The sequence below is a fragment of the Zonotrichia leucophrys genome, chromosome Z (assembly GCF_028769735.1).
Source record: "Zonotrichia leucophrys gambelii isolate GWCS_2022_RI chromosome Z, RI_Zleu_2.0, whole genome shotgun sequence".
NCBI lineage: Eukaryota > Metazoa > Chordata > Aves > Passeriformes > Passerellidae > Zonotrichia > Zonotrichia leucophrys.
Window position 1 is genome coordinate 69,794,953 of NC_088200.1, and position 288,358 is coordinate 70,083,310.

Consider the following 288,358-nt stretch of genomic DNA (forward strand, 5'->3'; position numbering starts at 1 on the left):
AAAAGAGGAGTGAGTCAGACAGTAAGTGCTCTGAATGATATGTGGTAATTGAAGTTCGTAATTATAAGGTCTGTCTTTGCATTTAATCTCCCTGTGTCACATGCACACCTTGGCAGTGGTTTCTAGAGCCTGTGGGCTCTGCTGGTCTCAACCAGACTGTTATGGGCACGGGATAAAAAGCAGTTTCTTGGGTACCAAGACAACCAGAACTTTAAAGATAAACCAGTACCCTAAAACTAGACATGGGAGCTGGCGCTCAGGGCAGAGAGCAGGTGCTGAATATCCTTCCCTCTGCTACCAAAATCACCCAGCATCTTGCAGAAACTTACATTTCTGGATGGACAGGAGATGTACCCTGCACTTCTCTCCTAAGCAAATGCATTGGTGGCAGAGTATTGAAGAAGCTATCCAAAGTGTTATCTTGCACGTCAGTCTTCAGAGAATGTTAAAACCACTAAAATTTTAGGACTAGCATAATTGTGGTGGTGGTCTCACTCCCGCCAGCTGCATAAAAGCAAGGACAGTGAAATACTGAAGACACACAGGGACACATCTAAGGCATGAACAGAACAAAAAAGGCCCCTGGAAGAGATTTTCCAGCACCACATCCGGCTGCCAGCAAACGGATTTCATTTCTAAGTGTCTTAATCATAGGATTTATCTGGCAGCCTTTCAAAAGTGTTGCTGCAATTACCTTTTTTTTCTTGTAAGCTAGGATTAGTGTAATACAAATACAGGTAAGTTACCACATGACAATACCGTATTTGTTAGGACTTCATCCAGATTTCTTGGAAAATAAATTATTACTTAAACCTGATTTGGATGAACACCTGTAATAATTATAAAGGACACAATAAACAGTGGAGTAGGAGAACACAAATGTTAACTCTGCCTCTATTTTCTAATGAGCAGTAAGGAAAAACAGAAGGAAAGAAATAATATAAAGGAAATGAAGAAAAAAGCAGAACAAAGAATCAGGTTGTGTATGAGCCAAAGAAATGAAGAAAACAACCCTTTTAGATCCTAAGGTTCTGCATTAAGGTTCTGCATTAAGGAACAACTAGGTAGATGACAATCCAAGAGGGCAAATACCCAAATACTGTCATTATGGTTCAAGTAGCACATGCATAGAGCCTGCTCTACAATTTTAGCACTGAAGAACTGCATAGAAGCTGTGGCTTGAGCTTACTCTACAGGACCAAAAAGCACCAAAAAAAATCCCAAAAAAACAAAATGAGGAAACTGATCTAAGACAAAGCTCATGAGGAGACTAAAAGGAGTTGAAGTCTTATGGGTGCCAATTGATGGGAAAAAAAAAATTACGGAGAGATGACAAGTTTGTATCCCCAATAAAGAATATCTTGAGAAAGGCTGAGAGGAAGTTGGCACAAACAAACAGCAGGAATAAGGCAAGTTACTAGAGAAAACCTTTTCTGTGCAAAAGCTGAAATGTATTAAAACCAAATCAAAACAGATCATGAGCATGAGACAAGTGCTGCAATACAGAAAAATATACAGGAAAAAAATTAAATTAGTACATAGATCTGGAACAGCAAGCCCATCAAGAGCTTAAGGACAGTGGATGATGATGATGATGATGATGATTGATGATGACATAAAGGGCCCTCAGAGAAGAAAAGGTCCTATCCAGTTGGCAAAATGAGTTGCTGTCATATGCTTGCACTTTGGAAGAGAAAGACTTAAAATTACAGTTCTTCTGCCTGGCAAAGAGGCACACAGGAGTGAGATCTAGTCTAAATGACCAGAACAGTCATAATGGCATAAACTGTTTGCATTTTCCAGTGTTTCACATTAATTATCAAATAAGCCCTATGAAGTATCTGGAAATGGCAAGCTCAAAGCAGAAAAAGTTTGTCAAAAGATACCGAAAACCTCCACAGCTCCTCCCTCCTCCCTTTCTAAAGAAAAAAAAAAATTACTAATGTTCTGTGGTAAACAATCTTGGCCAGAATAGAAGTAATTTAGTGCTTGCTTTTATTTAATGTGTTATGCTATTTCCTTTACCAATAACACCCAAACTCCACTGCAGTGCTATTTTAAGTGGTGGCATGTCAGAAACCATTTAATTATGAGCTTAAAGTGAATATTCTTTTATTTTTCCCCTCAAAGCGTATTTCTTACTATTGATGACATTTTAATTGAGAGTTAATGGGAATTTGTGTGCCCTTTATTCTTCCCTCCAGCTACAGAGTCTCTCACCCTTCTCATGGGTTACAGGAAGTCCCAGAACCCTGATGAAATCTCGGTTCATTTTCCTCTTGCTCTTGTTGCCACTTCTCATACTGTGGTAATTCCTCATCTTTTTGACTCTTTTAATTCTGAGAGGCTTCAATTTTCCTCATCCATCTTTTCCTCAAGTCCTCCATTCCCTTGTCTTTCTTGGGGGCTGAGGCAGCATCCTCAACTCTTTGTTTTCTTCAAAGCCAGTATTTAGGGTTATCTCGCATTCATAAAACCATGGAATCACAGAAATGTTAAGAACTGACGCCAGGCAGGCCATGGGCCTTGCCCAACATAGCCAACACACCTCCACTCATCCATGAAGAGTGTCCTTTAAAATATCTAAATATTGCAGTACCATCCCACCAGCATCAACTGTATAACATCCATGGGATTTCACGAGCTGCTTCTCTCTGCTGCTTCCACTTATTTATACAGGGAACTGACAGAAATTGCCATTTTCCGAGTCTAAACTGTTTCCAAACACTTGATCACGTGACATTCTATGCAGATGTTGATCAAGAACTGTTTATGTCTGCCTATGAAAAATGTATGGTGGATTTTCTTTGCACATCATCTGCTTTTTAGGTGCTGCTTACTTTCAGTTCTGGGCAGAAATCTTTTAACTTGAATAGTTCCCTTCATCATCCGCTGTATTACAAGTCTTTGCACCTTGACAAAAGTAAAAAGCTTCACCATGGCCTATTCTTTTATTTTCTAGTTTGTACAGAGATTTTTTTTCTTTACACTCTGAAAATTTGCCAAATGTTTCAAATATTTTCTCTTTTTTTCTTTTTAAATTTGTGAGTCTATCAAATGATGTCTCAAGCTATTTTGAAGTATGATTTTTTTCTGTTTTTCCACAACAGTGTTTAAACAAAGAAGGATCAGTGTACCCATCTTTTTAACCTACTGAGGCATCCTTAGCTTTTTTAGGCATGTACACATCCCTAGAATTGAAATACTTCTTCCTCTAATTGTTATGGAAAAGCGAGCTTTGTTTTATAGTTCCAGTCTTTTTCTGTTGGATGACGTCACTAGGTTTGTTGTTAATTGAAATAAAACAGTAGAGATGTGGTGAGCTAAAAAATGGCTGTTGGCACTCAGAGTTTGCTAGGCAGAGGGGGAAAATATACAGAACTTCACGTCAGGGGAAAAAATAAAAGATTTGGAATCCAGAAGTACCAGCTAAAATGTCACTGACATAAAGAGGTGACATTGCTCAAGAGGCCTGGCTGAAGTGAATGTTTGCTTGATGATTTGTAGCAACCTAAATAAGGTGAAACTGTTTTGGAGACATAGCCCACCTCCTCTGGTGATATTCTGTGAGCTGCTACCTTCAAGTATAAAGACAACAGAAATAAACAATGAAAAATCACTGGTGAGCCCCTGTTTAAATTCTGACAATGGAAGCTGAAGTATTTTACTCCCATCTGAGGTTCCTTTTCACAAAGAGCCAACTTCATATGCTTTAATGGATTATCCAGGCACTCATGTTCCAGTGAGAGCGAGGAGGCAGAACGACTTCAGTTTTCAAATTAAAGAACCATATATGCTTTTGGAGAAAGAATAACTTTAAGAAAACAGGGACAAAAAGCTGTAGCAGAGGAGACAGAAAAAGGCATTACTGACATTAGATCTATTATGCAAGTGGTTTTTACGGTGCAATTGGCAGAGATCCAGGGGCTGGAAGGTAAGAAAGGGGGATCCAGGATGGGGTGTGGAGGAGTCCAGGGTGAGGTGAGGGGTTCAGGGGGTGTCTTAGGAACCAGGGGGTGTGTGAAGGGGTCCAGGGTGTGTGTGGTGCAGGGGGTGTGTGAAGAACCAAGGAATGTGTGAGCATGTCCAGGGGCAATGAGGATGATGGGGGCAGTGGAGCTTCTCTGATGAGGACAGGTGAGTGAGCTGGGCCTGTTCAGCCTGGAGAAGAGGCAGCTGAGAAAAAACCTCATCCTTCTTTATAAATATGGGGGGGGGGCGTGCCAGGGAGATGGAGCGAGGCTCGGTTTGGTGATGGTCAATCACCAGGGCGAAAGAAAGAGCAGGAACTGATGCACAGGAACATTCCACCTGAGCATGAAGAACTTCTCCCCTGTGCAGTGACCGAGCACGGGAACAGATTGTCCAGGGAGGGTGTGGAGTCTCTGTTTCTGGAGACATTCCAGAGCCGTATGGTCGCAATCCGGTGCCATGTGCTTTGGGATGACCCTGCCGGAGGAGCAGGGAGACCGGACCAGATGACCTCGTGTGGTCCCTTCCAGCCTAACCCAGTCCTGCGGTTCTGTGGGGTGGCTGAGGAACTGGGGGGTGTGAGGGGGTTCGTGGGGTGCGTGAAGAACTGGGGGTTTGTTAGGGGATCTTGGTGTATGTGAGGGACCAGGGGGTGTGCGTGAGCAACAGGAGGGATGTGAGGCGATCTAGGTGGTATATGAGGGGTCCGAGGAGCTGTATGAGGCACCAAAGCATGTGAGAGCTCTGGGGGTGTGTGTGAGGGGAACTGAGAGTGTCTATGAGGGGCCCAGGCGGTGCGTGAGAGCTCTGGGTGTGGGTGTGTGTAATGGAGCAAGGGGTTTCTGAGGAGATTTGGGGGTGTATATGAGTCCGACAGTGCGTGTGAGGGACTGGACGGGGAACTGAAGGGATCTGGGGTGTGCATGGGAGGTCAGGGGTGCGTGAACGCTCCGGGGGTGTCTGAGGGGATTTAGGGGTGTGTATGAGAGGCTGGGGGTGCACGAACGCTCCGGGAGTGTCTGAAGGGATCTGGGGGTGTGCATCGGATGTCAGGGGTGCATAAGGGCTCCGGGCGTGTCTGTGGGGATCTGGGGGTGTGCATGCGAAGTCCGGGACTGCGTGAGGGCTCCGGGGCTGCGGAGGGGCCGAGCGGGTCCCTGAGGGGTCTTGAGGGTTCCCGAGGGGACCGGGCTCCGTGAGGCACCGCGCGGCTCCGAGCGCCCCCCCGCTCCTCTCGCGAGACGTGGCGGCGGCCGGCGGGGCTGTGCCGGGCGGGATCGCGGTGCGCCCCCCCCCCCCCGCTCCTCCCAGCGGCGCCGCGGGGCGGATGCGGCGGGGCCGCCATAGTGCGGGCGGGAGGAGCCGCCGCCGCCCGGCCGGGGACGCGCTCCCGCCGCCCCCTCCGCCCCCTCCGCCGCAGCCGGGAGCGGGCGGAGCCTGCGCGGCGCCGCCGGTTTTTTCCCCCCCGCATCCCTCCCGCCGCGCCAGCCGAGGAAGCGACCGCGCTCCTGCCTGGGCAGAGCGGGATCGGGCGGAGGGACCGGAGGCACCGTCACCTGGCGCTGCGGCGGGGGCGGGGCGCGGCGCTGTGTCTGCGGCAGCCCCGGGGCGCTGCTCGGCCGCTTAAAGCAGCGGAGCCGCCGGCCGGGAGGGGCGTTCGGAGCAGTGGCGGCCGCAGAGCGAGGGGAAGGCATGGAGGGCAAGGATCTGGCAGCGGGGTCCGCGGGGGATGAGGGCTCCAAGGATGCGCTGGGCAAGCCGCTGGGTCCCACGCCGAGCCAGAGCCGCTTCCAGGTGGACCTGGTGGCCGAGGGGCCCCGCAAGTCGTGCGGGGACATCGGCGCGGCGGGTAAGGGAGGCGAGGAAGCCAAGGGCAGGTTTCGGGTGAACTTCGTGGACCCGTCGGCCGGCGGCGAGAGCCCCGGCGAGCCCGGGGGAGGCAGCTCGGAGGGCGGCAACGTGAGCGGCGTCCAGAACGGCGGCGACACGGTGATGAGCGAGGGCAGCCTGCACTCGGGCGGGCACCACCACTACTACTATGATACCCATACCAACACCTACTACCTGCGTACCTTCGGCCACAACACCATGGACGCCGTGCCCCGCATCGACCACTACCGGCACACGGCCGCCGACCTGGGCGAGAAGCTGCTCCGGCCCAGCCTGGCCGAGCTGCACGATGAGCTGGACAAGGTGAGAGCGGCCCTCGGGCTCCCCCGGCGCCGGGGGTGCGGTGGCTTTTCGGAGTGTGTCGGCAGAAAAGCTTAAAAAAAAAAATAGAAAAAAGCCGAAAGCTCGCCGAGCCTCGAGCAGGCGCAAATAGCGCGGGTGCATAGCTTGCGTCTCAGTTCTGTTACATATATATATTTTTTTTTTTTGTCTTTTCGTGACGCAGTGGTATCCATCCCCCCACACACACGTGCTTTTGGGAGATGGTCCCCCAGTGCAAGAGGTATTTAGAGCTGTAGGTCTGTTCTCCCCGTCAATGAGCGGGGATCTCTTACAGGTTTTCCACTTCCAAATCGCCTCCAGCAGATAGGGTATTGATTCGGATATTCATTCGGGGGCTCGCAGTGGGAATCAGTCTGGGAAGGGAAGTGAAAACATTTGGTAGAGACGCTAAAAAAAAAAAAAAAAGTAAATAAATAAGGATGCGCTCGCTCTGGCATCGGCCGGAGGTTTGTGTGTGCGGGTCGGATGCTGCTGGATCTGCACGGGCGCGGAGCCTGAGCGAGCCCTCCCAGCGCTGCTCCTGCGGCGCCGTCAAGGCTTGAAACATTTCGGAGCTGTGCGTCTGAAGCTTTTTTCTATTTTGGACTACGAGTCCGTGTGTTATTTGAGACGGGTTGACAGTGAGAGCCTTCTTTGCATTGCAGGCTGCCTTGGCTAGAAGACCAGCTTTAGCTGAACGTAGAATTAATTTCCTAGACTTTTTTCTTTTTTTTTAAGCTATCATCACTAAGCTAACTCCAGATAAAGATTAACCTCTGGCAGTGCTGTTTTCCTCACCGTTTGAAAATTGGTGTATGGCTGTGCTCAGGAGCCTGTGTTTTGAGTGAGGTCTTTCTGCTGGGTTTAGGGAAATAAAGAAATGCATGGGCCACATTCCAAGGAAGCGAATATTTTGTTTCCAGAACTTTTTTTTGCATCCCACTTTTCACGCCTTGTAGGTGGAATTCCTTGAGGAAAGGTGTGTTCTTTTTACGATTTACTCGTTTCTCACCATTATTGGGCTGCTCAGTGCATCAGCACTGATAATATGGGGTTTGGGGTTTTTTTTAGGGAGTGTTCGTGATCGTTTAAGTCTGTTTTTGACACTGACTGTGGAATTGTTCCAATAGAAGTAACTGGTTGGTGTATTGCAAAAAGACATCTGAGATAAGATGTCAGATTTTAATTACTAACCATCGCTGCAAATTACTCCTGCCTTCCAGGTCCCCTTTTGATGGAGCTAAATGATGATCTGTGGTCCGATTCTAAGTTAGTATAAAAATCGAAATTGACAGTTTTTGCCACGTGTGCCATAAATAAAACACATGTATGTGTGCTCATAGTGCATGTGAAACCACACTGCTTTTCTGTCCTCCTGCTCCCCCAAATTTCTGACTCCCGGTCCATGATGGGATGACCAGGTGTTGGATACTCAGCATTGTAAGCAGAACATTTCTCAGATTTCTAAGGCTGGCAGATGGCATTTTCAGTGTGTTCATATTCCAGCACTGTGGAAAGCTCTTTGATACCATTAAGATGTTTCAGTGCAGGATAGAACATATTCTGGAATTACAATTTCTAAAATTGTAATTTCTTTATTAAGAAGAAATTAATGGCAAGGAATTTTCTTTGTAGTCTGTGGCACAGAGGAGTGGTAGACAACCTAATTACAGGATCATTATCAAAACAGTCCCATAGTGAGCATTAATTAAGTCAAATTATTAATTTCTTAAATGTCATTAATTCGTTCTGCAGTGTGGATAGATATGCATGTGAAGATACTTCTTTTTTTAAAGCCATGCCCTGTCCACTTGGGCCCCTCCTCCCATTAAATAAATGTTGGGGTGGAATATGGAATTTTGGTTGCATTTGATATTAAGTATTAATTTTTTTAAAAGGTCACAATAGAAACTTCAGAATTTTAAGTTGAAGTTCAGTGGAGTAACCCAAGTTTTCTGTCGCAGGATGTTTAATGTCCAAAGCAATTGAGGTGTTAGCAGCTACTTAGGCTTATAAGAAGAAGGGTAGCCCTTATTTTTGTTTCCAACTTCGCAAAACACTTTCCAGATAAAGCTGTGAACTCAAAGGCTTTTAATAAGGGTGTGTTGTGAATGCTAATAGCATTGAATACCTACGTTCCTGGCAATCTCACGTCAATCTCACGGGACTATCAAGCACGTCCCATCTCTGATTGTGTGCTTGGTTTGCGAACACAGAGCCCTGATAACTTTTAAATCAAGATGATGCTGTACTTTTATGTGGAAGATGTTCTCAAAGATGTTGTGCTTTTTTTTTTTTTTTTTTTTTTTTTTTACTGTTGCCAGGGGGCTTTTTGTGTTCGTTCTCAAAGTGACTTCAGTTCCTGCTGACTAGCAGGTCCCTGCTGTTGAGTAGTGCTGTGCATTTGGGAAAGTGGCTTGAAGAATTAACCTTGCTCTTTGGCTGTGGGTTCTGTACCAATTTATCGGGTACAGCATGTCTGTGCAAGGCAGCTGGTACATCCCAGCACTCTCACAATGAAGTTTGCACAGCCCTTTGTTGTGCCTCTGTGCTTGACCCAGTGCATCAGGAGTGGCAGATACTTTGTGTAAAGAGCGATCCAGGGCTGTTTACCAGCGGTATGGTTCGCTGCTTTGAATGCAGCTATTTTATCCAGCAGTTAGAGTTCCTGCTATTCCGTTTGCTTTTAATAAGTAGATAAATGTGAGGCAGCGTTGAGCATTGTTGATGCCAGTGCCCAATATAGAACTGATTTTTTCTTTTCCTTTAGCTTTGTTTAGAAGTTTCATCTGTCTAACACTTCTGTTGATTCTGTTCTCGGAGAAAAGCAGTGTTGGAAGAAGAGTGACTGTTTGGGGAAGACACACACTTGTACCGGAGGGGTCCCATTTCCAAAGGGTTTGTCCTGCAGTCCTGGTGGGATAGGTGTTTGTGTGGTCATTCCAGCAGTGGCTCTTCTCATAGGAAAGAGATTGTTCTTGAAACTGGCTGTGGAAACACAGCTGGGTGATGCTGGGTGATGCAGTACTCTGAGGTGGATGAATTGCATAGCACTGCCCTTGGTTGATCATTTTGAACTCCAGGTGAGGGGCCTTGCATTAGTATGTCATTGACTGCAGATAACTAAGGTGATCAGCCTGCTCCTTACCCCGTTGGTATGTGTTGATTTCTCTCTGTTTTAGAGAGATGAGAGAGAGAATTTGGTGATGCTGTTGCAGTTGCTGTCTTGTAAAGCGAATGTGTTGCAGCAGCTCTGGTGTCCGGAAATGTTGAGATGAGAGGGTGTTTATTAGCAAAAAAGTGGGAGGGAAGTCAGCCTACCATGACATGCAGGTTTTTCTTGCAGGGGTGAGGGGGATCTTCAGACCATGGGAAGATTAAAAACGTTCTTTTGTTAATTTTTTGCCTGTCCTATAGCTTTTCTTGGCTCAGCTACATCTGTAGATCAAGATACAGCCTGTAGAAATACTGCCCGCATGCCTTTGTGCCCCTCAGTTTATCAATACCATGTCACAATATCACAGACATTATTGTTCTGACAAGTGTGTACTGTTAGGGTATTCAGACCTGCACACTGTAACCCACTGAAATAATTTAGGATTAGCATTGGGTGGTTTGGGGAGATTGTTTTTTTTCCTTTAAGACTAGATCTCGCTGTGTATGAGTGGTTCTGGTTTGATCTCTATGCAGTTGCTTGCAGCTGTGGTGAGTGGATGTGGTGTGAACCAAGCCCTCTGCTGGCAGCTCTGCTCTGCTGCGTGTTAAACCCTCACCGGGAGCACTGGCAGGGCAAGGAGCTGATCTCAGAGCAGGATCCTTACACCACCTCCACCCCATCCCCATCAGCGTCAAATTATTAATAAAAACAAAAAGAAATCCCAAGGTATTTAAAAGCACAAGTGTGCTTTGCATCCTCACGCACAAAAATCTGTGCACCTGTCATTTGAATTTGGAGACAGGTGTGAGAGAAAAGGCAATTACTGGTAGTCCTGATACAAATTGAGGGGGTTTTGTTTGTTTGCTTGTACTCAAGTTGGATGACTGTAATTGTTTTCAGTTGTCTTTTGGGCTTTGTTAAGTATTTTCTCAAACACTGCAGTTTTTTCTCTGACCCGATGACTTCAAATGTTTAACATAAGCACAGTAGAAAGGTCTATGTATGGCACTGCTTTCTAACAAAATTGCATTCTGTCTTGAGAATGTTGAACAACTGCTGCATCTCTAATAATTGTTTAGTTGTATTTTCTTTCAATTCGTGGCTTATGTTTGCTTAGCCTGTAATAAAAGCAGAACTCAGCTAAAGATGCATAAAAGGCTAAAAGATGATTGTAGGATATCAAGGTAGCTGACCCTGTTGTGTAAGAGCTCCTTTCTTCCCTCTCACGGAAGATTGAGACCCTCTTGCAGATGGTTTTTATTGAACCACCTTGCTGAGTCTTGTCTGCAGTCTGGAGGTTTCTTTCTTTTTTCAGTTTGGTTATTTTTAATTTAAATTACATTTCCTTGGTTCTGTCCTTCATATATGTGAGCAGAATTTGAATCTTCTTTCAGTGTAGTTCAGTGTACTAAAATTAAACAAGGGAAACTCTCTTAGACTTGGTCCCAGCGCTGTTGTGTGTCCCAGAAGCCTATAATTGGTAACTGTTCTTTCATCACTTTTAAACAGCAGTGACCTTAATGCACCTGTACTCAGTAAGGCTTTACTTGCACCGTGCAGAAGAATGTTTTTATGCTTTTTCAGCCTGTGTCAGGAATCCTCATTTTGCTTGCACTGATACCCCACTTATGCCCAACTGTTTTTATCAAGGAAAAAATGAGTGTACTGCTCTGTATGCAGCAGTAAATAATAATTACTGTTCCAGGGGTTGTATTTTATAAAGACCTTTTATAATTTGTATTTTTATGTTGCTTGGTGCTTGTTTCTTTTGAATATTTGGTAAGTCTTTAGTCCAGAACACCCATGGAATGCTAAAGTTCAGCAAACTGCTAATATTGTTCTCACTGCTTTCCCCCCCTCAATGTCCCAGGGAAGCTGGAAATAACTGAACCTTTAGCAGCTTATATAGCTCACAGCACAAGTGTGGACTGCTGCTGAAAGGAGTGAACTTTTTGCTGTCACAGATCTTGGTTGGATCTGATACAGATCTGATCTGGTTTACAGAAAGCCTACACCCGCTCTGCTGCAAAATCTCGTAGTGCATGTGGTGATTCGGTTCCCTGATCCAATACTTAAGGGTTCTCCTCAGGCTTCTACTGCACACAGGCATCAATAGAAACGTCTGAGTGTGCACTCCTCATATAAATATATTCATTTGCTTTAAAGTTTTATATACATGTGCTATACAAATATAAATTATATATGCTGTACAAATAATGTGTATAGCCCAGAGTAAAACTTCAGTAGTGATATAAAGATGAAATTCACACTTTCTTTTTTTCTCTTTATTACCATTACAAAAAAAAGTGTCACACTCCCACTGGACTGTTTCAGAGCTGGTTAAAGAGGAAGGCTGCAGAATTCACCTTCAGATTAACTTTTTTTCTCTTTTGGTACTGTACTTGATTAGATGTCAAGTGATTTTCATTCTTGAAGAATATTCTTGCAGAGGAGGAGCTTGGCAAGATCAGTATCTTTGGAGTAATTTTAAACCACTGTACTACATCTTCGATTGAATTCTTGAGATTTTTTCCTAAAGCCTCATACAATATTCATTCATGAGCAACCCCAAACCCATTTTCCCCACTTCTTGGTATAGGTAATAGCAATTACACTATGGTTATTGATCTCTATTAAATTTTTTTTAATTAGTTGACTTCAAATTATTTGCTTTTCATAGTTTTGGGAGCTATCCAGTTTTTGCAGTTTAAATCCAGAATGATCTTTGATTTATTTCTGCACTTCACTCTATTGATTGTATTTGACAGACTTACTGACATTTCATTTATGCATAAAAAATAACCTTGGATGTATGGTCTGTGCCTTGTAAACGTGACTGATTTAAGGATAAGGTGACAAAAAGAGTAAAGAAATTCTAAAAAAATTAAAGTTCCATTTTAATAAGAGGGGTTTTCTCTTGCATCTGCATTTTGTTAGCTAACTTCCCTTCATTGAATCTGCTGCTCCTACTTCAGATGATTCAGTTGTTTGGGTTTTTTTAAATTCAAAGAAAATAGCTCTGTTTCAGCTGTGAAGGAGCTGTGATGCTGCTCAACTTGGTCTGTCAGTCTGCATGGCAGAGGCTCCTACGAATATTCTGAGTAATACTGCTTTTGAACTGTAAGCAGTTTGGCAACTTTGGCTGAAATGTGGTGCTGTGCCAGTGCCAGCGAGTGCTTTTCTGTGTGAATGTACCAGCCCTGCTCACTTCTGGCTCAGGGCTGTGCTGTAGCTGCATTCAGCATTTCAGAAGCTGACATTAAAAATTCAGGTGGTACTTTAAATTATTTTTTTAGGATTACTTCAGTGGGCTTTTAGTCTGTTGTAAGCCAACAGGTAAAATGTAATTTTTCAGGAACTTACTACATTGGAGCTAGACTTTTTATAGAAATAGGATATTTTCTTAGGGTTTCACTATTGCTGCATATTGCTGCTCCTGTTTCCTACTTCTTTAATAGAAAGTGCACCATGTTTTGCAGAAGTAGATGAAAACCAAAAGCTGTTAAGAGCAAGAATGCCTCAAATTAACCTTCGTTTTTGGGGTGGAGAATAGATGACTTGTGTGTGGTTTTGGCTGAGGTTGTTTCCTTCCCAGTAGCTGGTGTGGGGTTCTGTTTTGGGTCAGTGCTGGACACAGAGTTGATAATTCAGAAATGTCTTTCTTCTTGCTGGACATGATCTGCAGAGAGCCAAGGCCTTTGCTGCTCCTCCTGTGGCCACGCTGGGGAGGAGGCTGGGGGTGCATGGGAGGGGACACAGCCAGGACAATGACCCAGGCTGACCCAAGGGGTGTTCCAGACCAGGTGACAACGTTCTCAGTGTAAAACTTGGGGCAGAAGGAGGAAGGGGACATGGGGAGTGATGGTGTGTTTATCTTCCCAGGTCTCCGTGATGTGATGAGACCCTGCTCTGGATGGGGCTGCCCAGCCATGGGAAGCAGGGCATTAATTCCTTGTTTTGCTTTGCTTGTGTGTGTGGTTTTTGCTTTCCCTGTTGAACTGTGTTCATCTGAACCTGTGAATTTTTGCCCTTCAGTTCTCTCCCCAGTCCTGCTGGTGGAGGAATGAGCGAGTGGCTGCTTGGGGCTGGGCTGCTGGAGTTAAACTATGATGACTTGGAAATCTGATGTGTCCAAAACAACTTCTTGACAAGACTGAAATGAATTCTCTTTTATACTTAGTAGCAGAACATTGTATTTCTTGGACTACGCTTGAGTATGCTAAACTTCTCTGCAGGAGGCTTCCTAATTGGATTTACTTCAGCTCTTATGCAATCAAGTGCTGCATCTGCTTCATTCTGGAGTGTATCAGGCTTCTGTGTTTCAGATACTCATGTGAAAACCACCCGTGTTCAGAGCCTGGATCCACTTTTCCTGTGAAGTGTGTCCTTCCAGGGCAATGGATATCCAAAGGAATATTGCAGTCAGTGCACAGTAAGGAATAATTGCTTCTGTAGATCATTCAGGGTGCAGAGCGATGGTTCTGGGAAGGGTGGCACACGCCAGTGGAGAAATGAAGGTGCATTCTTGAGGTGTGCAGTAGACTGCATCCCTTTCCTTCCCTTACACTGAAGGGATTGGTTGCCCCTACACTTGTGAGGAAGTCATGCCTCCTGCAGCTTTCTGCTAACCAGAACTGCAGAGACTGGAAAGGGAAATTTGGGCTTGTTTTTGCAGGGGAACTTTGGTTTTTTGGCAGGAAGGCCTTATTTTAGCTACAAAATTTCTGGGAGTGCAGACCATAAGCATTTGGGTTTTCCACCCTGCAAAGCTACCGAACAAAGCCATTTTCTCATTTCTTTGTAATTTTCATGATCAGCCCAGAATTCTCATACCCTCCTGTGCTTAGGAGGGATGTATGAATCAAGATTTAAGATGTGGGGAAGTTTTCTTTATTTTGCAGAGTGCTCTCATTCTTTAATTAATGTTTATGCTAGGGGGGAAAAGCGAATATTATTTATATTTCTGATAGGATACTGGTCTTGCCTACCTGTAGGTGTCAACAAAACTTTGCTGCTCTATCACATGTCAAAACTGCTTCAGAGAGATGCAGCCTTCATGTAATAAGCTTAGAGATTTGTCAAGAAAACTGTGTTCAAGTAAGACATTAAAGTAGTGCTAATCTTCATCAACAAATCTCTTTATTTGTAAGTATACCACCTTGAAAGGAAGGATTTACAACTAAGCTGAAATCAATTGCCTGAGTAAGTTTCCTGATTAAGTCTTGCTAAATTAGTTAATACATCATACTACATGGAAGAGCTGGGGGATGAGTGGATGATTATCCCTTTAGAAGAATTAAAGTAAAAATGGCTTTTAAAATCATTATATATACAATATATATATGCACACACATAAAAAACCACACTGTTTAATGTTTCTCTATTAAAAGCAGTGTGCAAGACAGAAATACAAGCTGATGCAGAGACACATAGCTAATCCTTCAGTTGACATGTTAATTGCAACTATAAATTTCTTCTGTTTAAAATTGCTCTGCTGCAATCACAATACAGCACTCTTTAATTTCAGCTTAAGATAACATTAATGTTCAGTTTGATGCAATCTCTTTTAAAATCTCTGGAAGTGCATGCCAAAGGCATTTGCTACTATATTTTAATGTATAATTGTAGAGAAGATAATATAGTCAAAGCACTTAAGTTTTGGTCTCTTGGCTGCAAACCTACAAAGGATTTCCTCTGATTGAGGTGAGTAACCAATGATTGTAAGCTGTTCATGTTTGAATCCAAGGAATCCCAAGTTTTAAGAACCGACTGTGTTTTTTCTGGGCTGTTTATCTCCTGCTGTTCTAGGTAACTTCTGGATGCCATTTAATGGCTTAGTAGGCTTTTTTGAAGTTATGACTGTAAAGACACCAGGGCAGGAATTAGGGCACATTTGCTAATAGAATTCGTAATTCACTCCTGTTTTATAACCGAGTAGTATAATATCTAATATGACTGCTGAAATTTCTAAATTGCTGTCAACAGCAGTGACTAGTCATTGTTCCCTGATAGTATTAATTCTTTGAGTTCTTTAAAGAAAATGCTAAGAATATGTTAGGCAGACTGAGGTGTCTTGAACATGTCTTTGTGCCATGTTTTCTTTCTGTGTGCTACCTGACTGGGTTTTCCTCCCCCCGGGAGCAATGATGATCAGTCAAGCTTTCCATTAACTCCTGAAAAACCTGAGCATCTGAATCTTTCTCGTTAGCTCGGTTTACTATTTTTAACTAATAAATAATCAGAAATCTGTCAGTTGCTCCATGTGTTCTCTGGAAGACACTGGCTTTCTGAGTAGCGATTTCTAAGTGAGGGATAACCCTGTCTTAACCCAGAGATTGAGGTTGTTACATCTTTGAGAATTTACACTTTCATTGCTCTTTCATCAGTCTGAGGCCAGTTACAAAGCATTAGTTGAGAGTTGTGCATGCTTGTTCTTAGTTTCCATACTTGTCACCATCTTTCTTCCAGGAAAGCAGGACTAGTTTACAAAATACTGACCAGTCAGATTGTACTTTAAGAGAATGTTTCTAAAGAGTAAGATTTTAAGAAAATCATTATCTGTGATACTTCCTCCCTTTGGAGTTGTTTGTTTCCCTTACAGGGATAAAAACCACTTGAAAACTGTCAGACTTGGCAGAGCTGTTGTCCAAGTTCAGTGTTAAAAGCTCTCTGTGATTTGTAGTTTACGAGCAAAATTAGAAATAGTATCCCAACCTCTCTTGAGAAGTGATTTCCTGAAAAAATGGTTACAAACAGTAGTTGGTGTCTCCAGCTTGAGTCAAAAGACTGGTGGAAACTTCTATTCCCTCCTGTGTATTTAAGTACTGAAATAACTCTGGAATCTCAGGCAACCAAACTCAAGGCTTTTATTGGTAAAGATCGTAAGACTGACTGGTGTCCCTGGGCAACAATGTGATTAAAACCATTCAGTGGAGATGTAGGTGTTTTGGAAAGGAAGCTCAGTCCTCTTGATCTCTTTCACAACTGGGCAGATAAAAGCAGTAAAAGATAAAAACAGCTTATCAAACTGACTTGTAGACAAAAACTGGGAATTTTATGATTACAAACATTAGCACGCTGCAAAAGAAGTGTTTAAAGAACAGATATATTTGGTATGGCTTGGTGTCCTCCAGACAGCATTTAATACCTAGCTTATTATTTATTCTTTATCAGACAGCATCACATTTGTACCAGTACAGACTGTTTTCAAAAGTTCTGTTATATAAGAGGTAAGCACCATAGCAGCAGGATTATTCTATTATTCATAGTTATTCTATGCATGAAATACATTTAGCACTTCTAAAGTCTTTCATTCAGCTCCTTGGAAGTGTCACAGGTGGTTGGAGCTAGAGTCAGAAAGTTCATTTGCTCTTTGAAGGAAATGATCTTTGGTAGTGTTTAAAAATCCTTTGAATATTACCATCATTTGAGGCAAAAGGTCTAGTAATTCTTATGTAACTTGATAGCTTTCTCTCTTCTGTCATTTTTACTGTATCTGTGCTCTGGCTAAAGTGTCCTTTAGCTAGGAATCAAAAAAATCAAAGCAAATGTTTATAAACTCTTTTTCATGTACGTTTTGAACTATGTTAATTCTGAAAAAAACCAAGTTTTGTAGCCGTAGTCTTAATAGTGTGCAGGACTGGAGTTGGGATATATGGGAGTATAATCTCTTCAAATAATTATTCTTCCTCTGAGACAGATGGTCAGCTGCATCTGGATCAATACATTTTACTGCTTTTTTCCTTTCCACAGAACAAGGAGCATCTTAAAATGGCAATGCCTACAAAATTAACCTTGGGGAGAAGGAAAGAAGAAATTGTGGTTGTAATGGCTCGTGAACAGGTTGCAGTGGAGCTGTGAGCTACAGTGAGGGACTGCAGGAGATGTGTGAGAGCATGGCATTGTTCTGTCAGTACTCTCTGGGCAAAGATGGTTCTCAGGGTAGCTTCCTTTATTCTTTTTTCTGTTCTCAGTAAACATGAGAGAGCTGTGCTCATTAACAGAATATAGGCATGTAATCAGAAGGAAGTATATATTAGGATATAGTATCAGAATTTAGAATGCAGGTACAAAGCAGTTTCAAGTGTAAGCAGCTTGACTAGGTGTAGTGGAAGGCCATTTTTATGTTTCTTTGCAGAAGGTGCAGCTTGAAATGATTAGGCTCTTGATTTTTAGCATTATGATAATATAAACTATTGAAAACAGCTTCAGTGCTGTATCCTGCCAAGATGAGAAGAAACTGCTTTTGTGAAGCCTTTCCAGGGAGATTCTGTGAGAAGAACCATGCCATATTACATGGCTTGTGCTAAATCTGTAGCTGGCCAAATGTGAGGAATGGGAAAAGTAGTTAAATGCTGTAGTCTGAGGTGCTTCTCTGGCCTCCTGTTTTTGCACAGGATTAATAGCAGTGGGAGGGATTAGCTACAGAAGTCAGTGACTACTTGGAACATGCCAAATGAGGCAGTTCACAGTGACAGCAATCTGCCTGGAGATCCAGAAAATAGTCTTACATACAAACTTGCTGGTGGTCCTGCCCTTTACTTGTGGCTTCCAAGTTGTGATTCTTGAAAAGAAACAAGACTTCATGTGTGTTTATTCTGGTATTACCTCATACAATGCAACATAGCCCAAGTATGTTGCCATTAAGATGGGATTTAGATAAGTTCACCACAAAAAAAAAAAAAAAAATTATGCTGCATGACATAGACCACTATCAAGAACTCATAAATGAAGCAATTTTTACTGAACTTTTTGATGGACCAGTGTATTACAGGCTGTTTGTGAAAAATCTCAGATCTTCTCTACCAAAATATCAAGTATTTTCTCATTACTAATCTATGTCTAATAGATGTGGAGGCTATTCACAGTTGTCACAAATAAGTTATTGTTATCATCCAACACTGGAGATGAAATAGTAGATTATCTGTGTAGGAGCAGAAATTAACTGTTGCTTGTCTTAAGTCCTGTCAGTGTGTGACAGAATTGTCAGCTTGTAAACATACCTTATTTTTCCCATAACAACGTACATGAACACCATTACTCTTTTTGGACTGATTATTTTGTTTTAAGAGTTGTGTTAATAAGATTGTTTATGGTCTGAAATGCTAAACCCCCTTTTCTTTCCCCTTCTGTTACACCCCCTTCAAACCCACAGTGTGTTAGTGTTTTTTACTGTTTATGAAGATCTTATCGTGCATGTATTGGCTGTTCTAAAATAGTGCTGGGGCAGTTTTTTCCATTCAGTGTCTGACTTGAGTAGAAGCATTGTTTCCTCATGAACACGAGCATGAAAAATACTACGCCTGCTTGATTTACAGCTGAGACCACAGTGGTTCTTTCTTAAGGTCGCCTTAGAGGGCTGAACTTGGAGCCTTCTGGAGTGAAATTCCTTTGTGCCCACACTCTGTAATATCTGTTCTCAGTGCTGCTTTATTGGGCACCCACCAGCGATGATAACCAGGAATAACCTTTCAGTTATTACATTTTGCTTGTGCCTCAAAATATTTTCCTAAGAAATATTGCACGGTGTGGAGAGACGAGACATACAGAACAAAACTTGCCTGTGTTCACAGTGTGCAGTATCTTGGAGCTGATCTGGTAACTGATAACTCAGAATACCAGTTGTGACCCATTATCTCCTCCCCAGCACACAACAGGCTGAGCTGTGGGCTTGTTTGAGCACTGCAGGAAAATGTGTAGCTGCCACATGGTGGGTGAGGTTTTGGGGTGACATTTGGGGATCACATTGGCGATGTGTGCAGGTTTTACCAATACTTGGCCCGCCATGCTCACATGATGAAGTATGTGATCCTTTCTTAGACTAGATACAAATATTTCTCTACCTTCTCACCAAACCTGATTGTGCAGCAAACAAACTCCAAGCTTGTTCAAAAAAAAAAAAAACCAAAAAACCAAGGCATTAACCACTTTATTCAAATTTCACTATTTTAAGACATGAAGATAAAGATTCTTCCTACCATTCCATGATCCTCCCTGACCAGTCTTCTCAGAGAATAATTTTGTTATTTCTTATTACAGACATGATGCGTGTTGTTGTAATAGCAGAAGATGTTATCTAATGTTGGCAAGTTTTTTTGGCCAAAGCTTAAAAATTGTTTGGATAATTTGAATGTGACTCCTTTTATGTAATGGTTTAAAATAGAGTTTGTTCCAAGTATAATGTGGTGGTTTTCTGTGAGGAATAAGAATGGGTTTTATATGAGCAAGTAATAAGTGGTTGTACTGTCTCATGCTTGATTGGAGGTTCTGGCATAGTGATGAACATGTTTATAATCTGCCCCTTGTTTTAATGCATCTTTTTCTCTCTGTTTCCTCCCCACTCCTGAAAGGAGTCATAAAGGGATATATTAATGCTTAGAGGGATTTTTACATTTTGTTTCGCACTTCTAAGCTATTGGAGCAGGGTAGGTGGTCGGCTCATCCTCTTCTGGCATGAACCTCAGGCTTGAGTAGGAGATGTTTTCTTAGTGCTGGTTCAGGCAGGTCAGCATTTCTGAAATGCAGCAGCACTGTAATTCTCGTTCTGGTCCTCACTGTTCTTCTTACCACTCTAAATGATTACGTGCCACTACTTGATTTGGCTTGAGTGCCTGAATACAAATAATCAGCAATCAATAGATTCATCTGGTCAAAGGCTGTGCAAATCTCTCAAGAATTACAGCCATTACAGCAGGAAAGCTGCAGTTCAGCAAACTGGGTAACTCCTGGTCAGATTTCTATTTGTCCTCTGTTTAGTGTATATAGTACATAAACACACACATACACACACACACACAAATATTTTTTATATATATATAACACAGAAGGTGTCTTTTTTTTTTTTAATTGTAATCCCTTAGGATGCAATATAATGTGCTCTTTAAGAGAGTAAACTGTTAAAGGTAATGATCTGGAAACTGATCTTGATTCTACCTAACAGTGGAAGGCTTGTGCCTTACAGGATGACCAGATGTGTTGCAGGTGTATCTGTTTCTATGGGAATTTCATAATTCCACATCAGTAAGAGAAGCACTGGCATGAGCCTGTGCTACTGACCTTTGGATAAGGTTGACATTATCTGTTTTTAAAAGTCTGGTTTGTATGTTTACTGCTGATAGTAAGAGCATATGAGGACACCATAACTGACAGGTGTAGAAATATTTCCTCTGAACCCTGTGCTGAGGATGTATCTGGTACCTAATACAGCAAGAGTAGAAGGAATTTGGTAATATACCTCACCCTAATCTTTATTATTCTTTCCCTGCATACACTTGAAAGCCTTATTTGTGTCCATTCTGTTTTGTGTCTTACTTAGCAAATGTGGGTTTTGCTCTTTACCTTGTTGGGATTGAATCTCTAATTGTTAAAATGTTTTCTAAGCCCTGAGATGCAAGCTGATTTGCAGTATGCTGCTTGAGCTGGTTTGTTGAATGTTGTTCAGGGTCTTTCTACTGTATCCATTCTTAATACTTGTTTCCTTGGATAAACTGCTTAGAGTGCTTCTTGCTTTCTTATAGCAAGTGTAGGAAATGTTTGAGTTCAAATGTTCTGGTGCTTGCCTGGCTTGGTAAAGCAAAATTGCTTTTAAAGCAAGCATATATGTGTGTGTATACACATATATTTTCAATTATGCTTAAAGTTGAGGTTTTCTGCATCTTTGAAGTTGAGAGTTGAATTGTAAATAAAAGACGTAAGTTGGCCTTTGTCCGTGGGGCTAGTGTTGTCTCCATCTGTGATCCTTCCCATTTAAATGGTGAGCAGTATTTGGGAAGAGACTTCTCTTCCCTCCTTTTCCCTGAAATGCCAATCTCCCATCCTTCTTTCTGGCAGCATCACCTTACAAAGAGTAGTAGAATAGTTTGCAGGGAAATGAATAATTTATTTCCTGAAAAATTGATCAAATGACAGCTATGTCTGAGCCACAGGAAATGCTACAGCAGAGACCAGTAACTTGTGGTAGAGCAGTCTGTGCTTTCACATAAGAAGTAAAATTTCTTGTGCATTTGAAATCTTCCAGCTCTTTTTCTACAGACCAGGTGTTTGACTTTTTTGCGGATCTGGAGCTAATTCTTGAATATACTTACCACATTGGCTGTTAACAGTTTGCTCTTGTAAGTTTGTTGTATGTTCCTTTAAATCCGAGATGTGCATCATGCAAGGCACATAAAGGAGCAGCTCAAAACTTCTGACATGTCTTTCTTTTTATTTTTCTGTAAAAGATGGTGGTTTTTTTTACAAGATAAGTTTCACATGCCCACTCTGCTCTGTCAGTGACACAAAAACTTTTTTTGTGTTTTCAAAGGAGCCATTTGAGGATGGCTATGCCAATGGTGAGGAGGGCACACCAGCTGGGGATGCAGCCGCTGCTTACACACCCGACAGCAAAGGGGTGGTCAAATTTGGCTGGATAAAAGGTGTGCTGGTAAGTTTGATATATGGTTCTTCAGTTTTTTGCAGGTGCTGATCTATTCTTACAAATCTTGCCAACCACCTTCTTTGTTGACAGGCATTGTGATAGTGCAGTATAAAGATTACGTGCATGAGAGGTGTGATAAATGCCATAATTTTATGAAGGGTTTCTCCTATTTCAGCTGAATTTTAAGGCAATAAGTACTTCAGGGCTTTAAGTTCTTAAGGGTTTATGGTTTCTTAACACAGGTTTTAAGAGTTTTTACATTGCATGATTTCCAAGAAGGAAAAAGATAGTCGTAGAAAAATGTGTGCTGTACTTCTGTGGTTTGGAGAGGTTATCTCCTTTTCTGTAGGATTGATATATTCCTCTTTAGGGAAGAGAGAGACCCAAGATCTGTTTTTAGTCTCCTGTCTAAATTCTGAACAAAGCAAACTCTATTGAGACCTGAGAGTTGTAAATACAAGAATTAAAAAAAAAAATGCACACCTCTCCATCCTTTTATTGTGCATATGTGTTTTAAGATACAAATGGTACAGAAGAGTAAGTTATTTAGTAGGGTGTTGCTTTAGTGCATGGTTTGGTTTTTTTTTGAGAGAGAGAGGTTTGTGGGAGATGCAGACTGGGGTTTTAGACCTCATGATATTATAGTCACTCCTGTATATTTTAAGTCGTGTATTCTGTATTGTGAATTTTGGATCCTAAAGGTTAGAATCTAAATTATTATTATTGTTTGCTTGTAGCATACTGCAAGTGTAGATATTGAACTACTCTTAACTCTGTGTTTAAGGTAGTAACTTTTTAATAATATTTAAAGTCCTTTTTTTTAAACCAGTCCTAAACTTTTATGATAACATCATATTCTTGTGAAATAATTTGAAAAGTGAGGAAATACTGCAATTTTAAAAGTGAGGAAATACAGAAAGATAATTTCAAGAACATTAAAAACTGAAAGGAAGAATTAATGGAAATTACTGCAGATGCAATCTGTGTTGTATTTCCAATCTATGTTACATTTCTGCTTTATCCTAGGTACGATGTATGTTAAATATTTGGGGTGTGATGCTCTTCATCAGACTATCATGGATTGTAGGACAAGCTGGGATAGGTATGGATACTAATGCCGTAATTTTATTTCAGTGACTTTCAAATGTGATCCACAAGAGATACTGATCCTGAGCTTTTACTTCAAACAGGAATAGGAAATTACCTTAATATTGCCAATTTTTATGGTAATTTATCTTATCAAAAACTTCAACCAGTTACTTAGACCTTTTTATTTAGGTACAAGGCAAGTACTTTAAAATTTACATTTGCAAGTCTTCAGTGAACTGTAGAGATAAATTTTTGATCTCTTATTATTAAACTCTGCATATGGACTGTGTAGTATATAAGCAAATCTTTCCAAAGGCTTAACTTAAATGTTGGATTGATCTGTAGAATAGAGTTCTTACCTTGCTGATTAAAGAGAATCTTTGCCCAATTTTATTTTTATCCTTATGGGCAAAGAGGAAGCCTTTTGCTTGAAAGTAAATTTGTGTTCTACTTGCAAGACTTGAGTATTTAAATGAAATTAAGTTGAAGGTTTGTACTCTTTAATGCTGCAGGGCTTACAGTGTTTTCATCTGTTTTCCCAAAAGGTCTCTCTGTCTTGGTTATTGGAATGGCCACTGTTGTGACAACTATTACAGGATTGTCTACTTCAGCAATAGCCACAAATGGGTTTGTAAGAGGAGGTAATGCTATTTTCATGAGGTTTTTAAAGCTTTCCTCACTCTGGAGTGCACACTTCAGTGTTGCTGAGGAGCAAAGCCTTCCTTGTGTTCTGTGTGTGATTAAACAGTCACGTAATTAACAAAAAGTCAATAGATAGCCTACTATTTAGATTTAAACTAGTTTAAATCTAATTAGTTTAAACTAGTTTAAATCTAAACTAGTTTAGATTTAACCCTGCTCTTATGCTGTAAAAGGAACTTGATTGGTGTAAATTTTTGTAATACAGATGTTTTTAAGGCTACATATCCAGCTATGGAGTAGGGTCTTAATATTCTCCTGAGGTGCACGGGTTGGTTAAGAGTGTGTTTATGTCCTGAAATAAACCTTCACACAAGTAACTCTGCAAACTCTGTTAGCTCCAGCTTTCCTGAGGGTGATGGTTTTCATTCTCTTCCATGGTTTATGTGGTGTTGTCAGCTATTTTTGGAAATGGTTGGTGCCTCTGACATGATCAGACTGCTTCATGACATTACAAGACTGCTGCTAGGAAAAAAATGTGGTAGGACTAAAGTAGGAGGTTATAAAACTATCTTCATTAATACTAAGAATGAAGAGAAAAGCCTCACTCTCGCAAAGTAAACAGACCCAATGGGAAAAATCAGCTATGACTGTTAGCGTTATGTCAAGCTTAAGTTTCTGAATGCCTTTCTGGTCTTTAATTATATTATGTATATCAGGTTTTTGCATTCATATAGGAGCTTTTTCTTTTAAGTCGTTCTTGAAAAATAGTACTTCATTAGGAAATTTGAAGTCCTGAATTGGAAGAACTGTAAGATTTCATAGGAACATTTTTTCCTATGAAAATGTTGTAATACAGTAAATTTTTTTTAATGTTGCATAAGAAATACAGAAGATGTCAAAGCTGGGTACTTATACAGGATTTCCGCAAAAAGTCCAAGGCAGTGAAATTAAGTATTTTCTGTTGCAGATTTTTTACATGCACTCTGTTATTTCAGACTGGAGCTGGAGGGTTTTGTTGCTTCTAGAAAGCTTAACCTTAAGTTTGAGGAATAAGCCTTTGCTACGTTTTCTAAACTTTACCTTCCTGTAATGTTCCAGATACTCAGATTTTCATTTGTCATGTGGGATTTGTTGTTTTTTTGTTCCACTCAAAAGTACAAAGAGCAGGCTCTTGAGAGTCCCATTGGAGGGCAGAAAATTCATTATAAGCAGAGCTTTTAGGAACAGGTCTTGGAAGCTTGGAACTTTAGTGGATTTATTGCAGTCTGCTTTGCTTGATCTTGCCTGCACAAGTGCTTTGGGCAGTTTGAAGTAAAAAGCCCAGTTATACTGCAGCTTGTGTTCTACAGTTTTTAGCCACAGAACTAGTTGCATACCTAATATGCAATAATATGATGTGGTGCATCATTTATAGTTATTTCCACCTGGTCTCTTTTCCTAAGAACTTGAAATACATTCCTGAAACTTCAGCACATCTGTCCCTAAGTTAAGGGGACAGATGTTATCTGAGTTAAGGGTTATTTTCTAATACATCAGGGAATAAAGAGTGAGTAGATTCTGACTTGTGTAAATGTTAAAGGGCTGATGACTGTCTGTTACAAGCTCTATCATGTCGAGGACTTCTTTGTCATTTGTATTTTTTTTCTTTCAGGAGGAGCATATTACTTAATTTCCAGAAGTCTGGGGCCAGAGTTTGGTGGTGCCATAGGACTGATTTTTGCATTTGCCAATGCTGTGGCAGTGGCAATGTATGTTGTTGGTTTTGCAGAGACTGTTGTGGAGTTACTCAAGGTTTGTGGATGACACTGCTTATATTGATTATACTTTATCTATAAAGTTTTACACCTCATATAGAATGTTTGAGTATATAAAGTATATACTTACTGTTTTTTTTATTCATCTGATCACAAAATGGTGTGCTTTGGACAAGACATTTCAAGGTCACCTAGTTCATCCCCCATCCAAGTAGAATCACAGAATGGTTTGGGTTGAAAGGGACCCTAAAGACCACCCAGTGCCATCCCTGCCATGGGCAGGGACACCCTTCACCATCCCAGGGTGCTCCAAGCCCCATCAGCCTGGCCTTGCACATTTCCAGGGATCCAGGGGTAGCCACAGCTGCTCTGTGCCAGGGCCTGCCCACCCTCACTGTAAAATATTTCTTACATCTAACCTAAATCTGCCGTCTTTAAGTTTAAAACCATTATTCCTTGTTCTGTCACCACAAGCCCTATCCAATTTCTTGTAAGCCCCCTTTAAATACTAAGTGATGGCAGTAAGGTCTCCCTTTTCTCCAGGCTGAACAGTCCCTATTGTTTCCATTTGGAAGATTCATTGATTTAAAAACAAGGCAAAACCCAAATTACTTGTATCCTTAAAGGGAATTTACAATCAGTAAATTTGTGGTGTGCAGGTAAACTACTAATAAATTATAGTGAATAGAATGCTGTTCTTTAGGGAAGATATTTACCTGATGAAGTATATGACTGTGTATTTTTTTGTTTGCTTTGTTAGGAAAATGGAACATTGATGATCGATGAAATGAATGATATCAGAATCATAGGAGCTATCACAGTGGTTATACTGCTGGGTATTTCCATTGCAGGAATGGAGTGGGAAGCAAAAGTAAGGAATTCCCTTTTTTTTTTTTTTAATTCTCTGCTTCATAATTTTGCTTCCATTTTTGTACCTTAGCTGTCTGATTTATTTTTAGTGTATTCAGTGTATTCAGTATTGTTTGATGGTACATTAGAACCGAGTTGACTTTTATGCAGTAGCTCTTGGTCTGGCACTAGCATGTGCAGCTCTGAGCAGCATTTCAAATCTTAAACCACTTCACTGGAAGCTTAAGCATCTATGAGAACCTAAACTCCAGCATAATCCACTCTTAATGACATTGTCAAATAGATTAATGGCATTTCCCTCTTCTGGGCAGTTACAGCACAAGAGAAGGTAAGAACTTCAGCCTGGGAATTTTCCCTTACTATGAACTTCAGGCAGATTCGGAAGATGAAAAACAATGGGCTGGCTTCCCTTCTCTTTCACTCTCTTCTGGTTTGATTTTCACCTGGAAACAGCCAGATGGTGGGATGCACTCACTAGACCCAGCATGGAGAAGGATTTTGAGCATTGGTGGTGATGCATCTGTGGGAGGGAAAACCTCACTCTTAGGTCAGCTCTGACTGAAGAGGTCTTAACAGAGAAGCTCTTCTGCCTTACCAGTTTTCTGCTTGGCATTATGAGGCACTGTAGCTTGCTCTCTGTTGCCTGCACTTTGTAGGCTTTTTCTGAATATCTGTCCTTAATTTGCTAAAAAAAAAAAAAAAAAAAATTGAGAAGAGCCTCTCACTTGGCCTTCCTTCCCAATGTATATTGATATCACAATAGCTCCTGTTTTCTTGTCTGAGAGGCAGCTGAAGGAGCCTCCTCATGAAGTATTGTGAGTTTCTTGTGCTCCTTCATCAAGATGATGATGCTATTTATAATAAAAATGAGAGGATTGTTTTTATCATTGTTGCTTCCAAGAAATAGGGCTCCTAGAAGAAGTGAGTGAAGATCGAGTGCATTGCTTTGATCTACTGGGGAGAAAAGAAACTTACAGAAATTGACCTGGTCATGAACTTCTTTAGAAACTCTTTACCTTTCTCAAGTAGCCCTTCACTTTCTGTAACTTGAATTTGTGATGCTCTCTTTATACACCCAACTGCAAACAGTGATGACCTCCTTATTCTGAACTGTTTTGAAAGAATTTTTTGTTAATGATCTTCTGGCTGCTGCCACTTTAAGTCACCAAGTAGTATCTTCATTTTGCTGTGTAGCATGAGCATTTATATAACAATAGTTTGCATGAAAATACCGCTGTTTAATGTTTCTACATCAAACCTGAAATGTGGTATTACTGCAGTGCCATCCTTATTTTAGGGATAGCTTTCAAAAGTCCTGTCCTCAATGTAAAAGTCAAGATTTGGTTTCTCGGTCATGGAATGAGGCAAGTGGGAGCAATGATTGGCAACGGAACCTGTCAAACAGGCATTTCATGTGGGCTAACAGAACTCAGCCTAGCAAAGCATCAGTGTCTCCATCTTGATCTGTGGTGTTCTCGTATGCCTTAGCCAGGTCTTAGAGAAAATGGAGCAGGGAAATCTGTCATAATGCCTTTGAACCAGATCTAAAAGTGAGGAGAGACTGGGATTGATTCCAGGGAAGTTTGCTTTAAAAAATGGGTTTTTAGAGTTTGTAGTGTTCACTTCTCAGCTCCTTGTGTTGAAGTCTTAGAAGCCCATTCTTTCAGACTTGGGAATTTGAGTAAGATATTCAGCAAACATCCCTAGCTTCAGGGAGAAGCTTCCTTAGTTACTGGAAAAATCCACTTGTGGCAATTGCTCTGTTATAACTTAATGTTTATGTTTCTGTCTTACTGAAGACTTCTGTAAGCACCCAGCTGTATCCTCACACCCCTCACCTATTCTTGAGGCTTTACAACGATTTAAATACAGGACATAAACTGTTTTTCTTCAGGTGGACTTTTCAGTCTGCTGCAGGCCATTTTGCTCTGTTTATCACAGTTCCACCCTTTTTTCCTGAGAGGCTGAGTGAACTGAAAACTTTATTTTGAAGGCATGAACAATGCCGCAGTGATGTTGTGTATTAGCTCCTGATCCTAGGCCTGAAAAAGGTCTGTGAATAGCTTTCCCCAAGCTACGGGCATTCCTTTCTAAGGAAACAAATCACCCAAAAGATAACAGCAGTGTGATTGCTTATTTTAATGGAAGACCTGAACCATCCCTGCAGTGCCTGGATTTATCTTTGCACACACTTTAGAGGTGTGGGATGGTTAAAATACTTCTTGTTCAACTTGTAGGGTTTATAATAGTTCTGCAGAAAAGTGACTAAAAATCTAAGTTGTAATAAAAGAAGTGTCAAAACTAGGAATTAACAAGTAATTGTTGCAGTTTGCAATTTAATTTCCTTATTAAGGATTGATAACATGAGAATGTGGCAAAATAAAATATTTCCTTGCATAAAATAGGAAACAAGACCTGTTTCATTCTGGATGTAATACATTTTTTAGAAAATACCACATACTAAAGTATAAGACACAGGATGACCATGGCTAGTTAATGCAGTAGTAGCATTTGTTTGGCATTTGGCTATTTTCATGTAAATTTCTTGAATCTCCTCAAATACATTCCTTCTGGAAGGCTTATATATGAGAAATTAATTCTTTTAAGCATTTTGTCTCTACAAGTATATTTTTGAGGCATTTAGCAATAATAAACCTTTTTGATTAGGCATAGAACTTGGAAATTATTCCTATTTCATAATTAAAAATCCTTGTACAAGTTCTCTCCAGCTTTCCTGATTTTTTTGCAGAGAACATGCTGAGAAGGTGAAGCTGAATTTGGAATCAAGTAAACATTTACATTTTATAGCACAGCACTTGATACTATGAAAAGAACAAGTTCTCCTGTCTGACAGCAGTCATTGTGTTTCAGGCACAGATAGTCCTGCTGGTGATCCTCATTCTTGCTATAGGAGACTTTGTCATAGGAACATTTATTCCTCTGGAGAGCAAGAAGCCCAAAGGTTTCTTTGGTTACAATGGTATGTTGGAACAGTTTACAGTATGGTAAACAATTCCTTCCTTTCCAAAATAAGCTGCTATTATTAAATTAAACATCTAGTATATCTTATAGTCTTGTTTAACTGTGGAGACTTTTCCTGATTGCTTGTCACTTCCGCAATTGGGTCAAAACTTGAGTATTACTTAATATTGAATATATATTAAATTTAAAAAAGCTGGATTATACTGTAAGTATTTTTTCTACATTTAAATCTGCTTAAGTTCACTGTGTTGACTTTGAGTTGAAGTGATGAATTAGGGCTTAAATGTTCTACATTTAGTTTTAAGAAAGTCCTGTGACTGTCAGCTTTTTTACTGGTCTGATAGTGGCTGGAATGGGTTCATACTTCAGCTTCCATGTGAATATTCACAGACTTAAATCTTCCCCTGCAGCCGACATATTCATGGAGAATTTTGGGCCGGATTTCCGACAAGAGGAAACCTTCTTTTCTGTGTTTGCTATTTTCTTCCCTGCTGCAACTGGCATACTTGCTGGTGCAAATATCTCGGGAGACCTTGCGGTGAGTAGTGAATTAAAGACATTTTCCATGACCACTCAAGTGTCCATTGACCTCTGTCATCACTGTCCACTGACGTTTTTCTTTCAGGATCCTCAGTCAGCCATACCTAAAGGAACACTGTTGGCCATCTTAATCACTACATTGGTTTACGCAGGAATTGCAGTGTCTGTAGGTAAATAGAGAATGTTTTTAACTTTCTCCTTTCACGTTTGTTCTAAGGACGTGTTTTGATTTGGTTTTATGTAATTTGTTATGCACAGTCGTTATGTAATTGACTTTCTTGCACGGGAAAGTAATAGCCAAAGGTTTCTTGTTTTTGCTGTTGGGAGATTCAGTTTTCAGCTGGTTTTATAATTTCATGAAATAACTGATGGTTTTCTAAGAAAAGTTGACTACTTCAGGCAGAAGATCACAGTAGACTTCTATCGGTGTTGCCTCATTGTTGCAGTTATTTACGTTAATGGATTTACAGTTTAGCAGTGGGATAATCCCTGGATTAGAAAAGCGTGTTTTCAGGAAATACCCACTGAAAAAAACACCTGTGTTGTTTTGAGGATTATGGTAATCAGCCACATACCTGCAGGGAGCTGTGGGATGATCAGACAGCACTGTGGTGAGGATGTTTGAGCAGTAATTCCCCAGCTGAGGGAGGAGACCAAGAACGGCCTTCAGTTCTCATCAGCCCACTTTTGGAAGTGTCGTGTTCTGCTGTAAAGAGGAGAAATAATCAGAGACTGATCTGAGTCTTTTCTTCCCAGTCTTTCCCAGCCCACAGTTGTTTGAAGTCCTCTGTAGAAGTTGCCCTGGGGTTGGTACCAGTCTTGCTGTAGAGTACCAGTGGTTTACTATGTTTTCCCCACATATAAAATAATTCTAGTAACCTTAAGATTACAGAATTGTAATTGAATCATGCACATTTCTTGCCTGTGATTGGAAACATTTTTTTAGTCATGTCACATAAAGTAGTTTCTGACAGCAATAATAATTTTTCTTACGTGAAAGACCTTGTTTTCTAATAGCTGTGGTGCATTTTGAGTGAAATTCTCATTTCTGAGAGGACCATTGATCTTACCACTAATGATACTTCCTTTCAAAGATACCAATCTTGCTAGTCTGCCTTTGTTGGCTAACGTGGGAGTGTAGCTCTGCCAAACAGTTGCTCTGTAGTGATTGTACTTTATGCAGCATAATGAGCTACCCTCATTTCCTAATTAGATTGACTGCATAGACCTCTTGCTACCAAATTTGAATCCTTTGGAACCTCAATCCACACAAGACTCAAATTATTGTTAATACTTGCTTATTAATGGAATACTTTGATCAGCTTCCAAACGTGAAAAGTGCAGTATAAAAACTGACAAAAGAAGCAGTTTGCAAAACCAACTGGACGTGAAATTGATTCATCAGAAATGTTCTGCCATGTACTGACTTACACTTTGAATTCTGCTCATTAGAAAAAGGCAGCAGGAGTCAGAGATCATGGGTGAAATTCAGCTCCTTTTGAGGCGTTGGATCAGGAGTATTGGACAAACAAAACCACTTTTATTCCTTTCCCAGAGAGTGGTGTAAGCAAGTCACTAAAGATGTGAAGGGGTAGTAAGTGTTGCACCGTAGTCATATCTGAAGAGGAGGAAGATGTTCTGAACTTAACTCACTATTTGTATGCTCTGTAGTAAGAAGGCTAAACTGAGTAGAAAAGAAAGAAGGAAAACTACTGATCCTGCTGCTACAGCTAGGCAGCTATTTCAGAAGGATAACTGAGACATTGGTATGCATAATTCAGTTTCATAATTCAGCAGAGGACTGAGGCACACAAGCAGGTGGCATGAGAAGGCAGATTTCACAGACAAATTTGCTTTAAAAATCGTGGAAGATACATTTCAAAGAACTACATTTATCACTTTAAGAACAAGGGGAGCTCTAACAAAGAAAAAGCCAAAGTTCTGAGTAGCATTATGACCTGCTTCCTGTAGTTATGAAAGTAAAACTAATTCACAAGAGCCAAACTGTAATTGTTCGCAGCACTAGTAAAATTAAACACTCTGAACTGCACTCTGAAGGGCTGTAGTAATTCTGGAATTCATATATTAAGGAGATAATTTGTTAGAGATGGCTGTAAACTTTCTCATGCTTAAAGCCTGGCAAAGCTCTATTTCAGTTTGGCAGGAATATGCTTGTAAATGCCTGTGAAAAGGTGCAATCTTATTTTCACAGGAGGGAAGACCTAAAGACTTTAGGGAAAAAACTGCCAGAATCATATAAATAAATGCAACTTTTCTGAATGAGTCTTACAGAAAGTAGCATTTATTGTTGTTACTTTATCTAAGTGTCTTCTGCTGAGAACAGAGCCTGCCTGCCTGTTGTACATTCTCTCTCAGTAAGGCCCACATTAAGTTTGTTCCATGTCTCTTTCTGCCACATTTTGATTGCATGTGTGAAAGTCCTGGCAAAGCTGAGTTTGAACTTTGACAGAATGAGGAGGAGAGAAGGGCTGTGATAGTGCACTGTAGGTATTTAATGAGTTGTTCAGTATAATTGGCCTGCCACTGCAATTTTGTCAACAACAAAATGCTGTTTACAAATAGTTCAGCTGAGAAGTGTGTTGTCAAATCCATTTTATGCTGCTCGAGTGGCTGGGGCAGATACCTGAATAGTGAAGAAAGGGAAACATTTTCCTCTTACAAAGCTCTTACTCCCAGTTAAACAAGAAAACAATTTTAAAAACCTCAGCTCCTCCACATACTCACAAGAAAAGCATAAGACTGGTGTGTGGTGTAGGAAACTTATTGTAATTTCACCAGTTAGGCATAATAAGTAACTAAAAAAGAAATGAGGAGTGGAAGGATTAATTAATGTCCACCTACTGGGACCAGGTGTTGTGGTGGGCTGTTAATCAAGTTCTGATGTCTCACAAGAATTTAAATATGGTATAACTAATCAGGAATTAATTTTCCCCGTGGAAGAGAGACAACATACATAGATGCCTAGGAATATTACTGAATAAACTTACACTTGCAGCAGATCTCTGCCTTCTTAATTTTTGCAAATAGTTAATTTAGATCCTTAGCTGTCATGGGGTTTTGTTGCAAGGCAGTTCTTGTCATTCAGATTCCTGAAAGAGTAAAGGAAAGGAGTTTTATTGACTCTCTGGACTTTTCCCCACTCCTTATTTAATTCCAGTCCCCAAAGTATTTCCTGGTGTTCAAACAGTTTGATTACCTCTACTATTAGACTACAGAATGTTAAATAATACTTAGTCTTATCTACTTGTTGTCATAGATGAGACAAAACCCCCTTGAAATAGAAGACTTGAACTAACGGGTACTAAAATACCATTTTCTTAATATTTACAGGCAGAAATACTGTTTCTCTAGCATTTTCTTGACCAGCAAAATTAAAATGTAATAATAGATGAACAAAAGACAGTAGTTAAGGTGATGATTATAAAAGAATATGGGAGAAATTACACTCTGTGTCTGTTTTTCACCAAGAAACCGCCTGAAAAATACCATGGTCACATAGGAGATGGCTTACTTAAACATTGGGAAATGGCTTGTAACAGCCTTTCATGAAACTTCTTTTTTTTAATGGCTGAGTCATAGTGACAGCTGCAACAGAATTTGTACCTGTCTGCAAACATCTATACACACAAAACAAATCTGCACTCCTCTAGGAAAATTGACTACAAGAGAAAGTGTAAAGTCATAAAACTATAAAATGGCTTGGGTGGGAAGGGACCTTGAAGATCACACAGTGTCCAGCCTGGCCTCAGGCATGCCAGGGATTGTGCTCGTAAATTCCTGCAAGCCTATTGGCATGCTTTTCCTCCGTGCTAAAACTTTGTTTCTTCCTACAATCAGATATATTAAAAAACTAAAGATTGTTTCAGGCAAGGGAGCAGTTGCTCTGTTTGTGTTTGTTTTCATAGTGAGGATGAGCTTAGTACTGTAGCATCTTGAAAAACTAAATGTGGTGTTTTAATGTTGCTCTGTTAGATAATGCTTACATAAAAAGGAATTAACACCTATCCTTAACTTCGGGTTCAGTTTGTTAATGCTTTTTTGTTACTGTTGTGTCCATTGTAGGTTCCTGTGTAGTTCGAGATGCCACAGGGAATGTTAACGACACCATTGTCAGCGAGCTGGCAAACTGCACTAGTGCAGCCTGCAAACTCAATTATGACTTCTCATCCTGTCAGTCTCAGGCAGGGTGTCACTATGGGCTGATGAACAATTTCCAGGTATAAAACTTCCTCCTTAATCTCTATATCAGGTTTTGTGTTCAGATTTTTTTGGATTTTTTTGGGGAGGATTTTTTTTTCTTTTTTTTTAATTTGGTTTGGTGTTTTTGTTTGTTTGGTGGGTTTTTTTGGTGTTTTTGTTGATTTGGTGTCTTGGTGGGTTTTTTTTTGTTTTTTGGGGGATTTTTTTGGTTGTTTTTTGCTGATTTTTTTTTTAATTTTTCTGTTTGTTTGTTGTTTTGGGGGAGCTGTGCAGTGGCTTTTTTTGCTGGTTTTGGGTTTCTTGGTTGGTTTTTTGGGTTGGTTGGGGTTTTTTGTTGCCTGTTGTTTTGGCAGGTCTTGTTTGTTTTTTCCTTGGATTTGTTGCCTTGTATTTTTTCAGTTGCTTGTTAGGTAAAGTCATAAACTGTACATACTGGCCTTCATAAATACAAATTTAATCTGGAATAGGTGTGTGGTATACTTCAGCTGGTATGCAAAATAATGAATACCTTTTGAAAACTCTTAGGTGTTTATACACAGGTGGCATAAATATCTACTCTTTTTCTGAGCAAATTGTTTGGATTTAGGTGGTGGTGCTGCAGCTTGCTTTAGGTACCTGAATGTCATCATTCACCAGTGAGGGTAAATGTACTGATTTTTCAGTAATGCTGCTGATTAATCATAGGTGGCCTCTGTCAGTAATTCGCTTGCTAAATTTTAAGGGTTTTTTAGAAAATACAGTGGTTTTTTTTAAAGGCTATTTTAATTGTTTGTCACAGCTTCCCCTTTAGTGGTAACAAGGTCATGAATTTTCATTAAACATGATGTTACAGTATTTAAAAATCCTCTGCAAGTTACGGGGTAATTCACAGTCTTTTCACCACAGCTAGCTGGGTTGTTCATGAGCTACTGGTAAGGGTTTGAAAGAATCCAAAGGAAAATTAATTTACTGCTCACTGATTCCAGTTCAGTTTATGGTAGTCCCATCTTTGCCCAAAGTTTTTCTAATGTGTGTACAAAAAGTTGGCCAGAGATTGAGCTGAAATCCACTAATGAAATTATTATAGTATAATAATGTGAGTATCATCCATGGGGTTAACTTAGTTCGGGAAGTCAGAATTGCTGTTGTGGGATTGACAAATTTGCAAAATCTGATGACTTTCATTGTTTGTTTTAAGCTCAAAAGAACCAACGTATTGTCAAATATACAGCTGTGAATAGCCTGTAACTGGTTTCCTCCGTGTCTTTAAGTCATGACTATTGAAAGGTTCTTATCATAAATGTTACTTGTACTTCAGGGTATTTCTGTCTCCCAGATTGTTCTTGCCTCTCTCTGTGGAAAAAAGTTTCTGTCAATTAGAAAAAGTCACTTTGAAGGCCAGAGGCAGCACAGAGAATGTGGTGCCCCTCACACCCCCCTGCTTTGTTGCAGTTTTGAGAACCTTCTCTGAAATTTCATTTTTGTACCCAGTGGGACTTCCCCGTGCTGTTTTTTCTCTCACCCTCCCAGCTTTTGCTGTGCCTCTCTGAGAAGAGTCTGATTCTGTCAGAAGGAAAATGTTTGTGTGAGAGGCTGTTCATCTAATGAGACTCTTGTCCATTTCATAACTGAGCTGCTCACAATTTTGTATCTCTGACTGTTAGCTCTAAGGAGAGATACTGTTTTTTCATATGCAGTGCAGGGTGTGTGTGGGAAGGGAGATGTCCGCACTTGTGTGCTTCTCAGGTTCTTTTCTGTATGGTAAATAGCTGAGAAAACTACTGCACAAACTAAAATGAATCCCTAAGGTGAGGGAGGATCGTTGTATTTCTCTTCCAGCTTGAAAACAGGCAGATTCTGGGGCAGAAAGTGCCAATTTGTGTTCACAGTGTAATGACTTCATCACTTCAGGACACTCTGTGCTGCAGTCAGTTCTTTTCCAAAGAATTGATCTGCAGTTCTGCTGGGTCAGCTCAGGGTGTGGGTCTGCTCAGGCAGCACATGGATCACCTGTAGTCTGATTTACCTGTGGAAATCTTAGATTAGGAACTCTGAATGAGGACAGGAGGTGAAACAGGCTGTCAGACCTGCCTAGAAGGACCATCTTTAGTTTCTGTTGCCGTGAATTGTAGCTCCTCACAGGCTTTTGATATTTCTGTTCAGTGGTTATTCTGTGCCCAGGCTTACCTGGTAGAAGAGTATTTGCAAAAATTTGTTCTGGGCTCTATAGCCTCAGCCTAGAGCTTCCCAACAAAAAGTTACAGCTTTGGGTAATTAATGTGCAGATATTTTTTTCAACTTTGGATGAAAGTTGAAAGTAGAATGAAACTCAGTTGTTTTAATACAGCATTTTTGTTTTGCTCCAGAGTGCTGGACCAAGGAACTGAATTGTATCAAAATATGATATTTCATGGTACCAAATGCTTGAAATTTAGGAGACTGGCTTAACTGTAAATGCCAGGCAAACATAATGAGGCCCTTATCAGCAGGAACTGTATGTCTGTGTCAGCACACCAGTGTTGCAGGGCCACTCTTCCCTTTTACTCTGCAGGGATGAAAATCTCAGTGCTATTTCAGCTGCCTTTGTGGGCTCCTTGGTTCGTGATCAGGAGGTCTGGATTGTGTTGGGGATGGAGGGAGGGGAGTTCAACACCATGGCACACTGATTCTGCTGGATCTGGTTCCCCCTGTGTTCTCCTGGCTTAGAGGAGCTTCCTAAAGGCACTTAACTAACCTAAGGCATAACTTGCTAGCTTTTAAAATGCCAAATATTAATTGCATAGGCTTTGCTGGGATATCTCTCAAATTTATAAAACAGGGTAGTAGTCAGAAATAGAGAGTGTCAATAATTTGAAGCATTGGACAGAATCTAGAAAAGAGAATGTAAAATATGAGTCGGTTGTCAGAAGCAAATAGCATGTTGAGGCAAGTGTAGTAAAGTAAAGGCATTAAAATATTTTACATGTGAGAGGGAAAGTGAGGGAAACTTGTACACAGATTCCCTCTATAATGAGGGAAGATTGATTACGCCATCCTTGCAGGGAAAAAAAATTTACATTCTGCTTCTATAAAAATTAATGTGCATTTGTTAATTATGTTGCTATAGCAAAAGTTTCTTTCTACAATATTAGTACAGCATTTACACCTCTTAAATTTTATTCTGTAACATAATGTAGGGTTATTAGAATCTACCATTTAAAACTGTAAATTTTTCTGTTGCTTATAAAATTAAATTTCTGTTGCTTATAAAGAGATAGCTTAATAGATGTGTTGTTAGTCTTACTCCTCTATGATTATAGGCCTGGCATGCCTTTTTTTTGTTATAAACTTGCAAGTAGGCTTCAGGAAGTTCTCTCCTTCATTTGTTACACTACTCTGACAGACACTTTAGTCTCATTTTTTATTAAATTTGTCTTTTCAAGCGAGGCATGCCTTGGACTGACCTGTGAAACCTGATGTAGTGCACAGACTCAGCTGACTGAGAGGCCCAGCTGTCATTGTCAGTCTGGTCTGGAGAAATCCAGTAAATTTTACCATTAATTTAGTGAGCAAAACTTCATCAGTCATCTATACACTATGTCTGAGAACATCTGACCTAGTAAGATTATTAGACAGCAAGATTTTACCATTTCAGGTGACAATAACTTTAAAACAGGAGACTTCTGCATGCTTTTTTCTTGCCTTCCTTTGGTTGCTCTCTTGATAATTTAAATGAGATTGCCTGGGTGAAAAAGGCAAGGAAGCAGTGCAAATGATGCAGAACCACATGGTGCTTGAAAAGCACCCTGATGAGTTTGGTCTGTTGACTAAATTTCTTCAGCACTGGCTGTCTTAGAGCAACTTCAGCTTTTTTTCTTTAAAGGAAAGTATTCTATGAAACCATGAACATTTTTTAATTACACTGTTGTGTATCCTAAATCACATGATAGGTGCAAAACTGCATGTAGCTGTGGTACAGATATAATCTGTGGAAAAGTGGAGTCACAGAGTGGTTTAGGTTGGAAGGGACCTTGAAGATGATCTTCCAATGCACATGGCATGGACAGGGGTGGCACTCACTTTTATAATCTCCCTCTTTTCCTATGGCCCCTTGAGGTACTGGAAGGTACCAGCTCATTACTCATCCGGCTTACATTTGACTTCTGTCACTGAGATTACAGACATGTGCTGGGATTTGATCTTGGGGAGATAGGAAGCAAGTTTGTCTTCACCTTCAGGTTTTGACTGGGGGAAAAAGGCCTAACTTAAAATGACAGATTGTGAGGAATGTGGTTTTCACATGTTTTATCACTTGGGGTTTCTGAGACCATGTTAGTCAGTAATAGGTTAGTTGGAATATGTTATACATTCCAAAGTATTTCTTCTTCCATTGCTTCCTTCTAATCTTCTTATGTGCCCATGAAGACTTTTGCCCTTGATAATTTGAGCTTCAAATTATATTGTATGAAAAGCCACCACCTCTTGTACTGAAATCAGGATGCACTTATATTCCCTGAGCTGTCTCTAGCTCATTCATTTATATGAATGCATAATATTCAGACAGCTTTTAAGTGAAGAGTGTGTAGTATTTTTTTTTTCTGTTTCTGTAGTTATGGTGCCACCTGTTTGTTTAGTGTACTTTTTTACATATTTAAAAAAAAAATATTTTGGTTTTCAGGTCATGAGCATGGTATCAGGGTTTGCACCACTGATTACTGCAGGTATTTTCTCAGCCACACTGTCATCTGCATTAGCATCTCTTGTGAGTGCCCCTAAGATCTTCCAGGTAAGTAAGGGAACAAAACAGTAATATTTTGAAGAATAATAATTTTGAGTCATGATTTTTGGAAGAGGGCTGTGACATACTGCTGTCATTATCCATTATCAGATGACATCAGTGGATTGTTCTCATATTTACCTGTTGTTTAGAATGGGAGAACAGTTTGTTACTGTTTGTTGGGGTTCCTAAGTGTATTTTGCTCTATCTTCTTGTTTAACTATTGAATCTCCTTCTCTGTCTTTGGATTAAAAGAAGTTAAGTGAGGAGTCAGTTGTATTGATGCAGAGAACTAGTGTGTATATTGGGCAAAGTTTCCACTTCCTGAGAAAATAAAATATGTAAAAAAAGACTTTGTAATTTTAAGACAGTTGTCAAGTAGAATAGACAGTTACAGAACAGGAAATTTGCTTCTTGCAGGTGGACATTACTTAAGGATACAAAAGTGGAAATGCAAAATGTCGAGATGCAATGACAGTTGAGAATACAATTAGTCTATGGTTTATAAACTATCCAGAAGTGTTCAGAAAGATACTGTGTAATGGAACATGGCATGAGCAAAATGCATGTTGACTCTTGATTTTTTTTTTTTAATTTTTTCCCTTAGGCTTTGTGCAAGGACAGCATTTATCCAGGATTTCAGATGTTTGCTAAAGGCTATGGGAAGAACAATGAGCCACTGAGAGGATATATTCTAACATTTTTAATTGCTCTTGGATTCATACTAATCGGTTAGTTTGAAATTTTAGTAAATCTCAATCCCCTTTTGTCCTTTAGAAAGCATTCCACTTGTGAACTTGAACTTGTCCTTTATAAAGCATGTTGGGAACTTGATGACAGCGTCCTAGAGTTCTAATGCACAGCTTAATTCTAAGTCAGCTTTCTAAATCTGGTTATTTTGAGGCTTACTTTCTCCTATCTTCTAGATACAACTCTGTCAAGAACTGCAGTAAATTTTAACTGCACTTCTCTTTTTAATCATAGGTATCTGTCTTAAGGTGCTGCCAGTCAATAGAAATACATCCTTTGCTTGAGACAGTGTTAACATCCTGTAAATATGAAAGTTTATTTCAGATTTTTAATAATGGCAGCTTCAGTAAAATGCAAACTTGCATGAGCAATGTTATTTAAAATGTACTTTTCTGTTAAGTTACAAATGGTGGAGCTGAGTGCTGACACTGCTGTTGCTGAAGGTTCTCTAGGTTATAATTAATTGCACATGTTCTCTGTAGGTGGCAAACGAATTGTGCTGTGTCCATCTATGAGTCCTGTGCCAGTGTGTTTAACTTCTTTTCCCAGTTTGCTCTGTCCTCCTTCCTTCACATCTGCTTGAGGCAGAGATTCCCCCTTGGGGTCCCCGCTGAGCCATGCTGACTGGAAGCTTGATTGCAGCTAGAAACTTGCAGACCAGGATGGCACATTCTGCATTTTGAGCACTTTTTTTTTTTTTTTTTTTTTGTTTTTTGTTTTTTGTTTTTTAATGATGGTGAGAATACACATAAAAATATTTTGTACCATGCTGCCTCAAGGAAAGGAGAGAGCATCAGGTTTTTCCCTCTCACTGAAGGAGGTGTAAGCACCACTGTTGTGATGGTGTTGGTCTGTAATATTTAGATCATCTGGAATTCTTCAGAACCCAGTGTGTTAGTGCGCTGTTTGATCCAAGCCCTGCTGGGAATGAAATTTTCTCAATTAATGATCTTGAGAAAGTATGCAGTGCTTCCAGAGTGCTTCGAGAACACTTGGTAGTGCTTATATTTTTGAAGCTGAAAGCTACACTTCTTAACTGTTAAAAGAAAACTTAGTAAATAGGAGATCATTGATATAAATTCTGTCAGCAAAAGGGTAAACTGCATTTCCTTAGAATATATCAAAAAATGAGATTCTTTACAGCAGAATTTTTTCACTGTAATCTTCAAAACCATTGAGTGATACCTTTGGTAACTCGATAACTCCTTGCTTTTTTTTTTTGTTTTTCATTTTACAGCCGAACTGAATGTTATTGCTCCAATTATTTCTAATTTCTTCTTGGCCTCATATGCCTTGATTAACTTCTCTGTATTCCATGCTTCTCTTGCAAAATCTCCAGGTAGGAACTACTCATGGCATTAAAAGCTTAATATGTTGTATTCATGGGTCTTCTGAAGTTTTGAGAACTGGGTGATCCAGTAGGGCTTGGGGGCTACTGATTTTGTCATCTTTGCTGAGGGAACACAAGATAATTCAGAATTGATTCATAAACTCGGGAAGAAAACATTTTTGCTAATTCAGTAGCTGGTGCTGGCAAAACCACCTTTTGTTGTCTTCAGTTTTTGTTGATGTTTCATATTCCAGACAAGAAGAAACAGGAATTGTTGGTGGTATTGCCCCATTTTTATAGTCCTTAGTGTGGGTAAACAGGAATAAGCCAAAACCTGGTACCTGCAGAGCAGATGTACATTACACCCAGTCCACATGCAGTTGAACTGGAATAACTCCCCTAAGAGCTTAAGTTATTGAATGGGTAGATTTGCTTTTTTTCTTCTCAGGGGGTGGGTATAACTGTTTGCACAACAGTTCTAACTTTAATAACTCTAATACACTTGTTAATCTTGGATGTGTTCATGGAGGTGTGTATACCAGATTTTAGGATAAACTTGTGGCAAATAATGTAAAACTGGCAGTTTAGTACTTGGATGTACCCAAGTTCTGTTTGGATATACCTGTCCTTTTCATGTAGTGAGAACTCCTATGTGAAAACAGTAAAAATGCACAACTATAAACAGTAGTATGTAAGAAACTGAGGTATGGGAGGATGATTTATGCTTTTCTACTTTTGAAAGGAAAAATCTAATGTCAGACCGCCTGGTTCAATAGACATATAGCACATACATCCTCAAGCTTCCATCTGAGCTGTGCTCTTAGGGGAAAAAATTAGGAGCATTTACATATCTGTGTGAGAAAGCTGGAAATTCATTTGGAAGGTGTTGGAAAATGGAAAGCATAAATGTGCCAGTCTGCATTTACATCACTGAAAATCAGATGTTCACATGCAGTGGATGAGAATACCAGGGAGGGGAAGGGGAAAAAGTGCAGTGCCTTCCTTCTTTTGCATTTTAAATTTAAATTAATTTTCCCCCTCTTTTTTCTACCCTCCTAAATTTTATTTTGACTAGGTTGGCGGCCTGCTTTCAAATACTACAATATGTGGATTTCTCTCATTGGAGCTATTCTGTGCTGCATTGTAATGTTTGTCATTAATTGGTGGGCAGCACTTTTAACCTATGTTATAGTCCTTGGGCTTTACATCTATGTCACTTACAAGAAGCCAGGTATGTACAGGGGCTTCTTTTGGTTGTGGAGGGGGGAAAGAAAGGAAAAAAATATGGCTTTGGCAGGGAAAAACCCCAGCAACTTCTTTCTGTTTGGACCACTAGATTAAATTTCTGTTTCAGCCTTTTTAGTTGTAATTGAATGGAATTTTTCCTGCATAGTCACTGCTGTTCCCCCTCCTCCCAAATTATGAAGATGCCGCGTAGGCATAAATGTCTGAAAGGTAATTGGATGAAAAGGTGCATGTGGAAAATGGTAAATTCATTGTGTCTATCAAGAGATGTGTATGGGAGGAAAAAGATGATAGTGGAGTCTTACTTTTCCTCATAAAAATAGTAATCTGAAAGGATCTGCTTAATCTAGCAGTTTTCCACTGAAAGTATCTGACTTTGTTTCGGCAGTGTTTTGAGATTCAGTTTTTTCTTTGCTGTGGTATAAAATAACTCAGCACAGCATTTTTTCTTCAAGTGGTGTTCTTTTGTGAAGTTGAAACTTCTGTGAAGTTGTTGTGGTCTTGGAAATGTGCAGACAAAAGAAAGCTACTCCCTTCCTTAACTATTTTGCTTAAACTTCTACAGAAATGTTATTTTTAGATATAATTGCTTGTTAAGCTGTAGGGTTTGTTGACTAGTGTTGTGTAAAATGTGGCAAGGTGTAGCTTAAATCTGTGGGTTTAGTCAATGTCCAGCATTTATTTTGTGATCATGAAGCTTTACAATGGACAACTGTAAATAACACATTGGAACCTCAAATCTTTGAACAGATGTGAACTGGGGATCCTCAACTCAAGCCTTGACTTACCTGAATGCTCTGCAGCATTCCATTCGGCTCTCAGGAGTGGAAGATCACGTGAAAAACTTCAGGTAACACTGAAAGATGGGAAATTCTGTTCTCTAGGTTGCTGTCACAAGGTTTGCTGTCAGGGTTTCCATCCACTAAGGCATTGTTCATCTCCTGTGATTCATCCAAGTAAATGGAATTACAGATTGAGTGGGATTATCAGTACAGGTGCCATCCTCTGAGGTTATGAAGATCCTGGCAGCAGCACAGTTTTCAACAAAGCATCCATGAAAATGAAATGGAGCAGCTAAGGAGATTGAGAGAGATTACCTTGGGGATTCATATGGTATCACCTATTAATTATGATGATGATGAAAAGTGATCTCCTGTAATGGCCTCAGAAGTTTGGACACTTCCTCTTTCAAAATTGATTTAAAAGTTGCCTTTGACTTACTTGCACTGGGTTGGCTCTGCCTCCTGAAGGAAGGTAATGTAAAAAATGAGCAGATGATTCCAGGATTTCTGCTGGACACAAAAAAATATAAGCTACAGAATGCAAGGGATGTGACTTACTAGTGGGGAAGAAAAATTTAATCCCTCTTACCTAGTCTTGTCTAAAATCTGTTCTTGAACTTTTTAAATGTGTAGATTTTCAGATTTAATGGGATTACTGAATTTTTATGCAATTAGTCATAGATCTGCTGACAGCTGGGTAACAGCTGAACTTTTCTTAATTTACCATAGTCTTGTAAAAGTGGATGAGTTTATTACAAATATGTTGTTACAGCTAATATTTGGAAGAACCTTTTCTGTTATTGAAAACCCCAGAATTCCAAATTAATTCTAATTCCAATCTTCTTTTTTTCCCCCTCATAATTCTAGACCTCAGTGCTTAATTATGACAGGTGCTCCAAATGCACGTCCCGCTTTGCTTCACCTTGTCCATGCTTTCACCAAGAATGTGGGCTTGATGATCTGTGGCCATGTACATATGGTAAGTTTGTTCTGTCTTTATAAAGTTACTTTGGTGGTGTTTTTCTTCTCTCAGATTTTTGGTTTGGGTTTTTTAACGTGTTTGACTTCGTTTGTGGCTCATATTTAAGTTTTGGTTTGTTTATTTGTTTGGGTTTTTGGTTTTGTTTTTTTTTTTTTTAATGAAAGCATCATTAGGCATTAAAAAATGCATGAAGAGATTTACTGGTAAGTTTTGCTAATGGGTCATCACTATGCCAGTTATGTGTACTACAGGGAAAATTTGTAAAAAATCAGTACCTTTGATAATTAAATACTTAAATACTGAAGGACCTTTTACTTCTAATTGAAGTGAACATTGGGAGATTGATTCCTTTGTAGAGTTCTGACAAAAAGCCTGACAGAAAAGAAACCTTCTTGAGCAGGAGCTCAATATCAGTTTAGTTACTCATTATCAATAGCTAAAAATTGCTTTTAACCTTCCAAATAGCTTTTTATTCCTTCAGTTATCAGATTAATTTAATTGTCAAGTGTTTCCTCTTCCCTTTCTGACCAGCCCTTGATATTTCACTAAGTATCCTTGGATGTTTTGGTCAGAATACCAAGTGAGGATGTGTTTGCAGAGGTTCTGCATGGATATAATTCTGACAGTTCTTATTACTTAGTGTCTTACGTGGCAAACTGGAGTGATTTTTTGATGGTGGGAAGGAAGCAATTTTCAAGTAACTTTTCTTCAGAATCAGCTTGTCATGAGTTGTGTTGATTGAGATACAGGGTTGCTGTCATACAGTGATCTGTACCAAAACTTCCATTTAGCTACGGAGAGGCTCTGGCATCTCTGATAAACTTAGATAAATGCATTTTACCACACTGGAATTGAGTAGTTTTGCTTCATATCTTAAGGCCACACTTCTGTCACATCATTAGGAACGTTTTAGCAAGTGCATGACTAAGAGATGTAATGCAGGACTGGCACATGTCACCTACCCAGACTTGTGCAAGGCCTTCAGCCCAGTCCTGTGTGACAACTGACATGTCCAAACTGAGGAGACCTGGGTTTGAAGGGTGTGGGACTGAGTGGATGAGGAGTTGGCGGGAAGGACACAGGCCGGCAGTTGTGATCAGTGATTCCATGTCCAGCTGGAGCCTGGTGATGAGTGGTGTCCCTCAGGCTTTGGTCTGCGACTGGGACATCCTTCATAGGTGACATGGACAGGGAGAGCAGGGCCACCCTCAAAAGGTTTGCAGCTCACACCAAGCTCAGGACACACCTGGAAGACACTGAATAAAAACATGGATTACTCTTAAATGTTTTTAAATTTATTACACTTACCAAGTGTAATAAATCTAATGACCAGATTAAAGCAAATCAAGTTAATGCAGTCCACGTACAGATACTCTGTCTTGAAAAGCTTTTAATTTCTGTCTATATAAAGTTAATATTACAGTGAATACGAAAGGAGAAACTGAGGACTGCTAGGGAGATAAGATATCACAGATGTAATCACTGCCATTTAAAAGTAGGGCTGTACAGGAAAGAATAAGCTGGTGTCACATTTCTTGCAGGAAAGCAACTCTGAAGATTCTTTGGGAGCATGTTCTTTCCCTATTTAAAATGACTTTCTTAAAGGAAGGGTGGCACTGCCTCATTCTTCAGTAGCTTTGACCATTTGGTTGAGTCTGTGTCCTCCTGCAAAAACTGGGCTGCTGTGTTCTTGATTGTTCCTTGTCCTGTGTTCTGCATTTTGATATCTAGGAGGAACACAAAAGATTCACCCCAACAGAAATAACACAAAGGAACTCTTTAAAGAGGAGGTGACTTTGCAGGATACAAAGACTCCCATAAAGTGTAGTTTTAAGTCATCCTGCATTTGTGTGTATTTTTTTACAAAGCCCTTTTCTTTTAAAACCATGTTAATGCTTTAGAGGACAAGCTGATTCCCAGCCCCTGGGGAAGAGGGTTGTGCTCAGCGGGAACAAGGTTGATTTTTGAGCATCCCTCTTCCTAAAGATGGTAAAAGTTCTTCACTTTTTGCTGCTGACAGTGCCTGCTATTTTGTGGTTTGGGGTGTTGTTGATAATGGTCAAGCATGTTTTGAGGTTCTCTGAATCTGAATTTGTTTCTAGCAGTGACTAAAAATTGGGAGGGGTTTTTTTACTCCCATTACTCCTATTCCTAATTCTTGTTCCCCTCCCCTGTTATTATTTCCTTCTTTTGAAAGGGTCCTCGGAGGCAAGCCATGAAGGAGCTGTCAACTGATTTGGCCAAATATCAGCGATGGCTAATTAAAAACAAGATGAAAGCTTTCTATGCACCAGTGCATGCAGAGGACTTGAGGGATGGAGGACAATACTTAATGCAGGTATTTAAAAAAAAATGTTAAAGTGCTGAAGATGCACATCAAAATCAGAAGGGGCTTTATACTTAGAAATACATTCCTTTTGCAAAATTATCTTCAAGCTTTGATGAAAATATTATTCTCTTAAGCAGAAAACAGAACCTTTAGTTGTGTCAGTAACCTGTTATTTTATAAAATACTTCTTGTTCTTCTTAGGCTGCTGGTTTGGGTAGAATGAGACCTAACACCCTTGTTGTTGGATTTAAGAAAAACTGGAGACAAGGTGATATGAGAGATGTTGAGACCTACATCAATTTATTCCAGTAAGTAGAAAATACAAAGTTTAGCTGCTGCGTTCCATTTCAGTATGTTTGGTAGTAAGAAAGTTCCTAGTTACATGAAGTCTCTTTCAAGTGGACCTGGGTTTTCCATTCAGCAATCTTGAGCACCTTGGGACCTTTCTGATATGAAAGTTAACAAGCAAATCTATATAGTTTAAGCAGATTAGAAATCTCCATAATAACTTTCTGCATCCAAAAAGAGTTGTGGCAGAGGTCTGAGGTTTGAGAGCTGCTGTCTGAAAAGGAGGAGAATCACTTTGCTCACAAGGTGCACAGCACTGACACACAGGCTAATACAGAAAGGAGAAAGGAAATCCCAGAGTGACTTGACAGTGTTGAAATGCAGACCAGTTGTGGCTGAAGTAACTTGTGCTGCTACCCAAACACTTAAGGAAAAAAACAATGCTAATTTTACTTAGCGGTTTTTGTGTTCAGCCGAAGTGCTGGTTAACCCACTTCCTTTGTGCTTTGTATTTCTCATTTTCTGTGTTTTTAAAAGAGAGGGGATGGGGCTTTAAGCTTTACAGGCAGATATTAGGAAAGGACCAAAAAAAGTCATGTCACCTAGGTCTCTATGAGAAAAGCAGGGGCACCAAATACAGTGGAAAAATAAGGGAACACATTGGTTAGTTTTTATTTTTTTTCCTATTTTATTTTGGGATGGCTTTTGCAGGAAGATCTGTCAAGGTCAGCAAGTCATGTGGTTCCCCACATCCCTAAAGAAACCTCAGGAGGTAATAACTGCAGGTCAAATGTCTTTCTGGAAAACTAAAAGTTTCTGAAGCACACAAAATAGAAACACATCTAATCTCTACAAATCTAACACATTAAATAATGAAATTAAAATGTTCACTAATAGACAAAACAAATCTCAAATCAATCTCAATTTTTCTTGCACTTATTATAGAATATATTGATACTTCAAACATTTCTAATCAAGTCTTACTATCTCTAAAGGACAGTGTTTAATTAGTGAAATCCTGAAAAATTTCTGTCTGTGGAAATGATGTGGGAGGGAGTTTTCTGATTTATGTTTGTTTGCACTGAACAAGGTATTCATATGTAAAGGATGGCGATTAATGACTAATGCAGACTGTATGATATGGCTAAGTTCATCTTTTTCTTGTCTTATATTTTGGGTTGTTACTAATTTTACTCCACCTTTGTTAAGCAGTTTTTTCAGGGTTTTTGCTCTTTTCTACAATAATGAAGTTTTGCCACTTTATATTTGACTGGAGTGAGTTTCAGTGTTTTCAGATGTAATGTTAACTTACAGCTATTTTGATATTAAATTGCATCATCTTAGGTGTTTTCAATACTCACACGTTTTGGAAAGATGTCAGAAATCTTCAGTCCTCAGATCAAAAAGATCTACTCAAACCTCTTTCTTGATGGATGGAGATAAAAATCTAAATTTCTTGGTGGATCTTACTGCCTCTGCAGAACTTGAGTGACCTGTTCATTATGATTTTATTTAATCACTGTTTACATAGTGGATAGAGGGAGTAGAAGGAATAGATATCCTTTCTAAATACTATTTTTCCTAAAATGATGTTCAGGTAATGTTTTGGATTTGAAGCTAAAGCAAGTTTATAATTTGAGACTTCCAAAGGCAGTGCTCAATCACTGGAATTTGTTCAGGGAAGGTGCATTTTTCATTTGGCAAAGAAAAAGCTTTAAAATATTTTATTTTTATCGCTTTTGTTTAGTGATGCCTTTGATGTTCAGTATGGTGTAGTCGTCATTCGCCTCAAGGAGGGCCTGGACATTTCTCACCTTCAGGCCCAAGGTATGACTTTGTTCCATGTGGTGAATTTGCTGTTCTAATTCCCTTCTAAAACTGCATTCTGAAAATATTAAAGCTCAGTTAAAAAATCAACAAAACATCACTACTGTGGTACAATAAAATTCAGTGAAATTAGTTAAGTCTGAACTGTAGGATAGTAACCCATGATCAGCAGCAGAACTTGGATTTTCTGCGTTTCACATTTTTGTATTTGCACATTTTATACAACTACTTCCAGAAGAACTGCTGCTTTCCTGAAAGTAATTAGTGATGCTGGCAAGTTGGCATCAAATATTTGGGGCTCAAGCCCAGAAGTTGTAAAATCACCACAAATACTGCAGTATGCAGAGGTGCCATTGAGTTTGGTGTGGTTTGCCAACCCCTACACACTAGTTTAGGGACTCTGATTCAAATTTGGAAAGGTTTTCTATGTAGATGACTTGGTTGTGCTTTCTGAGTAGAGTTCTTAAGTGGAGTGGTGAAATTTTAGTTAAATTCCAAGCCTGTGAGCTTTGGTGCAGCTGCCCTGATTTGATCCTGAGTAATTTATTCGTGGCTTGCACCATGCACTGCTGCTACCATGAGCAGAAATGACAAAAGCAGGGGCATCCCCCTGAAAGAGGAGGATCCTTTGCTGGCAAAGATTAATGTTTTAGTATTTTTAGTCCCAAAGAGTAATGCTTTAGTATTGGAGAGAGTCAAGGAGCCTGTCAGCATGTGCAGGAGGGCAGAGGAGTGTGAGAAATGGCAAGGAGTGAACCTGCAGTGTGGAAACAACCCTGCTGAGGAAGCTGGGAATGTAACCCCAGGCTGTCAGCAGGATCTTGGTGCCCACTGGGGACTTGGTGACTCTGCTGCAGCTCTGACAGCTGCTCACAGAAGGCAAACCTGGGAAAAAAGGCTAGGCAGTGAGACAGACACATCGGTGTGTGCTGTGCCTGAGGCTCATCTTCCTCTCGGAGTTAAAAAGCAGAAGCAAAAAAACATTTCACCAAGTGATTTCTTTCTTTTTCATTTTCTAGTTGTAGTTCCAGAGTGTTACCTAGCCCTGGGTTTAGGTGGTGTGGTTGCAATCAGCAACCACAACCTGGGAAAGGAGCAGAAAATGACAGCTCTGCTCAGGGGGAGCCTCTTTATGCTCTGAAGAAGTTCACAGAATATTTTTGTGTTGGTTTTCCCGCCTCCTGCCCTCTTTGCTGTGGTCTAACAGTTGCAGCAGCACGTAATTAATTTCAAACCGACTCAGAATAGGCGCATACCTCTGTTGATACAATTTGTAGCAATTCAGTGGTTTCTAATAGGCTTTTTGCTTTCGCAAAGATTTGCTGTCATCGCAAGAGAAGTCTCCCTGTGCCAAGGATGTCATAGTGAAAGTGGATTACAGCAAGAAGTCTGAGACAGACACTTCCATAGCTTTTGCTCCATCAGCCAGTGAAAGAACTCCCACCTCACGCAAAGGTAACTGCTAGTGAGCAATGAACCTGGAATTCTCATTCTTTCTCTCTCTCATTCCTCCTCTGTGCCTCTCTCTCTCTGCCCACAGATTATTTAGGGGATGTTTGTGTGTGTGTGGAATAGAAGAGTTATGCTTTTATAGATGTTGATGTCTGATCTCTTAAGTACTTTGTGTCAGATCTTACCAGTATGTAGAATAAATATTTGTTTCATGTCCCCTGAATAAACCAGGAGGTAGCCAATGACCTAAAATAGATTTTTTTTTTTTTTTGTAACTGAGTTTGAGAGACAGTCAAAAGTGCTTGAGGATTGTGCCCCACATCTTACAAGTGATGGGAAGGCTGCTAAATTTATGGAGGTTTTTAAATCTCAGACTAGAATATTATGTGCATATTAACAGATACAAATCATTCAAGATAGTGTGATATGACAATAAACAGCTTTATTACTTTCTTACAAAGCAAAAGCCTTAATAGTTAGATGGATAGTGGAGGTATATAAAATTTTTTTGAAGTAGAAATGAATCTTAGGATTTGGTAGACTGCATTTGTGTGCTTTTCTCTGTGCAAAAAAAACCTGCTTCATTTCACGTCTTTACTTTGTTTTTTTTTAATTTACATTTGTATTGTTTTCATTAATATCACAAAGGTAATTAACCTTTTTATTTTGTATCTTTAAAAACATTCCAGAGGAGGATGAGGATGGAAAGACTCCAACACAACCACTGTTGAATAAAGGCAGGCATTTTCCATCTTTTTGTGTTAAATCATTCTTTCACGTTGTTGATTTTAGTTTTCCTTTTGTAATTCTTTCTACGCCTAAGTACCAGAGAGGAGAATACCAACCATGCAATGTTTATTTGCTTCTTCATATCTGCTTTAGAATGTGCTTCATCCTTAGGCCTAGGCTGTGGGGAAAATAAAAAAGGCAACATTGTGGAAATTCCCAGAAGAGGTTGCTACTGAGACAGGATTGTGCATAAGTGTAGGAATTAAAAAAAAAACCCAATAAAAATTAAAAAGCTCTTTTGGTAAAGTAACATTTGAAATGTATTCATGGCCTTTCTGCCTTCTCAGCTGTGTGTCTCAGGTCTGGGTCCTTGCTTGGTTCAGGAAACAGCATCTGGTGGGGCAGTGGAAGTGCTCTCAGTTTATTCAGTGTTCCTTCCAGAGCCGTGGTTGTTGCTCTGTTATTTGCAAATAGTTCAATAGCCTCAAAACTAAGGTTTAGTGCAGCTACCCACTGAGGTGAACATGTTGAAATAATAATGCAAAGTGTTCTTTCAAATCAGCATTTTGAGGAATTAACTGAGCAGTTTTCACTAACGTGTTCTGAGTTAATCAGGTATTTTTGCCTCAACTGCAATTAATCTGAGCTGTTTTGACATTGTCTTCGTAATTTCAGCAGCTAGGAGCTTCTGTGTTTTAATAATGGAAAGTGAGATTGTATCTTGAAACACAGGATGGCAGTTTGGGAGAAGTCCCAGTATGCAATAAAGTAGTATATTAATGTAAATCAGTCACAGATGTGCTCTAAATTACAAAAATTCCTAATAAAATAAGGACAGAGACAAATGTCAGACTCCTGGCTCTTGCTCAGACTGAGGTTTTAATTAAGAGAAAGAGGTCAGGGATTTTTTCCTGCAGTTCAAAAATGGGATCTGTATTATTCTAACTGAAAATGCTATTATTGTCTTGTCCTCAGTAAATCAAATAACTTTGTTATGCAAAGCAGTACTATTTGCAAAAGGGTCCAGTATGCATAAATAGCTTTTAATTTTACCACATGCTTAAAGAAATCTGGATTTAAGGAGAGAATTGCTTAGGACAAGACATTTACTTATAAAATCAGTTGCCTACATATTTTTAGGGAAGTTCTGTCATTTGCAAGAGGTAGAGTGTGCGGCCTAAAGCTCTGGGGCAAAGATAATTAAGTTGTCCAGGCAAAAGTCTGCATGGAGGCCTCACACATCCCTTATTTCTCAGATGCCTGCTAAAAGACTTCAGCTGCTGAAATTATGAGTTTCTAGACCCCCTAAATACGTCCAGTTCAGTTTATATCCAATCTATCAAAATTCGGAGTTGGTTGGGGGGTGTAAAGGAAAATTTTCATTTAAAAGTAGGTATATCACAAAATGTTAAGAGTTGCATTTGATGATTTTCAGTGTGATTAAGCAAAACACCTCAAAACCAAAATTTCACTATATGTTTTTTCCAGATTCAAAGAGCTCCTCCTCTCCTTTAAATGTGACCGACCAAAGACTTCTTGATGCCAGCTCTCAGTTCCAGAAGAAACAAGGCAAGAGCAATATTGACGTCTGGTGGCTCTTTGATGATGGAGGTAATGTGTTTCATAATTTAAAACCTTTAAATGCTGATAAAAAAAAATACTGGAGTATTCTGGATTATTTGTTAATATATATCCATAAGTCAGTTCATATAAAATCTGTACTGTGTAATTTTACACTGTAAAACTGTGTAAAAAAAAACTGTACCATTTTCTAAATTTGAAATTCTGTTCAAAACACAGGTTTGACACTGTTGATTCCTTACCTTATCACAACCAAGAAGAAGTGGAAGGACTGCAAGATCAGGGTGTTCATTGGTGGAAAAATAAACAGGATTGATCATGACAGAAGAGCGTAAGTTTGCCTCAAAAATTGCATTTCAAATGCTAATACAGCATGTTACACATTGGATTACTTCTCTTCCTGCCTGCCTTATTTCGGTTGTTCTTTGCTGGAGGTGTGATCATACTCTTTTGCCTTTCTGAAGAAAAAGGTTTTGTTTCCCCCAGATTGTTTTTGGATGAGTTACCTCAAACTAATTTTCTGCAATACTATCTGACACTATTTCCAAATATTTTCTGAGATTATCTTCAAGAGAGAGCTCTTCTCTTATTTGAAGGCCATAAAACTGTTTAGGGTTTTTTTTTCCAAAGCGTGTTGTTGATTTATAGTCATATGCCAAGTCAATTTGATTTTTGTCCTTGTTATATTTAAGGTGCCTTTTTTTTTGGTGTTTGGGGGGGGGGGCGTTGGTTTGGGTTTTTTGGGGGGTTTTTTTTTGTTTGTTTGTTTGTTTCTTAAACCAGTGGTTTTTATTACCAAGCAACTATCTGTTTAACCTGTGAAAAAATTAAAATTATGATCATGTATAAAAGCTTGTTTTTTCTGATGCAGGATGGCCACTTTGCTCAGCAAATTTCGGATAGACTTCTCAGATATTATGGTCCTTGGGGATATTAATACTAAGCCAAAGAAAGAAAAGTAAGTCTCAAAACACATCTTGTTTGTTCATTGAATTTGTGATTTCTTTAATTTAGAACACCTAATTCTTTCCTACATATGTGGTGGTACAGAAGATCCTGTGTTACTCAGTGTTTCACAAAAATGTGGAAAATTAATTAACAGTAACTCCCATGTCCAAGAATATAGAAATCTTTATTTTTAAAATCTCTGGCCCTTAGATTGTAATAATAAATTCAGAAAAATGAAGTTTTTAAAAAAACACAACTCTGAATTGTCTGAGCAATCTTCTTTAAGAGATGTTCGCCAAAACTTAAATGATCTGAATCTCTTAATGTCTTAGTTTAGGTACCAAAGCTTGGTCTTGAAATAGCCTGATTTGGATTTTTCTTTTTTTTTCCTTCTCATTTTTTAACTTGGTTGGACTTTCAGTGTACACAGGAATGATCATACATATGATATTTCATACTTTCAAGTTCAAAAAAGCATTAATTGTGGATGGCTTTCAGCACAAATTTAGAACAGAATGTGTATGATCTAAAAATACCTTCCTTTGCCATTATCCTCCTTTCCCTTCAGGCCTTCTTGAGTATGCTGAAGTTGTAAAAATATCTTTTATTTGGGCATGCTTTTATCTGAAAGTCTTGATACACCGTGGAAATGGGAAAGTGTTATTTTAGAACTTGGCTAAATGCTAAAGTTAATGTGAGTTCTTTTGTACACTTTTTAGTAGTTTTTTCTTAAGTGTACAGAATACATTGAGCAAGTAAAATAAAGGAAAACAAGGTATTTCTGGCACTCTGATGCTTTTGGATATGCAGTTTCCAGGAGCCTGCTGCTGTGAAAGGTGTAAACTCATTTATGCATCACAGCTGAGATCCTGGAACCATGTTGAATTATTTTTGTTTATTAGAAGTAATCCGTGGATTACTTCTGAGAGCATTTTTCTGTCTCTGTGGATACATCCCCACAACATATCCAAAATATTCCTAAATACCATTTAGGTATTAGCAACAGCTGGGAACCAAGTGGAAGAAGATTAATTTTCAACAGGTGCTGTGCTGTATTAATAATGTTATTATTAGATCTGCTTTTTGCTCAGCCACAGAAAAGCAAATCACATTTGTTTTCTTTCTTTGGATTAAGGTGAAATCATTGTGCAGTAAAGACCACCAAGGGTAGATATAAAGATATTTTGTTTGTGATGTGGGTATTTCCTGGAGGAAATGTAGGTAAAAAAAGTAAGGTAACTTGGCTTCTTCTTTCCAGCAGAAATTAATTCCTCCTTGACCTTCAGAAGGTTTTATTCTGGAATTCTTGCTCTAAAGTCCTGATAAATCAGAGTATTCCTATTCTTACAAGTGCAACAGGAAGACTAACGTAGATATCTGTGGTTTTTTCATTTGAATGTGGCTCTTGGACTGTACTGGAAAGAGATAAAAGAAACAAAGTAAAAAGATCAAAGCCAAAATCCAAACAAAAAGACGTGAGACCTGATAGCTGACTTTTACTGGAACATGCAAATTCCTCCTCCTTCCAAGTTACTTCTGAAGAATGTGCTCCCAGTTATTGTACCTTTTTTAAGGATGGTACTGTTGAGCTTTTAAAATTAGAGGTAAATTTCTGAACTGAGAAAAGCTTTATTGTGTGGTGAATTGTTTGCTGAATCACATCATCTGTGTGTGCAAAAAAGTTGATTTGATGTTCTAACTGCAACAGGCAGGCAAAAAAAAAACTTTTGTTCATTTTTACATACCAGTAAAACTTAATTTCTGGTACTATGAAAATAATTATTGATGTTAAAAACTCCTGTCTGCTCTAATTTTTGTTCATTTGATCTTTCCAGTATTGCAGCTTTTGAGGAAATGATAGAGCCCTTCCGACTCCATGAGGATGATAAAGAACAAGAAGTTGCAGATAAAATGAAGGAGGATGAACCATGGAGGATAACAGATAATGAGCTTGAGCTTTACAAAACAAAGGTTCTGGCTTTTTTTAGAATGTTATCTCAGCTAAATCTTCCTTCTCCCACTTCATTTATGGCCGTGATGAGTTAATTCCTGTTACGCTGTCTTTTCCGTAGCAGTTTTTAATGAATAGCAGATAAAAAGTAGCATCTAAAACCATTTAGATGGTTCACAAAGGTAAAAAGGTTCTGTATTTGAGTATGAGCAGGGCCCAGGCTGCTTTCCTACAGTATTTCCACATTTAGTTTAGAATCATTTCATCTCCAGACAGGTGTTTGTCTTTTTTTTTTTTTTTTTAATCAAGTAATAATTATTATTTTTAAAAAACACCACTAAAACCAAGCAACACTTTGTGGTGCAGAGGAGCAGTTGAAGGTTTGACATCTTTCCCAAGCTGTTGTGCAGCACAGAGACAAAAGCACAAAAGTATTTCTTCTCAGGTGTTTCTTTGCATGAGAAAATAAATGACATCCTGTAGCAGGGAAGTACTTGGCTCACTTATACATTCTGAGCTGCTGCTTGCTTTTTTCCCAACCTTACAACCATTGGTTTTCGATAATGAGGAGTTTCCACATTGAGATGGAAATACCTGCTTTTTATTTCATTCCAGTTGGTGATAGTATTTTCCCTTTCTTTATTTTTTTAAAGAATTTTTTGTAGTTTTTAAACAAAAGCTGTTCCTAACAAGTTTGATTTTATTTACAGACTTACCGACAGATTAGGTTAAACGAGTTGCTGAAAGAACATTCAAGTACAGCTAACATAATTGTCATGTAAGTAAATTATTTTAATTTGTGGTGCTACCTGAATAGATATGGAGCAGTAATTCACAGTATAAATCGAAATATAGATCAGGAACAGGTCTTTGCCTTGGCGTATTCAAGATTTCAGTTCTGACTATATTTATTTATTAGAAGTATGGAGCCACCATTCTGCTGAAGAAAAAAATGTTCTTTTTAGTGTTGTGCTTTTGAGTTTGCTGCTTTAGTTGATCACATTCACATTTGTGGTGCAGCTCAGGACTCTCAAATTCTTTCTACTTCTGTGTGCAGTTACTCCCCTCTTTCTCAAGTCCTTCCTTTGATTTCCTTTTCTAGAGGATCTCTCTGTATAAAATTGAGTCAATATCTTGCTCACAGATTTTTGGGGGATTACTTTCGGTGCGAACAAGCAAGAGGCAGATTTTTTGGTGGGTTTTAGATTTCTTACTGCTGTATTTTAAAATGCCGAGGATGAGTAAATGTCCTCAGCTTAGGAGGATTCTGCATGAAGCTGCCTGAATATTAAATGTTGTTAACAGGCCAAAACTGAGGGGAGAAATAGATGGAAATGCCTGTGATGTTTCAGACACAAACTTTCAACTCATTATTTCTAAGGAGAGTAAAAAATAAAATTAAAAATATTAGGAAATTTGACTGAACAATCAGATCTTTGTAGAATCATCTGCCATATTCATTGTGACGCTGTGGCTGGCCCGGTGTTTGTGCTGAGTGCAGTGTGTTTCCCTCGCGCCCGCAGGAGCCTGCCCGTGGCACGGAAAGGGGCCGTGTCCAGCGCCCTGTACATGGCCTGGCTGGAAGCGCTCTCCAAGGATCTGCCTCCCATCCTGCTGGTGCGCGGCAACCACCAGAGCGTCCTCACCTTCTACTCGTAGGGCGCCGCCGAGGCCCCGCTCTGGTGGGGCAGCGCCCGGGGAGAGGCTCCACAGCTCATCGGCATCACGGCGGCAAAAAGTGACTCTTCTCTCACTCTTCACTGACTTGAAAGCACACAAGGAAAGTCACTGTATTTCTAAAAGTTGTGACATCTTCGGTTTTATTCTATATTTTCTGTAATTTAATCTTGCTTAATGGGGGAGGATTCCTTGTTAGACTGAAGAACAAGACGAGCTTTTTGTTTGCTATTTGAATAGCAGCAATAAAATGTTGTATTTTTGATCAATGAAAGGATTATAGATTTATAAAAGCCTTTTAGCCTTGAGGTGCCTTCTGAAATTAACCAAATCTCACCCATACATCCTATTTTGTAAATTTATATAGAATGTCAAAATCTGCCTTCAACTAAGAGTTTCGATCAGACTTCCTTTAGTTTTTAGTCTATTCCATATTACAATAAAAATGAATGCTGCTTTTCAGTCTTCCATTGAGCTATTAGTTCTTAGTACTGTATGTTTTCTATCGTCAGAAAGTGTTTTGGTTTTTTGATTTTTTTTGATTTTTTTTTTGTTTTTTTTTTTTTTAATTATTATATCTGTTAGATTTAAAGGTGAGAATTGGGGCAGGTCAGTTGAACTAAAGCAAATCCTTGATGTTACTGCCACTAAATTTTGTAACAGTTAAAACTAATTCTGCTTGTAGAGAGGGTCCTTTTTTCTCAAATTTGACAGTGTGTACTCCTTTGGCAGTAGTGTGAGACAGAGCTGATTTTATCCACCTTGGCAGAGGGCAGTGTCCTCTTGGTCTTAGCTCTGCTGTGAAATCAGGCTCATCTTGCTGGCTGAGGCTTCCTACCTTAATACAAATTGGAAGAAAATAAAAGAAAAGACCTGTCCTAGTTCTTGGCCTCTTATGTTTTAGTGTCACTTTCAAACTTATTTTTGAAACAAAACTCGACTTAAGGCTTGAATGGGGATAATATAAGCAATGTGATGCTATCTAACAGAAACCAGTAAACACTATGTGGAATTGTGCTATCCAGTATGAAATGTAAAAGCTGCAGTTCTCTTGCATTTTTCAACAAATGGTTAAACGGACCACTAAGTTCTTAGGGGAGATGTTTTTAGGTCAATTCATTCAGTTGTCAGAAAATGAATTAGTCTTATTAAATAATACTCAGGTTTTTTCGTCTAGTAGTTTTGATCTATTCCATACATCCTACTTTATACATTTTCTATGTTCAATAAAGAAACTGCCAGTCTTGTGTGCCCTTTCATTGTATATTTGGGAAATTTCATAATTTAGTCTACTGCAAACACCTGCAAAAGAAATTTCACTTGAGCCTTTGTATAAAGGTTAGTAATGTGAACTGTTTTTTAAATTCCTAGTATTTCTTTGGATAGAAAGGATTGCCTAAAAACATTTCACAAGCTTTTGATGTTAGCATTGGACATGCTACTGGATCAGTTTACCAGTGGGTGAGTGACTTTTATTTAAGGATGCACAGAAAAGGTTTTTTGGTTGGTTTGTTGGTTTGGTTTTTTGGTGGGTTTTTTTTTCCTTTTTTTTTTTTTTTCTGTTCATTTGTTTGGTTTGTTTGAGTTTGTTGGTTTTTTTTTTTTTTTTTGGTTTTTTTTTGTTAAATACAGGATCAAATTGAAATGTAACTGTTCCTTTTGAAGGACAAAGTATAATCATTGCGTGGCAAGGTAGAGCTTCAACTTCTTGTGATTAAAGGTAAAAATACACTGTGCAGTGTACACTGTTGTCAAGTTCTTGGTAAACTGCTAAAAATCCTTCTTTTTTTCTCTCTCTTTTTATTTTTTATTTCTAATTTTTGCCGTTTCTGTCAATTGGATTTGAGACTGTGGAATCATTTCACTTTTTCAAAACTTCTAGAGAAAAACAAACATGCATGTCTTGCTGCTAAGTGTGAGATAACTGATGCCAGCATGAACCCAGCTTGTTGTGATAAAACATTGTAAGACAAGACAGACAGTGTGGGGGCAGAGTGATGTTTCCTTCCAGGTTGAGCGGTTGTGGATCAAACGTACCAACATAAATATCACCGGTTTTACAGTGTTTTGTAGGGGATAAGGTGGTCACATTGTGCATATGGAATCATTGCCACGTTTCTCCTTGTTTTGTGGGTAACATTCTTTTGAGCAGATGGACAGTACGGCATGGACTTAGTGCTGCTATCTTAAAAAAAAATACAAAAACAAAACGTGCACAGGTACACTTATTTAAAAAAGGTTTATTTGCCCATTCAGGAAACCATTGCTTGTGATCTGTAAACACAACACAGAAACCAAATGAAGTGTGTGTATACATGCATATATGTGTATAAAATTATATAAAGTATATCTAAATATGCATAATGGGGATAGTTAAGGTCATGTCTGTGAAATACCATAGGATGCTTTTTCACATGCACTCTCAGGAGTCCACTAATGCTAGGGATGAGGGCAAGGTCCAAGATTATTTTCTCACTTAAATTTGAACAGTAAATGGTAATTGTCTGCAACCAGTGTCAGTTAGTGGCAGTCACTCCAACTCCTGCTTTGATTTTGAAGCCAAAATTTACTTACGTTCCAATCTTCATTAATTAAGTGGAAAATTAAATCACTTACACATGGCAATTCATACCTTCTTATAGATTAGGTTCCTTTGTATGGGTTTAGAAAGACAATAATAGCTGGTGAAAATCAATTATTTATTTGTTCACTTGTATTTAGGTTTCCTTTTACATACATTCTTTTATATGCTTTTTTTCTGACATTACATATTTAAAAAAATAACTAAAAATAATTTAAAAGATTTGAGCGTTAGTGGGTTGTGGCCCACTTGGTTTGAGGATGTAAGATTTGACACTGTACTGTAACTGTCCCACACAAATGCTTTTCTAATGTTTTAACGTAATTATTGCAGTTAATACTTTGTACCAGGGGGATGTCACTGCAATAAAAGAAGTGAATTCAATACAAATCTCTTGTCTAACAAAGCTTCTTTTTTTCTTTTTTCCTTTTTTTTTTTTTTTTTTAATGGGATGGGAATAATGTCCATGATTCAACAGGTTAATACTGAATTTGGTTCCTGACGTGAATATGCTTATTGCTTCTATCCAAAAATTGCTTCCATCTAAAAATTACCTTTGTAGTGGAATTTGCACAGGACCAGTGGAGCTTAAAGCAGTTCATGTGTCTGGTATAAGACCAAAACTATGTTGTTTTTTGGGGAGGAATGTTTGCCTCTCATAGGTCTAGAAGAAAATAAGAAACTAACCATGTAAAATTGTAAAACCTTGTAAAGTTTGCCATGGCTTGCCCAACAGCACAGACCCAGCCCCTGGTGTGTCTCAGCTGCAGTGGTGGCATCTGAAAATCTGCTACAGTCCATTTTGCCCCTGAATTCACAGAAGGACTCTGTTAACTCCTCTTTCTCCCGTTAAAATAAAAGTCCACTGGGACATGGAGTGTGTGGCAAAAAGAGCTCCTCAGACTGTTGCAAGGGTGCTTTGTAAGCAAGACATGTTTGTCCCCAAATTCAGTACACTCCACTAAGAAGTACTGAAAATTTGAAATTTAAAAGCACAAAGAAGGGTGAGTTCTGTTGTTAAAATCCTACAGAACTCTGAAAAACTTCATAATCTCGTCAGTTTTGGTATTTGATCCCTGCTACAGTCAGAGCTGTTTTGTGTGTCCATTGTCAGTCGTGTTTAAACCTCAGGAGTGAGGTTTGGAGGCCACTGGGAAGGGAAAGCTTGTTCAGAATTCCCTGCCAGCTCCCATGGCATTGGCTCCACCCTGGTTTATTCTGTGAAGAGGCACAGAAGGTTTGCAGCAGCTTTTCCTGCATCCTCCTGTTTGCTGAGAGCAGTCTGAAGAGGTGGGTCTGAGTGATGACCTTGCCTTGTGATGAATTCACACCTTAGTGACCTCAGGCATGCGTTTGAGGGTAAAAAATAAGGATTTGATCAAGGTTGACCCCATCACTTTGCAGAAGAGTGAAGGGTCACAGTGCAGAGAATGAATGCTGTGATTTTGGTTTAAAGCAGGCAAACAGCACAACCCTCAGCCTGGTGCTTGTTCTTAAGCGGCCTCACTAACAAATCTCACACAGCCCCAGTGTAAATCCCAAACCCTGGCTGGTGTTCAGTTGGTGTTCACGGAGGCAGCGAGTGGAGCACCTCAAAGCCCTCCTGCTGTTCTGCCTTTGTGTGCTGCTGAGCAGCTCTCCAGAGCTAACTCTGACTTACAGGTGATGGAGGCTGGACAGGAGAGCTGATCCAAAGCTTTGAGGGTTAACATTGTGGTAAATAGGTATGATTCGTGCTGATAAAATTGAAACAGTAATCAATATTGACACAGTAATTAATATTTGGGAATAATAAAATAGTTAAAAGTTGTGATGCCAAAGAAGAGAGGGAGAGGAGGGGCTCCATCCCCCACTCCCAGCAGATGTTCACAAGGACAGGAGGAAAGAAGCTGAAGATACAGTTGCTAAAAATGAGCAGAAAGGAAGCAAAATCTGGTTGGGTCCCAGAAAATGCTAATTACAAGGGATTTATTGCCTTGATATGTAGATGCAGTGATACGTTAGTCTTGGCTTACATTGTACTGTACACTGAATGTGTAACCCAAAGGTGAATTAAAGGACACAGAGGAAGACTACGAAATCTTCATCAGAGGACCCCCAAAGACTTGTGCGACCACCGAAATGAGTGGTGGCACACGCGCGGTAATGGTGGTGATGAGGGCGGAGATAGAGATGTGACGAACCGAAAATGGAGGAGATGGCGTTTGCTCATGGCGTCTGAGGGGGGAATCTTCACTTGGCAACCTCCTACGAGATGTGTGATCCTTGGCAAGGCTCCCAGAACCCTGCCCTCCGTACCCCGCGGTTATCTTTTGCTTATGTGCTATTATTGGAACCAAATTATCCCTTATTTTAATCAAATTTTATTGTATCCAATTTTATGTATTTTTTAATTTTAGCTATTCAATTCAAATTGCTACCACTTTTAATAATGTTTGGGGTTTTTTTATGATGGGATAATTGGGCAAACATAGCAACATGGAAGGAGGAAACGGTGAAGCAGCAGCAGGGAAATGTTTCATTCTGCAAACAGCCCCAGGGAAGATGTTTCTCCTGAAGCACAGGAGGCTTCCTCCACCCAGAGGAGCCTCTGGTGCTGACAGGCTGTGCTCCATCCCTGGGGCTCCTCCGGGCTCGCTGGCACCCACAGAAATCACCAAGGATTTGTGCTGGCTGTGGCACCCCTGTCCTTACAGACCTAAGAGCAATCTCTTTGTCCCTCCTGTGATCTGCCTGCTGTCTCAAGAAAACATCGTGTCACAGGGCTTGCAAGGGTTTGCAGGGTGAAGAGAGAGACGAGAATGTTGACCTCATGTTCAGAAGGCTTGATTTATTATTTTTTTATATAAATTACATTATAACTACACTAAAAAGAAATAGAAGGAAAGTTCTCAGAATGCTAGCTAGTTAAGAATAGAAAAATAATGAATACATAAAATTTGGTGTCTCAGCAGAGAGCGAGACCCATCTCTGCCGTGAGTGGTCAGTAAATCCAAGCATCCATATGAGACCAATCACGGATGCACCTGTTGCATCCCACAGCAGCAGATACTGATTGTTTGCATTTTGTTGCTGAGGCCACAGCTTCTCAGAAGGGAGAAAAATCCTAAAGAAAGGATTTTTATGAAAAGATGTCTGTGAGAACATTGACTTTCCATCCCCTCTCTGCACCCCGCCTGCACAGCCAGCTTTAACTGCACCTCACAACACAACAGGGAGCAGGGAAAGGGAATCCCTGAGGATTTAAACTGTCCGGCCGTGTTAAATGAAACTTTTCAACACATCTTCCTCTAAAGATTTCTCAGTAGTGAGCCAATCTATGGAGCGAAAACGGCGAAGGCCTGCAGGGAAATGTCAGCCTGCTCTGCCTTGCTGACAGTGACGCAAAAATAAAAGTAAAGCAGCCTGTGCTGTGGCCCTCGCAGGCCTCTCACCCCTGTTGACGGCAATTAAAGGCAGTGGCTCCTGGCTCTGAGGGATTTTTGTCACAGTGCTTCTCCCTGGGACCTGGGGAGAGCTGACCCTGCTGCGCTGCGGCCCAGGGAAACTCCAGCGTGAGGCTCCGTGTCCGGGCGCATCCCCACCCACGGTGAGGATGAAACTCCTGCCTATGCAGCATCGCTCTTAGTGAGGGAAATCCCGCTCCCGTTCCGTGTCAGGAGTTCCGGCTGAAATCCCATCACCAGGTGGCACCGCTGCCTTTCAGGATTTCGTGTAAAGCCTGAAGCTGCTCTGCCAAACGCACTCTTCCTGCCCTGTTCCATTGGATTCATCCTTTAAACAACTTAGTACTTTGAATTAACAACAAATATCAGCATATTAACATTGTTTTTCATATTTTATTTTTTTTATAATTTTGACTAGATTGGAAGGGTTTAATATTAATTCTGCTAGGTCCTGTGGGGAAAATTGCTGTGGTTTTGGTCCTGAGAGATGCAGGAACCTTCAAGCAGAAGCTGCCTGATGAGCTCAAACATCCTTTTCACCAACTCTGCTTTCCTCAGTGGCTCTTTCCAGCTGTGTTACCCTGAGAGGGCAGAAGGGGAAATGCTGCAGGCAGAGGGAGAGGAGATGTTAGAACACACTGGCATGTCCCATCTGGTTCCAGAGTGATCTGTGACATTCCAATCAGACTTTTTACTTCATAAGCAGCGAATGACAACTGTCTGCCACTTCCAACTACTTTAAAAAAAACCCCAAAACCAAAAAAACTGGGCAAAAGAAATTGTTTTGTGTCATCCTGAAATATTCAGATGCTACTGGCTCTTTAAAGTAGTGAAGGAAACTGAATCCTGAAGCACAGGACACATTTTCAAGTCCATTTAGCTTGAAAATAACTTTGTCACCCTGTTGAACAGTTTTACAACTACTAAACCTTGGAACATCTCTGCAATTAAATTTGTCTATGCAAAGCAGATGGTAACATGGAGTCTGTCACGAGCAAAGTATTTCCACAGGCTCTGGCTGAAAATCAAAGAGCTGGGATTAGCCTTGAAATATCCTCCCTGTGAGGTTTCTCTTTTTTTTTTTTTTTTCATTCAGATGGTTTCACCACAGCATTGCAAATTACAGGGGACTCTTGAACAATTCCACTGCACTGCTGTTACCAATTGCATAAAACAACATTTACAGCAGTATTAAATACAATTGCACATCATGTAAGGGGTGGGACACCTGTGCAAAAAAAAAAAAATTTGTAAAACCCTTGGGGGTGATTTAATGCAGCTCCTCCCTCATGGGCAGCAGCGCTGAAGAAAAATTGAATCCAAACCACTTGGTAAGGTGCAGAAATGCCAGCACAAAAGTCAGGCTTGCAGTTTAAGCACAGGGCCTGCCAAGGGGAGCAGAGTCAACCAAGGACAGCTCTTTGCAGAATTAACAGGTGAAATCAGGGCTAAGCCCCACATGGGGCTCTGGCTAACCTTGTGCAGATTTCATTTTATGGGGCCTTGTTGAGAGTCTTTGTTCTCATCACAATCTTTCTGTATCCTTCCAGCATTAATAGCAGTAATTCAGGCACAGCAGGATTTACGAGGGAAAAGTTCAGCCTTTGGCAAATGCATGGCAAACCTTACTGAGCGCTCTTGATTAATGATATTTTTATTTTCATTGTATTGCAGGGCTCGGGGGTAGCTTTCATGTTCTTGCCATGTCTGCATGGATCTAGAAAAATGAGGTTTGATTCTCAGTGAGATTTGGAAGTGCAAGGTTACGATTCCCTCTCCAGCCAGAGCACAGATCTCACTTTTTCCATCCTGTCGGCCAACCCTCAGATCCATCAGGCATTCCAGAAAACCCACCCTGCCCAGGACACAAAACATTCCAGCATCAGTTTGTGGGTTTGGAAATGCACCCGTGTGCCGTCACTCCAAATGCACCACAGTCAAGGAGTTTTCACTTCTCTTAGGATTAAACAAGGGTGGTAATAAAACCAATCCTCTCCTGCTGTAGCTTTGGCTGGATGTAGCCAGTCTCTAAATAAAAGGCTGTAAGCTCTGAGCTGGTAGTTTTGTCATTGTTCTGATAGTAATTAACCATATTCTATGGCAGATTTTATGCCAGGAAACAACTTAGTGGTATATTTGCAATTCCTTTCATCCTAAAGGATGAAATCCTTTTTTTTTTTTTTAACTTTGAGAGGGGGTTTTTGGGGTTTTGTTTGTTTGTTTGTTGTTTTGATGTAAATAATAATAATAATAATAATAATAATAATAATAATAATAATAATAATAATAATATATTCATTGTTTATATTTTTATATATTTGTTTTCCTATATATTTGTATATTTTATATATAAATATATATAAATATATAAATTAATTTATATTTTATATATTTATTTTAATAATAATAATAATAATAATTATTATTATTATTATTATTATTACTATTACTATTACTATGTCTCTTTCTTTTAGTGGGAAACACCTAACTTTTTTTTTCCTGTCATTTCTTTAAAATAACACTTTAAAATTACTCTTTGTAATCCACTTCAAAACATTCCTGTGGGATAATCAATAGTTTCTGATAAAGAAAAAAAAACCAAATACGTAAACCAGCTTGTTCCTTCCGTCCCTGAGCACAAGTGAAGGTACTTCCCAAACCCAAACAAAAGCAAGCAAAGGTGTGTGTGGTTTCACTGGCTTCTCTGCAATATCTGTACAGCCCTTTTGAACCGGCCTGTGCCGTGTGCAGCTTGGGGGAACAACAATGCTCCCGTTAATATCTCAGATTTTCATGATGGTTTCAGTAGAAGTGAGGCTGCTCAGGCCACATTGTCTGGCAGCTTTTGGAAGCTGGTGCTGTTTGTGAGCCCCTTCCTGCATTTTTTGGGGCATAGACTGCAGTTTCCTAGGAGGCTACTTGTTTTAACAAACAGAAATATTCCTGTTTCTTAAGAGACGCAGGAGAAATTTGTCCACTTTCCCACTTGTGGGAGGGAGCACACACATTCCAGGTGTGCTCTGGGGCACTCAAACCCTCCTGCCAGAACAGAATAGCAATAGAATGGGAACAGAACAGGAACAGAACAGGAACAGAACAGGAACAGTCGCCTGCAGAAGCGCTGGAGGCATCTCGGGTCTCGGCTGAGGAGCTGAGAGCTGTGACAATTTCTGTGAGAGGATCTGTTGGAGGGACCTGGCAAAGACGAACCCCTGAGAACGAGATCCTGCGGTTCTCAGCTCTGCTCCGGAGCAACATCAAAAGCGCTGTAAGGAAATAACACATCAGGACAGGGAGGGTGCAGGAATGCCTTCTCTGCATACTAAATTTCATTTTTTTGAAAGCACTTTGTACTGTGGAAGATCTTAAAGTGGTTTTCCTTTTTTTTTTTTTTCCTCACTGTATTTTTTTTTTGCCTCTCTCTTTATTTCAACATAAACCATTTAGTTACGGAATGCTTGATATTTGATCACTGAAAATCTGGGGTTTTCACAGCTTGTGTGGGCCATACTCTAGATTCTATTTCCTCTTATTTTTAGCAGATCTTGGTTTTTCTCTGGGTCACTTTATCATATTTGTTCTTGGTTGCCACCATAACCAGTTTGTTTGGTGCAGACTGCATTCTACACCTGAGTGACAGTTCTTTGTATGGTACTGCATGGCTGAAAGGGAAAAATTAGGAAAACAAGTGGTTTTTTAAAATTAAGTAGCAACACAAAACAAAAGAAAATTTAAGGAGTTTTCTTAGGAAGGTGGTGGTTATTTCACAAAAACCAAAAGTATTTATATGAGACATAAATACTTTCATTATTTAGTCTGAAGACAAAGGACTTGCAACGAAGAGTGATTTCTTCTCATGTATAGAAGAAATTTCTATTTTATTAATTTTGGAAAGTGTTGTCTGGACAATGGAGAAGGCAGACCTGGTACTGTGACTGTAACCATTTTCATGTTCTGTGGAAGAAATATCTGTGATTAGCTCCATCTTCCCCAAAAACTCTCATAATTTTAAGAGTGTGTGTGTGTGTGTCTGTCTTTATAAAATTTACATCTGTGTTGTCAGCAGCTGAGAAGTTGCTTGTAGCAATAAAATTTATTTTAGAATAAATCTTCTGCTTCCATTTTGGCTTTGAATCTTGGGTTCCCCGACAGCTGCTGTTTAGCCAAAAAACCAGCTGTTTTGGGGCTGGATGGAACACTTAGAAACAGCATTTATTTGCATCATGTGATAGGAAAGAAGAGGAATTTCAATCTGTTTAATTAGTGGCACGTCTGGCACACTTGGTATTTTCCATGCAGTGATGTTAACAGATGAGCTGCACCAGGAGCATCCCAGGGGATCTCAGCTCTAGTTCAAGGGCAGCTCTTTGAGACCACCACCCTGAGCTCCATCCGCGCAGAAACAGTACACAATGTGGGGATTTCACTAAGTTTTAGGCATGCTGAAATTAAAAAAAAAGCCTGAAATGCTGTGCCTAAGGATTCAATGAATGATTCAGGAAAGGGTTTTTCTACCAATTTCAGAGGCCTGTGGAGAAACACTGCACTTTTCAGAGGTGTGGGTGCTGCTGGCAGAGCTGTCTGGGGATCAATTTTACTGATCAAGATTGAGGGACAGGGAGCTGAGGTATCTCAGCAGTGAGCTTGGCCTTAAAATACTGTAATTAGGGTTTTTTGTTGTTTTAATGTATCTTACCTAAGCTCTGTGAGACACTTGATAGATTTAACAACAGGCATTTCAAGCTCAATCTCCATTCTTACCTATGGGTTTTCAGTCTCCTAGCTGTGTGTTTGAAACAATGCCGTGAGAAGAAGGCATCCAGGCAAGCACTGGCTGTCATTTTGCAGTACAAAATATAAAACTGTGACACAGAAATTGTTAAGCTAGTGTTTGGATAATTTGTGAGTAATTTAGACGAGGGGCGGGGAAAGGAATTCTGTGGTTATCAGATGGTGTGGGATTGCTGACTTCATTCTAGAGCTGAAGATTGTGATTATCCCTAAAACTAGGGCCTGGGAATGAGGGCAACCGGGATTCAATAGCAGGAGACATTCCAATCTTAGTTTTAAGAAATCCAGAATAAGTTAAAAGTTAAAAAGCCCATTTGGAAGAAGGGGGAACCGCTGGATTTTGCCAGTTTGTCTCAGAATCACCAGATCTGACTGCTTTTTGACATTGCTTCTCTCTGGCTGTGCATACACACAGGTAAAAATGTGTGCACAAAATTTCCATCTCAGGTTGCTACCCAACTACAGCACACCAGATGTGTTGCATTTGTACCACACAACTTTTTCTGGTCAATGTTAAGTGTTTACACCTGACTCAGACCCATTTGTGCCTGCCAGTGCCGTGTGGGAGCAGCTCTTCTCAAATGTCAACCTCACATGCTCCAAAACTGCTTTTATTTCTGATCTTTACCAATTTGCGGTTTTCAGAAATGGGATATGGTTTGGGGAAAACAGTTCCATTACCTTTTAACCTTGGGAGTGAATTACTCGCCAGGGTTTCTATTGAACTGGTAAGTTCTTAGTCAGTTCCTTTCAGCCTTCTGCTGGATGATTTTTCTGGAACAGACAGAACAACAGTGAAATTTTTGCCTTTAGGTGTTATGGTTGCTCTGTACATTGATTTTTACCTTAAAGCTAATGTTTTTTCCAAAAAACTGAATGTTAATCTGAATGCTAGGTCAGATGGTTATTTGATATTCCCCCTCCCCATCCTGCGTTGTGCTGTCTCCACAATAAGGACAGCAAGGCCTGGAGATAGGGAAATTATTTTCCAGAATGCCAAGAGGCCTTTGTATTTCCCTCACTTAGGTACATAAAGAATTCTTTTTGCTAAATAAGTAAACTGGAGATCAGATCCTGTTTTCTTCAATGTATATTTATTCTTTGGATTCAAAACCACACGCTCATTTTCAGCTGCAAGTTTGGTCATTTGACCTAAAATTCCAAGTATTCGCATAATTCAGGTGTAGTGGTGACAGGAATTCCTCAGTTCTCGTCATTGCAGAGAAGAGGAGGTGTCCGTCTAGCCACGTGCATAATTGTGTTGGTTTGGTTTTGAATTTTTTTTTCTTAGTAATCCTGCCCAGGGTGGAATCTCAGGAGCAGCTGACAGGGGTTTTTGGGCCTACATTGCTCAGGAAATGCCAGAGGCTGAAGCAGAGAAATACCAAATATTTCTATAAGTACATGAGCAATACAGAAATACCAGAGTAGGACAAAAAGGCAGAAAAGCGTTGCATATTTACTTTAAATAAAAACATTGTTAGTCACATGATTTTAAAATTTACCAAAACACCCCTGCTTGTGTAACAAGGGCTTTTTGAGGCAGCAAAGGGATGGCACACCAAGAGCAGCGCCTGCTGGCATTCTCTGTGTCTGGAGGTCTGGTTTTGGAGTGGAAATGGAAATGCTGTAACTTTCCTAACTAACTTTTAATTAGTTGCTTTAATGAATTGTAAAGAGAAAACACTTTTAGCCAGCACCAGTCAGGTTTCTTCACAGATTCTTATTGTTACTTCAATCATTAAATCACTGAAAACTTAATTTTGTTAAAACTAACCCTGACAAGCTTCAATAAACAAAGCCAAAAGGAGTTGAAGATTGGACATCTAGGATCCTAAATTCATGGCACCTCAACGATGTTGGAGTAACCAGAAGATAGAGAGGAGATGAAGGCCTGGAAATTTGGTAACTCCCTGTCTGAGAAAAAGATGACAAAAGGACTAAAAGTGTGGGCCAAATGAGCATGAAGAGTGAAAAATCAATCACCACAGGAAAGAGCACTGATTAATGAAGAGAATTATTTCATTTGGAACCAACAATAATTTCAGTGTTTGGAAGAAATGCATAAATGAGTGGAAAAGCTCTGCATCAGACTCAGCGTGGAGGCTGAAAATCTGACAACCACACTCACAAACCCTGGCCAAGAATAAAGCCAAGTCTGACTTGCTAACACAAGACAGTGTTGGAGAGGGTCGTATTTTCCCTCCTATTTTCATAGGATTTGGGTAACCACCTCATTTTTGACAAGCCCAGGCAGGGAGGAGGCCTTGGGGGGGTTTAGCTCGTGCTAAACCCATGCCCAAACACACAGGTCAGACATCTCTGCAACCACCCATGCTGAGATGGGGCTGGCTTCTTGGAACGGGTGAGAAACCACCTCCTCCACCAGCCCTGTAATCCTGTGGGAGCAAAGAACTCATTTCCTATCTCTGACACAGCCCTTTGGTGCCAAACCGATCAACAGCCACAACAGGCACCCAGGATTTCATCTCAGGTATGAAATGTAGTCCTTCCCTCTCAGGTTTTCATTCCCTCCTCTTGGGGGGTTGTCACCCCAGGATGAGCTGAGAGATGAGGATTTGAATCCATGTTCTCAGAAGGCTGATTTATTATTACATGATATGATATATGATATATATGACATATGATATGATATGATATTATATTATATACTAAAACTATACTAAAGGAAGAGAAAGGAAACATCAGAAGGATTGGACAAGAATTAATATTAAAACCCTGTGACTGACCAGAGTCTGACACATCTGGACTGGGATTGGTCATTAATTAAAAACAATTCACATGCTGGATAAACAATTCTCCAAATCACATTCCAGAGAAGCCAAACGGGGAGAAGCTGAAGCTTCCCAGCTTCCAGGAGGAGAACTCCTGGTGAGGGGATTTTTCATAAAGCATCACAGTGACAGCCTCCTGCTTTATGAAGTGTGAATATCCACCTCCACAGAGTGGAGTTCATAAACCCAGCCCTCTTCTTGGATTTAAGGCGTGCCTGTTCTGCAGCTTCACTTTGGTTTAGGTGTGTAATCTCAGTTTGTTACACGTGGGAAGAACCAAGAAGCAGAGCCGGGGCAGTGAGATTTTGGCTGTATTGAGTTTAATCAAACCTGTGTCTGTACTACACAGATTGGACAATTATCATTAAAGTCCCTGCTGCCTAGGCCAAGGTCTTAGAAATAGGTCTTAGGTCTGCCTTAGGTCTTACAAAGAGACCCTAAAATCTTGGTTGGAGTTGCCATGAGATACTGGAGGCTCTCTTAAATAGCAAGATTTTCATTTTACTTTTAAAGAAAAGATGAGGGGGCTCTGTAGCTTCCTGGGACACCATGGCTGTGCACATCCAGTCAGATTTCTCTTTAAAAGACTAGAATTTGTAAAAATGTAGAATTTTGAAAAAAGGGTATAGAAATATATACTGTGACAGGCTGGATGACAAACAGGTTTTGGACTTCTTCCTTGGGATTATTTTTTTCTTTTAGTTGTAGTTATTTTTTCATTTGAAGCTGGAGTGACTTATTTCTGGGATTGTGCATAACTGCCTTGTGGAATTTACCAACTCTGGTGGTAATGCTGCCTTTCTAGAAAAGAGATAACACTTTTTTTGTACCTTATACTTACTGTGTGATTAGTTAATGCAGGTGAAATTATCTGATGATGGTTTCTTTTGAAAAAAAAAAAGCTACAAGAAAATCCTCCAGAATCTGTAGCCTCAGAGAAGTCAAGGGTGAGTGTTGCTGTAACTTTCTCTCCTGAGAGTCTGACAAAAAAGGACAAAATGCTCTGCTGTGTGCAACTCCGATGGCTTTTCCCGCAGGGTTTCCTGGAAAACTCCCATTTTGGAACAAGAGAAGCCTTTTTCTAAACCACCTATTGCAGTTGCTCAGCCTTTAAGCCAGTGCTGTATGTATTTATCAGACCCCTAGAGGTCTCTTTATTTCTGTAATGTCAGTTACTTCACCCAGAAACAGCTCTGAATCCTTTGAAACTTGTGCAACCACATCTGAAAGCAATGTCAAATAAATGTGATTCCAGACCCTAGTACTGCCTATTGCTTTAAATCAATCACCAGCTTGACTCTGAATAGAAAAAAGGACCAAAAATAAAATCCAAAATAAGCTTTATTGCAAGAAAAGTGTTGTCTTACTGATACAAATGTTCAAGAGAAAGCTTTTTTTCTTAAAACATCTCTTTTCAAAATCCCCAAACTCAACAAAAGAGAAGAAAAATCACTGAGTTTAACTTATATAAAGTCTTTGGTCAGCACCTACATGCAACTGGAACAATCCTGGATGTGCTTTGGATATTTTCACACGTGAGATTCTGTTGCATGGCCAGTGACAGGCACCAGCTGCCACAGAAAGCACCACTGAGACATACAATTAACACAATACAGTACAAAATGTAAAAAGAAAAAAAAAATCACTAAACTAAAACTCAAGTCATTGTACCATCATCTTTCTTACAGAACAAGCTATGATAAAATGAGGCGTGTATAACTACAGCATTAATGAGATCTCTAACAAATGAAACTTCAAATACATAACTTTCCTCACCTGCTCTGCAATAACTCAGTTTGCAGGTATGGCAGTCCTGACACACAGCACTCAGGGCTCAGGAAATGCAGCCTGGTTTCGAGCCAGCACCAAACTGGGCGAAGCATTCTCTTCTGAGAGACATTTTCTTCAGCTGCCTGTGGGAATTAATGCCAGTTTGTGGAGCACCCTTTCTGAGAGCATAAGGAGTGGCTGCCTGTCTTGGCTCATGAGGTCACTGAGGGAAGGGCCGCACAGTTTGGTTCTGCAGCTTCAAGGGGATTAAAAAACGGTCCAGGTATTTTGCTACAGGGCTTGTGTCTCCTCCACCATTTGTGGGTGATACAGAACACAAACCCATTGAGCTGCTGTGAAATACAATCTCTGCAGAGACTGATATTGTGATACGCGTCTTCTATGACTTTACTCCCCTTTTTTTTTCCTAGTTCTCATTTGCAAGAGAACTTTAGTATATCCTTCTACGTGAACAGTTTACAATCTCCCACTTCAGGATATCCTACTACACTGGTCTTTCAGCTCTGATATATTTCAGAATTACTTATCTACTGTTTGGATGCTGGTCCAAGTAGAAAAGAAAACACCTTTCAAATCTACTTCTTTTTTCCTTGATTACAAAAGTACCTCTAAAATGTTATACCTCAAATTTATAAAACTACAGAAAAACAAGCAAGTTTCCCTTTTTGTTTACATAATTTGCTATTTTCTCCATATATTACTGCATTAAAAATAAATAAACTTCTATAATTTTTTTTTCATTAGGAATTATAGCAAAATACCCAAAGTGTTACAGACTGCTAACAGGTAAAAAAAAAAAAAAATTAGCTCATGTATTTGTGCCAATTAAAAAAAAAAAAAAATTAGCTCATGTATTTGTGCCAATCAGTGCCATGGGATGACTTCTTGAACTTTAGCTTTTAAAATATACTTTAAATCGAGGTTATATAAAAGATACAGTAACCATGGTTTGCCCTTGTAAATAGAAGTTTTGGCAGTGGCAGAGTTTTTTAAGTCACCCCCTGAAAGGGCAGTTCTGCAGTCTTGGCAGGATGGAAAGGAAGGGCTCTTCCCCTCTGCCTTCTTACCCCAAAATACATTTTTCCAAAGCAGATTTGCTTTGAAATATGTTCTGGGGTGTGTAGACACAAAAAGAAGTGGCTGAAGAACAGCACCATCGCTAATAGAGGCGCACCCACAGCCTCAGCCTGAGGGCCTCTCCCTTCTCCCCTCGCAGGCCGCCGTCCTCATGGCCGCTCTCCAGCTGCTCCACCTCCTTCTCCTCGGGCAGGGCCACGCTGGTGATGTCCAGGGCGTGCAGCCCGGGCACTGCCCTGCCCCTGACGGCGTGCAGGCGGCTGGCGCCATCCCTCAGGAGCATCCGGAAGGTTCCACGCCCGTTGCCGTGTGCGATGGCGTAGCGCGCGCGGCGCCTGAGGGCCGGCAGCAGCTCCAGGATGGGCTCCTGGCTGCCCAGCCTGGACATGGCCACCCGCACCTTCAGGGGACTCTCTGTGTCCAGGCTCCCCCAGCTCACCTGCCCCTGCTGCAGGAGGGAAGACTGTTTAGAGCAGGAAATGTCAGGATAATTAAACAGCTCCTGCCTCCACTCCTTGCGACATGGCCTGTAAAGCCTAAAGGCCTCAAGCAGGCCTTGCAGAGCCTCTGAAGGCTCTGATTTCAGATGATTTTGAGAATCTGTTTAACATCATGCTTGCAAAGAGGCCATGTAAAGGAGTGTTATGAGCAAGTGGTTGAGATCACCCAAAATCTATCAGAGTATCAGCAAAAGTCAGATTTAATTTGCAAGGCCGAGGCAAGATGAGGATTTCTCAGATTGCACTGCAGCCTGGAAAGGGAGAGGGGAGGATGCACCAAAGGAGAAACCTGTGTTTACTGTGTTTACACACAATGTAATGTTCTTATGACCAACAGAAATAACAGAGAAATGCATTTCACAACACTGCATGGAAATTCCCTGACACCTTTGCTGAAAATTCCATACTGCAACACTATGTAAAGCAACTAAAAAAGCAGAGTGAAAATAAGTAAAATTTTAGGACAGGAGCAAGCAATACAGTGCTTTAAATACTTGAACCCCATAGATGATGTTGTGACTAAAAAATGTTTCTTTTTTTGCATAATTTATGGTTGTCACTTTTACCGGCTAGAGAGTTCTAGAAACTGAGAAGGTTATTGGTATTTAAAAACTGTAATAACAAGATGTAACAATAACAAACTGGATATGATTTCCAGTAACTTACCTTTATAAGCCCACAAAATGCAGCACGAAAAAAATTAAATGTGTAATTCTCTAAAAACTTCATCAATTCTGTGAACATTTGACTTCCATCAGCCAGGTCTAATCCCCCACCTCTATGAGCAACTGTGAACAGACACCAAGACTAAAATGATCTTTTGCAATATCTGTTTAGCTGCCCCAGACTATAAATGTGTCCAACCTCCTCCTGGCAGCAGAACATGCCGTAGACATGTCAAATTTCCCAGGTCTCTGTAATTAAAGGAGAATTATTCCCCTGAATATTCCCCTGTACTCTGAGGAACTAGATCACATCTCACACTACAAAGGAATCTTTGCAAGCTTCAAAAACTTCATCCTTTCACAGCTCTTGATGTGTGTCTTATTGTCAAATTATTACTGCCAGCAGGACCTAGGTGAGGCAGGGGGAGAAAAGAGATTTTTGAAGGTGACCTGTTTAAAAGATTTCCCCTATTTACTACTAGCGATCTCTGAAAATACCTCGAGAAACATTACAGTGGTTTTTTATCCTCGTACATACAGTGTTAGCACTTCTCTTCCTCCTGCTGTCTTTTTTGGAGTAGCCATTGATTTTGCACTCATAACACACTTCAGGGGACAAAGCATTCTCTCCATCAGCATCTCCATCCAGTGGCAGGTACTGGCCTTTGTTAAATCCCATCCCTGAGACACAGTGTCTGTGGAATGAAAACGTGTGTTTTAGTCACTCCTTGCAGTTTTATGAGCTGTCCCTGCTTAATGGAGTGTGGGTAATCTGTGCCACAGTGTCTGCATCCCCTTCCTTGCCCTTTCCCCAGCAGGAGGGCTGTGCAATAATTTCCCTCACACTAGAGTGGTTTACAGAGGGAAATGCAAACGCTGGCTGAAGGGTTTTAGCCTGATCTAATTTTCATTTACAGAGAAAAGTTCTACAGAGAAACCAAACAAAGCCAGCCTGTCCTGTACCAGAACAATGTCAATTTGTGTTTAATGTTCTGGATTGATCAGTGATACTTAAACCCCTTAATTATCTCAGTACACACAGTACCTATCCTTATGCATCATCAATCCCCACTCAGAAGGTCTGTGAAGGAGTTCATGTGCTGATACTGGGGGAGAAAGCAGAACTTGTTTAACGTTATTTATATGCTACATTTTAAATTAATGTCGTGTTGCATGTACAGATATTTTATTTTTTTTTCTAGTTTCTGGATATTTAGCCTGAAACTAGAAAGGACTTAGCAGCTTGTCCTTAATTTGTACATCTGCACCTTCTGAATGCGTTCTTGGTGAAAAGCTGCGTGGAGAAACTCACCCTTGTCCAACTCTGTAATAGCCAGGCGGGCAGCCACAGAGGTAACCACCCTCGGTGTTGGAGCAGCCATAATTGCAGGGGTTCTTGGCAGAGGAGCACTCATTCACATCATGGCAGGCATGGGAGAACTGGTCATAGGAGAACCCCGATGGGCACACACACCTGTAACTCCCCAGGGTGTTGTAGCAAGAAGCAGAGCCACACATGTGAGGATTGGAGCATTCGTTTTCATCTGGCAAGCAAACACAAAAATGTTGGTGTTTTCTAGTCTGACAGACAACAGGTCAGCATGATACAACTAAGAAACCAGAACATCTGCAAGTCCCAGGGCTCTGCTGCATCCCTGGCCTCATCATCCCGTGGACAATTGGTTACTGAAAGAGAAAAGGAGTATCATCTTCACTTGTGGGCGTTAAAATATAGCGAAGATGACATCTCCAGTCAGCGTGACTTGAAAAAAAAAAAGGAATGTTGCGTATGGAAAGTTGTTTTGGTAGCTGGTATCACAGTTATTTTATTTCTCTCACCAAGGTATTTCTCTAAAACCTGTAGGTTTTCCTCACAAAGTTTTCCTCAGCTCAGTTTTCCTCACCAAGGCCGCTAGTGAATGCTTTGCCATTCTTGCCTGCAGTCACTTGGAGGGAGATTCCTTTGAGGACTATGATTTACAGAAACTTAAGCTGGGGTTTTGTGGGAGCTGTTCATTGTGGGGTCTGTCACTCTGGCCCCAGTCCTTTGCCTTCTTTGCTGAAGAGCAGTATTAAGTCAAGAGTGATCATGGTCATTGGGACTTCAGAGAAACTGGCTGGTGTGCTAGTTAATGTTAAAATGGGTAGAATAATTTTTATGTATAGAATCAGTACAGTAAAATCAACGTAAATGAAATGTATGGCAGTGCTCACAGTCATGCTCTGATTATGATACCATGACAGAAAATCTGAAAAGGTAAATATTTTGTATTGGTCTTTGTGAACAGCATGGGATGACATTGTTTCTCTGTAAATTGGTTTCTATTAACAGAAAAATCCCACATTTTGTTTTGTACATGATACAGCTCAGTGCAAGTGAGGGATTGAATGAGCTAAATCTAAACAGAACTCCTGAGCTTCCTCATTTTTCCCATTCTCTGCACAAAGAACTAATGCTGCCCTTAAGACTCTGTTTTGGAAGAAGGAAATCCTTAATGGTTTTGTTGGTCTATTTTTCTCACCATTCGCTTTAGATGCTATTCTGCAGCATTCTTAAATTGCTTATGTTTTTTTATGCTTTTTTGTGGATTTTTAAATTTTTTTTATGAGAGGTATGGTTTTTCAATGCTTTTTTGCCTCAGCAGAGGTATTTACATTGATACTTTTAGGAATTCAATGTACATTTAATAATGGGGATTTTTCACAGAAGAAACAGGTCAGAATTTAGACCATTCTAGGAAAGCTAATTTTCACAGGGAGGTTCAAAAGGTTGAGTGCGTTTTCTTGTTACCTGTCATTGATTTTGATTGGGAATAGTACGTGTATTGAAAGAGTGGGAGACAGATAAAAAGATTTTTGTTGAACACTCCTAGTTCTGCTCATTCTTTCCCTTGCCTGGTGTTGTCCCAATAAGTAAATAAATAAACAAACAAACAAACAAATAAAGAAATAAAACACTATTACATATTTGCTGCTTAAATTCTGTGCTGTTTGTTTCCTTACCAACACACTGGTTCCACTGGTAGTGCTGGATAAATCCTTGTGGGCACCCACATCTGTATCCACCCAGGATGTTCTCACAGCCATGCTGGCACCTGTGGTTTCCATCACATTCATCCACATCTGTGTGTTCAGGAGAGAAGCAGAGCATGACACAGGATTACTCCCTCTGCCACACTCCTGGATCAGAAGTTTGTTATGACCCAGCCATGTGGTCTGGCAGCCCAAGAAGCCAAATCTGTGCTGAGCTGAGCCCAGAGCCCAAAGCTCTGTGCTGGGCTGGGAACCCTAAGCCCAGAGCCCAGAGCCCAGAGCCCAGAGCCCAGAGCCCCGTGCCGGGCCCAGCCCAGCGGGGGCAGCAGCGCAGGGGCCATTCTGCCCCTCTGGCCCTCAGGCAGAGCCCACCTGCAGAGCTGCCCCAGCCCTGGGCCAGCCCAGCAAGGAGCTGCAGCTGCTGCAGCCAGGCCAGAGGAGGCTCCAGCACGGGCACAGGGATGGAGCAGCTCTGCCGGCAGCAAAGGTGCCACGGCTGCCATCGCTCACCCGGGCACCAGAAGCTTTGGGCTGAGCTCAGGGCGGCCTCGCAGGGCCCGGAGGGGCCGCGGCAAAGATGGACACGGACAATTGCCGAGGGCCGCGGGGACGGCAGCCGGGAACGGCTCCCGGTGCCAGAGGGCAGGGCTGGCTGGGATCTTGGCAATGAGGAATTGTTCCCTGGCAGGGTGGGCAGGGGCTGGCACAGGGTGCCCAGAGCAGCTGGGGCTGCCCCTGCATCCCTGGCACTGCCTGAGGCCGGGCTGGACACTGGGACAGTGGGAAGGGTCCCTGTCATGGCAGGGTGGCACTGGATGGGATTTGGGGTCCTTTCCAATTCCAGTCATTTTGTGGTTCTATGATTTATGACAGAGGAGCACTAAGGTAAGATAGAGGGACCATGAAAGTTTTTCTTTTGGAAAGCCTGGAAGTTGACTAATGTCCAGTTCTTTCAATCAATAATCTGATGTTAGCTCTTGAGCCTTTTCGGTACTCAATTTTGGAGAATAAACACTACTGCCAACAATCCCATGTTGCTGCTTTAGCATAATGCTTAGAATTTGAGAGGTTTTGTAATTTCAGTTTTAAACCAATCACTTAGGGATAAGCTTTCCATTTCCTGAGATATATTTTAGTGTTTCAATGTGAAATTTTGATGTCTTTGCAACTGAAAATAAAAAGCCATATAAAAAGTCTCTGAGACAAAAGGTATCAGCCACAACCATCCCTCCCTCCAAATTCTAAAAAGTCAGACATCTTACATTGTATCTGCCATAGGAAAAAAGTAGATTGTAAGCAACCTAATTTTTAAGGTATGCAAGTCAAGTAGAAAAAAAAAATCTTTGTTTTACAGGACACCAGGACATATGCACTTCATGAGAACAAAGTAAACTGACAGGAGATAAATCTTAGTAAAACTTATAGCTGCATATATTCTGCACTGCTGTTCTAGAAACAGGCTCCAAATATCAATTCCTGTTTTAAATGCTCTATCAGAGTTGTTGGTATTTTGAGAGACCATAAATTTCTTCATGCAGCCTCTTGCATTTTTAATTCTCAGGAGCCAGGTGGCCCTGTACTGCCTTTTATTTTCCTCTTTGCTCAACACCTGAGGCCCACTGAGAAGTCAAGAGCTCTAATATAGAGATTTCCTGACTGAGGCTTCCCCTTGGGCCAACAGAGAGAGATAAAGCTCATCAATATAACCTGCATTTTAACTGTAATAATTATCTTTCTGAATGCAATGAATTGGCCTTCTCAGTATGTAACTCTGTGGTAGGAGAATTCAGTACAGAATTTAGAATCTAATCTAATTAGAATTAGCTAAAATGAAAATTGTAGAGAGATTCTCTTTAGACATATGAAGACATAAATGTAAAAAAGCCCCACAACTACTACACTTTTAGATGCATAAACCTGTGTGAAGCTGAAAGCAAATGATTAAGAGTTTAACTAAACAGTCACCTTTTTATCCTAATTTCTGTAAAAATTACTCAAGACAGTACATTCTTGCATATGCTTTGGTTATACCTACCATCAGTCTAATACTTTCAATTTCTTTTTGTAATTATCTTTAATGTGGCTGGTGCTCTGTTTTCTCTGTCTTTAACATCAAATGGTTCACTAGAAATTGAAGTAAGGATCCACACCATAAAAAATCTGACTATTCCTACTTACCTTCACAGTTTAATCCAGTAGAATCCAGAGAAAATCCCCTTTGACATTCACAGGTAAAACTTCCAGGAGTGTTTTGGCAAATTCCTTTTGATCCACACAGTGATGGATGAGAACCACATTCATTGTTATCTTCAAAATACAGAGGAGCAATAAGATTGGTTTACCTTGTGGCATGATGTTGGACATGTTCATGTAAGATAAAAATAAAATTCACAAAGGTGCAGCATTTTATTTTGTATCTTTTCATTTTTCAATGCAAGATGACGTGGAGACTCATGCAGAGCTATGAGTAATTAATAAATTGGAACTGCTAGTGGTAGTTCAGTTGTGATATGAGTGTGGAATGTGATTGCTGATATTGGAAAAATGCTGCCCTTTTGTGTTAGCTGAACTAAAACAGTTTCAGTTGGCAAGATTTATACATATGCTTAAGATCTGAAGACATCTGTATCAACTAAAAAAAGAAAATGCAGTCTGGTTTTGGTTAACTACATTTTAAATGAGATTTTAATAATTCACCCTTTTGTCTCCATGTGGTTATACTTAGAACATAATAAGATGTATTAAATATGTACAACTCTTTACTAACCAAGAAAACAGAAACAGTAAACAGACTGGATAGACTCATTTTCTCTTTAGCTATAATTGCTCCTTTTCAAAATCTGTTTTCTGCCCTCTTGACACTATTGCTCTGCATAAAGAGCACACGAGATAGCTGAGAATGTTATTCTTACAGAAAAGCTTATGAAAGAAAACCGGTGTTTTTCTTACCAATACAAGCTGTGTGATGTTGTGTAAAACCAGGTGGACATTTGCATGTGAAGCCTCCAAGGGTGTTGACACAGAGAAACTGACAATTGTGTTGTTTGGTTTGACATTCATCAAGATCTGAAAGTAAGAGATGCTGTTGTCTTATAAAAGTCAACAAATAGGCACATTTAATCACATCTGATCAAAATACTGCACTTCAAAAGCAATTCCTTCTAAGTTAAGTTGTACTGTAAGGAACTGTGTATAACCTTCTTACCTTTACATGTCTTTGCATCTTCCTGAAGGACATAGCCCCTGGGGCATGAGCACTGATAGCTCCCTTCTGAATTCTTGCAGATAAAATTGCATGGTCTGGGGGACTGGGAGCACTCATCAAGATCTAACGAGAGGAAAATATTAGGTTATCTTTTGTCCTCATCTATCTGACAGAAAGATGTTTGCTACACAGCACAAGCTTTCAGAGAAAAATGCTCAAAGAAGAAAGCCTCCCATTTACATTTGTTCAGGGTTCCTATTCCCTTCTCTGTGAATGTGTTGCTGTGGAATTTATGTGGGGCTGCTACTACCACAACAAACTGTCTTGAAGGAGTAATACACTAGAGGGAGAGTGGCATTGGTATTTGCATCTAAGCAACAAATATTTCCTTTTTGGTATACTACGGTATACTTGTACCTGCAAACCAACAAAAAAGTGGGACAAATGTAGAAATGAAGTAATGAGCTGGTTTGCCACTTCAAGTGGTTGCAGAGCTTTAAACAACTTCAGTGATCATTATACTGCAGGAATTCTGCCAGCAGAGCTTGTTCCTCCATTTCCCCAAATAAAACACAAAACCAGAAATGCGTATTAGGGAAAGAAATAAAGGACGTGAGATAAAAGAGACAAAAAAATGGTTTGCAACAAGTGTTTACAAAGGTTGGTACGTCACTGTGTAACAACTAAAAAAAATCAAAACTGATGATTACTTCAACTGATGATTAATTAATGAATCTTACCGTTACAAGATGTGCCAGTTATGTCAGTGGTATAGCCAGCTTTGCAAAAGCACCGGAAGGAGCCCATGGTGTTAATGCACTGCCCATTCTTGCACAGGTTTGGCAGGACCTTACACTCATCAATATCTGTATAGAAATTATTAAATATGTCATGTCTCAGTTTTCAATTCTACTTTTTTCTTCTTTTTCATTTTTGCAGTTCCTCATCATCATGCTTCTGACAGGAACTTTCTCCCTTCTCCCTCTTTAAAAACGGATCTTACTCCAAAGCCAAACATGTTTCAAATCTCATTTCTGTTCTTTGTCCCAACACCTTCCTCCGGTTTCACTGTGTACTGAGATTCCAGTTTTGCCAACTCCAAATAATACCCAATACAAGAGAATTTTCTTTCTACTACTTCCATGTCAAAAATTATCACCAACATTAAAAAATACACATTTGCCTCTTTCTGTGTGGAAATAGTACCTGCAAATCATTATCAGATTATTGTTAAATGAGATGGTTGCTGCCTTTGCCATGTGTCCAAGTTTTCAGCAATACAAAAGCTTTGGGATAATTTCTAGCTTTTAGTTACTGATTGGTACTTCCAACCAGATCCTAATTCTGAAAATTGCACCCAGTTGATCTGTTTGCAGCTACTGTCAAATATGTTTTTAATTTCTGCTCTCCTGGCACTATTTGAAAAATCAAACTCTGCTGTTTAACAGGAAATCCTCCGAAGGAACTTCAAAGAGAATTCTTGCATTTTCCTTAGGCATGCGAGCACACGCTTTTCCCCTTTTCATCCCTGCAAATACCTCTTCCATCTGTGGTGTAGCCAGGCCCGTGCGGGCAGAGTTTCTTGTACTGGGCAGTTCCAGGCAGGGGGCAGAGCCGGCACTGGTTCCCCCAGCCGCGGCCGCCGTCGCAGCAGCACTCGGACTTGGTGACAAGGCTCTGGCTGCTGGAAGCCATCTGGCACATGGTCTGCAGGACCTCAGCAAAGCAAAACCCCCGCCGGTTATCTGAGAGGGAGAGGGACACAGGCTGCAGTAGGGAAGGAGAGAAAGATCTGCTCCGTTCAGCATCTGCCACATTATTCTGGCTCTCTGTCACCACAGGCAAGCAGCAGAAGGTGATTAGCTACCATCAGGTCCATCTTGATTTGGCATTTCAGAATTGTTGTGTGGTAATATGCTGCCATTCCAAATATATCCAAGACATCCCTAATGTTCAGTGTCTGCATGAGGTGGGTAAGAGTTTTGCTTCTAGGAAAGCTGTGCTCTTGGTAAAATAAGATAAAGTCTGAGGGTAAAACTGAGCTTCCACTTCAGCTGCCTATGTTGTGTTTGCATTTCAGTGATTTATCTGGAGTGAGGTTAGAAGTTTGTTTTGTTTGTTTGTTCAACTGGCCAAAATACCATGTTTGATCATCTGTAATTACCCTGCTGTGGTTTAAATAAAAAATCCTTTTAACTTAAAAGTGTATATGCAACTCATTACTTTTTCAGTAGTACTCCTAGAATTTTGTTGGGGAAAAAAATAGAATTGTATGGCCTCATTGTTGGTATGGTCCTGTCTAAGTCTATTTTAATTTTTAACCTTTTCGGTTAATGCCTATCAATAATGAAAGGGGAGCAAAGTTTTAAAGTCATGGGGCTCCTACAGGTTACCTTCAAACAGGCAACTGAGGAGAAAAGAAATCCCTGTTTCCAGTGCTACTAGAAACTCCAAATCTTGCAGAGAAAATAAAGAAATATATAGAAAATAAAATTTCTTCTATCTTCTATGTCATATCTCTTTTCTTGATTAAAATGGAGACACCGTCAATTACTGATCTGAGAATCCTTATGTTTTTTATATGAAAGATTTTCTCTTTTTTCCTCTCAAAGCCAATAGTGATCCCTCAAAATGTGTAAATGCATCAATACTCAGCTGACCTTGTCTTTTACAGATTAAAAGAATCTGTACATGTCTTACAAGAATTAGGCAAATAGCAAACTTTGGCTTTATGAAAGACTTAATTTGTCCACCTGCTAACTTAACCTTTTACATCAAACAAAGCTGTTCTCACTGAAAGTGTCAGTTCTGTGAAAGACAATATTTGCTGTAGTAATTTGCATGACTCTGCAAATTTCTTGCAAATTCTCCCAGACAGGACACTGTGCAGGTCTTTAGGGACATTATGACCCGAAGAACACATAAACACTTTGTCCCCAGTTTGAGATGGGGAATGAATTTTAAGGTGAGTGGAATGTAAAGGTTTCCACAATGTATTTAGAAAAATGTAATCTGTGACTTAATGCTTGTGCTATAATTCAGAAGAAATTCTGTGTTTCTGCCAGATCCATTTTTCATTTTAATTTCTAACCCAGGAAACCCAAAAGGAAAAGCAGCAAAAAGCAAATCTTCCCAAGGCAGAAAATAAAAGGAAAATTACATATTAAATATATAAAGCAATAATGACCTCCAAACAGGGCATTTCCTTGGCATTAATGACTGGCTGGGGTTAACAGACTGCAGTTTTCTCTTCCCATCTGGTTCTAATCCTCAGGAAATACTCTGCACTTCAATGTTATTGTTTAGCCATGAAGTCAGCACACTGCTCATGACAATTTAGAGGGAGCTGGTTTTACAGCAATGGCATAAGGTAATTATGTTTTTTTTTCATGCAAGAATACATAAATAAATAAACACACCCTGAACACTGGTCAAGAAAAAGTAATTTTTTGCAGTTCTGCTTGACTCCAAAAAAAGGGAATGATGAATTTTGTGGTGCAAATGATAAATATGGATGTATTAAAAACAAAACACAGGTTGATGAACAAAAACCCTTCAGGAGCATTTATCTTGCAGACCTGCCTCAAAAAAAAAAAAAAAAAAATTCCTGCAATTTTCTGGTAAAATCACAGTATCTTATGTCTGAATTAAATGTGTAGAAATTCAGATGCCTAGCTGCCACATGGTGCTTAGAATCACATTCTGAATAAGCAAACGCTCAAGTTTACTCTGCATCCATTTCTGAATTATCTAAAGGTGACTAAATTCTCCTCTTTAAAAATACCTGTATTTTGCCTACATTTATGTCCTACGGAATTAAGGCGCTTCTATGTGCAGCCTGATTGCTACAAGCTATTAATTCCTAAAATTACCTAATAATATTTAATAATATTATCTTACATTGTATCATTACTTAACTAAGAAGTGTAATTATTTAATTTCTGAAGACATGAGAGCTGATAGGTTTTCAGAAGCGTAATTTTCTCCCTACATTTACACTGTAATGTGAGATGAAATGTGTACAAGAGAGACATTTACCTAGGCACTCAATGCCTGAGGGGCTGGACAGGAATCCTTCGTTGCATTCACATCTGTAGCTGCCAACAATATTCACACAACGCCCATTTTCACAGACACCTGGCTTGGAGCGGCACTCGTTTTCATCTTTATAATTTAAAATTTCATTAAAAAATACAATAACATCAATAAAATTATAATAGTAACAGAAAACAGTAAGAACAAAAATAAAATATAATTACATAGACAACAACCACAGCAATTCATTACAAGAAAATAAATCAGAATTTCAAGAATACATTAACTATTCCATGTAGCATTTGAAAAATATTTTCCAGAAGTGGAAAAATCAACTGATTAAGCCTGGAAATGGCTTTCAAAGGAGCATTTTCCTATTCCATTCCTCCTGTACTTCATCACAGGACAAAAACTTTAATTGTAACAAGAAGCAGAAAACACAGCAGAGCAAGTTGCATTTAGCTGGTAAGTAAAATTTAGCTGGTAAGTAAAATTTAAATATTTAGCTGGTAAGGAAAATTTAAATAAAATTGGAACACATGCATGATTTGAGTGACAAATCTTCACTCTATAATTATCAAGTCTCTGAATACATTTGATCTCTCCCACAATAAGTCATTATTCAGTCCACATGATATTTTCCTGAAAGTTTATAGTTGTCATGTATTTTCTTCCATAGCTAATGGCACACATACTGTAAGCAATTACACAAATTTTTTAGATGCTTACAATAAATCTCAGGAAAATCTTAGGTTCTTTAAAGGCAGAATTATATGCCAAAAGAAATGTAAATAAAGACTATTTTCTGTAAAATAAAATCATAAAGCTCTCTAAAAGAGAATAGTCATTCTCTTGCAGAAAGAACATTTTTATAAAATACTTGTATTAAAAACATTCACTAAGATGGGTATTTAATTTTTTTTTGCCCAGAGAATTTTGCAATGGCCCTGTTTTTTTCCTCTATATACCAGAAGAAAGTACAATTTGCTAAAATACAGGTACTGTCTCCCACTCAACTAATTGAGTAAATGACAGAGAAAAAGTGTTTGTTTGCTTCCAGGATGGGGAATTGTTTGGAACTAGTTCTAAAGTTTGAAAGTTTCCATATCTTTCATCCTTTATGGCATTTATAGGTGGTTTCAGAACCCTCGGAGCCTTGTTTAAAGAAGTGACACATTATTTATACTAGGAAATGTTGCTTTTTATTTATGAAAATCTTACCTCCTACCCATAAACCGAGGTCTCATTTATTTGGCAAATTAATTTTTTAGATGTAACAACTAACTAAAACACGTCTGGATTTAGCTTTACAGTAATGAAGTTTTTATTCTTATTAGTCAGTTAGAACTCACACTGAAACAAAGTTTAAGATGCTTGGCATCATTAGATATCTTAAATGTCCTTCACGAAATTTTATTTTCTGATTTTACATATATAAAATCAGAAAATATATATATATGTATATATATTAAAAATCAGAAAAAATAATGTGCATAAAATCAGAAAAAATTATATACATTTATATATAAATGCATATATATATATATGTGTGTGTGTGTGTGTGTGTGTATGTATATATATATCTATATAAAAGATTTAAAATTTTTTTTGCTTTCGTAAGTTCCATTAGATGCCTCCTTCCCCTTCTAAGCTTTACCTGCGCATCCTTCTCCATCAGGTCTCTGGGTCATCCCAGGAGGACAAATGCACACAAAGGTACCAATCAGATTTTTGCAAATCATGCCTCTTGATTCACAGTCATGGAGACCTTCAGCACACTCATCCAGATCTGGGAAAAAAATACAACTTTTGTGTTTGAACTTTCTTCCAGTCGCTTCGGCTCCTTCAAGGGAAAGGACGTACAGGCTTCCCTAAGTAAAAGCACTGAAGGAAAAGTCCAAAATCTATGATTATATGGAGTTATCTTGATCCTCATGAGCTGTATCATTTTGTCGTGTTAAAGATGAAATTCACCACTGTGACAGTCTTGGCTTTGCAGTCCCCATCAAGGGTTATACCTGCTGACAAAAACACTAAATACTACTTTTTTTGTGAGCTCTGAAAGAGCAAATCATCACCTGCTGGGCTGTTGGCTACATTCCACTGTAGGGGATCAATGCAAGATGCACAGAAATATTTGGATTATGTGCTGGTGATGGAAGGTAGGGAGAAGTTTATACATCAGTCATTACCTTTGCACATCTTTTGGTCTTCCCTCAGCTCATATCCCACGGGGCAGGTGCACTCATAGAAACCGTAAGTGTTGATACAACGAAAAGCACACAGCAGGGGGTTCTGAGCACACTCATTGATATCTGAGCAGAGAGAAAAACAACGGGCATTCTCCACCATGTTTCAAAATAATCACCAAGAAGGTTTTATTACACCTATGTTTCTGTTGTCAGCTAAAATTATCTGAAAGGTATTTCAAACCATTAGCTTTTGAGTAACTAGAGAAAACTCAACAATGCTCTGCTTAAGAATAATGGCATAGCATATACATAGAACTACTTGCACTTAGTATGGCAAGTTAGGGCAGGCCTATTTCAGATTTTTATTATATGCTCATATTTAATGTACTTCTGTGTGGTGAGAAATGTCAGCTTCAGAAAGCAAACTAATTATGATTCATAAAATATAACATTTTTGAGAATGCCCCACATGGGGCATTCCCATTGAGCGTGGGAAGTCCTGTGATAAACTCAAAGTTCTGCTTAAAGCAATTCAGATTTCTTTTCCAATCACATATTTCGAAGCACAGAAACTTTTTTTTCCTCTGAGTTACTACAGCATGAAAAACATGGCTAATGAAGTAATTTGAATGCTGACAAAAGTTGGACAAAAGCCAAAGGAAAAAAAAAAAAAAGAGGACAGGTTACCTTCACAATTCATCATTGGGCCTGGCTCAAATCCTTCGTGACAGCTGCACTCAAAGCTGCCAACCACGTTGGAGCATGTTCCGTTTCCACAGGGGTTGCCAATGGAACATTCATCTGTATCTGCTCATAATGAACAAACGCAGAGTGAAGAGAATGGGGACAAGTTGTGCTTTAAATGCAAGAGCTCCAATTCCTGTAACTGCACCCACCTGTGCAATGCACTCCTGTGAAATCCAAGTTGTACCCCATGGGGCACTCGCAGCGGAACGATCCATCAGTATTGATGCAGTGACCATTGGAGCAAATCCCTGGGCTTTCAAGGCATTCATTGACATCTAAAAAGCAGGAAGATATTAACAGCCACTCAGCTGATGCATATCAAGTCTCAAAAAAAGCATTTAAAAAAACCTCAGCACCCTGTTATGTTTGTCTCAAGGCATGCATTTCCAGAAGCGTTCTTTTAACATATTTTACAGGTCAGCCCCTTGTCACCAGGAGCTGTGAAGAGCAAACTGTCACATGCTACAATATCCAAGTGTAGCTTTAGGTATTAATATTACTTTTTATATTTAGAAGAATAGCTACCTTCACGTGTATCATCAATTCCAGGAATAGTTCCATGACCATATGGGCACAGGTCCTGAAAAGCAACTGAAGAGATACATTTTCTTTGAAAAACAGAGCAAGTGAGAGACAGAATCATGACAAATGGTTAAAGTCATCTAAAAAGGACCAAAGTTCAGGTCTTTACAGGGCAAAACCAAGAAATAAGTATTTTTCTTCATCTATCGTTTCTTCCATTTAATTTTACTCCTTTTGCTGAATAACTGAAAAATCATTCTAGCAAAAGCCACTGAGAGCAAATGCCAGAAAGATCTCTCCTTCTAATGAAAGAAAAGTACAACACGAATGTGCTCCTCCTTTTCCCCCAGCAACAAATTTTAAACTTTAAATGTGCACCTTCCTCTTCCTTTGGACAGAGCTCACAAGGATCACCCCAGCCTTCTCCTGGCATTTTACTGCAGCAACACTTGGCCTTTGTGGTGTTGAAAGCCTTTGGCACTGAGCACTTCCCATTCTCAAAGTTGGTGAAACAGAAGCTCTGACGAGTGTCTAGGAGAAGAAAATACAGTTAGGCAGAGATAGAACCCTCTCCCAAATCAGATGATGACTGTCACTGTGATATTTTCTGAAAAATTCCTTCACCAGGATTTCTTCTCCTGGGAAGCTGGGAAGCTTCAGCTTCTCCCTGAGAGGAATGGGATTTGAAGAACTGTTTATCATGCATGTGAATTGTTTTTAATTAATGGCCAATCACAGCCAACTGTGTCGGACATCTGACTCTGTCACCGGGTTTTATTATCATTCTTGTTTTGGCCTTCTAATGTCTCCTTTCTCTTTCTTTAGTGTAGTTTTAGTATATAATTTTCTTTTAATATAATATCATTATATAACAAATCAGCCTTCTGAGAACGTGGAATCAATTCTCATCCCTCACCTCGTCCTGGGGACCCTCACAACAGCACAACAGATGACCATCTGCCCTGAGAGAAATACCGTAAGACCTGTATTTTTCATACTTTTAAAAAATCAGTTAGCAATCCTCATAAAGATATAAACTGGGAGGGGTTTCCACAGAGTATCTGTTATCTTTCAGACTGAGTTATTGCATTCCTTATCCATGAACTCACCAAAGCACCTCCTCCCATTATCAGACAGGACAAAACCTGTGGGACAGATGCACTGGAATCCTCCTGGGGTGTTGGTGCAGGACCCGAAGAGGCAGATGTTGGGATCCTCATTACACTCATTAATATCTGTAAAGCAAAGAGAAACCTCACCACAATCTTACTTGCTGTGGTCAAGGAAGATTGTTTGTTTATTGATTGATTGATTAACTAAAGCAAGTTTCCAATAAGCTGACCAAGAGTTAAAGCTGTAGGTTTCACTGACTCCTTCAAATCAGATTTTCTCACTGGCATGCATTCTTTTCCAAACATCATCCTCTGCTCTTCATTAGACTCAAAATTAATTAATTAATTAAAAGATTAAAGGCTGTAGGTTTCACTGACTCCTTCAAATTAAGAGTTTTTCACTGGCAGGCACCTTCTTTTCCAAACACCACTCTCTGCTCTTCATTATACTCAAAATATAAACATGACACAAATAGGAACACTATTTTTATGTGAACAAAAATGTATCCCTAAAACATCCAAACATTACTTTTTAAAATCTGTACATTGGGAGTTCTTTTTTAATTAAAGGTACACTTTTTTTCATATACTGTCAGATTCGGGGACTGAAACTATAGCTACTTATTAGTAGAGTGACCACCTTTACTTGTATTTACATGCCCAGATTTATATTTAGCAGTCTTTAACTGCCACTGTCATTGTGCTATTTAAAATGTATTCCTGTTCTATTAAATAATCTATCATCTATTACTATTACTGTAAGAAGACAGTTAAGATTTATTTTTTAATAGCAGCATATAATGAAATATTATATTAAATAATTATTAAAGGCATAAGCCAAAGTATTAGTATTTAGTAAATCTCTAAGTGCCTGTAAAATTGTGCAGCTCCAACAGCATCAGGTGTAAATCCCTCACTGTACAGGCAAAACAGGAAAATAATATATTAAGAGACACTTAATTTTCCATATCTATTATTCAAAACTATATTTTGACTTATCCTATTCTGCAAATACTAAAATAATATATTAAATGCTTTGCTAATGTAATTTTTAAAGGTAATTATAATCTGACAAGTTGTGAGATGTATTTTAATAATCTTCAAAGTACAATGCTATTTGAGTCTTTCAGTAAGGAATATTGGAAGAACCATCACAGAAGCCTGTGGCTATATGTGTTCTACAACAAAAGCCACACTGAGCTTGACCAAAGCATGGGCAGGAACAAGGCTCTCTCCATGAAAATTAGCTCCATGGATGTTGAATACTCAAAATTGTAGTGCCATTTTTGCCCATATTTACTGAATTCTCTGCTGTTCTGAATTTTAGAAAACCGCCCTGTTTTCAGCAGGTAAGAAAACAATGGAAATATAATCTTCATTATTTGGAAAATGTAAGTGGAGTGAAGGAAGCAATCAGGTGGAGTAGATTCTGTGATGTGATTTCTGAGAAATACTACCTTGAGTCCCACTTTCGGAAATTGCTTTTAGGTGCAGCACATGGACATACCACTGCAACACAATCTGGCATTTGGCTGAACTCTTGCAGTAGCTTCCCAGGCTGCTTTCTGTGCAAAGCATTCTATGTCAGTTTATTTCAAAGAAAATGGTAAATAATTTCCCATTATTTCCCAATGGTAAATAATTTTCAGTGACAGCTGTTAATATACAAAGCTCAGCAATTCAGCTGCACAGGAAAGTTGCTCTTTTGAAATGCCCATTATGACTGCAATGAATGGTTTGGTGCTGAGGCTCTTTCTGTGGCCGTGATGGAGAGGTGGCTAGCCAGACTGTGGAACTGAACAAGTCCTTTCCCTTTTATTCCCATACAATGGAAGGGAATATATCACATGGGTAGGTGAAAGCTAAGAATTTTTCTGTGGCCCCAGTTCTGTTTTTTCTGCATACAATCACCCTGAGCTCACAAAGCAAGCAGCCACTGCCAACCTGCACATCACAGACAGTGATGGATTCTCATAAAGCTGTTTGCATACAATATCAGTGGAGAGTAATGGGAACATCTGCTGCAAGGGCTGTCAAAATATTAATCTAAGTTTTAGTGCAATCACATGTGACAATCTGGGCATTTCCTAGGAGATCTAGCTCCAGATTTTCTAGACACGTGGCAGAATGACAAAAGAATGCAAGCAAGCCCCTTTCATTCAGTATGGGCAAAAATCTGTCTGGCAGTCACTGATGCTCTCAAAAACATAGATTCTGAGAAGGTACTAAAGTGGCCATAAACAGTAACATTCCTTGAAAACCAAAAGCTTCCTTTATTTTACGTTCATGACTTTAGAACTGCAGGTGATTTGAATTCACCTCAAACATAACTGCTAATATGGAACCAGCAGCTGCCAAAAGAAATCATGAAGTTGGCAGGCAAACTGAATATTGGTGGCGTAAGTGGCTGAGAGAACTCTGGGGCTTAGAAAAATAAATCCTGTTGTTCAAGTCAGAAAGTTCAAAATGGTTCCTGTTTCTGCAGCAACATAGATTAGGTGGCAGTAAGAAAAATCTTAAATGCCCAATAAATTCACAGGATCCCCTACTTTGCTCTGTTGGAAAAGCGATTTGTAATTTGGATTTATTTCTTGCTCTCTGCCACAGCAAATCTTAGTTCAGTGTGTGACATTCAGCTCCTGAATGGCATTCAAGGCTATAAGTGAGACCTGTATGATAAACAAGCTAGAACATAAAAATTGATGACTGGTCTGCTGTATCCTCTTTCTCCTCTTAGGAATCTCAGCAATTTAGAGGCATTATATAAATAATAACATTAAAATCAGAAAACTGTTGCTAGAACAAACTGACTTAACTGCTTGTTTCTATAAGCACCATAACTTTTATCAAGATTTTTAAACTTCATTTCCCTCTGAAATCAAATGCTTAGTTCATGCACTGATTACCAATAAGTACCTTCTGTAAGAATTACATAAATACCATGAGAACACCTGTTATATGAATTGTATTTTTTCAAAAGTCACTGAAAGATAAAATACTTCTTTTTTAAAAAGTATTTTTCTTTGCATTAATGAAGACATCAATGTTCAAAATACAGTACTACACAGTACAAAATATTCTTCTGCCTTCCTTTTTAAAATCTCTTCCTGAAGACTTTTCATACCTATTCCCTGTCAGCTTAAGTCAGGAAACATTAACAACCATTAGGGTATACAACTGCTTTCCACCCAATTAGAACCACATACAAATTCTTAAATTGTTCAGGAGCAACAGTTACAACTTGCCTTACCAATACAACTTTCACTTTTTACTTCGTATCCTGGTGGACAGATGCACCTGAATGAGCCTTCCAAATTCTGGCAGGTACCGGGAGAGCACGAGCCAGGCAGTGCCACACACTCGTTGGTATCTTTGGGGAATGGAGGAAATCAAGAAAGGTTTACAATCTTGTAATTCTTATGATAACAAAGCATGAAAAACACTGAAGGGTTCTGTACTAATTTTCTTTTTCTAAGGCAATTAACTGCTTGAAGATCAACAACTATTAAAAAAAATGTGTGTGCATTTCAGTTACCATCATTCTCTTTTGATATTTAGCTGTTCAGACTGTGTTGCTTCCCTCCACATGGTAGCTATTTCAGCTAGTTTCAGCCTATTTCAGTTTATTTCAGCTCAGCAGTACTTGAACATCATGTGGTTTCATACTCACCAACACAATTCTTGCCATCCAGAGTAAGCTCATATCCTTCGTTACACAAACACTTGAAAGACCCAATTTCATTGAAACACCGTCCATTTCTGCACACCTGACCAAAGGAACTGCACTCATCAATATCTGATAAAAGAAAAATTAAAAATTTCAAAATTGAACCCAAGATGAGAGAGTTGAGTCCCAGCATACTACATAGAGTACGTTATGAACGCACTCAAATTTCAATGCTTAGTATTTCTGTGGAAAAGATGCATTTTGTAGCAAGAAGAAATCAGCTGACAGCGAGAGGAAAGTAACTCCCACTTGAGCATTAAGATGCACATTCTAATTAAACCACAATTTTTTATAGAATATTACAATTTCCTGGCTTCCAGCATTGCCTCAGTTACTGCATCTGGAGATATTCAATTATTAGTAAGGGACTGCATGACACCAAGTCTACCAACAGAGGAGAAAATGTTACATGGGGTGTTCTAGATTTTATCTGGATGCATATGCACTTGAGTTTCCTCCTAAAAACCTGTCACTGCCAATCTCAAGTTTTGGACTGTGTAATTTGCTTTCCACAGGATGATTTTCTCCTTAGTAGCAGTTCTGGAAATGATGTTTTCAAATTCTTGTTATTTTGTAGGGTTACTTCAGTAATGCAGACTTAAAGAAGCACTGCATAAGGAAAAAATATGGATGAGGAAGAAGAAATGAAAAGGATTTTGGATAAGCATGAAGCTTTGAGAAAAACTTGTACTTTGCAGCACATTCTTGTTACTTCAATTTTTTGCTTTCCTGGACAAGAAGAGGATTTAAAATGCTTTTTAAAAGATGTATTAGTTCTATCCTGAAGCAGAAAACTTTGCTGTGTCTTCCTTCTGTAGCAGGATGGAGTGTAAAGCCTCCCTCTTTCCGTTGCTCATGCTCTGCACAAGGGAGATCTTCCGGTTTCTGAGCCTGTTTATCTGGCCAGGAAGGTGTTGGTTACTTTATCACAAGAACCCAGGAATTAAAAGAGTCCAAACTCATCAGATATTTTGGTACCCTGTACTTTATGAATGTGAAATAGCAATGCCTGTGTCAGCTCTGCATGATTTTGCTCATTTTAGGAGAGCAGACCTGGCTGTTTAGGTTACAGATCAGCTGTCCTGCCTTTCTTACTGCCGGTCTTCTTTCTCACCCTGTGCAAGAGTCAAGCAAAATAGTGAAATAAAGGAATTATTTTAAATTCACCAGGCAGCACTGGTGGTGGGACAGAACAAGAGATGCCTGTGGACTGTGCCTGTAGCCAGAGATGTGCTGTAAATACCAAGGTAATCTAAAAGAGTTCAGAGATGCATTAAAACGTCAGTGAACTGAAAGCTGCCCTAGCAGTCCAGATATTTAGGATAATATTATATTATTTCAATTGTCTGTAACTGAAAAACACTTTTAATTCTTTTAAGACATAACAGAAAGGATTAATCTCTAGGGCTGGCTACAGCAGAAGCTACTGCATTCAATTAACTTCATTCACACCCTGGCATCTCTTCCTTTTAAACTGCACACAGTCCTCCTCGGCATGCCAAGCTAGCAGCAATGGCAATAAGAGCTTGGATTGAGGTCTCTTACCCACACAATCATTATTACGAGTTAATTCAAATCCTGGATAGCACAGGCAGTTGTATGATCCAACTGTGTTCTTGCACGTTCCATTTCCACATGGATACTGCTCACACTCATCAACATCTGCAAGGAGAGACAAACTGCAGGTGGGAACAGGTTTTCCCAGGTATGGGTGATGCATTGTCTGTGCACTGTTATAGTATCCTGAACTTTGGTCCCTCCTTTCATCTGTCACATTTTGTGTTTATGCTACAGATTTTTACAGCTTCTCAGTACACAGAGAAAAACACTACAGGATGTAATTTTGTATGTGTTTTAAAAAAAAAGGTAATTCATGTTTAAAAATAAATGTGTATGTGTAATGATCTGAAGGCATTCCATCTTTCTGTTTTCCATACTAACATTTCTTAATTTCTTTAACATATACAAGTGATCAGGACTGAACATGAAGGCATCACAGCCCTGAAATGATGAATTGTTATGTACAAATTGTACCTCAGAGCTCATGAAAAGCTTTTGAAAATGCAACTCAATTTATACATAGACATGTACAAGACACAGATATAGACAAGTACATAGACAATGTCAGTATCACATCCAGAATTACAAAGACTGCTTAAAAACTTTTGCAAACATCCATTTTTAAAAGGCACTAAAAGTTCAATGTCTCCTGTGTTTTACAGTAATTCCTGGAGTTTCATGGGGATCTGGAAGCTATTGAGATTTTGTCCTGCTAGTTCTTCAAAATTTTGCATTGTCAAAACAGGTCACTTTTCCAAATATCCTCCTCTAATTGTCTGACAAATGTGATTTAGTTTGAATACGAGAAGATTCTAGGCAAATATGAATATGTATTACAACATTAATAGGTTTTAAATATCTGTTTAAAGTTGAAATGCATCATCTTTTAATTTTAAAACCCTGTAGAACTAAATAGATTAAGAACTAAGATTATGAACTAAAAGAGCAGGAACATTCTTACTGTTCAATCTTATTTCTTGTATCATACTATCATGTCATCATTTTCACATGAATTGAGTATAAAGTTACATTAAAAGGGGGATTCTGTTTTTTTAAATGACACATGAACTCAATAGATTTAAATAATTGGAAAATATGTGGTTTTAGCTCCAAGCTCTATCACTCTCTAACACATCCTATAAAACTCTATGTCTTATAGGCCACTATGATGTATTTCTGTGGAAATGTTTCTCCAGTAATGTGGAGCTATCTCAGAATACACTGTTTTGTTCTGAGGGGTTTTTTTTCAAATTAATTTTCCTGTCCAAGGACAACTTCACAGACTTTATTCACAAAAACATACACCAGAAATGCCTGAATCAGTTCTTTAATGTCAGTATAACCTACTGAAAAAATCAGACTCATCTTCCCCGCTGCAAAGGGGGGGACAACCAAAAAAACCACACACAAGAAAGAGTAATTTCTCTCCATACCCATGCACATAGTCTGATCTTGGGATGCTTTGAAGCCATTGTGACATATGCACTGGTAGCTTCCCTGCATGTCCACACACAAGCCATGACTGCAAACGTTAGGAATTTCCAGACATTCATTGCGATCTATAACAAAAACACAAAACAGATGGTGCACGCCATTGACCTCCATTATATCCTCGTTTTACACAAATAATGTTTTTACAATCCGTTGCTATGATTAAAACCGGGTGCAAAATTATCTGCAAGCAAATCTGAATCGTAAGAGAACTTTATTTTACAGGAAGTGCTTCCCTACACACCTTGAGGATAAAACTACTGTCAGGATTTGGCTGATAAGTAGAAAACGTCCTTTAAAAACATCACTCTGTCTTTTTCTTTCTTTTTACTGAGAAATGTGGCTATAAATCAAAACAGCAGCATGCACAAGGTAACAGACAGTAGAAGTAATCTGATTTCTTACCAATGCAGGCACCGTTGGGTGACAGTTTAAAGCCAGCAGCACACTCACAGCGGTAGCTCCCAGGGCTGTTGATACAGTCAGCATTTCTCTGGCACAGGTTGTCCCCATTGCTGCACTCATCAATATCTGGAAAAGCAAGAGTTCAGACATCGGAAACCACTCCTGCCTCAGATTTACTCACTGTCTGTCTGTGGAAGAGGAAAACTCAGTCCTACATAAAGCTCCAAGCAGCCTGACCTCCAGCCCTGCGTGCTGGGAATGCACACAAAAAGCAAAATCAACACCATTCACCCATGTCACCGTTTGGATGAAAGAGGATCCCATGAATCCAACTGACCACGCATCAAAGTCACTTTGGAAATCTGCAACATCTGCCTAAAGAAATTTGTGTATTAAAAAAAACTTCCTCTTTGCCTTTAGGCTGAAAATCTAAGTGGCACAGTTTGCAACTTTTTAGGTTGCACATGTTGGCACAAAATTCTTGAACAAATGACAAATCTCCTACTGGCTTTACAAAACAAAAAACTTTATCAGCTTCTATGAGTATCTCTGCCTCTAAAACTGTAGCAGAAGAGACACAAGTTGGAAAAAAGAATCCAAGATACTTTTTTTTTGAGAAATTCTAAGAACAAGAATTAAATTTTCTCCCTAAAATAAAACAAAACAAAAGCAATGACTATCTATTTAGAGGTTTTACAGAAAACATTTACAAATTTTATACAGTGCATGTGCATCCATAATAAAGACAAGCACCTAAACTGATTTATAACCTCAAGCCCTACAAAAGCTCAGAGTCTGTCTCAGATTTTGAAAACCACATGAATTAAGTGTTCCCCCTCCCTTTAGGACAAGCTTAAGGGGGCTAAGGAGAAAATAACCAAATTTCAAGTCACCTTCACAGACCAGGAGCAGGTCATTGTAACTGAATCCAGTGGGGCACTCACAGCGGAAGCTGCCAATCTGATTGATGCAAACTCCATTGGCACAGATTCCTGGGATTTCCTTACATTCGTCAATGTCTGAAAGGCAGAGGAGATACTTGTAAGTACAGTTCATCATGTCTTTACACACTGCAAGGATTCTCATTTTCACTGCGTTTAGAACTGAGTTGAGACATTCCCTTTAATCCACAGAAATTACACACGGATTACAAAACCGCGCATATGCCCACTGTGACAGAAAAAGGCACATGAAGTTCAGGAACTGATCGAAACAGAGCTACACTAAATATTGGCCAAGATGCAAAACTCACAATCCTGCAGAGAAGCTCCACAGTATTTTTGAAGGCAAAGCTTTTTAACTTACTGACTAAAACTCAAAATCATGAACTCGAACGGTGGCAGGTGAACAAAATACCACAACAAAATGTGGAACTTAAAAACAAGAAGGAAACATTTTACATAAAAATTGGTCACAATCTGTGTCACCACTGGAACTCCAAAATAAAATTTGACAACTTTATATATTAAATGCTTATTTTAGTTAACATTATGCAGGCACAAAAACATTATGCAAAACAATTTTAGGATAAAATAAGAGTGGTGAAACTTACCAACAGCTTTTCCAGTATGGATGTCAAAAGTGAAGCCAGGAATATTTCCACATAGGCTCTTGAATTCAACTAGAGCAAAATACACAGCAATGCATTTTCAGGGAATGCATACATCTCCCAAAAATTACTTGTAGTCTTCCCAGCTACTCCAGAGCTATTTTAAGCCAAATCTACTCAGGAGAGCAATTGTTCTTCTATAGCTTCTACTGAAAATTCAGACTGCCAAAATATTAATGCAAATTGAAATAGCAACATACTTTCCTCAAATCTTTGCAGTTTTTGGCACATGAGTAAATGCTTGATTTGAGAATGCAGTCATACAATCAGGTTTTGTTTTGTTTGTTTGGTTGTTTTTTTTAATAAAAGCCCTTAAGGTTTATTCCTGTTTTCTGTGCATCTGTACTCAGAATCTACAGCAGCATTTTCAAATATGAGAAATAAATGTAATTTACCAGTACCTGTGCTTCTTTCACAATACTATCTATTTTATTTTCTGTGGAATTACTTCAGATCAGTTCCTCTGAACTGTTCAACAGAATGGAGACTGTGCTTTAAAAAGAGATGCTCCAAAAGCCCCACATTTTTTTAATATGCTCCTTCTATATCCTCTTTTTGCATTTGGAGAGTGGGAAATGCTTGATGTGTAAAATAAGTTAACCTACAGTTTTCTACGAAAGGTGTTTGAAATTGAGTGGGTTTGCAACATACAGAGAAAAATTTCTAGCATGGATTCTACTAATTTTTGCAGATGAGGTTTTAGCAGCAGAACAGTGCTCTCCAGGCAAAAAGTTATTACACATTTAGAGCAATAACTTTTTATCTAGGTAGAAATATAAAAAATGAGAGGCCTACAACTATAAGCATGTCAAAACTGCATAATACCACCAGAGGAATGTGTACCTGTTTGAGGGAAATGAGGCAATGCCAGTGTGAAGACACAACCAGTTTGAATGAACAATTTGCAAACAATAACCATGCAGCCACTATTCAGCACCTTTTTAGACCCTATCAGCATTCACGTTATCCAGAAAAAGCATGTTTCAATATTCAGTTTCCAAACTACTGCCAAGGAAGCATTTCCAAGGTGTGTGGCAGGTTATTTCTACATTCAGGGCAATAGGTTAAAGTGAAATATCCTTCAAAAAAGTAACATTTACAAAAACATCTGATTGACATAAAATTCAAAGGGTTTCTGGAAGTTTAATACCTGGAGACCTCCATGAGTGCTTGGTCCACTGTTGGTGCTGCTGAGGACCTACAGGAAACCTCTTTACCCAACAGAAGGAAGGGTATAGAGGATGCCTTTGATTTGCCTCTAAACCTGAAATGCTGACAAATTATTCTAGCACCGAAACATGAAAAACAAGGAGCTCCTTCTGTATTCTTGCAAGTAATGCTCTTTAATCTGGAGCAGTTATAGTCTTCACTGGCTGTAGTTTGAGCTTCTTACCATCTGCATTTTAATGGCAGCTCCTCAGCAGCTCATGATTCTGAAAAGTTTAACTACCATTATAAGTTTAACTATAAAAGTTAAACTTATTTAAGTTTAACCATAAAAGTTTAACTACCATTGCCTCCTTTACACCAAACATCCCCATTTTTGGCAAATTTAGGTAATCGCTGCTCAGAATGATATTTGGCAAAAATCTTTTTCCCACATTCAGACATATTCGGTCATTTCTCTAGGCCAAGCAGGATCCAGTGTATCTGAACATCAGCATTTTCTACTTTCTTCTGCCCTACTCTTTAATGTCTGCTTAATGTTCACCCAGGTTATTTTTGCAGTGTAGGGTAAAGGGCTACAGAACTGTCTCCCACAGTGCTTTACCATCCAGCAATTTATTGCCCTTTCATAGATACATCTTTAATACATGCTACTATAATAGTATACTAATATATTTTACACACTACTTATGTGTAAGATTTGAGGCTTAGCAACTTAGCTCTTTTCTGCAAGGAGATTTATGCCATTTACTGCTGTTTGTAAGCCTGTAAGTAAATAACACAGACAAAAACAGAGCCCTGTGCTCACCACCCTGTCCTAGTGGGACACTAGGATCACCTGCGTGATCACCTGCTTCCATGATAAGACACATCAGGTCTGGGAGTTTGAGAAAGAATCCTCCAAGGACTGCAGAACCTCTTTAGTTCTCTTATGCTACCTCCATGTTTCATGAATTTCAGTGAATTCAGTTTTTCACAATTTTTCTCCCCAGCCTTTACTGTGTAGAGAAGGGGTATATAATTAAGTAAGGATTGTATGAAAATGTCTTTATACAAATTGCCAAAATATCCACATAAAAGCATGCCAGACATTTACCTTCTGGAAGCCTGGCTTTGCATCAGTGACTTTAAAAATATTTCGAAACCCCATATACTTGTAACTACACTATTTTTTAGGACAAAAAGATCTGTCACATAGCAGGAAAAAAACTGAGATCAGGCACTCCTGAAATTACCAAACCTTGGAAGAGTTCTGTATATTCTTCATTACCTTGTAAGAGTGAAGCAGCTTTCTACACTTCTTTGTGTAAAAAAAAAAACAAACAAAAAAGGACTATTATTTCTGGTTAAAGTCTGTATGCTAACAGTTATGATCTGCATAATGTGTAAAACCAAACAAAACAGTCTTTAGTACTTAGTCATCAAACAGAGACTGATTGCTAAGAATAAACAGAGAAAAAAGGAAGAAAGAGCTCTGTTCACCAAGGGAAAAAAGACAAATGCATGGGCATGTGAAGTTCACTTACAATCCTCATCCGGGCAGAATAATGCCCCCAGTGAGACACTGGGCTCAGTCTGGTGATGTGGGTAAGGTCAGTGTACCCCAACCCCTGTCTGATGTGCAGCCCTCACCTAAACTGCAAAACAACTCATTATAGAACACAAGTGCAGCTATTCAACCATTTCCACTTGGAAGCTGTGTTTGATCCCCCACACAATCCCTTCTCATGGTGAAAAAGGTTCAACCATGCCTGCAAAAACAGTGAAGTCATTTAGAAAAGCTAACAATGCAACACTGAAATATTTCAGGAGATATTTCAACCCCATAACTGCTTGCACAATACCAAGCAATTCTGGTTTTAACAAATCATTAAAAGCTGCAGGAGTTTTTGAGAATTTGAGTGTCAGAAATCTAAAAGCAGAATTCTTTCTTCCACCCAAGAGCATTAATTGTATGAATCCCTGCTAGCAGTTTGCTGTAATCTTCTCGTCATGTTGTCACCGTGGTGACAATTTTATAAAATTTAGATAAATGACTATGGGAAAGAATTTCATGAGCTCTCTGTGGTAGCAAACATGTATTTCCTCTCTCCAGTTTATTTCCATTTCCCATTCCTGACTGCTAGGAGCATTCCTTCATTCTCCCTCCTCCTGTTTAAGAAGGAAAAGGCAGTTCCCTCTTCTTTTCAGTCCTATTTTCCTCCTCTTTACTGTGAGGGAAAATCTTTCTTAAATTATCTGGTTTTTACCTCAAATCACCAGGATAAACCACTTTGAATAGAAGTAATAAATGCTTTACACTAAAATGATAAATGATATTAAAATCCCAGCACCAGAGGCATAGATTAAGTGATACTAAACCAGTAAACCTGGGGCAAGTATATTAAACAATAAACTGTGTTTGTACAAAACAGGCACATGAGTTTTTTAGTTTTATCTAAGCATCTTTTTTCCTTTTTCCAAATGTAAAGAATTTTTCAGTGGATGTCAGGTTTCCCTCTGAGCTGGTGATTCTGCCACCAATGACTGTTCCGAGGTGAGCTTTCAGGGATGTCTTATTTCAGCAAAACAATTCCATAAAGACTGATTGAAAATGAACTGTCCTTTATTATTTTCACCTCCATTTACAGAATAGAAATTTTTAATTCCTGTTGCAATGCCATACTTACTGGGCAATTTTTGCAAGTTCAGTTACCTTCAGTAGAGGAAATGTAAATGCAACGAAGCAGATCATACATCGAACGTGAGACAGCTGAAAAACCTAGAAAGGCTTCCTACATTTAGAACAAAACCCATTTTTGATGTTCTGACAGACTAGGACTACCAGGATAAACGTGTCTCCAGCTATCAAGAACTAAATTACACTGTTCCAAATTAATTATCCTGGAGGACAGACTAGACAGGAGGTATCTCTGGTCAGCCAGTACCTTCAACACCAGTATTACTGCTCAGTAAAAGTTCTCTTGGGATGAAATGTTAACTTTAGTTAATAGGTCAAAGCAGCAGATAAGCATAAAAAGTAACAAAATGGGGTGACCACAGAAGGCTTTACCTGTTCCTGGAGTTGGACACGGCTCACAAGGTTTGTTCCAGGCTTTCCCAATATTGTATGTGCAGCAGCACATCCTTTTGGTCACATTGAAGGGCAGCTCATTCTCACAGGAGGTTCCATTATAGCTTCTGTAGCAAAAGCTTTTCCTCATGTCTGGATGTGAGAAAAGAAGCACTTATGAAGTAACCAACATGACGATAATTGTGATATTATGTAAATATCAACCCCTACCAAACCGAGATTCATTAACTCACTTTTCTGAATGCAACATAAACACAGGCATTAAAAAATAATTTAAGGATTGATGTAATCCACAGTCTTTGCTTTAGGCTTGTGTGACATATTTTCTGTTTTGATTTAAAGACACAAAGGGGAAAAAGACAAACTCCTAAGAAACCATAAACACAGTGCAGATACTCAACATATCCATTTGTATGGCAAACCCCACCATTTGGAAATGATCAGCTGAAATAGACCAGTGAACAGTGAGCCCTGTTAGGGAGCAAGAGCCCCTAAATGTTGCAGGCCAATCACAGGGATCTCTTTCCTGACAACACGACACCAGCTGGGAGCTAAAAACAGTCAAAATAAACACAAAGCACAGGGTCTGGGCCTCAAACAGCCTGATAATCTTGCAGTTCTAGTAAAGATGACATTTTGCATACCCATGCAGTTGTGTCCTCCGTTCACCTGCATATATTCAGGGGGGCAAATGCAGGTGTAGTTCCCCAAGGTGTTGTAGCAGGTGCCAGGACCACAGACACCAGGGTGTGCAACACACTCATCAATATCTAGAAAACAAGAAAAAACACTCCAGTTAATGAGGGACAGGAGGTCCAAGGCCAACAAAATATTTCTGAGAAACACAACCATAATTAACCATGCTAAGATAACAAAAATCCTTCATTTGAAGAATAGCATGAAAAATACAGCTCTGATTTTAACCTCTAAGTTTAGCCTTAGTTCTCTTAAGTGCAAGACAACATACTGAATGAACTCTAAGTTCCTATCTTGCCACTGAAATCAACTTCACAAAAGACATTCACACCTTCTTCTCAGAGCAGGGTTAGTCACTGTTTAGGGTCAATTTACAATTTTGGTTTTAACAGTTACAAAAAATCTCAAACACAAAAGGAAAACCAGTATGAACTTTACTTCATATTGAGTAAATTAAACTGGTACTCTCACATCCAAAATGCAGAGAGCATCATAAAACTTGCAGGGTGAGAAGCCAGAAATCATTAATAACCCCTTAGTTTGCTGAATACACGTGGCTGAGGTCTAACATCTAAAATAAACATTAATATATCCAAGTGTTCTATTCCAGGCTTTGTACTAATTGTATCACCGGTGCCAAAGATAATGATTTTAGGTAAGGGTGGGGTGTACCATGCCCACTTATGGATTTAAGGCTAAAAAGTAGTGGTTTTCATAATAACTGCACTGTGACAGAGAAAGAGGCTTTAAAGGACCCAACCTTCACAGATTCTTGTCTCTTCACTGAGGTAGTAACCTTTTGGGCATTCACACTGGAAGCTGCCAAAAGTGTTGATGCAATTTCCACCTTGGCAGAGGCCTGGCAGCTCCTGACATTCATCAATGTCTGAAAACAGAAGGGAAAAAATAACAAACTCACCATATTTTCATTCCACAATGAAAAGAAAGAAGAGAATTTAAGTACTGCCCTGAAATTTTGTGAACTAGTAGCTTTGAACTGACATGTGTGGCTTTTTTGGTTTTTTTTTTTGCTTCTAAATTGCTCTCCAGGAATGCATGGATAAGATGCTCATTCTCTTCCATTCAAACAGCCCTTAAGGAGCAGTTTCAGCTTGTTAAGCCCAATGTTCTATTGCTGTTTACAGGATTTTGGCATCTAATTCCTCACTTCTGCCCATTTATTGGAACCAGAGCTGCTTTGTCTGATGAATATTTCCTGACATTCGCACTTTCTGCTGACAAGCTGTAATTTTCATCAATGACTTATCCTTCAGGGCCCAATTTTGAAATCCAGTTAAAGTAAGGAAGCACACAAAAGGTATGCACCAGACTGTTCTCCTATTGAAATGGTGTTGGACTTCTTCAATATTCTTTTGCTGCGTGTCTTTTCATGTCGTTTCCCAATTCACATAAACAGTTGTTTTAGCTTTGCACTAAATATACCGATTTTTGAAAAAATGCGGTTCCTCTTCAAAGACGACCCCTTTTTTACTATTATTGTCAATATCAATCATCACAGTCATTCATAAGAAACTCACCTTCTAAAATAATAGTGATGGGATTTGGTCTGAATCCTTCTCCCCCTGGACAGAGAGTATTGTATTCAGCTGAAGTAAAATATAACAAGAGACATGTCAGTCCCATAAAAAATAAAATTATGCAACGGAATCATAAAATATCACTTGTGTTTTTAATGGCTGTTCTTCCCTACAGTCATTTGGTTTCTACTTTTTTGACCTATTCACAGTAAATAAAACATGTGCATTAGATTAAGAGAAAACCAATGTAAAATGAGGACTTCTGCTTTCTTTTATTACCATAATTCAGACACTCTTGAGGCAGGCACAATATAGATTTTTCCATACTGTGTCCTTACAGAAGCACATTATTTTCTGTTTTGATTAGTTCTTTAATATGAAATGTCAGTATGCCACTGATAAAGGTAAGTGTCAAACTTGTAATTCCTATTCTTATGTAAAGAACAGCACACTTGACATTTGTGTTGCATTATGCATTAGAGACCTTCAAAGCTGACAACTATTATTAAGTAATAGTTTCTAAAGTATTCAAGAGCGACTTATACATACACAACAACATTTATCAACATTCTGCTTTGGAGAATAATGAAGCCCTCCAAATCAAAGCCATGATTTGAGTTCTAAGCATAATTAATTTGTGCCCAAAACTACCCAAAGTATCACCTGGCCAGGTGGGAAGTGCCTTCTAAAGGTGATTTATTAGTGTGAGAACAGGCACCAAGTCAGTTACACAAGACTAAAGGCAGACCTGTGATGCTCAGGCCCACACCCCCGGTCCCTCTAACGTGAAATTTGACTTGAATGACCAACGTCAAGAGGCTGCACATTGCTTTTCCACCCCTTGTGAAATAAGGCAGCACCAGGGGAAGGTGAGGACATTTCCTTACTGCTGTTGGCAGGGGGACAGGTCTCACAGGGGTTCCCCCAGGCCTTTCCCAGCGAGCAGCAGCACGAGGAGCGAGTGACTCCGACCCCAATCTCTGTGCTGCAGGACAGGCCCCCGTCCCCTCTCGGCCCAAACTTCAGGTAGCAGCTGCCCACACGGTTATCTGTGCAAAAAACACATGTGGTTACAGCTGCACACCAAGATCCAGGCAAAGAACCGCAGGCATTCACCTGCAATTTCATACCTAGAAGGAGGAATTCAGGTAACATTGTGTTCTTGAAGCCATTGGCACTTCAAGAACATTGATAGTTATTGATGTTGAGAGAGACAATGCTAAAAAACTATGTAACAGGATATGCAGAATTTTTCTATCTTATTTCCATAAAAGCAGTGATTTTTAAAGTGATAGTTGAGGAAGCTTTTTACTTACCCACACAACCCACTCCAGTAGGATTAAGCTGGAAGTCTGGAGGACAATTACACTCATATCTTCCAGGAGTGTTTACACAAAGACCATTAACACAATTAATAGGATCAGCACATTCATCAATATCTAAAACAGGAAAATCCACATTCATAAATCTGCTCATTGGACAGAAAATAACAATTTTACTTTCTAAGATAACTTAGAAAGTTTCAAATGCGAGTGCATTTCAGCTGAAACTGAAGTAGAGTCATTAAAATAATTCACCAAATGATTACAAATAAACCTTGTTCATCTTCATATTTAAGAAGCCACTCTTTTTGCTGATGTATTTCTGAAAAGCAATGACTTACCCGTGCAATTTCCACCACTTCTATCCAGTTCATAGCCATCATCACAGATACAACGAAACATCCCCGGGAGATTATTGCAGGTGCCAAACACGCAAATATTCTGGAAGGAGCATTCATCTGTGTCTGAAGGAATGTATTAAAATCAGAAAGTTACATAGCTTTACCACATTACTGTTATTATTATTGCTGTTGTTGTTGGTACGTGTCACAGCACCATAAAAGCAAAAGGAGACACATGTAGAATATTTTTAAAACTAACATTTTTGAGTTTGTAGAATACTACATAAAATTTCTATTTGTGAATTTGTAATTGTACAGAAAGTGTAATAAGAAGAAAGAGAGTGTGTAGGCATCAAAAGTCCTATCTCCTTGGAGGACAAACACAGGGAAAATAGGAATACAGGAAGTATAAGAATTATCTATGATTTTCTCAAGCCCACATTGAAATAGTTATGTAGTAACTACATACAGATGAGCTAAAATGCATCTAAAGGACTGCACGCTCATCTAAATTGAAGATGAAATCAAGCTGAAAGACACTGACAGAAAATTGGATGATTTTGTCAGCTGCAGTGTGGAAAGGAGATGAACACTGACACCACAGACTGCAGAGCCATGGCTTTAGGCACAAACTGTAAAAGACTTCTGAGCCAGAAGTAAGTAGGAGAGGAGTGGAAAAAAACCCCTCCATGTACTGTCAGACAGAAGGACTTTTTAAGTTGCCAGAATAAAGCAGCTGTGGAAAAGGCAAATGCTGTCCTGGCACGTATTAGTGAATTATTTTTAGCACAGTCAGGGAAGTGGAAAGCATTAATATCATTTTACAAAGCACAGCCAAATCTTAATTTGAAATCCTGAGTACAGTGCTCTGTTGATGAACTAATATTGCACAAGATGTGCAAAAAGGGTATTAAAATTATTACAGTAATAAAATATCTACTTTTAACCTTGCTGGATTACCTCAGCCAGAGGCTAAGAATTGATAAAATGACTCTTCATAGTAATATATGAGAAAGGTTGAATTCTGAACATCATTTGAGAGATACTTTTTTGGGGAAAATAAATGGCTAACGTCCAAAGTGCTGAGTCAATTTCATCTAGAAAATAAAATTTCTAAATACCCTGGAGTACAGCCATGGAATGAACCTCCAAATCAGGTCATTGAGAAGCTAATGTACTGACATCTCAAGAGACTTCTGAAGAAAGTGGATTAATAATTTTTATTACCATTATTTCACTAAATCAAGACTGGATTTTGCCTCTTGATTGTAGAAATCAGCAAAGGACTCTTCTTACCATAGTACAGATTAATATATCAACCTCAAAATGATAGAAATAAAAGCTAACTTCCTTTAAGAATTCAGCACCCAGATATTTTAGTTCTCCAACAGCACAATTTAATCAATGGAATGATTTCAGATCTCTGCTGTAATCACAGTAACTTATTAAGCATTTCTCCAAAATCCTTCAATTGTTGGACCCAAATTCTCCAACACATTGACCCAGAATTTAGAATTACATTGCTTTTGGACATTACTGTCAGTTTGGAACACTTTATTGGTTGGCTGGAATAGATTGGATTTATTAGGGGATTTTTATTAGACCATTGGCACCATGTAATACAAATCAGCTGCACAAAGAAATTCAGTAAAGATGACTGACAATACTTGATAATGATTAACAAACCTGACTGTGGCACAGGTAATTCCTCAGAAGCACCTGAATTATTCTGAAACCTGATTCATACATGTACACCTGAACACTGGAACATGCCGTGCTCTGGACTGAATCTTAGAGATTAAATTTTGAAACCTGTTTATTGTATCTCACTGAGAATTTTCACTTCCAAAGATGATATGTGGTTTTCACCATTAAATATGAAGTAAGTTAAAAGCTTTGGGGCACCAGCTAAAATGTTTTCATTTACTATACAGCCATATTGAACAACAAAAACAAAAGGTAAAAGAACACAATAGGGAATAGAAGCTGAACTATATTAGAAAGATCACAGAGTATTTTCCACACACTATCCTAAAGTGACCAAAAGGAATTAAAAAAAAAACCTACAAAAATTGCTGAAACAAACCTCTGCTCTGGGATTTATGGGTGAAAGCCAGGAAAACATCACAATAAAGACGAAAGCAACCTCCCAACATAATCCACACCTTTCGCAGACATCTTTTATGAAAAATCCTTTCCTTAGGATTTTTACTCTTGAGAAGCTGAGAGGCCTCAGGAACAAAATGTAAACAATGGATATCTGCTGCTGTGGAATGCAACAGGAGCATCTGGGATTGGCTCAGGTTAGTTTGTTTGTAATTAATGGCCAATCACAGTCAGCTGGTTCCGACTCTCTGTCCAAGACACAAGCCTTTGGTATTCATTCTTTCCTATTTTATTCTTAGCTAACCTTCTGATGAAATCTTTTCTTCTATTCTTTTAGTATAGGTTTAATGTAAAATATATATATATATCATAAAATAATAAATCAACCCTTCTGAAACACAAAGTCAAATCCTCGTCTCTTCCCTCAACACAACACCCCTGTGAACACGGTCACACACACCGGAGAAATCCCTTGCACATGACACAAGTGCTGCTTTCTCTGCTTCCAGGCTGAGGCTCTGTTGGTTGCTCTTTGCTTCAGAGCAGCCCAGAGGGCAGAGCAGAGGCGGCAGCAGCAGCAGCAGCAGCTCACCTTGGCAGGATCGGCTGTCGGAGGCAGGGGCGAAGCCCATCTCGCACTCGCAGCGGAACGCGCCGGGCGCGTTCAGGCACTGCCCGTTCTCACACAGCTCCACGTCCTCTGCACACTCGTCAACATCTGTGGAAGACAGGAAAACCTCTCTGGAGCCACAGGCTTCACCAGCAGAAATGCACATCAGTATGTCCTGGTGTTCAAAATAACAGCGCTGGTGAGCGCCGAAGGTATAAAACAGAACACTTGTATCCTGAAGTAAATTGAAAGGATGCAGAAAAGCAAACACAGTGTACACAATTACTCCTTTCACCTTGCCACGACTCCTTACTCCTTGTTTTTCATTAACAGATGCAAATTTTTTAAATAATGTAGGCTCTTAAGATTCAGTTTTGAATAATCTTGACAAAGAAGTTAAATACCTTGCTTAAAATGTCAAAATTTTGCCTCTTGGTATATATTGCTATGCTATTTTGTCAGAAAAAATGTTCAAAAGGCAAATTTTCTTATATAATATGTAGAAAATTATAATCATATTCATTTTAGAAAATATTCTTTGAGGGTGAGGAACATTACAAGTACTGCTTGCGCACCAGAAATTCTCCTAGTACGACCCAAAAGAGCTATAAAGAAAGACAATGGCAAGGGAGGGCATTCACCATTGCAGTCATCGTAAGAAGTGATAATTTTGTCAGGTATTGTTATGATTGTCCAAAAAAGATTTTACATGCTTTCTTCATTTTATTAGTCCATAGTTAATATTACATCTGATTTTTAGAGAAACCCAGAAGCTCAATTTAGGGATAAAACACTGTGCTCATGAACCAAAAACCTGAAATACAAAACCAAGTCATATTTGAAGGTCTTTACTCTCAAATAAAAACCCTCACATGACTAATCAGAAAACCTTGTTTCTAAGCTTTAAATTAATTTTTGTTTGTAATTAGCCAGTTGGCCAATAATGAATATATTCACAGTAGTTTTCTAGGTATTTTACTATCATTAGGATGTAATTCTTCAGCCCTTTAAATATGGTGAGCAAACAGAGGCTGTGTTAAAAGTTGAGAGCAGAGATAATGTACAATCTCGACCCTGTAAGTGATAAAAATCAGATTAACCCAAGACACAGTAATTAATACTTAATATAAAATCTTTGCACTTGATATAATAAATATCAGTTTATTTTGAGTCACTTGCTGTGTGAATAACGATGTCCACTCTCACCTACAAATTTAATTGCATGGGCAACATTTTAACCACAGTTTGTTTTTCTTTTTAAAAAGTCCTATTTAATAATCACATCCTGTTCTAATAAAAGAGTCATGGGAAAATAGATTATGCCAGAGAACTGTAATAGAGCTGGCATTTGGTGTTCTTGACTAGAGGCACTGCTGGGAGCAGGACATGCGTGCTCAAAATAATTGGCATGAAGATGAGGAGGAGGAAGAAACAGCAGGAATTTCCCCTAAAAATGGACCTGGTGAATTCAACTGGGACACAAATCAAAGAACAATCAGGTGCTTGTGACACCATTTCTTACACAGGACAGACAGGGAGCATCTTGATCCTAAATTACATTTTCACGTTCATCGTCTTGCACTGTGGGCTTAGCTCTAACTCACAAAGGTTCCACACAAGAGAAGAAGCACCAGGGACAAGCCAGGTGTCACCAAAGCCCTTACCAGAGCAGCTGAAGCCATCTCCAGTGAATCCCTCTGCACAGGCACAGTGGTAGGAGCCCGGGCTGTTCACACACTGCGCGTGGGCGCTGCACCGCTGCGTCCCGTTGGAGCATTCATCAACATCTGCAGGCAGCAGCACAGCAATTAGTACACAGGCTGGTAATTGACTGCCAAGATAACCAGCAGCACTGCAAACTTGATTTATATCTCCATAAATACACATATTTAGTATTTGATGACACAGGGTTAATCTATAGCGACTCCACTTTAATAGGTCCTCCTTTAAATTACAGCGGGTGGGACTGGGAAAAACATTTCTGAGCAACATATGGAATCAGCTGGCTCATTACTTGGATGTTCATGTCCTGTTAATGAGCTTAAAGTTAAAATTAGTTTTAAAAAGAAGAAACTGAACCAAAGAAATGCGGTGAGGTAAAAAAACAGCGACTTATTGAGGAAGTCTCCTCAAGTAACAGAAGAAAGTGAAAACAATGCAACTCCATGAGAGTTGAGGCAAGTTATTCACTTGGATGTTAATATGTATGAAAACAAAAAGAAAAAAGAAAAGAAAGAAGAAAGAAAAAAGAAAAGAAAAAAGGAAAAAAGGAAAGAAAGAAGAAAAAAGAAACTAAGAAAAAAAGAAGAAAAAAAGAAGAAAAAAAGAAGAAAAAAAGAAGAAAAAACAAGAAATTTCATAATAAGGTAATTTTTTTAGCAGATCACATCAATAAAGCCTTATCTTCCATAGATCCAAAAAGTTCTGAAAACAAAAAGCAAGTATTACAATCTTTTATCCATCAAACTGAAACAGGAAGGCAAGGGGACATACACAATTACAGCAGCCCAGCAAATACAGATACAGGTTTCCCACCCCTCCAGCCCCAATCTGATTTACATCAGGGTCTATAAATCAGATAAATTACAAGACATTTACAAAAAAATGTTTGAAGGACTGGAAATATCTGACTGACTAGAAACAATAAAACGAAATCTATTTAATTTCTGGGTTTGGTTTTTTTTTTTTTTTGCACATTCTAGTAGCAGTTGTATATAAACTTTGTAAAATATGAAGTGAATTTGGAAAGATGTTACAGCATCAAGTTTCAGAGATAGCAAATCTTTTTTTTTTCCCTTAGAAAACCAAATCTGTGAAACATAATAACCTTTCATACCCACAGGCACCAGCAGACAGAAGAATAATTCTTTGTTTCCAATGGACTAATCACACAGTCACATTACATGCTTTCAGAAAAAAAAAAATTGTGGGGAGAGAGAGAAAAAAAAATCTTTCTTTTCCATGTACTTACCAATACACTTAATGCCATTTCCAACCCAACCTTCTCTGCAGCTGCATTTAAAACTTCCTGGCACATTGACACACGAGGCATGCATGTCACAGTTGTGAGCTGCAATTTCACACTCATTCACATCTACATGCACAAAACAAACTATCAGTATTTAGATCAGAATATTAAAAATTCTGCTCCTTTTACATATTTCCACTGTGAGGGTTTGCAGCCTTTTAAAAAACAAATGTTTAAGAACTTAGAAAAATTCAAGGAAGCTATTTCATATTCTGTATTAGTAAAAAGGAGTGACAATTGCATTTCATTTTTGCTCTTTGTTTGCAAACATGACAATCAGTCCACTTTCTTACAACTGCTTTTCAGCAAGAAATTAACACTCTTTTCCAGAAATATGAAATATGCTGATCTTTTTATGTCTAAAACTGGGATGAGGTCTTTGGGTGCACAGACACCTTTCAGTCATAAAAATAATTATACACCCATGGCTGTAGTAGTTATTGAACAGATTCCTAAACACAAAATTGTAGGAGAAATTCTGTCAGCTTCTTTTGGATGAGCCATGGAGAGCATGTGGAAGAAAAGGTACTGCTCAAATATCACAGAATTTGTGGAGTGATTATGAGTGACTACAGAACTTTAAAAATTGTTGGCATAGGTTGAAGGATTTTGTAACTCTTTTTTTCCCCCTCTTGTTCTTTCCTTATACCACATGGCCATTTCCTGCAGCTTGAGTTGAGATGAGTTCATCCTCCAGGTACATGTGAAAAATGAGCACTGATAAAAAGCTTCCAACACAACTGCAGCCTTGCCACCCCAAGCCCAGCTCTGTAACAGGGGTGTTCACATAACCTGTGCTGCCAAAATCCTTAAAATCAGTTTGCAATGGGCCTCCAGCATTGATACTGGTGAAGGAACACTCCCTTTAAAACTCTGGCACATGCTAGCAGATGTGAAACACTCATATATATACAAGTATATACAGATACCAAGCTCTCTCTTGTGTGTGAACACTTGTGCATTTATTTTACCTGGAAGCCAACCAAGGTATGAAACATATTCACTGGAAATCTGTTTTACCTGTGCACCCTGTGGTTCCTTTCTTGACTGAATACCCAACTTGACAATGACAAATGAAGGAGCCTTTGGTGTTTTCACACTCCCCAAACATGCAGATGTTGGAATTCAAATCACATTCATTCACATCTGTAGGTGATTATAAATTAATTATTAGTTGGACATTACTGCCATTTTGGAACACTTTATTTCAGGTGAAAATACCTGCTATATGAGGTCGTAATATATTTCAGCTGTTCTACTCTGTAAATTCCCTATAACAAGTAAGGATAAATGTGTAGTCCAAATACCACTGTTTTGTGGTAAAACAAATACCATTTGTTTTCACCTTTTTTTTGGAATGCTAATTAAAGGAATATGAAGCAAACTTTTTCTTACAAGAATCACTTAAAATCATTTTTGTAAAACATATTTGCAATCGTAATAACTTTCTTCTAATGAACAATTTTTGAAGTGCCCCCTTCTGAGCCCCTCATCTGATCCCCTCTCAGGACACACGTTCCATTATAGTAAAATCACACCAATGTTTTTTAACTATGGGATCTCGTTCATTGTTAAGGAGTTACCAATAGGCATACAGATTATTTTTTTCATAATATGCCTAATTTCAATATTCACTTTCAAGGACGCAGTAGAAAGAACAGAAAGTAAAAGCTGCAGAATCTTCAAGGCTTACACTAAATCTGGTGCACAGAGCTACTTACCAACACAAGCTTTCATGTCTATAGAAACCATAAATCCATCATAACAGAGACAGCGATACTCCCCTGGGATATTGGTACACTGCCCACCATCACAAATATCTGGATTGTTTTCACATTCATCAATATCTGAGGAGGGGAAAAAAAACAACCAGGCAATAATTCTGTCACTGACACGGATAGGCTGGAACACCACCTTGATTCTGGCTGAAAAGATAATGATGCTGGGGTTTTTCAGGTGTAAAATCCTACCTGCACATGTCCTGACATCTGGCATCAGAGCATAGCCATCACTGCAGCTGCACTCATAGCTGCCCTCTGAGTTAGTGCAGTGGGTGTCACAGCCTCCATTCATTATCATACACTCATCAATATCTGGGGAAGCAACATTGGTGGCAGTAAGTCTACTTCTTTAAGAAAAACATCATATTCCCTTTACATTTTACATAAAGAAGTTCATCAGTGGCTTCATTCTGAATTTTCATTCTCATTCTACTGCTTCTGATTTATATTTGGTTCTTTTTTTCCCTCTTAACTGCTTTTTCATCTGTGGGAGCAAGCTGCTGAGTTAAATGTTGGTTTTGCTCCTGTGTATTGCTAGGGCTGTGTAAAAAAGCTCAAGAAAAAAAGTTTGGAAAGGAAAAAAAGGGAAATGCTGAGAAACTTAAGAGCTTGAAATGTGGCACAAATTTGCAATTTTGTAAAAAAACAACCATAACAAGCAAATAGAAAACCCTCTCAGTACTGCTGCTCTCCTTTGCAAAGAGCTGATGTGCTGGGCACTACATAATTCAGTATTATTATAGTGAAGAATTAAAGAAATGCATATGATAAGGAGAAAAAAAGTGAAAGACAGACCATCAATGCATAGAGCATTTCTTGCTTGATCAAGAAACCTAGGTGCATTTTCTTGTTGTTGGCATCAAACCTCTGATTTTAATGGAGCAGTACAGGAAGTATAATTTAAAATTATTCTACAGAGTTCACCACAGCAACCACGTTTTTATACCTTCTTTATATTCCTTTATACTTCCATATTCCCACAACAGCTCATGATAGGCCTCAAAGCACATGAGAAAACAGCCCTGCTGGTTTTCAAAAGGAAGGTGTGAAGTTAAATAAAAGGAAGGACAGATGGAGCAATGCACAAAACCCCAGGTGAAGGTGCCCAACACTTGCCTGTGCATCCCTGTCTGTCAGGAGTGGGCTGGTACCCGGAGTCACAGAAGCACTGGTAGGTCCCAACCATGTTCACACACTTGCCATTTCTGCAGAGGCTTTCACTCAACGAGCACTCGTTTACATCTGGGGAAGGATTGGTCAGATCAGTTGCAATTCAGGATATTTAACAGCTTAAACAGCTCAGGTTACAGGCAGAATGAGAGGTAAATTGCAAGCTGGTGGCTTTCAGGTTTGTTAAATTTCTTTCTTGTTCTTGGCATGCTCCAGTTCAAGGAATGGAGTTCTGCACACCACGTTTTAATTAGTGTCCAAAGATTTATCTTCTCTGACTCAGGTCTGAGAGAATGAATTACAGAGTCTGGGGTGGGCATTAATTACCAAGTCTGCTACTTTCCATCAAGACAATAAGCTAAAGAGATAATATGCTTATTTTTTGACTTTTTCTTTCTTTGGTTTTTTTTTTTCCTTCGTCGTTTTGGTGGATTATGGGCCAAAAGGAGAGGTGCATTGTAACACAGGACAACACCTTTTCGTGACTGACTAAAGTTGCTCCCATGAGTGGTACAGTCCTCTCAGCTGCTTAATAACCCCTGAGAGGCCTGATAAAACACTTCTCTTTGGAATCAACAGCATTACTGGCACTGAGGATTTTACAGGCTTCTAATTTTTTATTTGAAGATACAACTTTTGATATAAAGGAGGAGCATGAATTTGTTTAAGAGAGCATTAACTTGTTTAAGAGATCCCGGAGACCCCACCTTTGCCAGGGACTGACCACTCTTCCAACTAAAGGTTATTTTCCTGAGTTGAAACTCACCCAAGCATTCCTCCTGGGATGGTGACAGCTCATGCCCCAGGGGACAGTCACAGCGAAAGCTCCCCTCAGTGTTCACACAGGTGCCACCCCTGCACAGCAGAGGGTTGCGTTCACACTCATCTATATCTGCAGATATAAAATGGGCACATAATAAGGGGCAACAAAGAGAAAAGCAATTCCAGGGTCTACAAGTGACAAAATAAAAGAATTGTTTCATGGTGTTGCTCCTCTACTCATGCTGCACAACAGACCAAACCAAAAACTGTATATCACTGTTAACTCTAAAGATGGGTATTTTCCCTCTCAAGAAAACCAGAAATTCATCATTTATTATTAGATATTCACGAAAACATGGAACATAAGCAAAGGCAGCAAATTTCTGGATATTGCCCTTTAGAACAATGCATTAATGTGATGTATATATATTTTCAAATTGATTAACGCAATCAAACACCTGTTCACATATGCACTGAAATTCCTGCCTGTAGATGCAGTTATGGAGGACGTTTGTGTATCAGTTTTTACCTAAATGGCTCCTCAAATTGGTAACTCCTGTGTATGCTATGGTGTGGCTGGGAAATATTCTGGCTACAGCTCATAAAGGCAAACAATATTTGACTCACAAAACTGAAAAAACCAGCTAACACTACAGGTGTGGATGGAGAGAAATACAAACAGAAGATGTTCAAGGTGGAGGATTCACGCACACTTCTGGACTCTCAGGAAAGTCTAAAAGCATTACAATTTGCAGGAAAACAAGAAAAGGTGACTGAAGCCAAACTGTCATTTTTTTAGGGTGGCTAGACACCTTTTGGTGTCTCCAGACCTATTCTTACAACTTTAAACAGGTTAAAGAGATGTCATTTTTTTTCAGGAAATGATGTGAGAATTTCTTCAGTCCTACAAGAAGCAAAGAAAAGGGTCTGACACTGCTTTCGAAACTCCAGCTTTCTATTCCTAGCTTTACCAAATATTTGGGAACCCCATTAGCAGTTTTTAAATGAACTGTGTGAAAAGCTGCTGCCATCCTAAAATATATCTGTACAGAGTAAGCGTCTCTTAAGGGTATCAGTAATTAGTACAAAGAACAAGCAAGGCTATATACTTAATTAGGTTATCTGCCTCTATAAACTGCATATCTGACTCATTTGCTCGTGAAGCCACAGTAATGACACATCTCAAGTGCTCAGCTCAGACCACAGCCAGGCTGTGCACAGCAAATGGAGACTCCAGGGGATCCTGGCAACGCTTACCCATGCAGTTCTTCATCATCATAAATCCACTTTCGTAGCCATCAAAGCACTCACACTCAAAGCTGCCAGGAGTGTTGACACAAGTGCCACTTCCACACAAGTCTGGGGAGATCCTGCACTCATCAATGTCTGTTACAAAGCAGTGGAGAGGTTAGGAAAATCAAACAGGATTTAAGGTTATCCTGCTTTTCACAGAAAAAAAAAGGTCACTGTAAATTAAGCCTACAGAAACCATATACAGTATGCAAATCAACAGAGAAAAAATAATTACTTATAGAAACATCTGACTATGTGAAACAGACAATGAGAGATTTGTAAGGCTGAGTCTTCAGAGCTCTCAGGCTATAGCAAACTATGTAACAAGTTTGCTTCTATTAAGTGTAATTTAAGGTTAGATACTTATGGAAATAACTAAGTGTAAGACATTCCATGATACCATTCTTATAGAGGTATCGACTGACTTCATGACTACAATACTATTGATTTTAATTTGATTATTACTTATCCAGTAATAGCATTATAAGTTTACATACACCCTTTCCATTAGGAATTAGCTCCTATCAAAGCTAGATTTACAGTTCACTGGTTGTCTTGTTAGTTACGTTTGAATGAAACCTACTGCAGAAAACAATAGCAGAAAAGACAGACGAGCTCTTTTTAAATCACACTGGTAGTGAGTCAGAAATTTAAAGGGGAATTTTAATGTAGATATGAGCCAGTGAAACAGGTAAGTGCTGCAGGAGAGGAATTTGTGCCACCTCCCATGATAGGTTTCTGCTGAGTGATGACACCCAGTCCTCACAGAGGTGGGGAGGTGTCAGACCCACATGGCAGATCTGTCACATTACTGAGTATCTGGGCTCCTACAAACTTTATAAAACAATTTATTGCTGATTTAAAACAAGCAAAAAAGTAATCTATTTCAGAAAACTTGTTTCTCTGCAGCTGCTCAGTGGAATAATTTCGTCACTACAGAACAGAAGGGGGAAAAAAAGTTTTTGCAAGTTTTCTGACCTATTCTGGTTAGTTTAGAAATAAAGTTTGTAAAATACATTCTTCGTCAATGCAATCACTATAAAAACAAGGAAATCACCAGTTAGGGCAACATTAGCATCCAGACCAACCTCAGTGAGCATGCCTTACCACCCACACTTCATGGTTATTACTCAGACACACTCATGGACGCCTGCATATTGTAACAAAACCTCCTTCATTTCCAGCACAGAGCCAGCCACCCACAACGCTGGCATCCGAGTTCCCACAGCCACACAACTGTCAAGCCTATCTTCAGATTTTCCAGACAGTAAGGAACAAAATCCTAAACTTGTAAATTAAACACACGTGTCTGTGTCTTCCTGAGTTAACACTGCACTTGAGTTAAAATTGCTGAGGTGCCCTTGTGTGTTCTCGGCCATCAAATCCAAATGTAATTAACTTGCAATCTCTAAATTCATACAATGACCAGAGAGTAAGGAACATAAGATAATTTATGTGTTAGAGCATTAAACTTGGCTTTGCTGGTGATCCTTATTGATTTTTCAGGTTGTACAGATACAGCGTGACCTGAGCACCTTAAGCACCAATGATAAAAATATAAAAGTGTTGCATTTATTAACTAATCAGTTTCTGAAAGGAAAACTTGAGACTGTTTGCCATTCTCTCCAAAGATTAAGCTCTTAGAAACTGAAGGAAATGAATGGCAGCGGGTCTCCAGATCACCAAGCTAAGCCACAAGAGCAAGCCAATTTAAAAAGCCCCAGGGATGTGGTCGGGCTCAGCTGGGCTCCCCTTCCCCACAATAGTTTGAAGGAACAGATTGGTCTTTCCAGATTTTTTCCAAGCAGGACTATTCCATTATTCTAGGCAAAACTGTGGAAAATGCAAGGCTTACTCACCTGTACAGTTTCTTTCATCCATATCTAAAGTGAACCCACTGTTACACCTGCATTTGAAACTTCCAATTGTGTTTCTACATTTACCATTCATGCACATGCCAGGGAACACTTTACATTCATTGATATCTAGGAATAAAAACAAAGGAAGTAATTAAGAATTAAGAAATTCTTAAGCACAAAGATAAATGGAATCAACAGGAATTTCCAGGAAAAGGAATTTCTTGCCTACTGCATTGAGCATAAAAGGCAGGCTTTGGGTTAGAGGGGACATCCTTGGAGACCTGACTGGAGGTGAAACATTTCCCAATCTTTTGGCTATTTTTGGGTTTCTTTGCTTCACAATACCCTAAGCAATAATTAAAAGTTTATACTAATCAGGAGTCAAAGAAATTCAGGGATACCCTCTGAGTTGAAACTCTGATATGTCTATGGTGCACAAGTTTGCTTTGTGCCACAATCAATATTCCTGGCACTTCTGAGCCAGTCTGTAAAATATGCAACCATTACCTGGTTGATTTGGTTTGTTTTTCAAATTGAGACTGCCAGAGTTTTATCTGGAGCTGTTCTGAAAATTTTATATTTTTTTTTGTTTTGTAGAGCATCAAGCGAAATGTTTCACCTCTCCTCAATGCTGAGTAACACAAACTGTTAAGGATCTTGCACAGGGCAAGGCTGAATGACCTCTCCTACACTCTGTGAAATAATTTGCTGAGGCAACGTCCTTAACTGAGGATCATCTTCAACAAAACAAGCATCTATCTCCCACTAATTTCTGTGACTGGAACACAACAGTGGTCCACATTAAGAAACAGAAACAGGAAGCCAAACCTCAGAAAATCTCAGCCTAGACAAGATTTATGAAATAATTAACTATTTAAATTAAACCAATGTTGGTTCAATTATTGTTGCTACTGTTGTGGTTATATTTTCCTTATTTCTTTGGTAAATCACCAATGAAAATCGAGAGCTTTGCCTGAGAGTAATGACTCCTAAAAAGCAGAGCTTATTTATGGTGAAGCAGAGGTCTCACCTGCTATAGCTTTCTAAAGCAACTCAAAATATTCCAAGAAAAATGCTTCAGAATATATCCTTAAGGAAAAATAAAAACCCTAACAAATTTTTGGATCACCTGAGCTTCTGGACACAGAAAACTAGTTTTTCTTCTCAGATTTTAGCCATCTGAAGTAACTTAGGTCTGGTTTCTTAACACTTTCCAGCCTATTCTGTTTTGTTGTTGCTCTACGAGAGGTGAAGGTAGCAAGAACTGGACAAAATACTTTTTATTTACTCCTTTATCACTGCAGATCCTTTTTGTAACTGCTCTCACAATCATAACCCAACAGACACCCTCTCCTTTTAGTCACTTACTGATTTTGCAAACCAGAGAAAGAATCCACCCTTCTTCAGTCTCCCAGAGAGCTCTCATCAAAATTTAGTAATATTTTATGTTTACATCTAAAATAACTTATTTCTTATACCGCATGATGCTTGCTCATTCCCTGCAGAGCACCGTCCGAAAAAACATGCACATTTTGCACTATTCCTGTATTTCAGAGCTCTTCTCCTTTCAGGAATTTCCTTCTCCTCCTTACCCAATTCAGACTTTGCAGATTTTGCTCTCAAGCACCCACGAAAGCAGAGAATCCCCCACCTGTACCATCAGCTCCTTCAGGCAAATACCTTTATCCCATCTCTCAAGCACACTTAACAAGCAGCTCCAAACCCAGGAATTTCCTCAGGATACCCTCTCAGATGCACCCACATTTAATCCTCAGACACCAGAATTGATGCCTTAGGATTCAGGTTTTATATTTTTCAGATCCTGTACTGCTTTAGTGTGTAACTCTAAAACACCATAGCCTGTCATCCACTGTTCTCCCATTTTATTCAGGCAAAACAATACTTCTCTAGGCATGAAACTGAAGGACACCTTACTGCCTCAGGCACTGGGAGACATAAACAAATGTCAAAATTGGGGGGGGGGGCAAACTTAGAGGAAATGACTTCATTACCTGAAGCTGTAATTGGAGGATTAACCCCTGACATGTAAATGGACCAAACTTTAACTGGGTGAAAAACTCGTGATCGCTTTCTGTCACCTTGATATTTTCTGAAAAATCCCTTTGCCAGGATTTCTTCTCCTGGGAAGACGAGAAACCTCAGCTTCCCCATGTTTTGCTCCTCTGGAATGTGAGTTGGAGAATTGTTTACCCAGCATTTGAATTGTTTTAACTTAATGACCAATCCCCGTTCAGCTGTGCCGGGAATGGGGATCAGTCATTAAGTTAAAACTGATCTGTAATGAGTTTTTATTATTCATCTTTGTCTAGCCTTCTGATGTCCCCTTTCTCTTTCTTCAGTGAAGTTTTAATATATAATTTTCTTTTAATATAATATCATAATGTAATAAATCAGCCTTCTGAGAACTTGGAGTCAAATTCTCATCCCTCACCTCGTCCTGGGGACCCTCACAACACTGCAACAGTTTTCCATCTTGGGTGTAGCCTCTCTGGGAGGCTTCTGACGATTTTGACAAGCTGTATCTGTTGAAGGCCTTCAATAAAAACCCACTTTAATCCTCTTAATCTGGTCTAGCCTCTGTTCTAGGAACACATATCACCGGCCAGGGTCTGTGTACAAATCACAAACGGGACAGGGCTGCTGAGGAACTGCCTCGAGCTGTTTGATTTTCCAGCATCACTCTCATTACATGGCTATGGCAATGGGAAGATGCCAGCAGCTCACATCCCGGGCAGCAGACACAGAACTCAATGTCACAACTCACTTTATAAGCTTTTTGACCAATCACACAAAGCAAAAGCACATTGACAGTAGTTCTATCCAACCACTGTAAGCACACATACCTTTGGTTAAACAATGCTTGCTTATTTTGAATACAATATCTGCTTGTGAGCCTTAAAACACAATGCACAGAGCTCCATTATTAAGCTTAAAACTTCCTAGTATCTGGCTAGATAGAATTTTCTGTAGCTTTTTCCTAATATCTTGCTAGATAAACTTTTCCGAAGCTTTTCTGCCTGCCTTTTGCAGCATTCTCAAAACCCTCTAATACTAAGATTCCCACAACACACTCCGAGCCATTAGCACCACCAACTCTTTCAGGCCTTTATCCACCTCTCAAGCAGGAATTCCCTCGGGATACCCCTGGGATGCACCCACACTTACCCGTCAGGCAGAGGGAGGAAGGCTCACCTTTGTAGAAGGGCCTGCCCGTGAGGAGATCGCCCCTGTTGGAGAAGCCGGGGCCCCGGGGGCACAGGACCCGGTGTTCCGGGGAGCCGGGAACGGGGCAGCGCTGGCAGCCGGAGCCCCAGGCGGCGCCCAGGGCACAGCAGCAGGAATCCATGCGGAGCCTGCCGGGCACGGCCTGCACGCATTCCTCCTCCTCCCACCGCAGGTAGCACTGCTCCGTGCGGATATCTGCGTTACACAGCAACAACAAACAGGCCTTTATCCCCCTTCCTGTTCCACAACAACAGCAAACAGGCATTTATCGCTCCCCCCGGCTGTTACATTGTGAGAAAGGTGTATTTTATGACGGGCTTTTCAAGGCTTTCATCCCTCTTCTCGGCTGTTACGTTGTGAAAAATGCGTATTTTATGATATTTTCGCAGATATTAAAATGAGTATTATGTGTGATGTGTTATCAGAGTTATGCTGTATTAATTCTCAAGTAGTGTGTTAAAATACAGTTTTAGTTTTAACAAAATGTTAAAATAGAAACTATGCTATGCTTTTTTCCTAAAGAAAGGACTTCACTGAGATAGCAGCCACAGGACACCTGAATCTGTCAGAGAAACAGAATTTATCACCCCATTATCAGAAGAAATGAACTTCTTCCCACCACGCTCATTCCAGTTAGTATTAAGAGTAAGAAGCTCACACTGCCCAGACAGAATTCTGTGTCTGAATTGAATTTATCCATCAAGTATGAGATGTATGAATATGCAACAGGTTATTGTTTTTAAGGGTTAATCCTCTGTTAACGCAGGTCCTTTTTCCGGCTCGTGCTGCCCAGAAAATGGTACCTGGACATCCATAACTCTTTGTTTCTACTGTCTCATATTGTTATTATTGTCTCATATTGTCCTAATGCAAACTGTCCAAAATTTTTATTACTCTAATTATATTGCTATTTTTATAACCATTTTATTACTATTAAACTTTTAAAATTTTAAAAACAAGTGATTGGCGTTTTTCACATACATGCTGAGGCCTGAGGCCTCAGCTGAGCTTGACTTAAGAGATGAATCTTGGGCACTCTGTGATTAACATCACCAGTGTTATTTAGCTAAAAATAGATTACAAAGGTGCTTATGCTAGCTGTGTAGTTATAACAACTACGCAACTAACCTTGTGTAGTTATCTACAAAGAATGTATCAATTTAAGAAACTTTCCTAAGCACCATTGATGCCTTAGGATTTTACCTTGTATATTTTTGATGTATTTATGTATTTTTATATCATCCTGAAGTTCTTTAGTGTATAACTCTAAACTCTATATACAGTGCTAGCTACTATCTTCAGATTTTGGTCAGACAAAACAATTCCTCTCTAGGCCTGGGAATCAAGGACACCTCACTGCCTCAGGCCCCAAGAAATGTAAACAGAAGTGAGTTGGGGGGAGCAAAGTTAGGGTAAATTACTTCATTACCTGAAGCTGTAATGGGAATTGTAAATGTAATTGGAAGATTAACCCCCAGTATGCAACTGGACCAAACTTAGAAAAGTGTAAAAACCCAGGACCTGTCATCCATTTTGGGTGCAGCCCCTGGTGGGGTTTTGGCTGTCTTCAGGAAGTGTACCTGAAGGCCCTTCAATAAATGTAACCACTTTTTATTCCCTTAATTTTGTCAGGCCTCTGCTTTTAGGTAGCCCTGGAAAAGGCATCACTTTCTCCATGAATAGAGGCCTGTTTGTGGGGTATTTTAGGGGAAACCCTCCAAGCTGAGGCCTGAGTCCTGGCCAAGCCCCAGCCCTTGCTGGATGGGATGTGTGCCACCAGATCCAGGAGGTTTTGTGCCAAAAATACATTCAAGTTGGTTTGACTTGGTGATTTGGGCCTATAAAAGCTGGACTCACTTTTGGGGTGAATTTGGAGACCCCAGCTACAGGTGGATACACTGTGTAGGATTTTCCCAATTGCTGGGAAGAGTTGTCCAGGTCCTTGCTGTGCATGAGGATCTGGATGATGGTAAAGTATTTAGGCAACTGGGGATTAATCTTTTTCCATCACTATCCTTTCTCTCACACAGTAATGATTAGGTGCACTACCTTGCTTACTTTTGCTTGTTGCTAAAGCCAAGCGTGTAGTTTTATTGAATGCATTATTTTACCTTTGTGTGGCCTTTATATTCTTAGTAAAATGACACCATTCTTTCCATCGGTGTCTGTGTTTTTTAAATCACCCCCGTCAATTGGCAGAACATTAACAAGCACACATTAACACTCAGCTCCTGCTCAAGGCTCTGCATTTCTGCACAATGTTCAGCCATTTGAAGTTGCTGATGCTGCACTATAGTTAAATTTCTGGATCTTTCTTGTGCCACATAAAAGTACAAGAATTTATTTTGTTGTATCCCCATATCAAAATAAATCCTTACCCTCACTTCACTGCTTCTTAGGATTCTGTGTGTATTTGACAGGACAGACACATGTATTTCTTTACTGTACCAAGTATTCTCACTTATAAAATGACCCTTTTATTTGATGGGACAGCCACATCTGTTTCTTTATTGTACCAGGCATTCTGACTTATGAAATGACCCTTTTGTGGCTCTTGTGGTTAAAAAAGAAAAAAAAAGAAATGGTAAAAAAATTCTTTAAAAAATCCTCTCTATATTTATGTTACTGAATTAATTTAATAGTGCAGTGAATACAGATTAAAACCAAAAAACCTGACTGTTGTTAGGCTTACTGTAACACCAAGAAAATACAATAAGGTTTCCAGAAAAGTTAATTATGCTTATTATACTCCAGGGTCCATCCCATTAGCAGCAAAGCAGTTCAACCAGAAGACAAATCAACAAAGTGTGCAGGCAAAATCTTGTACTCGTGTACCCAAATGTCAGGAAAAGAACCACACACTGGCCTGTGCACTGAAAAAAAAAGACTAATTTGCACCAGCATATTTGTGCTCACCATCCATCACCCAGGACACCGCTGCTCCCGAACAGGAGTCCGAGCAGGGACAGCACTTTAGCACAGCCTACTGACTGCACTGAGGGCAAAACAAGCCTCAAAACAAACTCAACCCTCGAAGGAATCAACAGCTTTTCTCTGAACTGGCACAGATATTCGACATCTAAGCAGGCACATCATCTGGGATAATTCAGAAACAAACCAGGCTTTCTTTCCAGCCCCTTGCAGAAGGGTTTTGGAGGGCTGTGAGACACAGCCGAGAGAGTGGGGTGTGCTCTTACCTAAGCACACCCGGCCGGTGCCGTCCAGGGTGAGCCCCTCGGGGCACTCGCAGCGGAAGGAGCCTCTGCTGTTGATGCACCGCCCATTGGGACAAACCCCCGGGAACACCTCGCACTCGTTCACGTCTGCCGGGGACACAAAGGGTTCAGTTACCGGCACGCTCCGGGGACAGAGCTTCAGCTTCATGGAGAATTTTAGGTGACAGGAAAGAAATGACACAGTGAATCCCCTTTCATCACATTTTCAAATGGGGGGGGGGAAGTGACATATTGAGTGTGATATGTGGTGTGAGGTAATTCATGCTTATATGAAATATGTATAACATAAAGCTGTAAACAAAAATCCAAAAGCCTGAGACAACTGACACACAGACTGCCACAGCGAAATTGTCAAACTCCAGATGGCAGCAAGGAAAGGAAGCCTAATTAGCAAGGAAAAAGACGTGGCCAGTGCAGTGATGAGCCTTTCCAGGGACTATGGGGAACACTCCAAGAGCAATGAACCCTTGATAAATATCTTCAACCAAGAGAACCAGAGTCTCAGGAACACACATCTGAATACCGGGTTCCCATAACTCGATCAAGCACCAGCCACCTCCCAGAAACAGCATTGTCCAGCCCTGCATGGTGTGGAAGTCCATCCGGAAATCCTTCAGTTTTTGCCTCACAATTGTCATGAGACCACCGAAGGGTTAAAAACTGTTGAGCCAGTTGGGAAAGAAAGTCTCATGTGTATTTAGGGCGTTTACAGATGGTGTCTGCAGAACATGCCATGCTGTACTCGAAGGGGGCATGCTGCCCTGTTCTGAACAATGGAACTGGACTTCCTTCCAAACTTCAGGCCTGGCTGGACTGAGCTCTGGGGTGGTTCCCTCCCCCCCCTCCAAGAGAAGACCCCTCTTGCCTGCCTTCAACCACCATGACGGACCAACAGAGATGCGAATCCCCTCATCAAAGAACCAAGAACCCAGGGGGAGAACCTGCCCAGAGTAAATGTACCTGGGAGCATTCGGCCATGAAAACAATGGACTTTTTCCCCTCCATGGAAACATAATGTCGGCCACCCTTCCCCCAACCAAGAACAGTATATCTGGGGTTCGGTTCGACTGCCTCTCCGAGAATCTCCCCAAGACGTGTACCAGCGAGCATCGGCGGCGGGACCCCGAAGGCATCACGTCTTGGTAGCTATACCCCATTCCCTAACTTTCTTTCCTCCCTTTTTCCCTTGTCCTAGCCTTCTCTTCCCCGGATCCTCTAACCTAACGCATATTTAGCTGTGGTTACCATCAATAAATTGCCGCTTGTTGATTTGTAACTGCAAAACCCCTGTGCCTATGTTGGTTATTTTTGCACCCAAAAATCATTCATCACCTGTTCATTTCGGGCGGACCTTCACACATGGAGAAAAGAGACTTCATGCATATGCGGGGTGACAAAAGAAATCCCCTCTGCCTCAGGCAGAAAAAACTGTATACAACAGCAAAACTGTATACAACAGCATTTGTGAACAGAGAGATATCTGGTGTGATAGAGGTTGGATCAGGGTTCACCCGGCACCACTGTCTCTGACTGTGGCTATTGAGGACTGCATTTTCAGTCGTGAATATAAAATCTTTTGTTATTATTATTAATTCGGCTTTTACATATAACATTGAGTAAGAAGCAAAAACTTCACCTTCACAGGTAACACCCTTCACTCTGGCAAATCCTCTTGAGCAAGCTGTGTCTGGAATCAAGCCAGAGAGATATTGTTACTGCTTCAGAGTGACAGGAAGGCAGGAGCAGAAAATTTAAAAATGCATGTATCTTCAGAATTTGCTAATAATTTCACTCTGTAAGGTGGGGAATGCTCTAGCCTCAATAAAGAAAAGTATTGACTCATATTTAAACTACTGACTCATGTTTAAACTAAGTGAATAGTTGAGGAAATTAATCTTAGACTGTTACTTTCTCATGTGCTTTCCTTACTGAAATGATCAGCATCTAATCAGATTCAGTCCCTGCACTGACATGTAGCTGAAAGGTAAAATTCCTTCAAGAGGCCTGAAGATTTAAAACTGTAGTCATGTCAATTATCAGCTTTTTTTTCCCCCCACCAAAGCTTAATAATGGATCTGAGCAATGAGCTTACTTGAGGAGATACATGTAAAATGTAGCATCACATAATGATTTCAGAGCTTGCTGCAATTTACTTAGTTGCAGAATAGGAAATTCAGAGCCCAAACTCACCCAATCTGAACACATTATCTGTCTAGATTAATTAGATTTTGATCAGTTTTACCAGTCTAACCTGACCATCTGCTCCCTGAAGTCCAAAGGAATATCTTTGCTGCACTGCATAGTTAAGAGCTCTGCTGGATGCTGCGTGCACTCTGCTTGTTATACAACAAGGGGGGATACATGTGCCCACAGTTACTGTTCCAATTAAAAATGAGAAGCTAAAACATCTTGACACCAGTTCAGCTGCCAGTGGCACTTTTCCAACCTTAAGGGATCAGTATTTCTGCCATAAACTAGAGTACAGTGAGCATTGCTGCTCCCAGCTTCTGTAAGTAGCCCTGAAATCTAATAGCAGCACTATTTCTGCAGTCAATAATGGTACACAAGTTACACATTTGAAAAGAGCAGGGAAAAAAGTGTTAACAGCCCACATCATAAAAATGAATTTTGCCAGATATTTCACTTTACTGTTTTAGTCCTTTATCTCCCTATCCCAGTCAATACATAGTCCTTGTGGAGATGAAACATATTGTAGCCATTAAGAGGTCTATTCACATGTTATTTCCTGGTATTTCAAAGTTATTGGAATGATCCCTGATGGTGCAGATTACAAGTCTAAAATAGATAACTTCTAAAGAAGACAACTTCTTGTCTTAGGTTTTTGCGACGGGAGCTGATTTTGGTGGTTTTTGTTTAGTTTAGTTAGTTGGTTTTTTTTGTTTTGTTTGTTGGGGGTGTTTTTCTGTTTGGGGTTTTTTTATACAGAGAGACAATAAGAATCTACTAATGATACTTATTCCCTTCTCCCTAAAGATGCAGGATGGTGGAGCATACCCAGTTCACAGCGTTCACATGGGCTGCCCCAGGCTGCTCCCAAGGTGGCACAGCACTCAGATTTCAGCGTGGCACCGTTGATGTTGACTTCACAGTGGCTGTCTCGGACAGTAAGCCAGCAAGTCCCCTTCAGGCTGTCTGTAGCAGAACAGAAAGCAAAAACAACACAGAATTGTCACAGCCAGAAGAGCTGGCATGCCACACCAGCAGGCAGAGTACCAAGGGAGCACAGGCTCTCTTTAAAAAGAAAAAACTTTCATTAGAGTGATTTTGTACACAGTAAATGTTTTCTTTTAGTGTAAAGGGACAGCACTATCACTGAAAGTGACCAACAAACCACAGTGCCTGAGGCATTTCACAATCCAGGTCCCACAGCTGGCAGAGGTCTTGCAGATACTGCAGTGGTTTTATTAATTTCCTTCAGCTAATGGCTGATCCATACAAAATATACAAAAGCAGAGATCCCAACGTGGAACTCTCTTGCCTGGGTGTCTGCCTGAACCCTTTCTGAAATGCAGGTGTTCTTGTCTGTCTTGAAGGGAAGCCTTCAAGGTTGTAAGGAAGTTTCAAAATAAAATAAAACCACAGTGGGTAGGAGTGTTCTGTACTATTTTAGGGGTCTGGTTCTGCTGCTGCATTAGCTACACTTTGGAAAGTCAGTCAGATCTCAAATCAGGCACATACTTTGTAAGTTTTACCTTCAACGCCTTCACACTTCCCCACCTTACCAAGGTTACCCTCAAATGGTACAACGTTTATTGGGACAGGCAATTCTGTCTTAAGGATAGGTGATCAGACAGCAAAAGCAGCCTGTAAGGTCAGACCTAAAATGGAAGCTCAGCGTGGGCAGGGTTTAGAAGTAGGTGCATACTCAAGAGTTCAAAGTGACCCAGACAAATTTAGTTTGATCAATAATGAAAGGAAAATGGGATTTGGCTTCAAGATTTACATGCATTGTATGTGCAAAAAGCCAGACATTTTACCAATACCTCATGCTCAGGAACAACTTGCTCAAAACAAAATCATCCCAACTTATTTTCTTCCAAACAGCTTCACATTTTCTACCAAGTTGTCATATTAAAAATGATGCAGACCACAAGGAGCACGACTTCTCTTAGGTTGAAGCAACAGGAAAAAAACATCACCCAATAATGTGAGTGAAATCAGCCCCAGAAATTGGGCAGGGTATTTCATTAACAGCTAAGTGTAAAACAGTTGTATTATTTAGGTTAACATTGGTCTCAAACATGTGGGACTGAGCTCCACACTTGAACAAGTGCATAAATACAGAGCTCAACATTATTTCCTTTTACTTGCCAACTTGCCTTTATAGGAGTGAAAAATCAATACCAGTATCTCAGAAATTATTTATATTCTACAAATTAGCAGGTGCTTCTGCTCACACCAGCTGCATCCACACTATCCTGCCAAAGTCTGCTTGTCTTATCCTTTTCAGGCTATTCCTTTATTTTGCATCATCTCTTTTGTCCGGACAAAAATCTTTTGTGAAAGAGTTATTATCCAACATCAAAGCATTCCTTCTGCTGCTCTTATCTCTTTGATTCTGACTTGAAGAAGAATATATGCATAATACAGGCAGATGGCATCCTACTTATTGTGCACTGTATGAACTTCAAAAATCTTAACTAAAATATGTGCAAAAAGCATGTAAAAGTGTGTATTTCAAAAAGCACAAATGGCTGTATCTGAGTTATGGGCAATTCCCAAAATAGCAGTGAAACACTTGTATACTTCAAATATGCTTCAAAAACAACAACTCTTTTTTTTGCCTCCATGAGCATGGTCTTAATATTGCAAAAGCTGTCCATGGGCAAGCAAAGTATGTCAGTATCATTGCTTGAAGTTTTTATTGCAACTGCTGAACTTACAGCCCTCATTTGCTGAAGGCTTGAGTTTAAATCTGAGTGCAAATCACTGTAATTTGAGCAATGGATTTTTCTCTATCTGCCCAGGAAAGCTCACAGAAAGAGACAAATTGCTCACATCTATGCTGCATAATGTGGTACTGATTCTGGTTCTGACAGGAGAGCAAATTTGAAAGTAAAAAAAATAAACCTGTCAGAATCGGACATTATGTTATTTTGATCAGTCCTGTGCAGAACACAAAAAATCCTAAACTTCAATATTATTTTAGCCCTTCATTTGTATTCAGGAATAAGGTATCTGTTGCTACAGCAGTGCTTGACAGAAGCAATCGGTTAAAAAAAATCAGGACAAATATATTCAAGTTTTTCTCTACAGGGGTAATGGAGGAAAATCAGCTTGAGATTTAAAATGGCATATATTTGATAAGAACACTTTTAAGTTTTTCCACACAGTAAGTCATCTGTAATCTCCAGCCCCTCACTCATTTTTCAGTAACCCAGCCTGCCCTCCTCTCATTGCTTCCAATGCCAATGAAATTTTGGCCAAGGTGGAAAAACTGAGCTCTAGCAGCAAAAATCTGTATGCCTTGCACCAGCTCTACTTCTGACCCTTCTGTCTTAACATATTCACACTTTTAGTGAAAAAACATGGTTCCTGAGACTGTTTTTGTTAACATGAAAAACTAATGATTGGGCTCACAGTGTGTAGCTGGATCCTGTTCTTCAGTTTTTATCTGACTACTCAGCTAATTTTTTGTTTATATTTTATGTTATTTGTCACTCCTTTTCAGGCCACATGGGACCAAGTACTGTAAACAATCAAAAAAAACCATTTGCAAAGTAAATCCAGAACATGGTTATAATTGAGCTCCTTGTGAACATGTGGCCCCTTTGGATGCAAGAACACAAGATTATAAATAAGAGGTACAACAGGCATATGTTAGCATGGTTATATCAAGAAATTAGCACAACATGAAAATTAGAAAAACAATAATAAACCTCACCAGCCAGTACGCTACAAGGAAATGTAAGGGAAAGCTTAGGCACAAAAGTAACATTCACTTAAAAAATACATTATGGCATGGAAGAATACCATAATTAATTAGGAGTTGAGTCTTTGCATTCATTTTTTCTCCTTAAGAAAATCCTGACAAGAAAATTTGAATGAAAAATGCCAAACAAATACATATGAAAACAAAAGTAACATTTAAGATTAGCATCACCCACTTAATAACGACACCCACTTATTAATGACCATTTACTAGCTGGAGCAGCACACATATCTTACAATAATTTCAGTTATGCTACACAAATTATATGAAACAATGGCAGCTTATAAACACCTGCAAAGTACAGCAGAATACAACCCTTTTGAATTTTCTTAGAAAGCCAAGGAAAAAAAAAACACACTAATGAATGGCTTTCAAAGACAATGGCAACAACATCCTGCAGACAACTGTTGCTGCTTACTCCAATAAAACCTCTGCAGCATTCTGCTTTTTTTCCAAAAGAATCCTCAAAGGACACTAACATTTTTAGATACATGTAGAATATGTATCTATATATATAAATTTAAAAAAATTTATATTTTTATACATATTTTTTTCAATAAAAAGGGAAAATGAAAGGAGGAAACACCCACCAATACAAATCAGTCCTGTAGGGTCCAACTTGCTGCCAGATGAACATTCACAGTGGAACGACCCAAGGTTGTTCCTGCAGGCTCCATTGACACATGGGCTGCTTTCACATTCGTTTATATCTGTAATCCAGAAACAAAAGGCATTATTAGGACTAAAGAGTGCCTCTGGGAAGTATTCCATGGTAATTTATATTCTCTAAATGCTATTGTGAGGGACCAAGACTGCCTGAAGTGTTTGTCCCTCCTCTCCTCCCAGGAGTTTTGTATCAAGAGATACAGGGACAGACAGGTAGGCTGTATTTTGAAGTACCGATATTTTGGAGGTGTTTATTAAAGGGCCCTTTTCTACAAGGACAATTAATTTCCAACAGCATGGGCCATAAAGTTCTCTAGCATCAGTTACAACTGTCCCGTGAGAAAACACAACACTTTGTTCACAGAATGCAAATGCATTCCCAGCCACACCATGCAGAGAACAAACAAAGCCCTCATTGTTTCTGCCATTTAGGGCCCCATGAGAAGAATTAAGAAAACCCTGTCAGAAGCAAAAGATCGCAATGCTGGGTGCAATTCTCCAGTTATGGAAACGCCGGAGAAACAGCAGTTGCAATTGGAATACTGTAAATGGTACTGCTCTTTAGCCCCAAAATCCTGTTTATCATCCCTGTGAGGTTTTTCAGCTTGTTCACATGCAAGAATAGGACCCCTACAGACAGCATTATTTGCTGATGTTTTTCTTTTAAGTGGAATCAGTTTTAAGGTTGAAGCAATACACATTCTCTCCAAGAAGACTGTTGATGCATAACCACCATTTCCCTCTCAACTCAACTAATCTGATTTTTTTTGTGTGCATCCTGAATCAAGCCATGCATTCTAATCCAACCAGTTCCCTTTGGCAGGCTTGAAGTTAAAAATGTTTAGTGCTTGCTTATATTTGCTAGCAGTGCTTCAGCAATATCTTGTGATATCTATAAATTAAACCCTCTTAATTTAAATTAATTACAACCTAATGTAGTATCTAACTAAGCACTAGAGATATTAGCAGCATGAAGAGATCATCTTCAAGACAAACTGAAATGCCCTCTGTATTTTTTTTAAAGTTTTCTAAGAGATACAATTTGCTATTTTGTTGTGATGCATCAAGCCTTCCTTTCACCAGAGATGTGCATGGTGAAGGAAGCAACAGGTATTTAAACATATATAATAATATAATGTATTAATTAAAAAAAAAAAACAACAACAGTAAGCAAGAGAGAGAGATAAAAATGCCCAGAATCAGTACTTTGGAAACTGTGATATCTCTTTTCATGCCAAAAGCAAGCACTTAATTTAAAAGCCAGCTTTCACATATCTTTTATTTAATGGACTTATCTACAAAGAGCAAACAGGACTTGGCTTTGGCTGTCACCAACTTTCTGATCAACAACAGAGCTTTATGTTTCTGAAGCCTGATTCTGAACTGTGGACTGCCCATTTTCCAGATTAATCATACACAGATACAGGGATGTAAGATCTAAGAGGCTTTATCAGGTCAGGACAATGTGCCTCATTGTTAATTCTGACAGAAAAAGCTCCAAGTCCCTCTGCATCCAAGCTGGCAATTTGGAGTCCTCACCAGCAATTAACTGCTCTGCACAAAGGCCTTCTCCTCCCTGTGGATATATTTTATACTCTATTACCTCAATTTTTAGTACCTAGGAATGCTCCCTGCCTCTTTCTGGCTTCCCCCAGCCAGCAATACCTGCTGATGGAGAGTGTTCTCTGCTGCTTTTGCAGTGGTTTATGATTTTCAGAACCAAAGTGGTTCTGAAAATCATAAACCACTCTGACTCAGGGAATAAAAAGCAATCTTAAGTCAAATAATCTTCTGAATATAAATGCTCTGGGACATAGACACTTCTGCTCCCTCTCCCTCTGCCATCTTGCTTTCAGAAGTTTGTCTAGCTTTAAAAAAAAGTGAGAAAAAACTGAAATGACAGGACAAACTAACAAAACAGAAGTGATGTATTTTCCATCCAAACAATCACAAGTGTTACTCCCTTCTTTAAATAAGTTGCAACTGGAGAGAAATTTCCATGAGAGACCAGGCATCATCTGTGAAGGTACTTAAAGCTGAAAGTGGGTGATTTTCATGGGAAATGTCACACTGCTTTAAGAGCTTCAGCTGCCCTCACACAGGGTTTTGCACAGACACAGCCAATGTGCAAGACAAAGTGAAAAGCAGACAGGTGTCACTGTCCAAATCATCACTTCAAGAAGATACACGAAAGTTAAACTGCTTCACATTTATGGGAGTAAAATGAGGTCATCATGCCTACCTTTGATTTTCCCTGGCATTAAGCAAGGCGGGATTACAACCAATTTTCTTCTAAGAAAAGACATCGTTTCAAATTTTTAGAGTTTAAATGAAAATCTGACAAAAATAATTGAGGGCCACACCTGGAAGCCAATGTCCCTGAAACTACAACCAAAGAAGGGAGTAAGTGGAGATGGAGAGACAAAAACCTTTCATCACCTTTTGAAGAGGAGAGTCAGCTCTCTTGGCTTCATGGGCCATGCTCCAGGCCTTTCTGTATTTGATATACTTTAGCACTATGCTAAGTAAGAAGAAAAAAATGAAACAAAACCCCAAGCCAAATAAATTTCAATAGCAATAGGCTGAGAACAGTGCATTGACTACATCCCAAAAGTACCATCCAGGAAAGAAAAATAAAATTAAAAGATGATATTAAGTGCACTGCTGAATCAAGTGAAAAAGTATACCATGCACAATGTAAACAGACTCCGAAAATTGTTTCCCTACAGCTTCTCATGATAATACTAAATGGTAATTTTTAATTTTTTAAAATTTGAGCAAGCAACAAACCAAATGGATTTTAACACTATTTAGTATGGTAAAATAAAGCCTGCTATGTATGAAGATATTTATTGAGGTGTGTTTTAAATTTTTTTTCTCTTAAGTGAAGTGAGTGTACATTGTAAACGTCAGAGAAAGAAAAGCTGAAACAGTCCACTGTACATTCCTGGAAATGAACTTCAAAGCACATCTGGTTTACATTTAACTAGTTATGTCACTGGAAACACAAACTAAACCATGGAGCTTGTCATAAAAATCTCAACTTTCACAGACTCTGGTGGCTCAAACAAATCTCCTACTCCGTGCAACAAACTGATAAAAAATTTCAATTGAACTACAAAGAAAACAAGAGTTTTGTTGTTTCTTCCGAGTTGCTGATGAGATTCATATTAACAATTTCTTGGTGACTAATAAGCATCAGAGCATTTTCAGTGCTCAACGCAGAGCTCCTGACTACAGCAGGTTTTTACAGCCAGTGAACTTACAACTCCAAAACGAATTATGAGAAACAGGATTTGGGCAGAAAGAGAGTAATTTCTTTCTCTGCTGCCAACCCAGCATTACTACTGCCTAGCCAACGTGAGTAAAAATGCAACATTTAATATTTTTATAGACACTTTTACACAAAACCCTTCCTGACCAGCTCTTTTACCTCATTGGCTAAATTTAGACATCAATCTAAGGACAAGACTCAAGATGTATTAGCAATAATAGTACCATTACCATTAAGAAATAAATCCAAGTTTACTGTTTGAAAATGCAGATATGTTTTATTTCAACAGGACTGGACTGGCTGGACTGTCTGCATTCTGGCTTCTCACCCACCCAGCTTTAGGTCAGTGTTTTATGCTCTGAAGTTCTTGGTAGGGAGCACCTCCTCTCACCACACCACACCAGTTTCTCTGTCTGGAAGATTCCTCAAGAAACACGTGCATTAAGGGCACACAGTACACTGTTTTCACAGACAGAAATCTTGCAGTGCACAGACACGAATCACAGAGAGAAACCCTGCAGAATAAATTCCTGAGCACTGTGGGCAGGTAGGCACTGAGACAGCTTGGCACAGAAAGTGTTGTAAATCCACGAGGGCTGGCACAAGAAAAGCCCCACTCTGAACAAGTGGTACCAATCTGTAACATGCAAAAAGAGCCAGAACTGACTTCTAAAGGTGTCCTCTGAAACCCACATGTATTAAAATATAAAGGAATGTAATTTCTTTTGCATAGAAGGGGTGAAGACGTTTTGTATGGAACATGTGAATGATTTTATACTGCCAGAATTTAAAACCTTGCCACTTTCCTTTCTATGTGTTTCCTCAGCTGTATGGCAGTAACTTCTACCTGATCAATAATAATGAGCTGAGGACAGTAAAATCTTCCACCACTTTAGAAAAATCTGGAGGATTACACTGGTTCACATAACAACTGTTTTGCAACAAAGAATTACAGCTTCCTCATCACTCAAAGAAATGCAAAACCATTTACTATAAAAACTTCCTAATGATTACAAATACTGAGATTTACTGTGGAACTAAACAAAAAATAAAGGACAAGACCAGAAAAATTGTTCAACTCCTAATACTAATTAAGAGCACATAAACGAACACTTCCAATTTTACTTTTTTTGGTACAGTTTTACATGCATTTCTTTTAGTAACTAAAATTGCTCATTAGTTTCTGCTATATGACATTTTTGCTGCTTTAACCTCTGTAGTAATGTATTAACTAGCATTAAAGTACTAACATTAATAGCAATATTACTATTTAGAAAGATTATTTTTAAATATTACTATTTATAAATATTACTAGTTATAAATATTTCTATTTATGAAGAAAGCAATTTTGATTATACAAAAAAATGAAGGACAGTTTTAGTATTACTGGGCAGTAATACCCAGGTCCTGGAATGTATCACAGATAATAGGATTGATCTAGAATTAAATATCACCCCAGGATGAAAGGGAGAGAAGAAGGGAGAAAAGAAAAAGGAGACTCTGTGATCAAGACAGATGCACTTCCCTAAATGGCAGACGTGGTGCTCCTGCTATGTGATCAAAGGCAACCACGTATTGTAGGTTTAAAATGTTGTAGCTAAGCAAAGGAAAACATTATCACATCAAATTAAATTATCACTTTGAAAGAAGAATGTGAAAATTTATGCAACATCACAGCTCTCTCTTTTCCTCTGGTACCTGCCACCGCTCGGGTGCCGGTTTCGCTGTGCCGTGGCAGAATGCACAGCAGGAGTGACGGGAGGTGCAGGCTGCTCACCTTCACAGGTGTCTGTCTCGGCGCTGAACAGGTAGCCCCGGGGGCAGGAGCAGCTGTAGCTGCCCGGGGTGTTGCGGCACAGCCCGTTGTCACACAGCAGCCCGTTCACAGAGCACTCGTCAATGTCTGCAGGGACACACACACACCATCACCGAGAGTGACAGCTCTCACCTGCAAAGCTCTCACTCACTTTCAGGTTTCTGCTGCAAAGATTTCTCTTCTGCCTTTAAAGTTGTTTTGTTCTTTCCACTGGCCAACACAAAAATTAGTTCACAGTTAGGTTTAAAAGAATAATTGTGTTTTCCTGCAATGACCCTGTTAATTTGAGTTTGATCAATGACCTTGGTCAAATGACAATAATCTTTGTCATTCCTATGACCACACCATATAAACTAATGGAGGTTTATTTGCTCTGAAAACAGTATTTTAATTATTTCTTTTATTTAAGCACAGAAACAGCAGTGTGTTAATTACTGTTCTGTCACAGACATCTTTTATGAAAAATCCTTTCCTTAGGATTTTTCTTCCTGAGAAGCTGAGAGGCCTCAGGAACAAAATGCGAACATTGATTATCTGCTGCTGTGGGATGCAACAGGTGCATCTGGGATTGGGCTCATGTGGTTGTTTCTAATTAATGGCCAATCACACCCAGCTTGTGTGTGAATAGGCTATTCTATTCTTAGCTAGCCTTCTGATAAAATCCTTTCTTCTATTCTTTTAGTATGGTTTTAATGTAATATATATATCCTAAAATAATAAATCAGCCTTCTGAAACATGGAGTCAGATCCTCATCTCTTCCCCCCATCCTAAGACCCCTGCAAACACTGTCACTCAGTTCTAACTCTTTTTTACAGGCCAAAACTGTTTTTGTTATCAATGAAGTGGATTAAAATCTGTCCAGTATGGTTCATGCATGGCAGCCATCTCAAGAGCACACATACACCTCCCCTCCAGAGGAACACTGAATTTAAAAAAAACAAGATTAAGACCAGGATATCAAGTACATTGACTAGGTATAGTAACATAATTCCCTGAACTCCCTTTAAACTAACTGAAAATAATTCTAATAAAATGTAATGTGTCTTCCTCACTGCCCTACTACTTATTCTATGAAAGAAGAAAAAATAATTTTAAGCCTCTTCCTTTAATGGCCATCACATGTCAAAATAACCTATGTTTATAAAGAATATTGATAAGTCAGGATAAAAATGACATTTTATCCTGCTTCAGGTTGTCTCCTCCTTATTAACTGCTTGATTTCCCAAACCTAATACTGCAAGTGAAGTCTAACATCAAACAGAGTTTAGAAGAAAAGTGAGAATGCAATGTAACTACAATCTGGTGAATTTTGGTTTCCCCAACCTCTTCAGATTTTCCAAGGTGTGCTTATTCCTGTAGGATTCAGACAACAAAGCCTAAATTTCCCCAGATGATGAATCCAAGATTTAAGTCTGGCAGCCATAAATTTAAAAAAAAGCTCTTCTTTCCTAACCTGTCCTTAATCTAACTTCATCTGATTTCAACCAAGGAAAGGGGAACAAATTTGTAAACTGACATTTTCAAGAGCGTTTCTGAGCTTGTTGTCATACAATGCTTTAGCCCAAACTGTGCAGTGTGATGAATGCATTATTTCCTTAGAATCTCAGAGAATAACTTCAGATTTGGACTGTAATCCGTTGGGATAAACTCTGTAAAAACACTGAACAATGCAGCTCATGCTTCAAACCCACTCAGACTTGACAAAAATTCTGTCTGCATTCTGACTGATGACCATTTTTATTTCCTGGCATCTCATAAATTGTGCCATTAATTATAATCTTTCAACTTTTTATCTGAGTGTTCACACTTAAATTCTTTTATGGAAAAATTCTATCCAAGAATAAACACATCCTCACATTCAGTCAGCTTTATCTTTAATTTAAGTAAATACATAGATTATACTAGCACTTACCTAATCCCAAGAGTAACTAGCTAAATAAAACCCCTTCCAATAAAATCTACTTGGAGAATGAATACATGAAGAATTTTAAAAATAAAAACACCAGTACTTTTCCTGCCAGAAGGTCATATTTAGGGCTTTAGGAAGTGACTAGATGTAAAGTTCCTTTATTCAAGCAGATGAAAGGAGACACTTTCTTTACTTTGTGCTTCCTTTGCATCACCAGGAAGGAATGTTTGATATGAAAACTATACTGCATCTATAGACCAGGTTTTCCCCAGCAAAACTGGAGTTTTGCCAGCAGACAGGTCAGTAAATCTTTAAGTTCAGAGAACAATAATTTACCACAATAAACACAGTACTTAAGGACAATACTTTGGACATCTGATGGCTCCTGAGAGATTTCTATTAGCTTTTAGTTTAAACAAATTTCGCCTTTCTGCTTAAAATTACAAGGCTATAAGCAACATCACTGTACAACACATTTGTGGTGTAACACACTTTTTCTGGATGTAAGAATTTCCAAAACTGGATTTCATGTATGGTCATGAATAGTAAAATCAGTTAGATGGAGAGTGAAACCTGCAATGTTACCTCCCAAACAGCAACACAGTAAAATACACAGTATACAAAAATATACAGTATGCAAAATATACAGTAAGAATAAAAATTATGCAGAGATTGAGAAAAGCACCATTCCAAGTTTTTTGCATTTTTATTGAAGCTTGAAGAAGCAGATGCCTTGCAACCTACATCCTGTCAGGTCAAACCAGCATCAACAAAATGATAAATAATTAATCCACAATAAAAAAAAAAACAACCAAAACTTACCCACACAATTGGTTCCAGCAGGATCAGGCTGGTAGCCACTGTTGCAGTTACAACGATAGCTGCCACGCAGGTTTTCACAAATCCCATTGGAGCAAATATCAGGATCCAAAGCACACTCATTAATATCTGCATCAGCACAGCAACACAGGACAGTCAGGCACGGCCAGGTATCACAAACCTGCTCCTGTGAGAGGTGTGGGCAACACCTGACTCCCTGCCTGCTGGGGCTCCCAGTCAGAGCCAAGGCACAGCACAGGTGCAGCCCAAAGGCTGAAAGAGGTGATTATTCTCCTTTATTTTTAGAGGGCCAAACCTGGAGCACTGCCCCCAGTTTTGGGCCACTTTACATGGGCCCACTCCTCAAGCCTCCCATGCACCTGTAGAAGCCTGTCGTACTCTTGGTACTGTTTGCTAAACTCAGCCCCAGAGTGCTCTAGCTTTCCCAGTCCCATGCCTACACATCTGGGCAGCTTTCCTCTGCTCCTCACAGCATTCCTCCCTGGCTCCACTGACACTGCACTTCCTTCTCACACTTCAGTCTGAACCTTATGCAGCCATGCTGGTCTTTCCCTTCTTTGCCTGATTTCTTACATGTGAACAGAGAGCTCTTGCGATCTCATGAAAACATCCTCAAAGCTCTGTTCTGTTCCTATAACACTGAGTTTCCAGGGAATCCCATTCACTGATGCCTTAAGCAACTGGAAGTTCATGCTCATGAAATTCTGGGTGCTTTCTTTACTCTCCACCTGGCCCACACCCCTCAACTCAGCGTGAGTTCCAACAGGGCATGACCAATGCAGTTCAGGCTGCCACCAGTATGGACATCACTAATTAATTCATTACCCATTATTTCATCTGTGCTGATAATCACAGGTGCAGTAGTGCCTCTGCTCTGTTTAAGCTATCACCTGGATTAAGAAATTTTCCCCTCAGAGTGCTCCAAGTGTCTCCTGGACTACACTCAGCTCATGTCAGTGTGGCTAAATTCCCTCAGCAGCCTGTGGTACAAGAAGAGGCTGAAGGGACTGGATTTGGTCAGCTGAAAAAAGGGAATATCAGAGGGACCCCTAACAGCGTTAGCCTGATTTTAACAGATGATTACAAACAAGATGGAGCCACCTCTCTGAGGTGCACAACTGACAACACTTGCAAGATGCAACAGTGGAAATTTAATTAAACACCAGGAAAACAATTCTTCACCTTGAGTGTGGCTAAGCAGTGGAGGAAGCTGCCCAAAGAGGCTGTAGGAACTCTGTCCTTGGAGATTTTCCAAATTCCCCCAGGCAAGGCTTTGAGAAATGGTTTAACTTTGAATATACCTTTGCTCTGAGCAGAAGGTTAAGTTGGATCATCTCCAGATATCCTTTCCAACCTAAACTGACAGGGAACTACATGTTTGTAACAAAAAGCTTGATGCCTGTGGACGCAGTGCCTCTAGTTTGGGGATCTAGGTAAGAAGTTATAAATTACTAGTTGACACATAAATTTTCCTAATACATAAGTAAAACATAGGTCAAAACTACAGCCATACTGAGTCCTGTAAGTACTTGCTGGAAATTTAAATTTTTTCTCAGACAGACAGGACAGGATGATGGATGAGTTATATACCCTGAATTTACAGTTCCATATAAAATTTCTGCTGTAGTTGGAAAAGTCCAATATATTCATATGAACTGTAAGAAGAGGAACAGACGAATTTTAATGCTTCTTGCCTCTGAGGAAAAGAGAGTTTTTCAATATTTTCCTTCTTCTCATATGGTAAGCCCATTACTTTAAATAGCTCCTTTCCCAAACCCTGGAAAGAAAGGGTGCTGGTCTAGTTGTGACTTCAAGAAAGGCTTGTTTTATACTTGTAGGGTAGGGCCCAACTTTTTGTAAAGAACATTTCCTCTTTAATCACAGTGCACTTTAGATACTGATTTAATACATTTAATCACATATGCATTTGGAAAAAAACATGCTACCCCTGGATAAAACTCAATGCTATGAGACGCCCGAAAAACTTTGTAAGAAAATACGATTTGGCATGCCACTTCAAATTTGTATTTTCTTTAGAGCAAAACGGATTCTGTAGCTCACTAGACATGTCTGGATCTTGAGGACAAGCCACACAAGGAGTGTATAAGCAGTGACAGGAGCAGAAGCATGAAAATTGGCTGCAATGCTGCTGTACAAGAGGCACAGAAAACCCTGTGTTTGCTCTGGAAACCTGAACAAAAGAGAACTTCAGCTGAGACATGAATGATCTTTGTCATGCACTTGGTAGACAGCGCAGTGGTTTCAATGTTTTAGTGAAAAATTGCATTTTCCATGTGTCCAAAAGGACACATGAACCTCTCCACCAGGCTGCATGCAAATTCTTATGGTAGGATGCTGCTTGTTTTAAGTATTAATGAATGCTGACATTACTTCTCTGAGATTTAGAGATTCTTCAATGGACCCTATATAATTCACTGAAAAGTAAACTGAGAGAATTCATAAATTCCATGGATTTCACATCACTCATACAAGCTTACAGCATGTTAAGCAATGAAGAAAAAAATATGCAGATACTTTCAGTACTGAACAAAACCAGAATTTCTTTTATTTAAGTGCTATTTTTAAAATTTATTCAGGCTATTGCTAAATGCAATGATGGGAGCTCTTATTCTGTTTCTGCTGTATAGAATAGGAGCTTTAATGCTGACAAGGATAATTATTAACACACCAAACCAATACCTAGCAATACATTTTATGTTCCTATATCCTCCTATTCCTTCTTCAGCCCATTTTACTTGTCTGGCAGCTGCAGCTTGCTTTGCCCCTACTTCAGACCTGGCTCAGCCATTGTTTCTGAAAATCCCTGTCTCTGTGGTACTAGGAAAAGGATGTGGAGCTTTACAGTTCCCAATACTAAATGCAAGTGGTCAGTTTCAGGACTCTTTTTCATAAGGACATGTTTTTTTCAGTTAAGCTCCCTTCCAACTTTTAACTCTACGGAGATACAGTCTGTCCATGGAAACGGTCCATGAGTGAACACTGAATCTGGAGTGAAAAACTGCTCTATTACTATCCCAGCTGACTGAAAATCAACTGCAAATGCAAGTGACTCCTGTCAGATGAGAGAGAACTGTTCTATGCCTAATCTGAAAAAATTTCTGATCTCAAAAAAAAATAAAATCGTAGGTCAGAACTCTGAAACGGATTACTTTTTTTTCTTGAGAGGGTCAGGCAAAATCCACTGTTCTAGAGAATTAATTCCACCCTTTTCTCTAGATAACATTTAAATATTGTAGTCTGAGAATTAAAATACTAAAATTAACATATTAATCTTGAAGTTAAAACTCCACTCTAGTATGTTATCAAAAAAATAATTCTGAGGACATTTTTTTAAAACTTTGAATCCCTGTCATGGGGTGACTTTATGATGCTGAATTATTAAATTGTTAATCAGTTGTTAAAATTTCAATGTAACAACATTACAATGTTAGCAACAAAATGTTGTTAAATAAACAATTTCATCCACTTTTCTTGAAAGAAATTTACCTCCTGAACTTCCTGGGGGAGGGGCTGCTTAAATCTGCCTTCTACAAACAAATACTTCGGAAATTTCCTCCCAAAATTTGCCCTAAACCAGGACAATCGTACATATCAAAAAAATAGGCAACATACCTCTTCCATCAACAGTAATACCTATTCCACTGCTACACAGGCCATGGAACTCAGCTGCTCGGTTGAGGTGGAGATGTTGGGGAAAAGAAAATGTTATTTCCAGTATTTCACCTTCTTTCATTCTAAACTAAACCGACATGAATTTTTTTTCCCAAAGTAATTTTTCTACCATGTAACTAATGAAATGCCAATGTTCACATGAAATAACCATTTATAGATAATTTAGTTAAATCTATGTAAGGTAGCACTTCATACTGAACTTTCATATATATATATATGAATAAATAAAATAAATAAATAAATAAATATCTATATTTATTTAACTCTGGTCATCTAAGCTTGGTTTTGTATATATATATATAAATATATATATATATAATATATAAGTTTGGAGTTTGGTTATTTATATATTTATATATATGTTTGTGTATATATATATATATATACATACAAAACCATATTTAGATGACCAGAGTTAAAAACCTAGGTGATTTCTTTACAATCTTGACACAATTGTGCTCTCAAGTTACTGCTTTTAATCACACTGTCAGTTTTACTTGTTTTTGTTTTTTTTTAATAGTTTTCTGCTATACTATTAATACTAAATGGAAATTCTGTCCAAGATGCACCACCTCAGCTCTGTAGTCAAGAGATTTTTTTTTAAATCAATTCCCAGGTTTACTTGAAGAATTGATTTTTATAAAATGAAGTACATATTTCTAGAAATAATAATAATAATATGGGCTGCTCTTTTATTCTGGATTGACTGGAGCAGGAAATTTACAGATTCATTGAAGAATTCTGCTTATTCTCTTGCAATAATTATTACTTAGAGCAAACACTTAATTCAGGAACCCAAATTCACCCTGTTCACTCTTCTTTTGGGCATGAAATAAAAATCAACAATGCGATTTCAGCAATTTTGTTTAAAGTCTGTATGTTCACTGCAGCACTCAAGGAAACACAAAACTTGTACCTGAGTTTTTAGCAGGGCAGGGATGGCACGGCTCTCCAAAACCATAGTCAGGGTTGGCACAGCAGCATTCAGACTTTGTCACAGCCCCAGGGAAGGGACGGACACACAGCCCTTTCCTGATGCCCCCATAGCATGTGCTGCGCACGTGAGTATCTAGAGATAAAGGACAAGGGGAGAAACAATTATTTCCTTAGGCTGAAAATTAAATGTATGCATATTATCCCTTATGTTTGGTCAATAAAAAGGCCACACTGGCTACATCTGCTCTGCCTTAATAATCCTGATGAGACCAAGGCCAATTCTCAGCGTGGTTGCCTCCTGGAGTTTTCCCCAAAGCACTTTCAAACCACCTAAACTAGGATTTTGTGACCAAGTTCAAAGGCATTCCAAAGGACCCAGCAAAGGCGACCCACACCCCAAAGCAGCTCTGTAAATCCATCAACAAATGTCCCAGTAAGAAACACAGAACAGCCTGGATCAGCATGGAGTTGATTCTTCCCTCTGGGAAGTACCACAGACATCTCTGAGTTCCAGAATGGTTCCTCAGGTAGGATAACCCATCAGCGGCACAGGGCTGGTAATATGGGATAGTGTATTGGGATATATATATATATATATATATATATATATATATATATCCCAATATATATCCCATATTACCCAAAATAATATAAATAGATAAATAAATAAATAAATAAATAAATAAATTTAGATATACATATTATATTATAATATGGGATATTATACCAGCTTCTGGAAGGAGGAGCATGGTCTCCAGCTATGGTCTCCAGCTGTATTTACAAAATCATGAATAGAAGTGCAATTTTAGCAGATTGTTCAGACAAGCAAATACGTGACATGACCATCTTAATAGGTTTATACATAAACAGGCACCAGTGCTGGTTTAGCACACCAAAGAGGCCCCAAAATCTAGCTGGGAACAGCAATCTAACAAATTTTACACACACTAGGCAGTGAGGAAAGCAGTGATACTGTCCAGACTATAAGAACCTTCAGGGGGGTTTGTGATTAAAAACACACTCTGGAAGTTAAAGTGCCATCCTTGGGGAGAGGCCTGGAAATGGTGGGCTGGATAAACCACCACTTGTCACACAAACAAAACACAGAACACCTGAAAGGTTCTTCAACCCTGAAAACCAGTCCAAAAAAAGACAGCAGAAAAATTATATAGGCCAACCATACACGTGTAAGATTCACCATGTACACACTGCCAGTCTTACAGGTGATTTAATCGCATAAATCAATTTGACAGCCTTGGCCAGTAAGACGCAAGAAATATCTTACAAGACATACCTCAATACTTACCTTTACAGGAATATTAATCTCCCATACTTATCCAAGAACTATGAGAATGTCTCTGAGACTGCTTTGTGTACATTTCTTTGGGGATTTGTTGTACTTTTCTGGTTTTGGTCCTTCTAAACTTGAATGCTTTTCCTCATGTTTGCTTACAGGATAGTATTAGAGATCTTTGAACAAGCATGTAATTGGACAGTCCTTCTAAAAATGTGTAGCTGAGAACTGCAGGATACAGATAATCAGCCTTTACTTTTGACTCCTATAATTCTACAGGAACTGCAAAAATACTCTTTGTTTCAGGTATCCTTATGGGCCAGAACAGAACACAGCTTTAATTCATGCTGCTTGACAGTCCCCCAGTAAAACCACCATGCACTGTGGCCTGGACACGAGCCTGAGTGGACTCAGGAACTGAAACAAGTTTGAGGGAATCCAGACAGCTCCTTGCTTGAAGTATGACCCCAAAACAACAAAGGAAAGTTGCATGAGAAGCTTTACAGTGAATGTTGAATATCCAGGGCCAATCTAAATAAGAACTGGCAATTCCTTACGTGTTCTGTCGGCCCTTTGAGTGTTGTAAGCTGGCTCCTGTATAACAGTGCTGCCTGCACATAAATGTTTTCTCTTGCCTTTAGTATCGCATGGAACACATAGTTCTGGAGCACAGCTACATATGTCCTAGATTTTAGAGGTTTTTTTCCCTGCCAAGAATCTAGGTGAAGCCAGTACAACTTGCTTGCACTTGACATCAGGAAAAGATTATGATGCTTGAAAAAAGTCGAGGACTTTTGCACGAGAAATCTCTGTTCATTTACTTGGCAAAATAATTAGTGGCATCGCATGCTTTCCCTCCATCTCACACAAGTCCAGTTGCCACCCACAAGTTCTGCCATGAACAAAGGGACTTCAATCACTGCTCTGTCACAGAAGGGGAGGCTTCCCCCTAGTCATGTGCCTGTGAGGGAATGGAGAAGCAAGTCAAGGGAAGGAAATGGCACCAAGGGAAACTGCAGAGGGACAGGAGGCTGGAAAGTGTGGAAGAAATACTCTGGAGGAAGGTTTTCAAAGATGTGGAGTATGGGAAGTAGCTGAAGGAAGCTACAGATGTACTGAGCAACTGCTCTGCACAAGAGAGCAAGTGCTCTCAGGGCACACCAGTGCTTTTAGAGAAGTGACACAGAGAAACTGGGGACAATGTCATGCCCTAGTTACAGGAAAACAGTCTGATCTACACAGTCAGTGATTCACCAAGCCTGTGAGGGATGAAGAACCAAGCTGCCTCTCCCCCAGCAGCTGTGTGACGAGGAGAATGTCCCCCTTGGGCTGTGCTACGAGCAAGAATGAGGACAGGAACCTCTTTGTGGATGGTTCAATTGCTGCAGGCACCTCACAAAGCTCAGTTCTCCATTCCACAACAGTTCTGAGTCTGCACTTAACTGATGAACCTCTGCTTCTCCCCATGTTTAGTTTGCTTAGGCTTTGGCTACTCATTCCAGAGCACCAAGAATTTATTTTTTGCCCTGGATCAGAGACTAGCATTGCTGCTGCTGTACCTGTTTATGGGACTCTCCACTCTGTCCCACGGCATGGCACTTCTACACTCTTAAATTTGGCAGTGTAGCACTGCAGCACCTACAAAAATGATGATCACCACATCTGTGGTCAGTATCAGGTGGACAAGTGCCTGACTCACACTCAGGGAAAGTCATTGCACCCACCCAGGAGCCTTAGAAGGACAAATCAGGCTTATGACAAACGCTTAACCCATTTGGCTCTACAAAATTACCAGGGTAAAACAAAGCTTGGTTACTCTGTCCTGGATGGCTCTGGCTCTGGGCAGAGGTAATTAGAAGTGTCTCAGCAGAGAACAAACACCTCAGTGTGAAGCTGGAGCCACAGCTCAGCACAAGTTCTGAGGTGATACACGCTCACACACAGAGCCAGCTGAGGCATCCAAGCATGGGGCTGCAGCTGGAAGTACAGCCAAACCTAAAAAGCCTGCAAATATTCAAATATTGGAAGTTTGGCTCCACGTATTTATCTAGCTGTTCCATGACTCTGTAACTGTTCCTTTTCCAAGCATTTGTTCCCCTTTGCTGTACCTTTTTCAAGCTTGTATAACATTCTGTGATTGACTCAACCATACTTATAAAAACTAAGTAAAACAGCATTTCCTTTCTGTGTGCACTCCCACCAGGATCAAGATCATTATTTAGAATTAAAATAGAGCTCAGAGAAAGAAGGGGCAGCTGGACTGTGGGCTTTCAGATTTTATGTTCCTTGCTGGTTACCTAGCAGACTTGTGGGAATGTTCGTACAAGATTTCCAGTTTAAGTTATTAATTTTCAAACTACCAATGATCTTCTAGCAGCCAGAATGTCTGAAAAGTACTATTTAGGTCATGCAATATATGGAATAGAATAGCCAGAAACAGAATTCCTGTAGTTAATACAGCATGTGGATTATATATAAACACACATACACAATTCTGAACAGTGGACTGGCTTGGAAATTCTGCTCTTAAGTCATGTGTGAGGATATTTTGTTATGCATTATTTGAAATTTGCTATGCTACTTTATGGCTGGAATAATTACATCATCTTCTTTTAATGAATTTTCCAACTAGATCATTATTCTGCTTTAAGATTTTTTGTCCTGTGAAGGGAAAAAAATGTTGAAAATGCTTTTTTTCCTGTTGAAAATGTAAGCATTTATGCTAAGCCTTAAAGCTGTGTAACACGTAACTTCTATATAAATGGTGTTCACAGATGATGGCAAACCTGTCAAGCCTTTTGCTGCTAGCACTGTGGCAACATTAGGTAAATGAAAGCACAGGAAATTGAGTACTGTATTGATTCTTTGCAGCTGTATCACTGACAGGGGTAAAGATGAGGCCAACTTGGAACACGAAAAAGGTACTGAACAGCCTGTACTCAAATCTGTTTTTGTTGGTGTGCCACTGAGCAGTGAAATTCCAATATTTAAAACAGTACTACAGGCCTCTTCTCATTGTTTTACTTCTCACTGCTTTTCTCCAAACTTTTAATAAACCAAAAGAAAACAACTCAGCTACCACACAGGAGGGAACACAACTTGCTTTTGTTGGTTCAACCTTCAGTATAGCTTTGCTTACTAGAACATTTAATTTACTTAAAACAACAAAATTTGCTTTCCAACTGCGAGACTGAGAATGTGTTATGGCTTTATTTGAGCCTATGCTTTTAAGACAGTGCTCATTTTTTATCACGCATTTTTAAAGCTGAAGTGGTAACAGAAGGGGCTAGCTTGTGCTGGCACTTGGTAGAAACACTTGTCCTAGATTTTGTTTTGAAGACTTTTGAACTTTAGCACCACCTGAAATGTTATGTGAAATGAGCAACATGAGGATTTAGTACGTCCCATCCCTTGGGTGTGAGAACGTCCAAAGCATTGTGATGCTGGTTTTCCTTTACCTGAAAATATGCTGATAAGACAAAGGCAGATACAACATCCATAAGTCCATCAGCAAGAGCAGTCATTATTTGTTAATTTCCAATTAATAAATATTTTTCTTGTGGAGTCTCTGTTCAGTAACGTGCCTGATGACAGACACATGCAGGAGCTGGGGAAGGAGACATTTTGGGGGATATAGAATTGATGTTCTGAGACACACAAGGAAAATCCTGCGGATTAAATTAAGGAACTTTGCAAAGTACACACAGTATCATAATTCTCAGAAATCCCTGTCAAATATTTATTCCTCTCCTCCCTCCTCCCCAGCAATCAGCACAGAAGAAGGGATTGAATGCTTCCTGCCTTCTATACTTATTTAATTCATCAGCTTGAAAATTATCTAATTTTTGTCCCACGAGCTTCCTGAAGACATGCTAGAGCTCCTAGCAGAGCTTAGTAAACAATCTCTGAAATTCCAACCAGTACCATTTGAGAGGACAAGAGGCTGATTACATGGCAAAATACTATTTTTCATCAGGCTAGAAAGGGTATGTCTCAAAACCAAAAGAAGATGCCAGGCAGAGCAGGCACACTGAGCTTACATTTATATGAGTAACAGGTAAACAAGAGATACTGCCTCATTGTAGAGAGAAAATTAATTTCTTGTCTTTTAACAACAGGATTATGGGATTGCATCTTGTTTGTGGTTTGATGTCAACATTATTTAGAAGGAAATAATTTGATGCATTTGATAATTAATTAACCTGATAATTCCACTTGTTTTTCCATGAAGAGAAAAGAATAAAACTGACTTACCTACACACACACGACCATCAACTCCAACAACCAAGCCAGGTGGACAATCACACCGAAATGAGCCTTCAGTATTTATGCAATGGCCATTCATGCAAATTCCTGATGTCTGGCATTCATCAATATCTAAGAGGAGGCAAGACACTTCAGCAATCAATCTGTTTTTAAGCAAGATTACAGCTAATAGTTTACGAACATTATCACATTACTTTATGATAATAGATAACAGCATCTTTGTTCTACTTCTAATGAAAATTTAATCTTGGAATAATCAAAATTCCAGCTGCACAAAAAAATAAAATAACCCCAAAACATGCAGATGAACTTTAGGATTAGAGGTACTTCATATTCTACATCAAGCAAAATCAATGATAAATTTTCCCCTTTGTCCATCCCATATTTTAATTTTGCTTTAAAGTATGGCTAAAGAGCACTAGACACAAAATATCCTTATGAGGATTAATTTTAATTTCAAAGAACTTTTAAGGGGTCATCAATTTCTAAGCACAACTGCATCTTATTAAGAAAAGGACAAATGTAGAAATGGTTAAAATTCAAATCAGAAGACTTACAATTTAGATTATTTACTAGAAGTGGCTTAAGTCCAAACACACCTCTGTGGGCAGCAACAGGTATTTTCAATTAGTTTGCTGAAACTGGCGCTAAATCAGACTGTATTCTTAAAATGTTTAATAGAAGTTTTTAGTGATTGCACTTTAAGAAGTTTACAATGCCGTGTGACCCGTAAAATGACTCAAGTGCTATGCGCTCTGAATTATTAGAAAAATGATGTGGAAAATATGTGTGTGTGGGTGGGGCTCATCAATGTAAAATCTTTCAAACCTCTTAAATTTACCACACTGCTGCTCACTTTACCATTTCACAAAAGGCCTGAATATTTTTATGTATTTACAATGCTTCAATATTTTTCAGAAGCTAATTTATTGATCACTGTGGCTTTCCTAACGCTATTAAATACTTCTTTCAGTAAATTACAGATCTGTTTGCAGGCAGCTAAAGAAATCTACTTTAGTGAGCAGCAAGGTGTTATATGGCTTTGAATCAATCCATGTTACCAGTCTGCCATTCCTGCAGGGATGAACAGACAGGAAAAGCCATTTTCCATCAGTATCCCTCCAAAATTCACATACCAGTACAGTAACGTCCATCTGGAGCCAGGACAAATCCTGGTTTACAGATGCATTTAAAACTCCCATCCTCATTTATGCACATCCCATTCAGGCACATGTTTGTGGTGGCACACTCATCGTGGTCTACAAAACATTGCAAAGAAAACGGATTTTAGCTTCTCACCCTCCAGAAGACAACACAGTGAAAATAATCAGTCAGGACAGGTGTGGCATATTCCTTCACTTGAAGATTAATTTCTGATCACAACTCTGATAAAGTATCTCAAGAGTTTTCACGCCATATAAAAAGCAGCAATTTTTTTTTTCATGTTCTGATCAGTTGCTTTGCATATTTCAGCAGGCTGTGTACGAAAGGACAGGGCGCGTCTTTCTTTCATACATGAGAGGATAAAAGGTTTCCATTGCCCAAGAGAATTGAGCTTGTTGTTCATCTAGCAAGGGTTTTTCTTGACACCGTGCAGCCAAATTTGAAAACAAGTGTTTTCTTCAGCAATGCTGATTTATGGATCATTTGCTGTGAAGCTTTATGGAAAAACATTATTCTTAGGACTCTTGAGGAGACGTTCAGCTTCAAAAACAAAAATTATCTCAAATTTTCTTTGAGATCATATGGTTCTATACAATAACTATTTGAATCAAAGGCCTGTAAGTTCACAGTATTTCAAAAAAGGTAATCTTTAATGATCCTCAGCTCTAGTATGAAGCACAATTTCTAGAACCACCAAGCTAATGCCTGCCCCATTCTTTAGAAGGGTCCTTACCCACACAGTTTCTTCCGTTTGCAGTCAGCTCAAACCCAGCATTGCAAATGCACTGGAAGCTTCCCTCAGTGTTCACACACCTCCCATTTTTACAAAGAACACCATTCTGAACACACTCATCGATATCTAAGGGGAAGAAAAAACAAACCAAGCCAAACAAATGAAATCCTACACAAATAGAGAACTACAGTTAAGATAAAAATGCATTAAGAGGCAATCAGTGCTTTGAAAAATATTGGCATGTCACTTAAACATTACTTAGAAAAAAGTTCAAAATTAAGTTAAGATTTTAGTCTCCTTGCATTAGGGAAAAATAATATTTTTACAGACATGTACAGCAAATGCTACCTTTTGTGAAGCTTTGCAACTTCTTCATGAATACTTTTAAAATATGATTAATACTTTCATCTGCATGCATACACAAAAAAGCACCTGTCATTCAATTTTTTAAATTTTTTTTTTAGAACTCCTGTCTGGGAAATTCCCTGAATGGATATTCCAGAATAATGGATAAATATTAAAAAACAACAACAACAAAACAAATGAGGCAGCAGCCCAAATCTAGAACTGATTTAACATTGGGATGTACTGAAATTGCACTCCTATCCTTCAAATCCCAATTCAAATGGAGTCTGATGCAAGGGGTCAGAACATCTGCAATGCCAGCAGCCACGGAGCAGTTTTCTTACCAATGCAGGCTTGCTTGGTGGGAGTTCTCTGGAAACCTGCGTGGCACTTGCAGTAATAGGAACCAGGTGTGTTGACACAGTCCCCATTGGAGCAGGGGTTTGATGTGCACTCATCAACATCTGCTGGCAGCACAGAGAGCCATTAGTGACTTCACAAAATCTACAAATTTTTTTTTTTCCCCCCAATCTGGAAGCTTCTGAGTGAAAAAGATGGTAACTAGCAGCCAAATGCTAATTACTAAAGCCTGCTCTTGGTGCAAAATCACTGCTTTGCCAGGAACATGGGGCTGTTCCTGGTTCAGCTAGGCAGGCATTTGTAAGAAGTGAAGTGGCACTGCATCATTTGTAAGCAGCTTGCGGGACAACAGAAGAAGAATCTTCTTGAGCATTTTGAGACCTGATGGTTGCCTTTATGGTTGATTTAATACAACCCAGTTCCGTTTAACTCAATGGCCATTTATGCTCCTTCACAAGGAAAAAGCAATACTAATCAAAACAGGCACTTTAAATGAGAGCAAACCACGGCATCCAAAACCCACCCCTATTATTTTACATGTTTGCTGTAAAAAACTGAGGAGGGGCTGCACACCAGCAGGAGGGATTGTTAATGAGACCACAGACTGTGCACCACATCTCAAACATTTATGCCCCACTGCACCCTCAACCCCAGTCTTTGCACTGAGTAATGCCAGATTTAACCTAACCCTCTTCTGTAATGTACCTTACTCTCCTTTCCAAAAGTTTTGGGTATTTGGGTGCAACCAAACACATTTTAACCAGCTGAAATGTCAGAAATAACTCTTATTTGACATGGGTCTCACAGTTCTTTTCAAGAACCCTTTCCCAAATTTGATATTCAGCAGTTACCAGTGAGTCAGAGGTGTCTTTGGTCATGACAGCTATTCCCAGATCTAAAATAACAATTGTTCTTCTGTAAACCCTCCAGAACCCTGTAATCCACTGGAGCAGAGTGGGTTATCCCACTGGTAGGGCAGGAATGCTGGATCAGTCCCCATAGCAGCTCCTAAAGGATGACCCAGGCAGATGCTCTCTGTTAGAGCTCAATTTACAGGTGACAAATAGATCCCTTGATGAAATCCCCCATTTCTCTATCAGCAATTTTTGCTACTTTGACTTTTTCCTCCAGCTAGGCCCTTCACTTACTTACAACGCTCTTGTAATTACTCATCTCTTCGTTCAGGCAGACTTTAAACAGCAGAAAGCCAGCAGTGATTTGCAGGAGTTTCTGGCATCTGGCTGAAAGCTGCCGTAAGAAACTCTGAAGCTGATCAGTTCCTAACAATGATGATTTTCCCATGCATTTTGCAGTGCATGCTTCCAGAAATAACAGGAAAACCCCAGGGCAATTTTCATGATCATTTCCACTCACTCCTTATCAAATCTGGTCCTAGAACTTAGCTCATAACATCTTGAGACTACTGGGAGGCAACAAGAAACTGAAGTCATAAGGATGTTTATGTGTACTTTCTAGAAAGTGCTGTTTCACGAACAACTTCTAAAATCACTATAAAAGATAGCAAAAGGTTTCTTTTGTTCTAATTTCATCATAAATAAGACCCCATCTTTAACAGGAATGTCTGAGGTAATGAACACAAAGTTTAAACCCAGAGCATAACTATACCAAAAGAATCTGTGTCTACACAAGTCACTGATATAATTGCCTGGTTACAGCACTCTTGGTGCCCAGATACGATCTGTGTAAACAGCTAAATGGATAAAGGAAAAGCAAATGGAAGAATCAAACATCTCCCCTCACAAGTAACTAGCTCATTTACATTTGCACACCCACTGATCACTGCAGTAAAACCACAGGAACTGAGAGGAGATAAAGAAAAGAGGAATTCAGGGTGTTAAATACAGAGGTATTTAACCCGAATACAGAGGTATTTAACCATGAATTTTTACATGCCAGTCTGTGTCACTGTAGTAGTTCCATGCCCTCAAGCTTCTCTGCCATGCCTGGATGTTGGGATGCTCTTTGTCATGAGTGGGGTGATTTTTCACCAGAGGTGATTTTTCCTCAGTGCTCAGCTGATATAGAAAGGGGTCAAGGAGGATTGAACACCACCCCTCTGAATCCCATCTTGACAATAATTTTTTGTCAAGTGCCCTAATTCAAATCAGTTTACTGTATTTATATTTTGCTTTATTATAAGGGAGCACAGAGGGAACTTATAAATAGTTGAAACAGTGCTTATCTGTTTTGTTGAGTTTTCCTGAAGAGAATGACATTTAGGATCTTCGCCATTACAGGCTCCAACTTGCTTCAATAAAAGCCCATGTTCATGCTCCAAAGGATGTCTCTGTAAGTTTATAAATTCTACAGCAGGAATGCAGAGGTTCTCTATCAAGCAGCTGACTTAAGCTTCCAAAATCCTTCCTAAGCCATATGCATCCTTCATGCACATGACTTCCACATGAAATATGCTTCTTAAGATGGTCTTATTTTTATAAGCTCTTGATAACTGAGGGAAATGGCAAATGTATGTTAATATAAAGGAGTAGTTTGCTTTGATTTTGCATTGAAAGCATGCATATTCCAGCAATATAAACAGGAAACATTTAAGACAGAGATATTTAACCCATTTATTCTGTCTCCCAGCATGCCCCCTTCAAGGTCAAATGTTTGCTTTTCAGCACTTGCCTCACACACATCTCCACCTTTCAGTTTTTCATCTCTAACAACTGGCAGAATTCTCTCAGGCACAGTAGGAAACTTCCAAAATCCCCTTAAAAGACTTACTGCAATGAGTCTGGAGACAAATTTAAAAATTTTAAATAGGCCTATTTGTATTGACAAGACAACTAAAATTCAACGCAGCACACCTACAGGTTGCTCCCACTTTTTAAAAAGTCTCTACAGTTTTAACCAGATTTTTTTGAAACAGAAGTGAACAAGGAAAGGTAATAAAATTAAAGCTGTCTATTTTGGAGAAAAGGACTGACCATTTGGAGTCAGACCACTTAGGACACTCATGGTCCTTGGCCATGTTCTGTTGTGAGAACAGCATAATGCAACTTCAGGTCAGAGACAAATTAGTAACACCACAGTTTTTTGGTTTGGCAGGATAAATCTTGAAACAGGGCTTTTCTTTAACTCTATAGAAAAATATGTAACCATTTCTGGATTTAATTTATTGCTTTGGGAGCAGGCAGAGAAGTACAGAAATAGCGTTCATTTATGTGCCATTAACCCCATTACAAATGCCCCAAGACTGTTCCGTCAGTAAAAAGAGAAAATATTCAAACTAAAATATAGATATCTACTATAATTCATACATATATATATAAATTAGAATATATATCCTGCCTATATTTCCAAGAAACATTATGTGTAATTTGCAGCAACTACTGTTAACATATCCCACATTCAGGGGGGTGCTTTGGCTACTACTTTGTAATACAATTAGAAAATAATTGTGAGACAAAGCTGTGTTATTTATAGAGCTCGCAGAGTTATTTATAATTCAGAGTTCACTCTCTTATGAAACGTCTGAATTCAAGCAGCTACTGAAAAGGCAAACCACTGCAGAGCTAAAATTAGTAATGGGTGATTTATTTCATGTCACAAAAAAACGGGCAAAATGACACTTAAACTTTTTTGAAGTCATTTTGGGGGTTTCTTCCCATGCTTTCCATGTGGGACAGCACTGTAGCTGGCACTGCTTTCGTTAAACCAATTGAAATTTCTGTTTTGATCCCAGCGCACCCAAAATTTCCTCTGCCTTCAGTTTACTCTTTTATGCTGAGGTAAGCATTGCGAAGTCAACATTAAGTTCTTTACGAGAAGACACATTTTCACTGGGCACATACCTGTAAGCTACATAATTCACCAGGTCAATTTTTTCTTTCCCTCAATGCACCCATCAACCTACTGGGACCCCAAGCTGAAAATTAGGCACAACTTCACCAATTATCACAAGCCTGGTGTAGAAGGGGAACTGCCAAGCAAGTGTCCTGCAGGGTGACCCCAGAGAAGAGTCAGAGACAGAATGACAGCCACCTTATCAAGAACACATTGCCTTTTTCTGTGCCAGCTAAGTAAAGCTGAAGAGCTTTTCAAAGCACAGATTATTGCCATGCTCCAGTGACACCTGAAAAACTAAAAAACTGAAGTTCATACAGCTCTACTTGCTACAACCTATGTGCTTCAGATGTTATTTTCAACTTGACCCCTGAGTAACAAAAATATGGATACAAGATATAAACTATATTTCAAAAAGATCAAATACTCCAAGACACCAGATAGTCCTTGAGTGTCAAGGTCCATCAGAGTTAAAAATATTACTGATTTCAGTGATGCAAAATCTAGTGCTGTAACAAATGAGCCAGGGTTCTCCATACTCCTTTTCTAAAGAACAGCCATCAGGAACCATCAAGCCATCTTTTATAAAGAACAGCAAACAAACACCACAAAACTCCTACTCCCCTCTCACAATGTGATTATGGCTCCTGGGACCCAAGGATGCAGCAAGAGATAAAGCCCTTTGAACTTCCCAGTCAGAGCTCAGAGGTACAGGAAACTCTCCCCCAAATAAAAAAAGTAAAAAAGATTCAGGCTCCCTATATCATAAAGGACAGCTTGGAAGAAGAACTATATCAACCTTCAAGTACAAAAAACTGAAATGAAGAAGGTACTGAACAACTTTCTTTGTACAGTGAGGATAAGAAGAGAAATAAGAGAAGCTGAATCTTTTGCAAATGTAGTGTTTAAATTAGATGTTCTGAAAACTTTCTGGATATTTGACAATGGGAGCAGTGCAAGTGCTTGGGGAAGCGGTGACATCCCTTTTAACTGAGTTTTCTGAAAACGAGGGTGTGCAGTGGCCAGGGATGGTGCAGGGACCAAGCTCTGTGATGCAAGAGCACAGCTGAACTAAGAGGGGACCTGCAATCCTCAGACACGTTAGAAATTGATTCTCAACCCACACTTGCTGTGATGCAAACCTACTGCTAACAAGCTCTTTTGTGGTATTTTTCATTCACAGATCTCAACCTCTTCATAAAGACTCAGTAAAAAGGGTTCAATCCAAAACATAACCAGGAGTTTTTATTTAGGATCCTATACATTAATCAGTGTGTCCTGCATAGGGGGTTCCACTCCACACAACCACCCCACAAGAACCCCCAAATCTTGTATTTTCCCTGAAATAACTGATGAGTTTTGGACACTGCAAGAGTGAAGTCCACAGGAATTGAATAAAAGTATAGGATCCCAAATTCAGTTCTTGTCATGTACAGTTAGTATTTTGTATTTTCATCTGAAATACAAGTTTAACCAGAAGTTAATTAATGCAATTTTTGAATTATTTTATGTCTTTAAAATTGCCATTAATCCTTATGAGGAGGCAAAACATAAATTCTACCCTTCATCATCTTGATCATAACAATACTACATCCCAAAAGTCGAGCTTTGTCAGCCTAACAGAAGAGAAAATGAAGCAGAACTTTATTGAGTGTGACAAAAATGCTCAATAGCCTTCAACTACAGGAGTAGGAATACTCAATACCATCAAGCTTTTTTTTTGCTTGGTAAGAAAACAGATAGCTCTCATAGAAAACTGAAATTATTCTAGGGTAACTAATACCATGGTCTTTGCACTCTCTCTGATGAGCAGCATCATTAAAATTAATATTATTTATTTTGGTAAAAAAGATTTTAAGCTGAAGAATATTAGAATAATGGATTTTGAAATGTTCACTCACCAATGCAATCCCCATTTTCATCCTGCTTATATCCCATGTTGCATTCACATCTGTAACTAGAGGGGGTTGGTATACAACGTCCATTCAAACAAAGGTTGGGATGGTGCTTGCAGTTGTCTATTGTCTGATTGAGTATTGCTAATATAAAAAAATCAGAATGAGAGACAAATATTCAGATTTTTATTTGGAAGTAAATATGAATATTGTACTTGGCTTCATAAAGGATGTTGTGAGGTGATTAAAAAAACCTTTTTAATCAGATTAAAAACAGATTAAAAAAACCTTTTTCAAGGCACTATCTGTTGACCTGACAGTAAACTAACAACAACAGCTTTTGGAAATAAAAAAACTGCATTAGACAAACCTTCTTAAATATGATTTACCAATTCTGTCTGTAGCCTGATGAGCCTGTCAGTGAACTTGGGGATAAACCACAATTTGTGTGAAAGTCAAAGCCATTTTTGGTGTACCTGTCTTAATAATGCTTCTTACATTTTATGATCTCTGTGGTTCTGATGCCAGGAGTGTGTTTACACATGTCATGAGCAATGTTTACATCCAGGAGACTTCTGCCAGAAAATTATTCAGTTTGGGCTTTCAGCCAAGGCAGTGTTTCTGCAGAGTAAGTAGCTTTTACAGTTGGAAGAGAAAATACAGAAGATGTTTATTTTTAAACTACTACCTCGGTAGTTTTTGGAAAATACTAGAAAGCTGGAGTTTTATTAGTGCTGACAAAGACACCTCAACAGGGACAACATGGGCTCAGGGACTCTGTAACTGAAGTCATGCAAAAACCTCTTCCTACATCAGGAAGGGCTCCTGACCTTCCTGAGGCGTTTAAAACACGCTTGAATGGCAAAATCATTTTTAAGTGTTAAGAAGAACACCATACCATATCCAGGCTGAGCAGTAAAAATAAAAGAAAAAAAGAAGGAATAGCATAAAAAAAAAAGCAAACAAGTCGGAACACGAGCACTTACTCAGCCCCGTAATGATCGGGCCACTTCCAGCGGGGCTGTGACCACCTGCTGCTGCGCCTGCTCCTCCCAGAGCTGGGGAGAATCCGTTGCTTCCCGGGATGGGGATGAAGCCAGCTCCTCTGGGTCCGAATCCGTTGGGATGGGGATGGAAGCCGTTCCCTCCTGCTCCGCCGCCGCGGCGGGCGCCGCCTCGGGCAGGGGCCCCGTCCACACACAGCCTGCGGTGCTCATCTGTCACACAGGGGACACACAGCACACAGGGTCAGCCTCGCACAGCCAGCCCCAAGGACAGGCACAGCCCTCCCCACAGTGTGCCGCAAAAACCAGGATGGCAGCTCCAAGGACAGGCACAGCCCTCCCCACAGTGTGCCACAAAAACCAGGATGGCAGCTCCAAGGACAGGCACAGCCCTCCCCACAGTGTGCCACAAAAACCAGGATGGCAGCTCCAAGGACAGGCACAGCCCTCCCCACAGTGTGCTGCAAAAACCAGGATGGCAGCTCTTCCTCTCCACGATGTCGCATCCTCCCCCTGCCGCTCTGAGCATCCCTTGGTCGTGGCAGGTGTTGCTTGAGGAAATAATAATGAAAAGGAATGCTGTAATTTAGGAATATTTGTTCAAGTGTTTATTGAAACTGTCTTCTTGGTGTGTTGACAGCAGCGCTGTAACTCCCTGGTTTCTTGGAGGAGAAGAAAATACCTTCTCGTTGGTAAAGAAAATTGTTACAGACATCTTTTCATAAAAATCCTTTCTTTAGGATTTTTTCCCCCTTCTGAGAAGCTGTGGCCTCAGCAACAAAATGCAAACAACGGTTATCTGCTGCTGTGGGATGCAACAGGTGGATCCGTGATTGGTCTCCTGTGGATGTTTGGATTTACTGACCACTCACGGCAGAGCTGTTCTTGCTTTCTGCCAGGACACAGAACTTGGTTATTCATTCCTTTTCTATTCTTAGCTTAGCTAGCTTCTGAGAACTTTCTCTTCTATTCCTTTTAATATAGCCATAATGTAATATATATCATAAAATAATAAATCAAGCCTTCTGAACATGAAGTCAACATTCTTGTCTCTCTCTCACTCTGAAGACCCTTGCAAGCCCAGTAACAGAAAATACCTTTCATTAGGGATGCGCACTATTCCTCTCTGAGCAGAACTGAAAGAACAACTTAAAATTGATGCATTCTAGCTCAAAGTTACCCAAAATGCAATGGATCAAGAAAGGAACTGTTCCTTTAAATCAAAATTAACTGTGGACCCTAAGAGTTGTTTCCTCTTCAAGCCTGACCACGAAGTCTTTCCCATTTCCCAAAACCTATTTCCAAAGCCAACAAAAGGACATTAAAAAACCAAGTGCCAAACAACCACAGACCAAAAAGAAAAATGATTAACAGATGGCAATATCAGTACTAAAACCACGGAAATTAATAATAATGCTATCCATGACCTTATTTTCTTCTGTTTAGCCTACACTTTAAGGCAGTTTAAAGCACCCCGGTGACCTCCACCCAGAGCAGAATGAACAGCAAGGAGAAAATAACAGCCAAAACAACAGCTGAATAGCCAAACTGAAAGCCAAACCAAGAGGGCACTCACCAGATCCTCTGGCAGGACACACCTCGGGGCCAGAGGCACTGGCCCAGCAGCGGCCAGACTCACAGCAGCACTGCCTTCTGGTGAACCTCCCGGGCAGCTCCTGGGCGCAGCGGCCGCTCGCAGAGCTGGAGAAACAGCTGCCTGCTCGCTGATCTGGCAGCCAAAGAAAAGACAAACACCAAAAAATGGTGACTTTGATGCTGTTTTGGTTTTACCTTTCTTTCTTTTATGCAGTCTGTTGTGGGGGTTCCAGCTGTCGGTTTCTCTGGGCCTGGATTGAAGGCACTTCAGATGGCAGTTCAAGTTCGGACTCAGGTATTTATTATTTCTAATCAGTAAAACAGTATCACTACTATGAGTTCTGCAGTCTTTCATTAGCAAAGCACAAAATGGCCAACAATCTCTTGTTACAAGGTCTTTTAAGACTAAACTATCTAATTAAGAACTGTCATCTGGATTATTTTCCCTTTAACCCAATAACTGATCCCAAAGAGCTGCAATGGGGACTTTTCTGCCCAATTACAAAATGCCACCCAAACCCATGGAGAAGGAGGAAGAAGAAGCATGAAGGAGAAACCCAGGATGACACCCTGTGCCCTCCATCTTGCTTTCATCCACAACACACTACAAATCCCAAACACTAAATTTCTCACCAAGTGATACACCCACACTGCTCTCCATAATCTATTTCACACTTTTGTGGGTTCCAGTCTATGCTGAAGTCTGGGAAACTTTCTCCATGGATGAGGGTCAGAGTCAGAGCTGCCCTGGGGGTCAGGGCACCCCAGAGCAGACAGAGAAACATTCCCAGTGCCCTGAGTTTCCACATTCTCTGTATCCTTTACACAAACACACATATAGCTTTGTAGCCTCATATTGTAGCTTAGTTTCAACATTTTCCTTAGCAAGAAGACAAAAAAAAAAAAATTCTGGATCCCTGTGCTGTCTTGGATCTCCTTAGAAACCAAGGGTGAAACCAAGCTTTCCAAGACTGGCTTTTGTAAGCGGGGCTTGGATTTCATCCTAAGGGAGGAGAATCCTGAAGGTACTAGAACTGAGGGAATTGCTGCACCAGGCAGGTTCCTGAGTGGGGGGGTTTGTCAGATACGATAATTGGCAGGATCTATAAAAATTGTACATGCATTACACAGTGGGAGCATCTTTGGCCTTTTCTACCCGATGAATTTGTGTACTTGAGGACCCTCATATAACAGGTACCCTTTTAATCACCCTAATTGTGACTGACACATATTTTTAGGGCCAGAGAAAAAGGCATCAACATGAGCTCTCAAAGCTACCTTCCCTTGTTCAGCTGAGGTAAGGATGAAAAGACTTTACAAGTTGTATTAAAAAGAACAAAAGCAAAACCAACCAAACAAACAAAAACCCCCACAATACCCAAACTGCACCCAATAATTATCTGACCCATGTATTCCACGCTGGATTTACTGCAGGATCACACAGGTGCAGTAGCATCAGCTTTGCATTAATCCACCATGCAATCCTAAAGTCTGCTCAATCCAACCAAGAAATATGGACGATGTGAAAAACACAAAGCAATACAAACAAAAAACTATATATATTTATATATATAAACCCTACAATGGCAAAACCTGAGATACTTCATGTAGCAATAGCAGCATAAATAAATTAATTTAAGGATTTTTTTTCCCCTTAGCATAGATGTATCTAACTAGAAAAATGCTATTCAGTTGACAGAAAGTATAACAGAGTATTTAGTAATGCCATGTGAAAATTACTCTCTTTCAAAGGCAGATGATCTTTTATTATCAGATTAGAGCATGCGATTTTTCTGCAGGACTCAGGTTATGGGAGCTGACTTTAAAAATCAAATTGTAAAACACGCCAAAATCCACAGAAATTTTGGTCATATTGGAAATCGCAGGTTTTCAGTATTCCTGAGGCTAGCCGCAATGTATTTGAAGCTGGCACTCCTCAGATGAACCTGAATAACAGAAGGTGGCTACGCTGTTTAAAAAATTATTAATTTTAAATCACTTGCAGGTCATGTGCTGCTGCTTGCTTACATCATTTATCTGCAAGTCAGAAACCCTTTCAGAATTCCTACCCCTTCCCCAATACGAGAACAAGCAGCTTTGAGATATCTGAAGTAAGAAGAACCACATGAGATCTAGAAAATACACTACTGTTAGCAATTGTTAAGGCTTTTTACATGTGGTATGCAGTATTTATAGTGAATTGGTCCAAATGTTTAAATCACATACTTGACACATGCACCTATATATAAGAAATCAACACGTGGAAATAAACAAAATGGGTTTTTTTTAATGTATGGATAGCTGTTAAATAAACTGTCCTGTAAAAGGTGAAATCTAATTAAATCCAGCACTTGGTTTGCTTCATCTGACTCTGACAAATTAGTGGCACATCTTAATGTCTTTTGAGTTTATTTTTGTGCCCTATGTTGACCACTAAAGACTAAATTAACCCGTGTGAAATGGGATTTGAAGCACCAAGCAGGGATAAATGTTTGCTCCTTTAATACCAAAGTGAGCTTAACTTTTGGGCTCATCAGATGCAGATTCGAGAAACAAACAAAATCAACAATTCCTATGTTTGCCTGGACAACAGAGTGAGGCCCTGGGGCAGGGGGAAGTGCCAGGTGGCTGGAGCACCTACCAGGAGTGCAGGATCCATCCACAGATGCGACAAAACCCCGTGGGCAGACGCAGAAATAACTCCCCACAGTGTTGGAGCAAACACCGCCCTCACAAATCCCTGGGACGACGCTGCATTCATCAATATCTACCCAAAAAGGAAAGGACATGGGATAATTAGCACACCGCATTAAAAGGAGGGGAAAAGAGAGCTTTTCTGAAATGAAGTTGTTATTCAACTCGGAATAAAATATTGCTGGTGCTTGCTTGCTTGCTGGAAATGGTTTTGTTTGCCACCTGTTGGAAGTTTTCCTTGTACATGCACGGGGTGTTTAGCACTTCCAGAGCAGGCGGAGATTTCCTCCCTCCTGAATGACTCAGTGCCACCTCCGGGGGGCACGGAGCAGTGCGGGATGGAATGCCAGAATACGCATCCTGCTTTCAGGATGAAGGGAGGAGGACGGCACAGCAGCCAGCCAGGACATCTCTGCGCTTCCTGAGACCGCACAAACTCATGGCTCATGAGATTCTGACTGCTCTCTGGCCCCCTGACATCCCAGCTCTAAGAAAGAATTTTGGCCAACCCTTGCAAATGGAAACGAACCTTTTGATGCATTCAAATGTTTCTGCTGACTGAGAGCAGAGGTCCTACTGGAGCAGTAAGGCATTTTTGTGTGTAAATATGTTATAAAGTGAGGCGTCACCACGCTGATAAAGGAGCTGCTGTGTCCAACCAGGGGCTGCCAGATTCCCAGCCAGTGGTGCAGCACTGCAAAGCCCATTTGTGGCTGGCAAGTTAAGGGCAGATGAAGGAAGTTTTTCAGCACCTCTGCAAAGCTGCAGGATGCAGACCACCCTTCCCAACTGGCTACACCCAAGGCAGTTTGGCACTGCCCAGGGGGCTTGTCCAAGAATGACAGCAAGGTGGGAAGGTAAAAAAGCACCTTCCTGAAACCCAGGCAGTGATCAGAGTGGCAGGAAGACTCCACAGTCTTCTCCATGTGGACAGAAAAACCAATTAACATGGAGAACCCTGGAGGAAGAAAAATAAATTTAACTTACTGGAGCAGTAATGAGTAATTGGTTTTTTGTTTCACTGGTTTTGAGCCAAATCTCTGTCTCTCCTTCCACCCCCCTGGTTCTTGCACGTGTAATTATTTCAAAATATTGCTATTTCCTCTGACAGGAAATTCTGAGACTTCATCTCAGGGAGGGCTACTTTCAGTAAGGCTGATTGAATATTTTACTAGTTTTCTTCCCTTCTCCCCTCCAAAGTACATAAAATCAATGGTCTCAGGGAAAACGCTCCAAATACAAGAAACAGGAAATGCTCTATTAAGGGAGAGGAAGACTGGAGGCATGAATGGTTCCAGAGCTGCACGCAGGATGGGACATCCAGTCTCAATGTGAGAAAGAATGTATATGTATGACAAAAATGCTGCAGATTTAGCACCAAGTGAGTTTCTGCCTAAAAGACCCAGCCTAGCTGCCTGCAGTTCAGAATGTTTGACTTTTACTGCCAGGGAAAGCAGGGTTTTTTAAATGACTGAATTACTGAATTACAAGAGAAATGGGGCTCTCAACTGCCAAACTTTAGGAAAGGGCTACCTAAAAGCAGTTTTAGTCTAGAAAATAGTATTAGAAAGTAGTCATACCTGGTAGGACCAAGTCTGAATAGCACACAGTCATTTAATGAAATTATACATTGAAGCAGGAAAATGTGAAATAGAACTATTTATTTTAAGGGACTCTTTCTATTTTGGTGGGACTTTTTTTTTAAGGCCTTAATCTGTTTCATATAGTCTTAACCTTTTGATATTAACAGTAGATAGTAAGATATCTCTTTGGAAAAGCAGCAGAGGCATCCTACCTCTTTAGAACACCTTAAATTGCAAAGGGCGTCATAACTAACCACATCTATTTAACAAGTGAGATGATGCTATTTGAGAAGAGTAAGTAGAACACATTTATTAGAACCCTGGAACACAGTAAATAATACTCCACACCTTTTGTAAAGCAGCAGTCATAACTGAAAGTTTCTCTACGTTTTATTCATTTCTGAATAACCCAAAGATCTAAGTTCCATTAACTCTGGGAGATAACAACATCCTACAAATGAACGGCATTTAATTCCTAAAAAGATAGTGAAAACTCAGTGTGTTGTAGACCAGAATTTTTAGGGGAAAAAAAAAAAAAAAAGTGAAGGGTTTGGGGTTTTCTTTTGTTTAGCTAAGACAGCACATTGGTGGACAGGGTATCTGGAATTTGGTACAACCCCTATATTGGTCATTTGCATATTTTTTCAATCATTATGGGTACAAAAAGCACAACATGGACATTTCTACTTTTTCTAACAAGTGCTGTTGTTTCCAGGAAGAGCAACAGGAGAAAAAAAACCCTAACCCACAAAATACCTCTGGGTGCTCAGGGGCAGATGGTACAAGGGGACCTCAAACCTCTCCTTCCTAGGTAGGAGAATTGCTGTTATAATAAAGAAGGTCTGAATAATTATGGCAAGGCTCCAGCCTGTTAACACTGGAGCCTTGACTGTTGCTGACTCCAACTTGGATTTTGTCCCTTGCAGCCAGTAAGTAACATTTGATCTGCTTTTCCATACCTAAAAGAGGGAAAGGAGTGAGCAGAATACTCCATACCACATCATTTCTACACAATGTTTGTGACAAAAAAAACCAAAACTCCTTAAAATAATGCAGTTTCTACTAAATGATTTCTCTGTACACAGGTTCTGTTAACTCACAAGACACCAGCTCCTTACATCCTTCCCAATGGTCCAACCCACATCCACAGATTCCTAGATATATACCAAAAATATGTTACTTCATTCAAATTACCAGCCCTACTAACTGAAAGTGCAATTGTTTGAAGGACTGGTTATGGTATTTTCCTAGAAATTTAACCCTGAGAGGTTACAAATATGTAATTAAGCACACAAGTAAAAAAGCCAGAATGGAACCATGGCTTATCTTTCACTCCCTGCTCCATCATTAGAGTCATGTAAGCCTGGTATTATCCTGCTATAATTTTGGCATTACCTCCTCACAATGTCTTTCCTCCCCAAAAAAGATGGTACAAACTGTGAGGAGACGGCTGTTATTTGCCCCATTCCCTGTGGGGAATTATCTGACTGGGGAAGCTGTGACCAGGGACTGACTAGTATTTAACTTTTGCCACCGACACAAGCGGCAGGGCTTAAAAGACAAAAAAGCCAGCACATATGACCTGTTCATTTCCAACAGGAAATGAAGAGCTGCTGATTAGTAAACCATGAAGTAACAGCAAAATCAGACAGCAGATGATTATGCATAGTCCCATAAGCACCACAGCTTTTAAAGATGATCCATGTTAAAAATACATTCACCTTTTCAAGTGGTAACTATCAAGGAAAATAACATTTTTAAAGATTTAGATTGTTAAAACAGAATGCAAAGAACGCTCTCAGTACTGTTTTCAGAAGAAAGGAAACATGTCTCTGAACACATCCTTTGGCATCAAAAGAACCACTGTTCTTTTGAGAATCAAAAAACACAAGTTGCACCTCTAACAAAAAAGAATGGATTGTAGGCATGGACAGATAGACAAGAGCTGCCTGTAAGAAACAGTCAGGTTTCTTAACAAACAGGTTAAGATTCTGTAGGTAAAAATCAAGGACTAGACCAATAAAGGACCTCTTGTACTAATCTGTGTAAAAAGCCAATGCACAGAACTTTTTTCCCCTCTTTTTTTCCTTTTTGCCTTCTTTTTCTCTTTCTTTCTCCCTCCCTTCCTTCCGCCCCCTCTTCTCCTTCACCCTACCCTTTATTTCAAATCCAACCCCCATCTCTGACACCTGGAGATCAGGGACAAACATTCCAATTCCCACAGCAAATGTGTGATTTCCTAATACAATTTTTAAAGTGTTCAGGGACCTTTTGACTTTTGTTGTTCCTTTCCAACCACAAGCATCTACATACCTGCCTGCTCCCTCCCCTTTCAGGTGCTGAGTAAAAATTAAAGCTAGTCAACACAAAATAAACCAAACCACAGAAAAACAGAAGAATGTGCAGTGCTGGACCAGAAAAGAATACCATTGGAGTTTTTTATATTTTTTTACTTAGGTATTACTTGCAACAACACCAGAAGCAAGATTTTCACTGAAAAGACACGATTTTTAAACTGACTATATTACTTAATTTTTCTGTGACTGTTGTACTGTATGCAAATCAAGAAAACTCTGAGGGGATGTCTAAAATTGGCGACAAACAATGTATTTGTAACTGAATACTGAGCATAATGTAATTTAGTACCATAATTAAACTGCCAGCAAATAACAAGTCAAAGCCTTTAAGGACAAAATCCTCTTATCAACATAACTTAAATGTGAAAGCACCCACTGGTTAGGATGAACTCTGACAGTTCTGATTTCTTTCAAAGGGATGAAAAAGTCACTAAAATCAGTGAAGTCTTCAGCAAACTCACAAAAACTCAGCAATTTTCTCCCACATTGTTTTAAATTATATGGAATTCCTACCCTTATTTCCATCAACGCATTTACTGAGTAAATATGGTCTATGTTTATTAAACTACACACAACAAAGATGGTCTGTGTATTTTTCATCCAAAAGAGAAGGGAATTTCCTTGATATTTTTCACTTACCCAGACTCATCCAGACATTTTTCTTTACTCTGTAGTCACTAGGCCAAAAATATCTACCTGAACTAGAACATACCTTTTAGAAAACAAAGAACATCCTAGTAACTCAGCAGCAGTTATACTCACACACAAGAGTTTTTATCAAGTGCTAAATTTTCAAAGAAAATAAACACTGTCTTTACCCACAAAAGTCAGACAGAAAAAAATATCTAATGTAAAATAGGAACAGCCAAGTAGAAAAGATGGGATGCTGCAAATAAATACAAAAGCACAGTTCAGTGATGCTATGCCCAGATCAGTCACCACAACTATCCAACTACTTAAACATGTTAATTACCAAAGTGCTCTAATGCTCTGCAAAACCCCTTTTTAGGTATGTTCTCCTACAGAATCACTTACCATCACATTTTTGAGTTGCCTCATTCTGTTTGTGGCCCACAGGACACTTGCACTCATATGAACCTACTGAATTGATGCAGTTTCCTCCTTGGCAGACTCCAGGGATAGCCTGGCACTCATCAACATCTGCAAACACAGAAAAAAGACCCAGATCTGATTACATACACAAGATACATAAGTTACTTTCAGTAGCTTCCCGTCCCATTTCAGTAAGTTCTATTTTCACTTCAGATTTTTGGGGTGATTTGTTTTGGTTTTTTTTGGGGGGGAGGGGTGTTGTTTGTTTTTTCCCTTTTTTGTTCGTTTTGGGCTTTTTGTTTTTGTTTTGTTGTTTTCCTGTTTGTTCAGTTTTTTTTCTTCACAGCTGTAATTTGGTTACACATAAACCCCCCGCCATGTTTCTCCACCTTTTTACACAAAACTGTCCGTCAGGAGATTTTTCCTGGTGGGCTCCCTTAGTACCTGTACCATGGGAGTTACCATCCAGGTGTTTCAAGAATCTTTTGGACCTGTTTGTTCCAGCTGTTCTGGTGCCCCCAGGTAACATCTGGCAAGAACGTGAACTCTCTTTCAGATGGATGATCAAAGCCCCTGCAAGGCACTGAAATTCCACCTGTGTTTGTGGATTACAGTGCTTCTCCAGTTTTTTATTCCTCCTGGTGCTTGTGCTATAGATAAACCTGTGGTATTTGCCTTGCCCAGCCACTTGCTTTTTAATTTAAGCAAGTATAATTTCTCACAGCTCAGGAAGAAGGGAAGCACTTTTTGCAGATTTGGGGTTTTTTTTGGTAACCATTGGACTTGGGTTGAAGTACATTTGCTGAGAATTCTGCATTCAGCTCCTGAGTCCATGCTGATTTACACTGCATACTGTCATGTCCAAAATGAAACAGTCAGACTGCAAATGGATTAAGGACTTTATCAAAGGCATAGAATTTCTTCATTATTTATTTGTTTAATTTGATTTTTCCCCTAAATAATAATAACAACCAGTGTTTGCTGCCTGTTTACTTGGAAATCAAACATTTCATGTCAGAAGTATTTTAAAGAGTCGGGGGGCTGGACTGGTTGCTCTCCAGAGATTCCTTCCAACCCCAATTATTCTTGACATGGTTTAGCAGCATCTAGAGAGAGGATGGTTCCAGCATTTACTAATGCACAGCCCACCCTGAGCTCCCTACTGAGTAAAACATGTGGTGTTTGTCTTCTGACCCTGGGGCCCCAAAATGCATTTATCACACACAGTGTGCCTGTGCCTTTTGTCACTTATTAACACTTAAATTAAGTTCCCTGTGTCAGCAGATCAGTTGTTAAAATCCACTGTGTGTGAGATGCAGTTTTAGTTTTTCAGTTCTTTTAAGATGGAAAATAGATGTTGAGCTTTGCTGAAGCCTGAAGAGCCAATCCCAATGATGCAATGCATCATATTTAAGTGTATTTACATCATATTTAATTGATAAGAAAGCAAGCAGATTCAACTGTCATCTTAACTTAATGCTAGAAGACTGATGGGGTTTTTTTGTCAGTATTACCTCTTGCTGAAAACCTAAGTTTGTTTAAATATATTATTGGTGTTTTGGGACCGAGAAAAGTCAAGAAAAACAAAAGTATTTTATTCAAAGCGTGTATTTTATCAATGGCTTCCTAAAAGCTGTTTTAGGATATATTTTTTTCCCAAAATACAAGCAAATTGAAATGAAGCTTTTATTTTTTTTTAGAATCATTTACAGTTAGGCTAAACCACACAGAAGTTCCAGCACTATTAATTATCCACTTACTCACACTTTTCAACCTCAACCACATTAACACAAGAAACTTTTTACCATAAACAGCAAATCTGATTAATAACTCTGCAGATACAGTTCTACATAGAAAAGTTCAATATGTTACAGATTAAGCAGAATGTTTCCATGTGTTCGTAGTCTAATATTTGATGAGGGAAAAAAGATTTTGTGCTTTTGCAGACTTTTCTCTGCAAAATGCCTGTGGGATTTGCACAGCTAACTTTAAACATGCACCTTCCCTTTCTGATCTCTGGGCTGTTTCTCAAAAAAACTCTGATAAACCAAAGAAACTCAGGAAAAATAAATCCACTCAGATGTTAGACACAAATTCTGCAGAGTCTTTTTTTTATTATAGTAGTGACAAAATTTAACCAAATTAACAAACCTCTCTTTAGTTCTACCTGGAATATGCATGGGGAGTTTGTTTGTAATTGATCTGGCATGTGGAAATAAAAATTGAATTGGTCATGAATACAATGGGAAACTGTTGGTTCCTCCTCTGCATTCTAGAAAGCAAAAATACTGCACACAACAGAAATAATGCCATGCTATTTTTTCCCTGTTTTAGTAATTATTTTCACCACAGCAGGAACGTGACCCTAGAAAACACTGTCAAAATTTTCAGTAACTCAGACACATTAGTACCAAGCACCAGGTTACAAAAAGTAATCAACACTTTTCATTATGATTTTGAACCTTCCCCTGTCTTCTCTCTCTTGTCCAGTTCAACTCAGTGCCTTTGACATTTTAACATCCTACTACAGAACAGATTCTCTTGGATTTTATCTCCTCTCATGGATACATGCACATAACCATGTCAGCAGCAGAGGCAGGGAGAAGAACCTTCCTATTTTCAAAATCTACTCAGCCACAACCACTCTTCTCTCCTTAGAGCAAAAAGTTAACTGTCTGCAGGGAAAGGGTGTAGGTGGGAAATGGGACTTTTGAGGAATGCAGGGAGGAACTGAGAGAACATCCAGCACAGGATTTCTGCCATTATGCTTCTCCCAAGGCCATGCAGCAGTGGCAATAAAGCTCATTCAAGCAGAACACTGAAGTTCCTCCTGCCTGAATTCTTGGAATGAGGGATGTCTGAACAGTTAAATCCCTTTTTAAGGCATGACTGAATATAAACTTCCAGGGGAAAAAAAAAAAAAAAAGAAAGAAACACAACCAAACAATTTTGGATTGGTTTTGCTTCTCTTAGATTTTTTTAAACCTGTTCATGGTAATAATGAAGCTAACAGTACTACTACAATGTAGTAGTGGTAGTAATCTACTAATACAAGAACATTGCCCAGAAAACATAATTAAGCCTCAAAAGGTCCTGAAGACCCATTTAAGATTGAATCATGCAAATCCTTGGCAGGGCAACTTTCTACTTGGGAGTGACATCTTGTCAAATTCAGATCTCTAACAGATACTGAAATCCTAACTCATTTGCCAGCAGCAAAGCTTGCAAATTCCACTGTTTTGAGCTGTTCATACCAACTCCCAAACCCAGCTATCTACTGATGCAAGCACTCACTTCAAAACTACCAAACATCTCAAGTGTGGAACTGAGTGAGCCTGGTCTCCCTGACACATGACAAAAATAGTTTTACTGAATACCAAAGGGGTTTGTGTTCCTTGTATCAAAGTCTCTGCAAATCTGATGTCCTCAACAGAAAGAAAAGCACTGAAAAGCAGGACAGATCCCTCTGTTTGCTTCTAAAACCCTCAGAGAAGACATCTGGTTTCTCCTGAGCTTCCTACTGAGCATGGCAGAGCACCAGAACAGGCTGCCCAGGGAGGTCTGGAGGCACTGCAGCCCCACATGGACACACTCCTGTGTCTCTGTGTGCTCTGGGTGACTCTGCCCTGCCAGGGGCTTGGACTGGATGATGTCCAGAGGTCCTTTCCAACCCCAGCCATTCTGTGATCCTATTTCAGAAGACTCTGCACTGCAATGTGGAGCCGGGAAAGGCACAAAGTGCCACATCCAGCCCCTTCCTGCATCAAAGTGGGCTGGTAATTCAGAGCAGAGCAGACATGGTGCTACCAACCTGCTCACAGCACAGAGCTCAGGTTGGGAGGAGTAACCAGTACACAGAGCTCAGAAGGAAATGTCCCAACTGCTGGAAGGCAAAGATTCTGTGAAATAAAGAAATTCTGTCTCTCCCTTTTCCCCAAAGAAAGGCCAAGCATTTCTCATCTACGCTTTCTCAGTGCCTTGTAACATTGTATGCTAACCCAGCTGACAGAAATACAATCCAAGCTTCCTATTTAGCAATTTTATGTCAAAAATGTAGCAAAAATCACAGCTGTTCAAACCTCCTTTGTTTACGCATCACACAAAGTAGACTACCACATGGTTTCTATCCTCCCCAGCGGAATCTGACCACGGGTAACTCAAAACTATTTGCCCCAGGGAATATACTGCCAGAAAAAGAAAACACAATCATTGTGGGCATGGGTGCTAAAGAGCACCACTGATCTCTCACATAATTCAAATGAAGCCCCAGAAGCTATGCCAGGGCCAGCCTGGCAGAGCAGCTTCAAGGATCCTTTGTATGTGGTCAAATCATACAGTGGAGCTTGACTTGGAGATTGCAACATGCACTCCTTCTGGGCTGCACTGTTTCTGCTCCTGACACTGTTATGAAAAGAGTGCCTAAAACATATTAATCACTTCAAGACAAATGGCAAAACATAAACTGCTGCACGCAGGCAGAGGCCCAGCTCTGACACAGAAGGAAAAACAACATCAAGTATTTTTTTCCTTAGTATTGATTAATAATCACTTTTTCCAGGCACATAAGCTTTGTTCTCTAGGTCCAGCAGCAAAAATCTGGAGGCAGTTGTCGCAGACATCTTTTTATGAAAAACCCTTTCCTTAGGATTATTTCCTCCTGAGAAGCTAAGAGGGCTCAGGAACAAAATGTAAACAATGATTATCTGCTGGTGTGGAATGCAACAGGTGCATCTGTGATTGGTCTCATGTGGTTGTTTCTAATTAATGGCCAATCACAGTCAGCTGGCTTGGACAGAGAGTCTGAGACACAAACCTTTGTTATCATTCTTTCTTTTCTATTCTTAGCCAGCCTTCTGATGAACGCTATTCTTTTAGTATAGTATAGTATACATATATATATTCTCCTATTCTTTTAGTATAGTCTTAATGTAATATATATCATAAAATAATAAATCAGCCTTCTGAAACACGGAGTCAGATCCTCGTCTCTCCCCTCATCCTGGGACCCCCTGTGAACACGGCCACAGGCAGCAAAGCACAGCCGGGTTTTAAACACAGACCACTCACAGGGAAAACAGCAACCTCACTCCCCGCCAAGGTTTCCAGGGTGAGGGCTGCCCCACGGAGAAGTGCAGGCAGAGCTCACCTTGGCAGGCCCCGGTGCGGATATTGGGGACGAAGCCGCGGCGGCAGGGCTGGGGCTGGGCAGGGCACATCTCGCACGGGTGGCCCCAGGCCCGTCCCACGGTGGCACAGCACAGGGACTTGGTGCACACGATCCCCGTCAGCTGGCCCTGGCACATCTGCTTGTTCACCTGGGTGAAACACGGGCCTGTCCTGTAATCTGGAGGGGAAAAGAGAGGAAAGCTTCGCTGTGTTATACGTGGCGCTGTACTTGTAGCTGCAGAAGGAATTGCTTTTGAATCAAGAAAAGAAATATAAGAACATATTAAGAAAATTGCATGGAAATATTAAGAAAATTAATATATTAGAGAAAATTAATATATTAAGAATATTCCATGAAAATTTAAGCTGTATTACTGCTTACAGAAGTCGCATGACACCTTCCATTGAAGGTAGTGACTTTCACAAGGTTATCATTCAATTTATTTCTTTCAAAAAGATACAGCTAAATGAAAGGCAGCTGGACACAAAGTTGCTCTTGAGCATTGACAACGTATCCAGCAAAATCCGCAGTAAGCAAAAGAATTTTAACAACAAACAAGCAAGCAAATAAAAGAGAAGACGAGATTAAGCAATGACTGGGAACTGGTTTTCTTGCTTCTAAAACTTTTTTCTTGCTTCACTACTTCATGGTGATTTATAGGAAGGAGCTACAGGCCACAGGAACCACACATTTCTTTCACTCCACACTGATCAAGATGCATGCCAGAGAGAGTCACAAAATCATCATTCCAGCTGGAATTCCTGTTGCTACTGACAGAGGACTGATTGGCAAACCACCACTTATTTTCAGAAGGAAGCCATGAGACAACACAACCAATCCAAGCTGTATGCAGTACACTGAATAAAGCATAGAAAATATGCTTCTAGGAGAATTCCTGGGAAAATTCAGTTCATTAACACTGAATCTGTATAAAGAGAGGTTTTTTTAAGTTATGAGTCAACATCAGCGGGGATCAACACTCAACAGTTAATCAACAATTAACTGAAATTCTCTAGGAATAAGTAAGAAACAGCTTGTTGCTCTAAGCCAGATTTCACATCCTTATGGAAACTCTTAAAAAGAGTGAGGGGTGAAAAAAGGAAGAAAATGCAAAGTTTTTACTCAGACTCAGTCACATGAAGAAAGGCACAACAGTGGGGTTATGGCTGCTGAAGCTGCTGTTCCATCCTCTTTTTTTCCCTATCAAAAGCAGGGCTCCAACACCAATATGTGGATAACACACTGTCTTCCACACTTTCATTAGGGTGCAGCTGGTCCCACAACCAACATGCAAAAGGGATAACCCATGTTTTCTATACCTTGATTCTTTCACCCCCCAAAAAATAAGAGCTTTGACATCTTTGGAAAGCAAAAAAATGTTCTTCTCTGTGAGATTTTATGCTCTTAAAATGAAAGCTCAAACAGAAATAAATGGTCTGCTCCCTCTCTTGAGGTACCTGAGTGACCTCCCTGGAAAGGGTCACTCAGGTACCAGTCTAGGAAAGATTTATGCAGTTATTGATACACACTGATAGTCAATTTCAGCTGGGTTTTTCACTTTAAATAAAGTCAGCCAAGTACACAAGTACAGAAATCACTGATGATAAAAGCAGATTTAAAGATCTTACATACTCAGTAAGGCCTGTGAACTTTACTATTTCTTGATTATCAATGCAAAACATTCTTCAAAGTTACACTCCCAGCTTCCCCCATGACCACCAAGCCACAAAAATGGCACTTCTAGTAAAATAAATACATGATAAAAAGAAAATCCTGTCCTTGCTCCACGCGCTGAGAGTTCACCCCTCCATGGGTGAATGGACTCTACAGTGAAATCAAATAATGACTTACTAGACATCTTCAAATTCCCAAAACTTGTGTTCAGCAGGTCTGAATTCCTTAGCAATCCCAGCTCACCTAGCAATTCCTATTCAGGAAATAAGTAGTGCTGCTGGCAGTGCTGTATTTTTACAGCAGCAATTCCCTGAGACACAATTTTTTGTAGGAGCGATCTCTGGATACCAGGAAGGAATCGGAGTAGGAGCAGAAATTCAAACGATGTATTTCTCTCTTTAACAGCTGGTGACCCACAGGAATATCCTGGCCAAAGACATTCTGCATTAAGAAGCTTGGAATTCAATCAGAGGAAATTAACCTTGAAACTCAGACTAGAGTTGTGAATTGTATCTGAGTTCCACTACCTTCCAATAAGACACAAAATTATTGGGTAATTGTCAAAACTAGCAATGAAAAGTTCAGTTTAGAGAGTGTGCTCAGTAGAGGGATTAGAGAATATAACCAGACACCAAAGCATGTTTGTTCAAGAGAATATGAACGAGTCAGGTACAAGAAGGAGTGATGCCAATACACCTACTGCTCACTGTATCCTATCAAATAGAAATACATGCTCTGGAAACCACCTATGCATAGGTGCCTACCCATGGCCTAATCAACAGAATATGCATTAATCTAATATTCAGATTATGCAACCAAGCAATTTTTATCAGCATAAGCCTGCTGCATGTCTATTCAGATATATGCTTTATAATAGTATTAGTATTTTAAAATATTACTGTAATTTAACATATTATTCTTAAAAAGTGCACTCATTTCAAAAATCTTTACTTATTTGGTTTATCCAGCATGAAGCCCAAAGTTAAAGAGACTAATTAGACTAATACAAGATTTTAAAATACAAAGTGAAGGCAAGCACGTTCAGGTTAATGGCAAAGTTCAGCTGTTTACACAAAGATCTGTAGTCACACAGTGAATTTTACATGTGGGAAACAAATGCAATAAAAGTAGGTGCAATTCTGAAGATACTTTGTAGCTTCAAATGAAGCTGTGGATTTGTTTCACATGGCCAGTCAGATTATATTATTATAATGGCTGATCAGACCTTAAAAACCCTCACTTATGAATCAGTCATCTTTTCCATATGGGTTTGCTGGTCTTAATTCTTAGGTGGTTCTTCATTTGTTCCTTTGCCAGCACTGCTGACAGAACAATTTTGCCAGAAAGAACATATGTTGAACATAAGTTATAAATCATTTGTTACTCCAGAAAGGGTGACTGCTTTGGTGAAATGAGGTGATCTTCAGCACATGTGTTATACAGTTCAAAAACTGTATAACTTCAAAAATTATATTCAATATGCACAGTGACCTGAAGAACGACAACCTTTATCAACAATTCAAGTTGTTAATATAATTAAATTTAATGAGGAATATTTTTTCCTGGCATCAAGAAAAAAAAATCACACCATGGACTTCAGTATTTAACTATGCTGCAACATTTCTATTTTGTCATAAAAGTGTGTATTTTGTATTCTCAAATGAAACCATTCAACTATTCAAGTTTCAGTTCTTGGATTTTTTTTTTCCATTAGTTCCTTCCCAAAATTCTAATTCTACCTGTAATTTAAGAAGTCTAGTTCACAGGAACCTGAGACAAGGAGCTGCAACATTGAGATTTCTAATCTTGGTTCAGTATCCATCTATTTTAGTTTCTTCCTGTTCCTCCAGCCAAACAAATTATTCAGATGAAGGTGTAAAAAACCACTGTAAGCAGATATGGAATAGATAGTCTGTCTGCCACGTGTCCTCTGTGTCTATCACCCACTAGCTGAAAACCTGAAACACAGTGTTTAACATCCCAAATACCACCTACTGTCACTCAGGACAAAACATTAAAATATTGTGGTACACATGTAAGGACCCAGTTTCTAACTGAATTTTGTCACAACTCCTGCCCTTAAAATTTTCACCTCTTGCCAGGCAATATGAAAGAGAAAAAGCGAGGCATAACGAATGTTGGAATGTACACAGCAAGCTATCCAGAAGGATATTAAAAGTTGAGTTTTCTTTCATGGGAAAGCAGAGACTGAAAGCTTAAATGAAAGCTCCCAATGCCAAAATACAGTTCCTATGAGAAATCCAGCAGGGGTGCAGGGCCAGTCTCCTGCACCCAGCCCGCAGAAGGGAAAAGTACATTATCTCAAATACTGTATTTCATGTTTGCGAGCACTAGGAAGATTTAGCAGGAAGGAGCACTGAAGTATCTTCCAACTTTTTCACTTAAAAAAACCACACAACCATATCCTCGTAAGGAAGTGCATCTGGAAACAAGCATTTTTTAACTAGAAGCTACTTAGAAAATTGGTATTTCTATTACTAAAATCAAATTCTGAAAATATTAAGCATGTTCATCAAAATCACATCAGGAGTGAGTAAAGGAAGGTGGCTGAGATAAGCCTTCACAGCCCCTGTCAATTAAAGAACAAGACCTAATAATTAATGTGTTTCACTCCCTTACAAAGCAAATTTGCCTTTCACTGGACTTTTTACAGAACCTCACTCTCCTAAGCAAGGTTTAGGAAATATTAAGGAATAGCTGAGAAAATAAGTAAGTTCAACTTCCATCACCTCATTTGCAGACTCAAGGTCAACAAACATATTATTATTATTATTGTTGTTGTTGTTGTTGTTATCTGAAAAATCCATTTCATACAGCAGCATTATTAAATTAATAATCTAATGCATGGAGCCTGAATGCAGGAAGGAAATAAATGCTGCCAGCATTACCAGGAACTTCACTTTCTCCTGAAAGAAAAACCAGCACAGTGAGTGAAAGCCCGAGAGACTGCACTCTGTGTCAGGGAACCTTCAGGGTGGAGACATCAAATCTGTCCTGGCAAAGACCTGAGGCTGAATTCACCTTGCTAAAAGTTGTTCCAACAGGAAGCAAGATGGAGAATCAACTGTCTTTATTACAACTCTGATAGGTGGCAAATTTCCCCACAGCTTCTGCTAACACTCAGAGGTCTCCAGACATCTGAAATTCTTTTTGGCTGCTCGTTGCAGAACCTGCTAGTTGATTACAGAAGAGATTTTTCACTGGAACTCTCACAGTTTTGCCGTTTGCAATGTGCAATCTTCATGTTTTGATAAATGGAAGACTAGTCAAGCTTCACCTTCCTGCAAGGGGAAATTCCATGGTATTCCATGGATTCCTACAAAGGGACCATCAGGACTGGAAGAGCAAAGCATGCCCAGTTATCCCACTGATTCTGGATAAATTACAGCATTGCCCAAACCTTCCAAAGAAAAGGAAATCAGGGCTTTCCTTGACAAACTTTTCATGTGAGTATGAAAGGGTTGGCAATACTCATAACTGTCCTTGGGTTCAGAGCACAAATCTGAAATTTATGCATATGTAAATATTATTCTTCTTACTCAACTCCAACATCTGCAGATCATAAGTCACAGTAATGCAAAAAGCTATTTAAACATTTTAAAGTGCGTATGTTTATTAAATGTTATCTAAAATTTATCATCCTTTAATGTTTTGATCAACTTCATATGGAAATTTGGGGGGCATTTTCACAGCAAATGCTTAGCTTCCAGCACAGAGTACGCAATAAGGGACATTTCAAAGGTAACAAGAAGGTAGGTGAATTGTACTTGATATAAACAAAAAGAATTTTTTCAAAGGTGACATCCAAAAAGTCATGGTAAAAGAGACTGCTGGCTGGAAATGAACAATGAGTCTCCTGGAATATGAAAGGGAGTTGGCAATGCTATTAATTTTCTTGGAAAAAATAGTCTGTGGGCAGCACTACTATTTAGACTGAGGTTTTCTTGCAAACCTGAATAGTAAAATCAAAGCCTCATTTCTTGACTTTTCCTAAGAAACTTGTGTGTAAATGTCTCAATTAATTATCTAATTATCTAATTAATTATCTAATTATCTCAATTAATTATCTAATAGCATCACATTTATTGTTAACATAAATAATGATCACAACAGCCTTTCAAACATTTAAAATTGCCGCTAACTCGAAGCTGGGACACATCCCCAGCTGCTTCTTTAGTCATTACCTGAGGGGGTCTATAAAGTTTATTCTCACATGTAACAGAGAAGAAGAGCAGCTTAGTGGAAAACTGATGTTAAACACGTCATGAAGGTTTGGATGTTTTCATACAGCTGACAGCTTTCATTTTCAGGCTGAAATTTTATTACTGTTCTAGTGGTCCCACATGACCTTTTCTGACCAGCTCCTGTGATGCAAAACTTCCCATCACACAAACTCCTGTAAAAACACACACCTGACAGCTGAAAAGGAAGTGGAGGGCACCTGTAAACGAAAGAAGGAAAAGCCACAGGTTCAATGCAGGAATCTGTGTGAGTTTAGCAGCTTTTAGCAAAATTCCAGGTTCCACCAACATTTCTGTCATGTCCATTCTAAGCATATTCTCATTTTTCTCTGGCTGGAACAGAAGCAGCAGCAGCTCTTTTCCAAAAGCAACAACTCCATGGTTCACACAGACAGTTTGATATAATTGGCATTATGATAGTTTTAAGCAGATAAAGTCTTAGTGTAGTAATAACTTCGTATCTTAATACTCTTATTAATTAAAAAGTAATTTGTTCTTGCACACCTAAGCACATGGGGGCGGGGGGGAATGGCAAACTGGCAGATAAACAACAGTATTTCTGAAATAAAATGCGATTTTGTCTAGATGATCTGAACATAGAAGAAAATGCTCCTATTACTTCAGGACACAAAACACTTTGAAAAGTACATGCACACACAAAAAAAAAAAAAAAGCACAGAAACAGAGAAACAGGGAAATACTTCACTTTTGTCATTTATGGAATTCAGCACCTTCCAGAATTGAAGTATTTCCTTAAAATCTTCTTGGAACAAAACGTTTCCATGTGTAACTGAAGTATCATACGCTGACTGACACAAAATTTCAAGCACAGAATAAAAGCTGGGAGAGCGAAGTACTCCTGAATTTTGGTTTCAGCAAGATGTCCAATTTTGGTCTGGTTGGAGCTCCTTGTCAATTTACACATTTCCTTATGCTTCCACAGGGCCTGCTACTATATAAAGATGTCCTGAGGTGGGACTAATGAAACCCCAGCACCTAGCACACAGCCTGACACACAATGGAATAATAATCCTCAGTCATTGCAGGAAGTTACAGGCTGAATCACCCCTGGGCAAATAACAAACAAAAAAAAGAAAAATAATCTCTTTTGGTTTTTTCTAAGATTCAGCCGTTTATGCCAACTACCCTAATATGATGTTTGTACATGTTTGCCTTACAGTATCTAAAGCAGTGAAGGAACTCCTTCACGCTGCCTGCTGCTCCTTCCTCTCATGCTTCTCCTCCAAAAATACCTTACTCCTCAAAGCTTGGATGCTGGAAAGCCAGGTAGACGCACATTAAACTCTTAATTAATTCTTTCACATCCCAGGAATTAAGAAGCCAATAGTTCACTCTGTGCACGCAAAAATATGCTAATTTCCTTGACTTTTTAAGATGCAAACTTGAATTCCACTGTCCACAGGCTTTTGGTTCCCTGCTCCCTGTGCTACCCAGTTCAACCTCAAAGGAACAGAACCCCAGAATCAGCAAAGAGGAAGACTTACATTTTAAGACAGGATACCCTTTTTAAGAGTATTCCTGAAAAAGAGCACATTCCACCCTCCCCTCCCATTCTGGAGTTCAGTGCCATTCCCCACAGCAAAAGCCAAGGCTTGCAGAATGCACCCACACTCACAAAATGAGGAGGGAAAATATTTCATAACCAACTTCTGTGTAAATTACAAAGGCACGGAAAAAGGCACAAGGAATTCTCAGCAGACCAGAAACCCTAATAAAACCACAGACAGTGGAGCTGAAAACAATCTCCTTAATTATTAACCTAAGTAGGAAAAATAACTGTTTCACACATTACCCTTAGAGAAAAAATTAAACATATATACATCTATTTAAACTGCAAGAAACATTTCCTCAGATGACTGACTAGACTGATGTGATACTTTAAGTTCATAATAAGCTAAAACCCAGCCTGCTACTGTTTACTAGAGTTCTGTCTGTGTATAGGCAGAAACACAGCTTCTGTTCTTCAGATCTTCTGGGTGTGTTCAGCAAAACCAAAGGGCTTTAGAAATTTGTCTCTTGGGCTTATACAGGATTTTCAGGGAGACATTATAAAGCTGAGTATCTTTTCACAGCCAAAATATAGGAAGGAAGATCATTTATGTATCTTCTCAATACAGAAATAATTAAATAATGTTTCTCATATTGCAAGCTATTAGTCTGAGTTGAAACAAACCAGTTTACTTTTGGCACTCCATGATTTTGCAACCCTGGATGCAATGTGCTCTTGACTGGCTTCAGTAAACTACTCCTGATAATGCCTGGATTACTCTTTTCCATACATATTTTACTATAGCAACTACAGCTTTTAAGATACTGCATAATTAATGATTAATGCTTATGAAGACAGATATGATTGAAAATTTAAAGAAGATCCACTTTACATAACTTTAGGCCTTAACATTTAATTCACTGTAAGGGAGCTCAAAGCATAACAGACATAATGAAAAATACCAGGGGAGAAAATACAGAAAAGAAAATTCCTTCCAAATATCTGTCAACTTTCTAACCTTCAACCAAAGCCACACAGAGTTTTGGGGTCTCCACACTCATCCTCCTGGCTCAACATTGAGACAGTTTTATCAAACTCCTTTCTTATTAATCAAACCAAGCCTAACGTGAATGGCAATGCCCTTTGAGAGAAAAGCAAGCAAAACAACAACAACAACAAAATCTTCCCACTTCAAATTTTTCAAACTCAGTGTTTCACAAACAACTGTGCAGATGTTATTGAATAATATGCATTTTCCCTCTCCTACTTCTTGCTCCAACACTGCAATATTCATAGAAATATCCAAAACCCTTCTTTCACTCTCTCTCTCAGATCTAATATGGAGCCTTTGTGTGCACAGAACATGTAATCAAGGAAAAAAAAACAATTTCAGGCATTCATAACCATTACAGAAATAAGCTTCCAAGGTTCCTAAGTTCCCCAGATAATCTCTCAAGCCTCCTCTACACAATATCTGAAAACTGAAGAGGAAACTTGTCTAACTTATTCTAATATATTTTACAGTCAAAAAAAGTGAAAAAATTGATTATTTCTTCCTCTTTCCAGAACTTCAAAACTGGGTTCTTCAGCTTATTTCTGCTTTTTCCAATTTTGCCTAGAACACCCATATAAGCAATGTATTACATTAGTACTCGCTGAATTTGACACAAAGTTTTACTATCTACATGAGTATTTCAGACATTTTTGCATTTTCTTTGTTAAAGAACTCCCTGTGGGCAAGTGTCTCAATTTCTTCTGATCTCTAACCTTTCTAGATATCCTGAAAATAAATCAAGATTGTTTTTCTCCTGGATACCTTACAAATTAATTAGATTTCCTGGATAATTACAAATTAATTTCCTGGATAATTACAAATTAATAAAATTAATATTTTTTTTTAGTTTTCAGAAGAAATCATCTTTTCTTCTGAAACTCCAACAAAGCCATCACAGCCTTGCTCAGCTCTTGTATTTTCTCTCTCCCCAAGTAAAACAAAAAAAGAAGGTGACATTTTAGTGCTACTGACCAACAGCAAAATTTTCACTGTGGAAGGGAAAAGATAAGACCAGACAGAATTTTTCAAAGGCATCATCTTCCCTCTCCTCTGCAATGTTTCTCACTCATGATTTTGCTTCACTGCTCCCTTTTATCAGACCCTCGTTTCACTTTTCAGTGAACAATCCTTAGATGTAGAGCATAAGCTGGTCTAAGTCCTACCTAACACATAAAAACCACAATTTTTTATGCTCTCCTAGACTTGTTCCTCTTATAGGTAAGAGGAAAAAAATTACTTTTCAAGTGCAGATTTTAAAAAGTAGATATATGAAAAAATTACAAATATTGGCTCTAAGTATGAGGTGTAACAGTTCTGGCAGTTCTTTCTTTCCCTCTTTTCACAGTTTAGGGCAGCACAGCTACAGAGCTTCCCTTTTAAATTATTTAAACCAGTGAAACATTCCCTGTGCCTGAGCTGCTGCACTCTGGTGAAAACTCTCAAGCCTTTGGAAGAAGTAATTTTAATCCATATTTTTATTTTACTGTTGTAGACCTACTTTAAAGGCATGAAACCTCTGCTTTTAATCCTAATACAAAGTGCAACAACCCCACATCTATCACACTTTCCAGTCCTATGCTTAAACAAACTGAGAAGTTTTGAAGATTTCAAGTGCTTCAAAAGCAGAAAAACTGCTGCATTTAAGGGTTTTTACCTTTTTCTTTTGTTGGTGCCAAACAGAGTCATTCAAATACTGGGATTTAATTAAAAACTAAAAGAAGGGAGTAAGGGAGAGACACTGACTGGAATCACAGCACTTCCTTCATCACTACTGCAATCAGCATGATCAGCATTACCTGTGTCATTTTTAAAACTGCTAAATGTTGTATCCTCTGCAGACCCAGAAGGGAGACATTTTCCAGTGCCAGCTATCAACAAGCAAACACACACTCTGTGCAGCTTTTTCTGGATATTTCCCTTTGAAAACCTTGTTTCTGGAGATAATGATGGACAACAAAAGCAGGGAATGCATTGCCAGAGCCCTGTAACATCACTAGGTACTGACACCTGAGAGCAGGAAAGCAGCTTTTTGCATCTGCCCTGCTGGGATCCATCAGGGGATGATGTGGGCCAATATCTACAAAAAGGAGCTTGGTGAGCAGGGACTGCATTTAAACGTGTGTGTTATTAACACCTGACAGCACCTCTAGCCCCCAAAAAAAACCTCCAAAATATCTAACAAGTTCTTCCAACATACAAGATCCTATTCAAATACTTGTACTTATTTTTTCCCCCATATCTCATTGTATGTCTTGTCTCAGGTACTCACCTGTCAGATGAAGCTTTGCCTCTTACTGCTGCAGGTATTTGCAATTTTTATCTCTACTATTTCCAACAGAAATAGAAGCATTGTTTTTTTTTAGCCTAAACTGAAGCTTCTTTTGCTGTAACAAAACATGACCACTGCAGCATTTTGCTTGCAATCAGCCTTCAGCTAAGCATTGAAAATGCTGACAGAAATGCTTTCTTAAAAAAAGTTAAGATAAAAGTAGACAAGAATGGTGAAATCTGCAAATTGTAGGACGATTTTCACATTCTATAGTTTTAAACTACTGCTGACTTATTTTTAGCTAATTTTATAAAACGGAACTGAATTTATTTTAGTTAAATTAGGCTTCAAGTTGATGATTTAACACTTGTATTTCCCTCAGTGAGCAGGAACATCCCCTGTGAACTGGGCCATGCAGTTTTGAGCATGCTACAGTAAACTAATTACTTTTTTCTTCACTCAACAGGCCTTGCACAACTTCTTTCTGAACCTGTACAAAATAACCCAGGACCACATGCTGCACTTCCCAAAGGCTAAAATTAGACTGAAGATGAATTAAACTGATGTTTAGCAGGTCACTCTTTTATTTATTGTACACTGCAAGAAAAGAAGCAGGAAGACCATAAAAAAACCTCTACTCTGGCTCAGGGTGATAGCAGCCATTAATAAAGGGAAAAAAAAAAAACCAACAACCTCACAGCAAAATTAAAGACTTCCCAAGACTCCCACAAAAAGAGAAGAGCGTGCTGATCAAAAACCATTTTTGCTGTTGAGCACCTCATGGTACTGCTAGCATCAACCAGGAAAAGCTGTGTCAAGTTAAGAGGCCTTCTAAATACTTGTCAGAAGAAGACGTTTCTTAAGGAACTACATTTTCTGCTGCTTCATTTAGACTGTCACTAAAGCACATAGATCTTCAGCACCACTACAGATTAAATATATATTTTATTTCTTCTTTATAATAAAACTGTATTTGAGGAGTATTGACTACTACACAAATCTGTGTCAGTTTGCTACGCTAGCTTAATTTTAAACACATGCATTATCCCCAAACATCTCTATAACCCCTGTGCGCATCAGCTGCCTCAGTGTGTGTCCACTTCAGTCCTGTATTATTCTTTACTCTTCTGCCTCAATTACTAACAACACTTTAACTGAGGATGCTTTTTGCTTTGTCCTACTTGCTTCTCTGTGCTGTTGACAGCTTTTTTATCCACTGCCCAGCTTAAAGAAAAACTCTTTATCTCATGTTATATTAATAGAATTTTAGTCTCCTGGAATGGTTTGGGTGGGAAGGGACCTCAAACCCCATCCAGTGCCACCCTGCCATGGCAGGGTCACCTCCCACTGTCCCAGGGTCCAGCCCGGCCTCGGGCAGTGCCAGGGATGCAGGGGCAGCCCCAGTTGCTCTGGGCACCCTGTGCCAGGGCCTGCCCACTCTGCCAGGGAACAATTCCTCATTGCCAAGATCCCGGCCAGCCCTGCCCTCTGGCAGCTGAAAGCCATCACCCTTGTCCTAACCCGACCTGTCACTGTAAAAAATTCCTCTCCAGATCTGTTGACAGATCCAGATCCAGATGTCAATACCTTCAGCTACTGGAAAGTTGCTATTCAAATACTGTACTTCCTTATTTTTCCCCATTTCTTACCTGTCAAAGCTTGACAGCTTTATCTGAAATTCTCCCCGCTCTTCAAAAGGATGCTCTTCCTAAGCTATGCATTTCTACTCATCCCAAACCCTCCAGCTTCCCATTATGAACCACTTAATATGGGGTAAACAAGAACTGTTCTTCCTCCCTCTGTATGGGATGGAGGCAAAGTTACATCAGTGACAAGATTTGCTTTTCTCACTACTTCATTCCTTTATCCCATGATAAAGAAGGAAGAAAACATCCTTGCTTTTCCACAGCTGTGCATCTCTGAAGATTATCAATTTCAAAAAATGCACACAAACCACGAGCAGTGGCACAACTATCATTTAAAGTGTTGAGAAACCAGAGAATTGGTGATGCTAGGAAAAAAATTGTTCTTACATGAACAACTGAGAATGAGGCCTCCTTTTCTGTTGCTCTTTCTTTTTTTCTATTCTTTTCTCTGGGAAAACTCAACTGCAGAAATTTCAATTTTTTTTTTTTTCTTTAAAGACACCACACAAAAAACTTGGATCTTGGGGCTTGCTGACCAAAGACCAGATTTGACCGGAAATATAAGAGGTCAGCATACACATCAGAAAAAGCAGGAACTCCCAAACAGGTTTTTCTCTCTTTTTAACCCAGCAGAAAGCCTCAAGTTGAATACTCTGATCATGCCAGTCATCAGTTACTGCTCAGCCTCCTGTCTCCAGCCCGGAAATTAGTCTGCTCAGAGCCCAGATAGCTGAAAAACCAACCACATTTTATCTACAGCTTAGGCTGGGAGGCCAAGCTGAAGGAAACACACACATGTTCTGTGTTAGGAAGAAAATACCTAATTTTAAAGAACTTAATTTACAGAACCATAAAAAGCATGCATTTAAAACACACTGATGTAAATAAAACTTACAAAACAACATCTCTTGTAACTTTGAGGTGATTTGCAAGGGAAGTTCACATATCCTTAAACTATAAAATTTTACTCAGAGTTATGAACTGCTGCTAAATTCAGTTTAAAAATAAACCACTGAGACACTTATTGCTGTAAAATATTTCAGGCAACTATGGCAACCCACAGATGAAGAAACCACTGCTTTCTGCTATGTATTGAAAAGCATAAACTATTACATTAAAAGCATAAATTACAAATTACTGTTGAACTAAATAGGCATCTAAGGCATCTTTTACAATACTTTCACATACTCCATTTCATGTAATGCATAAACAAAATGACCATTTAGATACTTTTTATATTTATTATCAGGATATACTATAGGAGTCACCTTTCTTTAACTGAATAAGAGTAAAATAAATTAGTAACTTCTTTATTTGAGTATGAGAAGGTCTATGCAATACCAAGGTTAGGCAAATTGTACTTAGCCCTATCAAAGCTGTAAAAGATTGCTATATTAGATGAGATATTAGATTAGATAGTTATTATATATGCAATTATATATGCTATATTTTATTGACAGTGACAGAAGGAAATTTGTGTTACTACCTCCAATTTAAAGCAATAAAAGGCAAACCTTTAATTGAAATAACTCAATTTTCAAATACCCACATAAGGCAGATGAACTCTAACAGAACAAGAGCACGCCACACAAAATTGAAAACCTAGGACTTTCAAGGAGAGCTGGGAAATATGGATGCCAAAACACCCATGTTTAAATTCCAGTACAGGGCTTGAATTCTGCAGCTAAAGATTTCACAATGAGTGGCAAGAAAGCAAACCTGAACCCTTCCAACATCACAAAAGTTAGGCTGCAACACCCAAGGAGAATCTTTTAAGCTTTGAAGGTCAAACAATTTAAAGTATAAAAGTCATTACTAAAAACTCTGAGCCATCATCACAGCTGGAGTCTGTCATATGCATCAATATGATTCCACAGCCCTGAATGGAGTCAGGGAACAGAAGCAAATCTTAACTAGGAATGATTTCTTTTTTCTAGGATAAAAAGCAAGCTTACCAAGTTGTCTGGCAATAAATAAAAAGCATTTCTGAGTTCAATCAACTAAATTAAAAAGGAACTATTTTGAATATTGCAATTCTATCATGCCATAGTTCAGCCAGAAGTATAATCCACCTTAGATACTCAGCCCAGACTGCAGAATTTGCAGTGTTAAGATCCATTAGAAGCAAGGCTCAAACTACAAATTACCCTAACCTTTTCCAACCCCTTGAAAATCCATTCCAAACACAAAGACTTGGTAACCTCTTATTTTAGACACGTATACTCTGTGCACAGACATACCTCTGAATGGCTACAAAACAGCTGTAAGTATTAATACATTTTTAACAAAATACTATTTCCTATTTCTCCACTAACCAAACTATGCAAGATTTGGGTCCTTGTGCCTGCTTCAGAAGAAATAACTACAGGAAATGGGATAAATAGAAAACTGCAAATCAGGTTTAAGAATGCAAACAACAACAAGCTAGAGACAAACAAACTGATCCTTTACATTCCTCTTTCTCTTGTGATACCTAGTGGGTCTATAAACCAGCCTGGAATAGCAAATAGAAACTCCTGCTTTTTCAGTGTGTGGCTTTCTAGTTCCTTTACCTCCATGGAATTTATTCCCATTTCACAGTAAACAAATGCAAAAAAAAATTTTAAAAACATAAAAAGGTGCAAGATATATTTTCAAGGTATTTCTCCAACTTTATACGCAGCGCTGAGCATTTCACAGCTCAATTTGAAAAAGGGATTTCCACAGGACTCCCTTCAGAAGCCATCTCTGAGATGCATTCTAGAATAAGAATGGGTTTAGGAACTGAACCCTGTACTATGGTAATTGGTTATTTTTTTTCAGTCCTTCTCTGACTTCTTCCCAACTAACCAGAGCAAATTACTTCCAAAGTTCCTCTTATGAAAGAGATGTTACACAGGAAGAAAATGTTCAATTATCTAGACCTTACACAATCCCAACACCACCACCAATTCTGCTGGATTGTTATTTTATGCAGCAGAGAGCAAAAGGCATCTAATCTTTTAACTATTGTGTGACAAAATATGCAGCCTAAATGAGCTGAAATTCCTGCCAATTAGGCTTTCTACGTGTCACTGCTCAATGTGTCTGCCAAATTAAATTAAAAAAAAAAAAAAAAAAAAAGAAGACACTTTCTAAAATTACAAATAGACATGCACACACAGTATTTTTTTGTATACAACTACCCACAGTTTCCTTCCTTAAATTCCCTTTACCTCTTTGGCACTGAGGGCCAGTGAAGCCGTAGACGCAGGCGCAGCGGTTGGGCCCGACACACCTCCCTCCGTTCTGACAGCCACTCTCACAGACAGCTGCAAAACAAAACAGGCAGAAAGGTTAATAATAATGCCACGGCAACGGCATGGACAGAGCAACAGATCCGTCATTTAAAAAATTCTCATTTTCCTCCCGCTGCTCTAAGGCCTGAGGATGGAGCTGATGTCCCTCCTGCCACCTCCACCAGCAATGACTGTGCACACCAAATTCCACCAGCACCTGCTGGTATTAACTGCAAACAGCCGCTCAGCACAGATTAGCAGCACATCTCCAACTTTGTCCGGTTTTCGGCTGTTTGGATGGCCTGGAAAGGCCAGGGGTGGCCTTGGGTCAGCCCGCGTTTCAAAGGAACAGAAGAGGCTTCAGTTCTTTTCTCGGTCTCTGTGTTTATTAATTGTTTATCTAAAAGATTTTCTCTCGGCCCGACAGAGCTCTGCTCAGCAGCCAGCCATGAGCACACTGTCCCGCCCTCCGGGCGGTCACCTATCTTTATACTCAAAGTTACGTATACAATATTTATCATTTTTCCCCAATACCTTTCACCCTTATTGCCCAGTGCACTTTTAGTAATGACCAATCCCAAAGTGCCACCATCACCACAGAAGATGGAGGAGAAGAAGAAGAAGAAGAAGGACAGGACACGCCCCAATTCCTCCATCTTACTTCTCTAAACCCCCCTGTACATAAATCCTAAACCCTGTGTCTCACCCTCTAATTAACTAATCCCTTCACCATTCACCCCAGTGGGATCCTCCTACCCTCATACAGGTGTCATCTCCCGTGTAGGATCAAAGTCCAGCCACCAGACACTTCTGGCAACATTCCAGGACTCCCGAGCCCCCCAAGGGTGGTCTCGGTGACTCGGCACCTCTCAGTCCTGAGGTGCTGAGATCCCACACAACTTCAGTGTGTTTCAATCAGCTGTGCAGCTCTAGTCGCTCATAAGAGCTGTGCAAGAACTTATTATCCCTCACTGAAGCTGCCTATCTATCAAACCTCAAGCATTTTTTGGGCATATTGCGTTGTTCAGTCACAACAGCAACAAACCTTTTGAGAAGAGAAAGGAGTCCAAGAGAGAGATAAGCATCTCTCAGAGTCGATGCTGCTGGAAGGAGGAGTGATGTTTAAAAGCAAAGGTAAAGAATTACCTGTTTAACTCATCACTTTTTACCTAAAGCACCCCTGTGTTTCTTAAAAGATTCCGAAAAAAAAGAAATTTTTGTGGTGAAGGAGGAAGCAGGGTGGGGTGAAAGGGTTATAAATCCACAGTACATTTAGATGAAAAAGATATTTTACTGTCATGGAACTTCAGAGGACCCACTCATACTCTTTACCAATGGTCTAAATCAAGAACAAAGCTTCCTGCCAGACCACTGAATTTTCCCAACTCAAAAGGAGGAGAGGAAGAGGAAGAGTCCTTCAGAGAGCCTGAAAAATGCCATTAAAAGAGTGCCTTAACTAACCATCACTTTAGCTACTTTCTGACTCATCACTTCAGGTCCTGGCTTCAAAATTGTCCAAAATTAGCACATGAAACGTTTCCAAATCAAAATATTTCAGCTTACAGGACAATCATAATATTTTTAAACTTTTCCATTTTTGGTCTCAAAGTCAGTAGGCTGCCTTCCTAAATGTGTCTCTTCAGTTTGGATGTGGTGTTTGCAACACATTTGAGTATCTGGGCCAAAAGAACCTCAGAAACCTAGAGAGGTAATAATTTCAAACTGAAAAAAGGTACACATGACTCCTGTATCATAGTGGAGGGCATAACTGTTGGGTGGAAATGTGATAAAGCCTTACTTCTTACCAAGAACCACCAAACAGAATTACCTTTTCCTGAAAATGCACACATAAAATGAAGATATTTTGCTGCATGTGTTACATTACTGAATTAATGGACGACACTTCAGCAAGAAAATTAACTCGATTATATACAATTAAATTTTTCTAAATAGAAATTAAAACATATTTACATTTTAAAGACTGTCTAGAAGACACATATTCATAATCCTGCTTGACATTTTAACTACATGATACAGTGGAACCAATCTCCAGGGTTTGTTCAGATTTTCTGGACAGCTTCAGGGTCACCACTTGAAAATTCAATCATCTTTTTATTTATTCACTGGAAACTTGCCTTGTCTGAGAACATTCAGGTGTTGAATATATTAACAATATGTTTTAATATACTGTTTTAACAAAAGCAGGAAGGGACCAGCAATCCTGAATACAAAACTTCACTGGGGTCACAGGTGAGGATTACAACTATTTGCTAAAATTTTAGAGAGTTTTATCCAGTTAAAGCAGGAACAAGACTATTTTTCCAGCATTTATAGAAATGACTAGGGCAAAAAAAATTATCTTCCACACTATTCAGCCCATCTGGTTTTTGCAGAGCTGCCCTCTGTCTGTCTCTAGTTCTTTCAGCCTGCTTTATGGAATTAATTTATCTCCTAATTAGTAGTCAGCTGGCCTCAAAATACACTTTTGAGTCTTTCTTCATCTCTGCAGCCTTTAGGGACTTTTATTGTTTGCTAAATCGCTGCAGCTTGTAAACACTGTGATGTTATAGGTAAAGCTGGGCAAATAATTCTATCTAGTAATTCTAGTATTCTATCAAATAATTCTATCTAATAATTCTTTCTAGTTTGTCTGCCAACCCAAAAAGGTATCCAATAGCTTGAACCACATTCAATCCTTTTTTTTCCTTAGACTAAGTAGAAAACAGAAGAACATTCTCCAGCTCAGCAGTGAGACTATTGTTCTGAGGCAGAGAAAACTTTGTTAAGGGAGAATGAAAAACTGGCGAACATCTGGTGTGAAGAGGGGGATGCACAGTGACGCTGCTCCCCAAAATTGCTCAGTGATTCCAAACTGCAACTTGAATTTTAGAGAACACAAGAGCACCTCATGCAGGAAACAACTGCCAGCTAAACACCATACCCAAAACAAGCATCTCCCTCAGGGGTTTCACTGCTCCTCAAGCAGACCCGCTGCGACTTACGCTGCTCACAGTGGGCACCAGAGAAGCCCTTCTGGCACTGGCACCGCTCATCCACGCACGTCCCGCCGTTCCTGCAGCTGATGCTGCACTGCTGTGCTGCTGGGAGAGACCCAAAATCAGCCAAAAACACCACCAAGGAATGGCCTTTCACAGCCTTTGAGATGGCGCCTGAATGGTGGGCTTTGTACCACCCATGCTGCATATTTTAGGTGTGTACTCATGGAGGGGTTTTTCTACAGTTTTCCACGATTATGTTGCAACTCAGAACTTTTAATTGCATTGAGAAATGTACAATCTTGATTTCTTACCAGAATGGACTCAATGGAAATGTGAACACCACACACATTCATTTGTAAACTTCCTTCTCTCTTTAAGCATATTTTGTTTAGATTTGTCACACAGAATAAACAGGCACGTGTGGAATAACAAACTCGAGGTGTCTTACCTAAACATAATTTACACTTGCACATGCAGTAATGAGAACTTATTTTTAAGGAAGTTGGCATTTTTGTCACTGAAACTTGAAGAGAATGACTTTCAATGAAATCTCTAATGAAAACACGTTTAAGTCCTTACCAGGTCTTGATCCACAGGTGGGTGATATCTGCCCACTGGCACAAGTGCACATGTTGGGACGGGAACAAAATCCATCACCACAGCTATTTCTGCAAATGGCTGAGGAAGAACACAGAAAGAAGGTGTCAGGGATTAACAGAAACCTGAGGCTTAAAAACAAAAAAAAACAAACAACAAACCAACTCTTGAAAACTCACTTCATTGGGACAGCAATTACACATGCAAAAGTAATTTTAAGTTAAATAAAGTGAACTGAATTTTGACATAATTAATATCTCTTGACAAATTTGAAGACAATCAGAATTAAATCAGGCATATTCAAACACTGACCTGACTACTGAAATCAGGTAATCAATTCTTTGCCCAGTTAGAAGTACCAGCCAATTATGCAAGCAATGTAAAATCTTTAAAAACACGTCTTTCAGACCACAAGACCTGTGAGAAAACATTACCCAGAACCCAAGACTTGAAGGAATATAAAAAATGCCAATTTGCGCTATGGGCTTCACTCTTACAATCACCATTTTAAAAGCATTTTAGGGTCTTTTTTTTTTCCTATTCCCAAGATTATCCATCCTTTGCCCAAAGAAGCTTGGCAGGAAGTCAATGTGCAAATGCTGGACTTTGCAACTTTGTAGTGCTTCCCTAAATATAGTTTCCTGCACTCAGGTAGCTCCCACACTTTTATTTAAAAACCATAAAAAGCCCAGGAAAGCCTGTTTCCCCACACCTGTGTGTCGCATGCCTGACCTTGTGCCATCCCCATGATGACCCCAAGTTCCTGTTTTTCCTTCTCACTCACCATCCAGCACAGCTCCAGTGAAGCAAGGAGTGACAGAACCACAAAAAAAAAAAGAGCTAGAAGTATAAATTATTCTAAAGCAGATACAAATTAATACATCAAATGCATCTGCTCAAGTAGCAAACGAATCAAAAGAGCCTGAAGCAGTCAGAGTCCCTCTAGCACAACAGAGGACTTCAGAAAGACATATTTTGTGCAACAGATAGCTTTTATAGTAAAAAACCCTCAAAAACAAACATACACCACCGCCAAAAAATCCCTAAGAATCACAATTTCTTTGTAAATTGGCCTAGAGTTCTGTGAGAACCAAATAATCTGGCAGCACACGTCCGCTGAAGGACTACAACGAAACAAATACCTTGAGGAGATCACACACCACTCTTTGGGCATCAAAAAGATGCAAAATGCATCATCTACACGCTACAATAATGTCCGAAATGTGAAGGCATGAGAAGTTAAGGAGTTTATGGGATTTTTCTGTTTAACTAGAATTAGAGACGTGCCATGGACTGACTTAAAATACGATTCCATGAGCCAGGATGTGGATTTAGAGCACTTGATGAGCACAGGAAACAGGGTTGTTTTTTAATATTCCTGTTCTGTCCATCTTTATATACTACAATGTCAACCTCTTGATAAAGTAAGGTTTACATTTAGTCTATTTCTTAATTTGTTATCCGCTAAGGAGTAATTTTTTTACCAACAGAAATCCCTAGACTTTAAGGCTGTATCCTAAATACGCCTTCATCAGAACAGTTTACTCTGTATAACAAAAGAGTGAAAGTAAGTAGACCTTTTAGACCAAGGTCTAAAATCTTGGTTTTTAGAGAAAAGATCACTTTTAATCATAAATGTGCCACAGACCACCAACAACCACCACCACATCACCAGCTTGAAACGCTGTCAGGTCAGAATGGTTTCTTTTTCACCTACCACTGGCTCATAGATTTCTCCTCATTGAAATACCACTTTAAAATCACCAGGTAAAATATGCATCAATTATAATCAGCACATCTCCAATAAGAAGTTTGATACCTTGTCCAGTATCCTGCACAGGAGGTTTTTTCTAGGTGAAAAACTGTAGCTAAAGGGAATGTCATCCCCACAGACATTAAATGTCAGCATAGAAATGCGTGCACTTAAACCTTCACCAAAAGCAGAAAGGTGTCACAGACAATACTGCTCTGCCAAAATCATTCACCCTACAAACATGTTAGAAAGTGTAATTTTCTTTCCAATTGCTTACTGCAATTAGAGCGCAGTAAGCAGGCAGGAGCTAAAAGATGTCCCTTGTGCATATAAATTAAAAATAAATCAGATTATTCTGGATGTAGGCAGACCTGAGAGCAAGGCCTTTAAGAGGCATTGAGAGACAATTTAAAGGATATCTTGTAAGGATTGTTGAAAGCCCCTAAACACATTTGAGCCTGACACACAGCCGAAGCTGAAAAGCCTATCAACAGCATAATAGGCAGCCCAAATCCTTCTTAAAATCTCTACTTTGCATTAAAGCAAAGCAGCCAGTATTGAAAGATTTGATAAACGTGAAAAGAACATTCTGAGGAACTCCTTTTATTCCACAGCATCATCAATAAAAGGATCTTCCTCTGAATGGCACCACAATCCTTTGCTGGAAAATTCTGGGTCAGCTTGAGGTGAAAATAAGTGTTACATGGCACAGTTATCCCCAATATCGGCCAGTCAAGTTTAACCATGTAAAACCAATAGATGTGAGCAGGTGAGGGAGGCCTGGAATCATAAAAAAAGGCCACCAAAGGTCAAGAGTTTGGCAGACCTTGGCTTATCACCCTTCCCTTGCCCAGTTTTGTCCTGCATACCTGCAGTTAATTAGATGGAGAATGACAAAGACCTCCACTCTGAAGTTGAGCACACTTATTAACAAAACAGACAGTGACAGGCTAAATTTAATGGCAACAACAGATTAAAAACTTAAGGTGAAGGAGGAATTGTCTGCTATCAGCTGTTACCTAACACAGAGAAATCTCAACTTCATTTTCTGTTTCATGGTAAACACCCCCAAAGACGATCCCACCAGAGTACTGAGCACATTCCCCTCACACACAAATTTTTTCCTTTTTTTTTTTGCCATACCATGTATGTCAAAAGTCGCATCTGTCAGCACAGTACCAGCCAGTAGCCAGTCTATATGCCTGACTAACTAAAAATAACAGCCAAGACAGTAAGCATCCCAGATGTAAAGGAGCTTTCTATTTGATTGTAATTCCAAGCTTCAGAGAACTTCAGGATCTGATTTGACTATATCAAAACGTTTTGGCTTTTTTTGTCCCCTGTTACTACAGTTCAGCATTTGATTTGACAAAGTTTTGGACTTTTTTCCTGAGCTGTCACGGGTTTTCTTTAAAAACTAGGTGGAGACATGTCTCTTGTCCACATACAGCCCCTTTCAGTTACAAGGAACGTGGACCTGCAATTCCATCTTGGTTTGTTTATTTTTCCTAAAAAAATAAATTATTGTCCAAAAATAATGTGAAACACAGAACTGGAAGTAGCTTTTCTTGTGCTAAAGGATAAGTGTGACTCGTAGAAGAATATTTACTCTCCTTATTAAGCCCTGAGCAGTAGAAGCAGCCAGACACTTACGAACAATGCACTGATTCCCTCCAGCGAGGGTCCTCCACCCAGGGCAACAGTAGGAGCGAAATCTAGAACCACACACATTTGGCCTGCAACACAGACAAATCAATAAATGTGTACAGGAAAACAGGAAGCACTCCAAAGAGAATTTAATGTTTTACATACACACACGGGAAGAATCTAGCTGCATAAAACAAACAAAAAACTGCATAGCGAAGTTGTCTACAAAAATATCCTACCCAAAGGGAAAAAAAAATCTTCCTCCAAGAGATTTTATGTTTGGGTTAGTTCAACTGATTAATACAAAAGAGGAGAGGTAGATGAGGCAAGGGTGGGTAACATTCATGCTTCTTGCAATAACTGAGGATATGGAAGAGATGAGTTTGATTCTGCTTTCATTCAAAGTCTGAGAAGCACTGCCATAAAAACGAGCCTCTTGCTGTCATCTGACACTAGACAGAAGGGATGCCCTCTCATATGGATAAGCTAATACAAAGAAGTCCCTGAAACATCAGAAGAAAACCAAACCGACTCTGCATAATTTCTTTGTAGAAACCCTCCAAAACAGTGAGCGTCTAAGCGTGTCAATATCGGAAGACGCTTCACCAAGGAGCCCAATGGTGTCAATTCATTAGCTGTAATCTAGGCCCCCCGCAAGGTCAGCGTTTAATTAAATCGCACTAATTAGGAGGCCAGATTCCACAGGCAAGCACCAAACTCCCAGCTTATCGAACGGCGAGTCCCCAGCCTCAGAGAGGCGGGAGGGAGAGCGGCACCGGGGGCACACACGCCGGCACCACCGGCAAGGGGCTCTGGCCGGGGACATGGCCTGGGGAGCACGCAGGCGGCGGGGAAGGGGTTTTCAGCCTTGTCCCTACCCTCGGAGCCCGTCGTGCTGTCCTCGCCTGCGGACCCGACCGGCGGCGCCCCCGGCCCCGTCCTCCCGGTGCGCGGCGGTAGCGGCCAAGGGGCCGCCCGCTCCTGAGGGAGCGCGGAGCGCCGGCCGATTCTGCTGCTGCTGCTGCGGCTGTCGCTGCTGCCTCCCGGCCGCTCCCTGCGCACACAGCATCAGGCAGCCCAGGCAGAGCGATAAGAAGCACCAGCGCTGTGCCCAGAGCCGCCGCCGCCGGCCCATGCTGCGGCTATTCCGGCGGGAAGCGGGCCGGCAGCCGCGGGCGGGAGCGCGGGTCCCGCACCGCCTTCAGCGGGCACGGGGCGGCCCCGAGCGGGGAGAACCTTCAGCCGCGGGAAATGCGCCGTGTGTCCTTCCCAGCCTGCCCGGCCGGTGCCATCAAAGCCCGGGCTCCACTGTGCTCGGAGACAACCCTCTGCGGAGAGGGGGAAAAAAAGAGGTGAATAAGAGCAGAGTTGGATTTTCTCTCCCCCTCCCCGCCCACTTCGCCGCAACAGGAAATCTAAGGGAACCGCACTGAGTTTTCCCTTTAAAAAAAAAAAAAAAAAAAAAAAAGAACCAGACGCTAATTAACCGCGGCTAAATAAACGTGCTGGGGCAGAGCGGGAGGGGAGCGAGAAGCCCCTGCCCAGCGCCAGGGGCGGATTTACAGCGAAAGGAGCCGGAGGAGGAGCCGGTGCCGGTGAGGGGCTGGGGAGGGGGAGAGGAAGGGAGGGACGGGGCCGGGAAGAGGGGATGGCAGGAGGGAGTGGGAGAGGAGGAGGGAGTGAGGGCTGGCGGCTGCTGGAGGGAACGGGGCTCTCGGAGAGCCAGCGGTGAGGGTAGAGCTGGTCCCAAAGCGGGTTCTGCGCATTCCTTCCGTTCTCCCTAAGAGGTTCTGGTCGCAAGGATGAGCCAACAGGGGAGGGAGCCGGACCCCCACACCTGCCCGCCAGCTGGGTCTGGCACGGGAGCGCTGGGCTCCTCCGAGAGCTCCTTCCCCGTTCCTATCGCTTCAGCATCGAGCGTCTTACGGCGCTTCTGCCATCAAGAGCAGGAATGTGGGGTGCTGGAAGAGCTGGCGCTTCCCTTCAGGAGCAGTTCCCTTCAGGAACAAGCAAAGTTTTGGCTTGTTCTCTGCTTGCTGTTTCACCCTACATAACCATCCCCAAAAGAGCCTCTGGCTTAGGGATTTTCCCGCTTGCTTTTTAAGGCCGAGAGCATGCATTTAGCTAGATGTGCCGAATAGTTAGCCACCGGTGAGGAACAAATAAAAGAAGTGAGAACAAAAACGTGGCCCTGCTGACAGTGCCCAAGTGCTTGGGTTCTTGTCATTGCGATAACACGGCACGATCTGGTTTTGTCGTCTGAGATTTTTATCCCTTTGAGCTGTGCCTCTAGGGGTGAACACCTCATGCTCTACAGCCCATGGTTATAGTGTGGCAACCTGAAAACTTCAGGGTTTTTGTCTTTTGCAACAAAACTGGGACACGTCACAGCTTCATTTACCTCCACGTGCATTTTATCTGTCACTTCTAGGGGTGAGAAGCAAGAGCCAGATTTTGTTATCCCTGAAATAAAACCCAAGCAGCCAACTCTGGTTTTCTATTTACTGCCCTGCATTGATGGTCCTGACAGACCATCAGTGGCTCTGACAGAAGCTCCATTTACTGACCCATGTTCTGACAGAGCAGAAACTGATTTTGTTTAAATTTGTAAATTTAACGGAACCAATTTTGCATGAGAGAACCTCAGTCTTTAAAGAACCTTAAGAAACTAAAAGTATCTATGAAGACAACTGGGTTTGGAGAGTTCAGCAACCTCCTGATTGTGGGTGAGTTTTGGAATTTCTTTCAAGCAGAAGCTGTTAAACCTGTCGTGAATGAAGTGCAGCTGAGGGTCAGGGAAAGAGAAAGATTCCATGCCACTTCGTGTGAATAACTATCTCCAGAAAACACAAGGAATAAATAGATAGGACACAAGGAATCAAAAGGAAAGAACTGATTTGAGATAAGCTCAGGGTCTTGGATATCAGGAAACACAGTGATAAAGAAGCAATTCTGAAGGTAAACACAGCACATCTGGAAAAAGACAACACTAGAAAATCCTGAAGGGGAAAAAACCCCAAACAGTGAAACAACACCCCAAAAAAGTTTGGCAATTACACAGCAAGAGTGGGCTAGAAATTAGAGCATATGAAAGTTACAATTTAACGCCAAGAGAGACATAATTTCAAACTGGAAATAATGTGCAGCGTATCAAAAGCAAAGTCAGCAGCTACCAGTGATGTGTAAAGTGGTTGTAAGACTCAAGAGACCTTCTTGCACTCAAGAGGGCACTAGCACAAAAAATTATAAAACATTCACTGCAAGATGTCTCACTTTTCATAAGTCTGGTCTTGTAAATATGAACACAAATTAATGGTTCCCAAGAAAGCTGTCTTTGTTAGAATGAGCATCACAAATACTCTATGGATAAAAGACCAGACATGATTTAAAATAATGATTATGTTCTGATCATTCATCTTAGAACTACATATGGTAAATTTCCAATAGCTGCCCAGAAAAGCCACTGCTGTGGTAAAGGAGAGAAAAATCACTGCCAGAAGGCTTGGGTTCTTTAGCTAGCAGCAGCTCTCTTAAAAATATGGAAGAAAATTCATAGAATAAAAAGCACAATATGATAAATCAAATCAGTACTACAACTAAGAGCTGCTTGGACAAGACAGGAACACAGCTCTGCGTTTTAAAGAGCAGAACCCAAGATCACAACTACTTATGGGATGAAACTAGATTTTTTAGGAAAAATATTATACCTCTGCTGCAAGTGGCTCCCCTTTATCATCGGCTGGGAGCTGTGTACAAATCACAAACAGGACGGGGCTGCTGAGGAACTGCCTGGAGCTGTTTGATTTCCCAGCATCACTCTCATTACATGGCTATGGCAATGGGAAGATGCCAGCAGCTCACATCCCAGGCAGCAGACACAGAACTCAATGTCACAACTCACTTTATAAGCTTTTTGACCAATCACACAAAGCAAAAGCACACTGACAGTAGTTCTGTCCAACCACTGTAAGCACAGGTACCTTTGGTTAAACAATGCTTGCTTATTTCAAATACAATCCCTGCTTATGAGCCTTCAAACACAATGCACAGAGCTCAATTATTAAGCTTAAATCTTCCTAATATCTTGCTAGATAAACTTTTCTGTAGCTTAGGGAGTTATTCTAGACCAGTGTTAATACACAGACCATTGTTCTACTTGTCCTTGCTTTTCTACTTTTTAAATAATTTTCCTGCTGCCCAATCTCATGGCTGCTGCTTAGCTCCCATCACAGTCCCACTGTCTCTGAGGCCTGCCCTTTGCAGCTTTCCCAAAACCCTCTGGTTTTGTGGATTCCCACAGTCCAACAGGGAAAGAGTCCGGGGGAGGAGCCAGAGTGGAGTGATACAGGCTGGACCAATCAGAGAGAAGGGAGGGAGTGGCCTTCCGTGGAGAGCCAATGGGGAAACCCGGAGTGTAGAACCTTCCAGAACTAGAGGGTGAGATACAGATGGCGGTATTTTGTGGAGGTGCAGGGAGCCCTAGGAAAGTGTTTCACTTCTTCACCCTGAATTAAACCAGGATGTTCTTCCAAGGCATCCCAGCCCTGATCCTGTCTCCCACAGCTTTTGGAAAGCATTTTGTTATGGTTCGATACTTCCGGAATGCCAGCGTGCCCCGTAAAAATATGTTCTCCCCAGTGGCTGCTGTGAGATGTGACCAAAAATAGAGCAGAACAGGCTCCAGCTTTGGAATAATGAAAAGGACTTTATTAACTTACAATATGAAAAAAGGAGCACACAGAACTCCGAATGAAAGCTTTCCAAAAGCATTCCTCCTTCTCCCCCCAATTTCCACCAGCACACGAAATACCATCTTAGATTCTCAATCAAGTTACCACCCCTCAGATAATCAACGCTCAGTTCATCAAGGGAGGCAGCAGTCTCTCTTGTACCATAGTTCCCCAGGAAACACAGCTGAAGCCTCTTGTGTTTCCATGTCACACATGGCACTGCCATCCTGACATCCTCCTTCCATGTACACTGCTCTCACCACCATCCATGGACCAAAACTGCTTATAGGGCTCCTTTTAAGGATGCTTTGCCAAGTACCAAAACCCAACAGTTTCTCATTTTTGGGACAACAGTTCCCCCATTCTCACCTTCCCTAGGGCCGAGGGTCTTGAGAACAGAGATCTTCTTCTTCCCTGAAGAGAGAGGGCACCACCACACTCTCCTCAGCTTTTTCTGTTCACTTCACTCCTGCACTGGCAGTCACTGAGGCAGGTCACTCTCTTGGCTCATTGCATCCCCCTAAAATGCAGTCTCTGTGTTACAGGAAAAATTGGTTCAATCCATGGCTATGCAAGAAAAAAGTCCAGCCAAAGGCCACTCTGTCATCTCCTTCCACCTAGGATTCTTCCTCACCTTCTTCTGACATCCTTCACTTGCTCTGGCTTCCACCACGCTTGCCCATTTCCTTCTATTTCGTGTCTGTCTCTCTTCTCCTTCAAACCAAGGTGGACTCGTGTTTTGTAAAGTTTCCACTGTCCAAGAAAACACTTAAAATGTCGAGCACTTTCTCCCCACAGCCCCCCTGTGATGCCAGCACATGACATCAAAGTTCAAGACGGCACAAGCACAAGCACAGGCTCTCTCCCTCTCTCTCTCCCGGGGGGAGTTGGGTGGCTGCTGTAGGAACCCAGGACCTCCCTGTGGCTGTCCAGGATGGCCAGGACCCCTGCCAGGGGGCTCAGAGACCCTGGCACGGAGCCCAAGATGCCCCTGTGGGTTTGATTATGACCCGTGGAGCAAGTTACCAACCTCAGATGAAGATCTGCAAGCCACAACAGTTTAGGTATAATAATAGTGAAGTTATCACAGGGTGGAAAAATAGATTTTGGGGTTTTTGGTATGGGGGTTCAGGAGGCAAGACTGAGAGATCTGAACGTGACCAGCCTTTCTCCTTCTTCTTCTGCTTGGCCTCCATCTCCTGCTGTGGTGTTGGCACTTTTATATTGGTTTAGAGTGGAAGCTCACTGTCTAACATAGGCGTTAGTTGTTGGGAAGTTATTGTAAATGTTGTATACAAAGTTTTTAGTTTATAGACATAGCACTGCCCTGGGGCAGGGAGAGTGCCTGGAACTGTCCTGTTGAGCAGACCTGGGCAGCAGGACAGGAGAGAGAATTTTATAGATAAGGAACAATAAACAACATTGAGACCGAGAAATGAAGAGCCCTGACTCCTTCTTCAAGTGCTGGGCTGGGAAAAGAGACTTTGGAACTTTTCTCAGGGTCACTCTGAGAGAGAGATGCCGAGAGGCTGCCCAATGCCTCTCAGTGCTCCTCCACCCTTCCATCCTGCAGCTGGGCAGGGGAAGGGTGACATCTTTCACAGATGGAACCAAGGGAGAATTCCCCTGGGAGCGCTCCGCTTTTTAACCCCCCGTGTCCTCAGAGCTGTATCCCTGTCTTCAGCGGCCACACCAGGTGCCAATATTCAAATCTGAGCACTGATTGGTCTGACCACAGCATCCCAAAAAACTCACTTCTTGTCAACCTAGGACACATTTGGATTTGCTGATCCAAATTCTATATTCCCTGAGTGTTATAAAATAAAAAAGCTTCTTTCGCAGAGGATGCCGTGATATATTGGCATCATGTAGCTGATGCAGAAGGATGAGTGATGCCTCTTTTGCTCTACTTGAACTTCCACCTCAAGTCTGGCCAATTCCAATAACAATCGTTCAAAATGTTATATATTGTGAATATTCGGGAAGCATGCAATTGTACATCTGCATAAATAAATTTTTTCCAGAGAAAAGCTCATAATGCTTTATGAGATTATTTTTTGATCTGAACTTTTCCCAAGTGATTAAATTTCTTCCCAAACAAGGGTGAGGGATAAATTTAAGTGAAGCCAATAATATTATTTTGACATTTTGAAACAGAGTAAAAACACAGGCCATCATTTTGCTAATGTAGGATCTAACTAAACTAGACTCAGTGGTTGTAAATAATTTCTTACAGTTCTGAAAATGATGTTTCTCAATGGCCACATTGATTTGACAAGTAAAAGCATTCTCAGCCCTTAATTACTTAAATCACCAAGAACACCCAGTGGTGGATGTCTAGACCCAGTACAGATATTGAAAGTAGAAGTGACAAGACAATGTCAGCACTAAAAATTTCTTTTCAGCTTTTTCCTTTTCTCCAATGGACTGAATTCACACACCTGCATGTTCAGTGAGGGCCTAAACTTCATTTGTTAAATATTTGCTAAATATAATTTGTTAATATTGTTTGATATCTCTGGTATCTTTACCGTAGATCTATTTTAAAAGTATTTTTGGCAAAGACCTTGGAAACTCATTTGATTAAACCTCGGTGCTCTAAAGCAAAAATAAAATTGACCATTTAGCCTGTACCTCAAGCACAGGAATTCTGTGCAGCTGTAGGTGATCTGCTATAGATTACAGTGGTTTCACCACAAAGAAGGATTGAGCTGCATCCTCTTTTTGCTTGCTTGGTTGATTTTTACCTGTGCTTTCTTTTCTTTTTACCATTTGTGTAGTATTTCTGACCATATATCTGACCAATCATTTTGATTTCCAATCCTGTCCTCCAAAGTAATTGTGCTATCTCCAGATCATCGCTAATCTGGAAATAGAATAAATAATATAAAATGAAATACTTTACTCTAGACTGTGATGCTTTTCTTACTTAGAAGATGTAATTTGAGACTGTTTCAAAAGCATTGCTGAGATTAGGTAATCAATATATTTTTTTTTTTTTTATTATTCAGCCTGTCTGCTTCATTCTCTGCTTGTTCCTTCATTACTTTAGAGGAGTATCTTTTTATTCACTTTGATTTTCTTGTTTTCGCATAGAAACTTGAATTATTTCAATTTTCAGCATTATTTCAGGCCAGGAAATGGGATTAGTTGGTCTAACTTCCTTTCTCCCACCCTTTAAATATAGGTATTGATTTGGTATATGCCCATAATTCAGCAAACAAAAAATAAAATCTAGTAAGAAAAAAGAGCTAAAACTAATTTGCTCCCACTCTAAGTTTATTCTCAATAAAAAAGAAATAAGTAAAGAGTTATGATCTCCCCTCTCTGTGTGCTTGTTTGTAAAACTTCAATGCATATGAAGGGTATTACAGCCATTTAAGAAACAATTTTGATTCGCATTTTTGTATTAATTCATTTTCATACCTATGTTAAGCGAATATATTATTCAACATAAAGTCCCTTGCATATGCAACAAATAGATCAATTATTCCACAGTTTTGGTTTTATAACTTATAAAATTCAAAAATATTTTAGTAATGGTTTCAAAGCCATGCTTTCACTGTAAAAGGACAAAAATGTATATGTTGCCTGAGGCATATTGAAAAGGTGCAAAACATTAAGTGAGGCTTAAAAAACAGAAGAGAAAGGTACTTAAGACACAAGACAATTTGAAGAAAAGCAAAAAAATGTGGTGAAAGATGTCATGAGGAAACTGTTCCATGCAATTAAACAAAAGATCTCTCAACGATGCAAAGCATCCTCTACAAAAGGATTACCCAGCTTGGAATGTCTGATTCTTTACCTTTGCGACACAAATAAAAATGTAAACAAAGCAAGATATTTTAGCACATCATTCCAGAACAGATTTGTGTGTTCTGCCTGTAAGACTCATTATAATTTGGGATTTTTTTTTAGCATAGTAGAAGTAGGGTGGACCACTCTACTGTTTTTTCTTTTTTTTTTTAAGTGCTATCAAACAGAAGTGAAATGTTCCTAATTTAGATATTTTAACTACCACCAAGCAAATCCTACTTTGAGGTCTGAAATCTGTCATCAAAATGAAGGAGTTGAAAGAGTTAAAAAAAGAAAGCATTCTCTTTTCTTCTAGAAAAAGGTAACCAAATTGTATTTGCAAAATTATTAATAGAAATAAGAAATAAAATTAAACAGGAGGTTGTACATAGACCTCCAACACTTCAGTGTCTATCTTAAAATTATTCAAGTTAAGCAAGATAAAAACCCCACTAGAAATAATTGGATATTCTGTTTTTATTTTTGGAAAGAAAACCCCAACATAGCTGCAAGAGTAATTCCCAGGTTAAGAATATGCCTATAATTAATAATTAATTTAATTTATCTTATTAGGAAGCTCTTCCCTTGGGAGTCTGTAGGTGGAGCAGATAAAAGGGCTCAATTACTCAGGAGAAAATTCATCAGGCATTAAACTCAGTCAACATGTTTTAAGTTGTTTAAACACATTAATAATTTTATAGCTGGATGGAGCAGTCATTTTATACATTTCTGCAAGCATCATTTTCTGACTCAGCTTCTCTTGAATAACATATTTAGAAAGATAGGATTGAGCTGTCCTAAAACTCACTGAGATGACATGTTCTCTGAAAACCCCTGAATTAAGCAATATAAATATCCTGATACATCTATATAAGTAATATCCTCATATATCTATATATGCGGTTATTTATGTTTTATGTAAATAATCCTGAACAAAAGAAGTAGTAACAGTTTTCTGTGGTGATCATCTTGTGTTTTTCCTGTCCAGCGAACACCTCATTGATCTTAGAGGCTTTTTCCAACCTTCACAACTCTATGATTCCATGATTGGTTTTGCAAAACTAGAACAAAACTTCATTTTTCTTCCAAAGTAAAATAGGTTCATGGAATGTAAGTAAAGGTAGACTTTGATTCATTTCATGCTTGTCCTAGGGTGACATTCTGATGCTTTTATCCCCATTTGTGTGTTCTGTTTATGCAGGATATGATGTTCTGTGCCTTCACGACTGGCTCTGAAGAGTGAAAGTTTTGTTTTGGTTTTGTTATCAGCTGCTCCCCCACAGCTGGCGGGACTCAGAGATGGGGCAGTGCATGGTGCTGCTTTTGCTTTTTGCTTGGCTTTTTGCTTTTGCTTCGGCTCATTAGTTATCCAAATTTTCTCCTGGACTGTTTTTCTTTTCCCTTTTTTGGACCAACATGAACCTGCTCCGGACTGGGACCTGGGAACAGCGAGAGTTTGCACCTTGTGGCTGCAGCAGCTGCCCCAGCACAGGAGGGACTGGGAACAGAGTTACCACCCCTGGGGAGACTTTCTGAATTTGTCACCTTTGTCAGAGCGGTGACAGAGTGGTGCCACCTGGTATTGTTCATTCTGTGTGCTGGGGCTGCTGTGCCTGTTCAATAAACAGGTTCTTTCCACTTCTCTCCAAGGAATCCTTCCCCATCCAGTTGTGCGGAGGGGCCGTGTGGGTTTGCTTTCTGGAAGGGCCCCTTTGGAGATTCTCTCCAAATTTCCCCTAAACCAGGGCAGTAAGGGCTGTGCAAATGCTGAGTTCCCAGGAATGATTCCCATGGAATCCCAGAATGGTTCAAGGCAAGGGATCACACAGTTGGTCCCATCTCACTGTTCAAGCAGAGAAATAAAATCTATTCCATATCTTGTATAAAATTCTCGTGTATGATATGTTATAATATCATTATGGAATGTTTCAAACATCTGTGATGGAACTACATACGCTAAGAACAATTCAAAATCTGCATTGATGTATTTCAGCAGCTCTAGGCCAGCATGTTGTAATTATGAAATGTTATGTACAGCATGCCCTTCCTATAGACTATAGGAAGGAAAAATAAGAGGTCATCCACCAGTGCAAATTCCATAAAAAAACTGGCAGAGATGTTTGTCACGTGGCTTTCCAGAAAGAAGGATTTTTTGAGTACATTTGAAGCTCCCAAATTCAGCTCCCAAATATTGCCTGCAAATATAGGGATAGGGTTTGGTGTGTATATAGGCTGCTGCACACAACCCCTTACACACATCTAAAGATATCTAAAGATTCAAATACTTTAAAGCAACATGAAACTGTCTGATTTTATTTTTACTTCCTTAAAAACTTAATTTCAGCCTTTCTAAATATTACACCCTAAGGTGCAATCAGTCCTGATGTTTTTATTAGGTAGAACAAATTGGGACTCGAGATTACCAAGTCTCAGTTTGCAGACACATGAATCTCAATTTTTGAGGGGCAAAAGCCACGCTAATTCCATACAGATGTCCTGCTGCAGTCCTGTAAATTTTCAGACGGAAAAGGAAATGCTGGTTACACCCCTTTCCCCTTCAGCCTACGGTAGAACATTTCACAGATTGCATGTGTGTCTTGCACGCAGAGAAAAACAGATCTCTGCTAATTCAAGTGTCACATTTATTTCATACATAGATATTCACGTAGATTTCATACCTGTATATTTATTTATCTATTTTATATATTCATTTCACCCACAATTTAAAAAACTAGCTTTTGGGATTAAGATGGGTTTTATCCCAACATGCAAACACAAAGAAAAGGAATATTTTTGTTCTCTTAGATGTCTTCCTTTGTTAGGAAAAGAGCATATATTTGTAGTTTTATGGTGTGCAAGTGAACAAATATGGTTTTATATATGTAACACTAATATTTTTCCAAAGGACTTGGCCCAGGAAAACTAAAACACCCAAACCTGACATAAAATGAGGCCATTCTTACATAGCCCGGAAGGTTCTCTGCACAAAATAAGGCTTCCATGCTAGAGCTTTCCAGAGCAGCAGCTAAAACCAAGGCATGTTCTCCACTGACTTCCACTGGCACAGAACCTAGAGGAAAACACATGTGAATGTGAAGAAAAAATATTTTCTTTTTCTCTCTAAATCCTAGATTGAAATATCTTTATCAATTTCCTTGAATGTCATTCAAGACCATCTTAACTTTAAAACAATTCTGCTGCTATTTGCAGCTGCTACTCTTTTTTTTTTTTGTGTGTGTTATTGTACTGACATCTAGGGGTCTTGTTCATGCATTGGGGCTGTTTTCTTGTTTCATGGGATGAACATTGAATTTCTTGATCACAAAATATTATGATCAATATAAAAGAGGAGGGAATTGTCTATCAGGGACTGCACAGAAGAGATGCTGGTAAGCTTGGCAGGTGGATTCATTGTGCATTTCATGCATAGCTCCTTGAAATTCTAGAGCTGTATGGATGAGGGGGGAAAAAAAGATGCCTTGCAGATATTTTCCAGAAGAGAAAAAAGAAGAAGGCAGAGATATATAAAGATTTTACACATCCTCATCTGTGAGGGCTGGTTCCACAGGCCAGCAAAAGGGATTCTCTTCATCTCAACGGAGGGCAGCAGCTGCAAGATTCTTACAAAGCAGGGTCACATAACCTGAATTTGATATCATTTAGGATGTGGAATCAGGGAAACAATTTTGTCAGAAGCAAATAAACAAATTATTCATGGCATTTAGCCTGTCTTTGTAAGAAAATTACTTCTGGCATTCAGATTACTTACACAGCACAGTGACAAGGACTGGTATAGCTCTCAATTTCCAGCGAAAAGAGTTTACCATAAACCTACAATTTATTTCACTATTTTTTTATTTATCTGTTTCCTTTCCTGTATTCTTCTGAAGTTAAACTAGAATTTGAAAACTACAACTGTGTCTTTAAGAATTTAAACCCCTGTGATAAAAATCAGTCCCCCGATAAAAACGTAATTTAAAGTTAATCTGCCTAATTGAGACATACCATAGCAAACATATCAAACTGCATAACACAGCCCTACCCATTCCTGCTGTTATCTCACAAGCAACAAATTCCATCACCAACAGTTCTGTAAATCCATATTCCTTTTGATAAAGTATTCCAGGATTGAATAAATAAACCTGGAATTCATAAGCTAAGCAAGCCCAGAACTGAAACATGTTGTTTTATATATATATATATATATATATATATATATATATATATATATGTATGTATGTATGTAAATTAATACTACTGAAAATATTCTGTTTCATCTGTTAAAAAAAAAATTCACTGTAATTTTCTTTCTTTCTAACAAGAAAATACTGGAATAATTATTCAAAACTTGAAAGCAACAAAAATGAAGCCTAAGCTGGAATTCTCCAATAAACCACAGGCTGAGTCTCACTTTCTTCATGGGAACTGATCCTGCTGCAGAAATCTGGAGAAACAGTGCCTTGTTTATGACCAACATGAAGAAAATAAACGACCCAAACAGGTGGGCAGTGGTGGTGTTTGTGTACATGACTTTATCCCCTCTGCACATAATTGGATGTTGAATGGTGAAGTTATGTGCACTAATGCTGTAGTAGGCTGAAGCAGAGAAATGTGAATTGAAATAAACTGCAGAAGTTCTGTACATTCTTTAAGTGGCCCTGAATTTGTTTCCTGCAAAGGTAGGAATGGTGATTTTTTTTTTTCTTACTGTCCTTCCTCAAGCTGAATTTATAGTCTTTTAACATTGGATTTGTTAAAGCTATGATATACTAACTTATCCTATAGGGAGCTTTAGATATGAGGATTTTCCTGTATGTTGTTAATGACTATAAGGCTGGAAAGAAAGCTTGTGTGGGTATCACCTTCACCACAATTGACACTCTAGAAACTTGATTAATGTAAACTCCAAGTGCCAGTTCTTTAACCTGGCTGCCAAATCCAGCTGTTACCACAAAAACCTTTGTGAAAATTATCAGAATGTGATTTTGTACCCCACAATTGTCACTCACTCAACTTACACTGGTTTCTTGTGCTGGCATGCTCTGTTTACACATTTTGCTTTTATAGACACATGTAAAATTAATTTATAGCTCTCAAATATGTGCAGAGGCTTTCCCTACCTGCTGACTTTTGGGAAGTCAGGGAAAAGGTGCCAGGCATCTGCCAGAATTGTTGGTTCACAGTTCATTTGACAGGAGATCCTGAAGTGATGATTTCTTGAGGACAGACAGTATTTTACACTTGTTACTGCATGTAGCAGTCAAAATATTAAAAATATTTCAATTAAAATAGGAAAAATAATTTGGGAGGGGTGATCACTCATGCCAGTGAGTGTTATCTTGTTAAAAGGCATCTCTTATTAGTCAAGAGAAATTTAAATTTTGCAGGTTGTCAGTGTTAGTGGTGCAAGGCTGAGGTGGGGGCAATTTTCAGGATTCGTGCGACCATCTCCCGCCAAATATTTATCACTTACAAAAGCACAAAATTGTCACCAATGTTGTCATCAATGGTCATAAATTTAGGACTGTTAGCATAATTCTTCACATGCAGCCATTTCTGCTTCAGAGTAAACCTGGTATAAAATTTAGTGCACTACAATTGAAATGATAAATCTCCTCTTCACCTATTTCTGATTAAAGTTTATCAGCATTTGCTTGAAATATAAATGGTAGAATATCTCATACCTGTCTGCTAGCAGAAAAGTCAACTTGCTTTAGCATAATAGGTCCTGTGAGCCTCTACTTAGCACTCTCTACTAATGAATTCTAAAAATTAAATTTTTCGACATTTAGCAGACTAAAGCAAAGGTTTCAAAATCTCCAGCTACTTCTACGTAATTAAAAATGCATTGTTTTTTCAGGAGGGAGATTCACTTTATATCCCAGGATACGTCCAATGTTAAAAGACTATAAATTCTGCTTCAGGAAGGACATTTTTTTAAAAAATCACTATTCCTGCATTTGCAGGAAACAAATTCAGAGCCACTTGAAGTGCCACTGTGAGTAAAAAGGCCTCTGGAAATTGAGCAGGTTGAGAATTTTTCTTGGAAATGTGTAAAGATCTATCTTCTGGTTTTGTTTTTTTATTTGTCATTTCTGAAAACTCCTTTTCAAGACTAGAACTCCACTTGTTGTGGCATAAAGGGTTCAGTAGAACACATAAAATTAGGGATTAATTATATCCTGGTTTTGTGGTGGGAATTTCATGTCATATCTTCAGTCTTTGGGGATCTCAGGCAATGAGAAATACACAGAATAAGATTTCAGAGTCCATAAATTCAGTGAAACAGCCTTGATAATGATGAAATTCCATATTAATAATGCATTATTAATAACAATCCTGACAATCTGATGTGTAGCCTCCAGTGGAATAATTGACCAAGGCATGCAGCTGACCATACATGGAAGTGACATGCTTTAATTAGCTGAGTCTATGAAAATGAGGAAACTGGTCTAAAATTAGCAATTACAGGTTTTCCAGTACTTTACTGGAAATTTCCAGTACTGGTTCCCTGGAGAGCACCATGAAAATGAAGTAATGGTTGAATGTTATTGAAACAATAAAACAGCTAGAAATAATCTTCATTAAACCAGCACATTGATCTCCAGGAAAGGGTCAGATTTCATGGGCTGATCTCACAAAATCACCAAACTCATCTCCAGATTTCACAGGCTGGCTGTCAGAAGCCTGTGTGTCTTGGTTTGGTGGTGTCTCTGTTTCTCTGGGATCACACTGCTTTTGCCAAGATCACCTGCTGTTGGTGTGTCACAGACATCTTTTGTGAAAAATCCTTTCTTTAGGATTTTTCCCTTTTCTGAGAAGCTGTGGCCTCAGCAACAAAATGTAAACAATCACTATCTGCTGCTGTGGGATGCAACAGGTGGATCCATGATTGGTCTCCTGTGGATGTTTGGATTTACTGACCACTCACGGCAGAGCTGTTCTTGCTTTCTGCTGGGACACAGAACTTGGTTATTGATTCCTTTTCTATTCTTAGCTTAGCTAGCTTCTGAGAACTTTCTCTTCTATTCCTTTTAATATAGTCATAATGTAATATATATCATAAAATAATAAATCAAGCCTTCTGAACATGAGGTCAACATTCTCATCTCTCTCTTCATGCTGAAAAACCCTTGCAAGCCCTGTGACATTGGTGTTTCTCACAGCTCCAGCCAGCAGCTGTAACCCAAAAACGGTGAGGACAGTTTTTCTCTAAGTCAGCATTATTATGCCTTTGCATTCCTGGGTGAGTCCTGCAGTATATCCCTGGGTGAGGGATCATCAAGGCTGGAGCAGCCTCCCGAAGGATATCTGAAACACTTGGAATTCCTACTGCACCGTACAATTGTGCAGCTTCTGACCCCAGCCAACCGGGAAATCACGGATTGCTGTTGGTGTTAGGATGTATTTCTGTCCATTTGTGCCCAGGATGTCTTCCCAGGTGGACTTCCCTTTGGGAGGGGGAAGCTCAGAGCCAGCCTCAGCCCAAGCACTGGAACCCTCCTGAGTCTGAGCCAGTACAATTGCTATCTTCCCAAGAGCTCATCATGTAGTGGAAGAATCTTTGGCCCATATACAGGCAAAATAACCCAAACAAAACAAAACAGCACCAAAAAAGCCCAAAACAAACAAACAGCAATAACAACAACAACAAAAAAAAAAAAAAACCCACACACACAAGACACAAGAAAAAAAAAACCAAAAAAACCAAAACAAAACAAAAAACCAACAACAAAAAAAAAATGGAAGAAGTCAGAATCCTGTTAATGGCACAGAATGGGGAGATTTGGAATGCTGTCTGCATGCTGTGGATTGTCAGGTATGGATTTTCATCCTAATTTCCTTGTGAATGACTTGGGATAACTGAGAAGCGTTGTGAGATAACGCCCTGTAAATAACAGAGGGTGAAAACAGTTTGAGCAGAAACAGAGAACAAAACTTCTGGAGGTAAATAAGAAGTAAAAGTCCTTCTGTAGCTTAGACAAAATATGTGCAGCCTCACTTTTGGCTTCTCGGAGAATCTTCTTTTTCCTGGAAGAAGGGAATGGGCTCTGGCACGTTCCCTGCTTGCCTTTTGTTTCTGTGCTGCAGAGGCCAGCGCACGTGTGGCCAGTGCTGGGCTGGGCTCCCCAGGCACCGGAGCACAGATGCCAAGCCCTGGGATGCTTTTTCCAGGACTGGTGTGTGGGGCTGTGGCTCTGCCTGGCTGGATCTCCTCATGCTCCAGGCTGGCCCCGCCTTTGGCTGCCAAAGCTGCTTGCTGAAGCAGTTGCCAGCAGGGCTGGTGTCAGAATTAGTCTGGTTTGCTTCGGGATGATGTGACCTCTCAATTTTCTATTCACAGAAGGGGGAAAAAAACCCCTTTTTTGTGTTTTGGAACAAAATTCTAGAAGTGTGGTTTGTGTTTCTGGTGGTTTTTTGTTTGTTTTGCCTTTTATTTTTTTTGTTTAGAGCTCCTTTTCCAGTGACTTTTGTAGTGGCAGAAGAGAAAATGACACATTGATTTCAATTGATAGAACACATACAGAAAACTGCAAATGTACAAATTCTGCCTTTTTTTTTTTTTTTTTTTTTTTGAGCAGGCCACAGATTTATCAAGATCCTTCCCAGATTTGCTTATAGCTAAATGGGAGAACCCTACTGGTCTCTGCATTCCTTCAGGATTGGGTATCTTTTTCCAAGGAAAAAGAAACGATCAAGTGGGATAGCCATTCCAGAGATACCTTCTTATTCTTCTACTTTCTTTTTCTTGTTTGGAGAGGACAGGAAAAAATAACTGAACCCTTTATTGATCAAAAAGGCTTAAAGTGACATTAAAAAATAATTGGGGGGGAATTGGTGGTGTCTTTGGGATGGAATAATGGATTAAAAGAATCCAAGACACCTTAACGAGGTTGTGAGGAGAATTTATTGCCATATCTGGGTCTGGGGCCATGGAAAGTGTCTGTGTTTTATTGGGTAAACATCAGTAAACTCCTCAAATAAACTCCTCACTAAACTTCTGAGAGGTTCTAGTGCATGGCTCCAAACCAGCCTGGCTGCCAGGGATAGCTCCTCTTGCATTTCATTTCTATCCCGGTTGCACTCAAAAATAGGAACGCGAGAGAGGAAAAAATTGCAAACAAAAGGTCACTGTAGCCATTCTGCCGAACAGATATATTTAACATATCTCTCCAAGAATTACAGAAAATTGTGATGAAACTTCTGTAGGACAGATGTCAATAAAATGCCATCCAAGCTGTGAATTCTTTACAAAACTGTCAGAAATCTTCGAGCAGAGATCAAGGCTTTTGTCTCCTTGATCTGACCTAGGCTCCACAAGAAAAAAAAAGAAAGTACAAAATAAAATGTCCTACATTCTTTTAGTGAGGGCTACACTTGCATTTAGCAAATTATGAATTCAGAAACAGTATCTTTAGAGATTTACAGTTTCAATACCTAAAATAATAATGTGACCACAAATTTAGTCCTGTTCTTTAGTGATGCAAGATACAGGACACTGCATTTGGTCTGAAACTAAAAAGTAGGCGCATGAATTTCAAAATTTTGAATGCAGATGTCTGCTGTTACAGAAGTGGGAGAGGTTTTATTCTACACCTCTAGAGATTTTATGTGATTTTGCTTTGTTTTATTTATCTACAAGATGGGAATTAAAGGCAAAATATGTATTTGGAAAACAATCACACTTGAAACTTTGAAAAATATAAATATGTTATAGGGAAGTGGGGGAAGCCTGACTTTGCTTTCTTCTAGAAGACAAAGTAAGCAGAGCTGAAGGTTTGAAGCAGGTCCTTGAGGTTTTAAATGTCCAGTTTGCTAAGACCTTAATAAAATCCTGCAAATAAAAAATACTTTGTGAATATTACCAATGGAATAGGAAAATAGCAATAGTTATATCAAATACAAGTTTAAAAAAGCTCTGAAAATTTCTTGTCCTTCTGCTAGCTATAGCAAACAAGGGAATGTAAGGGGGAAAAAAAGAAAAGAAGGAATTGCAGTTGAATTTCAGTTTCTTTTGTGAAATCTTAATTAATCCAGTGAGAATTTTCTCCAGGACTTTTGACTGAATTTAGTAGCTCTCATGACTTTTTCTGATAATTCACATTTCAGCCTTTTTTAATGAGCGTGTGACCTTCTCAGGTGCTGTGGTTGTAGTTTTGGAGTCCTCAAGTAAAAAAATTCATAAATTAATGGAAACTTCTATGGAAATTTGCCTGCAGTTGAAAACACCCAACCACTGCATAATTTCAGTACAGTGTGGCCCAGGTAAACTGGGAATTTGTTGGATGGGACATATCATCCTTCAGCATCCAGACATTTTGTGTTTAAAGGAAGAAAAAAAACAATTTAATTCTTTTCACTGGAGATCCTCTGTCTGCTTTTACCACTTGTCCTTGATGCAATTGTCTTCTAGGCCAAATCAGAAAATGCAAATCAAGATGCTGCCTTTGGTATGGTGTGGTTATTTTTAAGGGGGTTTTTTTGAGAGTTTTGGTGGGTTTTGGGTGCTTTTTGTTGTTGTTGTTTTTTTAATTTTGTGCTTTGTTTTTTGGTTGTTTTTTGTGTGTTTGGTTTTTTTGTTTGTTTGGTTTGGTTTGGTTTGGTTTGGTTTGGTTTGGTTTTTGTTGGGTTTTTTGGTGGTGCATTTCTGGGGGTTTTTTTGTTAGTTCACACAGAAATTCCTGCACGTGAGAGAGTAGCTTATATTGTAGTTTTTTTTAAAAGCACAGACACACAAAGCAAAACAAGTGTTAATGAAATTTTGAAGGAGAAAAATTTAAATATTTCCCACAGCACTTTCTGTTTCTAGAATGTTATAAATAAGTCTGACTGTCACAGCTGGATCTCCTTTTCTTCCTGGAGATTTCCTGCAGTTGGAAAACGACAAAAGCCAATAATTCACGATAATTAATATAAACACAACTGTGGACTCTGTGGGACTTTTTTTACTTCTGTTGGCAAATGGAAGGATGAAATATCAGGAACACAGATATTATTAAGTGGTTCTTCAGGCAGTCAGACTGTAAGGGACAATATGGGCAAATTCATAATGAAATGATGAAATTCGTAATAAATTCATAATGAAAAGCTGGACAAGGACACCAAGCCTTGTGTCTGCACTTCATGGCTCCTGAAGCTGGAAATTTCTTTTTTCCCCTTCTGATGAGGAGAAGAATCAGTGACAAAATCTTTTGCTCAGAAAAAAAGGTGCAGAATCAGAGCAAGTCAGGAAAGCCAAATGCTCTCCAAAACAGAAGAGATGTGGGTGGAGAAAAAAGTCTTAATTTGCTACTGGGTGTGTCTGGAAAAGGGGAATGGTTGAAGAGGAATTGGGCCAAAACCAAGGACTTTGCCTGAGAGCTTTGGAGGATGCAGTCCAGCCGTGAAATAAACTCTGCTGGCAGGACCAGGCAGATGAAAACAGATAAAATTAATTTGCCTGTAATCTACAGCAATTGTCACAGGTGCCGTAGGATTTTAAAACCTTTTATTAGGGTATTTATAATGGGAATTATAGTAAGTAAATATATATTCTAAAAGGGATGTAAGTATTATAGATTACAGGTAATAAATACAGATCTCTGTGCACAAGATGTGCACCTGAGATGGCTGCCTTCTGCTTTTTGGGCTGTTTTGTTTGGGTTTAATTCTTTTTTCAAAACAGCTGAGTGCAAATGGCTGTCTGAGAGAAATGACAATTATCTTGCCTTCCCACTTTCCTGTCTACAACAGACACTGGAGGGAAAAAGAGAAATAAATGTGCCAGATGTGTTTATAGCATGTTAATGTGAAGAAAACTGCAACAAATGTTGACATTTTGGCATTGAGAACGTGGCTTTTGTTGCGGTGTGTTGTTATTGGGATTCATATTCCAATAGCTTTGACTAGGATCTAAGTGGTGGAATGTCAACATTCTTCACTTTCTCCTAGTAAAATATTTGCTTTAAAATGTAAATGAAGACCAAGAAGATTTTCTTCATATTGGCCTGCCAAAACATCTGGATTTGTGTTTACATTCATTGGCATCACAGGGTTATCCCTCAAAAAAACCCTGCTATTATTTTCTCATTTCTAACTGAACCTCTCACACATAAAGTGCTTTTCTGAGTAATGGAGTATTTTCTAACTATGGGAGTAGTCTTAAATATAAAGTAAAGCAGTAGCAGCTGAATCAGGAGCAGGTGAAATATGAAATGATACAGAGCAAATGCTGCCTCCCTGTGAGGCTCAAAACACCACTCAAAACAGGTAATGCTCATACAGGACTCACTTCATCAGCTGATGATTAATTTCAATGTTAAAAGGAATAAAATCTAAAATTTCTTTCTTTTCTGCTGCTGCAGGAAGCACATCTAGCACTTTTATTTTCCTCTTTTCATATTCTGTGTTTTCAAGAAAGCATGAAGCAGAAAAGAACTGCTGCAACTAAATTTGTGTACTGATAATTCTATTTCAGTGATTACAAGAGCTACCAGCTGGAGTCCCATACACCTGGTGTGTGCTTACACAGCAGGTAGTATGACTGAAAATTACTACCAGAAAGCAAGAGTAAGAAAGCAGAAAAAAATAATTTAGAAAAGGCAAAATTTTCTCGAGTGATTTTCAGCCTCACCCCAAGGTTTATCTGCCTGCAAAATTAGCTAAGTGTTAAGCCACCAGTGTATTTGTACTTATTCTTTCTCCATCTCTACATTCATTACAGCTTAACTGAGCCAAATATTTCTCTTCCATGGCTAAAGTTTGTTGGAAAATCAGGCTAAACAGCCTTGTAATGGTGACAGTATTAAGTAGTTACTGAATTTTGTTCAAACTTAGACCCTTTAAACTAACCATTAGTCAAACCCAAACAATAAACCCAGTGCTGCAATCCCTCTTTGAAATAAAGTTTATTAGTAAGAAAAAATACACTATGCAAAAAATCTTTTTTTTTACGAAGTAGTTTAATTGGCTTATTCATTTAGTACAAACAGTCATCTGACCACAGAATTGTTTTTTTTTTTCATCCCCAAATACTCCTTACAGCGTTTTAATGTGCTTAATGTACATGTGTATACATTCTTGTATAAAAATTAGGAATATGCTGCTGGGGTCTGTTAGTCCATCTGTTTATTTTACACATGTGTATTTATATGGGAAATATTTTAGTTATTACACTACACATCAGTGAAAAATTAACATCCCAGTGCACTTTTAAACTGTTGATCTTGTATTATTGTTACAGTTAGAGAAGGGGCTGTAAAAATGTCTTTGTTTATGAGCATTCCAGTTCCTGTGTGTCTTCAAGTCAGTGGGAAGTTACAGTAATGCCTCTCTATGTAAGGATTATATCTTACAATCTTTGCCCTAGGGACTCCAGCACCTATTTTTCTTCCAGTTTCTGAAATGCTGTACCTTGAAAGAATTTCATAAACCCATGTCTCAGTTTATTAGGAGCACTCTAATCATCAATAAATGACACCTCAGAATTCAGGCACCTTGATTCAAACACAGTGAGATTCACTCCATCTGCTAACTAGCCCTAAGGCTGTGAAGATTATTTTTAATAATCTAGGAGATTATTTTTCTTGCTGTGGAGCACCCAGCAAGGGGTGTGAGAGACACTGGCCTTGATTTGAGACAAAGAAATTGATAAAGAATTCAAATTAAATCAGAAAAAGCTCATCTGGAATATGTGCTCTAGGCAAGGGTCACACATTTCTGCAATTCTTTTATTGAGGGTTTTGTGTTGTCTTTGTTGCTGCTCACTTTGGACTCTCTGGAAACAAGATAAATTTTTCCCTTCCTAATTCTTGGGGTTTTTTTCCGTGTTGGTTTCTTTCTTTCAGAAACTACCATTGCATAACTGTTGGACACAAAACCTTTACGCACACCCTTCGTATCTGAATGTGTGGTACCCTGTGCATGCAACAGCAGCTGCAGTGTTTCGAAAGTGATCACCAAGCAGAGTATTTTCAATGTACAGATACAGAATATACCTCCACAAAGATCTCTCTGCAGCTCTTTTGCTTCAAAACACCTTGTCATAAATTACAGCTGGGCATCTTTTAGGAGTTGTTAAGCATCCCACATTTTTATTTTTTTGGACTCACCTACTGCAGGCTATACTGGGTCAGCAATCTGATCAGGTGAATCTCTCCTCTGGAAGTGAAGTAATTAATTATCTCTGTACCTCCTTGTGCCCTTTTTAGCTCTACCTCACTGTCTGTTTGTTTCTTGCCATGATGCTCGAGGTGAGAGAGTTTCCTCTGATTTCTCTGAGTGTGCTTTCTGTAGAGCACAGATACAATTAGGCTGACATAGATGCTGAAAGAAATCAACAGTGGCAAAATTAAAAGTGGGTGAGGTTAGACTTATTTCTGTTTACAAACACAGAAACTGCAGAATCAAAGGGGAAAAGAAAAAAAAAACAAAAAACCCAAACAAGTGGGGAGAACTGCTCTTTTGATAAAGGAAAATCTAATGACAAAATTAAACTCCTCACCCCCACCCACCAGGGCAGAAAAACAACAGCCCTCAGAACTTACCAGAGCACAGCCTCTCCTCCTCTCTGCATCACCTCCTCCCTGTCTCCCTGGGGCAGGACTGTGTACTTCAGTATTTAAATTTCCCTTAAAAACATCACCAGAAGCCAGAACACTCAACATGAAATTTCCCTAGATCTCGTTAATCAGTACTTTAATGAAAATCCTTGTAGAGATGAATGCTCCCAAATGATTTGTTAAGTGACAGAAAGATTTCCTGGTAATCTTAGTGTAAAATGCTGATTAATCTCTCAGCATTTGTGACACCTCTTCCCAAAGCTTGGCCATTTTGTCCCATTCACGAAGCAATTAAACTATTTCTCCCAACTGAAAGAGTTTCATTATATTAAAAAATTAGCATCTCTTTATAACCCAAGCGTTCCTTTGTGCTTTTATTTAGTTAATTAACAATACTTTCACCTCAGCAAGTCAAAATGCCTCCTTTTGGAGCTAGCCTAACGAGTTCCCCTATGAAACGTCAGTTTCACAAAACCCTTTACAAACCAATCTGACATAAAACAGGTTTGGGGTAAACCTCACCTACACCTTCCATTTAAACCTGCTGTGTGAAACAGTTACTCCAAGGCTCTTGTACCTACTTTATTTTTCTTTGCCAGAGGCACATTCCTTCAGAAAATGTGATAAATTATCAGTAATGAGAGACTTGAAAGGCAACTTTTCAGTTATATACATATATATATACATATATATACACATACATATATACATGTATATACACACACACATATATATACATATATGTATATGTATATACACACACACACACACACATATATATATATAAAGGGATATAAAGATGAAACAACAGTGAGGAAAAAATAAGCACAGCACTACACCTTTTACAAATTAAACTCTTATCTCTCTTATCCCTACCTATTTTACAGCCCTAAAGATGGAAGGCTTGTAAATGGGATATATTTCTATGCAGTTGCATAAAATGATGCCACTTCAGGCAATTTTAAGTGCAGATAGAAAGTGGTCTTGTGAAATTCCCCCAGAACCCAGTAAAAATCCTCCAGGATATTATCTTTTCTTTCAATTCGAGGTGATGTGGTGAAGTTATTATTTTCAGTAAGCTACAGGGAAAATGTGTTCAATACTTGTAAAACTGATTATATCACGCTCTGCAAGCTAACGAGAGAATGTTCTGAGTGTCCCCACAAAAAATTTGTCAAAATAAATGAAATGCTGCCCTCTTCTGATTTAATTTGAACATAGAGGAAGCTGCACTTTTAATGGAAGAAGAGGTTTGAAGATTAAAATGAATTAAAAATAGGGCTTGGCAGGCTACCTCCTCTGCAGGGAATGCAGTGGAGAGAACCTCCATAATTTCTGTGCGGCAAATAATGGAGATTTGTGGAGCCTGAATAAAAGCTGTTTCCACTGTACTTGTGTATTTTGGGGTAATTTTGTGGCAGATGGATTAATTAAAGCACACCTGGCATGGTTTTCCCTTCGTTTAGGCATGGAACTTCTTGCTTGTCCAGTTTTGAGCACATGAAGCTTTCTAAATGTTCAAAAAACAATCCAAGCCCCAGCAAAGCAAGTGCAGACCTGTCAAACACAAATACTCATTTGAGCTGCAAACTGCTCAAAGTGTGAGCGTGCTGCAAATAGCACATGCCTGTGTTTGATGATGTCTCCTAAATATTTTTTTTCCACTGGTAACTATCACTGACTAACTTCTGGCATTTTCAATACTATTAATCATTTTTCTAACTGCAAAATATGAGTGGGACACTGGTCTTAGGTTGAAGCATTTTGCAGACCTACAAGCATAAAAAGATTAAAAAATAAGATTATAGATAAATACATACATGTTGAGCCACTTCTCTGACTAGTTTGACTATTTGGGTGGTAACTTCCTTGTAGATTTTTTCACACCAAACTCCAGCTGTAAATTACCACATCCTCTGAAAATCCATTGAGTGTGGATGCTTCAGTCAAGGTTTCATTTGGCCTTTCTCACCTGGATTCCTTTTTTTTTAAAGGTATTTTAAATACACAACAATATGTCAATGGCATTTATGTACCTAATTTTCTGTTCAAAAAGAAATATAAAAGCACTCAGCAACAGAGCTTTCAGGTAAAATATACAACTTTGTTCTTCACTAATTTACCTTGTACAATGCTTCCATGCTTTTACATGCTTTTAGGCTGAGCAAAATTATCTTTCTGCCCACTGATGAACCTTTGAATGTTAGAGCTGAAGTAAAATTATGTACAACAGGCTATTTGTAACAGGGGAAAATGATTACAGACCTAAAAATGCACAATTATGGCACTGCTGAAAGAGCCAGGGGGCTGCTTAGAGCTGATACTGCTGCAAGCATTTATCTTATGCAGTTTTCTTTCTCTCAGTGGAGGAAACATGTTAAAACATAAAAGATTATTAAATTAATCACAAAAAACAAATGCTCACAGGTTTGTGGCTGTAAACAGTGACAGTACTGGAAACAGGTGCAGTCATAACTCGCAGACTATGCCAGAAAAAGAAGGCATCATGAATTTTGTAAAATTAGCTATTTCAAATGAAGTAAAGGATCTTTCTGCACTTGTACAGATCTTTACATCCATTCATGTAATTCAGAGCGGAGTGGTCAAAAATTAAATACCAAATTGCACATCTGCTTACTCTGTATAATTTCTTACTATTTGCTCATGTTTAAATTGAGATGGTGGGAAAAGCAATGAGTCTTTCCACCAAGTATGCTGGTTGAGCAATAGATTTTGATGAATTTATATTAGATTACATGTCAAACACTTGCAAAATTTCTTCTAGCATGTTTCCAACAAGGTGTGACTCCACCCTGATGAAATAGATGACTTCCCATCTCTATTAGCCACACTCAAGTTTTTGTTTAAAATCACTCATATTTTTTGTAATCTTAAGTGTAGAAAAAGCAAGGCGCTAAAAAAAAAATAGGCAGAAACCAAATTGCTGCTGGACCTGAAATGTTCTACCATATTTTGAGCTTTTACATTTCTGTGGAAGGTGTGTGTTTTGTACCCGGAGCTGCTGGTCCTTTGTCATCCCTGTCGGAAACACACTTGAACTAGAAAGTGGGGTTTAAAATGCTGTTTATTAGAATTTGGAGTATCAAAAGACAGGGTCACAGATAACCCCACACCTCTCTAGGTGCTCTGAGTCCTGAGGGTGTAGCACTGACAAACACAGCACTCCATGCACACCTCGTCCAGAGCAGAGAATCTTCCCTTTTTTATTATTTTCTTACAAGGAAACAATGTTTTCCATCATTTCTACAGTCAAGGGGAATGCCAGGAATGTTCATGTTGGTCCTGAAAAAGCACTGCCTGCTGTCCTTAGTGCTAAATCACCTCAGAAGGTTCTGATTTATTGCTTGTAGGAGCTGGTGAAACTGAAGTGACAACGAACCAAGCAGCTAAAGTTTGAGGCAGTGACTGCAAAACGGGGAGGAAAATATTTACACCAAACATCGAGGAGGAAACATTAGAACATTAAGCCATGCTTGGATGTAGCCAGTTCCCCGTGGAACATGAGGAATGCAAAGAACTATATAGAAATTTATAGAATGGATTATGCTAATTCATCTTTTAAATAAAAGAGAAATCTCCTCAGAGCAAACCAAGTGTTTTTCTGGAAACCAATAAACCTCATTCTCCTTCCTGTGATTTTGGCTGGGAGATTGTTTTGTGTTTCTACCAAGTGTTGACTAATTTACATTGTATCAGTGGTACTGATGAAGATCAGGACAGTAATTTTTAACAGTATTTCACTGTAAATGAGTCCTACTGTGTTGTGCAGAGGATTGGTCTTGAAAAGAAGGAAAAAATTTAAACTCATTTTTGTGATGATCCTGAATTTAAAAACAGGATCAACCCATGTGATGTATTTGCAAAGTGCACTGGCACTCTCAGGTATAAAGTTTTGAGCCTTTAAAACATTATTGTAACCCAGATACTGTAACATTTGTTCTTCTAATGTCTCTGTAAAGATAAAATTCTTGGTTAGATGGCGCTCCAGCTGCTGAAAGGAAAGAATCGTACCCTGGGTTGCAGTGGAGCATGTGGGAAAAGGAATAAAGTGGTTTGGCGACAAAATAATGACAGGAAATAGAGCAAAATCTACATCTGCATAATGAAAGAAACCCTCTATCATTTTTCTGTTTAGTTGTTGAACAAAACCAACCCCCAAATAAACCAAACCTCAAATAAAATCAAAAATGAGTATCTACCAAGAAAAAATAATAAAGTTGTTGTGATTGTGGTGTGGCTTAGTTACCAGAAAAACGCTTTCCCTCTAAAGCTTTTTGTCACATTCCCACCTGCTCTGGCTTCTGTTGGAAGATCCCAGCAGCAGTTTTAATCACCGGATCTATTTTGGAAGAGTACTGAAGTCGGGAAGCAGGAGGAAAACCAGCGCTGGAGTGCAACATTTGTATGAGGGGCTCAGAGCCGAGGGATCCAGGAGAGATTCCTGTCACATTCCACTTCTCTGCCTCTCTACACCTCTTTGGATCTTACTGACAGCAAAAAACAGCTTTGAAAAATTCAGCATAATATCCTTACATTAAAACTCTAAACACAATTGTTTCTACCTGCATAACTTGCATAAACACAACTTTTCTTCAACCACAAAAATGTCTGGATTCAGTTCTATTAGGTCTAAAAGGTCATCCCTGAAGGGTTGCTGTTTATCAGTAAGTTTACCTCAGAACTACAACTGACAGAAAATCCACTCTCATATTCATTTTCCCCTGCTAAAATGAAGAGTTAACTGTATTTTAAGAAAATTAACATCTTGACTTGCCCTGTAATGAACAAGTAAATTTTCCTCAGTCACACACTGCTCCAAACCAATTCATGACCATGCACATTCCCAGAAAACACCTCCGATGATCATAATTTCTCCAACAAACTAAGGATCTTAAAGAGGTCAGAGCAAGTAGCTCTCCAAGAATAAACCAAGACGTAAGGTTCTAATTCAGAAAACAGTGACAACAACAATCAACTGAGAAACCTTTTATTCAGGCAACAAGGTAAAAGTAAAACCTATTTTACCAAGCAGATTTTTTTCAGCAGAAGTCAAATAGCCAGTGAGAAAAGTAGTAGAATTAAGGAAAGTAACTCTACATACCAGTATTCTCCAAACTTGTTTGGAGATTTTGGGAAAGTAACTGCATGTAGAAAACCCTCAGTAACCTGCCAACACCCAGTGCAAAGCAGTTTTAGTTAACAGAAGCCATTCCCCAACACTCAAGGTGCATGTGCATGTTAGAGTCAAGCATCTCTCTCAGCTCCCTGGCAGGCTTGCACAGCAGCACACGACCAGCCTACGTCAGAAGGGCACAAATTCAGTATTACTTGGAGATAGTACCTGGAACTATCTCCAAGGGCGTCGGACAGGGTCAAGAGCTGCTCTGGGAGTTACATGTCACCTTCCTTTGGTTTCTTGTCTCTTACCACAACAGCCACAGCCTGCACTTGGGAACTGCCAGGTCAGAGTTTAGGAAAGGAAGATTCCCTTGCTTTCCAGGCTATCCAGACAAGTCCTGAGCCCAGAGGCGTCTACACCTTCCCCTTCCTGGCGTGTCTGAGGCCTTTACACAGAATGTTGTGAACAGTGCAGCGCTCCAGGTCTACATTGGAACTCTCACCAGCACAGGTGTACACACAGTGCAGCCTTGCACTGGGCACATTTGTGGTCCCCGTGACACAAATGCTGTGCTTTACTGGTCCTTGTGCCAGAATAAGGTTCATAAACTATTGTGGATAAACACCCTGGTTATCAGAAAGCACAAGCAGTAGTATCCCCTTGGAATAAAATTAACTGATAGGCATTCCTGTGGAGAAGCAGAGGGTTACAGCTTATGAGCCATCCCAGGAGCGTCCCCTGACCTCCTTCCCCTTTTAAGTTATATTTTTATAGTTTTCTTTGTGGGTGTGGTAAACACAAAGTGCCAGCTGACATTGTTTCATTATTAGGTGGATTTTGACTGATTTTAGTCATACATGTGCAGGTTTTATTTCATTAGAGAACACACCTCCACAAGGTGTGTACGTGCAAAGTGTCTTACCTGGAAAGTTCTCTCAGAATGCCCACTTCTGGACAAAAGCATGATCCAAAAAGGAAGAGAACTAGTTCTGGTGGAAGCAGAATTGCTGTGGATATTGAAGCTCAGAACAGCCTACAACAACTCCAGGAGGCACCCACAGTCTGCATCCAATGGAATCACTCAGCAGAACTCTGGAGGCCTCTTTAAAAGCCTCTGGACCCAATCCTAATTAATCTGCTTAGGCAGGAAGGTTGGACTAGATGGCATTCTGTGATTCCCCCCCCAGCCTCTCACTCACTCTGATTCTGTGAAAATTAATAGCAAGTCCAAATCCCCTCTCACAGTTCCTGTTACAAAAATCTCCTGGACTTTCAAGTTCTGTTGTTAATGTTGCTCTCATGCACACAAGTGGACATGAAGAGCTCAAAGAGGGAGGAAGACACAGCAAAATGCAGTGAGCAACTTTTAGGCATCTAAAATTGTAGAACAGTCTCACATGCATTCTGGACACTGAGACCTTAATTCACTGTGCAAATTCACTCCTTCCTTATTTTCCCTCGTGGAGTTATCCCCAGCTATCCTAAAAAGGGATGACTATTTTACACTTGGTACTCAGCAGGAGACACTGGCTCTAGGTCTTTAACAAGGTCAAGGGTCTCACAGGTTGTTTTTAACATCACTACTCCTGCAGCTGCACCACCAAGTATGGGGCTCTCCAAACAACACAAGAAATATTTGGCTTGAGCAGCAATTTACTTTAGAAGGTTTCTCATAATGTTTAATGAAGAGCCTCTGTAGCCTGTCCCAAAATGGTTCCAGTGGTTCATGTAGTGGAACAGCTGGTAAAGCTTCAGGCGCTTCTCAAACCCTGCAGCTCTGGGGATTTTACTGTGATAAGCAGAATAGAAAGAACTGCTGAAGCCACCAAACATGCCAGCTATTGCAAGCTCGTACTCTGAATGGCCGTAGAAAGAAGCTGGATCAAAGATAATTGGACCAGATTCATCCTCAGCTACGTTTCCTCCCCAGAGATCCCCATGCAGGAGGGCAGGAACGATTTCCACACCAGTGAAAAAACTGGGTATCTTCAGCTGCAGGGGGAGAAAAGAAAGACATGTAAATTACACAATCATTCACTTCAAAATGTAGGGGTTTATCTGCATACTTGAAGTGTCCTAAAACCCAGCATTTAAAATACACGGGACCTGGTCAGCAGAAATGCTGAGTACATCCAGAGGAATTTTATTGCTCATAAAAGGCAGCAGCAGAATGGTCACCTAAATCTTTTTCAGCAAGAAAATACAAGTCTCGAAACTCAGATATCGACCAGGGTTAGTAACAACAGCCACCAACACTTCATAATTAAAAAGCTCAAGGATGTCTCGCCAAATTTCCAAAACGTAGGAGCCAAAGAGCCAATAGTGCTGTTCCCTCAGTCAGGTGCAAACACTGAATGAACAGAGAGCATGCAGGACAGAGCTGTTTATGTACATTTCTCATCAAGAGTGTGTTACAGGGAATGAGAATATGAACTCCATCCACTATTTCCCAAACAGTCAGGCAAAGTGCTGTCTGGCACTATGGAGTTCACTTTGGAATGTTAGCACAGGGAGATGTGGCAAATGCCATTAGACCTTAGAAGAAGGGCATTTTGATCCCTAAAATCTGGAGTCTCTTACCAACAGAACCTGGTGCAAACCAACAAACAGGAACTTTGGTTTATGAAAATAAAACTTGAGTGTACCTAGCTCTCCCAACAATGAGAACTGAGGGAATTGCTCCTACCTGAAGCTGTGACCAAAGCTCTCTTGCTTCTTTGTCACCTGATTTCTTTTCAATCATGTCCATCTGGGGCTGGATCCTCTGTCTAGCAAAGAAGGTCACCCAGTCACTCTGCCAGTCGTTAACCTGAAGGAGGAGCACTGCAGATGTCAGTTCCACACCACACAAAAGGCACATTTGCTTCTTTTTCAAATAACACTTTTGAGGATCACACAGTTTCTGTGCTGGCACCATCCAGTATAGTAAATGCTATCGTCATTTAATCAAATGTTATCTTGAAACATTAAATTAGGGGAATAATTTTCTCTCAGTGATTAAAGTGCAGGAAATTGAAGAGCTATCAGTGTCCAAAGCACTTTTAAGTGCTGTCCAAAACACAACCTTCCTTAGCAGACAGAACCACATTTTTTTTATTTTCATGGCTCCACAAAAATTCATTTATTTCCATTATGCTAACTTTGACCTTCTGTATCACTGAAGGGAAAACAAAATAAATTTAAAATTCTATCAGTCTGAGAAAGTACAACCTACCTGTGGAAGATACCCACAGCAGGTAACTGTATGAAAGCCAAACTGGTCCACAAACTGGAGTTCTGATTGCCCTTGACCTTTACCTTTCAAACCAAAGACAAAAATTCAGCAACAGTAACATAATACTGAGCAACACAAATGAACCTTTAAAACCACATGAGAGCAAAATGCTGCTTCTCCTGAGAATAAAAAAAAATGCACTTTAATTTTTTTTAAGGTTATAATGTGGTTGTTTTTTAAATTTAAAGTTTGATGTTAAGCAGCTATATTCTGCTCTTCAAAATTGTATTTTGAGGTTCTTTATGGCCAAAACTGAGTATGTGTTTTGCTTACACAGATCCAAAGAGTGCAAACAAAAGCAAAAAGAATCCCTGCCTGGGTCTGTTTCATCCAAACCTAGTCTCATGCTATTTTCAGGGGAAGATGAACTTGTCCTGAAGCAGCAAAAGGAAGTTTAACTGCTTTATAGAATATTATCAACTGGTTTAAATTTGCAAACAGCTGTGTACTGTACCAACTATGCTCCCTTCTTTCTTCAGCTTCTCTCCAAGTTTCTGGTTAGTAAGGTGAAGATCAGCCAGCTGAGTTCCAAGCAGTCCTGAGTGTCTAAGAAACAAAAAAGTAACGTGAGTAACACTGGCACACAAACAGAACCAGGGCTTGATATTCTAGGAGTTACTCAAACAGATCTATCAAGTAAATAAAAGCAGTTCTACACCTATTAACAAAATATTTTTTCAGTGCATTCCAGTTATTAACACCTTTCTCTGCTTATCAACACTGCATATCAGCAAGAAATGTACTTACCTGGCTGTTTCTGACATCACTACTCAAAGTGAAAAGCATAAATTTACTAACAATGAGAAACTACCAATTCTAATTCTGTGTGACATCACTTCTGAAAGGACTCTCAGTAAGATATGTGTAAGAAAAAATGCACAACATGTTATGCCTTTTTATTTTTTTAACTCTGGTAAACTGTGTTTGGGAAACAGAACCAAAATGCTGATCCTTTTCCTTCTACTGCTGCTTCCAGCTGCTTTTCTCTAACATGCCTAAATGCTCAGAGTCATGGGAGTCTAGTTTATTACCTATTTTTAATAAAAATTTATCCTCTACATGGTTCAGGAGAGTCTTGTAGTAATTACAAACAGATATTACAACCAGTTGCCTCCCATGTTAACAAAATTATGTTCCTTTTATGCCTTTGACCTTCCTCAACTTCCCCTGTTGTCCAGGCACTGTCATTTAAGGCACAGTTATTTCTTCAATTTGTTGCTGTTAACACAGGGAATCTGCATGCCAAAGGTACCGTTTTTGACACCAAAACAAGCAACACCTCTGCCCTTTCTCTTGGGACTCACTGGGGGATGTTCATGAATTAGAAACTCTGCCAACAAGCAGGATGAGGGACAAGATTTAAACTGGCAGCAGAAGTTCTGAGAGAGGTGAGAAATTGGCCATGATCACCTCCTCATGGAATCAGACAGATGAATTCATCGTGTGACGTGCTCGTCACAGGGAATGGTCAAAAGTTTGTAACTATCAAAATGAAGAGCTGAAAATACTGAAATCAAGATTAATTGATCTGGGGAAGTGCCCCTGCAGCATCATGCCAAGCAATAAAGTAGTGATTTTTATATGGAGGGCAAGTACACAAAACAGGTCACGAGGGGGGTCATTTTCCTCTTTGTGAAAACAAACCTTACTGTAAAAATCACTAATTACCTAAGCAAACAAACCCAAAACTAACCAAAACCCAGACTCAGTTGGGGATGTATGATCTATTTGCTAGGTGAGGCATTATGAAGTATTTTATACAACTCTCTGCTGTGTGATTTCCCGCACTGTTCTTGACTTGCTTTAGAAAAAAACTGAACAAGGTTCCCCAATGAAAACAAGTGATTAACTTTCATAAGAGCCAAAATTTCCGGTTAAAGGAGGCAAAGACAACGCTGTTTTACCTGTTCAAGCTTCGCATGTCCAAATGCTCCATCACAAACGCAGTAATGCCCCCAGTGAGGTCAAAGATTTTCATGGGTTGAGGCACTTTTATTGTCTTTGTTTTCAGGATGGCTTCCAGGCTTGCCTTTTCTCCCTCAAACATTCTTCTGGCCTGCCAGATATTAAGGAAAAGCATTAGTGTCTACAAGCATCAGCCACACAAAGCACTTCCACAAAATCAACTGATTTTGTAAAACTTGCATAGAAACGTTGGAGGAAATGTTTATTCACACACAAAATACAGACAGGACCACACCATCAGACCTGACGGTAGTTTTACAAATAAGTGATTTCACTTCATAAAACAAGTGAGTGAAAATGGCTTAGGTTCTAGAATTATCTATAATTTAGAAAGTCTGTTTGAACTGAAGGAGTGCAAACTGCTTAGACATAAAGTATGAGCTCCTTCAGCTGTGCCCCATCACAGCGTTCACCAGAATGCTTTTCTATGGTGTTTTTTCCTTTCACCTCACAGGGGAAGGGCGTGGGTGGCAATCAGCTGCAGCAGCCAAATGCCCCTTATCACACTTGCACAACCCAAGCCACTACCAACTGCATTTGCTTGGAAGATATTCTGAATTTGGGACCAGTTTCTGCACCTGCTACCCACAGCAAGGAACATCTACTCTCCCCAGTTCCTCCTCTGAGACCAGGGACACTCATCACATCAAAAAATGTTTGTCTGCAAGAATCAGGCAGGGACTGCAGAAAGAGCAGGTGGGAAATTTAACATATCTGGCAAAAGCAAAAGCAGGGAAGTAGAATGAATGAAATACAAAGAGAATGCTAGCCCTTTAGTAATGTTCCATGCAACACAGTCACAGGACAATTTGCAGCAGACATCAATTAAGAGGCAATCACAGAATGATCTGTGCTGCAAAGGACCTTACGACATCCAAAACCACTACCCTGTCCCATCCCCTGCCCTGGGTATGGACACACCTCCCACTATCTTCAACCCCTGTCCAACCTGGCCTTTGGATACTGCCAGGGATCCAGGGACACCCTGTGCCAGGATCTCACCACTCTCAGAGTCAGGAATTCCTTCTTCATATCTGACCTAACCCTACTCTCTGTCAGCTTGAAGCCATTCCCGTTTCCCTGTAAAAAGTCTCTCCCCATCTCTCCCCTGGGCTCCCCTCTGGCACTGGAAGGTGCCACTGTGTCTCCACAGAGCCCTCTCTTCTGCAGGCTCAGCAATCCCAGCCCTGCCAGCCTTTCCTCGCGGCGCTCCACGCCTCTGACCATCTCTGGGAGACATCTCTGGCCATCCTTTGGCCCCAACAGCATCCACAGGAAATCAGGGAATGCTCTGTCTCTGTCCAAAGCACCACCCTGGGCCATGAATTGCTGATGCACAGCAGCTGCTGCTCACACAGCACAGCGTTTACAAGCTTTTCCACAAAGTTTGCTTCAATCAGCGCTCAGGATCCACACACAGGCAGCAGCACACAAAATGAAATTGCTGAATAGAAAATCCATCCAGATCTCTTTTTTTCCCCCCAAAGCCTCATTTTGTAGCTCGTTGGATTGTGCAGCTAAATACAGAATGGTGTATAGCCCTAAGGAAGGGCTACATCAATTCAAACTCTCTCCTGTGACGCAGGATAACCTTCCTGCGTTATCCCATGTTGCCACCCCCATTCAGCTCCCCAGCTTGATCAGAAATTGTTGAGAAATTTGGAATAGATAAAGTTGCATGCATACTTTCAAACACATTTGCTTGCTATGAAGGGCAAATACAAGTTTTGACTCCTGTTCTGCCACTGAAGCTATTTATGTGATAAACACAAGTATGGAGTATCTTTAAAGTAATTCCACTCTGTTTCTGCAAAAGATCCTAAAGGAATAAGTTGTATTGTATTTACCTCTACCAAATGCAGGTATCCACCTCTGACAGCACATTCCAGATATTGAAAGGACAAAGCAGAAAAGCTTGAACAATTATGGAAAAGCATCACTTACTCTTTCTTGTGCGCAGGGAATTAAAAGTTTTAGTTAAAACCATAGAAGGCACACACCACCTCAGCAGACAATTCAGGGTTGCCTTAGCCCCTGTCACAGCACTTGCAGACTCTGTTACACCACTGTGACCCTTGGAGGTGACAACAGCATGCCAAGGTACACCTCCAACAAAATTTACAAGCAAACAAATTGCTTGTCCTGGACAAGCAACACTGATATCCCAACACTGTCCTGAATCAGTCAGGCTGGAAAACACCTCCCAGACCATCCAGTCCAACCTTTGACCCACCTGCACCTTCTCACCCACAGCACAGCACCAAGTGCCTCGTCCAGGTGTTCCTTGGGCACCTGCAGGATCTGGGACTACACGACCTACCTGGGCAGCCCCTTCCAATGCTTAACAACCTTTTCCAGGAAGAAATTCCTGCTGAGAATAGGTTTAGGTTAGACATTAGGAAGAAATTCCTGACTGTGAGAGTGGTGAGGCCCTGGCACAGGGTGCCCAGAGCAGCTGTGGCTGCCCCTGCATCCCTGGCAGTGTCCAAAGGCTGATGCCCACCCTGAGCCTGCCCTGTCCCAGCCCGAGGCCATTCCCAACCCTGCTGCTGTCCCTGCTCCCTGGAGCACAGCCCGCACCCCCGGCTGTGCTGTTGTGAGGGCCCCAGGACGAGGTGAGGGATGAGAATTGACTCCACGTTCTCAGAAGGCTGATTTATTATATAATGATGTTATATTATGTTAAAAGAAAATTGTATACTAAAACTCAAGAAAGAGAAAGGAGACATCAGAAAGCTAGAAAAGAATGAATAATAAAAACCTGTGACAGACTCAGAGAGTGTGACACAGCTGCCTGTGATTGGCCATTACTTAAAAACAATTCACATGCTGGATAAACAATTCTCCAAATCACATTCCAGAGAAGCACAACATGGAGAAGCTGAAGCTTCCCAGCTTCTCAGGAGAAAAGATCCTGGTGAGGGGATTTTTCAGAGAATGTCACGGTGACACCCCCCGGCTGTGCCCTCCTGGCAGGAGCTGTGCAGAGCCACAAGGGCCCCCCGAGCCTCCTTTGCTCCAGGCTGAGCCCCTGCCCGGCTCCCTCAGCCTCTCCTGGGGCTCCATTCCCTTCCCAGCTCCGTTCCCTGCCCCGGCCACGCCGCAGCCCCTCCATTGCCCGTGTGAGGGCCCGGAGGTGCCGCAGCCCTCGAGGTGCGGCCTCAGCAGGGCCGGCCCAGGGACGGGCCCTGCCCCGCTCCTGCTGCCGCCCCAGGCCTGGAACGCTGCCTGCCCACCCCCGGCAGCCCCCCATCCCTACGCCGCCACACCTCCGACTGGAAGTTGGTCTTCACGAACAGCCGGCCCTGGTCCGTGTCGTAGCTGCGGCCCTGGCTGATGCAGCCGCTCCCCGTGTGCCCGGTGGGGCGCAGCAGCGTCGTGCCGAGCGCTCGCTTCAGCGCGTCCTCCATGGCGGCGGCTGCCGGGGAAGGCACGGGGCGGAACCGGGCGGGCAACGGAGGGGAGGGACGGGCCGAGAAGGGGAGGGAAGGGACGGGTCGAGAAGGGGCGGGCAAGGAAGGGAAGGGAAGGGACGGGCCGAGAAGGGGAGGGACGAGGCGGGCGAAGGGCGGCTGCGGCGGCGGCTGCTGAGGCGGTTGTGGCCGTTAACGCGCCCGGTTGAGGCGCCCGAGGCACTCGAGCACTACCGTCAAAAGATTCCCTCGTTCCTCGTATGTCGATTGTGAAAAGTGCATATTATGTGGCTCTACGCAGATGTTCGCTCTATGTGTTTTGATGTATTGATTAGTCGGGCTGTATTAACATTTTAATGATGTAGTCTGGTAGTTAAAAGGTAATTTTTGTAGTTAAAATAAGAATTCTGTTAGTGGAATATTTTTTTAGGGAAGGAATGAGGCACTCGCACCAGGTAGCAGCCACAGGACGCCTGAATCTTTCAGAGAAAGGGAATTTATTGCCCCATTATCAGAAGAAAAGAATTTATTTCCGCCTCACTCAACCATGAAGACGCCGTCAGGATTCAGAGGAAGAAGTTGACACTGATCAGACAGAATCCTATGTTTGAATGGAATTCATGCATCATGGATGAGCTGTATGAATATGCAACAGGTTATTGTTTTTAAGGGTTACTCCTCTGTTAACATGGGTCCTTTTTCAGGCTCATGCTGCCCAGAAAAAGGTACCCAGATGTCTGTAACTCTTTGTTTCTATTGTCTCATATTGTCCTAATTCAATTTGTCCAAATTATTATTACTCTAATTCTATTACTATTTTTATAGCCATTTTATTACTATTAAACTTTTAAAATTTTAAAAACAAATTATTGGCTTTTTTCACACCAATTCTCCCGTATGTTCAGTTTTATTCGTCTCTTAATTGTTGAACAATTCCAAAATTGTTCCACCAATTACAAAATAGTTGGAAGGGACCCACGAGGACTATCAAGTCCAGCTAGTGGCCCTGCACATGACATCCCCACTATCCCATGTGCCTGAGTGCATTCTCCTTCAATATTTTTCTTAAAATCTGCACAGCTGCATAGTAATGGAACTGGATCTTCAGGATCTACCGATAAATTTATTAGATAAAGCCTTAAAGAAAGAAAAAGAACAGGAAAAAAAAATCAGCTTCCAATATGATAATAGGCAACAACAGAAGCAGTTACAATTTACAAAGTTACAAACTTTAATGCAAAAGTTTGATGCTAGTTTACATAATCTTAAATAAATAAACCACAAGATTAAGTAATGACATACGTCATACATTAACCTTACATGCATTAACCTAAAGTTTTAAATAAATAAAGTACACTTGATAGACGAGTTCTGGCTGAAGCAGATGATGTGTGCCAGAAATTCGCTGTTGCTGAATTTCTGTATTAGTCTCTTAATTTAAAACACACTGTTGTGCAGACTGGCATCCATTCTTTGCTTCACAATAACCAGGGCTACACTAAGAATGAAAGATAAAAAGAAGATTAAGGCATGTAAACATTTCTGCGGAGTTTGGAATCTCATGTTCTTCCGTTTGAAGCAGCACCAAAGACAGCTCAGGTGGGTGGAGTCTGAGGGCTGAACAGAGCCTTTGGCTTCGTTTTTGTGAAAAATGTGGATTTTATGATTGGCTCTCCGCAAGCATTAAAATTAATATTATGCGTGTTGTGTTAGAAAGTTATGCTGTCTTAATTATTTCACATAGTGTGTTAAATACAGTTTTAGGTTATAACAAAATGTTACAATCGAAACTCTGCTATGTAGGATGCTTTTTTCCTAAAGAAAGGACTCACAGTAAGATAGCGACCAGAGGGCACCTAAATCTTCCAGAGAAAGGGAATTTATTGCTCTCTTAGCAGAAGAAATTAACTTCTTTCCATTCCGCTCAGCCAGGACAAAGCCATTAGGATTCAGAGGAAGAAGTTGACAATGACCAGACAGAATCCTGTGTTTGAATAGAATTTATATAAGCATCATGTATGAGGTGTATGAATATGCAACAGGTTATTAACAGTTGCATATTGTTTTTAAGCACAGTTGTTTTTAAGGGTTAATCCTCTGTTAACAGGTGTCTGTTTTCAGGTTTATGCTGCCCAGAAAATGGTACTTGGACATCTGTAACTCTTTGTTTCTATTGTCTCCTATTATCCTAACTCAAATTGTCCAAAATTTTTATTACTCTAATTATATTGCTGTTTTTGTAACAATTTTATTACTATCAAACTTTTAAAATTTTAAAAACAAGTGATTGGCGTTTTTCACATTTTGCAAAATCAGTGTCACCGCACCTCGAGTCTGAGCATCAGTGAGAATTCCTCATTATTTCCTTTTGTCTCCTGGCATAGTCACAGGGAATAACAAATGCAATAGTGTGAAAAACGCCAATCACTTGTTCTTAAAATTTTAAAAGTTTAATAGTAATAAAATGGCTATAAAAATAGTAATACAGAGTAATTAGGACAATATGAGACAATAAAGACAAAGAGTTATGGACGTCCAGGTACCTATTTCTGGGCAGCACAAGCTAAAAAAATGACACCCGTTAACAAAGGATTAACCCTTAAAAACAATAACCTGTTGCATATTCATACAGCTCATACATGATGCAGAAATTCCATTCAAACACAGGATTCTGTCTGGTCAGTGTCAGCTCCTTCCTCTGAATCCTAACAGCGCCGTCGAGGAGGGAAGAAGTTCGTTTGTTCTGATAAGAGGGCAATAAATTCTTTTTCTCTGAAAGATTTAGGTGTCCTGGGGCTGCTATTTTTCTGAGTACCTCATTATATTCTTAAAAATAAATCCCACTAACATAGTTCTTATTTTAATTACAAAAGTTCCCTTTTAACTACAAGACTACATTTACCGTATTATTACAATGTTAATACAGCACTACTAATCAGTACATCAAAATGCGTATTGTAAATTTCTGCGTAGAGCCATATAATATGCACTTGTCACAAATAGCAATCTAGCCAAAAACTAAACGCCGGCCGACGTGCCTCAACGTTCATAAGGACCTAAAGAGTTCTCATACTGAAGTTGTGGAACGTGCGAGCCGAAATCACGGAAGTTTGCGGAGTGTCACGGCGTGTCCAGGCGGCCACTGTGACCTCATCGGTGACGGCATGCCTGTCCCGCAAGGGCTGTCCCGGAGCATTGTGACCTCACGGCCGCCGCCGCCGCCGCCTCGCCGCCCCGGTGCGCTATAAAAGCGGGCGCGCCGGCCCCGGCCCGCGGCAGCATGGCCCGCTACCGCCGGCGCTCCCGCGGGAGCCGCAGCCGCAGCCGCAGCCGGAGCCGGAGCCGGCGCCGCCGCTCCCGCCGCCGGGGCGTGCGCAGGAGGCGCCGCGCCTCGCGCCGCTCCCGCTACCGCCGGAGCCGCCGCTCCAGCCGCAGACGCCGCCGCCGCCGCTGAGCCGAGCGCGGGGCTCGGCCTCGCCCGGGCTGTGGCGCGGGGCTGCCCATGCCAATAAAGGCCTGCAATGTGTACGGGGCTGTGCGGGTCCCTGGCTGTGCCTGCTGTCCCTGCGTGTCCGTGGGTGCCCGTCTGTGTCCTGCCTGTGCCGGGTGTCACACCCTGGCTGTGCCTCCGTGTCTGTGTGTGTCCGTGTCTGTGCCTGCGGTCCCTGCGTGTCGGTGTGTGTCCTGCGTGTCCCTGGCTGTGCTTGATGTCCCTGCGTGTCACACCCTGGCTGTCCCTCAGTGCCCCTGTGTGTCCGTGGATGTCCATCCCCAAGCGGGACCCTGCCCCCAGTCCCTCTGTCAGTGACAAATCTCTCTTGGGCAGGTGGCACCGTCCTGACTTCCCAAGTGAAGGGAACACGGAGTGAGATCAACAGAAAGCTCTCAGGTCATCAAATCCAAAGGTTAACCCAACTACCAATCCCAGCTGCAAGCCATGGCCCCAGGTGGCACATGCACATCCTCCACCGCTCCCCACAGGTCCTTGAGGACACGGGCAGCCCCACAACCTGTCCCCAGAGAAATCCGATCCACAAAGAGCCACTCACAAATGGGCCATGGAAAAGTCACCAGGAAACAAAAAGACACTTCAGGGCCTTTAGGGTGGGTGCAGTGTCACTAAGCGGGAGCTTGCGCTGAGCCCCTGTCAGTGACAAATTGCCCTAGTGGAAGTGATGGGGCCCTGAATCACCACATGAAGGGAACACAGACTGAGGCCTGCAGAGAGCTCTCAGCTCATCAAATCCAAAGGTTAACCCAAAAGTACCAATCCCACCACTAAGTCATGTCCCAAGTGCCAAATTTACCCCCTCTTTACATTCCTCCAGCAATGGTGATCCCTGGCAGTCTGTTTCAAGGTTTGACAACACTTCCTGGAGAAGAAACCTTTCCAAACAGCCAACTAAACCTCCCAGGTGCGACTCTCAGCAGTTTCCTCTCATCTTTTTTCCTGTTCCCTGCTAGAAGAGCCTGGTCCCTGCATGTCCCTGCTTGTCCCATTGTGTCTGTTGGTGCCCATGTGTGTCCCCAAGTGAAAGCTTGTCCCGAGTCACTGTCAGTGTCAAAGCCAAACCTTAACCCAAAATTACCAATCCCACCACTTTGTCATGTCTCAGGTGCATGGTGACACCACCACAGCCCTGGGCAGTCTGTTCCAATGTTTGACCACACTTCTTGGTGAAGAAACCTTTCCAAACAGCCACCTAAACTCTTCCCAGTGCATCTCTCAGCACTTTTCTCTCATCAAATCCAATTGTTAACCCAAAGCTGCCAATCCCACCACTAAGCCATGTTCCAGGTGCCACATTTACACAAACAGCCCCTGGAGAACTCTGCTCCACAATGAGCCACTCACAAATGGGTCACCAAAAAGTCACCGGGAAATAAAAAGACACTTCAGGACCTGTGATGATTGCAGGGGGATCAGCAGCCCACGTGCTGAGTCCCTCAGTTCTTCCCAAAACACCAAATTATGGCCAAGGGAACAGGCACATCCCTCAGGCCAGTGCCTGGCTCTGAGGTTGGTGTCAATGGAAGAGTCTGGGGCTTGTTCAGCACACAATGATCCACTCAACAGCTGATCCTCTGACACCTGGTGGGAGGCACCTTCTCCCTGAGGAAAAAGTTCCAGCACAGGAGCCAGCAGGGCTCATTGACCGAGCTTTGGAAGGGGGAAAGGGTCAAACCTGCCTTGCCAATTACGGGACATGGCATGGGGTGCCAACAATGGAACAAACAAGCTGGAATCCATCTCTCTATCTGCTTCAGGAGCTGTTGGCCACAATGTACCACACCTGGAATGTTTCTACATGTCTGTGCTCAGCCGGAGGCAGAAGCCAGAGGAGCTCCAGCCTTTGTTCCAGTCCCACAGATCTGACATCCTCGGCAGCAGTGACAGCCAAAGCTGCTGGGATCAGTCTGTGAATGCAGAGCCCTGGGGGACACTCCAGGCTCTCAGGAGGGATGGGCAGGGCAGGACAGGCAGAGGGGAGGGACAGTGTGGAACAGCAGGGTGACAGTGGCTGGAGCTCCCAGCTGGCAGGGGCACAGCTCAGGGCCTCTGGACAAGAACCAAGGAACACGGAGATGCTGTGGGTGTCACCGTGGAGTCCCTCCCCAAAGACAGAGAGCTCAGCTCGCCAGGTGAGCCCAGGGACGGCCACGAGGGTGACTGAGGGCTGGAGCCACCCCTGGCACAGGCTGCACAATCCCAAGAGGTGCCTCAGCCTTTGGTGTCCCTGTGGGTCCCTGGATCTGCACCCCAGCTGCATCTCACAGCACAGGGCAGGGAGAGGCTCCTGAGCAAAACCAACGCGAAGGAAAACGCTGAATGTGAGACCTGAACCAGCAAATACCCCTGCACTTGCACTATGCCATCACTTAGCTAGGTTTCTTTGTCTTAAATTGTGTTCTGATCATTCTTAAGATCAAGATCTTTTCAACTTGAAAGGGAGGAAAGAATTGCAAAAATACCTTCTTAAGCCCAAAACCCCCAAACATTAAGGAAATATATGCTGCATGCTAATTTCCTGAAGTGCCACAGGATCACTGCAGCTTCAGAGGTGTTTCTCTGAAAGGTCCACAAGGGATCAGACTCACCACAATGAGAATTCTGATTTTCAGAACCACTTTTACCCCATTCAATTAGGGACATTTTTCATTGCTCTCTTAGCCCACCTCAGACCTGTTGTGCAGTGCCAGCTGCTGAGGGATGTTGGCAGGGGCTGGGCAAGGTTTTCTCTTCATTGATTATTATTGTTCTTCCCAGGAAGCAGTGCCTGCAGCCTCTGCAGAAACGCTGCAAACTTCCCTCTGCAACACCCACACCTACACACAGCAACAACTAAGGAGGGACCAGCAGTAAAGCAGCTGCAGGAAATTCCCCTTTTCCATGGGACTTCAGCTTTCTCCCCACAATCTGAACTGTGTCAGGCGCTGAGGGACAAGTGTTCTCCTCTCCCCAAGCTCCCGTGTTTGGTCCAGCACAGCTGCAGCCTCTGCCCCACAACCATGGCCATGCCCTGGTTTAGAGCTTCCCTGCACACGAATTTGTGTCCACCACCCACAGGGGTGACGCTGAAGCTGCGTTTGGCTTTGAGTTCAGCCCTGCTTTGGGTGGAGGTGCTGGACAAGAACCTTTAGAGATCAGTGCCAGCAGGGCTTGTCCTTCATTCCTGTGGCTGCAGAGCTGCATTTGCCAGGGACTCCAGTGGCACCAAGGCCAGCTGAGCCCTTGCAGGTTTAGCCACCAGACCCTTCTTCACTATCCACTCTCAAGGTGCTCAGTCGTGGTCTGGTTTGTCTGTAGCTAAAGCAGAAATAAAAGGTCCTTCTGCCAGTCTCTGGTGACTTGACTCCTGTTCTTGCCAAAATGCACGGATGGCCTGTGGTCACTTGATGAAAGATGATGGGAAATATCAAAGGGTCATCCTTGATGTCCTAAACATCAGTTGGAGACACAGTGCAGACAACGGAGAAAAACATTAAAACACGAATGGTATAGATTTTGATAGTTCTCAAAAAAAGACAGTTTTTAAAAGTTTAACTACAACTTTTATTTTCTCACCTTTTAGAGAAGTCTATAAAGAAAAAATAATAGAATGGCCATTTCTTGCCATGCACAGCAAGGACATCACTGCTAACTGAATACCTGGCAGCCAGCAGTGTCAGCTCCCTGCTGAGCACCCTGTAGGTGATGGAACCACACAGGTAAGGAAAGTGGCAGCCAAGGGAAGGGATGTGGAGCCTGGAGCCCAGGAGCTCCTGAGGGTCCACAGGATGCCCGGGGCTCTGCTTTATCACAGGAACCTCACCTGCAGGGCCAGTTCCTCCAAAGCAGAGCAGTGAGCACTGCACAAACTGTGCTGGTCTCGGTGTCTGTGAGCGCTGGGCGCTGCTGGCTGTTCCTGAGTGCCACTTCCACCTGGGATGTGCCATTCCAGCATCCTTCCCAGCTGCAGCACTGGATCAACAGACAATACTCGTTTGCTTTCCTGTTTCTCGAGTGATCCAACACACCTTTCCTCCTGGAGGCTGAATGTACCTGAACTTCAGCAGTACCAGGAGATCCCTGTGTAAGAAATGGCTGCATTGCATTTGCACAAGCACCATCTCAGCACTTATGTGTAATCTGCCCTATATAAGAGAGATGACAAAACTAAATTACGCATTTTTTTTCTTTTCTTTTTCTTGAAATGGTTGCTGCTATTAGAGAAGAGTCAGGTAAAACAGGCTCTGTGTAATTGCGGATTTCATTCCGAGCGAATCGAAGTCACCCACGGACGGTGCGGCCGAGCCCTTTGTGATGCCAGAGCATCGCAGAGGCGACGTCCCCGCTGAGGTCACGGCGGGGCCGCCCCGGTGCGCTATAAAAGCGGGCGCGCCGGCCCCGGCCCGCGGCAGCATGGCCCGCTACCGCCGGCGCTCCCGCGGGAGCCGCAGCCGCAGCCGCAGCCGGAGCCGGAGCCGGCGCCGCCGCTCCCGCCGCCGGGGCGTGCGCAGGAGGCGCCGCGCCTCCCGCCGCTCCCGCTACCGCCGGAGCCGCCGCTCCAGCCGCAGGCGCCGCCGCCGCCGCTGAGCCGAGCGCGGGGCTCGGCCTCGCCCGGCCCGAGGAGCGCGGCTGTGGCGGGGGCTGCCCATGCCAATAAAGGCCAGCAAAACTTACGGGCGTGTGCGGGTCCCTGGCTGTGCCCGTTGTCCCTGCGTGTCCGTGGGTACCATTGCGCGTCCCCAAGTGGGAACTTGCCCCGAGTCACTGTTAGTGACAAATCTCTCTTGTGCAGGTGGCGGGGTCCTGGTCAAGGTCTGCAGAGAGCTCTCAAGTCATCAAATAGAAACCTTAACCCCAACACTACTAATCCTACCACTAAACTATGCCCCCAGTGCCACTGGGGAACTGAATTCCCAAGTGAGGGGAACACAGAGGGAGGTCTGCAGAGAGCTCTCAGCTCGCCAAATCCAAACGTTTACCCCAAACTGCTAATCCACCACAAATCCCACCTCTCAAGTGCCAAATTTACTCCCTCTTTAAATCTCCCCAGGAATGGTGACTCACCCACAGCCTTGGGCTGTCTGTTCCAAACGCCTGAAGCCAGGGTGATCAGCAAGAATCACAGTCTCCCTCAGCACCCTCCTCTCACCGTGTTCCGTGTGGGATGCGATGGCATTTCCTCAGTGACAGCCGGCCCTTCCCGCTCCCCATTTCCTCCCTTCTCCCCCAGATACACCCCAGGCATCTCCCCGTGCCGAGTGCCCGGGAGGTGCCGCTGTGGCCGCTCCCGGGCCGGGCCGCCGCTGCAGCACGGCCGGCGCTGCCGGGGGCTCCGAGGCTGAGCGGGACGTCGGGGCCTGAGGCAGCGCGGGGACATCGTGAATGGCCCGTGAGGCTGAGGGGCACCTGCGGGGCTGCGGCGGCACTGAGGGGTCTGGCGGGGAGCTGAGGGGCACGGCGGGACTGAGGGGGCTGAGCCATGGCGGGGGCAGCGAGGGCCGGGGGGCTGAGGGCGGTGGCGGCGGTGGCGGCGCTGAGGGCGGCGGTGGGACTGAGGGGGATAGGGGAGAGAGCAATGAGAGCGCTGAGGGCAGCCTGGAGAGGTGAGGGCGATAGTGACACTGAGGGCAGCAGGGAAGGTGATGGCGATGGCAGCTCTGAGGGCAGTATGGAGAGGTGAGGCTGATGGCGGCATTGAGGGCAACATGGAGAGGTGAGGGCAGTGGTGGCTCTGAGGGAAGCATGGAGACGTGAGGGCGATGGTGGCTCTGAGGGCAGCATGGAGAGGTGAGGGCAATGGTGGCTCTGAAGACAGCATGGAGAGGTGAGGCCAATGGTGGCAGTTAGGCGATGGAGGTGAGGGTGATGGCAGCACTGAGGGCAGCATGGAAGGTGAGGGCAATGGAGATGAGGGCAGCATGGAGAGGTGAGGCCGATGGTGGCTCTGAGGGGATGGAGGTGAGGGCAATGGTGGCTCTGAGGGCAGCATGGAGAGCTGAGGGCAGTGGTAGCACTGAGGGGCTGTAGGTGAGGGTGATGGTGGCTCTGAGGGGCTGAGGGCAGCATGGAGAGTGGAGAGCAATGGTGGCACTGAGGGGCTGAGGGCAGAATGGAGATGTGACAGTAATGGTGGTACTGAGGGGCAGCATGGAGAGGTGAGGGTGATGGTGGTTCTGAGGGCACTGAGGGCAGAATGGAGAGGTGAGGGCTCTTGAGGCGATGGCAGCCCCGCCTGTCTGAGGACAGTGATGGCTCTGGGGACACGAAGGACAATGGTGCCACTGTGCATCTGAGGGCAGTGGTGGCACTGAGGCCGATGGCGGCTTGGGAGGGCACTGAGGGCACTGGGGGCTCTTTGCAGCCGCTGCACTGAGGGAATCAGCCTGACCTGTAGCCCTCAGCCTGAACTCAGCAGCTCTTGAAGGGTTGGCAGATTCTTTGAGAAGCTTTCAGTGCTCCATCTTGAAATGGCCTCCTTTCTGGAGGTAAGTCTGCTCAATAGCAGTGCTACGATCAGGACTTTCTTGTAGGCTAGAGAAGTAAAGATTTCTTTCATTCATCTTTTAATGGACAGTGGTGCTTTTTAGCCTACAGATTTTTGCCATATGCTCCTGGAAATTGCCAATTTCAAGGTACTTTTGCCTGTAAACTACATCTGGAGCAGCAGCAGAGGGCTTCAAAAAGCAGCATGTTAAAATATCATGCAGTTGGGTGGGCTGGGGTGAGGTTCACAGCCAGAATGTGTGTTTTGCATTTGGGTTTGCAGCACACTGTCCTGGCTCTGCCATGAATCTGCCCTTGCTCAGCCGTGGTAGGAACAAGGACAGCACCTAGATTTCTGGTGGCTGATTACTTACAGCTCGTGGGATAGGTCAGGATCAGAGTGTGAGGGCATAAACCCTCATTTGGTGTATTCTGATTTTCTGAGTTCATGTTTTGCCTAGGAGGTTATTTTTTGACAGCATGGACTTCTCATCGGCAACTTTAATCTGCAGTTCAAAACACTTGTCATGTGAACCACCAGGGCAGTGCTCCCCTCGTGGTACACATCCCTTGGGAGTAGAGAAGAGCAGTCACTGAGTGCCTGAAGTGACTCCAAGAAAATACCGAGTGATCTTTGGTTAACTTGTTTTTGTTTCTCTTCTAAGGAGGATGTCAGCATTGCCTCTGAGTGTTCAGGAGAGCAGCCTGTGAACAGGGCTGCAGCTGAGACAGCCATGCCTGGCAACACAAGCAATGGGCACAGCCCTTGGATTCTGAGGAGCCTGGTAAGAGGAGAGCCCGCATTCCTGCAGAGAGCTCTGAAAGGGCTGCTCTGAGCTGGGCACACGGGAAGGGAGATCGGGAGAGTTCAGTCCCTGTCTGCAGCGTTGCTGCTTCCTGTGCCTTTGGCTCAAATCCTGCACTGGCACCACCGACACCGTGTGGCAACAGAGCCATGAATGAACCTGGCCTGTGGGAGCTGTGTCACCAAGCCCAATGTCCCCACTGTCAGCCGAGGTCCATGCATCAATGTGCTGCAGGGTGACAGTGCTATGGAGGCAGCACTGAGTGGGGTGACTCTTGCAGCAACAGGAAGAACCCCACCAAAATGATGAAGCCAGTGCAAAAGTCCAAACTTCGTGCCTCAAATCACTACCTAAATTTGGTGCCAGTCTGCTGATCCCTCTCCCTGAGACACAGGAAAAAAACAAGCAGCAGAACATCTGAGGCCAAACAATTCTCCAGTCCAATAACTAAAAGAAAAGCCTAAAGGTCCCCAGCTTAGCAAGGTCTCAGAGGAGAGAGGGAGCCCTTTGGGTGTGCACTCCAGATCAAAGCTGCTGCAGCAGCCTGCAGCCTCACAGAGAGCTCTTTCCCTCCCAGAGCTGGTGGCAGGGCTGTGGCTCACTGCAGAGAGAGTTCTTCAGTGCCAGGGAATGGAGCTGGTTCATGACTCAGCTCACAGCACCCTTCAGCATCAGCCCTTTCAGTGAGGACTGAGGGCTCTGTCAGCACAGGGAAAGAGCAGGGCTGGGCTTCTTTGTGTGAGCTGGGACTGACTGAAGCTCTCGTGGGTGCCACTTGCACTTGCGAGTGCTGTGACTTTATGAGGATACTTCAAAACTTTACAGTCTGGAGAGCTCTGGAAGGATTGCTGTTCTCTAGCGAGCAGCCTCAAATTCCCAAGTGAGAGTCTGCTTTTCCAGCCATTTTTCACAGTCCCCGGAAGAAGCACAGTTGCTGCGCCAGGGAAATGCGCCCGACGGCCGCTGCTGACTCCGCGTTCCCAGTGCCTCCCAGAGCTCCACCTGGCGTGCCTCACCAGGAGGAACTGCCCAGGCTCCCGGCTGTGGGAATCCAGAAAACCAGAGGGTTTTGGGAAAGCTGCAAAAGGCAGGCATCAGAGACAGCGGGACTGTGATGGGAGCTAAGCAGCAGCCATGAGATTGGTCAGCAGAAAAATTATTTGAAAAGTACAATAGCAAGGACAAATAGAACAGTGATGTGTGTATTAACACTTGTTTAGAATTACTCCCAAAACTGCAGAAAAGTTTATCTAGCAAGATATTAAGAAGTTTGAAGCTTAATAATGGAGCTCTGTGCATTGTGTTTTAAGGCTCACAAGCAGGTATTGTGTTTGAAATGAGCAAGCATTGTTTAACCAAAGGTACGTGTGCTTACAGTGGTTGGATAGAACTACTGTCAATGTGCTTTTGCTTTGTGTGATTGGTCAAAAAACTTATAAAGTGAGTTGTGACATTGAGTTCTGTGTCTGCTGCCTGGGATGTGAGCAGCTGGCATCTTCCCACTGCCATAGCCATGTAATGAGAGTGATGCTGGGAAATCAAACAGCTCGAGGCAGTTCCTCAGCAGCCCCGTCCCGTTTGTGATTTGTACACAGACCCTGGCCGGTGATACCGGCCTGGGCCGGCCCTCCTGGGTGGCGACGGTGGCAGCGCTGCGGGGCCGCAGCTCCTCCTGCACAGCCCCGAGGTCCCTGCAGACACCAAGAGACTGAAGAGGGAGCACAAGGAGAACCTGACAGGCGGCCTGGAGGTGTCCAGCCCTGCTTCCAGCCACTGTTAGCAGCATCTGGACTCAGCCCTGCTGCTGCCACCCTCGAGCCAAATGAGCGGTGACACAGGGGGGACATGGGGCGTTTGGGTCGTGCAGGGTTTGAAAATCCTGGGATCTGTGTAGATGTGTGGTCAATGTGCAGGGATAGCTGGAACTTCTGTCACTTGTTTGCAGAGGGGAAAGCACCTGGCAGTGAGTGCTTTCCTGCCAAAGAATTGTAAGGTAGGCTGGTTTTGAGGAGGAGGGAATGGGGGAGGTGAGAGCTAAACAGACAAGTTCTTTTTTATTAGAAAGCTCCAGAACTTGTTTTCTTTCTAAGCCTGCCTGGAAGGATCTGGGATTTTATAGTCCCTGAGAGGAAGTACAATTGCTGCCAAGGGAAATGTGCACACAGCTCATACTGACTCACTCTCCCTATTTTCAGCTTTCTCCAGACCTCTTCAGGACAAGTGAGGCTGCCAGGTAAGGAGGCCTCTCCAGCACTTCCAGAGAAAGTGATCACCACTCCAAGAATTTAGAGACTTTTTACTGAGGCCACATGTACAGCCCTCTCTCATATTTGGTTTTTGTCAGTCCTGTTATAATAACCTGAAGAAATTTTTAAACTGAAATTGATATTTACATATATTAGCAGTGTAATTGTAGCAATTTCCAATAAATTAAAGTTTTAATTGAAATGGGTGTTGATCTGTGTTACTCAAAGCAATTAGCAGATGTAAACATTATGATGCTGAGGATTTTGGCAGTGAGTGAAGGCAACTGAGGGAAAATGTCCAGCAGATCCCTGAGTTCCAGTAAAGCTGGGCAGTGAAACCGCAGATTTTCAATGGCCCAACCCACTGTGTAAATCCTAAAATCCAGAACAAGTTCCCTGTGGGAGAGGTCAAAAGAGGAACAGCTCCAGGGCACTGCTGGCTGATGGATGTGTCTGAGTCACCCAGCTGTGGTTGTGCCAGGCATGTGCTGCTTCCAGCAGATGCATTTGCAGGATGTGTTTCCAAAACAAAAGAGCTGAGACTGTGTGTGGCCATCATGACCAGGACCTGAAAAACCCAGATTTCCACTGCTCTGAAATCCAGAGCCTTTAGGTAGTGACACAGAAAATGGCCTGTAGATAGAATTTCTAAGGATTCCATACTCTCCCCTTTCCCCTTACCGCTCCCTTCCTCTCTTCACTAATTTTGTCTCTTATTTTCACATACAGAGTTTTTTACCATCTGACCCTTCAAAAGTGATTTACCGCCCCTTCATTACCTCTGACAGATGCTGTTTGAAGGTGTTCTCTGTTCTCTCAGAGGCATCTCTACTCCATCCCACCCTTGCAGATGCTCTTGCTTGGTGGCAGAGGCTGTCACAGCACTGCCAGCAGCACCTGTGAAGTCACAGCTGCAGAATTTATGCTGGCCCAGGGCACTTCCCCAGGAGGGGAAATACCAGTAGGAGCTCCTGCTCTGCCTCCCTGTGTTCCTGAATCCCTGGAATCCCTCTGAGCACTGCTAGCAGAGGTTAGAAAAGCTGTTCTAATACGTGTCGTTGTTTCCTGTTGTCCAAACGAGAAAAAAATTAAATTGATTTTCCTCACACTGGGACAGTTTTGGAAGAGAATATAATTCCAGTAGAACTACATTAAAATATATGACTGATAATCTTATCTATGTGTGGCAAACATCTACAAAACATAACATTTTATTTATGATAAGGCTATGAACTCTGCTCCTTAACATGTTCTGGAAAATTACATGGTTCTTATGGCTGGGAGAATGTTGTTATTTAGAACACAGTTATCAGGACTGAGCCATCCCTCACCCAAGGCTACAGCAGAGTATTTTCTGGTGAACACACTGTTTTCTGATAGTTTAGGAACACAATCCTCACCTCCTTCTCAGTTCTGTTAATTACTTCTCCATTTTCAGAGGTTTCTGGAAAAAATACTACTTGTTTTGTCTCTCAAAAATACAGTATTATTTAAAAATAAATCAAAACACAATACAAACTGTCCATGACAAACCAAAACAAAATAAAACAAAAAAATCAAACAAAAAACCAACTAACCCCCAAGCCACAAGAAACCTCTGATTGAATTGCAAAATTACAAACAAATTAGACATCAGAGTTATCCCCTATACATCTGGATATAAAGGATAATAAGGGATGCCTGCTCTTTAATGCTGCACTGGTGTAAAGGAGTTTTATTTTACTGATCTTCAGTAACAATCTGACTCAGACCTGAAGAACTAAACCAGCTGATCATCTTGTGCCAATTTTGCCCGTACTGTATTGGTGTAAGCTTCTGCACTTATACAAATTTTCTTGCATGGAAAATTCACGGAGTTTTTCCTTGTATAACTCCCGCCCCCAGCCCAGCACATACACAGACATAACTCACACCCTTTAGGACATTTTTAAGAAGTGTTTTTTCATGACAGTTTTTTAATCTCACAAGGAGTGAAAAAGTACATTCAAAAGGCTGCATTTGGTCTGTAAACCTGCTGCACCATCAGCTCCTTCAGCTGTCAGAGTAACTCCCAGCTCAGAGGGTGTGTGGGGCTGCCTTGCCCAGGAGGCAGAGATGTGGCACCTGAACTCAGCAAGTGAAGCTGATGGCTGGAGACCCAAATGCAGAGATACCCTGCCAGCACTGACTGCTGTCTTAGCTAGGACAGGCATGGACAGCTTTCCTTCCCATTTCTCTGCAGCCATGGCTGTCAGTGTTTCTGTGTTTGTATTAATGAGAAGGGTACAGAGCAGCTTTGTGGTTTAATGGAGGGTGAAGCAGAGTCTCAGTTCAGCTGATTTCCTTTTATAGTTTGATGACATTTTTTCTGTCTTAAGTCTGACATCCAAGGACTTTACTTAGGCAGTGCTCAGAATCCAGGATCTGTGACCTCAGCAGCAGCCGATTGTGTCCCCTGTTTGACTTGAACAGAGTAAGCAAGACTGTGAGTGCTTTTGGCTTTTTTTAGAGACAGAAAAAATACTCAACTCAAACCCTGTTTGTTGAATTATCCAGAAAATTTGACTTAAAGAAGTAAGATTTTGGGATACTTGTGATGTCTGAATGCAAATTTCCTGTTGATCATTCATTCAGACACTTGGTAAGCCAGACCAATAATGCTCTTATTAATGTTTTAACACAGCTGATTGAAATAAAATTTCTTGAAATTTTGACTTCAATCTGCAACACTGTTTCAAATATGAGAATATACACTTGAGGGAGAAATAGAATGTTTAGATTTACATATAACTTTATAAAACCTATATTTTGAAATAAATTTTACCTAGCAGACTTCCAGTTCAATTACAGCAATTGCTTTTCAGTCGGCTGGACAAGAGAAGTATTCACACATCTGCAATACCATCCTTGTCTGTTACTCCATCTGAGCGAACTCCTTGCAGTTCCAGAGTTGCAGTGCAATATGAAAATAATCAGGCACTGCATCAGAGTGGTCGGGGGGTCCCTGCAGGGTCTGCACCAAGACATCCAGGCTGTAGAGGCAGAGGATGCACAGGGTGGAGCTCCCAGTCCACTGCCAGCCAGCATCAATCCCAGTACAAGTGTCCCCAATCCCTTCTTGCCTCGGGCTGTTGCCATCATTTGGAGTCATCAGCACTTCAGGCACCTCTTTCTACCTGGGAAGAGCTCTCTCACTCTTCAGCCTGAGGGCTGCTCCGAGCCCAGGCTGCTCCGAGCCCAGGCTGCTGCTCCGTGCATCCCCACTGGCTCTGCCCAGGAACATCTCCAACTGTGAGACAGAGTATCCATCCTGAACTAGGTGAAGTGTCTAGGAGAGGTGAAGGGTCTGTGGAGCTAAAGCTGAAAGAGAGGCCGCATTCCAGAGACAGCAAGGAGACAGAGAAAGAAAAACAGAAAACCGCGAGGTCAATCTGCCCCCGACCTAGGAATTCCTTCGATAAAGAAGAATTAGTGCTAAATGTCGCGTAGAATGAATATGTATGAACTTAATTTGAAACTGTATGCATATGCATTTAGAAGGGAAGATAAAAAGGAGACTCGGAGTCTCCAGGGGCACGCATGCCCTTTTGGAGAGTCTTGCGTCCGGCGCGCATCGTAATAAAGCATACCGGGCTTTACAACTTTTACAAGTTGTGAGGTTTCTTCTTTTCTCCGCAAAACAGCTGACAGTCCCTGGTCTCTGTTCATGGGGCTCCTGCTCTGCCTCGCTGGGAGAGGCCATCGCCTCCAGGCACTGCAGGCCACTCCCAGCACAAGGTAATGTCAGGTTTTTGTTTTCAAGTCAGAGTTTGTTCTCTCTGCAGCCCTGCTGCGTTCAGGGCACAAGGGCACTGGGCACCAGGTTTTGGGGCTGTGTGACTGTCGTGCCTTGCTGGCCCAGTGAAATGTTCCCCTTGGTGCTGTCCAGCAGAAGTGGGGCTCCAAACCCAGGAAAGAATTCCCCTTCTTATTCCTTTTGGCGTCAGTTTTTTCACTGGCACAGCGACAAGGCCGGGCATCCACCCTGGAAAGACACAGACCCGTGTCACACCACAGCACCCTGCTCCCTGCTGGGCACCACCCAGGGGTGGGAGATGCTGGAGCAGTGCCTGGGGGTGTGCATGTGCCCTGGGACCTCACTGTGACCTCATCAGCTCTGGGAAGCTCTGGCGTTACAAGGGGCTTCCCCGGCCAACCGTGACCTCACTGCTGACTTTGGTCCTTGCAGACTCCGATGTCACAAAGGGCCGGTTGTGCGGGAACTGCTGAAAGCAGCCTACAAATCCCTGCCATCACAGGGATTCCATCCTGGCCAACCGTGCCCTCACCGGGGATGTTGGTTCCTTGAAGCTCTGGCGCCACAAAGGCCAGCCGTGCTGTCCCTGCCGATGCCGGCCCTGCAAAGCTCCGGCACACCGAGGGGTCCCCCCGTGCCCTCGCTGGCGGCACCGGCGGTGCCCGGATCGGGGGCGGCACGGGCAGTCCGGGCCCATTGTGACCTCACGGCCGCCGCCGCCTCGCCGCCCCGGTGCGCTATAAAAGCGGGCGCGCCGGCCCCGGCCCGCGGCAGCATGGCCCGCTACCGCCGGCGCTCCCGCGGGAGCCGCAGCCGCAGCCGCAGCCGCAGCCGGAGCCGGCGCCGCCGCTCCCGCCGCCGGGGCGTGCGCAGGAGGCGCCGCGCCTCGCGCCGCTCCCGCTACCGCCGGAGCCGCCGCTCCAGCCGCAGGCGCCGCCGCCGCCGCTGAGCCGAGCGCGGGGCTCGGCCTCGCCCGGGCTGTGGCGCGGGGCTGCCCATGCCAATAAAGGCCTGCAATGTGTACGGGGCTGTGCGGGTCCCTGGCTGTGCCTGCTGTCCCTGCGTGTCCGTGGGTGGACGTGTATGTCCTGCGTGTCCCTGGATGTGCCTGCGGTCCCTGCGTTTCGCACCCTGCCTGTGCCGGTGTCTCCGTGGGTGCCTGTGTGTGTCCTGCGTGTCCCTGGCTGTGCTTGATGTCCCTGCGTATCACACCCTGGCGGTCCCTCGGTGTCCCTGCGTGTCACACCCTGGATGTGCCTGCGTGTCCTTGAGTATCCATCCCCAAGCGGGACCCTACCCCCAGTCCCTCTGTCAGTGACAAAACTCTCTCGTGCAGGTGGCACCGTCCTGACTTCCCAAGTGAAGGGAACACGGAGTGAGGTCAACAGAAAGCTCTCAGGTCATCAAATCCAAAGGTTAACCCAACTACCAATCCCAGCTGCAAGCCATGGCCCCAGGTGGCACATGCACATCCTCCACCGCTCTCCCACAGGCCCTTGAGGACCCGGGCAGCCCCACAACCTGTCCCCAGAGAAATCTGATCCACAAGGAGCCACTCACAAATGGGCCATGGAAAAGTCACCAGGAAACAAAAAGACACTTCAGGGCCTTTAGGGTGGGTGCAGTGTCACTAAGTGGGAGCTTGCCCTGAGCCCCTGTCAGTGACAAATCTCTCTTGTGAGATTTGTCCCAAGTGAAGGGAACACAGAGTGAAGTCTGCAGAAATGTCTCAGGTCATCAAATCCAAAGGTTAACCCAAAAGTACCAATTCCACCACTAAGTCATATCCCTCTTTAAATCCCTCCAGGCATGGTGGCACCACCACAGCCCTGGGCTGTCTGTTCCAATGTTTGACAACACTTTGCGGTGAAGAAACCTTTCCAAACAGCCAACTAAACTCTCCCAGGTGCGACTCTCAGCACTTTCTCTCATCCTTTTCCTTGTTCCCTGGCAGAAGAGCCTGGTGCCAGCTGGGCACAGCTCTGCCTGCTGCCCTGGGCAGGTCCATCCTTGGCGGGTGCTGTTCCCAGTGCTTTGGGTCTCTGTTCTGGGCAGTCCATGGGAGTTGGAAGTTTTGACAAGGATAGAACAGAATAGCACAGCCTTCGACAAGCAGATTAAAGATGTAACTTAGGCAAACAGAAGCCATGCCAAACACAAGCAGGACACCAGCTCAGCTCTGCAAGGCTGACAAGGCACAATTTAGGCAAAACAATGATATTGTGCATACTCAAAAACAAGGGTTGAGGAACAGGTCAAGGAACAGCACCTAAAAAGGACACCAGATACAGAAGTCTGACCCTAAAGAACCAGACAAGGACTTGTAATAAGGGATTACCACCCTGATGTGGCAAACACCCAGCCTGGATGGGCAATGAGGTTTTGAAGGAACTTCGGAATAAAAAGAGGACATATTATATTTGGAAGGAAGGTCAGATCTCTCAGAAAGTTTTAAGGGCGTAGCTAGGGCATGTAGGAAAAAAAAATTAGGGAGGCCAATCTCGGATGCTGTTGTCTGTCTCTGCCCTGAGGTGCATGGGATGGTTCTGAGCAGCCCGAGCTTTGAACGATGAGACTGGACTCTTCAGTTTTCAATCTTCAGGTTGTTTATTATTTCTTATCTACAAAGTTTTTCTTTCTGCCCAGCTGAGGTCTGAACAGCAAGGCAGCCACAGGCACTCTGACCACCCCCAAGGCAGTGTCGTCTTTATATACTACAAACTACGTATATTATATTTACTTTTATGTCCCAATACCTGTCACGTATGTTAGACAGTGCACTTCTACTCTAAACCAATCCTAAAGTGCTAACATCACTGCAGAAAATGGATGACAACAAGAAGAAAGAAGGACAAGACACGCCCTGATTCCTCCATCTTGTCCCCATTACCCCTTATACCAAAAACCCTAAGATCTATATTTTCACCCTGTAAATATATATCATTCCTGCACCATTCAAACCCGTGTGACTCTCATGTTCTCATACACAGGTGGCACATCCCTAGATGGATCAAAGTCAAGCCACCAGGCGCTTCTGGCAACATTCCAGGTCTTCCGAGCCCCCCAAGAGGGTTCCTGGCAACTCTGGACATCTGGAGTGATGTGCTGAGTTCCCACAGGACAAAGCTTAGATCAAACTTAATTAGGCAACTTTTAAACAGGATAATAAAAAATGCTTTTACAAATATATTAATGGCAAAAGGAAGGGTAAGACCAACCTATGTTCCCTACTGGATGCAGGAGGGAACTACGTAATGCCGACGAGGAAAAGGCAGAAGGGCTTAATGCCCTCTTTGCCTTAGCCTTTGGTGGGAAGAGGGCTTGTCCTCTGGACAAGTGTCCTCCTGGGCTGGTAGATGGGGTCAGGGAGCAGAATGGCCCCCTGTTACCCAGGTGAGGGCAGTCAGAGAACTGCTAAGCTGCTTGGCTGTTCATAAATCTGTGGGCCCAGATGGGATCCACCCCAGGGTGATGAGGGAACTGGCAGATGAACTTGCCAAGGCAGTCTCTATCATTTATCAGCAGTCCTGGCTCACTGGGGAGGTTCCAGATGACTGAAAGCTGCCCAATGTGACCTCCATTCACAACAAGGGTGGGAAGGAGGATCCTGGCAATTATAGGCCAGTCAGTCTGACCTCAGTACTCAGTGAGGAAATTGAACATTTTATGCTGAGTGTCATCACCCAGCACTTCCAGGATGGCCAGGGTATCAGAGCCAGCCAGCAGGGGTTTAGGAGGGTTGGGTCATTTCTGACCAAGCTGATCTCCTTCCATGAGCAGGTGACCCTGCTGGTGGGTGCAGGAAGGCTGTGGATGTGTCTGTCCAGGCTCCAGCAAGGCCTTTGGCACTGTGTCCCACAGCTCCCTCCTGGAAAAGCTGCAGCCACGGCTGGGACAGGAGCACTCTGTGCTGGATGGCCCAGAGGGTGGTGGGGATGGTGCTGCACCCAGCTGGGGCCAGGCACCAGGGCTGTTCTCGGGGCTCTGGGCTGGGCCAGCTCTGTTCAGTGTTTGCACTGACCCCATGGGTGAGGCACTGAGCCTTTCATCAGAAAATCTGCAGAGGATGAGCTGGGAGCTGTGTCCATCTGCTGGAGGGTAGCAGGGCTCTGCAGGGAGGCCTGGAACGGTTGGATGGATGGGCACAGTCCATGAGATGAAGTTTAATAACTCCAAGTGCCCAGTCCTGCATTTTGGGCCCAACAACCCCTGCCATGCTCCGGGCTGGGGACGGTGTGGCTGGGCAGTGCCCAGGCACAAAGGGACCTGGGGACACTGAGGGACAGCAGGCTGAACATGAGCCAGCAGTGTGTCCTGGTGGCCAAGGAGGCCAATGGCTCCTGGCCTGGATCAGGAATGGTGGGGCCAGCAGGAGCAGGGAGGGCATTGTGCCCCTGTACTGGCCCTGGTGAGGGCACACCTCGAGTGCTGTGTCAGCTCTGGGCCCTCGGCTTGGGAAGAACCTTGAGATGCTGGAGCATGTCCAGAGGAGGCAATAAGGCTGGAGAGGGGCTGGGAACACAAACCCTGTGAAGAACCACTGAGGAAGCTGGGGAGACTCAGGGGTGACCTTATCACTCTAAAACTCCCTGGTTTGGTGGTTGTAGTCAGCTGTAGTCAGCTGCTCTTTCTTCAGGCAGCAACTGACAGAGCAAGCAACATGGTCTTGAGCTGCACTGAGGGAAATGTAGGTTGGATATCAGGAAAAAGCTTTTTACTGGAGGGGTGATAAAGTTCTGGAATGGCTGCCCGAGGAGGTGGTGGAGTCCCCATCCCTGGGTGTATTTAACAAAGCCTGGATGTGGCACTGGGTGCCAGGGTTCAGTTGAGGGGTTGGGGCTGGGCTGGACTCGATGATCTTGAAGGTCTCTTCCAACCTAGACATTCTGTGAATGCTGTGAGTCTGTGATGGAATAAATACCGTGCTGTAAAATTTCACCACACACATCAGATTAAAGGACATACCATGTGTATCTGGCACTGGTGAAGAATCCCTACTTTCTATTGCTTCAAACTGTTGGAAAGTTTCTTTTCCACCTGATTTCAGCATCTGTCAAAATCATGTTTAGATCTGTGGAACCCTGAGTGACCAAATATTAATTGCTAATTCCACTTTAGCAATGGAGGCTCAACATCATTGAGGGACCTTTGAGAAAGGCATGGCCCTCCCTGTCTCCAGAGAGAGAAGAAAGCTTCATGGTAAAGTGGTGACAGCTATTTTGAATTAATCCATGGAATATGAGTGAGCAGGATAAAGTGGTGGCAAGCATTAATACAATGTACCACAGTGGCAATGTTTACTGACACTTGGCCAAGCTTTTTATATGAGTGTATGTTGTGGAAAGTGTCTGCTAAGGCTCCAAAACAGCCAGACATCAAATGGGGCCCAGGAACGCCAGTGGCACCTGGCTTGGATCAGGAATGGTGCGGCGCCAGGGCCAGGTGCCACATCACTTGTGTGTGGCTTTGCCTTTAGGTGGCTATAGCTGTCACTGCCTCAGACCAGTGGCGCTACCATCGGCCTCAGTGCCACCATCGCCCTCACCTCTCCATGCTGCCCTCATCTCCATTGCCCTCACCTCTTCATGTTACCCTCAGAGCCACCACTGCCCTCATCTCTCCATGCTGCCTTCAGCACCATCAGTGCCGCCGTTGCCCTCAGCCCCCTCACGTCTCCTTGTTGCTCTCAGAGACACCACTGCCCTCACCCCTCCATGCTGCCCTCAATGACGCTATTGCCCTCACGTCCCCATGCTTCCCTCAGTGCCGTAAGGCTGCCATGGCCCTCGCAGTCCAGCCCTCAGTGCCCTGAGAGCCACCATCAGCCTCACCTCTCCATACTGCCCTCAGAGCTGCCATCGCCCTCACCTTCCCTGCTGCCCTCAGTGCCACTATCGCCCTCACCTCTCCAGGCTGCCCTCAGCGCTCTCATTGCTCTCTCCCCTATCCCCCTCAGTCCCACCGCCGCCCTCAGCGCCGCCACCGCCGCCACCGCCCTCAGCCCCCCGGCCCTCGCTGCCCCCGCCATGGCTCAGCCCCCTCAGTCCCGCCGTGCCCCTCAGCTCCCCGCCAGACCCCTCAGTGCCGCCGCAGCCCCGCAGGTGCCCCTCAGCCTCACGGGCCATTCACGATCTCCCCGCGCTGCCTCAGGCCCCGACGTCCCGCTCAGCCTCGGAGCCCCCGGCAGCGCCGGCCGTGCTGCAGCGGCGGCCCGGCCCGGGAGCGGCCACAGCGGCACCTCCCGGGCACTCGGCACGGGGAGATGCCTATGCCTGGGGTGTATCTGGGGGAGAAGGGAGGAAATGGGGAGCGGGAAGGGCCGGCTGTCACTGAGGGAATGCCATCGCATCCCACACGGAACACGGTGAGAGGAGGGTGCTGAGGGAGACTGTGATTCTTGCTGATCACCCTGGCTTCAGGCGTTTCTGCTGGGACAAAGCACAGTACGAGAGAAAAATCTCTGGAGTTGCACCTGTGAAGGTTTAAGTCGGCCATTATGAATAGTTTCTAAACCAAAAAGTATTGTCACACATTGGAACGGACTGCCCAGGGCGGTGTCACCATTCCTGGAGGGACTTTAAAAAGGAGTAAAACTGTCCTGTTTGCATTCGGCATGGCTTCTGTTTGCCGCAGCTACATCCTTCATCTATTTGTCTAAGGCTGTGCTATTCTGTTTTGCTGTCCTCATCAAAACTTCTAAGCCTTATGCAAGGATGGACCTCCCCAGGGCAGCAGGCAGAGCTGTACCCAGCTGGCACCAGGCTCTTCTGCCAGGGAACAAGAAAAAGGATGAGAGAAAGTGCTGAGAAGGTTTAGTTGGCTGTTTGGAAAGGTTTCTTCACCCAGAAGTGTTGTCAAACATTGGAACAGACAGCCCAAGGCTGTGGGTGAGTCACCATTCCTGGGGAGATTTAAAGAGGGAGTAAATTTGGCACTTGAGAGGTGGGATTTGTGGTGGATTAGCAGTTTGGGGTAAACGTTTGGATTTGGCGAGCTGAGAGCTCTCTGCAGACCTCCCTCTGTGTTCCCTTCATGTGGTGATTCAGGGCCCCATCACTTCCTCAAGAGAGATTTGTCACTGACAGGGACTCAAGCTCAAGCTCCCACTTAGTGACATTCCCCTCACCCCAAACCTCATGTTTTGCCCTCAGCAGGCTTTGAACAGGAGCAGCACAGGATGTCCCGTTCTGCACAAGCGGGGCCATGTATGACACCGGGTGCCTGCGCCGCCAGGCCAGCGACAGCTTCGGGGGTCTCTGGGAGTCACACCTCTGCTGGGACACGGGCCCCGCTTGTGAGCGGCGCGGTCGGAGCGGAGCCCTCCGGCGGGGCACACCGGGCACAGCCAGGGACTCGCACACGCCCGTAAGTTTTGCTGGCCTTTATTGGCATGGGCAGCCCCGCGCCACAGCCGCGCTCCTCGGGCCGGGCGAGGCCGAGCCCCGCGCTCGGCTCAGCGGCGGCGGCGGCGCCTGCGGCTGGAGCGGCGGCTCCGGCGGTAGCGGGAGCGGCGGGAGGCGCGGCGCCTCCTGCGCACGCCCCGGCGGCGGGAGCGGCGGCGCCGGCTCCGGCTCCGGCTGCGGCTGCGGCTCCCGCGGGAGCGCCGGCGGTAGCGGGCCATGCTGCCGCGGGCCGGGGCCGGCGCGCCCGCTTTTATAGCGCACCGGGGCGGCCGCGCCGTGACCTCAGCGGGGACGTCGCCTCTGCGATGCTCTGGCATCACAAAGGGCTCGGCCGCACCGTCCGTGGGTGACTTCGATTCGCTCGGAATGAAATCCGCAATTACCCAGAGCCTGTTTTACCCGACTCTCCTCTAATAGCAGCAACCATTTCAAGAAAAAGAAAAGAAAAAAATGCGTAATTTAGTTTTGTCATCTCTCTTATATAGGGCAGATTACACATAAGTGCTGAGATGGTGTTTGTGCAAATGCAATGCAGCCATTTCTTACACAGGGATCTCCTGGTACTGCTGAAGTTCAGGTACCTTCAGCCTCCAGGAGCAAAGGTGTGTTGGATCACTCGAGAAACAGGAAAGCAAACGAGTATTGTCTGTTGATCCAGTGCTGCAGCTGGGAAGGATGCTGGAATGGCACATCCCAGGTGGAAGTGGCACTCAGGAACAGCCAGCAGCGCCCAGCGCTCACAGACACCGAGACCAGCACAGTTTGTGCAGTGCTCACTGCTCTGCTTTGGAGGAACTGGCCCTGCAGGTGAGGTTCCTGTGATAAAGCAGAGCCCCGGGCATCCTGTGGACCCTCAGGAGCTCCTGGGCTCCAGGCTCCACATCCCTTCCCTTGGCTGCCACTTTCCTTACCTGTGTGGTTCCATCACCTACAGGGTGCTCAGCAGGGAGCTGACACTGCTGGCTGCCAGGTATTCAGTTAGCAGTGATGTCCTTGCTGTGCATGGCAAGAAATGGCCATTCTATTATTTTTTCTTTATAGACTTCTCTAAAAGGTGAGAAAATAAAAGCTGTAGTTAAACTTTTAAAAACTGTCTTCTTTTGAGAACTATCAAAATCTATACCATTCGTGTTTTAATGTTTTTCTCCGTTGTCTGCACTGTGTCTCCAACTGATGTTTAGGACATCAAGGATGACCCTTTGATATTTCCCGTCATCTTTCATCAAGTGACCAGAGGCCATCCGTGCATTTTGGCAAGAACAGGAGTCAAGTCACCAGAGACTGGCAGAAGGACCTTTTATTTCTGCTTTAGCTACAGACAAACCAGACCACGACTGAGCACCTTGAGAGTGGATAGTGAAGAAGGGTCTGGTGGCTAAACCTGCAAGGGCTCAGCTGGCCTTGGTGCCACTGGAGTCCCTGGCAAATGCAGCTCTGCAGCCACAGGAATGAAGGACAAGCCCTGCTGGCACTGATCTCTAAAGGTTCTTGTCCAGCACCTCCACCCAAAGCAGGGCTGAACTCAAAGCCAAACGCAGCTTCAGCGTCACCCCTGTGGGTGGTGGACACAAATTCGTGTGCAGGAAGCTCTAAACCAGGGCATGGCCATGGTTGTGGGGCAGAGGCTGCAGCTGTGCTGGACCAAACACGGGAGCTTGGGGAGAGGAGAACACTTGTCCCTCAGCGCCTGACACAGTTCAGATTGTGGGGAGAAAGCTGAAGTCAAATGGAAAATGGGAATTTCCTGCAGCTGCTTCACTGCTGGTCCCTCCTTAGTTGTTGCTGTGTGTAGGTGTGGGTGTTGCAGAGGGAAGTTTGCAGCGTTTCTGCAGAGGCTGCAGGCACTGCTTCCTGGGAAGAACAATAATAATCAATGAAGAGAAAACCTTGCCCAGCCCCTGCCAACATCCCTCGGCAGCTGGCACTGCACAACAGGTCTGAGATGGGCTAAGAGAGCAATGAAAAATGTCCCTAATTGAATGGGGTAAAAGTGGTTCTGAAAATCAGAATTCTCATTGTGGTGAGTCTGATCCCTTGTGGACCTTTCAGAGAAACACCTCTGAAGCTGCAGTGATCCTGTGGCACTTCAGGAAATTAGCATGCAGCGTATATTTCCTTAATGTTTGGGGGTTTTGGCCTTAAGAAGGTATTTTTGCAATTCTTTCCTCCCTTTCAAGTTGAAAAGATCTTGATCTTAAGAATGATCAGAACAGAATTTAAGACAAAGAAACCTAGCTAAGTGATGGCACAGTGCAAGTGCAGGGGTATTTGCTGGTTCAGGTCTCACATTCAGCGTTTTCCTTCGCGTTGGTTTTGCTCAGGAGCCTCTCCCTGCCCTGTGCTGTGAGATGCAGCTGGGGTGCAGATCCAGGGACCCACAGGGACACCAAAGGCTGAGGCACCTCTTGGTGCAGCCTGTGCCAGGGGTGGCTCCAGCCCTCAGTCACCCTCGTGGCCGTCCCTGGGCTCACCTGGCGAGCTGAGCTCTCTGTCTTTGGGGAGGGACTCCACGGTGACACCCACAGCATCTCCGTGTTCCTTGGTTCTTGTCCAGAGGCCCTGAGCTGTGCCCCTGCCAGCTGGGAGCTCCAGCCACTGTCACCCTGCTGTTCCACACTGTCCCTCCCCTCTGCCTGTCCTGCCCTGCCCATCCCTCCTGAGAGCCTGGAGTGTCCCCCAGGGCTCTGCATTCACAGGACTGATCCCAGCAGCTTTGGCTGTCACTGCTGCCGAGGATGTCAGATCTGTGGGACTGGAACAAAGGCTGGAGCTCCTCTGGCTTCTGCCTCCGGCTGAGCACAGACATGTAGAAACATTCCAGGTGTGGTACATTGTGGCCAACAGCTCCTGAAGCAGATAGAGAGATGGATTCCAGCTTGTTTGTTCCATTGTTGGCACCCCATGCCATGTCCCGTAATTGGCAAGGCAGGTTTGACCCTTTCCCCCTTCCAAAGCTCGGTCAATGAGCCCTGCTGGCTCCTGTGCTGGAACTTTTTCCTCAGGGAGAAGGTGCCTCCCACCAGGTGTCAGAGGATCAGCTGTTGAGTGGAACATTGTGTGCTGAACAAGCCCCAAACTCTTCCATTGACACCAACCTCAGAGCCAGGCACTGGCCTGAGGGATGTGCCTATTCCCTTGGCCATAATTTGGTGTTTTGGGAAGAACTGAGGGACTCAGCACGTGGGCTGCTGATCCCCCTGCAATCATCACAGGCCCTGAAGTGTCTTTTTATTTCCCGGTGACTTTTTGGTGACCCATTTGTGAGTGGCTCATTGTGGAGCAGAGTTCTCCAGGGGCTGTTTGTGTAAATGTGGCACCTGGAACATGGCTTAGTGGTGGGATTGGCAGCTTGGTTTAAAATCAAATTGGATTTGATGAGAGAAAAGTGCTGAGAGATGCACTGGGAAGGGTTTAGGTGGCTGTTTGGAAAGGTTTCTTCACCAAGAAGTGTGGTCAAACATTGGAACAGACTGCCCAGGGCTGTGGAGGTGTCACCATGCACCTGAGACATGACAAAGTGGTGGGATTGGTAATTTTGGGTTAAGGTTTGGCTTTGACACTGACAGTGACTCGGGACAAGCTTTCACTTGGGGACACACATGGGCACCAACAGACACAATGGGACAAGCAGGGACATGCAGGGACCAGGCTCTTCTAGCAGGGAACAAGGAAAAGGATGAGAGGAAACTGCTGAGAGTCGCACCTGGGAGGTTTAGTTGGCTGTTTGGAAAGGTTTCTTCTCCAGGAAGTGTTGTCAAACATTGAAACAGACTGCCAGGGATCACCATTGCTGGAGGAATGTAAAGAGGGGGTAAATTTGGCACTTGGGACGTGACTTAGTGGTGGGATTGGTACTTTTGGGTTAACCTTTGGATTTGGTGAGCTGAGAGCTCTCTGCAGACCTCAGTCTGTGTTCCCTTCATGTGGTGATTCAGGGCCCCATCACTTCCACTAGGGCAATTTGTCACTGACAGGGGCTCAGCGCAAGCTCCCGCTTAGTGACACTGCACCCACCCTAAAGGCCCTGAAGTGTCTTTTTGTTTCCTGGTGACTTTTCCATGGCCCATTTGTGAGTGGCTCCTTGTGGATCAGATTTCTCTGGGGACAGGTTGTGGGGCTGCCCGGGTCCTGCAAGGACCTGTGGGGAGCGGTGGAGGATGTGCATGTGCCACCTGGGGCCATGGCTTGCAGCTGGGATTGGTAGTTGGGTTAACCTTTGGATTTGATGACCTGAGAGCTTTCTGTTGATCTCACTCCGTGTTCCCTTCACTTGGGAAGTCAAGACGGTGCCACCTGCACGAGAGAGATTTGTCACTGACAGAGGGACTGGGGCAGGGTCCCGCTTGGGGATGGACACTTATGGACACGCAAGGACACGCAGGCACAGCCAGGGTGTGACACGCAGGGACACCGAGGGACCGCCAGGGTGTGATACGCAGGGACATCAAGCACAGCCAGGGACACGCAGGACACACACAGGCACCCACGGAGACGCCGGCACAGGCAGGGTGCGAAACGCAGGGACCGCAGGCACATCCAGGGACACGCAGGACATACACGTGCACCCACGGACACGCAGGACACAGACGGGCACCCACGGACACGCAGGGACAGCAGGCACAGCCAGGGACCCGCACAGCCCCGTACACATTGCAGGCCTTTATTGGCATGGGCAGCCCCGCGCCACAGCCCGGGCGAGGCCGAGCCCCGCGCTCGGCTCAGCGGCGGCGGCGGCGTCTGCGGCTGGAGCGGCGGCTCCGGCGGTAGCGGGAGCGGCGGGAGGCGCGGCGCCTCCTGCGCACGCCCCGGCGGCGGGAGCGGCGGCGCCGGCTCCGGCTCCGGCTCCGGCTGCGGCTGCGGCTCCCGCGGGAGCGCCGGCGGTAGCGGGCCATGCTGCCGCGGGCCGGGGCCGGCGCGCCCGCTTTTATAGCGCACCGGGGCGGCGAGGCGGCGGCGGCCGTGAGGTCACAATGGGCCCGGACTGCCCGTGCCGCCCCCGATCTGGGCACCGCCGGTGCCGCCAGCGAGGGCACAGCGGGGCACGGGGGGACCCCTCGGGGTGCCGGAGCTTTGCAGGGCCGGCATCGGCAGGGACAGCACGGCTGGCCTTTGTGGCGCCAGAGCTTCAAGGAACCAACATCCCCGGTGAGGGCACGGTTGGCCAGGATGGAATCCCTGTGATGGCAGGGATTTGTAGGCTGCTTTCAGCAGTTCCCGCACAACCGGCCCTTTGTGACATCGGAGTCTGCAAGGACCAAAGTCAGCAGTGAGGTCACGGTTGGCCGGGGAAGCCCCTTGTAACGCCAGAGCTTCCCAGAGCTGATGAGGTCACAGTGAGGTCCCAGGGCACATGCACACCCCCAGGCACTGCTCCAGCATCTCCCACCCCTGGGTGGTGCCCAGCAGGGAGCAGGGTGCTGTGGTGTGACACGGGTCTGTGTCTTTCCAGGGTGGATGCCCGGCCTTGTCGCTGTGCCAGTGAAAAAACTGACGCCAAAAGGAATAAGAAGGGGAATTCTTTCCTGGGTTTGGAGCCCCACTTCTGCTGGACAGCACCAAGGGGAACATTTCACTGGGCCAGCAAGGCACGACAGTCACACAGCCCCAAAACCTGGTGCCCAGTGCCCTTGTGCCCTGAATGCAGCGGGGCTGCAGAGAGAACAAACTCTGACTTGAAAACAACAAACTGACATTACCTTGTGCAGGGAGTGGCCTGCAGTGCCTGGAGGCGATGGCCTCTCCCAGCGAGGCAGAGCAGGAGCCCCATGAACAGAGACCAGGGACTGTCAGCTGGGAGATGTTCCTGGGCAGAGCCAGTGGGGATGCACGGAGCAGCAGCCTGGGCTCGGAGCAGCCCTCAGGCTGAGAGTGAGAGAGCTCTTCCCAGGTAGAAAGAGGTGCCTGAAGTGCTGATGACTCCAAATGATGGCAACAGCCCGAGGCAAGAAGGGATTGGGGACACTAGGGCCGACTGTGCTAATGAATCCTGAGTTCTCCAGAAGTTGTACCACACTCTGGAGAGTCACCTACTCCAGCTCCTTCCTGCAGCTCTGGGTCCCGATTCCTCTGCTGGTGCTCTTGAGGAGCACCAAGGCACCAGTCTGCAGGAACATGGAGACTTGGGAAGCAGAAACAGACTGTGGGAAATGTCAGCAGGGTGGATGGGGTTGCTGCAAACCTTTCCTTTTTGCTTCTCCCTGCAGCAGGAGCACAACCCATAGGGGTGGGACTGGCCACACATTCCCCAGGTCCTCTGAATGCCAGCATTTCCCAGACCAGGGCACTGAGGGGCAGAACAGTCATCCAGATTATTCCAGGAGACACAGAGCCATGGATATGTGACAAAGGTGACCAAGGGAGAGCAACACAGACATGCAGGGGTTTCAAACAAGAAAGTGGTAGCTCCTTTTATCTCCTGGACCCTGTGCAGTCCTGCCTGTGCCAGAGGCTGGAGAGAATGTACTGGGATTGGTGGTGGCTGGCAGAGGACAGGGAGCTGCATCCTGTGCATCCTCTGCCTCTGTGGGCTGGTTGTCTTTCTCCAGGCACTGCAGCCTCTCCTAGACGAGGACACAGCACCCCTGACACACAGCATCAGCCGTGTTGGGGTTGCCCAGAGTTGTGAGAAGGCCAAGAGGCTGCTGAGCCCTGGCCAAGTCAGGGATGAGAACAACAGCCCTGTGGCCAGAGCCAGCCTCAGCTCCAGCAGCTCCGAATCCAGCAGTTTCTGGGGGAGGATTAGCACCACCAGCCCTGCAGGTTCCAGTGTGGAGAAAGAAGCTGGTACCTAGGAGGACAGTCCCCCCTGGGGGTCCCAGGTGTCCCTGACCTGTGTCGAACGCTGCAGAGTGGCACCAGCCCCAGGAGGAGCTGCAGCAGCCACTGGCAGCAGGTCTCTGTGCCCAGGGCAGCATCCACAGTTCCTCCCATCGTGGACACAGCAGGAACTGCTTGCCCAGGTGGCCCCTGGCACCAGGATCTTCTCCTTCCAGCAAGAGACTCCCCCCATGGCAGCAGCTGCAAGGCTCCATGCAGCTCTTTAGACAGGAAAGGCAAGGAAATGCATTGTCATTTCCCTTACATGGTTTCTCGGCTTCTCCCCATCCTGGGGTCTCTCCCCTTCCACTTGTGCCCCACTGTGGATGTCACCCCTGTGCTGGGGGCCTCAGCTGTGTCCCCCAGAGCCCCAGGGCTGTGTCAGCCGTGCCCCTTCCCACAGAAAATCCTTGTGCAGTCACACACCTGAAGCAGATGCCAAAGGTAGAGTGGATGTCAAGGACAACTTATCACAATTCCAATGGGGGTTCAACTCAACATCCCTCCTGGCTTCTGCTGGCAGCTCCCGTTGCCTCACCTGGTCCCAGTGCCATGAGCACCCTCCCAAGCTCTGCCTGGCCTGAAGAAGCCTCCTCAGGGCCCTGGACAACACATCAGGGTGTCAGCATGGAGACCATGATGAGAAGATCCCCTCATCCCAAAGGGCCTAGCAGGGGCTTCCTCTCACAGCTGGGTCCAGTGGGTTGAATGCCTGTGGTTGGAGATGATCCTTCCTCTTACCCAGGGCTGGCCACTGACCACCCAAATCGTCCAAATCCTGGCATTGCACTGGGAAAGGCAGTGACATGTCATCCAGACACAGGCTGACTGCTCCCACCATAGTCCTGCTCATGGGACAGCTCAGCAATGTCAGGAGCAGGGACAAGACACACACTCAGGGCCACCAACATGGTAACCAAATGAAAGTACCAGGGAGATGTAAAAGTTGAAAATAAGAAAGTATTCTCATTTTGCTCCTGACAATGTGCACCTGCATGGGGGACCATCCTGTTGTGACATCACGGGGTGCTGGAGGGTGACATCACAACTGGCAGATTGTGACATTGCCTCCATTGCTGGTGACACTTGGGCACCAGCAGAGCTTGGGACAGTCTGGCCCACACACCTTGACTTCTGCCAACCAAGACTGCAAGGTCTGGTCTGAAGCCAGGCTTTTCCCAGTGCTGGGGGCTGCAGCCAGAGAATTCAGCAGCTCCCAGAGCCCATCCCAGAGCCATTGCTCCTGTGCTGCCTGCTTGGGGCAGCCAGGCACAGCGGGTACAGCACCGAGGGTGACATTCCCGCTGTCCCTGCAGTGCCTGAGCAGCAGGTGACAGGGCTCAGCAAGACAGGAAGGTGTCCTTCCCCAGGGGCCTGGGCATCTCCTACCTTTTATTCCTTTCCCTGGCACAGCCAGTGAAAGGAATAAAAGGCAGGCCTCTCCCTCCTGCAGCGTGTGTTGCCAGTGAGGGAGAGCACCTCGTGGTCTTGAGCTGTCCCCAATGTGCTGCAGAGCACAGGAATGGCCACGGGGACAGACAGCACCTGCCCCATCTGCCAGGACACTTGGGATGATGCGGCCTCAGCCCTGCCCTGTTGCCACCAGTTCTGCCTGGGCTGCATCCTGCGGTGGGCCACAACAAATCCCTCATGCCCACTCTGCAGGACACAGATAGAGACCGTCAGGTTTTCTGAGAGGGGCGAACAGGACTATGTCCAGTTTGTCATCACCTCCCCTGCGGAGTCCGCAGAGACCCACAGCCAGGCAGGGAGAGCTCCCGGTCACCTGAACGAGAGCAGCCCCCAGGGCCCTGCAGTGTCCCCTGCACCTTCTCCACAGGGGATGTTGTCCCCAGCTGAGCAGGGGACTGCAGGGCCGGAGTCTGTGGGCGGCCTCCTGCCCGAGATGTGGGCAGGCATTTTCCGTCAGCGACGGTGTGTCCTGGAGCGCACGCGGCCCTGGCTGCGCCAGAGGCTGCAGGGAATATTCCGGGACCGCTGGTGGCAGGTGGAGGTGGCAGAGAGCTCCATCCTGCGTGAGCTCTGCCTCCACGGTCCCGATGCAGCAATTCTGGCCCTGAGGCTGCAGAACTTCCTGCAGGAACACACAGCACCCCTGGTCCGTGGCCTCATCAATGTCATTGCGGGCTGGTGCAGCAGGGAGGCCAAGAGACAGCTGCGCTCCCATGACACCAGAGAGGACAACAGCGCCAGCTCCAGCAGCTCCAGCAGCTCCAGCAGCTCCCAGGACAGGAGCCCTGCCAGTGTCCCCCCAGGCTCCAGCGGGCAGGAGGATGCTGGAACATCCCAGAGCAGCCACAGCTGTCCCCAGCCTGTGCCCAACCCCGCGGAGTGGGAGCAGCCCCGGAGGAGCCGGCGGGGGACAGGGCCCTGTGCCCGGGGCAGCATCCGCAGCAGGGACTGCCCGACCTCTTAAACTCTGATGCAGTGCCTGATTATTTTCTTACATTGCACTGCAACTCTGGAACTTAAAGCAATTCACTCAGATGGAGTAACAGACAAGGAGGGTATTGCAGATGTGTGTGTGAATACTTCTCTTGTCCAGACAACTGAAAAGCAATTGCTGTAATTGAACTGAAAGACTGCTTGGTAAAATCTATTTCAAACTATACATTTAATAAAGTTACATGTAAATATAAACATGAATATTTCCAAAGAATCTTTGTGATGCTCTCTTCCTTACTTGAATGGTAATGGGAGAAATTCTATGGTCTTTTTCCAGTCTCACAATTACGAAGAATGCTATAAAGGAAATGACAAGTTAATACTTTCAGCTCATGCAAAAATTACATTAAGCAAAATATAAACAGGTACATTTGAGCTGCATTTCCAAAGCATTTGAGCTGCATTTTCAAAGTGGTTTACTTCAATGCTAACAGCTACAGAAGAGAAAATGAGAGAATCTGTGTGCTGAACAAAAAACCGCAACTGTGCAAACACAATCTGTTCCTCCCTCAAAATGAATAATCTCATATTCGAAACACTGTTGTAGATGGAAGCCAAATTTCAAGTGATTTTATTTCAATCAGAAGTGTTAAAACATTTAGAAGAACATTATTGGTCTGGCTTACTGAGTGTCTGAATGAATGACCAACAGAAAATTTGCACATTCTGACATCACAAGTATCCCAAAATGTTACTTCCTTGAGTAAGTCAGATCTTCCAGAGATTTCAGCAAGCAGGTTTGAGTTTGGTATGTTTTCTGTCTCTAAAAGCAGCCAAGAGCTTACACCTTTGCTCTGAACATCCTTTGCCTTGAACTTTGCTTACTTTGAGGCAAACAGGTTCATAGGGGACACTTGGCTACTGCTGAGTCACAGATCCTGGATTCTGAGCACTCCCAAAAAGATGCCCATTATTTTCAGACATATGACAGGAAAAATGCCATCAAAGATGAAAACAGAAATAAACTGAATTCTGACACTGCTACACCCTCCTTTAAACTACAAAGCTGCTCTCTACCCTTCTCATTAATATAAACACAGAAGCACTGACAGCTATGGTTTGCAAACTCTAACTGCTGACAGGAAGGAATTTGTTTCCCTGCTCTCTCTCAGCACAGGCAGAGGGAACTGCAGGAGCACGTGAAGCCCATTCTGTGCTGGGACAGGGTGAATTTCTGCCAGGCTAATTCAGCCAGAGTCCCGCAGGGTTTTCCAGCAGCTCTGCACCTCTGTGGGTGTTACAGAAGCACAGAGAGCTCAGTGGGACCCAAGGGCTTGCCCAGCCAATATCCTGCAAATGCAGCACATGCCTGGCACAACCACAGCTGGGTGACTCAGAGACATCCATCAGCCAGCAGTGCTCTGGAGCTGTTCCTCTTTTGACTTCTCCCACAGGGAACTTGTTCTGGATTTTAGGATTTACACAATGGGTTGGGCCATTGAAAATCTGCGGTTTCACTGCCCAGCTTTACTGGAACTCAGGGATCTCCTGGGTTTGCTTGGACATTTTCCCCCAGTCACCTTCACTCACTGCCAAAATCCTCACACATCTGTGGGCAACCCCACTAAGCAGGTGGAAAAGGGGTTGTTAGGGATGGCCACCAACAGAGTCATTGTTTCCTGCATGATGATGTTAGCTAAAGTTATCCATACATCTTCTTTCACCCGGTGGACTACCTGTGTGATACATGGAAGGAGGAAGCCAAAAAAATCCAGTGGCAAGTGAGCAAGGATATCTGGGCCTGTCTTAAGATGGTTTCTTTGTGGAAATGTTTTTGTCTTCTTTTTCTTTCTTCTGTTCTGGTTGGGCTTCTGTTGGTGGGGCGTTCTCTGGCAGGGGCTGGAGATAAAGTTTGATGTTCCTCACTGGTATCCACTGGGATCCAGCACTTGTGGAGGATACATGCACATCCCCTGCCCCATATAATTAGTGGGAAGGGCCCAGAGACCTTAATTAGCACAGAAGATCTTTCCTTCAATTTAGACTGTGTTGTGCCTGCAAACTGGTGGGAGGAGTTCCATAAAAGAGTTGTTAAGAACATTAAAAACAGATAATCTTTCTACTGTTGATAGTCTCCATACTGCTTTTTTTGTTTTTTTCTAACATCTTTTAGGGATCCATGTGCTCTTTTGATTATAGATTGACTGGTGGAGGAGTGGGGGATGCCTGTAATGTGTTTCACACCCCACAGATCGAAGAATTGCTGTACTTTTTGAGATACATACCCACATCCATCATCTGTTTTTACCTTCCAGGGGGATACCTAAAGACAAAAGGCTTGGAGGAAGTGTTTAATGCTATCTCTAGATTTTTTTACCATTGTGTGCAGTGGCAAATTGTGCCAATTGAGACATGTATATATTTAAACTTTCTAAAGGACTGATAGTGAGTTATGTCTGACTGCCAGATTTGCAAACTATTTATTCCTTAGGGATTGACCCCGCTTCCCACTGATAGTACTGACTGCATCTGCTAATTAGGACAGGAGCTAACAATCATGTGAGCTTGATATTTACTTAGATTGAATAATCTCATTAATGCAGGAGCATTTTGATGGAAAAATGAATGACTTACATGAGCTTGGTGAAAGAAATTCAGTAGGTTTGGACTGGCATTGCTGTGTGGGTGCTCCCTTCAGGCATGAATCCTGGTGAAGTGGTGTGTGAATGAATACATGTCACAAAGTAGGGCTGCTTTTTTAAAGAGAGAAGAAAAATTAACTTTTTAAGCAAATTATACAACTTTTTATTAGCAATAAGTTAAAGGAGAGAACCTTCTGCTCTTTCCATGATAGCTGCAACACAAAACAAATCTGTAACAAAATTAAAAGAAAATGAAAACTTAGAAAAGTCACAAACAGCTGCAGCAAGCTCTGCAATTTGTGCTGATCCTTCAATAATCTTAATGTCCGAGTCCTAGTCACTATTGTTAGGATTTTTCCACGTAATTACTCATTTAGAGGATTTCCCAGACCCATCTGTAAAAACAATGAAAGCATTGATGGGAGTATGGCTTCTTACAGGCTTCTGAATTACTTTTAAAGGGGAATGCAATAATTTATGCTTTGGATAATAAACAGAAAAACACCCTGAAAAATTTATTAACACATATTGAAAAACTTCAGGTTGTTGAATCAACCATTCTAAATAAATAAAGGTAACAGATATAAATGTAACAGAAAAGTCTTTTCCCAAAAGGGATGAAACCTGGGCTTTCGTTATTTGTTGTGACATAATTTCAGGGCCTGTAGCAATGGTTTAATCATTTCATAAGATAGGAACACCCATTCTAAAATTAGCAAAGGGTCTGATAACTTTTGCTCCCATTGGAAAATTAAGCCAAGAAAGTGTGGACTTTCCCCTACACAAGCAAACAAATAGGGTATATCTGGGTTACATCTGTGTGCTTGGCAGATTTGCAAAGCTGTGGATGCTCTATTTAGGGCTGCTCTTGCTTTCTGGCGTTGTTTCCTGGGGGAGTTTAGGTCCATATCGCCTCTCCACAAATCAAACAATGGAGTCAAGTCCTGGTTGGTTGTTCCAAGAAGGCTCCAAATCCAACAGACAGACCAAATTAGTTTTTGAAGCTCATGCAGTGTTGTTGGGTCTTCCTGCAGTTGGACAATGGCGCACTCGGTTAGTCTGTACCCTCAATATTTCCAAGGAGGGGATTGCTGCATTTTCTCCTCAGCTGTAGAGAGTCCAGTTTTTTATCTCATCAATTGCTCCAGCAGCAACAATTTGTAAAGCTGTATTGTCTTTGGTGGCTATGAAAATATCATCCATGTAATTAAGTATGGTGGATTGAGGGAACTTGCTGTGAAAAGGTGAAAAAATTTTTGCCACATACCCTTGGCACATAGTTGTGGAATTCCTCATGCCTTGCGGGAGCACAGTCCAATGGAATATTTTAAAGAGTGATTTTTGTCTTTTAATTGAAGGTACCAAAAAACCAAACTGCGGTACATCCTCTGGGTGGAGTGGGATACTAAAAAACCATCTTTGATATCAATAATCATCAGTGACCAGTCCACTGGAATAATGTTAGGTGATGGTAACCCCTGCTGCAACAGTCCCTTTTCTTCGACTACTTCATTAACTTTTCTTAAATCTTGCAATGCTCTCCATTTTTCACTATGGGGCTTTTGGTAACAAATACTAGAGTATTCCAGGGCCTTTTTGTGGGGGTAATGTGTCCTTGGCCTAATTGTTCTTGAGTAACAGTCTCTAGCATAGCTAATTTGTTTTCTGGAAGGGCCACTGATCAACCCAGATAAGCAGTAAAGTTTTAGGCTGCTGGGGTCGACAGTGGCCCTCATTAAAAATTTGTTTCCAGCCTGAGACTCTGTTGAGACAAAATTTCTCTTCCCCACACAATTATTTTTTCTTTTTTGGCTATAAATGACTTTATGATGGCCACTCAATCTTCTGGCCCCTTAAAAGTGATGGGATGGAGGTTATGCATGGTGATGCTGTGCCCTCCAATTCCAATGAATGAATCTAAGGAAGGAACAAGAATCCATTCCAGAGGCCAGTGAATTTCTGATATTACAGTTATGTCTGCCCCTGTGTCAGTGAGACCTGAGAGGGTGATGCTCTTGCCCAAACAGGTCAGGGTGCAGGTCATCAAGGTTTTCCTTGTGTGATGTGCTGGATCCATGCAATTCATGGGCCTCTGCATGTCGATGATGCAGAGAGATGGGGAGACTGACTCCCTGCTCAGAATCCAATTTTATTATGAGATATAAGCATTTATATATTATTTCAGAGAGATTGGCAATGTGTACTACAATGATTAGGTTAAAATCACATAAACAGACTTATGCATGTAACAACATCTCTTGCTTGCAGAGTTTAATGGGATTTTCTTTTGCCAGTAAACCCATTTGATTTCATCTTCTTGCAATCCAGGTCTAATTTTCAAAGTTCCATTTGCTTTTGCCAAAGCATCCTGTTATCAAATCTCTTACATTAACCAGGTCCAAAGTCCAACATCTGTCTTGTGTCCCCCAACATTCCAACATCTGGAGGTCTCATTATTGGTCCCTTCATCAGCATCCAGAAGGAAAAAGGCCTGGGCAAAATCGAAACCTTTAGGTATGAAACAAGGGGAGGGTTAGGACATATGGTCAAAATGGTAATTTCCTGACTGGATATAACTAGCAAGACTAATCCTTCCACAGCTCGTCTGTCCACACCTACAATTAGAAAGTCTTGTGGTCGCTGTTCTGGGCCGAGGAGCTCTGCAGGAACTGTGTGGCGTGCAATGTCAGAGATCATTACTGGCTGGGCAGTTGACAGGTCCAGTGTGGTACCTGCTGGCATTGGAACTGGGAGCTCACTGATGAGATGCTGCAGTTCTGCATTGGATGTCTGCAGTGCTGCGCACCAGGGGGGTGACAGCCAGAGGGTCATCGTGTGCCACTGTCCCACTCGCTATCGGCAGTTTCACTGCCTTTGGACTTGATAACACTGGTTAGTATTTGGAGTGCTTTTATTGCAATTACACTGTCCTTGACCATTGCTCCTTTTTGGTTTTTGGCAGTTTTTTGCCCAATGGACTTTAAGATCACAGTTAAAACCTCGTCCATTTAATCCACTTTTCTGATTTTGTTGGCTTTGAGGCTCTTTTTGAGAATTGTTTAATGCATTGCCCAAACCTTGGGCTTGAATTTTAGCTATAAGTTCTGCAGTGGTTAGTTTATTACAAGCCTCAACCATCTGAGGAATGGTAGGTTCTGATTGGGATGATAACACCTGTTAAACTTTCTTGCATTCTGAATTGCTATTTACAACAGCCAATTTTTTAAATAGTCTTTCCCTCACTGGATCATCAGTTTCTTGTTTTTCTACAGCATCTTTGGGCCTGTCTAGAAAGTTCATATAGGCCTCAGCAGCCCTTGTTGGATCAGGTTGCCACGATCAGTTAGTTAGAAAAAGTACAGTGAGCTTCTGCCATATTTTCAAGCCACTTTACTTAATTCTTTGATTTTGCTGAATGCCAGAGATTCCCAAAATCAATTTTCCCTCCTGTTGTACCAGACCAGCATAACTTCCAATTTGTTTGCTAATTCCCAATCCCCTGTTTTCATTGCTTTTCTTTTTATATTTTTTCCCCAGGCTTTTTTTTCAGATTCTAGCCAATGGATACCTTCCTCCAATGAGGAGGACAAGGATTTGGAGGGATCAGCTTTAACTATACACTGTGGGGACCCTGGGAGGCATTCCCTGGGTTGGGGAGACACACGAGGCTTCCTTCAGGGGCTGTTGGGACCCCACTGGCTCCTTCCCCTGTTCCTATGGCGCATTGAACAAGGACCTCTTCTGGAAAACATCTGCAATAGACCACTCTGAGAATTTGGGGTTTTTTTACCCCAGTGTGATGAGTTTGAAATTTTGGTTCTTTCCTTCTTTTACTCTTGGATGTTGGGAAGAGACTTGGGTTGAGATGGAAACAACACTCACCCACACACAGCAAGAAGTTTGCCTCCACCTTAGAAAGTCCTTCAAGAAAATTTTTGTTTTTCACAGGGAGAGCTGAAGTGTTTTGTACACTGGTTATTTAAACACTTTCCTTATATTTTGCCAAACTCAGTCCTAAACTATGAACTTTTGGAAGTATTTTGGGAAAATTTAGGAACTAGGAAAGAATTCCATAAAGAATTTAGTCCTTTTTTAACTATGATGAAGAAATGTGCTCTGACTCTTGAGGAACATCTAAAAAATGGTGAGAACCAGCCGAAAACCCCTGCTCTGTGTTCCCCTCTTCGTGCCCCTGCATCCCCTCCCCTGTTACAAGAAAAGCCTCACCAGGTTTTCCTGTCCTTGCTGACCAAGCTGGCTCTCACTGCATGGCTGCAGCTGCATTGACACAGGTCTTGGGTCAACTTCTACCCAGCCCCTTCCTGCACCACACCAAGAGTGGCCACACCTTGCCTGTGTGAGGAATGAAATCCTGGAGATGAGAGCTCTTTTTCAGAGTAGTAATTGGTAGTTGATGTTAATGAAGTTGATAAGGTCTTAATGTGAAGTGTTGGTCTGCTGTTAAACATTGAATGTTAGAGTCCTAGGACTTGCCTTTAGTTGCCATTGTTAAATGTTACTGTTTTACCCTGTATTCATATCTCTCCTCATCATAATCTGTATTTGTACCCCGTGTTAATCTGTCGTTAAACACTGAATGTTAGAATTCTAAGACTTGCCTTTAGTTGCTGCTGTTAGATGTTACTATTTTACCTTGTATTTGTATCTCTCCCCATCATACTCTGTATTTGTAGCCCTTTCCGTCTCACAGTGGATTTGTACCCATTCCGATGGGGAACCGCTTCCCTGCTCCCAGGAGGCCTTGCACCTGGACTGAATTCAAATGAGAGGCTGTGGGAACTACATGAACCCTCTCAAAACAACAAACCAGCACATAAACTTTAACCCACCAGCACCACACTAAGTCACCCACCCTTGACCAGAGCTGGATTCCGTCCTGTCACCATAACTTTGATAGTACCCAGCTTGGAGGATTCCCCTGGGCTATGAGACAAGAACCTCCAGCTCTGCTGAAAGACAAAGCTGCACTCCTCCTCCTCAGCGTCATCCTGCGACCCCTCGGGTTCCCCCCCGAGCTGTTTTTTAATAAAGGCCTTTTTAAAGGAGCTGCTCTCCTGGCCCTATTTATAACACCTCGACTGGCCTAGGTGGTGTGTTGTAGTGCGTTTTCTTTATTTGACAATTCACTGTTTAATCTGAGGTTCTGCAATCCCTCTGTATTGTCCTCCCGCTGTCTTTGGAGTAGCACAAGCCCCCCATTTTGTATATAATGTTTCTAAAATTAGCTTTCCTCCCTCAGTGTTATTCAGTTCACTTAAGTGTTGGTTTTGCTGTTTTTTACCTGGCCACTTCCCGCCACATTTCAAACCCCCTCTCCTTCCCAGTTGTCAACCCCTCCTGTTCCTACCCTCTTCCCCAGAAACTTCCTTACTCCTCTTTCCATTAAATGTCAATCCCTCCTTGAACCTGCCCCTTCCCTTTAGAAACTCTGCTGTCAGTTTTGTGTCCTTCGAAACCCCATTAGTTGACCTAAACTGTTCTCCTCCCTTGAAATCCTCCATTGGTTTACACATTGTATTCCCTGCCTTTTATTCCACCTCCAGTTCTCCAGATTAGTTAAAGATTCTATCCTCCCCTGAGACTCCCCCTCTTTATAAGCCGGTGTCTGCCCTCCGTTCAGGGCCTGGAACCCTGGATTCAGGGAGTTTTTCCATTGAATAAATTATTCTGGGATGAAAGGACACAGAACAAAGGTGTGAACCAACTTACATGCTGGAAAGGGAACAAACTTTGACCAATTCCAAGGAACCTGGGGAGGAGCACAAGGTGGGAAATATAATGTTTAAACCCACAGGGAGTAACGGGGGAGAACATTTTGAATAAACCAATGGGGTCTCAGGGGGTACAAGACTGGCATGGAGGGTTCTGTAAGTAAAGGCGGGGTTACAATGACAGACAAGGAAGGTGGGTGGGGTTACAGTGACAGACATGGAAGGCCCTGGAACAAAGGGCAGGTTTTTGGAAAGATGGACAAGGGGGGTGGGAGGATACAACTCAGGGATAAACCATTTGCACAGGAGTAACAACCAACTGTGATAAATAGGTATGATTTGTGCTGATAAAAATTGAAACAGTAATCAATATTGATACAGTAATTCATATTTGAGAATAATAAAACAGTTAATAGTTAAAAGTTGTAATGCCAAAGAAGAGAGGGAAAGGAGGGGCTCCACCCACCCCCCCCTTCCCAGCAGATGTTCTCAAGGACCACAGGAAAGAAGTTGAAGATACAGTTGCTAAAAATGACCAAGAACCTGGTTGGGTCCAAGAAAATGCTAATTATAAGGGACTTATTGCTGTGATATGTAGATGCAGTGATACGTTAGTCTTGTCTTACATTGTACTGGCTTGGTGCCCATGTGTAACCCAAAGGTGAATTAAAGGACAATGAAGAAGACTACAGGGCCTTCATCAGTGAGACCCCCAAAGACTTGTGCGACCTCCAAGCCGAGTGGTGGCGCATGCGTGGTAAAGGTGGTAATGAAGGCGGAGACAGAAAAGTGACGAACCGAAAATGGGAGGAGATGGCATTGACACATGGCATATAAGGGGTGACTTTTACTTGGCAAGCTTGTACATGAAGTGGCAAGGGTCATTGAACCCTGCCCTCCGTACCCCGCAGTTGTTTTTGCTTATGCGCTATTATTTGAACCAAATTATCCCTTATTTATATATTTTCTAAACTATTCAATTAAAATTGTTGCTACCTTAAATATTGTTTGGTTTTTTTTTTTTTTTGATGGGATAATTGGGCAAACATAACACAACAATTATAAGCATATACAAGAAATCACACCGCCACACCACACGGTCGCTTTCATGTGCTCAAGACAGTGGAGACCCTGTGTCAGGGGCCACAGGGTCCCCCCTTTCACCCTCTGGTCCCCACGCCTCCTCCCACAGTACCCACAGCCCTGGGAGTGAGGGTGGTGAGGCCAGAGATTGGCAAATCACAGTTTCTTAACAAGCAAGGGGAAAGAAACCCCACATGCAAGCCTCTTCCAAATGTAGAGTTTAATCAGCCTTAAAGTGCAGGAAAGGATTGTGAAGAAAAGAATGGCTGTGTTTACCTCAGTTGCTACAGCACCACAATATGCGGTGTTGGTAGTGGGAGCCATTTCCCCTTGCACTGAACTGCTGCCTCTCTGTGCTACGCCACGGCTCTCCCCTGCCACAGTCTCCTCAGCTATAGATAGTCCAGAGTTATATATCCCATCAATCGGGCAAACACTAGTTGAATGAGCCTGAGGTGGAGGCTCTGTTGACATCCCCACACTGACTCGATTTTTCACCCTTCACTTCCTCCTCTCATTCGTCATCGTAGGCCTCACACTTATCCATCTCACCTTGCTTCACAAAACAGGATCAAACAACCCACTAGGCATCCCTTCGGACTGCGATAAAATCCCTTTCCACCCATACTATACTGCAAAAGACATCCTAGGATTTGCACTAATCCCTACTTGTCTCCCTTTGTAAACTAAGTCCCAGCTAGATGATAAAGGGGAGCGCGACATGGGGCCTTTTCTGAGCCCTGCAAACTCCCAGCTCCCAGTGGAGGTTTGGCGCAGAAACAAAGGCAGCAGCATGGGCTCTGGTTGGAACTGGGGTGACTTTTAATTTGATGGTAAAAATTTGATGGTAAAAAGTCCAGGGTCCCAGGCCCCAAACCGGGGGTAAAAACCAGCTTATAAACTGGGGGAGATCTCAGGGGAGGATACAATCTCTGGCTAATCAGGAGAGCTGTGGGTGAAACGCAAGGCAGGGAATGCAACGTGTAAATCAATCAAGGATTTCAAGGGAGGGGAACAGCTTGGGATAGAAAGGGTTAACAACTGGATGGGGGAAAGGGAGTTTGAAACTTGGCAGGGAAGTAGCTAAGGAACAAACAGATAAACCAACACCTGGCTCAATTAAATAACAAAGGCAGGTCTGTGTCACTCTAAAAATGGGGAGAAAAACACAAAAGGACTGCCAAACCACAAATCAAACAATAAACATGCCAAATAAAAAAACACACTACAACACTCTCCTGCCCCGTGGAAAACCTGCCACTGCCTCACTGACACTCCACATGGCCAAAGCAAGACAAACCTTGCATGCCAGCACCAAGTCCAGCACCAGCAACACAAGGTGAAAAAGTCACCTGGCAAAGGTGAAAAAGTCCTTGCCATGAACATTTTGGGGATAGTGAAATAGTTCAGTGTAAAAACAGATACGGTTTCATAAGCCAAAATGATAATAAAAAAGATGTATTTCTGCAACAGACTGCAATAAAAAAGAATAACCCCAGGAAATACCTCCACAGTCTGGGAGATGGAGAAATTGTCAAATTTAATATAATACTAGGAATAAAAGGCTCCCACGCAATTGATGTAACAGAGTTCCAATGGAAGATAGGGAACATGCACCAAACTGCACACCTGCAAAATATTATCCACGTCACAGAAGTCCTCCACACACCCACCAAATAGAACCCAAAACCAACAGCTATCAAGTCCCAGCAACAGCCTAAAAACAAAAAGAGCACAGAACACCAATGAGCTGTCCTGCATCCGAAAGCCCACCTCCATGATGAAAGAACCTTCCCACTGGATAAGTCCCACTTCTTCTAATACCCTTCCTCAACTCCTGTGGCCTCCCTGCCTGCCTCACTCCCACTGTCCCCTTTTTCCTTTCCACTGTCCTCTTACCCTTTTTCTATGTCCCCACAAATTCCTACCTCCCTTTCCCCTCTCCCATGATCTCTCTCCCCTAATCCTTTCCCCACAGTACCTTCTCAGTAGCAGAGGAGTGGGGATTGGGAGGGAAAGAAAAGAAAGTTTCCTTAAAGTAACCATGTTTTTCTTCAAAGTTAATGATTTCTGTTTGGGGTTTCCAACAGGCACACCACCCCCTACACTATCTTGTACAGAGTCTATCACAGCTGACAACTCTGCCACAGGTGACAGATAACCAGCCCCTGCTGAAGAAACCTTCTCCTGACTCAGTCTCCTGATAAACTGTACTAAGATAACCCCACATCCCTCCTGCCAGCTCTAAGATGCTCCAGAAAATCTGTTTGGACATTGGAGACTCAGGATTTTTTGCATTTTGAAAATTCTTATGGGCACTTTTGATTGTTTTTGTCATTTTATGTTGATTCAGTTGATCCTTCAGAGAAGCTTTCTTAATAATATTGAAAGGGGGAGTTCAGGGGATCCTGGAAGGCATTCTCTGGGTTGGGGAAACACAAGAGGCTTCCCTTGAGCTTCAGGGGCTATTGGGACCCCTTTGGCTCCCTCCCCTATTCCTATGTTCCTGAGCCACTCCCTCCCAATTCCTTGACTGGCCCTCATCTTTTTATTGCCCCGAGACCACAGGTCAGCCCTACCTTTGGGGAGAGAGAAACCTGGCTGTTCCCATGAGTGTGCTTTGGACCCTGAACATCTTACTGGCCAGCTGAATTAAACATCTGTGGTTACTATGCAAAGGCCTTTTTGCTTCCTTACCCTGGACTTTATTAGTAGCAACTACAACAATACACCCTCTTGTACCTGTGGTCTTGCCTCAGGCTAGGCCTCAAGGCAGACCAAGGTGACGTGGGCACTGCCATTTTGCAGGCAGGCCCTTCCAGAACCTCGATGGTTGCGGTTCCAGCCTCTGGAAGAGAGAATTGGCTGAGTTTCTGGCACAGGCAGGAAGGGGACCTTTCTTGGAGTGCTGGGTGTCCTGAGATGGAGTGGGCAGGACAGCAGGTGGGGCTTTGGGCTGGGTTTCCCAACGCCTCAGGGCACGGATTGAAGATGTTAGAACAATCTTCAACGTGGCTGTCATTCTTAAAATGGTGGTTGGTGGTATTACAGCTAGTGATGTTTGCAATGGAGGTGCATGGCTTCATATCGGTAAGGTCAGAAGGATAAGGGAAGCATGAGGGAATGAGGAGAGATCTGAGATGGTCTGTGCAGTACCCTATTGTAGTAGGAGTCCCTGTAAAATCTATGTATTGTGTAAGTGGCTGTGTCCCAATCCTAGTTGTTCTAAATGAGCTACAGCTGTGAAGTCCTTGATTGGGCACCAGCTGTGGCTCATGAAGGCAGCTAGGATAAAAGAGGGTAGGCTTTCTGGTCAGGGAGAGCCTTGGAGGGGCCCTGACTGTGAAGCAACAACAACACTGCTGAGAAGAACTGCTCATAAGGTACGGGACTCTAGAAATAATACAACAGCAATATGAATGCAATATATAACAACAATATGAAGACAATACCCTCTTAGATGTGCCCCAGGTGGAAGGACAGGTGATCACAGACATACGGTGGCAGAGTCACCAGCCGAGCTGCATAACTTCCTGGGCCACCCACGGGCACAAGCTTTTGCCATCTCGGCCCTGCATCTGTCCTCAAAAGCATGCAGAAGGAAAAAGCTTGATGAGAAAGGGTTTGTTGGTGTCCCTGAGCTGTCCTGAATTAGACTTGTTGCTGCATGTCTGTGGAGGTCTCTGTGAACCTAACAGTGAAAGGGCAACAGCCAATACCCTGGAGAGATGCACCATAGTTCCAGGATCCAGGCACTCTTCACAGCTCAATGTAAGCAAAGAGGTTTCCCTGATGATGTTCAGCAGCACAAGGTTAATTTGTCCTAGTTCTGTCCTCCCCATTGGCCTGCTGGCCTTCCCTATCCCTTTTATATATTTCCTTATGTGTTTTATCCTTATATGTTCATGTTCTAGGATCTCCCTTCCCTGTTTTCCCACTGGCTTATGTCCCTGCCTATCCACCCTGGCATTCCCTATTGGTCTCTTCCCTGTGTACCATTCCTGAGCCCTCAAAATACTGGATCTCTGATGCTCTCTTCCATGCCCTCTTTCATGGGATTGATAGCCTGTGATGTGAGTACCGGATGAATCTCCAGCTGGCTCCTTCCTGGACTGTGTCAAGATTGGCCACCCCTTACCTTGATCGGTCCAGGTGGTGGTAGAGCAGGGCTCCTTAATACCACAGCAGCAAGGCTGCTCTCCATAGCACTGGCTGTTCCCACGCCAAAGATCAGGACAAAGAACAGGGAAGGACCTTTCATATGGCTCCCCAGGAAAAAGTTTATTCCTAGAAAGGATCAGGGACAAAAGGCACTGAACAAAGCTATACATCAATTTATATACTGGGGAGATCTTAGGGGTGGGTACAATCTTTAACCAGTTGCAAGGCACCTGGGGGAGCAGTGCAAGGCAGGGAATATGATGTCTAGGCCAATAGGGAATAACAGAGAGGACAGTTTGAGTAAACCAATGGGGTCTCGGGATACACAAATGACAGGATGAGTTCTGGAAACAAAGATGGGATCATCCTGATAGAAAAGGGAAAGGCAGGGTTACAATGATGGACATGGAAAGAGCTGGAACAGAGGGCAGGTCTTTGGGAAGATGGACAAGGTAGGTGGGAGGATAAAACTGAGGGGCAAACACCTACAAACTCGTAAAGAAAAAACACACCACCACAACCCTGGACCCTCCTCTTTGTCTCTGGCCCCTAGACCCCTTCAGTGTTGGACTCTAATAAACATTTGCCAGAATTCCATGCCTGGACCCTCCCGTGTCTTCACTTTTGAGTTGCTTTGTCAGCGTGTGTGTGTCTGTCCTGATGTTCTTGGGGAAAGTTGCATCCACCAACCACTGCAAACCGCAACATGTGTCAAATGACTCCTCTAATTTCTTTTTCCTTTCAGTCTCTCTTTATAATGTTGAATGTCATTTTGAAGATTAGAATCAATTTCTGGGTGGAGCAGTGTCAATTTGCTGCTGAATTATAAAGCTTTTTCCCTACCAAGTCCCAAAAGTTTAGTGAATTTGTCCTGGGATCAGCAATATCTGTAAAATTTCCATGGATCCACTGAATTCATTTTTTTTTTAAGTTCTTCTCAAATTTTTTGCCCTGTTTTGCCAATTTTAACTTAAATTTTTGGTAAATGTCTCGATCTCTGCTACGGGTGACATCCTCACACCCATTAAAAGAAATTAATTTAGAATGCCAACTGAGAGGAAATTAATGGGACGGATGTCTGCCCTTCTCTTATCTTCTCCTCAAAGGTAGGTGATGAGGCAGCGTCCTCCTCGCTCCTTATCCGGCAATGTTCTCCCAGGTTTTGCCCCGTTGCTGGCATACATGAGAAGGACAAGGTCCTATGACCCACTCCTGGAGGCAGGGTGGGTTCCCAACAGGTCTCCTGAATGTCAGGGGTCCCTATTTGGGTGCCAGATGTTGCAATCCAGCCTGGGCCCAGACAGCTTTGGAGTATCTCTCTCCCCAGACTAGTGGCTCAGGAACTAAACACTTTAATAAATGGAAAATAACAAAGTGGAAGGCAAACAAACTACATGGGAGAAACCAGAAGAGACTAGCCAAAGCCTGGGGTCCAGGGTAAAGCAGGGGTACATATAGGTTAGGGTTTAGGATGGAGTCAAGGCAGGATCTGAGGGCCAGGTCCAACAGGAAAAGATATGGAAAACAATGCAGAGGTTCATTGACCAGTCAGTGGTAATGAGGTAACTAGGAACAAATCAAACTGGGGAAAGCAGAGAACTTTCTAGCACAAATCTGCATAAAACAATTGGGGGAATTCTGGGACTAGCCTTTTTGACTCCCTGTGAGTCTGAGAGGCTTTCCCACAACCTCCCAGACGTGGAAATTCCCAGCTGGAATTGCAACAGATTCCCAGCTCGTCTTCTTCATCTTGGGCCGAGTCAATCCTAATATCTGCTCATGTTTCCCCCAGTTTTCCACTCTCATTTTCTGCCTCTTTTCATCCACTGGTTCTTGTCAGTGACTGTTTTTCTCCAGTTGTTTATGGGCTTTGCTTCTTATCTGCAATCCTGCCTTCCATGGATACTGGAGTAGCAGCCCAAGAAGCTCTCGCCTGCATGTTGCTGGAACAGAAAGTCTGTGCTGCACCTGACTGACAGAAGAAATAGGTGTTAATTTCTTCACAAACAGCTAGATCCGAAAGAAACAATCAGGTTCTGGAAGAACGGGTGTGCGTGTCTTTACAAACATCAAGCTCCTTTGTTGCCAGACCCAGTACAGTCTGAACTTCAGAGAAAAATGCGTGCGCTTAATAGATTTATGAATATTAACCTGTCTGCCCAGGGTGCACTTAGAGCTGACTTTAAAGGTTTTACAATGTAAGGTAGGGACCAGAATACATGTTAAAAAGAGAACATGTAGTTGGCGGTTTGGGAAGGCTATTCCTCCCTCGTCTCTCAGCAACATGCAGCCAGCAGTTTAGGGTAAATGGACACTGCATCCTCCAGAAACTTTAGAGAGTATGGTAGGGCTATGGGTTGGTGAGCTTTAGCATGTTATTATAAGTAAAGTTGGTCCAGGCAGGACACCATCCGCCTTGTGGACATTGATCTTACATAGCATGATTTTCACACAAGATTAAAAATACAGCCAGCTGAGATTACAAAGTGGCTTGTCTCTGTGTACACAGAGCAAAGGTGAATTCACCCAGCACAATGGGTGAATCAGCTGGGTGTCTGCTAATGTCCCTCACAGAGGGTGGCTGAAAGTCAGGGTTCAGTCTGCCCCAGGGCCAGAGGGGTACCAAGCGTACTGGAAGGTGTGACCTCGGCGCTGCTGCCATTTTGTGCATGGCGCCCTCAGCCCTCACCGCCATTCTGTACATGGCATCTTCAGCTCCAGCTGCCATTTTGTGCATGGCACCCTCAGCTCTGGCCACCATTCTGCACATGGCATCTTCAGCTCCAGCTGCCATTTTGTGCATGGCACCCTCAGCTCTGGCCACCATTCTGCACATGGCATCTTCAGCTCCAGCTGCCGTTTTGTGCATGGCACCCTAAGCTCTGGCCACCATTTTGTACATGGCATCCTCAGCCCCAGCTGCCATTTTGTGCATGGCACCCTCAGCTCTGGCCACCATTTTGTACATGGCATCCTCAGCCCCAGCTGCCATTTTGTGCATGGCACCCTCAGCTCTGGCCACCATTTTGTACATGGCATCCTCAGCCCCAGCTGCCATTTTGTGCATGGCGCCCTCAGCCCTGGCCACGATTTCGTGCATGGCACCATCAACCCCAGTCACAGAGTGCAGGAGGTGCTTCCCAGCACTTCTTCTCCAGACTTTTTTCTTCCCAGACTAGGATTTGTAAATGTTTTTTCTTTCCTAAGTTAAAACTTTTCCTTCTTTGCACATAAGACAAATTGCCATCTTAATTTATGCTAAGAAATGAGTGTAAGAGGGGCAGCTTCAGCCCATTATCAACTGCCTCAGCTTTGCTTTTTCAGCCTTTTCTCTCCCACTGCAACAGGCCCTGCTCGGCTTTCCAAGCTTTCCATAGGATAGCCTACCCTGACATCTCACATTCAAGAGGAGCTGATTCCTGCTTACATTCCTTGATGAAAACAAATCAACTCTGGGGGTTGATTCAGCCCCCCAAACACCCCCTTAGAAATCCACCTGCATTGGGGGGCTGATTCAGCACCCCTCAGACCCCAACAACCCCCAAGTTTAACTGCACCCTGAGACTTCATCAGCACTACAAAACCACCAGCACGTCCCCAAACAGCCTTGAACAAAGGCGATTGAGTGAGCACCCCAAAAGCCGCAGCACTGACCCAAGTCCCCTGCCCCCCAAGCACCTGACAGTCAAGGGAAGTTTCTCCCTTGCTGTTGGTTTGGCTGTGGAATGTGCATGTCTACTTAGCAATTGGTTTTGCTGTCTTTAACGTAATTGTGTTAATATTGTTTCAAAAAGAGCAGCCTGGACTTGTACTTGGATGCTGCAGTAAAAAGTTCCAGTTAAGGTAGCTATATCAGACTGCGATGGTTACTGTAACCAGTTGAAATAAATAATTTATAACTAGAGGAGGCATAGAGAACAGTAATAGACAAATGTGTCCTTACAATTAGAGTCTGTAAATCTGCTTGTAGATAAGGCCAGACACTTGGATATAAGGAAACAATGAGAGAACCCATTACATTAGCAAACTTTATTACTTGGATATAGAGTGCTGCTTGGTTAAGGTTGTGCTAAAGTGCTGGGAACAGGAACTAAGACTTAACAGGTTTATGAGTATTATATTTTGCAACAGGGTAGAATTAAAATTCCATGGAGGGAAGGTCTATAGTAAGAATGGATATGTAGTAGGTGGATTGGGAAGTCTGTACCTTCCAAATACCAAAACCACTGGAGGAAAATGGAGGGTGTAATGCTGCAAGGAAATTAAGGTAATAGAGGCATTTCTATTGATTTAATAATCTGACCATAACAAGAGTTTGCCAGCCTTAGTCTTTTGGGACAGGGTGGTATCCATGCTGAATGACACCTGTATGATCCTGCAGACAAAAAACACCCTGCTTGCCCCAGGCTGCCGCTGTCGCAGTGGCAGCAGCACAGCACCCAAGGGAGCGTCCTGCTCTGTGCTGCGTCCCTGAGCTCCTCAGGATCCGGGCATGGTGGGATCGAGGTGCACCTCCAGGGGCTGGAGGGCTGTGACCCAAACAAACGGAGTCCAGATCAGCTCCCGTGTTTGCAGAGCTGCCCGCGGCCCTCGCTCCGCACTCAGCTGCAGATCGGAGCCGGCTTCTCCTCAGCACGGCCCCTCGGTTTGATACGGCCATCCCCGGGCACGGAGCTCCGTCAGCTCCCGCAGCTCCCCCAGCGCTGCCCTCGCCCCTCGGCGGGGCTGGCCCCGGTGACCCGCAGCAGCAGCAGCAGCGCTAGCCCGGGCACGGCGCTGGCCGACGTGCCCGCCGAGCCCGGCTGTGAGGGCAGGAGGGGCAGGGGGAGCCCGAGGCCCTGCCCGGGGCGTCCCCTGGGCTTGGGGGGACGGAGCCAAGCTGTCCAAGAAGGACCCCGGGAAGGGCCTCGGCAGCGAGGGGCTCCGGACAGGGCACAGGGGCTCTGGACGGCGCAGAGGGGCTCCGGAGCCCGCGGAAGTTGTGCCGTCGAGGGCAGGACCGAGGGCGCGGCTCTGCGGCAGCAGCAGGGCAGGCGGGGCCCGGCCGCAGGGATGGAGGGAAGGGGCAGGCCCGGCCTGGCCCTGGGGTTCATCCCCGCCGATTCCCCGCGGCTGCTCCAGGAGCTCCGGCTCCTTCCACCTGAGCAGCTCTGCAGCACCAGGGAGGGATTCCCTGGAGAGCTGCGGCACAGCAGAGGCTGGGAGACGGCAGCAGGGCCCAGGGAAGGAGAGCTCGGGGCTTTGCTGGGGGGCGATCCCGCCCTTACGGATCCCGGCTTGGCTGTGCTCCCACCCAAGTGTCTGGGGCTCTCTTGGGGACAGGGACTGAGGATCAAAGCCCTCACCTCCCACACCGGTGGGGACAGCGGGGAAGCCTCTGGGGACACCCGTGTGCAGCCTCTGTGGTCGGGGGCTGCTGCCAGGAGCAGGCAGGGCAGGTGCTGGCAATGGCCGTGCCAGCTTCTCTGCCCCTGCTCCATCTGCAGGGACCCTTCCCTCAGACTGGGCTGTGCTTTCACAAAAAATACAAACACCCCCAGGGCTTGCTGCAGCTCTCATATAGTCTCTGAAATTTAAACATGTTTTAGGATGGAAAGATGTGCTAGTTTGAAAGTGACCCAGCAGGAGAAATGAACTCCACTGAACTACCTTAAGAAATATTTCAGTTGAGAGTTACAGTTTACTGGAGAGATTACTATAAATGCAATTATACAGAGGAAACTGGTTTAGACTGACAAAGTCAGACTGCAGCCTGGCATGCTGTTGGTCACAGTTCCATCAGGTAGTGTTTGCAGTCCTTGTTCAAGTGATGGTGGCATTCTTGTATAAAGTGGTGGTCCTGTGGAGGGTCCAGTTCCCTTGAGGGAGTGGTGGTGTTCTCCTAAGTCCAAAAATTATGTCTGTTTAGGTTTAGGTGGGAATGCTCAGTACCTTCCCCAGGGCAGCGAGAGTTTTGCAATGGAATCATAAAATACTGAGTCATGGGATATTTTGGGAATTCTTGGTCTAAGTCACTGCAGCTGCCCATTCTGCTGGTGCTGTTGCCTGGAATCAGGAGACAAAACTTTTCCAAGCAATACTGAAGTGGTAACATAAAAGGCAATCTTTAAATGATAGCTTTCAAGGTGGACAAAATACAGCACTGCACATATTTAGTATAGGATTTCTGCAGTTTTAAAATAGTGTATGTAGCTCACACATCCCCAGCAGCAACCCACCCTTGGGCCTGTCTATATTAAATAAAAATCTATGAATTTTTTGGCATCAACATTTAATTTTGTTTCATTTTAATCTCATTCTTGGCAATACTTTGAACCTTCAAAGTTCTTTTGAGTTTATACACAGATGCTTTAATTTTCTTTGCTGTTCTGGGTTTAAACTGGACTGTAACACCCCTGCCACAGTCTGACTGTCTGAGGGGCTTCTGGAGAGCAGCAGGAGCAGCCCAGAGCCTGGTGGCAGAGGCTGTCCTCACCCCAGCAGTGTCACAGAGCTTGCAAGAGTTTTTCGGGGTGAAGAGAGAGATGAGAATGTTGACCTCATGTTCAGAAGGCTTGATGTATTATTTCATGATATATATTACGTTATTACTATACTGAAAGAAAGTTTTCAGAATGCTACCTAGGCAAGAATAGAAAAAGAATTAATAAATAAAGTTCTGTGTCTCAGCACAGAGTGAGACCCAGCTCTGCTGTGAGTGGTCAGTAAATCCAAACATCCACAGGAGACCAATCACAGATGCACCTGTTGCATTCCACAGCAGCAGATAACCATTGTTTGCATTTTGTTGCTGAGGCCACAGCTTCTCAGAAGGGGGAAAAATCCTAAAGAAAGGATTTTTCACAAAAGATGTCTGAGACACAGCAGTGCCTGGAGGAATCTCCCCAGGGACACAGCCCTTGGATGCCCAGCAGCACAGCTTTTTTTCTGTCCATGTGCTGTTAACTCTGCAGCCCTTCTGCTGCTTTTCCACTTGACATCAAATGCAGTTAAATGACATTTATAGCCCACACTTCAAAATAAAACTACGCAGTCTCACAGTGTTGAGATGTTCTTATTTCAAAATTAAATCAGTCCCTCATGGGATAAGTATCTCACTTTTAGATGCAACTGAGAGAGGACAAAGTCCTCAAAACAGGGAAAAAAGCCCCGATTTTTGACAATGAGTCAGCACAGCCTGATCTGTGCCCCACCTTGCAGAAGAGAACAAACTCAGCCCTTACCAAAATGGCAGGTTTTTAAACCATTTCCAGCCAGGGGCGGTCCCTGTCCCTATTCCCATTGGAGTAGTCAGGAACTTCCCCCCTCTCCCGACCGCCTACCCATCTGTCTCCTCCCCTCTCGCCTTTTTTTGGTCGTATCTTCCGCCCTGCTTCTCTCCTGGCTCCCAGCAACGCTGAAGTGCAATGAGCAGAGTAAGCAAACCACATCTAAACCGCAGGTAATAAACAATTCATTAACAAGAATTCACAGAATTAATTAAAAGAACATTTCCTTCTTTGACTCCGTAATCTTTTTGCGCTGCAGCAAAATGTTTTTTTCATCCCTCACACTCAGAATGACAAAACCTTTCAGGCCTCTGTACCTGGCAGAGGCACCTTTCTATCTTTCCACTGCAGTTATTGGACCATCAGCTAAAAGTGAATATACTCCCAAAATACCTGAATGAAATTGGTGCATGTATATATAAATATAGCTATATACTTATACAAAAGGAAAAAAAACTCAAAACCCAAGCCTGAATATGACTACCGGTCCTGATAAAAACCCCAACCCTAAAAATGTCTGTTTTCACCACAAGGGGTGTCTCTGTAAAGTAATAGCAAAGTCCACAATTCTGATCTAAAGAAGGACCAAAAGGAGGAACGTGAGATTTCAATGGTTTTCCCAGTCCTTTTTATATTTCTCTAGTACATTTTTCCCTATTTTACCATCCAAGCTAGCCACCTGTTTCATTAATTTCCTTATTACCCAATTCAAGGGAACAGTTAAATTTCTTATGCTTTTTAGTGTATATTTTTTTTCATTTTCTCCATTGGAAGAGAGGCTGTGCTTTTACTGGAGATCAGCTGAACACCATATTGAGTTCTCCATACAGTTCAGAGCATTCAGAATTAGATTGTCATTTTACTGTATTTTCATTCAGATTCTCCCTGCAGCATAAGAAAATAACTCTTTCTGGTTTTTTATGTTTCCAATTTCCCAAGATTCCAGGTGCAGCTTCTTATTCTAAATACCAATGCTAGCTCATACCATGAAATTTCAAGGATGTTTTTTTATGGGAATGCGGAACTATTTAACAATTCCATAGCTGAAAAATATTGTTATCTTCAAGGAAGTTCTATTTGATTGTAAGAATTTGTATTCTTGTCTTCCTGTATTCTAATTGACAGTCATCTTTCAAATGCAG

The 288,358-nt window shown here is 41.7% G+C and overlaps 3 protein-coding genes and 2 long non-coding RNA genes across 6 annotated transcripts; 3 read left to right on the plus strand and 2 right to left on the minus strand.

Annotated features, from left to right (window-relative positions):
- Positions 1 to 5,341: 5,341 nt before the first annotated feature.
- Positions 5,342 to 59,424, plus strand: SLC12A2 (solute carrier family 12 member 2). Of its 2 annotated transcripts, XM_064735387.1 has the most exons (27): positions 5,342 to 6,165; positions 21,642 to 21,761; positions 22,782 to 22,857; positions 23,390 to 23,485; positions 25,138 to 25,277; positions 26,001 to 26,111; positions 28,982 to 29,090; positions 29,503 to 29,630; positions 29,718 to 29,802; positions 33,716 to 33,870; positions 38,490 to 38,597; positions 39,196 to 39,319; positions 40,576 to 40,677; positions 41,744 to 41,899; positions 42,664 to 42,763; positions 43,563 to 43,674; positions 45,875 to 46,015; positions 46,208 to 46,314; positions 48,042 to 48,121; positions 49,439 to 49,576; positions 50,263 to 50,310; positions 51,791 to 51,913; positions 52,103 to 52,214; positions 52,755 to 52,841; positions 54,667 to 54,802; positions 55,493 to 55,560; positions 56,306 to 59,424. In XM_064735387.1, the coding sequence occupies exons 1-27, from the start codon at positions 5,665 to 5,667 to the stop codon at positions 56,439 to 56,441; spliced, it is 3,399 nt and encodes a 1,132-aa protein (XP_064591457.1). In that variant the 5' UTR covers positions 5,342 to 5,664; the 3' UTR covers positions 56,442 to 59,424. The 2 variants fall into 2 exon arrangements, with proteins under 2 accessions (XP_064591457.1, XP_064591458.1); XM_064735388.1 differs by lacking the exon at positions 50,263 to 50,310.
- Positions 59,425 to 72,921: 13,497 nt separating this feature from the next.
- FBN2 (fibrillin 2) lies at positions 72,922 to 197,473 on the minus strand. The gene is made up of 65 exons (XM_064735806.1): positions 196,927 to 197,473; positions 196,055 to 196,137; positions 192,631 to 192,729; positions 192,055 to 192,150; positions 188,990 to 189,085; positions 173,360 to 173,557; positions 168,196 to 168,321; positions 163,168 to 163,293; positions 160,507 to 160,659; positions 158,913 to 159,143; positions 157,933 to 158,070; positions 152,206 to 152,325; positions 151,517 to 151,642; positions 150,756 to 150,878; positions 149,608 to 149,730; positions 144,040 to 144,192; positions 143,064 to 143,117; positions 139,413 to 139,538; positions 136,642 to 136,767; positions 131,515 to 131,634; positions 127,987 to 128,124; positions 126,608 to 126,658; positions 124,933 to 125,058; positions 121,703 to 121,930; positions 118,490 to 118,615; positions 116,595 to 116,723; positions 115,342 to 115,467; positions 114,522 to 114,647; positions 113,595 to 113,717; positions 113,346 to 113,471; positions 112,645 to 112,770; positions 111,568 to 111,690; positions 110,261 to 110,383; positions 108,579 to 108,704; positions 105,881 to 106,003; positions 105,534 to 105,656; positions 105,105 to 105,266; positions 104,218 to 104,286; positions 103,440 to 103,565; positions 102,628 to 102,753; positions 101,963 to 102,115; positions 97,687 to 97,755; positions 97,028 to 97,153; positions 96,135 to 96,260; positions 95,672 to 95,797; positions 94,224 to 94,340; positions 92,622 to 92,747; positions 92,202 to 92,321; positions 88,949 to 89,074; positions 88,218 to 88,370; positions 87,843 to 87,908; positions 87,467 to 87,592; positions 87,258 to 87,377; positions 86,571 to 86,693; positions 86,036 to 86,167; positions 84,382 to 84,507; positions 81,882 to 82,088; positions 81,084 to 81,209; positions 80,344 to 80,466; positions 80,088 to 80,204; positions 79,317 to 79,445; positions 77,109 to 77,228; positions 75,418 to 75,649; positions 74,644 to 74,800; positions 72,922 to 73,388 (listed from the first exon to the last, which is right to left on the minus strand). Exons 1-65 carry the CDS (start codon positions 197,181 to 197,183, stop codon positions 73,023 to 73,025), a joined length of 8,712 nt encoding a protein of 2,903 aa, XP_064591876.1. The 5' UTR covers positions 197,184 to 197,473; the 3' UTR covers positions 72,922 to 73,022.
- Positions 83,593 to 87,107, plus strand: LOC135459603 (uncharacterized). The gene is made up of 4 exons (XR_010443058.1): positions 83,593 to 83,713; positions 84,699 to 84,843; positions 85,309 to 85,376; positions 86,057 to 87,107. It is a non-coding gene; the product is annotated as an uncharacterized LOC135459603 (long non-coding RNA).
- LOC135460016 (uncharacterized) lies at positions 183,740 to 185,354 on the plus strand. The gene is made up of 3 exons (XR_010443137.1): positions 183,740 to 183,974; positions 184,142 to 184,183; positions 184,616 to 185,354. It is a non-coding gene; the product is annotated as an uncharacterized LOC135460016 (long non-coding RNA).
- Positions 197,474 to 224,105: 26,632 nt separating the features above from the next.
- On the minus strand, positions 224,106 to 233,086 carry LOC135459810 (ketosamine-3-kinase-like). Its single transcript, XM_064736178.1, has 6 exons — positions 232,762 to 233,086; positions 229,432 to 229,583; positions 227,982 to 228,073; positions 227,468 to 227,550; positions 226,940 to 227,062; positions 224,106 to 226,245 (listed from the first exon to the last, which is right to left on the minus strand). The coding sequence occupies exons 1-6, from the start codon at positions 232,900 to 232,902 to the stop codon at positions 225,907 to 225,909; spliced, it is 930 nt and encodes a 309-aa protein (XP_064592248.1). The 5' UTR covers positions 232,903 to 233,086; the 3' UTR covers positions 224,106 to 225,906.
- Positions 233,087 to 288,358: the final 55,272 nt, after the last annotated feature.

Excerpts from the sequence above, each read along its gene's own strand:
- FBN2 (XM_064735806.1), bottom strand. The coding sequence starts at position 197,183 with ATGGGCCGGCGGCGGCGGCTCTGGGCACAGCGCTGGTGCTTCTTATCG. Across the intron at positions 150,879-151,516 it reads AAACGGAAGAAACTGTGTGG|ACCACGATGAGTGTGCCACC; the intron begins GTAAGGACCCTT and ends AATGTTTTGTAG. Across the intron at positions 86,168-86,570 it reads AGACCAAAAGATGTGCAAAG|ATCTGGATGAGTGTGCTGAA; the intron begins GTAATGACTGAT and ends TTTTTTTCCCAG.
- SLC12A2 (XM_064735387.1), top strand. The coding sequence starts at position 5,665 with ATGGAGGGCAAGGATCTGGCAGCGGGGTCCGCGGGGGATGAGGGCTCC. Across the intron at positions 23,486-25,137 it reads AAATGGGTTTGTAAGAGGAG|GAGGAGCATATTACTTAATT; the intron begins GTAATGCTATTT and ends TTTTTCTTTCAG. Across the intron at positions 48,122-49,438 it reads TTCTCACCTTCAGGCCCAAG|ATTTGCTGTCATCGCAAGAG; the intron begins GTATGACTTTGT and ends GCTTTCGCAAAG.
- LOC135459810 (XM_064736178.1), bottom strand. The coding sequence starts at position 232,902 with ATGGAGGACGCGCTGAAGCGAGCGCTCGGCACGACGCTGCTGCGCCCC. Across the intron at positions 229,584-232,761 it reads AGACCAACTTCCAGTCGGAG|GCCAGAAGAATGTTTGAGGG; the intron begins GTGTGGCGGCGT and ends AATATCTGGCAG. Across the intron at positions 227,551-227,981 it reads GAAAGAAGGGAGCATAGTTG|GTAAAGGTCAAGGGCAATCA; the intron begins GTACAGTACACA and ends TTGGTTTGAAAG.